General features: G+C 43.5%; 3 protein-coding genes and 1 pseudogene across 10 annotated transcripts; all 4 read right to left on the bottom strand.

The window, feature by feature from the left end:
- Positions 1 to 61442: 61442 nt before the first annotated feature.
- Positions 61443 to 204926, bottom strand: LOC140199784 (sorting nexin-31-like). 3 transcript variants are annotated; one of them, XM_072262275.1, is made up of 14 exons: positions 201156 to 204905; positions 200980 to 201084; positions 177278 to 177395; positions 166707 to 166771; positions 162010 to 162120; positions 154845 to 154935; positions 152208 to 152295; positions 117465 to 117534; positions 110543 to 110635; positions 102858 to 103061; positions 93075 to 93173; positions 77273 to 77347; positions 67550 to 67609; positions 61443 to 61886 (listed from the first exon to the last, which is right to left on the bottom strand). In XM_072262275.1, the coding sequence occupies exons 1-14, from the start codon at positions 201318 to 201320 to the stop codon at positions 61788 to 61790; spliced, it is 1443 nt and encodes a 480-aa protein (XP_072118376.1). In that variant the 5' UTR covers positions 201321 to 204905; the 3' UTR covers positions 61443 to 61787. The 3 variants fall into 3 exon arrangements, 2 of the variants coding, with proteins under 2 accessions (XP_072118376.1, XP_072118382.1); XM_072262281.1 differs by having other exon boundaries at positions 200980 to 201054; positions 201156 to 204899; XR_011886495.1 differs by lacking the exons at positions 61443 to 61886; positions 67550 to 67609 and adding an exon at positions 78681 to 79015 and having other exon boundaries at positions 201156 to 204926.
- On the bottom strand, positions 186794 to 187097 carry LOC140196358 (small ribosomal subunit protein eS21-like; annotated as a pseudogene).
- A 9453-nt stretch (positions 204927 to 214379) lies between the features above and the next one.
- LOC140199766 (polyadenylate-binding protein 1-like) lies at positions 214380 to 237193 on the bottom strand. Of its 3 annotated transcripts, XM_072262250.1 has the most exons (14): positions 237179 to 237193; positions 236631 to 236755; positions 234282 to 234377; positions 233790 to 233975; positions 232359 to 232448; positions 227509 to 227604; positions 227017 to 227202; positions 221915 to 222010; positions 221324 to 221608; positions 221100 to 221190; positions 220855 to 220968; positions 219196 to 219338; positions 216128 to 216212; positions 214383 to 214818 (listed from the first exon to the last, which is right to left on the bottom strand). In XM_072262250.1, the coding sequence occupies exons 2-14, from the start codon at positions 236658 to 236660 to the stop codon at positions 214763 to 214765; spliced, it is 1554 nt and encodes a 517-aa protein (XP_072118351.1). In that variant the 5' UTR covers positions 236661 to 236755; positions 237179 to 237193; the 3' UTR covers positions 214383 to 214762. The 3 variants fall into 3 exon arrangements, with proteins under 3 accessions (XP_072118367.1, XP_072118351.1, XP_072118360.1); XM_072262266.1 differs by lacking the exons at positions 220855 to 220968; positions 237179 to 237193 and having other exon boundaries at positions 214380 to 214818; positions 236631 to 237114; XM_072262259.1 differs by lacking the exons at positions 232359 to 232448; positions 237179 to 237193 and having other exon boundaries at positions 236631 to 237111.
- A 15113-nt stretch (positions 237194 to 252306) lies between these two features.
- LOC140205208 (sorting nexin-17-like) lies at positions 252307 to 283624 on the bottom strand. 4 transcript variants are annotated; one of them, XR_011887812.1, is made up of 4 exons: positions 262679 to 262883; positions 257263 to 257353; positions 253861 to 253948; positions 252307 to 252853 (listed from the first exon to the last, which is right to left on the bottom strand). XR_011887812.1 is itself a non-coding variant. In XM_072272638.1 (4 exons), the coding sequence occupies exons 1-4, from the start codon at positions 283559 to 283561 to the stop codon at positions 252796 to 252798; spliced, it is 246 nt and encodes an 81-aa protein (XP_072128739.1). In that variant the 5' UTR covers positions 283562 to 283624; the 3' UTR covers positions 252307 to 252795. The 4 variants fall into 4 exon arrangements, 1 of the variants encoding a protein (XP_072128739.1); XR_011887800.1 differs by lacking the exon at positions 262679 to 262883 and adding an exon at positions 260208 to 260395; XR_011887806.1 differs by lacking the exon at positions 262679 to 262883 and adding an exon at positions 259122 to 259286.
- Positions 283625 to 288358: the final 4734 nt, after the last annotated feature.

Raw genomic sequence — 288358 nt, 5'->3', positions numbered from 1 at the left:
AAACCTGCTTGCATTAGCCCTATCTATACCCTTCATAATTTTGTATACCTCTATCAAATGTCCTCCAGTCTCCTGTGCTCCAGGAAGTAAACTCCTAACCTATTTAACTTTTCCCTATAACTCAGGTCCTCAAGTCCTGGCAACATCCTTGTAAAATTTCTCTGTACTCTTTCAATCTTATTGATATCCGTCTTGTAGGTAGGTGACCAGAACCATACACAATAATCCAAATTTGGCCTCATCAATGTCTTCTATAGCTTCAACGTAACATCTCAAATCCTATACTTAAGTACTTAAAGATACCTCTCCATTTCTCTGCCACTATTGAAAAAGGCCTTTTTATTTCACATTTTTATCTTATCCCTGTTCCACTAGGAGATTCTCTGTTGAGCATCTTGCTTCATTTATAGCCCTTACAAATTTGTTTTTGCCCTCAGTCCATGTTCTCATTGACACATTGTCCCTCCTTTGTACTCACTGAAGATGAGAAGAATGAGGGGGAATCTCACTTAAAACCTATTGAATATTGAAAGGCTGGAAAGAGTGGTTGCGGAGAAGATATTTCCTAAAGTGGGGGAATCTAGGTCAAGAGGGCACAATCTGGATGTCCCTTTTGAATCTGAGGAGGAATTTCTTTAGCCAGAAAGTAATGAACCTGTGAAATTCATTGCTGTGGAGTCAAGTCATTGGGTATATTTAAAGCTGAGGTCGATAGGTTCTTGATTAGTAAGGGTGTCAACAGTTAAGTGGAGAAGGCAGGAAAATGGGTTGCGAGGGTTGGGGTTAGGGTTTCGGATAATAAATCAGCCATGATGGAATGGCGGAAAGGACTCGATGGGCCAAATAGCCTAAGTCTGTTCCTGCATCTTATAGCCTTTCTACTCTTTGATTCTGTACTAATTGACTCCTTATTGTAGCATATTCCAATTTTATTCCTTGCTTTTGTCCTCCCTCTTAACTATGCTCTGTTTTCTTATGCTCTCACTAATTTCAAATCCATTAAAAAAATGCCTGTCTCTATATTCCTACCCAACTCTTGTCCCCTGTCAGCCCTACTTCTTTCTACTTCACCTTCCAAAGTAAGCTCTCCTCCGGGCTATTTATTATGGTGCACTATGACTCATGCTATCTAACCTTGGCTATCCAGTCACCAGAATATATCTGCAGAGATCAATGTGCTTAACTACACCTCAGCTCGGCATTTGCTGCACTCATCCCCTACAAATCCCTGTTTCTTTCCAAGTCATTTTTATTCATTGGACCCCTATTCACCTCTGCCCTTTTGCCCTTCTTTTCTCCCAGATTATCCCCACCACTGAGCACACCTATAAGCAACATCCATCATTAGGGACCACGGCCATCCAGGCCACGCTCTCTTCTCATTCCTGCCATCAGGAAGGAGGTACAGGAGCATAAGGTCCCACACCACCAGGTTCAGGAACAGTTGTTACCCTTCGACCATCAGGGTCCTGAACCAGCATGGATATCTTCACTCATCTCAACACTGATTCCACAACCTATGGTCTCATTTTCAAGGACTCTACAACTCCTGTTCTCAATATTATTTATGTATTTATTTTTTATATATAATTATTTTTTGTTTTTCTCTTTGCATTTACACAGTTCATCATCTTTTGTATATTAGTTGTATGTCCACCTCTGTGTGTTGTTCTTCATTGATTCTATGGTGTTTCTTTGTATCTACTGTGAATGCCTGCAAGAAAATTTATCTTGGGGTAGTATATAGCAACATGCAAGAACTTTAATAATAAATTTACTTTGACTTTGACTTTGGTGTTGACTAATTCCACCCCCCTCATGAATCTTTGGTTAAATACCAACAACCTAGTTTCCTCCTTTGCCTGAGTTATTAGGTAAATCCATAGTTCAACGTTTTATCTAAACCTGCACTTCAGATAAAATGTCACTTCCTTAAAATCACATCAAAACATCAGTCAAAATTTTGGGTTCAAATTCCACACAGAGCTTTGCCCTTCATTGCTCTGTGATGAGATTGCATTGTGTAGGATTTATACACTCAGTGGCCACTTTATCAGGTACACCTGCTGGTTAGTACAAATATCTAATCAGCCAATCATGTGGCAGCAACTCTGTGCATAAAAGTATGCAGACATGGTCAAGAGGTTCAGTTGTTGTACCCAAAAGTGATTAGGAAGGTTGTAGCTGCCACTATCTTTATACCTGTCCATTCTATAAAACTGCGGCCCAGCCTCCGCTTCACTCCATCATTACTATCAATCCATGGTGTCAACCTTGAGTAACACACACAAAATACTGGAGCAACTCAGCAGGTCGGGCAGCATCTATAGAGAACAATATACAGTCGACGTTTCAGGCCGAGACTCATCAGCTCTGTTTATTCCTCTTCATACGAAATGCCCGACCTGCTGAGTCTCTCTGACATTTTGTGTGTGTTACTCTGCAGAACCTTGTGTTCATACAACATAGAATCAGTCCCGTCAGCCCACTATGTCCAAGCTGACCATCGTGCACTCACATCAATTACTTACTGAAACGACACTATTTACCAGCACTTGGTCCATGGCCTTCGTGCAGTATCCTCAAACCTACTCTAAACCTTTGACCCCCCCCATCCCCCCGCCCAGACCACTCACCCTAAACATATACCCTCTAGCTTTATATATTTCTGCTACAGGAGAGACTCTCCTTGGTGTGAAGGCAGTACATGGTCACGTACACATACTTGATAATAATATTTACTTTCACTTTGACTCAGAGGGCTTGGTATCGGACACTGATTAAGAGTGTGATGAGAAGGAACTTTTTCTCTCAGAGGATATGACTCTTGGGCATTCCTTTCTACAGAAAGCTTGTGCATAGTTAAGGAAATGGAGAATTACAGGGAAAGTGCAAAGATAGCATCACGGTTGTTCCTGTCAATGCTATCGACAACAGACACGTTGATGTGAACAATATGTTATTGATGTTGCTTCGCTCTCTGACAGTAACCTTCTTCCTTGGTCACATTTGGGTACATTCCAAGCAGAGTTTGATAGCTTCCTGATTAGTAAAGGCATCAAACGTTACGGGGAGAAGGCAGAAGAGTGCGATTGAGAGCAATGATAAATCAACCACAATTGAATGGTGGAGCAGACGCAATTGGCTGAATGGCCTAATTCTGCTCCTCTATGGTCTTAGAGCAGAGGAGCTTTTTTTAAAATTAGGTCTCTTGTAATTTTGTAGACATTTAAGTCTGTTCTCAGCCTCCTCTGCTCAAAGGGAAACAACCCCAGTCCATCTAATCTCTCTAAGCACACGAGATTCTACAGATGCTGAAGGTCCAGAATAACACACACAAAATGCTGGACAAACTCAGCAGATCAGGGAGCATCTGTGGAAAGGAATAACGAGTCAACATTTTGGGCTGAAAACCCTCATCAGGGCTCAGTGCAGATGACGGATGTGGCTGATGTAGACTATGGGGCTATTTAAAAAAAAGCACACCTTCTTAAAAACTTCACACACTTTACATCTTCACAATATGAGCAAATTCGCCCTGAAATTTGAGAAGGAGAAGCTAAAGTCAGATGTATCAGTATTGCAGTAGAGTAAAAGGAATTATGGAAGTGTGAGAGAGGAGATGGCCAGAGTTGAGTGGAAAAGAACACTGGCAGGGATGGCAGCGGAGCAGCAATGACTGGAATTTCTGGAAGCAAATTGGAAGGCCCAAAGAGGAAGAAGTATTCTAAATGCAAGATGACTCAATGGTGACTAACAAGAGAAGTCAAAGTCAGCATAAAAGCCAAAGAGAGGGAATATAATAGAGCAAAGAATAGTGGGAAGCTTGAAGATTGGGAGACTTTTATAAACCAACAGAAGGCAACTAAAAGGTCATTAAGAAGGTAAAGATGGTGTGACAGAACAGGTTGGCAATGCTAATTCTCCCGCTAACCTTCCCCCTTTGCCTGGTTAGTCACTCCTCCTTGTTCTGTCCCTGCTCTAGTTATCCCAGTAGTTCACACACTTTGCCCTCCCGTTCTGCAGTTCTTGGGAGTTCACCATTTACACACCCCAGCAGTAAAACAGTTGCCAGCTTGGCTAATCGAAACAATCCCTTCAGTTAGCGTGCTCTACTGGTTTATAACCCATAAAATTAAGGATACCAGACACAAGGTTTCCAAACAGTTTCATTTATTTTCACTCACACTGTTACAACAGTTTGTAGACAGCAGAACAGTCCCAAACGGTTTGACGGTTGGTGAATAGTCATGTTGGAAAGTTAACGACAAAGTATGTGGTGGAGAAAGCCTCTGTATATTTGTACATTTTTATGCATGTTTGTTTTCATTTGACTATTCTCTTCACAACTTTTGGACCGCTTTAGCTCTTTTTTCATGTGGCACTAAATAAAACCCTTTGCACTAGCGTGCTGTTGCAGCTTACTATCTGTTTTTATCAGCTGTTGACCTTCGTCAGGCATGTTTACCCACACCTGATAGTGAGGTGTGACAGATGGAATACGAAAGTAAGCTAGCCAATAGTATTAAATTGCATACCAAAAGTTTCTTCAGATACTTAAAGTGTAAAAGAGAGGCAGGAGTGGATATCGGACGGCTGGAAAACAATGCTGGAGAGGCAGTAATGGGGGACAACGAAATAGTGGATGAATTGAATACGTAGTTTGCATCAGTCTTCATTGTGGAAGACACTAGCAGTGTGGTGGAAGTTCTGGGTGTCAGGGTGCGTGAAGTGTGTGAAGTTACCATTACCAGAGAGAGGATGCATGGGAAAATGAAAGGTCTGAAGGCGGATTAGTCACCTGTACCAGATGGTATACTCCCCAGAACTCTGAAAGAGGTGGCTGAAAAGATTATGGAGGCATTAGTAATGATCTTTCAAGAATCACTAGATTTTGGAATGGTTCCGGAAGACCGGAAAATTGCAAATGTCACTCCACTCTTCAAGAGAGAGAGAAGCAGAAGATAGGAATCCATAGGCCAGTTAGTCTGATCACATTGGTTGGGAAGACATTGGAGTGGATTATTAAGGACGAGTTCTCAGGGTGCTTGGAGGCACCTGATAAACTAGGCCATAGTCAGCATGGTTTCCTCAAGGGGAAATCTTGCCTGACAAATCTGTTGGAATTCTTTGAAGAAGTAACAAGCGGGAGAATTGGCTGATGTTGTGTACTTGGATTTTCAGAAGGTCCTTGACAAGGTACCATACATGAGGCTGCTTGACAAGCTACAAACCCATGGTATTACAGGAAAGATTCTCACATGGATAAAGCAGTGGTTGATTGGCAGGAGACAAAGAGTGGGAATAAAGGGAGCCTTTTCTGACTGGCTGCCGGTGACTAGTGGTGTTCCACAGGGGTCTGTGTTGGGGCCAATTCTTTTTACATTATATATTAATGATCTGGCTGATGGAATTGATGGCTTTTTTGCTAAGTTTGCGGATGATATGAAGATAGGTGGAGGGGCAGGTAGTTTTGAGGAAGTAGAGAGGCCACAGAAGAACGGGCGAAGAAATGGCAGATGGAATACAGTGTCAGGAAGTGTATAGATAGACATGCATTTTGGTAGAAGAAATGAAAGAGTTGACTATTTTCTAAATGAAGAGAAAACACAAAAAAAATTAGATGCAAAGTGACTTGGGAGTCCTTGTGCAGGATTCCCTAAAGGTTAATTTGTAGGTTGAGTTTGTGCTGAGGAAGGCAAATGCAATGTTAGCATTCATTTGAAAAGGACTAGAATATAAAAGCAAGGATATAATGTTGAAACTTTATAAAGCACTGGTCAGGTCTCACTTGGAGTATTGTAAGCAGGTTTGGGCACTTTATCTTAGAAAGGATGTGCTGAAACTGGAGAGGCTTCAAAAGAGGTTCACAAAAATGATTCCATGATTGAATGGCTTGTCATTTGAAGAGTGTCCAATGGCTCTGGGATTGTATTCACTAGAATTCAAAAGAATGACGGGTGACCTCATTGAGAATGGTGAAAGGCCTTGAATGTGGAGAGGATGTTTCCTACGGTGGGAGAGTCTAAGACCAGAGGGCACAACCTGAGAATAGAGGGGCTTCCGTTTAGAACAGAGATGAGGAGGAATTTCTTTAGCCAGCAGGAGGTGAACCTGTGGAATCCTTTGCCACAGGCAGCTGTGGAGTCCAAGTTTTTATGTATATTTAAGGCAGAGGTTGACAGATTCTTGACTGGTTAGAGCATGAGGGGATATAATCCTGGTCATATTACGATCAAGGAACGTGTTTGTAGCCCAGATATTGAACTTTTTGTTGTTGGACTCCGGCCATATTATTTGCCAAGGGAAATCTCACATGCAATTGTGGTTGTTGTGTACATCCCCCGCTCTGCCAACACGATGTTGGCGTGTGACATCATTTACACCGTTGGGCACAGGAGAACATTCAGCCAGAGACTCATTCCACCTGGATGCAGCACTGAGCGTCATAGGGAGTCATTCCTGCCTGTGGCCATCGAACTTTGCAGCTCCTCCCTTGGAGGGTCAGACACCCTGGGCAAGTGGGCTGGTCCTGGACTTATTTCTGTCTGGAATGGTTTACATATTATTATTTGATTGTTTGTGGTTTTGTATTGCTATGTTTGTACAGTTGGTGCAACTGTAACGAAACCTAATTTCCCTCGGGATCAATAAAGTATGTCTATCTATCTATCTATCTATATGGGAGAAGGTAGGAGACTGGGGCTGAGAGGAAAATTGGATCGGCCATGATGAAATGGCAGAACAGACTCGATGGGCCAAATGGCCTAATTCTAGTCTTATACCTTATAGTCTTAAATGTTTCTTCCCCCCAGCAGTTAATCTGATCAATCATTCTAGTTCCCCCCCCTTACCCCTCTATCTATTACCCAGTCACTGCAATGCACTACAAGCACTTTAAACCATTCTTCGTCTACATTGTAGATAAATACTGGTATTTATGTGTTTATGGACATTTTATTCCATATCCATCTGTTATCATCTTGCTTTATTAATATACATTTATATAGTTCTTTATTCTTTATAATTGTTGAATGTTGTTGTTCTTTGTTGCACGTTGCACCCTGACCAACCCACCACAGCAAACCCCTAATATGTATAAATCTACAGAATATGATGAAGAGAGCTGATCACTTTATCCTTGATATGAAGTATTTTGTCCAAATGCCCAGTCCTCACCTAGGAAAAGTATGCCAAATGCCAGGCAGTCACAAGGTAATTGAGGTATACTGTCATGCCTAATTCACACTAATCACCAGATGAAGGAGACTACTGTGTAATAACCAAAGTCGTTTTTAACCCAAATTATGTATACATGGGAGTAACACAGAACAGGCTAAAGAATGGTGTGGAGTTTTTGATTTGTTGTGTCTTTTGATTTTGTGTTTTATATTCTGTGTTTTAACTCGTTTTTTTGTTGCCACTTGCGTGATTTTTTTGTGTGCGGGGGAGGTGGGGTTTGGCATTTGATGTTTTTCTTTGAACAGGTTGATTCCATGGTTCTTTGTTTTGTGACTGTCTGTGGGGAAGACAAACTTTGGGCTGTGTACTGCACACATACTTCGATAATAAATGTACCTCGAATCTTTGAATCTTAAGTTTTATCATTGAAACTTTTGTCATGAGCACCCTCTCTTGTACCTCTGCAGCTCATTAAGACTGTCAGACATAACCGCACAAATGGACTTGGTAGACAACACTGTTCTTTTTTTCTTATAACTTCTTTGTATGCTCTCAAAATACTGTGTGAAGCATTGATGCCCTGATACCAGGCTTCTTCACAGATAAGATTGGTACTTTTCCAATCTAATCCGACCCTTGGTCATTAAACTTTCAATACTTAGCCACTCACAATTAAACTTCTGAGTCATAACCGTCCATCTTCCCCCATAACTAATAACATTTTCTGAAGTTAAAATAATGGATACACCTATAAATAATTGATGCAGATTATGGGTTAAGGGTGAAAGGTGAAATGTCTGAGGGGAATATTAGAGGGAACTTTTTCACTCAGAGGGTGGTGAGACTGTGGAATGAGCTGCCGGCGGAAGTGATGGATGCGGGGTCAATTTTAACATTTAAAATGGATGGGAGGGGTATGGAGGACTGTGTTCTGGGTGCAGGTCGATGGGACTATGCAGAGTAATAGTTGGGTACAGTCTAGATGAGCTGAAGGGTCAGTATCTGCGGTCTAGTGCTTTATAACTATGGCACTAGGTGCTAAGAACATGGAATATTACAACACATTAAGGCCCTTTGGCCCATGATGTTGTGCTAACCCTTTAACCCACTCCAAGATCAATCTTACCCTTCCCTTCCAGCCTTCAATTTTTCTACTATCCACATGCCTAAGAGTTTGTTAAATATCCTTAATGCACCTTCCTTACCCACCACGCCTGGCAGGATGTTCCACACACCCACCACTCTCTGTGTAAAAAAATTTACCTCTGACATCCCTGCTATTCTTTTCTCCAATCACCTTAAAATAATGCTCTTCTGTATTCGCGACTTCCACCCTGGGAGAAGGTCACCGGCTGTCCACTCAATGAGTTGTGACGTAATGTATGCCAGTGTTAGTGACTGACCTAGACAGACAGACGTAGAGGGCCAAGTGAATTTGTATACAGGGTGTCATGGAAGCATAGCACTTCGCACAATGCCTACTATCACTGATCAGGGTTCAATTCCCACCGCAGTCTGTAAGGTGCTTGTATGGCTGCTACTCTCCTGAGATTTTCACGCACAGCAATCTCTAGAGTTTACAGAGAATGATGTGAAAAACAAAAGACAAACATCCAGTGAGCGGCAGTTCTGTGGGCGAAAACACTTTGTTAATGAGAGAGGTCAGAGGACAATGGCCAGACTGGTTCAAGCTGACAGGAAGGTGACAGTAACTCAAATAACCACGCGTTACAACAGTGATGTGCAGAAGAGCATCTCTGAATGTGCAACACATTGAACCTCGAAGTGGATGGGCTACACACAGTATATATGTTACATATAGTACTCTGCAAAAGTCATAGGCACATATATATAGCTCGGGTGCCGAAGGCTTTTGCACAGAACGGTATTTGTCAAAGTGCAGCGGACAGCAATCTGGCAGGAGCAAAGGGATTGGGGATTGGCGAGTGTAGTGTTCTGGGGGAGGGGTGTTGGACAGATGGTAGTTAAGGAGTGCCAGGGGAGGGGGTGGCACAGGTAGTAGTGAAGGAGTGCCAGTGGAGGGGGTGTGGCAAAGGTGGCAGTGAAGGAGTGCCGGGGAGGGGGTGTGGCACGGGTGGCAGTGAAGGAGTGCCGGGGAGAGGGTGTGGCACAGGTGGCAGTGAAGGAGTGCCAGGGGAGGGGGTGTGGCACAGGTGGCAGTGAAGGAGTGCCGGGGAGGGGGTGTGGCACGGGTGGCAGTGAAGGAGTGCCGGGGAGAGGGTGTGGCACAGGTGGCAGTGAAGGAGTGCCGGGGAAGGGGGGGTGGCACAGGTGGCAGTGAAGGAGTGCCAGGGGAGGGGGTGTGGCACAGGTGGCAGTGAAGGAGTGCCGGGGAGGGGGTGTGGCACGGGTGGCAGTGAAGGAGTGCCGGGGGAGAGGGTGTGGCACAGGTGGCAGTGAAGGAGTGCCAGGGGAGGGGGTGTGGCACAGGTGGCAGTGAAGGAGTGCCGGGGAGGGGGTGTGGCACGGGTGGCAGTGAAGGAGTGCCGGGGAGAGGGTGTGGCACAGGTGGCAGTGAAGGAGTGCCGGGGAAGGGGGGGTGGCACAGGTGGCAGTGAAGGAGTGCCGGGGAGAGGGTGTGGCACAGGTGGCAGTGAAGGAGTGCCGGGGAGGGGGTGGCAGAGGTGCAGACATCCTGGCCTTGAGACACAGGCAAGGCCTTCTGATTCCAAACAATTGATTTATTGATCATTACAGAATGCCTCTCTGGTGCTTCCCGCACCCTCACCTTTTTCCCAACCATGATTTCCCTCTCCCTGCTCCCTTCCCAAACTCAGTCCGCAACAGAGACCCACATCAGAATCAGGTTTATCATCACTCACATATTTTCCTAACCAGAAGACCACAATTCGGAAACAACATCTCTACCTCACTGACAATCAGCACTTGTGCACCTCAGGGGTGTGTGCTTAGCCCACTGCTCTACTCTCTCTTCACCTATGACTGTGTGGCTAGGCATATCTTAAATGCCATCTGTAAATTTGCCGACAATACAACCATTGTTGGCAAGTATTTCAGATGGTGATGAGAGGGCCTGCAGGAGTGAGGTACACCAGCTAGCTGAGTGCTGTCACAGCAACAACCTTGCACTCAATGTCAGTAAGACCAAAGAACTGGTTGTGGATTTCAGAAAGGGTAAGATGAGGAAACACACACCAAGCCTCATAGAGGGATCAGGAGTGGAAAGGATGAGCAATTTCAAGTTCCTGGGTGTCAATATCTCTGAGGAATTACCCTGGACCCAACTTATCAATGCAGCTACAAAGAAGGCACAATAGTGGCTCTATTTCCTTTGGAGTTTGAGAAGCTTTGGTATGTCACCAAATACACTTGAAAATTTCTACGGATATACCATGGAGAGCATTCTAACTGGCTGTATCACCGTCTGGTATGGCGGAGCTACTGGGCAAGATGGAAGTAAGCTGCAGAGAGTTCTAAACTTAGCTCTGTCATGAGCACTAGCCTCCGAAGTATCCAAGACATGTTCAACGAGCAACGCCTCAAAAAGGCAGCACCCATTATTAAGGACCCCCAAAACCTAAGTCATGCCTTGTTCTTGTTGCTACCATCAGGAAGGAGGTACAGAAGTGTGAAGGCTCACACTCAGCGATACAGGAACAGCTTCTTCCCCTCTGCCATCCGATCTCCGAATGGACATTGAACCCATGAACGCTACCTCACTACCTTTTTATTTCTAAAATGATGTAATTCACAGTTTTTTACCTCTATTATTACATATTGCATTGTACTGCTGCTGCGAAGTCAGCAAATTTCATGATAAATGCCGGTGATATTAAACCTGATTCTGAACTGTCATGAAATTTGGTTTTATTTTATGGCAGCAGTACTGTGCAATACATAAAATCACTGCAGTACTGTGCAATAGTCTTAGGCTCCCTAGCGATATATATGTGCCTCAGACCTATGCACAGTACTGTATATCAAAACAATGACAGATCTAGAATGGTTCTCTGAGTAGCAAGCCACATTGAGTGAATCAATGAACATGCTGTGTAGTTTTTGTGGCAGTGAACTTGATAGCCCTAGCTTGTAAGATTTAAGTGTACCATTTGAAACAAATTTTGCATCAGTAATAACGTGTATGAGAACAGTTCTGAAACAAAACAGGCAGGAAGTGTTCCAAGTGGTTGAAAAGTTGACGTAGTACTTTGCACAACGTTTCAGAGTAGCAGCCTTGAGGTGAAAGCGAGTTTGGCTGACAGTCATCAGAAGGTGCATGGAACAAGATAACACAGCAATTTATGTCTTATTCCCAAAAAGTGTGAATTTTACAGAACCCCGATTCAGCCACAAAACAGTGAACAGGAAAGGGGCCAAGGACCTTGAGTGGATGCAGAGTTGATATACCACAAATTCAAAGTCAAATTCTAAGTAAATTTGTTGTCAAAGTACGTACGTACTACATTGAGATTCATTTTCCTTTAGTTATTCACAGGAAAATAAAGAAATACAATAGAATTTATGAAAAACTTGACATAAACAAAGACTGACAAACAACCAATGTGGAGAAAATTGGGCAAACAAAAAATACTAAGAATATGAGTTGTCGAGCCCTTGAAAGTGAGTCTGTAGGTTGTGGGATTAGTTCAGAGTTGAGGTGAGTGATGAGTCAGGAGCCTGATGTTGTAGGGTGATAACTGCTAGTGTGAGACCAAGGGACTTTTGGCCACAAGTTGTGGAGAGAGAATCTGGGATTGTTTTCCTTAGAACAGAGGAATTTCAAGGGAAGATTTGACAGGCATGATGTTTAGAAAAGGTAGACAAAGGAATGCTGTTCCCATTATTTTTGTTTAAAATGACATTAATAAGATCAGATAAGGGGGGACTTTGAACACCTTGCAGATGAACCACTTGAAATAGATATGCATGTATTGAATGCAATTGTGTACATCTTTATTTTAGGGGTATGAGATGCCTTGCTCCATTTATATGGTAGTACAAAGTACCCCTTATCTAAAATGCTTGGGGCCAGAAGTGTTTTGGATTTTGGATTTTGGAATATATAATGAGGTAGCTTGGGATCACCATCATTTCTGGCTCTGAGTTTATGTGCTACCAGTAAGCAAGCTTTGTCTCACACTTCTCCATCACACATATGTATCTAATAGTAAAAATTCTTACATGCCATTAATGTAATGAAAATATAATGGGTGCAGGGTAACAAAAACAGAGCAGCAGCATCGGGAGAATATCTGAATCAGCTGCTGAACAACAGACAATGACAGGCTTTCAGTTTCCGCCCACGATGCCGTGGTTTGATTAAAATGTTTCAGTACACTGTATTTGTATTTTACTTCTTTTTAGGTTTTACATAAGGTATAAAAGCCATCAGCTTAGTGTTGAGGCCAAATAGCCTCATCTGACCACAAGACCTTCATCCACATCTTTACAATATCTTCTAAGTGGCACTATGGTAAGTCTTTATGGGAATGGATATTTTTTAGTAGTCCTTGTGACATAAATCTAATACTGTGCATCACCCAAGTAACACCATCCCTACTGTAAAGTTTGGTGGAGGTAGCATCATGCTATGGGGGTGCCTTTCAGCAGCAAGCACTGATCAGGAATGATGGGAAGATGAATGCTATTAAATACAGAGGGACTTCGGATAGAACCTGCTAGCCTCTGCCAGAAGGCTTAAACTGGAGAGTAAATTGGTCTTTCAGCCAGACAATGACCTAAAGCACACTGCCAGAGCAAACATGGAGTGGCTTCAAATAAAGAAAACTGATGTCCTTGAGTGGCCCAGTCAGAGTGCTGACCTTAACCTGATTGAATATTTCTGGCAAGACCTCAAGATTCCTGTCCAACGCTGGTCCCCAACTAACCTGCCACAGCTTGAGCAATTTCGCAAGGAGGAATAGGTAAATCTTGCTTCATCACAGTTTGCAAAGTTAATAGAGACTTATCCAAAAAGAAGACTGGCTGAAATAGCTGCGAGAGGTGGTTCAACTAAGTACTGAGCAAAAGGGGGATGAATACTTTTGAACTGCTGGCATTCCAGGTTTTGAAGCTTTAGTTTCTCATGCTCTACAATTTTCCCTGTTTTCTGGGCTCCTCTCTTCTCATAATGTGGTGACTAGAACTGCACACAATACTGCAAATGTGGTCTAACCAAAATTTTTGTGCAGTTACAACATGACTTCTCCACTTCTATACTCACCAGCCCAACTGATAAAGGCAGGTATGCTGTCCTCCTTCTTTATCACCCTATCTACTTGTGTTGCCACTTTCACAGAGCTAAGGATTTGCACTCTAAAATCCCTCAATTCTCCCAGGAGTCCTGCCACTTACTATATACTTCCTTCTTGAATTTGACCTCCTAAAATGTAACAATTCACACTTCCCTTGATAAAAAGCCATCAGCAACTTGTCTGTCCATATTTCTAGCTGGTCCATATCCCACTGAATCCTTGTTCAACCTTCCTCACTAACCACAAATCTGCAAAATGTTGTGTCATCTGCAAACTTAATAATTGGCCCAGCAAAATTTATATCCAAATCGTGATCCCTACATGATACCACTGATTCTAGATCTTCAATCAGAATAACACACCTTCACCCTGTGTCTTCTATAGACAAGCCAATTTTGAATCCATCTACCAAGTCACTACAGCACAGAAACAGGCAGTTTGGCCCATCTATTCAGTGCTGAACTATTATTGTCAATGAGTCTCCATGGATCTCCTGTACCTTAATCTTTTGGGTCAGTCATCCATGAGGGGGTCATGTTGAAGATATATACTGGATCCATTGGCCTGCTATAATCAATTCATTTTTTTCCTCAAAAGACTCAAGTTTGTAAGACATAAACTTCCCCCAAACATAGCTATGCTAATTATCCTCTACATTTTCCAGCTAAAAGTAGATGCTACCCCTAGGAACCTTCCCCGGTAGTTTACCAAATATTGCTCTAAGGCACACGGGCCTATAACTTCCTGTAATTTTTCCCTTTTACCCTTCTTAAACAGAGGAACAACACTGGCTCTTAGACAACAATCTCATAGTTTTCTGGTAACGATAATTGTTGCATGGTTTCTTAAGAAAGATAAGAAATGGGAGCAGAAGTAGGCCAACTGATCCATCAAGCTGTTGATTCAATGAGATCATGGCTGATCCGGCCAGGGACTCAGCTTCAGCTACCTCTTTTCTTCCATAACCCTAAATTCCTCTGCTCTGCCTAAATCTATCTAACTGTGTCTTAAATGTATTTAATGAGGTGGCTTCCATGGCTTCCCTGAGCAGATGCATTACTCTCTGGGAAAAGCAGTTCCTCCTCATCTCCGTCCTAAATCTATTCCCCCAAATCTTAAGGCTACGCCCCCTAGTTCTAGTCTCACTCACCAGTGGAAGCAACTTTGCTACCTCTATCTTACATATCCCATACACATATTTATATGTTTCTATTACAGCATTCTCATTCTTCTGAATTCCAGCAAATATAGTCCCGGGTGACTCAATCTCTCCTCTTAGGTTAACCCTTTCATCTCTGGAATCAACCTTGTGAGCCTTTCTAATTTTACTTACATGAATTTAAATGTCAAAAAGATTCATGTTATAATGACAGTCTGGTGATTTCATCTAGGTGAAGCCTGGATTAGAGAGCGTCTCTTATAAGGATGGGTTGAGTGAGCTAAGGCTTTTCTCTGTGGAGCGAAGGAGGATGAGAGGCGACTTGATAGAGATGTACAAGTTGGTAAAAGGCATGGATTGAGTGGAGAACCAGAGACTTTAACCCAGGGTGAAAATGGCTCTTTTAAGGGGGGAATAATTTCAATGTGACTGGAAGAAAGTACAGTTGAGATGTCCAAGGTAAGTTTTTATACAGAGGGTAGTGGGTGCATGGAATGCCCTACCAAGGGATGCGGTAGAGGGAGATACATTAGGGACTTCGCTTAGGTAGGCATATGGATGACAGAAAAATGCAGAGCTATGTAGGAAGGAAGGGTTAGATTGATCTTAGAATATGTTAAAAGATTGGCACAACATTGTGAACTGAATGTTCTGTATTGTGCTGTGTTCTATGTTCTAAAATCATAATTAAAAAAATTATAAGAATAAACTATGTAATGCCTTTCATTCTTACATTCATAGAAAATACATTATGCAGTGTTCAATAACATTTCTTAACACTAATAGTTCTGTTGCTACTCATGGGGCTTCCTGGTGGGGGGTGGGGTACACTACTGCAATATTTCAGAGGGTTCCTCGCCCAGACCGGCACCTCCCTGTCCAGTCGAGGAAGAACTTCCCCCACTGAGCCCTTGAGGTGCTTACACTGACCTGCAAGTAATATTGCACCTTCAAGAAAAGAATGGCGTCTTGCCATCATTGAGAGGCAACAGCTAAACTTGAGACCCATAAGATACGAGGCCTCTTTAATTAGAGATGGCAGCCCTTTAAGAGCTGCTGACTCACTAGAAAGCCCTGTGCTCTCGGCATGCCTGAACATCTGCCAACAGAAGTAAAGAGCACAGGGTCAGCCGGGCCTACGCACATCAAGTCCACAAGGCTGCCAGTATGTGAGGAATATCAACTCCATCGACCGCCCTCTGAGGCGTTTGCAAAACAGAAACAATGAAACATTTAAATGCAAATTGTTTTAGGGGGTGTTGCATGAGTGAAGAGGTTTTTGTAATATCCCTTTGTACACACAGTGGTCACTTTATTAGGTACACCTGTACAACTGCTCACTAATCTAATCACCCAATCATGTGACAGCATATATGAGGAGAATGGCCAGGCTAGCTCAAACTGACGGGAAGGCAACAGCAACTCAAATAACCGAGAAGCAAGGATAAGAAGGTGGGAGGAGGGGAGGGAGTACAAGCTAGAAGGTGATAGGTGAAGCTGTTTGGTGGGGGGAGGGGTGATGAAGTAAGAAGCTGGGCAGGAAAGGTAAAGGACTAGAGAAGAAGGAATCTGATGGGGGATGAGAGTGGACGATGGGGGAAAGGACAGTAGGGCAGGAGTGATAGGTGGATGAGGAGAAAGGGTAAGAGGGGACCAGAATGGGGAATAGAAAGAGAGGGAAGGGAATGGAGAAGAATTACCGAAAGGTAACAAAATCAATATTCATGCCATCAGTATGGAGACTACCCAGATGGGCTATGAGGCGTTGCTCTTCCAACCTGAGAGTGGCCTCATCATGGTAGTAAAGGAGGCCGTGAACCAACATGCCGGAATGGGATGAGGATTGGAATTAAAATGGTTGGCCACCTGGAAATTCAGCTTTCAGCAAATGGAGTGAAGGTGCTGAACAAAGCGGTCTTCCATCCGATGTCGGGTCTCACCAGTGTAGAGGAGGCCATGTCAGGGGCACCAGATACAGTAGGTGGCCCCAACAGAGTCACAGGTGAGGACTGTCTGGGGCACTGAACGGAGGAGAGGGAGGAGGTGAAAGGCAGGTGTAGCACTTCTTCCACTTGCAGGGAAAAGTGCCAGGAGGGAGATTAGTGTGGAGGGACGATGGAATCATGGAGGTAGCGACCCCTGCGGAACTTGGAGAGTTGAAGTGGGATCCCATCGAAGACGGTGGAAGTTGCGAGAATGATGTGCTGGGTGTGGAGGTTCATGAGGTGATAGCTGAGGACAAGAGGGGCTCTATCTCTGTTAAGGGAGGGAAAATGGGATGAGGGTGTATGTCTGGGAAATAGAGGAGATGCTAGGGTTGTCTATTGTATCCGGTACTCCCAATATAGCCCCCTCTCTATTGGTGAGACCCTCCAGCATGCTGCGTGTATTGCACTGTACCAGTGTTGTCTGTGCTGTTGTATAGCCTTAAGGAGACTTCTTTTTTGTTGAAATAGAAAGAGGACGTACCCACTGGTTACAATGAGTTTCACTTCTACTGAGCAATACTCAATTGAATCAACTCTACTCAATCGGCTTTTGTCTAGAATGAGCAACATAAAACTGTCTGATTAATTTGTATAAATATCACTTAATTTGTAATTCAAAGTGCATTCCAAGTTTACTGTATGAACCAGCTTTGTTTGGAGTTTCGAGCATATTCTATTACACAATAAATACATTCAGTGGCCACTTTATTAGGTACCCTCAGTACCTAATAAAATGACCATTGAGAGTATGTTCACGGTCTCTGCTGCTTTAGCCCATCCCACCTCAAGATCCGACTTGCTGTGCGTTCAGAAATGCTCTTTCTGCACACCACTGTTGTAACGGGTGGTTATTTGAGTTACTGTCATCTTCCTGTCAGCTTGAACTATTCCCCTCTGACCTCTCTCATTAATAAGGCATTTTTGCCTACAAAACTGCCACTCACTGAATTTTTTCTTTGTTGCTTTTTGCGCCATTTTCTGTTGTCGCTGGACACTTTTGTGCATGAAACTCCCAGGGGATCAACAGTTTCTAAGATACTCAAACCACCCTCTCTGGCACCAACAATCATTCCATGCTCAAAGTCACTTAGATCTTACTTCTTTCCCTTTCTGATGTTTGGTCTGAACAACAACTGAACCTCTTGACTGTCTGCATGATTTAACACACTGGGTTGTTGTCACATTAGACAGAGCAGCTAATTAGATATTTACATTAACGAGCAGGTGTACAGGTGTACCTAAGTGGCCACTGAGTGTAAATCTGGCAACTGTATAGAAACAGTACCACTATGGTTTGGAAGTCATTAAAGTCTGTCACAAGCCTTGTGGCCCATCAGGCTGGTGCTTATGCCGGTTTCCGTGGTGTCAAGTGACTGAGAGTACAAGACTCCCCCCTCCCCCCCCGCCGGATAGGACACCAGTCTATCGTGAGGTTAACCCCCAGCATTTTTGCCGGTACCCATTCTCAGCTGAGTAGACTGGAGCATTGTGTAGTTAAGTGCCTTGCTCAAGGACATACACGCTACCTCGGCCGAGGCTCGAACCCACAACTTTCAGATTGCTAGTCCAACGCCCTAACCACTTGGCCACGTACCACACTTTGGAAGTCATGGTTCTTATCAAAATTTTATGCTGTTATTTTGATAATCATGTCATAACAGGATGATTTATTGATGTCAAATTCCAGAAGGAAAATGTTGCCATGTGTATGTTATTGGTAATTTTTACCAGACAAATGCAGTGCCTTATCAGGCACGAGATAGCCAGAGGTCCTTAAGACCATTAGGCCGTAAGACACAGAAGCAGAATTAGGCCATTTGGCCCATCGAAAATGCTCTGCAATTCCATTATAACGGAGTGGGATAATTCAGTTTATTTTGTTACCCATCCCCTTTTTCTCACAATGCCTGAGCAAGCTTAGTTAGGATCTTGGATTACAGGTTGTCATCACCCAACCTGCTTTTCTTCACAGGTGGAATTCTGGAAGAGCAATTGCCTGTGGAGGAATCATGGTGAAGCCTAACTCTGTTCTTACACAAGGTCTAACCGACACAAGGACCAACCATTCAGAATCATTAGAAGAGGGACTAAACACTCAGACTGAAATTGTTGCCTCCCTCCCCTCTCTTGTCAAGAGCAGTGAGGCTCATTGTCGAGTGGCTGTTGACCTGGCAGGGACCAATTAGCAGTATAGATAAGAAATCGAAGCTGGGACTTCATCAAAGTTCAAAGTAAGGTAATTATCAAAGCACATAGACTGTACGTCACCATACCCTACCCTAAGATTAATTTTCTTGCGGGCATTCACAAGAAATACAATAGAATAAATGATAAACTACACACAAATAAAGACTGACAAAAACCATGTGTAAAGAAAGACAAGTACAAGAAGAATTCAACAATAATGATATTAAATAAATAAGTAGATATATAGTGTTAAGAATATGAATTGAGTTCCTGGTGGTGTGGGCCCCAAGGCTCCTGCACCTTCTTTCAGTGAGAAGAGAGCATGGCCTAGGTGCTGGGGATCCCTGATGATGGATGCTGCTTTCCGACGACAGGGCTCCTTGTAGATCATTAGCATAATGCATTACAGCACCGGTGATCCAGGTTCAATTCCCATCGCTGTCCTGTAAGGACTTCGTACGTTCTCCCCATGTCCGCATGGGTTTCCTCCAGGTGCACTGGTTTCCTCCCACGTTCCAAAAATGTATGGGTCGTAGTTAATAAGTCACATGGGTGCAATTGGGCTCATCTGGCAGAAGGGCCTGTTACTGTGCTACATCTCCAATGGATGAATGAATTATTTATTCAACACTGAGAACACGGTCTACTTGAACAACCCACATCAAAGTTGCTGGTGAACACAGCAGGCCAGGCAGCATCTCTAGGAAGAGGTACAGTTGACATTTTGGGCCGAGACCCTTCGTCAGGACTAACTGAAGGAAGAGCTCGTAAGAGATTTGAAAGTGGGACGGGGAGGGGGAGGGGGAGATCCAAAATGATAGGAGAAGACAGGAGGGAGAGGGATGGAGCCAAGAGCTGGACAGGTGATTGGCAAAAGGGATATGAGAGGATCATGGGACAGGAGGCCCAGGGAGAATGAAAAGGGGGAGGAGGAAGAAAACCTAGAGGTTGGGCAAGGGGTATAGTCAGAGGGACAGAGGGAGAAAAAGGAGAGAGAGAGAGAAAGAATGTGTGTATATAAATAAATAACGGATGGGGTACAAGGGGGAGGTGGGGCATTAGCAGAAGTTAGAGAAGTCAATGTTCATGCCATCAGGTTGGAGGCTACCCAGACGGAATATAAGGTGTTGTTCCTCCAACCTGAGTGTGGCTTCATCTTTACAGTAGAGGAGGCCATGGATAGACATGTCAGAATGGGAATGGGACATGGAATCTACTTGAAAGTGGGTCTGCAAGTTGTGGAATCAATTCAGATTTGAGGTGAGTGAAGTTATCCTTATTGGTTCAGAAGCCTGATGCTTGTAGGGTAATAGCTGTCCCTGCACCTGGTGGTGTGGGACCTCAGGCACCTGCAGCAGTGAGGAGAGAGCATGGCCTGGATGGTGGGGGTATCTGGACAAGTGCAGCTTTCTTGCAGCAACACTCCTTTGTAAGTGTGCTGAATGGTGATGGGGAGGGTTTCTTTCTGTGATGGACCTGGCTGTATCAACTGCTTCCTTCTACAACTTCAAATCTCCAAACATGAAGAATAGCTACTCGATCAATTACTGGCCAAGGGAGACTTGATCATGAAGAAGAATCTGGTTAGTTTATCAAGACCCATAAATCTGTTTAGGAAGTAAATGGAACAAAAACATGATGTGAAAACGATTGTGAAATGGGAAGAGGACAGAGGAGGAACTGCAAAGTAAACACACACTATAAATTATGAGAATTGGGGTCATTTTATGAAGTATCTAACTGAGTACAGTAGTTTCTGCAGAATGAGGAACAAGTTATTTACACCTTAAACAAAAAAAATGCAAAATGTTAAGTAAACATACTTTCAATGGCCACTGAGTGTATGTTCATGGTTTTCTGCTGCTGTAGCCTGTCCACTTCAAGGTTCGACATGTGTGTTCAGAGATGCTCTTCTGCACACCACTGATGTTACGTGTGGTTATTTGAGTTACTAATGCCTTCCTGTTAGCTTGAACTCTCCTGGCCATTTTCCTCTGACCTCTCTCATTAACAAGTTGTTTTTGCCCACCGAACTGCTGCTCACTAGATTATTTTTGTTTTTGCACCATTCTCTGTAAACTCTAGAGAGTGTTATGCATGAAAATCCCAAGAGTTTCTGAGATACTCAAACCACCATGTCTGGCACCAACAGTCATTCCATGGTTAAAGTAATCTAGATCACATTTCTCCCCTGTTCCGACATTTGGTCTAAACAACAACTGAATATCTTAACCATGTCTGCATGCTTTTATGCATTGATTTGCTTGCCACATGATTGGCTGATAAGATATTTACATTAATGGGCAGATGTACCCAATAAAATGGCTACTGAGTGTATGTACCAGTAAAGGAATACTTTCAGTAGGCATTTGAACAAAAATAAACAATGAACAAGAGCAGATAAAAGATATATAATCCTTTGGATCCGTTTCAGCATTCAATAATACCTTTACTGACCTTATCTCGACCATTCCTGTCCAATCCCGCAATCTTTGACATCCCTGTAATCCAACAATATATATATATATATTTGAATGTATATTCAAAGACTCAGGAATATAACTCTCAGGGATAAAGGAATCACAGGTTTCTTAACTCTTCTTCATCTCAGTCTCAAATGGGCAGCCACTAACTATGGCACTTAGCTATAGATTGCCCAAGAGCACCAACACATCCTCATACCATCAAACCTGCCAGTCCCCTACCGAACAAGGTCAATGATCATTCTTCTAAACTCCGAAGAGTCTAGGCCAGCCTCTTCACCTTTCTTCGTGAGACAACCACCTGATGTGAGAAATTAAACTAGTGAGCCTTCTTTGAGTTGACTCCAAAGAAGGGAAATGCCTCCTTCAGTTCAGAAGAATGGTTTGGGTCTCCTGCTTTTGTGCTCAATGCCCTTTGTAATATAGGCCAACATTTTGTTTACCTTCTTAACTAGTCACTGCATCTGTGTGATAATTCACTGTGTCTCACTCATGAGGATGTACAGATCTCCTTGTACAGCAGCATCCCGTATTCACTGTCCATTTAAACAAACTCTACACACTGTGCCCCTCGGGTATATCATATTATTGCACAATTCCACGCATTGTACTCTATCTGGGATTTTTTTCCCCCCCATTTATTTAACCTATATGTATCCTACTGCAAACTCAGTTGCCAATCTATTGGATGGCTGCATTTTGCGTCACTGCCCAGCAATGGTCAAATTCTGGTTTGTGATAATGTTCTGATTTACACCTGGAGACAAAGATTAGCTTTATCGATTTACATAGAACATAGTACATAGAAATTTACAGCACATTACAGGCCCTTTGGCCCACGATGTTGTGTCGACTGTGTAACCCACTCTAGAGACTGCCTAGAATTTTCCTTAGGTATAGCCCTCTATTTTTCTAAACTCCATGTACCCATCTAAGAGGCTCTTAGAGGACCCTATTGTATCTGCTTCCACCACTGCCACCGGCAGTGCATTCCACGCACCTACCACTCTCTGTGTGAAAAACTTACCCCTGACATCCTCTTGGTACCTCTTTCCAAGTACTGTAGAACTATGCCCCCTCATGTTAGCCATTTCAGCCCTGGGAAAAAAAGCCTCTGACTATCCACACGATCAATGCTTCTCATCAACTTATACACCTCTATCAGGTCACCTCTCATCCTCCGTCGCTCCAAGGAGAAAAGGCCAAGTTCACTCAACCTATTCTCATGAGGTATGCCCTCCTATCCAGGCAACATCCTTGTAAATCTCCTCTGCCTCTCTCTATTGTATCCACATCCTTCCTCTAGTGAAGTGACCAGAACTGAACACAGTACTCCAAGTGGGATCTGACCAAGGTCTTATATAGCTGTAACATTACCTCACAGTTCTTGAACTCATTTGACTTATTTGTCAGATGTACATTGAAATGTACAGTAGAAAGAGTCATTCTTGTGTCAAATCAAATCAATGAGGAATGTGCTGTGCTGTCCACGAGTTTTGCTATGCATCCAGTGCCAACATAGCATGCTTACAATTCACTTACCCAAAGGCATACACCTTTTGGAATGTGGGAGGAAACCAAAGCACCCGGAGGAAACCCTTGCACACTGTTCCTACTAAGCTGTGCAGTTGTGCGGCGCTGCAGTAACTGAAATGCTCCCGCACACATTGCCTTCGTTGCCGTGCAGCTGGGATTTTCTTTTATAAAATGTCAATATAGTTTTGTAATTAAACTAAGATAATTTTGAAATCTATGTTAATATAATTGTGAAATACCCTGTAATTAATTGTGTTAATGAATATAATCCATAAATTTTCTCAATAATAAATGTACCACAACATTTTAGGGCTTCAACATAATTACATTGTCCATGTTTCAAGTTACAACACTGTTACAAATTATAACAATAAATACAGAATGGAAGTCAGTAGCTCATTGTTAATAAACTGCTGGCCTGCTGAATGCCAACGCCGTCTAAGTTTACAAAACTTGAAAGGTTTTCTTTGTTGTGCTGTACTTCATTATACCCTTCAGCTAATAATTTAAATCAAAAGTATGTGATTTTTCAATTTTCATTCCAAATATTCGTAGTATGCATATTACCAAAAATGAACAATTAAAGTGCCATATCATAAAAAAGAGAAAATCTGAAGATGCTGGAAATTAAAGTAATACACACAAAATGCTGGAGGAACTCAGCAGGCTAGACAGCATCTATGGAAAAGAGTAAACAGTTGATGTTTTGGGCTGAGCAGGGAGGAGTAGTAGGGGCAGGTGTGGCACTTGTCCTGCTGGCAAGGAAAAGTACCAGAAGGGAGATCAGTAGGGAGGGACGAATGGACAAGGGAGTCACATAGGGAGCGATCCCTGCGGAAAGCAGAAAGTTTGGGGGGGGGGGGTCAAAGATGTGTTTGGTGGCTGGATGCTGTTGGAGATGGCAAAAGTTACGGAGAATTATATGGTGGACACAGAGGCTGATGGGGTGGTAGGTGAGGACAAGAGGAACCCTTTCCCTGGTGGGGTGGTGGGTGGATGGGATGAGAGCTGATGTGCACGAAATGGAAGAGATGTGGTTGAGGGCAGCGCTGATGGCAGAGGAAGAAAAACCCCTTTCTTTGAAGAAGGGGGACAGCTCATTAATTCTGGAATTAAATGCTTCATCCTGAGAGCAGATGTGGTGAAGACCGAGGAATTGAGAGACGGAGATGCTATTTTTAGAAGAGATAGGGTAGAAAGAGATTTAGTCCAAGTAGCTGTGAGAATCAGTGGGTTTAAGAAAGATATTAGTGGATAAACTGTCTCCAGGGATAGAGACAGTGAGATCGAGAAAGAGGACGGAAGTATCGGAATTGGACCAGGAAAATTTGAGGGCAGAGTGGAAGTTGGAGGCAAAACTTATGAAGTTGACGAGCTCGGCATGGGTGCAGGAAGCAGCACCAATGTAGTCCTCGAAGTAGCATAGGAAAAGTTGGGGAGCGATACCAGTGTAGGCTTGGAACATAGACTGTTCCATGTAGCTGATAAAAAGGCAAGCATAGCTAAGATCCATGCAAGTGCCCACAGCTACACATTTTGTTTGAAGGAAGGGTGAGGAGCCAAAGGAGAAATTATTGAGAGTGAGGACTGGTTCTGCCAGATGGAGGAGGTGGTGGTGGAGGGGAACTGGTTGGGTCTGGTGGCTAGAAAGAAGCGGAGAGCTTTGAGTGTTTCCTGATGGGGGATGGAGGTGTATAGGGACTGGACATCCAGTGCCATGCAGTTTTCAGACCGTGTAAAAATTTCCTACTCAGAGAAATGGTTGGCCAATGCAGCTATAAAAAAATTAGAGGGAACGTTGCCCTATGGGCTCATGGGGAGAATGTACAAACTCCTTACAGACAGCAGCAGGAATTGAACCCTGATCTTACAGCTGGCTGCTGTAGAGCATTGCACTAACTGCTATGCTACCATGCTGAAATACGACCTCCGTGATTTCCAACAGGACCTCACCCTAATTCACGCAATTTCTAGCAACCTGTTGCACACCATTTAGCGGGAGCATTTTGGCCCTTAGAAGGATGCCCTCAAGACAACCAGGCAACAGCAGTGCAGTGTGTGGCGATCATGGAGAGAGGGAGAGAACTCCCACACTCTCTCAAAAGGACATGAGAGAGCTGGTCACTGAGATCCCACAAAGGGCTCAGGCCAAAAACGTCGGCTGTTCCTCCTTCCACAGATGCTGCCTGGCATGTTGAGTGCTTCCAGGATATTCTATTTCAGATTTCCCCTGCGTGCAGTTTGTTTTTAATTTTTGTAATTTAATTCACAGAATGCTGCCGTTGTAGGAGGAAAAGGAGAGCCAATATAAAGTAAATGTTGCATCTTTAAGGGAGGTGGAAAGTGAAGGAGACTCAGCAATTTGCAAACATAATTTTTGTGATGACAGGATAAGTTGAAGCAACTGCTTAAAAATTATATGGTGCCTTGGGCTTTATGAAAAGATGTGCAGAAAACAAAAGCAAAGATGTCATGCTGAGTTTTAAAAATCACTGACATGCCTTGTACAGAGGCTACTTTATTAAGTACGTCTGTACACCTTGTTAATGCAAGTATCTAACCAGCCAGTCATGTGGCAACAGCTCAATGTATAAAGGCATACAGATATGGTCAAAAGGTTCAGTTGTTGTTTAGATTAAACATCAGAAAAGGGAAGAATGAGACCTAGGTGACTTTGACCATCAGATAATCGTTGGTGCCAGACAGGGTGGTTTGAGTCTCTCAGAAACTGCTGATCTCCTGGGATCTTCATGCACGACAATCTCTAGAGTTGACAGAGAATGGCGTGATAAACAAAGAACTACCGGCAAAAATGTTTTGTTAATGAGGGAGGTCAGAGGAAAATAGGCAGACTGGTTCAAACTGACAGGAAGGCAACAGTAACTCAAATAACCACACATTACAACAGCGGTGTGCAGACGAGCATCTCTGAAAGCACAACATGTTGAACTTTGAAGTGGATGGGCTACAGCAGCAGAAGACCACAAACATACATTCAGTGGCCACTTTATTAGTCACAGGAGGCGCCTAATATATAGTACTTGTATGTGATGTATAGTACAGCTGCTGCAAAACAAATTTCCCAATGTATGCCAGTGATAATGGATCTGATTTTGGTTTTGACTATACATTGAGTTCAGCTTCTCAGTTAATCCACAGAAGCCCCTGAGTTCTATTTGCCCAGTCATCTGATTCTTTGTGCGCTGTGGTATTATTTGACCTGCTTTGGTAAGACTGCCATGGAAACAAATAAATTGTGCAGTTTCATATCATAAATCATTTAATTTACAAGACAATTGTCTTAAACATACCATTTCAACTTTAATGACCTGTTCTCAATGGAATAACAAAAAATGTACCAGTGAAACATAGTTTGCCTTTACCTTTATTAATCTTCACAGTCTTATGTTTTCTTTCGAAGTATGTCTGAGTGGAACAGACACCCAGGATGCCAGAGCAAAATGAATTGCAAGCAACTGCCTGCTTATTGCTGAAAACCACAGCAGCCTGTTGATGTAACCAGTCCCTGCCTTCTGCTTTGTTCTTGGCTTGTTTGGTGTAAAGCAAGTCTCACAGAATCTGATCGTCTCCTTTTGGTTCAATACATGACACTTTGTACCTAAAGGTCAGACGTGGACTCACACAAGTGAAGCCAATAAGTATATTACATAATGTTTAAATTATTAGCATTGCCCTTTCAAGAACAGAATAGCCTGGATTTGATTATCAACACCTAACGTGCATGCACACACACTTTTCATGATTTAGATTCAGATTTATTTATCACGTGTACATTGGAGGATATAGCAGAATGTGTTGTTTGTGTTAACAATCAACACACCTAAAGATGTGCTAAGGGCAGCCTGCAAAGGTCGCTACGTATTCCGGCACCAACATCGCATGCCCTCAAAGTTCACAAAACAAGAACAACAAATCAACAAAAGCAAAACTAACACCTTACCTCCTTCCCACCCTTGCATACACACACAGACAATTGTCTAACCCCAGGAAAGGCCATCTCCGGTGGACTCACGAACCCACAGACACTGGGCCGTCAACTTCCCCAGCCGACTCACAGCCCTCAGGCTTTGGCCATTGGGCCTGGACCTCCGAGTGTCCGACTTACTTTGGGCTTTGATCTTCGATATCAACCCCAGGATCTTCCTCCAGCATTCTAAAGCCCCACAGTTAGAGTTAAAGTGCTGTAGCACACTATGTAGGTGCTGGAAGTGTGGTCATACTTGCGGGCTGCTCTGCACAATCCCTGCTGATTTGATCTGATGCAAAAGGTGCAGTTCACTGTATGTTTTGTGTTACAATGTACATGTCACAAATAAAGATAATCTCTTAATCTCAACTAAGTTTGTCCTCTCAATTTGCCAGGGTGGGACGAGCACATGTCCTCTGGACCTGTAGTGTGCTATGTACGAATCCTGTACGGGATCTGGCTGGTGGGATAATTCCATCTTGACCACCACCCCCCACCCCCCGGCATTCTTATCTGCAATTGTGAATTGATTCCCGCAGGCCATTATGCACTGCAGATTCATTCTTCCCACTACAATTATTATGAGAGTGTATTACAGTAAATCTGAGTCACATTGAAAAGTCATAATGCTAGATAAAACCAGGTGATAATGGAAACTGAGGAGATAGCTGATAACTGGAGAAAGGTTATAGTTTCCTCATTGACTGAATTAATGGTATCAGGAGGGGACTTTGACAGAGTTAGAGATACACAGCATGGAGCCAAGCTCTTCAGCTCACAGAGTCGGTGCTGATCATCAAACTGCCCACCATTTACATTTTATTTTATTCCCCCCACTTTCTCATCAACCCTCTTGCGATACTCCCACTTGCCCACACCAGGGAAAACTTACAGTAACCAACTAACTTGCATGTATTTGCTGGGAGTACTCATGGGAGATCCACGTGTTCACAAGGAGAACATGCAAACTTCACCCAGACGCAGCAAGAGGTTAGGACTGAACCAGGATGGCTGGAATTGTCACGGGGCCGGCACAGATAGTAACCGTGGGAATAGACTTTTATTGATAGCTTAACTAAACCTGTTAAACACAGAGAAGAAGCTGAAACATCACCTCCACCCATTAACCGCCCCACTCCCACCACAACTACATTATCATTTCCTGCAGATACTCCTGTACCTAATGTCACCTTACGGATATACAATCAGTCTATGTGCAGTATATAAACTAATCTTATGTATCTGGATTGTGCTTTTTAAAATGACATTCTTTACGCTGCATTGGATTCAGAATAACAATTAGTTCGATCTCCTTTACACTTGCATACGGAAGAGTGACAATGAATAATCTTGCATCTTGAATCCTGAAGTGGGCGCTCAGAGTGTGTTGTCCGAGTGGCAAGAACTTGGAGCCTCTCAGAAAATCCCGCTCTTGTTCAATTGCTTGAGTGGCGCCCTAAAGCATAAATTTGTAAATCCGCCTCTTCCTGTAAAAACACTTCTACAACAATGCTATAGATTCAGATTCATTTACTTATCACACGCACATTGAAACTTACAGTGAAATCCTTGCTTTCACAACCAACACAACCTAAGCCTGCAAGTATCACCACAGTATCACTATAGCAGGTCCACAATGTTCAGCAGAATAACACAAGCAAGAACACAACAGAACAACAGCAAAACAAGTCCCTAGCCTTCCTGTCAGCCACCCACCCAAACACACACAGACAGTCCTCTGACCCCAGGACAGACTGTCTCTGGGTCTCCAGCCTCCATTACACTCAGACTCAGAAACACTGGGCCTCTGACTTCCCCAGTACACTTGCAGAGATTTGCAGACCCAGTCTTCAGCCTTTGGCCCTTGAGTTCCAGACATCTGATTCATCCTCAAGCTCTGTTCTTTGGTATCGACCCCAGGGCTCATCAATGACAATGAATGTGGACCCTGAGTGAGGACTCTAAATTCCAGGACTTGCTGACTCGTGTACCTTAGGGTCATCGTGCCACCTGCCCACACAAAACTCTGATCCCGGAACATGCTGACATTCGCTGAACTGTGGGGGCAGGGGCCACCAGCCCGCATCCTCACCTGTCTGCCAGCCCAACATCTGACCATAGATGTCCTACGTCATATGTGCACATTGCTGGTCTTCGAGCATACAGCAGTGCCTAGACTCCAGCTTGACCTCTAACTCCTCCACAGACCTGTCCCAAACCCTATCCTGACCCCTAAAGTTGTTTAATATTTCAATAATCTTGCATTAATTGCATACACCATCACGTTGCCATATGATACATGTGTGTCTCTCTTAAAGTAAAGATGAAGTTACATCCACATTCTCGGACTCCCATATTTTCCATTGAACTCGTTTAATGTTTTGAAGTTACAAAACATAACGTTGACAACGAGTTATTTTTAAAACAAACTTGAGACAGCTACTAGCTTGTTAGAGCACAGCGAGACGTTTGAACTAAAAAGAAAACTTAATGAGGAACAGCAAAGCAGAGTAGTACGTGTTCTTTGGAAGGAAAGACACGATTGAGTAAATGGAAAAATTCACAGGTTCTGGGTGATAACAATCATTTAAAAAAATTGGAAATGGCTGGCTACACTGTAAAGATTGATGAGTTTGATTACACAATGGATAATTGGCTCATGCACATTGAGCTATTGGAACAGTACTTTGAAACAGATGAAATAGTCAATGAGAAACGAGTGCCAATGTTGCTAAGTGTGTTGGGTTTAAAGGTATGCAGTTTGCTTCGAAGTTTAACTGCTCCAACCAAACCGGCTAAAATGAGCTTTCCTGATATTATCAAAGTGATGTAGGAATGTTTAGAACCGAAACCATTGTTGATTTCAGAATGCTTTAGGTTTCATAAGCAGAATCAAAAAGAGTGGGAGTCCATTTCAGCTTATGTGGCTGAATTGTAGAGATGGTCTGAGAGTTGTCAGTTCAGTAATGAGCTGAATGACACAATGAGATATTGTTTAGTTTGTGGAATCTTATGAGAAAGCATGCAAAAATGCCTACTAATTGAAGTACAACTTACATTCAAAAGAGCAGTGGAAAATGATCTGTAACTGGAAACCACAGAGAGATGAAAGTAACAGGAATAAAATTGCAGTGTCTAGACAGAAACTGCCCTGGCCAGATAAATTGTATTGCTGTTGTGGAAGGGGCTCACATACATCAAACAAATGCAGGTTTAAAGGAGAAACTTGCAGCAAATGCAACAAATTAGGACATGTAGAAAGAGCATGTTGGGCAGACAATAATAAATGGTCTGCACAGGGAAGAGAAAATGCTAATAAGTCAAGTTGCAGTTTCATAAAGTGCATTAATCTGCATGCTTTTGATTTAAAAAAATCTGATAATGATGAGAGTGATGCAGGACTGAGTACACTTGAGATTTACAACGTGAAAGCTAACAATAGGCAAGCAAAATGACTTTTACCAGAAGTGAACAGCAAATTAATTAAAATAGAATTAGACACATTCAGCTGTTTCAGTCATTCCATAAAATGAGTCTGAACAACATTTCAAAGATATTGAACTGAAGCCTGCAGAAATCCAATTAAGAATTTATACTGGAAAAAGGATAGCTCCTGTGTGAATGACATTCGTTGGGCTTGTATGTAGCAAAAACAAGAGGGCTAGCATTGTGGGGGTGTGATTGGCTGAGACAACTACAACTTGATTGGAGACCCATTGATCATGTGCATGCCACATCCCCTGCAATGAAGCCAACAGGAAGTGAATTCAGAAAGGTACCGGATGATGCCACAACTGTCTCCATGCCAAACACCATGAACCATTGCCCAACAGAAGACAACAGGTGTTGGTGCAATCCTCTGTGCCTCTGGTTGGAAAGCTTATTGGGCCAAGGAAGAACCATGCTGCTCAGAGGATTGGTGAAAGTGGTGAAAGCTGTGGTCCGACTACAACACTTTTTGTAGGTAACATATCTGAGAAAGCTTCTGATATGTTAATCATACAGTTATTTACAAAATATGTCTTGGTTTTAAGCTGGAAGAGAGCTCAACAAGCTTTGGGAAAGTTGCAAGTATTTGGCTTTTGTGAGTATAAAGAACCAGAATCTACTCTGCATGCCTATGGTTATTGTATGAACTTCAAGTGGGAGACAAAAAGCTGCTTGTAGAAGTAGATGCAAAGACCAAAGCCCAGCTGGATGAATGGAAGGCCAAAAAGAAAGCAGTCAATGGAGATACGGAAACAGAGGATTCATCAGGTGTTGTTGTGGATAAGGAAACGAAGAGTAGAGATCAGATTGTAAAGGGGGCAATAGAGGGATTAATAAGAGAATACTCCAGTGAATTAAATGCACATTCCCAAGATCGAGATGCACAAACTAGAAGAAAAAGGAAGACGGAGAAAGGTCAGAACCACTTCTTGCATTCTTAGAGTCAACTCCTACATCCACCACGGAGGACTCCCGTGCTGAAACCGCTTTCACCACCACAAGACTCACCCGCCAAGTAGAGTGATCCTCCTTGTCAGGAAAGATGTAATCCCTGAAGGGTAAGAAATCTTTAAGCCTGAATGGGACAATTTAACAATTTAATATTGTGACGTTGGTGGATACGGGGTCAACATCACTATCATCCGTCCTGGTGTTCTCCCCAACATGGACCAGCCATCCCTGCCTGGGCGGACAACGACGGTGTCCAACTAGCTACGGTCACCGGTGACTGTGTGGCTATGTGAGGGAAGAGGAGGCTACGCATCGCAGTGGAGCACGAGGTGTGGCTTGCTGACATCCAAGAGTCCTGCATCCTTGGCCTGGGCCTGCTGTCCCGCTGGGCGGCCCGTGTGGATGTGTTGGGGGAACACTCTGCCTCGGTGCTGAAGCCCTGGATCTCCGGCAGGGCAGCTGCAGGAAGCGGTCCTGGCGGGAGCCGCAACCACTGCCGGTTTTACAGTGGCCCGCGGCGGTGCAGCACACCCGGCAGCGGCCCAACGCAACACCGCTGAATCATGGGCAAGTGATACTGATGGCACTTCAGGTGACAGCCAGCGACGACCTCCCCACTATCGACCACGAGCAACTGAGCAGTGAATAGGTGAACGATCCCGTGTTGGCTCAGGTGAGGCAATGGCTGAGTGTGGGACGATAGCCGGAGTGGACAGAGGTCTCCGCCCTGGAGCTGGAGACCAAGGCACTATACTCGCAGTGGGGAACGCTGGGGGTACACGACAGGTTGCTGTTCAGGTGGTGGCAGTTGTCTGATGGTGACAGACTCTTACAGCTGGTCCCCTGGGGCTCCGTGCCACGGTGCTGCAGTTGGTGCACGGGCTGGTGGGGGCCGGATATCTCGGAGTGGCAAAGACATTGGGCAGGCTGCGTGAATGCTTCTACCGGCCTGGGTACAGGCAGGATAGGGAGCTGTTCGTGCACGGCTGCGATGCCTGCAAGTCCCAGAAGGAGCTGGGCTGCCAGTCTAGGATGCCAAGGCAACAGAATATGGTGGGGGCCCCAGAATGGGTCTACAGTCCTTCCCAGAAGAAGGGACTATCCCCCAGGCTTGTAGCCACTGGAAGGGGCTGGGAGAGGAGCTCGACCGCATCTCCGATGTGGTATATCGGGTGCGGTTGCCTGAGCAGTGGAAGGCAGTCGTGCTGCACTGGGGCCAGTTGGCACCGTGTCAGCCCTTGGCCACCACTAACCCGGCGAGGCTGAAAGAAGGAAGTGGCACTCCAGGTGCCCTGCCTCTTGCATCTCACAAACAGGCGGCAGTGTCAACACCCACCGGAACTTTTGGACCTTGCTATGGACTCTGGGGTTGCTGGGGACGGCTGACCCCTCCAGTGGAGGCAGTGTGACGCTCTGGGTGGGGCGTGGTCAACAGCCCGCCCCTGCATTTCTAATGACCAGTACTGTTTATTGTTCTTGTGTTAAAATGCTTTAGTGGGATTATGGTGGGAAGTTCCAGTTCGTTTATTGTTACACTTTAGCTTGGGTTATACAGTCATTTGCTTGTGTATTTGTGGGTCACCCTAACTGTAACTGGGGTGTGTGATTGTCACCACCCCCGTCGGTGTGAGACGGGTTGGGTTCACTCTCCGGGTCACGGTGCCCGGTCTGTTTCGTGTCTATCACAATAAAACGGTTGTTGAGTTAAAGAGCTTCCTCGTTTGTCATTATGGGCCAAATGCTGAGGATGTCTGTATAGAGTAGTTGTATTATAACTTATACTGTGTGTATAGTTGAGATGCATTCTATACTGAGTTGGAGTTTATAGCTGATTAGGGAGGAGTGTTGTGTATTTAATATTTCAATAATATTTGACTAATCTCGTGCATACACATATTGGTTGATATTAAGCATTCTCGTTCATTTAAATAATTCATTACAGGTTATATGCAAGAATATGTTAATTGCTCACATCATCACATGACCATGTGATTCATATGAGCCTCACTTAAAGAAAAGACAAAACTACATTTGCATTCCCAGACTCCCTATCTTCCTTTGAATTAGTTTAATGTTTTGAAGTTACCAAACATAGCACCTAACTTCCCCGCCTTTCTCCAAATCCATTCCTATGGACCTAAAGAAACAACTATGTCTGAACTAAGAGGGTATCCATTTAAAACAGAGATGAGGAGAAATTTTTTTAGCCAGAGGGTTGTGGATTTATGGAATTCGTTGCCACGTACAGCTGTGGAGGCCCGATCATTGAGGGTGTTTAAGGAGGAGATTAACAGGTATCTAATTAGTCGAGGTATCAAGGGATATGGGGAAAAAGCCAGAAATTGGAACTAGTCGGGAGAATAGTTTAGCTTATGGTGGAGTGGCGGAGCAGACTCAATGGGCCAAATGGCCTACTTCTGCTCCTTTGTCTTGTGAACTACAAGCTCACCAGAGACTGCGGCGCAGTGCCACCTTCACAGGAAGATTGCTTTTCATACGCTACTTATTCATGCTACCTTTCCAGAATCACTCAGGATGGCAGGTCGTATTGTCCACTTGTCTGACACCAGACTTTGGACCGCAGTTTTCATGAGGACAGAGAAAATATTTTGAGGAGATTCTCAAAGTCTCCATGAAAATCTCTCAATGACTTGTGGGAATCGCTGACTCATGGAAATGACTCAAAGAGGCGAGGAGCATCTGGAAGAACCCAGTATGCTTTCAATGGGAGCAGATGGAAGCCAAGAACAAAATGAGTCATGTATATCGCCTGGGAGACATTAGCTACATCAGTACACAAAGAACTGTAGTGGAACCAGTTATGCCCATACCCAAGGGAACTTTGTCATAGAAGTAGAACAAGAAGTCCATTCCATGCAAGGCTGTCAAGATAAAATATAAAAACATGAGATTCTGCAGGTGCTGGAGATCTAGGTCAACACAAGATGCTGGAAGAACTCACCAGGTCAAGTAGCAACTATGGAGGGGAGTAAATATCGTCATTTCGAGACCCTTCATCAGAACCGGAATGGAAGGGGGAAGGAACCGAAAGAAGGTTGGAGGAGGGGTACCAGAGGGAGGTGATGGGCAAGTAAGTAGAGAAGAGGTCAGAGAGGGGCCAGACTGGGCAATGGAAAAAGAGAGAAGGGGGAGATTATCCTTCTCTCTTTCTGATGTGTTAATTCACAACCAAAATATTAAATGTACTTTTACAGTTTCGTTGTTGCATGTTTGTTTGGGCTTCCTGCCTCTTTTTCAAAGTGTCTAGACCTTTGAATTCATGGCAGTAAATGTTACTGATTATGTTAAAACTCTCACAATGCATGAGAGTTACTGCTGTCTCTGAACCAAGTTTGACAAAACCTGTCAAATTTGAATGGAATAAAGGCATGCAGATTTTGAAGTGAGGCTCACAGGAGCAAGAAAATGTAATAAATTCTACATGGTTTGAAAATGTGCAATTGTACTTATGTAACTTCCTTCCAGAAAGAGATTGAGAAGAGATATTAAAACCACAGAATTCCATTATTGGAATTCATGAATTTCTATTGAAGGGAGAAAAAAAATGTTGAGGCCTTAAATAATAAAAGGAAAGAGCGTAAAGCCAAAAATCTCTGGCCATTCTCAGGCTCGAGGAGCAACACCTCATATTCTGTCTGGGTAGCCTCCAATCTGACAGCATGAAGATCGATTTCCTTAACTTCTAATAATTTCTCCCCTCCTCCTTCTCTTTTTTCCATTCCCCACTTTGGCTCTCTTACCTTTTCTTTTCTCATCACCTTCCTCTGTTGCCTCTCCTCCTTCCCTTTCTCCCACGGTCTGTTTCCCTCTCCTATCAGATCCCTTCTTCGTCAACCCTTTACCTTTTCCAGCTGCAGTATCACCTCCCAGCTTCTCACTTCATACACTTCCCCACCCACCCACCCAACACAGCCCTCACCTGGCTTTACCTATCACCTGCCGGCTTCTCACTTCATACACTTCCCCCGCCCCAACACAGCCCTCACCTGGCTTTACCTACCACCTGCCAGCTTGTCCTCCTTCCCCTTCCCCCACCTTCTTATTCCGGCTTCTTCCCCCTTCCTTTCCAGTCCCGATGAAGGGTCTCAGGCTGAAATGTCAGCTGCTTTTGGAAATGACTGCTACTGGTCTCTGCCACGTCTCATGTTTTGTAGCTCATTGTCCTCAAGGAGATGAGACTTCAATCCCTTTAACGCAGCCCAGAAGATGCAAGGAGAATGAAAGAGGGAATTTGATGGTGTTCCCTTAATCGCAGGGATTCATTATCTACAATCATGTCTTTACGGAGACTACTCTGGCAACCTCTTGCTGGGAGTACCAATCTCTAAATTCTCTCCACCACACAAAATTCTGGAGGAACTCAGCAGGTCAGGCAGCATTGAGGGAGAGAAATAAACAGTCGACATTTCAGTCTGAGCCCTTCGTCAGGACTGAGGAGGAGTTGGGGGTGTGGGGAAGAAGGTAGAATAAGAAGGTAGAGGAAGGGGGAAGAGTACAAACTGGCAGGTGATGGGTGCGACCAAGTGGGGGGGATGGTAGGTGGGAGGGGGAGGGTGGGGCTTGAAGTGAGACGCTGAGAGGTGATAGGTGGAAAAGATAATGGGTTAGGTAGAAGGAATCTGATAGGACAAGAGAGTGGACCATGGGAGAAAGGGAAGGAGAAGGGGCACCAGAGGGAGATAATGAGCAGTATATAGAAAATGAGGGGTAAGAAAGGGAAAAAAGGGGGAAGGGAGAGAAATTATGGAAGGCTAGAGAAATTGGTGTTCAAGCCACCAGGTTGGAAGCTACGCAGACAGAATATGACCTGCTGCTCCTACAACCTGAGAGTGGCCTCATCATGGCAGTGGAGGAGGCCATGGATCAACATATTGGAATGGGAATGAGAAGTAAAATTAAAATGGGTGGAAGTCAAAACTCTAAATTCTTTGTGGGCCCTTTGCACCACCTATATCCCTCTCATCCCTGGGAGTGCTGTCCTGCACCATTGCAGCAATTAGTGGCAACATTAACGAGTTGGAACAATGGTGCTTGAATTGTGATATGCGTCCCCTAGACCTGGCTTGCCTGTGTTGAGCCATGCACAGACAACTCACTGTAAAAGATACCAAACCCTGGTTAGGCTGCACTTGGAATATTGTGTTCAGTTCTGATCAATGCATTTTAGGGAGCAGGTAGAAGCTTTGGAGAGGGCGCAGAGGCGATTTACCAAGATACTGCCCGGAATAGGGAGTACGTCTGACGAGAATAGGTTGAGTGAGCTATGGCTTTTCTCTTCGAAGTGAAGGACGAAGAGAGGTGACTTGGCACCAGAAGGAGGCGGTGGGCAGGTAAGATGGTTAGAGCAGACTGGGGAATGAAAAAAGTGAGGGGTTGGGGGGATTGAAAAATTATCAGAGATTAAATAAATCAATGTTCATGCCGTCAGGTTGGAGGCTACCTAGATGGAATATGAGGTGTCATTTTGTACTTGAGATAATAAGAGGCATAGACTGAGTGGATAACCAGACTTTTGCCAGGGTGGAAATGGGTAATACCAAAGTCACAACATTAAAGTGATTGGAGGAAAGTATAAGGGAGGGGGTTACTCGTGGTAAGTTATTTACACAGAGAGAGGTGGATATGTGGAGCATGCTGCCAGAGATGGTGGTAAAGGCAGATACATTAGGAACATTTAAGAAACTCTTAGATAGGCACATGGATAACAAAAACATAGAGGTCTATGAAAGAGGGAAGGGTTAGATTGATCTTAGAGTAGGATAAAAGGTCAGCACAACATCATGAGCTGGAAGGACTGTACTGTGTTGACTGGTCTTTGTAACTACTAAAGCTTGCAGCACATCAAAAGGAAATGTCAGTGTTGATTCTAGTGTGGTATGTATAGCATGGAGAAACTCAACATTATCCTGGAAGCTCACAATTCAATCTCCTGCTCTTTACCCATCGATCACAAATAGCAATCGAGTGACCCACTATCCTCTTTTAACACAAACAACGTGCACAGTTATTTCTGGCCCACCTCCTACTGTGACGCATTGTTTATGAATTTTCAGCCAAGATTTTTGTGCTTAGGTCTCTTGAGCCCTCTGACTCAACGATGAGAGTCACAACTGACCCATGGCTGACACGGGTGGCCCTTTTGAATGCAGAGTCCTGGAGTCATACGTTAATACAGTACAGACACAGGCTCTTCAACCCACTGGTCCATGCTAACCATTCTCCCTGCTGGTCCCAGTTGCCTGCATTCAGCACGTAACCTTCCAAATCCCTCCCCTTCATGTACCTATGCAACTGCCTCTTATTTTGTACCCATCTTAGCCACTTCCTTTAACAGCTCATCCCAGGTCCTCTAACCTTTGCGTAACGAAGTTACCCATCAGGTCTCTTTTAAATACCCATTCCCTTGTACCCATCTTGTACCCATTCCCTCCCCAACCCTGGGGGAAAGAGTATGACCATCCACCTTATCCATTCCCCTCCTGACTTTATAAACTTCTATGAGGTCATCTCTCATTCTCCTGCAGTCCAGGGAATAAAGATCCAGTGTGGCAAATCTTTCCCGATAACGCAGGCGCTCCAGTCCAGGCACCATCCTCATAAATCTCTTCTGTACCCTCTCCAGCCTGACAACGGCCTTCCTATAACAGGATGACCAAAAGTGTACAGGGCACTCCAAGTGTCTCCTCACCAATGACTTCTATAGCTGCAACGTAGCGTCCTTACTTCGAAAATTGATGCACTGACTGACGAAGGCCAGCATGCTAAATGCTTTCTCCACCATCCTGTATACTTACACAGCCACTTTCTGCATACTATATACTTGTACTCCCAGGTCACTCTGTTCCACCACTCTCACAGGTATCCTGCCAATCACTTTATAAGTCCTACCCTGGTTTAACTATCTAAAATGCATCAGCTCCCACCTACCTAAGTTGAAATCCATTTGCTATTCCTCAGTCATCTCCCTAACTAAATAAGGTCTCTTGGCAATTCATTATAACTTGCTTCACTATCATCAAGACCCCTTAATTCTCATCAGCAAACTTGTTAATTGTGCTATGTTCACTTATGTTCAAATCATTTACATAAATATTGGATAACAGAGGTCCCAGCATAATTCTCTGGGCATCCCACTAGTCATCGGTCTCCAGTCAGAGAGTTGATCTTCAGCCATCACCTTCTGCTTCCCATCATTGAGCCATTTCTGAATCCACCTCTCTAGGTCTCCTTGAATTCCAGATGAGCTAATCTTCCAGATCGGATTGCCACATGGCACCTTGTCTAAGGCCTTACTGAAGTCTATATACTGTAGACAGCATCCACTGTCCTATCTTCATTTATCCCCTTAGTTACATCTTCAAAAAACTACAAAAGATTGATCAGACATGACATCTCATGCCACTGGGCTTGACTATTCAAGTAATGGTAGATCTTGTCCCTCAGAATTCCCTCCAGTAACTACCCTACAACTGAAGTCAGGCTCACCGGCCTGTAACTCCCCAGCCTGTCCTTGCTACCCTTCTTGAACAATGGAACAACATCAGTCACCCCAATCTTCTGGAACTTTGCCAATGGCTCATGAAGAAAATATCTCTGCAATAGCCTACAATTTATTTTCTGGCCTCCATAAGAGTCGGTAGTGCACTTGGTCAGACTCGTGTTATGACCTTTTTAAAAGCCTCCATCTTATCAACTGTCCCTTTGCCTAGAAATAGAGTTAATTACAGGGAACGACTACAACCAAGAGATAGGATAAGAGGCTCTGAGTGCCCAATGTGTTGGTGTGGGAGACCGTTTTCCAGCATTAAAGGTTTACAAGTCCACCAAGCAAAGTTGAAGTGCTATTCCATCCCAGTGGATGAAGATGAGATTACTTCACCAAGCACAGATGATGTGCTCTTTTCAACCACTGATTCACAAGCCACAGCAATTCACTCTGGAGAGAGTCATCATACTCCAGGTCAGACGAGAGATAACCCAGGTCAGGTTTCAGACCACAGTACCCAGGTAGGTCCTTCATATGATGGTGGTGGTGAGGAGGTAGAGAAGAAGAGGAAGGTCAAGTGGCCAGCAATGGCAGATGAGAAGGCTTAGTGTGTGTTTGATGAGGATATCAGTATGATGTTGAAGAACACTCTTAGGGGAACATCAGAGAGGAAGTTGGAAGTGATGGGCAATATGATTTACGATGTTGGAAAGTACTGGTTTGGTTTGGTTGAGTTGAAGAAAGCAAAGCCTACACAGTGACCAAGCAGGCGCCAGAAAGAGATTAGTAGGTTGAGGAGAGCTTAGATCGTTGAGACAGAGGTGGAAGGTAGCAACTGAGGGTGACAAGTCAGGGCTTGCTGATCTCCAAGAGCATTTTCAAATAAAGTTAGCATCACTCTGTCGTGCAGAGTCACAACGTAAAAAGAGAAAGAAGAGAGAGAAGGCAAGAAAGTCGTTCTTTGAGAACCCTCATGAGTTCACAAAGAAACAGTTTGAACAAAGTAAGAGTGGGCAGCTTAACATCTCTCAACAAGAACTTGAGGATCACCTGGCAAACACTTACTCTAACGAACAGCGGGAGGCTCCTTTGCTTGACATTTCAGGGCTTGTGAAGCCTACCAAGCCAGGAGTGAAGTTCGATCTGTCAGAACCCAAACTGGCAGAAGTCGAACGGTTCATCAGAAAGGCAAGGTCAGGCTCAGTGCCAGGACCTAATGGAGTGCTGTATAAGGTGTTCAAGAAGTGTGAAGAGCTGAGGAAATACTTGTGGAGATTGTCAAAGGTGGTGTGGAGACAAGGTGTTGTTCCTTTGTCATGGAGTGAGGCTGAAGGAGAAAACATCCCAAAGGAAGAGAATTCTTCTACATTGAATCAGTTCCGACCAATTTCACTCCTGAATGTAGAGGGGAAGATTATGTTTGGCATTCTAGCAGAAAGAATATCTTCATTTGTGATAGAGAATGGATTGGTAAATACATCTGTGCAGAAGGCAGGAATACCAGGCTTCCCGGGATGCCTTGGACATTCTAGTATGATATGGCATACCATCCAGGAGTCAGAAAGGTTGAGAAGAAATCTGGCTGTAGTTTGGCTTGATCTGGCAAATGCATATGGTTCTGTTCCCCATGTCCTGATTGAGTTTGCAATGGCAATCCTAAGATTGCTAAGATAAGGAATTGCTAAGGTAAGGAACTTTGTTATGCAGTACTACAATGATTTCCGGATGAGGTTTTCCACTCAGCAGTTTACAACTAGGTGGCAGAGCTTGGATGTTGGAATTCCAATGGGATGTGTGATTTCACCCATCCTTTTTGTGTTAGCCATGGAGGTTATTATGAGGGCTGCAGAATCAGTGGGACCAGGTGTTGCACTTCATGGTGGAGGGGAATTACCACCAATACGAGCATTCGTGGACGATCTCGCCCTTTCGGGTCCCAGCACGGAGGCAGTGGAAAGTGTACTAGCTAGACTCGAGGAGCTAATGGATTGGGGAAGAATGAAGTTCAAGACCAAGAAGTCAAGGAGCCTTGTTCTTAGGAGAGGAAAGCTGGTTGACTTTCATTTCACCCTTTGTGGAGAGGAGATTCCATCCATTCAGGACCAACCAGTTAAGAGCCTTGGGCAATGGTACACAGAGGAGCTGAGAGACACCAAGAGGGTTCAAGAGACAGGAGAACAGATCAGCAGAGGTCTGATGTCTATTGACAAGTGTGGCTTGCCTGGCAAGTTGAAGTTGTGCTGCTTGCAGTACGGACTGATGCCACAGATAAATAAATAAATAAAGGCATCCGTTAGTCTTGCAAGACCATGGATCAGCGCCTGGAAAGTCTTCACTCTCCAGGGCGCAGGCCTGGGCAAGGTTGTATGGAAGACCGGCAGTTGCCTATGCTGCAAGTCTCCCCTCTCCACGACACTGATGTTGTCCAAGGGCATTAGGACCCATACAGCTTGGCACCAGTGTCGTCGCAGAGCAATGTGTGATTAAGTGCCTTGCTCAAGGACACAACACGCTGCCTTGGCTGGGGCTCGAACTCATGACCTTCAGGTCACTAGTCCAATGCCTTAACCATTTGGCCATGTGCCCACGTGCCACGGATAATGTGGCCACTAACTGTCTATGAAGTGGCAATGTCCCATGTTGAGGCAATGGAACGGAAGATCAACAAGTATGTGAAGAAGTGGCTTGGAGTACCAAGCAGCCCCACCAATGTTGCAATCCACAGTAGCCAGACAAAGCTTACCATCCCAGTGCAATCCCTTGTTGAAGAGGTCAAGGTAGCCAAGGTAAGATCATTCTTGATGCTTCAAGACTCAAAAGACCCTGTCGTCAAGGACACCCAGCCGGATGTGAGATCAGGCAGGAAGTGGTCAGCCCGTGAAGCAGTTGATGAGGCAGAGTCTAGATTGAAGCACAAGGAGACGGTTGGGACTATCCAGCTAGACCACCAGGGACTTGGGTGGACAACCCACAAGTGGTGGTCACCTTCTACAGGTAAGGAGCGCCGTGAGCTTGTAACACAAGAAATACGAGAGGTAGAAGAGGAGAAGAGGTTAGCTAAAACAGCTGGCCTGGCCAAACAAGGGGCTTGGACCTGGTGGGAAAGTGCTGAACAATGACATCTATCTTGGAATGTTCTGTGGCAGATGGAACCTCTCTGCATTTCTCTTCTATACAGAGCAGCATACGACTTGCTCCCAACACCTGCCAACCTCAGCACCTGGTATGAAGATAAGACAGACAGGTGTGCTGTGTGTGGCGAGAAGGGAACACTTCAACATATTTTGAGTGCATGCAGAGCCAATCTTTCCAGCGGCATATACATATGGAGACACAACAACGTTCTCAAAGTTGTAACAGAAGCGGTTGAGCAGAGAGTACTGCAGCACAACTTATCTCATTCCCCATGCTGCACAGAACATCGCATATCATTTGTGAAAGAAGGCTCCAAGTCAAGGGTGTACAGCACAGGCTCACGATCAAGCATACTTTCTTCAGCCAATGATTGGTGTGTCAAGGCTGACCTGGACGGGGAAGGCAGTTTCCCGGAGCAAATATTTTCACCACATTGTGTCCAGATATAATCATATGGTCTGACACCAGTAGGGAAGTGGTTATTGGTGAACTCACAGTCCCCTGGGCAGATAACATCGATGAAGCCCATGAGCACAAGTTAACCAAGTATGCAGAATTAAGATCAGAGTGCAGAGACAGAGGATGGAAGGTCTCATGCTATCCATTCGAAGTAGGCTGCCGTGGGTTTATTGCGTTCACTCTCCAGAAGTGGCTGCGTGTCCTTGGCTTCACTAGAAGAGAGATCAAGTCAACCAGCAGGGCTGTAGCTGAGGCAGCAGAGACAGGATCATCATGGGTGTGGACCAAGTATGTCCAGAGGGGCAGATAGTCAGACAGTGTACACATATCTTGCAAACCCTTCAGTAGTTGCATAGACACCTGAAGGGTAGACTATCTGTTGGATGGAAGCAACCAACAACTCTGATAGAGGCAGATGCCAAGTTTTTAAGCTCACCAGTGGGAGGTGGTGCTTTAGCACTGCTAGCCCACTACCTTGAGGGAGACTTTTTTTTAATATAATTTTTATTGAGTTTTCAAAATGATTACATAGAATGATAATATCTACCCTTCCCCCCGATATATACCCCTACCTGAAAAAAAAGAAAAAAAGAGAAAAAGAAAGAAGAAAGAACTGCCTGGATATTGGAAAGTTTCCCCATGCTCCATGGGATTCAAAATAAATTTAGTATATTTATTTATTACTTTCCCCAAGGGATCAACGTCTTTATCATCGGAGCAACTAAATATGCCATCCTATCTTTTGTAAATATGGGCACCAAATATTCAAAAATGTATCATATTTATCTCTTAAATTATAAGTAATTTTTTCGAGTGGAATACAACTAGAAATTTCATTATTCCAACGATCCATATTTAAATACGAATCCAATTTCCAAGTAACCGCTATAGCCTTCTTAGCTACTGCCAATGCAATTTTTATAAGTTCTTTCTGATATTTATTCAGTTTAAGTTTTGGTTTTATCCCTTCAATATCACCTAATAGAAATAATGTAGGGTTAAGTGGAAGTTGAGTTCCAGTAATTTGTTCCAATAAAACTCTTAAATTTATCCAAAAAGGTTGAATTTTGGAACAAGACCAAATAGAATGTAAGAAAGTACCAATTTCTTGATTACACCGAAAGTATTGATCAGATAAGTTTGAATTTAATCTATTTATTTTTTGCGGTGTAATATATAATTGGTGTAAAAAATTCTATTGTACTAATCTAAGTCGAACGGTTATATCATTTGTCATACTGTCAAGACACAGTTTTGACCAATTTGTTTCATCAATATTAATATTCAGATCTGTTTCCCATTTTTGTTTTGACTTGTGGATTCCTTGTTTAATTGTCTGTTGTTGAATCAAGTTATACATAAAAGAAATAAATTTTTTAATTTTTCCTTTTAGAATTAAAATTTCAATTTCATTGGGTTTTGGCAAAAACATTGTTTGACCCAGTTTGTCTTTTAAATAAGCCCTTAATTGAAGGTAACAAAAGAAAGTGTTATTTGATATTTTATATTTATTCATTAATTGTTCAAATGACATCAATATACCTCGTTCATAACAGTCTCCTATAGATCTCATTCCTTTTTGGTACCAATTATATAAAAGTCTGTTTTGAATCAAAGGTCTCCTTGCTAATAAAGATTTCTTTGAGGGAGTCTTGATCATAAGCGGGCCAAAACTCCTGAAGACGGGAGGCAGATCAACTGATGATCCCATTGGTGATAGCACAGGACAGTTAACATCTTAGTCCAAGTGTATTTTCAATTCAATTCATATCAACTCCAGCTAAATCTTGCCTACTGCCTACCAGGTTGGCCTTGCTCCAGTTCAGGACTTTAACCTATGGACCTGTTCTATCTTTTTTCATAATGTTGCAGTCATCAAACTCAAGGTGGTCCTTAACTGTCACTTCAGTTACTTAGCCTGCATTGTTCCCCAAGAGGAGGTCCAGTATTGCTCATTCCCAAGGATTGCCTTGGATCCCATGCAAACTCCATCCCATCCAGGCCTCAACACCCTGGGTGAGAGAGAGTCACAAGAGTCAGTGCTGGTCCTGTAACTATTCACAGTCTAGAATCACAGTGTAGAATCTAGAGGACAGAGTGTAATGTATCTAAGTTTGCTGATGGCACAAAATAGAGTAGAAAAGCAAAATGTGCAGAGGATGTGGAGAGTCTTTGGAGAGATTTAGTTAGGTTACATGAGTGGGCAAGGGTCTAGCAGATAGAGTGCAACACTGGTAAATACAAGGTTATCCACTTCGGAAGCAAAAGTAGACCATAAGATATAGGAGCAGAAGTAGACCATTCAGCCCTTTGAGTCTGCTCCACTATTCCATCACAGTTGATTTATTATCCCTTTCGACCCCATTCTCCTGCCTTCACCCTGTAACCTTTGACACCCTTACTAATCAAGAACCTATCAACCTCTGCTTTAAATATACCCCATGACTTGGCTTCCACAGCTGTCTGTGGCATGAATTTCACAGATTCACCATCGTTAGACTAAAGGAATTGCTCCTCATCTCTGTTCTAAAGAGACGTCCTTCTATTCTGAGGCTCTGCCCTCTGGTGCTAGACAGGAAACATCCTTTCCACATCCACTCTGTTTAGGCCTTTCAATACTTAATAAATTTCAATAGGATCCCCTCTCACTTTTCAAATCTCCAGCAAGTACAGACACAGAACCATCAAATGCATGAAACTTAACTGGTAAAAGATTGCAGAATTCTGTGCAGAGGGACTTGGAAATGCTGGGACATGAATCCCAAAAGGTTGGTTTGCCAATGCAACAGGTTATCAAGAAGGCAAATGGAACATTAGCCTTTATTGCTAGAGGGACTGAATTTAAGAGCAGGCTGGTTATGTAACAACTGTATAGGATACTGGAGTACTGTGTTCAGCTTTGGTCTCCCTACTTGAGAAAGCATATATTGGCTTTGGAGGTGATGTAGAGGAGATTCACCAGGTCGATTCAGGGGATAAGGGGGTTAGCCCATGAGGAGATATTGTCACCTGGGTCTATACGCACTAGAATTCAGAAGAATAAGAGGGGCTCATATAGAAATATATTACATTTTGAAAGAGATAAGATAGAGGCAGGGAAGTTGTTAGTAAGTGAGACTAGAACTAGGGGACATAACCTCAAGATAGGGGGAATAGATTTGGTACAGACATGAGGAGGAACTGCTTTTCCCACAGAGAAGTAAATCTGTGGAATTCTCTGCCCAAGGAAGCAGCAGAGGCTACCTCATTAAATACACTTCAATCACAGTAAGATAGATTTTTGCATAGCAGAGAAATTATAGAATATGGGGAAAAGACAGGTAGGTGGAGTTGAGTCCATTGCTAGATAATTCATCATCGTACTGAATGGTGGAGCAGGATTGATAGCCAAATGGCCTGTTCCTGCTCTTATTTCTTATATTTCTGTCATGGCCACAATATACCAGTCCCTAGAGGCAATCCACACCCTCTGTTTGTCCACCTTACCTGTCAAGCTATGTGTATTGAAATAGATGCAATATAAAACAGTGGCCACATCTGTACTTGTACTATAAGCTTAGCTATCCAGGTTGCTAGGCTTACACAATTTGGTTGCTGTTTGCACTCCTGTATTCACACTCTCTCAAGTCTCACCCCAATGCAAATTTCCACATTAGGATATTGGTCCCCACCAGTTCAAGGATCATCTTTTCTGGATAATCTGATTTAAATTCACACGACAGCTTTAGCCCTGTAATTTTTTTTCTCTTCAATGCATTCAATTCTTTTCTTCTCTCCAATGCTGACCAACCATCTTTAAGTTACCAGAATTACAACATTTGAATAATATTGTAGATAAATCATTTAATTAAGCCTTCTTTTTTGTTTACATAATTCATTATGGGTTATATGTAAAAGTACGTGAAGGGCATGCGTCCTTATGCCACCACATCATATGTGTGTGTTCTTATGCCACCATGTCATATGTGCATGCCTTGCTAAAAGTAAAATGAAACTAAGACACATTATTCCTGGTTCTATGTTGTTCTTTCAATTAGCTTTATGTTTTGGATTATAAAACATAACAGCGCCGATAAGGAAGTTTTAAGCAAATCTGAGATGGCTACCTACCTGTTGAAAAGCAGCAGCTGAGTTAAAACAAAAGACAGAAAACAGACAAATTCACGAGTTCATAAAAAGTGAGTACCAGGTGATAATAATCATAAGTTTAATAAAATAACAGAAATGACTGGCAACAGCAGAAAAATAGACATGTTTGATGCACAGAAGTTGAATGGATATTGGATACTGAGAGAATTGAGCAGTATTTTGAAGCCAATAAAAAGTGAGTGGCAGTTTTGCTGAGTGGATTGGCTGGAAAAGCATACAGTTTGCTTAGTAGTTTAACTATTCCAACCAAACCAGCTGGAAAGAACTTTGCTGATATTGCAAAAATAATGTGGGAACATTTACAACAGAAACCACTGTTGACTGCAGAACACTTTAGGATTCATAAGTGAAATCAAAAGGAAAAGAAGTCCATTTCGGTGTACATGGCTGAATTGAAGAGATTGTCTGACATTGTCAGTTTGTCAATTGTCTTAATGATGCACTGCAAGATCATTTAGTTTGTTGAATTTTACAAGAAAGCATTCAAGAACAGCTTCTTACTGAAGCACAATTCACATTTAAAAGAACAGGTGAAATCGCTGTATCAATGGAAACAGCAGTCAGAGATGCAATTACATTCAGGAATGAAAGTGAACAAGAACAAAATTGCAATGTCTAAATGGATTAGTGCTTGGGAAAACAAATTGTGTTACCATTGTGGCAGGGGCTCACAACACCAGACCAATGTAGCTTTAAAGGCAAAACCTGCAAAAAATGCAACAAAATAGGACACATACAAAGAGCATGTTGGGCAGACAGAAATAAATGGTCTGCACAGGGAAGAGGAAAAGATAAAAAGTCAAGTTGCAATTTCAAAAGGAGCACTAATCTGCATGCTGTTGGTGAAAAAGCTGATCACAATGAAAGTCTTAAAAGACTGGGTAGCCTTGGGATGTGAATTTTACAAGGTAAAAACTAACAAGAGACAAGCAATATAGCTTAGATCAGACATGAACAGCAAATTAATTAAAATGGAATTGGACTGTTTCAGTCATTCCACAATATGAGTTTGTACGGCATTTCAAAGATTCTGAACTGAAGCCTGCAGATATCCAACTAAGAATTTATACTGGGGAGAAGGTAACTCCCATGGGAAAGACATATGTAATAGTGAAATACAGCAATCAACGAGCCACATTTGGCTTGTATGTGGTAAAAAACAGAAGGGACAGCATTGTGGGATTATGAATGGCTGAGACAGCTACAACTTTATTGGAGGTCCATCCGTCATTTGCATGCCACATCTCCTGTGTCAAATGAAAGCGAATTAAGAAAGGTACCGGATGGTGCCACAGCAGTGTTCAACGATGGCACTGGAAAACTCAAACATATCAAGGGTAAAATAGTGTTAAATGAACATGCCACACCTAAGTTTTGCAAAGCCCATCTGGTTTCTTATACTATCCGTGCTAAAGTAGCCAGTGAGCTAGATCACATGGAGGCTAAAGGAATTCTTTTGAAGGTTAAATGGAGCCCATAGGCAACACCAGTGGTCCCAGTAGCCAAGAAGAATGTGGCTGTCAGGATCTGTGGTGATTTTAAGGTCATCATCAATGCAGTAATGAAAGTAGATCAATACCCTTTGTCCAGGATAGAGGATATCTTTGCAAACCTTTCGAGGGGAAAAGACCTTGGCAAAGTGGACTTACCTGAGGCCTACCTACAGATGGAAGTAGAAGAAGAGTCCAATGTGTTTCTGACCATAAACACTCACAAAGGGCTTTATTGTTAAAGTGGGCTTCTATTGCTGGAATAACATCTGCACCTGCTGTCTGCTAGAAAGCTATAGACTAGATTCTACAGGGCTGCACTGGTACTCAGTGTTACCTGGATGACATTGTTACTGATAAAGATTACAAGGCAGACAGTGTTTAAAAGTTTAGAAGGTTATGGGCTCAGAGTTCCATACAACAAGTGTAAAATCTTTAAATCCAGCCTCACTTACTGGGTTCGCACCACTGATGCACAAGAATTACACAATGTGCTGAGAAAATTCAAGCAGTGGTGGATGCCCCAGTGGCAAAGGATGTTTGGTTTCAGTTTTAGTCCTATTTAGGATTTGTCAATTACTATAACAGGTTCCTCCCAAACCTGGCTACTATGCTTCACCCCTTCAAAGGTTCAATGGTTCCATTTACTATCAGAGAATGTATGCAGTATCAAGCTGAAATTCTTACTCTTCACAGACATCCACAAAAACAGAAGAAAACCCTAAAGAAGGAATGACAAAAAACATCAGAACTCCAAAAGCCCCCTCCACCCCTCCCATACACAAGCAGCTGCATAGCATCAGCCCCCCATTCCCCCACTTGTTCCAGCAGAATGCATCAGTCCCCACCATTCCCCCACTTTTTCCAGCAGAATCCATCAACCCCCCCATTCCCCACTTGTTCCAGCAGAATCCATCAACCCCCCATTCCCCCACTTGTTCCAGCAGAATGTATCAGTCCCCCCATTCCCCCAATTGTTCCAGCAGAATATATCAACCCCCCCATTCCCCCACTTGTTCCAGCAGAATGTATCAGTCCCCCCATTCCCCCAGTTGTTCCAGCAGAATGCATCAACCCCCACCACCCATGGAGTAAGCAATAGCAAAGCCCCCAAAGAGACCAAGATCTAGGTCCGTCAAAAACTACTGTCCATATTCCGGCACTTTGACATGCCTCAGCCCCCGTCTCTCTCTCTCTCTCTCTCTCTCTCTCTCTCTCTCTCTCTCTCTCTCTCTCTCTCTCACTCACTACAAGGGACAGAGAAGCGTCACCCCTTCCACAGCAAAAGGGGAGACTAACAGATCACCATTTTAATGTTACAGTTCGAAGCTACGCTTATTTGAGCACACCTGACTCGAGAACCAACAGACTAATCCCCGAGTGAGAGGGAGGGAGGGAGGGAGAGAGAGAGGGAGAGAGGGAGAGAGGGAGAGAGGGAGGGAGAGAGGGAGAGAGGGAGAGAGGGAGAGAGGGAGGGAGGGAGGGAGAGAGGGAGAGAGGGAGAGAGAGAGAGAGAGATAGATCGCCCAAGTGCAGAGACCTCCAACATCCACACCCGCTATTTCAATGTTCCGATTTCCCGTGGCGTACCAGTTGGTGACACTGGCGAGGAATCAAGTCCACAGGGGTCTGCACAAGATCACACCCCAAAGGCATGTGTCTTCCAGGCCGCTCCTGGAAATAATGAAAACAGTGTGTCGGCAACCTCCAGAAGCAGGAACCCACTGCCAAGAACCACTATAGTTTGAGTACAGCTGTAGATCATGGACTCCAACAGTACCCCAGCCACCTTCAGCTCATTACTACAGATCAGGAAGAAATCACAGTGGACAAAGCAGTGTGAGGTGGCTTTCCAAAAGGTAAAAGAAATGGTGACATCAGACACTGTACTCACACATTATGATCCACATTGTCCAGTGAGGCTTGCCTGTGATGTTTCGCCTTATGAGTGATGGAAGTGACTGTCCCATACCCTTTGCATCATGTTCCCTTAATGCTACAGAGAAAAAAATACACACATATTGACAGAGAGACCTCTGACGGACCTCGACCATGGTCTTTTTGGGGGCATTGCACTTGCTTGCTTGGTGGGTGGTGGGCACTGATGCATTATGCTGGAATTTTGCCATATCCACAGCCTCTCCTCACTACAGTTTGCCTCTGTTTGTAAACCACCTACCTCATCTTCAGCCCTATCACTCTGGCTCCCATTCCTCTGGGGTGGGTTGATGCTTTGCTGCTGCATGTGCATGGGAGGGGAGGTGGGGAGGAGTTTGGGCTGTGAAACATTTCAACCAGTACTTGTATGGGAGAGAGCTTACCCTCATTTCTGATCATCAACCACCGGTGTCCATTTCAATGTTGCCTCCCTGGTGCCAGGAACAGGGATGTCTCGGATCTGGTCCATGGCATTCTCCAGGGCAAGGGTGAGCAGCCAGAAGTCTTGGTACATATTGGCACCAATGACGTGGGTAGACAAGGTGAGCAGGTGCTGAACGGAGATTTTAGGGAGCTGGGTAGACAGCTGAGAATCTCTGGATTGCCACCTGTGTCACATACCAGTGAGGGTAGGAATAGGATGATTTGGCAGGTGAATGAGTGGCTGAGGAACTAATGCAGGGAGTAGATGTGCAGATTTATGGATCATTGGATCTCTTCTGGGGAAGGTATGAACTGTACAAAAGGGATGGGTTATGCTTGAACCAGAGTGGGTTCAATATCCTGTGGGCAGGTTGGCTAGAATTGTTCAGGAGGGTTTAAACTAATTTGGCAGGGAAATGGGAACCGAAGAGATCAAGCTGAAGATGAGGTAGCTGGTTTACAAACAGAGGCAAAGAGGAGAGGCTGCTGATAGAGCAAAATTACAGGCAACAAGATGAGTTGGAATGTAAAAGGCAGACAAGATCAAAAAGGTGAATACTGAAAGTGTTATATTTGAATGCACGAAGTATATGGAATAAGGTAAATAAATTTGTAGCACAGTTACAGATTGGCATGTATAATGTGGGCATCACCAAATCATGGCTGAAAGAAGATTATAGCAGGGAGCCTAATGTAGAAGGATACACTTTGTATCAAAATGACAGGCAATAAGTCAGAGAAAGTGGTGTTGCTCTGTTGGTAAAATATGAAATCAAATCATTAGAAGGAGGTGCCATAGGGTCAGAAGATGTTGAATCATTGTAGACAGAGCTAAAGAACTGCAAGGGGGAAAAGACCCTGATGGGAGTTGTATACAGACCCCTAAATAGTAGTAAGGATGCTGTCTACAAATTACAATGGGAGATAGAAAATGCTTGCCAAAAGAACAATGTTACAATAGTCTTGGGGAATTTCAATATGCAGGTAGATTTGGAAAATCAGGTTGGAACTCGATTCCAAGAGGGAGGATTTCTGGAATGCCTATGAGATGGCTTTTAAGAACAGCTTGTGATCGAGCCCAATAGAGGATCAGCTATTCTGGACTGGGTGTTGTGTATTGAACTAGAATGGATTAGAGACCTTAAGGTAAAAGAACCTTTAGGGGCAAGTAATCGTAATATGATTGAATTCACCCTGAAATTCGAGGAGGAGAGGCTAAAGTCAGTTGTATCAGTATTACCGTGGAGTAAAGGGAATTACAGAGGCATGAGAGAGGAGTTGGACAGAATTGATTGGAAAAGAACACGGCAGGGATGACAGCAGAGCAGCAATGGCTGGAATTTCTGGAAGCAATTTGGAAGGCACAAGATATATACATCCCAAAAAGGAAGAAAGATTCTAACTATGGCTAACAAGAGAAGTCTAAGCCAACTTAAAAGCCAAAGAGAGGGCATATAATAGAGCAAAAAATAGTACAAAATTAGAGGATTAGGAAGCTTTTAAAAACCAACAGAAGACAACTGAAAAGTCATCAAGAAGGTAAAGATGGAATACGAAAGTAAGCTAGCCAATAATATTAAAGATTTAATATTAAAATATTAAATGTTTTTTCAGAGACATAAAGTGTAAAAGCAAAAATGGATATTGGACTGCTGAAAAAAGATGCTGGAGAGATGGTAATGGGGGACAAGGAAATGGCAGACAAACTGAATAAGTATTTTGTATCAGTCCTGACTGTGGAAGTTCCAGATACCAGTGTTCATGAAATGTGTGGTTATCAGTACTTGAGAGAAGGTCCTGGAAAACTGTAAGGTCTGAAGGTAGATAAATCACCTGAACCAGATGGTGTACACCCCAGAGTTCTGAAAGAGGTGGCTGAAGAGGTTGTAGAGACATTAGTAATGATCTTTCAAGAACCATTAGATTCTGGAATGGTTCAGGAATACTGGAAAACTGCAAGTGTCACTCCACTCTTCCAGAAGGGAGAGAGGCAGACTATAAGCCAGTTAGTCTGACCTCAGTGGTTGGGAAGATGTTGGAGTTGATTACTAAGGATGATGTTTCAGGGTATTTGGAGGCACATGATAAAATATGTCGTAATCAGCATGGTTTCCTCAAGGGAAAACCTTGCCTGACAAATATGTTGGAATTCTTTGAAGACGTGAAAAGTGGGAGAGACAAAGGAGAATTGGTTGATGTTTTGGACTTGGATTTTCAGAAGGCCTTTGACAAGGTGCCACACATGACACATGCTGATTCTAGCATGGATAAAGTAGTGACTGATTGGCAGGAGGCAAAGAATGGGAATAAAGGCAGCCTTTTCTGGCTTCCAGTGTCTACTGCTGTTCCACAGGCATTTGTGTTGGAACCAATTCTTTTTACATTATATGTCAATGATTTGGATGATGGAATTGATGGCCTTTTTACAAAGTTTGCAGATGATATGAAGATAGGTTGAGGAGCAGGTGGTTTTGAGGAAATGGAGAGACTACAGAAGGACTTAGACAGATTAGGAGAATGGGCAAAGAAGTGGCAGATGGAATACTGTGTCAGAAAATGTATAGTCATGCATTTTGGTAAAAGAAATTGAAGGGCTGACAGTTTTCTAAATGGAGTGAAAATACAAAAAATTGAGGTGCAAAGGGACTTAGGAGTCCTTGTGCAGAATTCCCTAAAGGTTAATTTGCAGGTTGAGTCTGTGGTGAGGAAGGCAAATGTAATGTTAGCATTCATTTCAAGAGGTCTAGAATGTAAAAATAAGGATGTAATGTTGAGGCTTTATAAAGCACTGGTGAGGCCTCACTTGGAGTATTGTGAGCAGGTTTGTGTCCAAAGAATGTGCTGAAACTGGAGAAGGTTCAAAGGAGATTCACAAAAATTATTCCAGGATTGAAAGGCTTGTCATATGAAGAGTGTTTGATAGCTCTGGGCCTGTATTGACTAGGATTCAGAAGAATGTGGGGTGACCTCATTGAAAGCTATCAAACAGTGAAAGGCCTTGATCGAGTGGATGTGGTGAGGGTGTCTCCTATGGTGGGAGAGTCTAATACCAGAGGACACAGCCTTGGAATGGAGGGCTGTCGTTTTAGAACGCAGATGAAGAGGAATTTCTTTAGCCAGCGAGTGGTGAATCTGTGGAATTCTTTGCCACAGGCAGCTGTGGAGGCCAAGTCTTTATGTATATTTAAGGCAGTGGTTGATAGATTCTTGATTGGTCACGGCATGAAGGGATAGGGGAGAAAGCAGGAGAGTGGGGCTGAGAGAAAACCACTAACAGCAGCAGCACAAATGCAGAGATGGGCCCTGTATCTTGGAGGACACACTTACAAGATTGAATTCAAGAGGACAACTAATTATGGAAATGCTGATGGATTGTTCTATATACCTTTGGAAAAGGAAATACCTGGAACACTTACAAAAGAGGACAGGCCTTTTGGTAAATTCTCAATAATGCTAATCGACAGGCTCCGTATTTTGGCAGAGATAGAAACCAGAACATTTCCGACACTGCATGGCCACCCAAAATAACTTCAATTTTGCAGCAGATATTCCAATTGCTCCACCTTTAGCATCACTGGGACAAACTTGCTCTTAATGGAGGTTACCTTATGTGGGCATTGAGAATTGTTGTACCATCAAAGCTGAGAGTTGAAATGTTGGGGGACCTAAAGTACATGACAGTCATTTGGACGTGGTCAAAATGAGAACATTGGCTCAAAGCTGTGTCTGGTGGCCTGGGATAGATCAGCAGATCGAGTGGCTTGCCATGCTCTGTTTGGGATGCTGACACATACAGAAGGTGCCAAGAGATGCTTCTTCATTCCTGCGAATGCCCTGCATTGCCCTGGCAGAGCGTTAATGTGGATATTACCAGACCATTCATGAGCACAAATTTCTTGGTAGCAATGGATGCAGCTACAAAGTGGCCGGAAGTGTTCCCAGCAGTCTCCATTACGACCCTGCACACTGTTGATGTGTTGAGAAGCAACTTCTCAAGGACCAGTGTTCCAGAACACATAGTCATTCCTGAAAATGAACGGAATACGACATATTACATCTGCACCATACCATCCAGCTACAAATGGCTCGGCTGAAAGTTTTGTTGAGAGTCTAAAGAATGCACTGTGAGCAATTTCAGCAGAACACACTGCACCAACACTGAATCAGAAACTCACCAATTTTTTCCATGTGCATCGCAATGCAGCACACTCTTCAGCCAAAAACTCATTAGCTGTCCTGTTCCTGAGTCATCCCTTGCACTCATCTTGGATCTGCTCAGACCCAGTCTCAGAAGGAGTATGCAGGACAGACAGCTGAGACAAATTGAGGGCTCCTCAAACAAGGAGGCCGATGTTTCACTTCTCCTGGTGAAGGACTACAGAAATGGTTCTACAACATGAGTGCTTGGGTATCCAGATCTGTCAAAACCACTTCCTTCAGTCCCAGAGTCAACTCCTACAACCACTATGGAGGAGGCCCCCGAATCTGAGATCGTTTCACGTCTCACCAGAGAGTGACCCTTGCCCCCCCCCACCCGCCCTTTGTCAGGAAAGGCATTATCTCACAAGAGTAATTAATTCTTTAGGTGTGAATGGGGCAATTTAAAATTTACTATGCTGTGAATATCTATATATTAGTTGCATTATATAGAATATAGTATACTGTTTTATTATTCATATATATATCTTCGGTTGTCCATTGAAATCCGATGACAATGTCCACTCCTTTAACGGTGAGATCTTTGATGACTATACAGTCCTATCCTGGACCCACATGCTCTATTGCAGGTGGGACATGTATATGTGGTAGTGGTGGCAACCGTGTCTGCATTTCTCCTGGCTCTCTTCTGCTGCCTTCTGGTTGTTCTTTCCATCTCCAGAATACGAACCCCGTCCCTACACAGTTGTCGCTAAGTGGTATGGTCAGCAGCAACATCCTCCAGGTCCTTGGGTCTGATCCTGCACTTCCTTAAAGCATTCTTCATCTGATCCTTATAGCGCTTCTTCGGCCTTCCAGCTGAGCGTCGACCATGATGTAGCTGGCCATATAACACTCTGCGGGGTAGCTGATATGGGGGCATCCTTATCACGTGTCCCAGCCACTGCAGCTGACACTGGGTGATCATGGCCTCAATACTCCTGCAGTTGGTCTTTTTACAAGTATTTCAGTGTGAGGCACCCGCTCATGCCAGGTAATTCCCAGGATGCACTGGAGGCAGCTTATGTGGAAGCGCTCCAAGGACTTGATGTGACAGCTGTAGATTACCCAAGCTTCACAGCTATAAAGGAGGGTGGTGACACAGACTGCTTAGTATACGGTGACCTTTGTGGAGGGATGAAGGCTCCTGTTCTGAAAGACTCTACGCGGAAGTCTCTCAAAGGCAGCTGGTGCCTGTTTGATGCGGCTCTGGATGTCGTTGTCAATGCCGCTAGCCTCAGAAAGAATGCTCCCCAGATATTTGAAAGATGGCACTACTGACAGCTTTTCATCACCAACAGTGAAGGCAGGTAGAGTGGGTGGGACACTAGTACTCCATTGACAAATCAATTCTGTCTTGGTTTACACACACACACATACACACACTGTATATGTTGGGAGGTATTCTATATCAGCGGTCCCCAACCACTGGGCCGCAGACCGGTACCGGGCCGCAAGGCAAGCACTACCGGGCCGCGAGGAAACGATATGATTTGGTGATATGAGTCAGCTGCACCTTTCCTCATTCTTTGTCACACCCACTGCTGAGCTTGAACGCACGCGAGATCATTACGCGCGCGTCATCCATGTCAGCGCAGGAAGGAGATCAACTCCTCGAGTTTGCAAGTGACGGCGGCTGAAAAGTATGTTTGACATAACATCTCTGCAGGCATTCTGGATCAAAGTCAAGGCTGAATACTCTGAGATAGCCACGGAAGCACTGAAAAAGTTGCTTCCATCTCCAACATATCTCTGGGATGAATGCAACGAAAACTAAATTGTGGAATAGACTGGACATAAGGAACCCCCTTCGAGTATCGCTGTCTCCCATCACCCCTCAATAGGACCGGGTTGTTGCAGGGAAACAATCCCAGGGCTCCCACTGATTCAGCGATATTGGTGTGTTGCAATGTTTTTATATGTTCATACGGGGAAAAAATGTGCTGTGTGTTTAATATCCAAACGTTACGTAAAATGTTATGATGCTATTGACTTACTTATATAACCATATAACAACTACAGCATGGAAACAGGCCATCTCTGCCCTTCTAGTCCGTGCCGAACACTACTCTCACCTAGTCCCACCGCCCTGCACTCAGCCCATAACCCTCCATTCCTTTCCTGTCCATATAGCTATCCAATTTAACTTTAAATGATGATATCGAACCTGCTTCTGCCACTTCTACTGGAAGTTCATTCAACACTTACTTCAAGCTCCCCTGTCCTCCCCTGAAAACTGACTTATCACTATATTCATGCGAGGAAAATATGCGCTGTGTTTAATATTAAATTCGTTAGATAACCCCTTTTAGAAACAAAATTGTGTGTATTAGCCACTTAGCACCGATATTCCGGTCGTGATTATCTAACCCCCCCCACGCAAACAGAATCGCCAAAAACGAATTGTAAAAAAAATCGGCACGTGCAAGTCACACATGCGCACTGGTGCCCACACAAGGCTTCATGGTCATTGTAGTCTATTCGGGGTAAACGCAACATATTTGACTGCTACTCTTGTCCTTTGGCAACCACCCCTCCCCCACCCCACCCCACCATTCTTGCCGGTCCGCAAGAATATTGTCAATATGAAACCGGTTCACAGTGTGAAAAAGGTTGGGGACCCCTGTTCTATATTAAGTTGGAGTTTTTAGCTAAGCAGGGAGGAGCTGTATTTAATGTTTCAGTAAGATATATTGTTTGATTAAGAATTTTGTTGGTTACATAATTTATTACAGTTTATATGTTAAAGTACATGAATTGCAGACATCATTACATGACCATATTATATGCACTTACCTTGCTAAAAGCAAAATGAAACTAAGACATGTTATTCCTGGCTCTGTGTTTTTCTTTCAATTAGTTTTATCTTTGGAATTACAAAACATAACATGTACTATTCCCATGCATAGCTTAATTATAAAGTTGACAATTCTAGTAACTGCAGGATGGTCACATGGTTATTTATATGTTGTTTCTTTATTTCTTATTGTATAGCATTTTGCATGTCTTACACTGTACTGCTGCCACAAGACAACAAATTTCATGACATATAGTAGTGATATAAACCTGATTCTGATTTTGATCCATCTAACACCATCATTTAGGAAAAGGGAAGCATTTTTTTCATTTTCAGATTAAACTAATTTGAAACTAAATATTGAATTCAACATTTTCAGGCAACAAGCTTATTTTTCTTTGCTGAATATTTTCATGATGCTGCCTGGATTAGAGAGCATGTCCTATGAGGACACGTTGAGTGAGCCAGGGCTTTTTTCTTTGGAGCGAAGGAGGATGAGAGGTGACTTGATAGAGATGTGCAAATTCATAAGGGGTATAGATTGAGTGGGCAGCCAGAAACTTCCTCTCAGGATGGAAATGGCGAATACAAAGGGGGGCATAATATGTCAGAGGAAATTGTTTTTAAATACAGTGTGTGGTGGGTGCATAATAAATCTTGCCAGTGGTGGTGGTAGAGGCTGATACATTAGGGGCATTTCAGCAAGTCTTAGATAGACACATGGATGACAGAAAAGTGGAAGGCTATGTAGGAGAGAAGGGTTAGGGATTGATCTTGGAGTAGGCAAGAGATGCTTCTCTATTCCTGGCAATGTCCTGCATTGCCCTGGCAGACCGTTAATGCGGATATTACTGGACCGTTAATATCCACATATTAAACGTTGGCAGAACATCATGGGCCACAGGGTCTGTACTGTGCTGTAACGTTCTATTTCAGTTTCAATTCCTTTATTTGTTCCTTTTTCTTCTCTCTCTCTCTCTCTCTCACTCACTGCAAGTATTTAATGTGATAGTTACCATGCCTACTTTGACCTACACCTGCACCATACCATATCACAAACATTTCCTCTGTTCTCTCCACTCCTCAGCAACTCAACCCATGCTTAAACACCAGAGGTTCTGCAGATGCTGGAAATCCAGAGTAACTCAGAAAAACTCAGCAGGTCAAGCAGTATCTATGGAGAGGAATAAACAATCGATGTTTCAGGCCAAGATCCTTGTGCTTAATAACCCATGCTTGTTTTCTCACTCTTCCATAATCTACTCTGTTTTTCTCTCCACAGATGCCGCCTGATTTACTTCCACCATTTTCTGTGCACGTTTCAGATCTACAGCGTCTGTAGTATAACAGACAAAAAACACCGGAGGAATTCAGCAGGTCAGGCAGCATCTATGTTGACGTTTTGGGCCAAGACCCTTCATCAGGGTCCAGATTAAAGAGTTGATGTGGATGGAAGTTTGAGTCATTCTGTAGTACTACCACCAGGCGCTTGCTGCTGCCAAAGGAAGAGAATCAATCTGGTTACTGTCTGGTGCTGACTCGAGCAGATATCAGAAGGAAAATGACAGAGCAGTGGTCATAGTAATAGACCAGGATCAATGGTCAATCAGAGTTTCAAACAGAAAGGTGTGAAACTAAATTCAATAAACTTGGTATCTTAGAGGCTGGCATCAAAAGAAGAAAGATTACCATGGAAGCTGCCAGGGTGCATAAAAATCCACAAGTTCATCTAAGTTCTTCAGGGGAAACTTATGACTCCAAAATGAGGAGACAAACTACCCTGATAAACACAATTGCAGTCACTCCTCAGAATGATTGAAGGCTGGTAATGAGTGTGCAAACCTAGAACATCTTTTTATAAAACGCATGAGGTCTCCTGCAGCAAAACTCCATGAAAGAGTTAGATACTTGCAGATTGGTAGTTTCAGATCCATCATCACTAATTAGTAAAATTACGCTCAATTACAAACTAGAAATAAGATTAAGTAAAACCATCTGTAATACAATATATCAAAGTTAAACATAGATCAAATTCACTCAGTGTCCACTTCATTCAAAGATTGCTTAACGTCATTTCCAGTAAGCAAGTGTGAAGGAGAACGAAATAATTGTTACCCTGGATCTGATACAACGTACAAACAATAAGATAAAGAATACAATAATTAAAAAAACACAATAAATATAAATACTTACTCAGATAGCTTATATACATAGATTGATTGTATGTACATAAAGTGATGCTTTGGCACAGGAGTGTCTGTACACAAGCTGACTGACAGGAAATGATTAAGTAGTAGTGATGGGGGTGTGAAGGGGTGGGTTAGTGGGTGGAGGTGTCGATCAGCCTTACTGCTTGGGGCAAGTAACTAATTTTAGGTCTGGTGACCCTCGTGTGAACGCTATGTTGGGATGGGAATGAGACAAAAAGTCCATGAGCAGGGTGGGTGAAATCCTTCATGATGTAACTACCCCTTTTCTGGCACCTTTCTGTATATACGCGAGGGGGTTTGGGAAGTTTAAAGGAGATTTACAAAATAAGTACTTGTTTTTACACAGATAGTGGTTGGCTGCCAGAGGACCTAATGAAAACAGATGGAACAGGAATGTTTAAGAGGCAGTTAGACCTGAAGATGAAACGCAGGGAATGGCAGGGCATAAAGATGAGCTAAATTTGTTCAATGTACATTGAAACGAACTGTAAAATGGGCCATTTGCATCAAATCAAATCAGTGAGGCTTGTAAGCATTGCCACACTTCTGGCTCCAACTTAGCATGGCCACAACTCACTAACCCTAATTGTGCAACTTTGGAATGTGGGAGGAAACCGAAGCACCCGGAGGAAACCCACGCGGCTGGAGGATACGGGGAGAACATACAAACTCCACGTGGACGGTGGTGGAAATTGAACCCTGATCTTACAGCTGATGCTGTAAATCATTTCGCTGACCGCAATGCTACCATGCCACCCCATAATATTCAGGCAGATGTGCAGTTTGATATGGCAGCAAGGTTGGCACGGAGACTATGGGCGAGAGGGCCTGTACTGTGGTGTTGTACACCCAGTGGCTACTTTACTAGATACCTGCTTGTTAATGCAAATATCTAATCAGCCAATCATGTGGCAGCAACTCAATGCATAGAAACATGCAGACATGGCCAAGAGGTTCAGTTATTGTTCAGACTGAACATCAGAATGAGGGAGAAATGTGATCTATGTGACTTTGATAGTGAAATGATTGTTGGTGTCAGACAGTGGATTGAGTGTCTCAGAAACTGCTGATCTCTTGGGATTTTCATGCATAACGGTCTCTGGAGTTTACAGAGAATGCTGCAAAAAAGACATAAAAACATACAGTCAACAGCAGTTCTGTGGGTGAAATGCCTTGTTAATGAGAGAGGTCAGAGGAGAATAGCCAGACTGATTCCAGCTGACAGGAAGGCAACAGTAACTCAAATAGCCATGTGTTACAACAGGGGGGTGCAAAAGGGCATGTCTGAGTAACCATGAAGTGGGCAGGCTTCAGCTGCAGAAGACCACAAGCATACACAAAGAGAGCAAACATAGTGAAGTAATGATCGTGGCTTCATTGGCCGTCCAGAAATCTGATGGTGGAGGGGAAGAATCAGGAATCCCAAGGCTCTGGAAACATTTGCATTTTAGCTGAATTATGGGAATGTAAGCCCAGAGAGAAGTAAACAAACAAAAATAAAGCAAACTCTTTAAAATCACTGTTATGAAACCTTTGAGCAAATGTTTTAAGGAGATGTGAAACAACTTAAAATATGCTGATGTCAGAACAGGAAGATGGAGAGAATGAGAAAAGAGGGGAGAGTCAGTTTATACTTTCAAATGATCTAATACCAAGTGAAAGAAACAAACGTTCGAAGTTTCTTTTGGTGGCCAGACTGTTTATTATGGCTCAATATACAACACTATGTATTGCTTCATTGCAAAACATCTCAATTCAAAAGATAATAAACATTCAAAGTGAACAATGAGAGCTTCAGAGTTGAAGCAGTCAAGTAGCTCCACTTTATGAATCATCGTTTAAAAAACCGTGTATGATTATGTGGTGTGTGATTAAATATTCCACTTTAACTATGATTCACTTTATTGGAATTCATATGCAGTCCAACACATGTTAAAATGTTTTGTCAGTTCTTTTAATATCTAATGGTGATCATCACAATCAAAAACATTGCTAAAAATGCTCAGACTTTCATATGTGTACTCATTCCTCGTCTATATTGGCTTTACGGTACATCTTAGTAACACCACAGTGATAACTATTCCATTTTTTTTCATCCAGATAACCAGTTCCTTGGGAGAAATTAGAACTCCCAAACATTAACCCTATTAAGTATTGAGAGAAGGCAATGTGTATCTTGATCCCTCGAGACAGCTGAAGTTGGTGGCCCAAAGTACGGTCAGTCAGATAGGGTATTGCACCAAAAAACCATGTTAATGCTGTACTTAATGTTTTTGTCCATGGTCACAATTGATCATCAGCTATGTCATCAAATACACTTGCATCGCATTTTCCTATCACTGCCTTATACTGATTTTGTTCTGCTGTTCCGGAATGTTTACTCTAGAAAATGAAACAGAATTATTTGTGTTCAGATTTACACAAAAACATTTATAATCATGCATAAAACATGTATGTCACTAAAAAATTCCGTGATGACTTTTTACGCAGCAACCTAATCTTCAACACAAAAATGGTAGTTTGGTAATGGGATACATTTTGGAAAGTTTGTGCACCTTCTATTTTAACAACTCTGATCTGGAAACGTTAATTAATTCATTGTTTATAGATTCAAAGAGATATATAGGGTGGAAATAGTCCAACATGCCCTTGCTGAACCAAGATGCCCAGCTGTGTGAATCCCATTTTCCTGCATTGGGCCCATGTCTCCCTCATCCTTTCCTATCCATGTACCTGCTCAAACATCCTTTAATCGTTCTAATTGCACCCACCTCCACCACTTCCACTAGCAGCTTGTCCCATATACCCAGCACCTTTGTCCTTTAGATCCCCTTTAAATGTTTCCCCTCTTACCTTAAACCTAAAAACCCTCTACATTGGGGAAAAATTGACCATCTACCACCATCAACGTCAACCAGAAGACATCGGAGTAGAATTATCCTCCAAGCCACACTTAGCTGTCAATGCCTTCTATTTGAGTGGTGGGCTCCCCCCCCCACACACTAAAGGGGAGATACTTACAGCTAACAAAGTAGTTTAACCCACAGTTCATTTATTTTTAGTGATACACATTTAAATCCAGATAAAATTCTCCAGCGTCATTTGGAGGCGTGGTGCATACTGCTTGCAAACTGTGAATAGTCGAAGGTCCAAAAACTTGATGGGACGTTTGTACTGGGGAAGCTCCCTGTACAGGAACTTACCCCTGTATTCTTCTTTTCCTGGCTATAGTCAATCTTTTAGGTAATTCTTGTGCATATTCCCAAGCATCTGTTCTACAGACTTCATTTATACCTCTAGGGTTTGCTGGTGTGGGTGCTACCTCATGTGAGCCTGGAAGGAATATGCAACATCCCATGCATTGGGACCAAGATATGGGTCACCAGGTGCTATCACGTAAGCATGTGGTCCCCACCTGGGTGTTTGGTTTCTATCTAAAATAGGGGATACAATTCCTATAAGCTAAAAAGACATACCAATGATGTAGATGAACAAATCATCCATTGCCGAAATCAAGGGCAGAGGAATGGATTCCAGTTCTGAGTTTCATCCTCCTCAGAAAGTAGAGGCTTTGGTGAGCTTTCTTGACTATGTTGGATGTGTTCTGGGGCCACGGGAGGTTGTGTGTGATGTACACCCCCAGGAGTTTAAAACTACTTTTTCACTGCTGTGTCACCAACGTAAAAGGGAGTGTGAGTGGTGCAAGTTCTCCTGAAATCAATAACCATCTCCTTTGTCTTGTTGACATTAAGGAACAGGTTATTTGCCTGACACCAAGCCTTGAGTTCTTCCAGCTCCTCTCTCTAGGCCATCTCATTGCTGTTGGTGATGAGCCCCACCACTGTCGTGTCAGCAGCAAGCTTGACAATGTGATTGCTCGGGTGTTTGGCCGTGCAGTCATGCATGAGCAGAGTGCACAGCAATGAGCTCAGCACACAGCTCCAGGAGGGCAGCCATGTTGAGGATAATGGGGAGGGAGGAGTGGCTGTGCACCTTGACTATTTGAGACCTGGTCATTAGGAAGTCCAACACCCAGCTGCATGGTGGTGTATTTAGACCAAGGAGTAGGAGTTCGTCCACCAAGGTCCCCCCAATAACCTTTAATGCCTTTACTAATCAAGAACCTACCAACCTCTCCACTTTAAATATTCCCAATGATTTGGCCTATACAGCTGTCTGTGGCAATGAATTCCACAAACAGATTCACCACCCTCTGACTGAAGAAATTCCTCCTCATCTCTGTTCAAAAGGGACATCCTTCTATTCTGAGGCTGTGCCCTTTGGTCCTAAACTCACCACTACAGGAAACGTCATCTCCACATCCACTCTATCTAGGCCATTCAATATTTGATAGGTTTCATTGAAATCCCCCCTCATTCTTCTAAACTCCAGCAGGTACAGCCCCAAAGCTATCAAACACTCCTCCTATGTTAAGCTTTTCATTCCTGTGATTATTCATGAACCACCTATGGACCCTCTCCAGTATCAGTACATCCTTTCTTAGTTAAGGCGCCCAAAACTACTCCCAATGCCCCAAGTGCAATCTGGCCTTATAAAGCCTCAACAACATATCTGTGCCTTTATATTCTGGTTCTCTTGAAATGAATGCTAACATTGCATTAACATTGCATTGACTCAATCTGCAAGTTAACCTTTAGGAAATCTAGCACAAGGACTCCCAAGTCCCTCCGCACCTCTGATTTCTGAATTTGCTCCCCATTTAGAAAATAGTCTGCGCCTTTATCCTTTCTACCAAAGTGCATGACCATACACCAGCCTACACCGCTTTCCATCTGCCACTTCTATGCCCATTCTCCTAATCTGCACAAGACCTCTGCGTACTCTGTTTCCTCATCACTACCTGGCCCTGGTCACAAGCCTTTTACTCATTCAAGGACCTGTATAGAGATACACTGGATCGTGTGGAGCCCAAGGGCACTGCCAGCTTCCATCAATCTCATTTTCCATGCAGGAAAATGCGCCCATGGATAGTGCCAGGTTATGTTTGACCCGAGCACATCAGCTCCACAGAAAGGAATGGCAGAGATCAGCCATTGCGTGTAATGCAATAAGAACTTTTAAATATTTGATTTAATTAAGCTGGCTTAATTTTTTTTTAGCTGTTTTTAATTTTAAAGAAATGATAGTTCACATGTGAATTTTAATGTCTGCAATAGCTTTGAAGCTGGGGCCTGGACTGCACCGCACTCTGTTAAAGCGGCTATGTCAGCGCAGACAGAGAGCTTTGCTGGGAAAGGTGTCTTATGACACCACACCGTGCAGAGAAACCCTGATGGGGGAGGTTTGCACATGGCAACAAGTGGCCCCGCTTCAAGAGCAGTCAGCCAGTGATATCAGGGCAGAAGAAAGTGCAAAGTATAATGGAGGTTTGTTTAAGAGAATAGACGAAGCAGATTTAGTGAAAATAAACTGAATTTAGTTTATTTTAAACTCTTGGGCCAGAAGTTAACTGACAGCGTGCACCTTGTGTAAGGCCACTAGTGGACCACCACTCATTCCAAGCATGGTCATGAATGCTAAGTCTATTTAATACCATAAAGTGAAGACGATGTAGTGTTGTGGTTAGTGCAATGATATTACAGCTCCAGGCATTCAGAGGAGTTCAATTCCAACATTGTCTGTAAAGATTGTCTTATGTTCTCCTTGTGACAGCGTGGGATTCCCCCAGATGCACTGGTCTCGTCCCACAGTCCAAAGACGTACCGTTAATTGGTCATTGTAATTTGTCCTGTGCTAGGCTGGGGCTAAACAGGCAGATGGCTGGGTGGTGCAGCTTGTTGGGCTGGAGGGGTCTGTTCCATGCTGTATCTCTAGATAAATATATCTGAAGTGGAGGTGTTGTTGAATTAAGAATATACATGGAACGGGAAGTAGCTACAAACATTGATCCATTTGCTGGAACGTGTCCTTATTCTACTTTAAAATGGAAAGTAAATGTGTCTTCGTTAAGCCAGCAGTTGGATGACATTTGCAGACTGCCCAAGTTTTCACAATCAAATAGCAAAACGGAAACTTTGAAAAGTATAGCACTGTTTCGACAAGAAATGGTGCAATTTACATCGCACAGGCAAAGCAATAAAAAGATGCTTTTGCATCTGGCTTCACTGAAAGTGAGAATCTGTCAAGTTACAGTATAGAACATAGAAAACCAACAGCACAATACAGGCCCCTTGGTCTACAAAGCTGTGCCGAACGTGTACTTACTTTAGAAATTACCTCGGGTTACCCAGAGCCCTCTATTTTTCTAAGCTCCATGTACCTCTCCAGGAGTCTCTTAAAAGACCCTATCGTGTCCGCCTCCACCACTGTTGCCGGCAGCCCATTCCACACACTCACCACTCTCTGCGAAAAAAAACTTACCCCTGACATCTCCTCTGTTCCTACCTCCAAGCACCTTAAAACTGTGCCCTCTCATGATAGCCATTTCAGTACGGAGTGCAAGAGGAGCTTGGCAGAGTTAATATCTATTCCGGATAGATTGTATCTTAAACTACTAAGGGAAAGGAAGGAGGCAGTGCGATCTTTCGACTGAGTACGATATTCACTTAGCGATGCATGGGCAGCTACCATCACCGGCCCATGACAGAGCGGTGACAGGGTCCAGTGGCATTGAATGCAGGATGACTGGGGACCCCTTCACTGCCGTTGTGATGTGTCATCATCTTCTGCCAGCTCCACTGTTGAGGTCTTGGTTGAATCACTCTTTGTCTGGAACCTCACCCTTGACCTCTCTGCCATGGGTGACCCTAGCAGGAGCTAAACTCTGGACAGTACTGCTCTGGGGATCTCAGGAACTCACAATGTAGAAAGTGTAGAGGCTCTGACCACACTTCTCCATTTCTCGGCGGTAAGAAAGTGGTAGAGGACAACAAATGTCATATTCCTGCTTAAATAATGACTAGGAATTTAAAGCATATGAGTCACACACTAATAGTGAGAGACTAAAATCTGGGACAAAATTAATTGCATTTAGAAAACCCATTGCTAATAAATGAAATTTACTAAAGATTTGTTAAGGTAAATAGTGTCTGACTGATCATCATTGACAAATTAGTGGAAAAGATTCATATGAGCATTTAGAGTTTTAAAAATAGCATTTTAAAATAATAGGCTTGTTAGTAAGGCTAAAGCCCATGGGATGTAGAGTCAGTAGTTGCTAAGATATGAAAAAGCTAAGGGGAGAAGACTAATGAACGGTTCTGTTCAATTTAGAGCAATGTGTGCTCAGGTTTTCCTTGGTTATTAGGACTATTTCTATTGTTAGATTGAAGTTCATAACCTATATAGGTTGAGGAAGAATAATTTCAATATTTGCCGATGACACACAAGTCAAAAATGAGGACAATGGTAACAGGTTTCAGAAGAACATGGACTGGTTGAGGTGGAATCGGGAGGTGGAAAGAAGATGAATTTTACAGCATGGGTGGCAGCCCTCTTGGGCCAACAAGTCTGTGTCGCCCAATTTCACTCAAGTCACCAATTACCCTGCCTTTGGAATGGGGGAGTAAACCAGAGCACCTGGTGTAAAACCGTGCGGTCACAGAGAGAACATACAAACTCCTTACAGACAGTGGCGGGAATTGAAGCTGGGTCGCGAGCACTGTAATAGCATTACACTAACCGCTACATTATATAAGAGTTCCAAGAACAATGGTGTACATCCAAAAATCTTTCAAGGTAGGAGCAATCCCTATTAACTGAATATATCTAAACTTAAATAAGTCATCCTGTGCATCATTCAATGCAATTCCTTTTCCAATAATTTCCCCTGAAGGTATTACTAGCATGAGAAATAATCACAACTTTCATAAGCACGAGAGATTCTGCACATACTGGAAATCCAAAGCAACACACACAAAATGCTGGAGGAACTCAGCAGGTCAGGCAGCGTCTATGAAAAGGAATGAACAGTCAATGTTTCGACCAAGATTCTGAGTCTGATTCCGTGCTGGAGAACATAGAATTGAAGAAAATCATAATTTCTTCAGCTGCTCCTGAAACTTTGACTCTGATCATGAACTTACCATTGTGGTCTGAGCACTGCGGGGCTTTGGTTTATAATCCAATACAACACTCTCCAACTGCTGTAAAATGGAAATTCATAGATTAATTTATGTTCTACCAAGTTACAAGTTATTAGAGAGATTTGATTCGCTCAAGGTACAACTTCTACTCTGGAATAGCTTATGGCAGGTTTATTAAATATATTTAATTCTAGTCATATTTTAAACACCTCTGAAAGGACATGTCAGGTTAGCAGTATGTAATCGTTTGAGACTCTACAAAGTGGAGAGTGCCAGCTGCTAAGAATGGAAAGCGTTGTTTCAACAGAGGCAGCACTTAATACAGTAAATGGCGACAGTGCCTCTACTTTCTTAGACGTTTGGCATCTAAAACACTGACGAATTTCTATAGATGCACAGCGGAGAGCATCCTGACCGGTTGCATCATTGCCTGATGGAAAAACTAATGCTCTTGAATGGAAAATCTTACAAAAAGTAGAGAATGCAGCCCAGTCCATCACAGGAAAAAAGTCTCCCCACTATTGAGCATATCTGCAAGGAATGCTGCCACAAGAAAGCAGCATCCATCACCAAGGACCCCCACCATCCAGGCCAAGCTCTCTTCTCAGTGCTGCCATCGGGAAAGAGGTACAGGAGCCTTATGTCCACCACCACCAGGTTCAGGAGCAGTTATTACCCTTCAAACATCAGGCTGTTGAACCAACGTGGATAACTGTTATGTTCGGTAACTCCAAGACATAAAGCTAATCAAAAGTAAAACACGGAGCTGGAGATACAGGACTGCACTTTGTTTTTACTTTTCCTGAGGTGAACAGATATATTGTGGAGGCATGATAACGTATGCCATTCACATACTTTTACATATAACCCATAACGAATTATGTAAACAGATTGCTTAAACAATGTATTTACAATATTACTCAAGTATTACTTAAGTATTAAATACACAACAATAACTTCGCTCACCCCTACACCCAACTAGTTCCATTACCTATGGACTCGCTTTCAAGGACTATACAGTTCATGTTCTCAATATCATTTATTATTTATCTTGTTTTTCTTTTTTTATTTGAAGAAGTTGCTGTCTTTTGCACATTGCCCATTTTTGTGTGTAGCTTTTCTATTGATCCCATTCTGTAAATGCCTGCAAGAAAATGAATCTCATGGATGTGTATGGTGAAATATACTGTACGCACTTCGATAATAAATTTACTTTGAACCTTGAACTTGTTCTGCAGAACATGTATATCAAGCAAGTATAATCTATAACTAAAAAATTTAGAGTCATGGATCAGTGTATTACATTAGGAGTTTCAGTGCAGGGTTAGAAATATCAATAACAAATCGTTTAAATGAAAATCTATCAGGTAGTATCAAGCCAATTGCAAACTCAGCTGGTGCTGAAATTTTCTTGGGTCTCTTCAATACTTAAGAACGATAAAGGAGGAGAAATTCCAAGAATCAAGGTTCCTGTTTTTAACACAATGTGTCACAGAGTCCAGCGAGATAGACTTCAGTATTAACTTCAATTAAGTTAGAGGAAACTCTATATCCTTATTTTGATCATGTTGCCTAATTAGTTGAAGTCAAAGTAAATTTATTATCAAAGTATGTACAGTATATATGTCATCATTTACACAGAAGCATCTGGAACTCCAACATTTTGTGTGTTACTTCAGATTTGGCTGAAATTGCCAGCACGAGAGGGCACGGTTTTAAGGTGCTCAGAAGTAGGTACAGAGGAGGTGTCAAGGGTGAGTTTTTTTTTTACGCAGAGAGTGGTGAGCGAGTGGAATGGGCTGTCGGCGACGTTAGTGGAGGCGGATACAACAGAGTCTTTTAAGAGACTCCTGGACAGGTACATGGAGCTCAGAAAAATAGAGGGCTATGGGTAACCCAAGGTAATTTATAAAGTAAGGACATGTACGGCACAGCTTTGTGGGCCGAAGGGCCCGTATTGTGGTGTAGGTTTTCTATGTTCTATGTTTCAGTATCTGCAGAATCTTGTGTGTTTACATCAGCATGGACAACTTGGAGATTAATTTTCTTGCAGGCATTTATCTGAAAATAAAGAAATACAACATAATTTATAAAAAAAATTATACTCAAGTAAAGCCCAACAAACAACCAATTTGCAAAAGAAGAGAAATTGCATGAATAATACTGATAAAATAAGTTGTAGATTCCTTGAAAGTGAGGCTGTAGGCTGTGGTACCAGTTCAGTGTTGAGGTGAGTGAAGTTATCCATGCTGGTTCTCAGGAGCCTGATGGTTGTAGGGTAGTAACTGTCCCTGAACCTGGTGGTGTGAGACCCAAGGCTCTTCAAAGCTAAGGCTATTAATGGACAGAATGGATGTGCTGGCACTGGAGAGGGTCCAGAGGAGGTTCACGAAAATGATTCCAGGAATGAAAGGGTTAATGTATGAGGAACATCGGATGACCCTGGACCTGTACTCAATGGAGTTTAGAAGGGGTGGGATCTCATTGAAACCTATCGGATATTGGAAGGTCTAGATACAGTACGGTGGTGTTTCCTATAGTGGATGAGTCGAGGACCAGAGGACACAGCCTCAGAATAAAGGGACATACTGGAAAGCAGATGAGGAGGAATTTCTGTAGAATTCATTACCACAGAAGGCTATGAGGTAATTTCACTGGATATTTTTAAAGTGGAATTTGATCATTCTTGATTAGTAAGCATGTCAAAAGTTAGATGGAGAAGTCAGATGAAAGGGGTGGAAAGGGATAATAAATCAGCCTTGATGGTTTGGCAGAGCATACTCAATGCACCAAATGGCTTAACTTTGCTCCTACGTCTTATGGTCTAATGAAAGCAGAGAGGATTATTGGCCAGAAAGTAGTTCAGTGACTGACTTGAACACAAAAACAACAATGAGGGATGGGCAGAAAATGCCAGAAACACTCAAGTAGGGCAGCAGCTTTGGAAAAAAAAAATCAGATTGAAGGCATAATGAGAATGCCCTGGACATTAATTCTTTTTATCTTTCCACAGATTTTGCCAGATCTATCGAGCATTTCCAGCATTTTCTGTTTGTAGTTCAGACTCCTGGCATCTGCATTTCTTTAATTTTCAATGAGGTAAAAGAGTAGGAAAATATCCACTGGATAAACCAAACAGTAAGAGACAAAGCAAGGGCACCTCACTTTCAAGGACTCAACAGCTCATGTTCACAGTATGATTTCTTTCTTTACTATTTTTTTGCTGTATCTGCCAAGATTGTCTTCCTTTGCATGTTGGTTATCAGTCTTTGTGTGCAGATTTTCATTGATTCTATTCAATTTCTTCATTTTACTGTGGATGCCTACCAGAAAATGAATCTCCGGGTAGCAAATGATGACATGTACATAATAGATTTACTTTGGACTTTGTAGAGTACTCAGCAACAGTTTGGTGGGATACTTGCCAAAAACAAAATTCAACAATAGACTCGTCATAGGCTTGTATGCCAAACCAACAATGAGATTTCTGTACAACGCTAAACTTATTAGATGACCTAAAACTCACTTTAAAGGACTCTTTACAACTCATGCTCTCAGTATTATTAATTGAATCTCAGGGTGGTATATGGTGACGTACACGTTATTTGATAATAAGTTTACTTTGACTTATCTTCAAAGGCAACTATTTGTTCTCAGCAGATGCAAGGTATCAGAGTTACTTGAGATTCATTTTCTTGCAGGCATTTACAGAAAAATTAAGGAATACAGTTGATGAAAAAGTGTACCCAAAGATTGACAAACAACCAATGTGCAAAAGAGGACAAATTGCGCAAAGTAATAAATAAACCATACTGTGAACACGAGTTGTAGAGTCTTTGAAAGTGAGCCTGTAGGTTGTGGAATCAGTTCAGTGTTGAGATGGGTGAGGTTTATCCGGGCCGGCTCAGCGGGCTGATTGTTGTAGGGTAATAACTGTTCCTGAACCTTGTGGAAGGCTGCTGACACTCGGGCCTCCAATACACGACAGATAAAACTAGATAAAACTTTTAAAAAAGGAGGGAGAGAGAAACCGGGGAATTATAGACTGGTTAGCCTAACGTCGGTGGTGGGGAAACTGCTGGAGTCAGTTATCAAAGATGTGATAACAGCACATTTGGAAAGCGGTGAAATCATCGGACAAAGTCAGCATGGATTTGTGAAAGGAAAATCATGTCTGACGAATCTCATAGAATTTTTTGAGGATGTAACTAGTAGAGTGGATAGGGGAGAACCAGTGGATGTGGTATATTTGGATTTTCAAAAGGCTTTTGACAAGGTCCCACACAGGAGATTAGTGTGCAAACTTAAAGCACACGGTATTGGGGGTAAGGTATTGATGTGGATGGAGAATTGGTTAGCAGACGGGAAGCAAAGAGTGGGAATAAACGGGACCTTTTCAGAATGGCAGGCGGTGACTAGTGGGGTACCGCAAGGCTCAGTGCTGGGATCCCAGTTGTTTACAATATATATTAATGACTTGGATGGGGAATCAAATGCAGCATCTCCAAGTTTGCGGATGACACGAAGCTGGGTGGCAGTGTTAGCTGTGAGGAGGATGCTAAGAGGATGCAGAGTGACTTGGATAGGTTGGGTGAGTGGGCAAATTCATGGCAGATGCAATTTAATGTGGATAAATGTGAAGTTATCCACTTTGGTGGCAAAAATAGGAAAACAGATTATTATCTGAATGGTGGCCGATTAGGAAAAGGGGAGGTGCAACAAGACCTGGGTGTCATTATACACCAGTCATTGAAAGTGGGCATGCAGGTACAGCAGGCGGTGAAAAAGGCAAATAGTATGCTGGCATTTATAGCGGGAGGATTCGAGTACAGGAGCAGGGAGGTACTACTGCAGTTGTACAAGGCCTTGGTGAGACCACACCTGGAGAATAGTGTGCAGTTTTGGTCCCCTAATCTGAGGAAAGACATCCTTGCCATAGAGGGAGTACAAAGAAGGTTCACCAGATTGATTCCTGGGATGGCAGGACTTTCATATGAAGAAAGACTGGATGAACTGGGCTTGTACTCGTTGGAATTTAGAAGATTGAGGGGGGATCTGATTGAAACGTATAAAATCCTAAAGGGATTGGACAGGCTAGATGCAGGAAGATTGTTCCCGATGTTGGGGAAGTCCAGAACGAGGGGTCACAGTTTGAGGATAAAGGGGAAGCCTTTTAGGATCGAGATTAGGAAAAACTTCTTCACACAGAGAGTGGTGAATCTGTGGAATTCTCTGCCACAGGAAACAGTTGAGGCCAGTTCATTGGCTATATTTAAGAGGGAGTTAGATATGGCCCTTGTGGCTACGGGGATCAGGGGGTATGGAGGGAAGGCTGGGGCAGGGTTCTGAGTTGGATGATCAGCCATGATCATAATAAATGGCGGTGCAGGCTCAAAGGGCCGAATGGCCTACTCCTGCACCTATTTTCTATGTTTCTATAAACCTTTGCTTCCATTAACCCATCAGCGGATTATACCACTATCTGTGTATGTTAGGTGTGACAGGTAAAATAATAAACTAAAAGAGAATAGGTACTGAACCATTGCACAAAGAACCAATGCAAGGATGATTACAATCATTCTTGCCGCTCAGCGCCGACATCACCTGATATGTCGGCAGAACGTTTTAAGTGACTAGGACAGAATTTATTAGCCTCAGCAACGCTTTGTTTCACACTATCTGCAAACTTGCATGAAAGCAGAACTGATAGTAGTTGATCAAAGCATTGAGGAAATAGCTTGAATTAGTACTTTTATCTTAGGGGAAAGATGCAAAAAAGCTTGAAGTGGTGTTGCAATCTGTAACTGTTGCGAAATGCGAGTGTACCAGTAACCAACCATACCAATTCCGCTTAATTGTTTACAGTTTTTAAATGAGGCCTCAAGAATTAGCAACAAGCAGTATTTGTCGACATAAATATGACACGAGCAAGTTTCATTTCCACACATTGGTGGAGAAGAATTTGACAGGATTTGAGAAGGTGATATCAGACTGGATGGGCTACAATTTGAAGACAGACACTGGAAAAGAAGCAGGGCTAAGGATCTTCTATACTGAACACTACGGTTTTTCACCTTACTGGATATTCAGTCTTTGAGCATGTTCAGTGCCAAGAGTAAAGTGTGTTGCTTCAAAGTACATATTCTGTATCCCACCATACACTACCTGGAGATTCATTTTCTTGCAGGCATTCAGAGTAGAACTGAGAAGAACAATAGAATCAATGGAAAGCTACAAAGACTGACAAACAACCAATGTGCAAAAGAAGACAAGCTGTACAAATACAAAAAAAAAAGTAATAAATAAATCAGTAAATAAATAATGCTGGGAACATGAGTTGTAGACTCATTGAAAGTCAGTCTGTAGGTTGTGGTATCAATTTAGTGTTGAGGTGAGTGAAGTTATCCACACTGGTACAGCAATGTGATCATTTGTTATCTTATGAGGAATGGTCGAGCAGGCTTTGGCCTTTTTCTTTGGAGCAAATGAGGATGAGAGGTGTACAAGATGACAAGAGGCGTTGATCGAGTGGATAGCCAGAGACAGAAATGATTACGAGGGGTGATTGATAAGTTCGTGGCCTAAGGTAGAAGGAGTCAGTTTTAGAAAACTTAGCACACTTATTTTTCAACATAGTCCTCTCCTACATGTACACACTTGGTCCAGCGATCGTGGAACATACGGATCCCTTCTTTGTAGAAGTGGTCCACAGCAGGGGTGATTGATAAGTTTGTGGCCTAAGGTAGAAGGAGATGAGTTATACAGCTCTCGTTACATGCACATGCAGTCCAACTCTTTGCGTGATTATGCAGAAAGTTTGAAGTTTCTCCTCAACTCCTTCTACTTTAGGCCACAAACTTATCAATCACCCCTGCTGTGGTCCACTTACTGGAGGTCCAAGACGCCAACTTCTACAAAGAAGGGATCCGTATGCTCCACGACCACTGGACTAAGTGTGTAAATGTAGGAAAAGTAAATGTGCTAGGTTTTCTAAAATTGACTCCTTCTACCCTAGGCCACGAACTTATCAATCACCCCTCGTAATACAAGGGGTTTTAAGGTGATTGGAGAAAGGTATAGTGGGGATGTTAGAGATAAGTTTTTTTTAAAAACACAGAGATCAATGGGTGAGTGAAACACCCTGTTTGGTTCATGGCAAAGGCAGATATATTAGGGTCATTTAAAAAGACTCTTCGATAGGCACAGAAAAGTTAGAAAAACTGAGGTTAGTGTGGGAGGGAAGGGTTAGAGTGTGAGAGAGAGCTGGAGAAGAGAGCGCACACGAGGGAGAGTGCAAGAGAGAGAGAGTGTGTGAACGAGGGAGAGCAAGAGGGAGAGAGCGAGAGAGAGTGAGAGGGAGAGAGCGAGAGAGAGAGCACGAGAGAGCGCGCAGCAGAGAAAGCGGGCACGTGCGGCAAAGAGAGTGTAAGAGACAGAGAGATCGCGACAGAGAGCGAGAGAGCGCGACAGAGAGAGCATACGAGAGAGAGAGAGAGCACGCGACAGAGAGAGAGCGCGCGAGGGAGAGAGCCCGAATGAGTGAAGTGGCAGTATGAAGGCATGTGGAACAGAGAAAGGAAGGAATTGAAAATAAATAATTAAAATTATAGAATGTGAGATTTCTTTAAGCCTGCATAAACAGAATCAAACACTCTGGACTTGTTCCACTTGGACCCAGAGGCTAATTGGAATTTAATTATCTTTTTAGTAAACAACTTCAGTGAGAAGTACCAGGAAACTTTCTCGTACTCCAAGTATTTCCTGGTACTCCATGATTAGAATTAGAATCAGAATCAGGTTTAAATCACCAGCATACGTTGTGAAATTTGTTGTTTTGTAGCAGCAGTACAATGCAATACATAATAATAAAAAAAATGACAGCAAATAGAGAGGAAGAAGCTGTTCCTGAATCATTGAGTGTGTGCCTTCAGGTTTCTGTACCTTTTTCCTGATGGTAGCAATGAGAACAAGGCATGACCTGGGTGATGGGGGTCTTTAATGATGACTGCTGCCTATTTGAGACATCACTCCTTGAAGATGTCCTGGGTACTACAGAGGCTAGTGCCCGTGATGGAGCTGACTGAGTTTACAACTCATTACAGCTTACTTCGATCCTGTGCCATAGCACCACCCACCCCTGTATCAGGCGTTAACGCAGCCAGTTAGAATGCCAAGGTGAAACTTTCTGTGGTAAATGGAACATGCAATTAAGTGCAACCCAGAAAATTCCCGTAATAGTTGACTGGGCGAAACAAAGAGAAGGACAGCATGTATCGACTTGCAAGCACCAAACGACTTGTTCTGCATCCTGATCTGTTGAACCTAGAGTAGATTTCTCCTGAATTCACGGCAAGTTAAACTAAAACAGCAGGCATTGTTAACATACTGGAGGAATTCAGCTGGTTGAGCAGTAGTTGAGGAGGGGAAAGGAATTATTAATATTTCATGTCAAAAATCCTGAAACAGTTCTGAGAGAGAGGGGAAGGGAGTGGTGAGTCAGCAACTCAGCAGGACAGGCAGCATCTATGGAAGGGCATAAGATGCCAATGTTCTGAACAGAGACCCTATACCAGACCTGATGAAGAGTCTTGGCCCGGAATGTCAACTCTGTATTCCATCATCTGCAGAATCTCTTGTGTTTGTGGTGAGACAGGGGTCAGAAGGTGATTGGAGGGCTGAGGAACAGTGAGGGATCACAGGCAGGAAATTCCAGAGGGAATTTGTAACAGTCAGCATGGCTTTGTGTGGGGCAGGCCATGCCCTACTAACTAGGCCGAGTTTTTGAGGTGACAGGTGATCAATGAAGGTTGAGCTATGGATGTTATCATATGGATTCTAGTAAGGCTTTTAATGGGTTACGGGGAGAAGGCAGGAGAATGGGGTTGAGGGGGATAATAAATCAGCCACGATGGAAAGGTGGAGCAGTCTCGACAGGAGCAGAATTAGGCCATTCAGCCCAAGTCCTATGGTCAACCAGGTAGAGATGGGGGAGAGGGGAGTTACAGTACAGAGGCAGGTGTATGATAGGCAGAGGCTGACAAACTAAAAGGCAGGTGGAGGGAGGGGAGGGTGAAGGTGAAGTCAGCTACACTTACTGGCCACGTGGCGAGGTACCGCCTGTACCTAACAAAGTGGCTGCTGAGTGCATGTTCGTGGCATTCTGCTGTTGTAGACCACCCACTTCAAGGTTTGACGTGTTCTGCACTTGGAGATGCTCTGCTGCACACCACAGTTGTAGCATGTTTATTTGAGTTACTGTCGCCTTCCTGCCAGCTTGAACCAGTCTGGCCACTCTCCTCCGACCTCTCTCATTAACAAAGCATTTTCACCCACAGGACACCACCCACTAGATGCCTTTTGTTTTTCACACCACTGGGGTGCATGAAAATCCCAGGAGATAAGCTGTTCCTAAGATTAATCAAACCACCCCATCTGGCACCAACAATCATTCCATGGTCAAAGTCAGTCAGATTTCTTCCCCCATTCTGATGTTTGTTCTGAACGAATGAACCCCTTGACCATGTCTGCATGCTTCTATGCATTGAGTTGCTGCCTCATGATTGGCCAATTAGATATCTGCATTAACAAGCAGGTGTACAGGTGTACCTAATAAAGTGGCCACTGAGTATAAAAGGGGTGATAAACAGGAACACAGAGTCTACCAGAAAAGTCTGCTAACAATCATTTTCTCAGCTGAGCTCAGCTATTTATTTCAGCACTTACCATTTCTGCATGGTTCCCAGATAACTTTGGTTGATGTGCTGAGATTTCCTTAATGCAACTTCCCAGAAGAAAGGCCTGCAAAAGGTTTAACAATTACCAAAACATGAAATAAAACAGACACTCCAAAAGCAACACCTCTATGGTTCATACTCGCAGCTGAAATGTTTTGATCTGATGGAAACAACTGAAAAGACACCTGGAGAACTTGTGTGACAACCAGGCTTTTTCAGCAATCACAGGAGATTCTGCAATTGCTATTAATCCGGAACAACAGACACAAGTGCTGGAGGAACTCATAGAGGGTCAGGCAGCATCTGTGCAAAGGAATAAACAGTTGACATTTAGATCTGAGGCCCTTCATCGAGAAGAAGGGGGAAGAGGCCTGAATAAGACAGTGGGGGAGGAGGCAATAATAGGTGAAGGAGCCAGGTGAGAGGGATGATTTGGGTGGGGAAAATGAGACGAAGTGGGAAGCCGGGAGGTGTTGGGTGGGAAAGGTAAAGGGCTGAGGGAGGAGGAATATGATAGGAGAGCAGAGTGGACGGTGGCAGAAAGGTAAGGAGGAGAGACAACATGGGGAGGTGATAGGCAGTTGTTGAGGAGGAGGAGGAGGAGCAAGAAGGGAGTCAGAATGGGGAATAGAAAAAGAGAGAAGGGGGTGGGGGGGGGTTGAAATTACTAGAAGTTAAAGGAATCGGTTAATGTCATCAAATTGGAGGCTTCCCAGGCAGAATATCAGGTGTTGCTCAGCAAGTAATTCAGTGTCAATTATGCACAATCTCCTTATGAATGGTCCACGGCATTCAAAATGCTCATATGGACTATTAACCAGCACTGTCCCTTTGTGGGACATGGTCATCTGTTCCACAATGGTGGTTAAAACAAAAAAGCCAAAAGAACAAAGGTGTAGGTGGTAATAGGGTAAAAAAAACATTCTCGGGTACAAGAAAGTAAATGAATAATTTATGGAAAATATAATTAGGGTAAAGATGGAACCATTACAATTAATGATTTAAATTCAGTTAAGCTTTCCAACAAACTGAAGCTTTCTTTGGGAGTGGCACAGTTGGGTAGTAGTGAGGGCATCGCTTTACAGTGCCAGTGATCACTGATCGGGGTTCGATTCCTGTCTCTGCGTGTAAGGAGTTTCCATGTTCCCCACATGACCATGTCGGTTTCCTCTCAGTGTTCTGATTTCCTCCCACCGTTCAAAGACATACCGTTATCAGATTATTATTAGATTATGAGGACATGCAGTCCTCTCTTATTGTCATTTAGTAATGCATGTATTAAGAAACGATACAATATTCCTCCGGTGTGATATCACAGAAACACAGGACAGACCAAGACTGAAAAACTAACAAAAACCACATAATTATAACATATAGTTACAACAGTGCAACAATACCATAACTTGATGAAGAACATCATGGCACAGTAAAAAAGTTCAAAGTCTCTCCAAAGTCCCACATCTCACGCAGACGGGAGAAGGAAGAAAACTCTCCCTGCCATGCCCGACCACAGTCCAGCTCTGAGTCGTCCGAAAACTTCAAGCCTCCGACCAGCCCTCCGACGCCGAGTACCATCTCTGCTGAACGCTTCGACCTCAACCTCGGTTGCCAGCAGTAGGCAAAGCCGAGGATTTTGAGGCCTTCCCCCGGAGATTCTCGATTGTACAGTAGCAGCAGCAGCGAACCGGGCATTTCAGAAGTTTCTCCAGATGTTCCTCTGCGCTTCTCATGTCTGTGTCAGAATTAGAATCAGTGAATTGCAGGCATGCTACATTGGCATGGATGTAAGGCAACACTTGCAGACCACTCCCAGCACAATCCTCGCTGATTTGATTTGACACATTTCACTATATGTTTCGATGTAAGTGTATCAAATGAAGCTAATCTTTAATCTCCTTAAAAATCTTTAAACAGTAACTATGCATCTATTCAAGTTCTTATCTAATCTTATCTGTAACCCGCGGCCCGACGCTGGAGTTGGATATTGTTCAGCCGGCTCTAAGAGAGTTCATGGACAACATCATTATAACGACGGTGTCACATGTCCAGGCAAGACATGAAGCCACTTGGGCGAGGATGTCCTTCAAGGCCAAGAAGTCCAGGTGTATGGTGATCAGAAAGGGCAAAGTTACTAGCAAGTTTAGTCTCCAAGTTCAGGGTAAGGTCATCCCTTTCATCGAAGATTACCCGATAAAATGCTTGGGGAAGTGGTTAAATGTGTCACTGACAGATGGGGCCAATGTCATCAATACTGTGAAGCAGACAGACGAACGGCTGAAGAAGATCAACAAATCCGGACTTCCCGGTAAATTCAAGACCTAGCTGTACCATTACGGCCTTCTGCCCAGGCTTCTCTGAGTCTTCACACTTTATGAGCTCCCCATGACTGTCGTACAGGGCATCAAGAGGAAAACCAACAAGCACCTGCGGAGATGGTTGGGACTTCCCCAAGCTTCTCTTCAGTGGGCCTCTACATTTGTTCTAGGCAACTGCAGCTTCCCCTGTTGTCTGTTGTGGAGGAATTCAAGGTGGCAAAATGAGGAGCCTTATTAAGCTTGAGAGATTCCAATGACGTCTTGGTAAAGCAAGCGGGCGGTGCAACCAGGTCTGGGCGCAAGTGGGCAGCCAACGCAGCTGTGGAGCAGGCAGTGTGTTCTCTGAAGCTGTGAGATATTATTGGCAACCCCTGCATTGGGCGGCAAGGCCTCGGCTCAGTTCACTTCCAGCAGTGGGGAAACGCAAGCATAAGGAACAGGCGAGACATGTTACAGGCAGAAGTACGGATCCGTGAGGAAGAGAAGCGGATGTCAAAGACAGTGGAACAAGGGTCCCAGGGTGCCTGGACAAAATGGGATCTGCCTAAGCACCAGATCTCATGGGCAGAGTTATGGAGACTGGAGCCCTTCTGTATTTCCTTCCTCTTGCAATCTGTGTATGACACCCTTCCTTCACCATTACATCTGTACACATGGGGGATGAGAGAGGACCCAAATTGTAAGCTCTGTGGTCAAAAGGGGACACTGGCTCACATACTGTCCGGGTGTAAAACAGCTCTAACTCAAGGACGGTATAGGTGGCGCCATGATAAGGTGCTTCTGGCTGTTGCTGACACACTAGAGCGGGAGAGATGCAAGAAGAGGACGGCTGGCACAGATTTGAGGAAGGCCACCACCTTCATCAAAGAGAGAGCCAGGCCTTTCGTAACCAAACAACCAAAGCCCAATCTGCTGCTAACGGATTGGTCCTGGGAGATGTGGGCTGATGTGGGAAGGAGGTTGCAGTTCCCGGATGTGGTGCACACAACCCTACGCCCGGACATTGTACTGTGGTCAACCGAAGACAAGAAAATAATTCTGGTTGAGCTGACTGTGCTGTGGGAGGAGGGCTGGGAAGAGGCCCACGAGAGAAAGGCCTTGAAGTACCAGCCCTTAGTGCAGGAATGCAAAGACAAGGGATGGCAGGCATGGTTGTTCCCTGTGGAAATCCGCTGCAGAGGTTTTCCAGCCAAATCAGCATGGCAGTTGTTGTCAGATCTGGGCCTGGACAAAAGGAACAAAAAACAAGCAGCTCGTAGGATGGGGGAAGAGGCAGAACGAGCCTCTTGTTGGACTTGGAGTAGGCAAGAGGAGGGGAGCTGGAAGACAGGAGCAGATGGGCAGTGATTTGGCCACCACTGCCGGCCCACCAACTGTAGAGTGTCGTGGTTAAGGGTCAAAACACTCAGTGAAGGTTGGGAACCACCTGATGACATCTGCTCCTGGCTGAAGGCTACAGTTACCTTATAAGGTACCTGGAGAATGCACCCTAACAGGTGTATGTAACAAACAAGTAGAGAACTAAAGCTGATGGAGTTATGTTTCTCATAAAAGAAAAATTTTTACCAAACACTAATAAAGTCTAAAAGAGCTTCTGTAACAATAACAAAAAGTCCAAGCCTTACTTCCCTTCAGTACCTACACTGCTGTATTAATGAGAACTTCATCAACGACTCGGCTGCTTCAATACAAGGACAAGCAAAAACAGGCCAGCTGATTTTCATTTGACTGTCCTCTATCTAATGGAGATATTCATTGGTGCATTAAAGTATTACAGACTCATCGACTTCAGCCATTTTATGACAACAAATTTCTAAAACAACTCTGATATGGACGGTCCCGAGCTCGGCTGTGAAAGGAGGAAGGCTGGGCATGAGGCTAGCAACTCCATCCCGTAGAAACCCAGTGCTACAGAAATGCCAGCAGAGGCTCCAAAGACCTCATCCCTGGTAGAGGAAAGATCTACGCCTACATAATGTATGAAGTTGTGTGGTGGAAGCGGAGGCCGCAGACCGATCAACTTTTGGCCCAGGACAGAGGACTCTGGTGAGCTGCAAAGGCCCCAGAAAAAGAGGGGGTGATGAGAGAGAAGAAAATGCTTTGACCCTTATCCTTGCCTCGCATTTGCTCACCTCTTCATTGTTTGCAGTGATCATTTACTATAATTATTATTAACCGAAAAAATTTTATTAATAAGGTATTTAGTTGTATTCCTTGTTTTGTTAACCACCAGAAAACAGTCACTCGCCCTCTTAAACTGGAAGTTTTATGCTTTGGAGTTACTAAACAACAGTGGTGAAGAGTAAGTTTTAAACGAACTCGAGACAACTACTTATCTGTTGAAGCACAGTGAGATGTTAGAGTTAAAAAAAAAGCACAGCAAGAAACGATTGAGTCAAAAAAAAGCAAAGCATGGTCGGGTTAAAAAAAGATAACAGACACATTTATAGACATATAAACAGTGAATACTGAGTACTGTGTGATAATCATAAATAAAAAGCAGCAAAAATGACTGGCTGCATCAGGAAGATAGACACATTTGATTGCACAAGGTATAACTGAATATTGTATACTGTGCAAATTAAGCAGTATTTTAAGGCAAATGGAACAGCTGATGAGAAGCAAGAGCCAGTTTTACTGACTGCGTTAGGGGGACGAGCATACAGTTTGCTTCAAAGTTTGACTGTTCCAACCAAACCAGCTGAAATTAGCTTTGCTGATATCATGAAAGTAATGCAGGAACATTTAGAATCGAAACCATTGTTAATTGCAGGGTGATGTAGGTTTCATAGGTGGAATCAAAAGGAGGGGGTGTCTATTTCAGTGTATGTGGCTGAATTGAAGCTGTCCAAGCATTATCAATTCAGTGATGGGCATAACAATGCACTGAGAAGCTGTTTAGTTTGTGGAGTCTTTCAAGAAAGCATTCAAAAATGGCTTGAAAGGACAGTTGAAATAGGTCTATCGATAGAAACTGCAGACAGGGATGCATGTGAGTTGCAGTCAGGAAGGAATTTACTATGAACAAAATTGCAACGTCTAAACAGAAACGGGCCTGGTCGAACAAACTGTGTTACCGTTGTGGCAAGGGCTCTGATACACCAGACCAATATAGGTCTAAAGGTGAAACTTTGTAGAAAATGCAATGAAGTAGGGCAGATAAAAAGAGCATGTCAATCAGACAAAAATAAATGGGAAGGGAAGAGAAAAAGATAAAAAAAAAGTCAAGTTGCAGTTTCAAAAGGAGCACTACTCTGCATCCTGTTGGTGAAAAATATGATAATGATGAAAGAATACAGGACAGGGTAGCCTTGAGACTTACAATGTGAAAACTAACAATAGACAAGCAAATAAGAGAAAATCTGCAAATGCTGGATATCAAAGCAATCAACAGAAAATACAGGAGGAACTCGGCAGGCCAGGCAGCATCTATGGAAAAGAGTAAACAGTCGATGTTTCAGGCAGGGATCATTCATCAGGACCCTTCATCAATACACAAGCAATATGGCTTATATCAGAAGTGAACAGTAGATTTGTTAAAATGGAACTGGACATTGGCTTCAGTTTCTGTCATTCCGCAAAATGAGTCTGAACAGCATTTCAAAGTTACTGAACTGAAGCCTGCAGACATCAAACTAAGGACTTATATTGAAGAAGAGATTAGTCCTGTGAGAATGACATTTGTAACAGTGAAATACAACAACCAACAAGCCACATTGGCCTTGTAAGTAGTAGACACAGGAGGGCCAGCATTGTGGGGTCGTGAGTGGTGGAGACAACTACAACTTCTGCCATCTGATTTAAATGGACATTGAACCTATGAACACTACCTCACTTTTATTCTGTTGTTGCATTATTTTTAATTTAACTATTTAATATATTTCCTTTCTGTAATTGATTTATTTTTTCCTATGTTCATCATGAATTGCATTGTACTGTTGTTGCAAAGTTAACAAATTTCACGACATATGCCAGTGATATTAAACCTGATTCTGATTCTGAATTTGATTGGAGGTCCATCCACTATTTGCATGCCACATCCCCTGCAATAGCGTCAACTGAAAGCAAATTAAGGAAGGTACTGGATAATGCCACGGCAGGGTTCAAGGATGGCATTGGAAAACCCAATCATATTAATGGTAAAATAGTGTTAAATGAAAATGCCACACGCAAGTTTTACCAAAGTCCATCTGGTTCCTTATACTATCCGTCATAAAATAGCCAGTGAGCTGGATCGCATGGCGGCTGAAGGAATTCTTTCCAAGGTTGAGCGGAGCTCACAGGCGATGCCCGTGGTCCCAGAGGCCGGGAAGAATGGGTCTGTCAGGATCTGAGGTGACTTTAAAGTCACCATCAACCTGGTACTGAAAGTACATTGAAATACCTCTGCTCAGGATAGAGGATATCTTCGCAAACCTTTCTGGGGGACAACACTTCAGCAAAGTGGACATAGCTGAGGTCGACTTACGGTTCGAGATGGAAGAAGAGTCCAAAGTGCTTTATCGCAAAGAGCTTTATCACTATAATGGGCTTATTTTTGGAGTAACATCTGCACCCGCACTCTGGTAGTAAGCCATGAAAGCTGCAAGACTGCCCAAGAAATCAGTTTTACCTGGACGCCATCATTGTTACCAGTAACGATGACAAGGAACATCTCCAAAACCTCAAGACAGTGCTAAAATGATTAAAAGATTATGCGCTCAAAATACAATGCAACATATGTGAATTCTGTAAACCAAGCACCACTTACTGTGGTCACACCATCGAAGCACAAGATTTACACGTGTGATGAGAAAATTCAACCAGTGGTGGATGCCCCAAGGCCAAAGGGCATGTCACATTTGCAGTCCTTTTTAAGATTTGTTAATTACTGTAACAGGTTCCAGCTAAACTTGGCTACCGTGCTCCACCTTTTGAACTCATTAAAGCAGATCAGGAAGAAATGACAATGGGCAAAGCAGAGTGAGGTGACTTTCCAAAAGGTAAAAGAAATGGTGACATCAGACACTCCACTCACACGTTATAATAAGCGTCATCCAGTGAAACTTGCCTATGACACCTTGCCTTATGGTGTAGGTGCAGTCGTGTCGTGTGTTATGAGTGATGGAAGTGTACGCCCCATAGCCTTTGCATTACGATCCCTTACCACTGCAGAGAAAAATTACACACAGCTTGACAGGGAGGCCTTGAGTCTGGTTTGGGGTGTAAAATGATTTAACCAGTACTTGTATGGGAGAGAGTTTACCCTCGTTACTGATCATCAGCCACGACTGTCCAGTTTCAATCCACGGAAGGGTGTTCCACCAACAGTAGCAGCACAAATGCAGAGATGGGCTCAGTTTTTTGAAGGACACAAATACCAGGTTGAATTCAAGAGGACAACTAATCATGGAAATGCTGATGGATTGTCCTGTTTACCCTAGGAAGAAGAAATACCTAAAATATTTACAAAAGGGGATACTCTCCTTGAGTATTCTCTCTAATGCAAATTGAAAGTCTCCACATTACAGCACACTGTCTCCACTCTGCATGACCCCCACACTGTCTCAGGTCTGCATGGTGACTCAAAATGGCTGGAATGTGCAGCAGAAATCCCAGTTCCAAGATGAATTTGCCCTTAGCAGGGGTTGCCTTATTTGGGGATTCAGCGTTGTTGTACCATCCAAGCTGAGAGCTAAAGTGTTGTAGGAGATACATGCCAGTCACCTAGGCGTGGTCAAAATGAAAGCATTGGCTCAAAGCTTTGTCTGGTGGCCTGGGATAGATCAGCAGGTCAAGCAGCTTGTATACACTGTTTGGGATGCCAGCACATCCAGAAGAAAGATACTCAGAGCTGTCAGATCCTCTTTCTATTGTATCAGAGTCAACTCCTACATCCATTACAGAGGAGGCCTCAGAGCCTGAGATTGTTTCACAACCACAAGTCTCACTTGCAAAGCAGAATGAACTCCCTGGTCGGGAAAGACGTTACCCCACAGGAGTAAGAAAAGCTCCACAGTGATAAAATCTTTAGGCCTGAATGGGTCAATTTAAAATTTGTTGTGTGTATGTCTATACAGTAGTTGTATAGTAGCAATATACTGTGCATATAGTTGAGATGCATTCTATATTGAGTTGGATTTTATAGTTAAGAAGGGAGAAGTGTGTATTTCATATTTCTGTAATATTTGAGTAATATTGTAAATATATTGTTTGATGAAGCATTCTTTGTTTCAATAATTCATTGTGAGTTATATGTAAAAGTATGTGAATGGCGTATGTTATTACGTCATCATGTCATACGTGCATATCTCACTAAAGTAAACGTGAAACTAAGACATGCAGTCCCAGCTCGTGTTTCCCTTCAATTAATTTTATGTTTTGGAGTACAAAACATAAGAGGTCCCACATCCATAAAGGAGGTTGCCTTGCCCAATATCAGTGCAGGGAATGAATAAGTCAGACTCATCGAGAGATTTTGCACCAGAACACTCTTCAATCCCAACTATCCACGATCTGCTTACACTAACCCCATATTAATCCTTTCTCCATTCTCGCCACACTCTCATCAGCTTACCCAGTTCTAACACTCAGCTACAGATCGCGATCTTAAGTTACAGCAGCAGAATGGGGGGCAGGGGCATGGTAGTGTAGAGGTTAGTGTAATGCTATTATACAGCAGTGACACGGATTCTATTCACATTGCTTTAAGGAGTTTGTATATTCTCCCCGTGACCGTGTCGGTTTCGTCTGGCTCTCACCCACATTCCAAAAAGACGAATGTTAGTAGATTAATTGGTCACGTGGGTGTAATAGGGAATTGTGAGCTCACTGGGTCAAAAGTGCCTGTTACTGTGCTGTACCTCAAAATATAAAATAAAAATTCTCTTCAGTCCCAACTATTCTCTACTTACATAAACTAATCCTATATTAATACTTTTTTTTTATTCTTCTCTGAGGAAAGGTTGAATAGGTTCAGTCTTTTTCCCTGGAGTGTAGGAGAATGAGGGTAGATTTGATTAAGGAATACAAAATTATGAGGGGAAAAGATAGGGTAAATGCAAGCAGGCTTTTGCCACTGAGGTTGGGTAAGATGAGGACTAGAGGTCATAGGTTAAGGGTGAAAGGTGAAATACTTAAGGGGAACCTGGAGGAGGAACTTCTTCACTCAGAGGGTGGTGAGAGTGTGGAATGAGCTGCTAGCAGACGTGTTAGATGAGGGTTCAATTTCTACATTTTAAGAGAAAGTTGGATAGGTACATGGATGGGTGGTGTATGGAGGGCTGTGATCTAGGTGGGTGTCAATAAGCCTAGGCAGAATAATAGTTTGGCATGCATTCGATGGCCAAGGGGCCTGTTTCTGTGCTGTAATTCTCTGTGACTCAGTGCACTCACATCAACTCCTCCTCCAGATTCTAACATTCATCTACAGATGGACATGAAAGTATAATTGGCCCATTTGTCCCATTGCAACTTCACTATTCAATCATGACTGATTGTTCACAAACCTATTGTCCCACCTCCTCTGCTCAACCAATATCCCCATACCTACCAAGTACCTATCAACCTCTGCCCTCAGTGACTTGGCCTCCACTGCCCTCCATAGCAACGAATTCCACAGATTCACCACCCTCTGCCTGAAGTAATTTGTCCTCATCTCAGTTTCCAAGGGACATCCTTCTGTACCGAGGCTGTGCCTAACAGCATTTTACAACAACCAATATACCGATCAAGATGCCTTTGGTGGAAACCAGAGGACCCATGTGGTCACTCAGAGAATTTGCATCGTACATCAAGCTGCTGTTAACCAACTACAGCTTAGTATTCAGTACCATCATCCCTCCCCGCGCCCCCCCCCCCCCACTATTAATCAATAGGCTTCTAATTTGGGCCTCTGAGCATCCGTCAGCAACTGGATCCTCAATTTCCTTATCAGGAAACCACAGTCAGTGTGGATCAGTGATAACATGTTCCTCACTGACAATGCATAGAAACATAGAAAACCTACAGCACAATACAGGCCCTTCGGCCCACAAAGCTGTGCCGAACATGTCCTTACCTTAGAACTACCTAGGCTTTACCCATAGCCCTCTATTTTTCTAAGCTCCATGTATCCATCCAGAAGTCTGTTAAAAGACCCTATCGTATCTGCCTCCACCACCACTGACAGCCCATTCCATGCACTCACCACTCTCTGCGTAAAAAACTTACCCCTGACATCTCTTCTGTACCTACTTCCAAGCACTTGAAAACTATGCCGTCTCGTACTAGCCATTTCAGCCCTGAGAAAAAGCCTCTGACTATCCACACGATCAATGCCTCTCATTATCTTGTACACCTCTATCAGGTCACCTCTCATCCTTTGTCACTCCAAGGAAAAAAGGCCCAGTTCACTCAACCTATTCTCATAAGGCATCCTCCCCAATCCAGGCAACATCCTTGTAAATCTCCTCTGCACCCTTTATATGATTTCCATATCCTTCCCGTAGAGAGGTGACCAGAACTGAGCACAGTACTCCAAGTGGGGTCTGACCAGGGTCCTATATAGCTGCAACATTACTTCTCGGCTCTTAAACTCAATCCCACGATTGATGAAGGCCAATGCTCTGTATGCCTTCTCAACCACAGAGTCAACCTGCGCAGCAGCTTTGAGTGGCCTATGGACTCAGGCCCAAGATCCCTCTGATCCTCCACGCTGCCAAGAGTTTTGCCATTAATATTATATTCTACCATCATATTTGACCTACCGAAATAAACCACCTCACACTTAGCCAGGTTGAACTCCATCTGCCACTTCTCAGCCCAGTTTTGCACCTTATCAATGTCCCGCTGTAACCCCTGACAGCCCTCCACACTATCCACAACACCCCCGACCTCGAGGATGTGTGCTCAGCCCACTGCTTTACTCTCCTTACGCTCGTGGCTAGGCACAGATCGAATGCCAATTACAAATTCACAGATGACACCTCTGCTGTTAACAAAATCTCAGATGAGAACGAGGTGGCGTACAGGAGTGAGCTGGATTGGCTGGTTGAGTGGTTTTGCGACAACAACCTTACACTCAGTGTCAGCAAGAGCGAGGAAAGGATTGTGGACTTCAGGAAGGGGAAGTCAGGGGAACGCATGCCAGTTCTCATTGAGGTGTCAGCAGTGGAAAGGCTGAGCAACTTCAAGGTCCTGGGGCATGAATATCTCAGGGCCCAACACATCGATGCGATCATGAAGAAGGCACAGCCAGCGGCCCTGCTCTATGGAAAGCTTTAGGAAATTTGGTCTGTCACATGAGACTTTAGAGATGTAATGTGGAAAGATCTGACTGAATGCATCACTTCCTGCTCCAGAGTCTCCAGTGAAGAAGGGGTTCATAGGCTCCACCACCTGCATCATGGGCACAACCCTCCCCACCGTCAAGGACAGTTTCATGAGGCAGCGTGTCAAGGAAGGCAGCATTATCATTAAGGGCCCTCACCATTCATTGGGCATGCCCTCTCCTGGTTGTGACCATCAGGGACTAGGTACAGGAACCTGAGGAACCACACTCAGTGATTCAGAACCATCTTCTTCCATGCTCCATCATCAAATTTCTGGATCGTTCAGGATCACTACCTCGATATTCTTCTATTTTGCAATACTTATTTATTTTGTAATTTATTGAAATACTATACTGTCACAATAACTAAAATTTTATGACATACACAACAGCGGTAATAAGACCATAAAACATAAAAGCAGAATTAGGCCATTCAGCCCATCAAGTCTGCTCTGTTATTAGATCATGGAAGATTTATTATCCCTTCAACACCACTCTCCTGCCTTCTCCCTGTAAGCTTTGACACCCCACTAATTAAGAACCTTGCAACCTCCGCTTTAAATATACCCAACGGTTTGGCCTCCGCAGCCTTCCGTGGCAATGAATGCCACAAATTCGCTACCCCTCTGGCTAAAGAAAAAATCCTCTTCATTTGTGATGCCGTGCCTCTTGTCCTAGACTCTTCCACTGTCAGAAACATCTTCTCTGTGGCCACTTCATCAAGGCCGTGCAATATTCGATAGGTTTTGATGAGATGCCCTCTCATTCTTCTAAACTCCAGCGAGTGCAGGCCCAGAGCCATCAAATGCTCCTTATACGTTTAACTTTGCGCTCATAGTAAGTCTGATTCTGGTGCAAACTCCATGCAGGTAGCATCAATGACCAGGACTGAGCTTGGGTCTCTATATTCCCCCAGTGGCCACCCATTTTAATTCCACTGTCCACTCCCGTTTGAACATGTCGGTTCACGGCCTCCTCTACTGCCATTAAAAGGCCACCCTCAGGTTGGAGGAGAAACCCCCTTATATTATAGCCTCCAACCTGATGGCATAAATATCGATTTCAAAGTTAAAAGCTGAAGGAAAAGAACCCTATAGGAGAGGACAGTGGACCGTGGGAGGAAGGGAAGGAGGAGGGGTGCCAGAAAGAGGCGATGAGCAGTTGAGGAGAAGAGGAGTGGTAAGGAGTGAACTAAAATTGCTTTGCTGCTGCTTATGCGTGGGAGGGGGAGCCAGGGGTGTAGGGTTCTTACATTTAACTGTCATTTATTTTTTGGGGCACTCCTCTGTTTTCGTGGATGTTTGCGAAGAAAAAGAACTTCAGGATGTATGTATAATGCATACATTTCTCTGACATTAAATGTACCTATTGAAACCTACTGAGAATGGGGAACAGACAGAGAAGAAAGCGAAGGGGGTAGGGCTTACCGAGAGTTAGTTAACCTGTATCAGGTCTCCACTTGGCCTCTGCTGCTCCGGAGTAATCAACGCAAGTCTGTCCAGCTTCGTGTTGTAACTTAGCCTCTCTAATGAAGACAGCCTCCTGGATCAGCAAATCTTTTCTACACCTGCTCAAAAGCCTCCACATCCTTCCTAAAATGTGGCAATCAGAATTGACTGGAACACTCAAGGTGCAATCTAATGAGAGTTTGATAAAGCTGCCACATAGTTTTAGGGAAAAGTACACCCATTGTGCTACTTTATTACGTACACCTGTACACCAGCTCATAAGTACAAATATCTAATCAACTAATTACGTGGCAGCAACTCAATGTATAAAAGCATGCAGGAGTGGTCAAGAGGTTCAGTTGTTGCTCTGACAAAACATCAGAACAGGGGAGAAATGTGATCTAAGTGACTTTGACTGTGGAATGATTGTTGGTGCCAGACAGGGTGGTTTGAGTATCTCAGAAACTGTTGATATTCAGGGATTTTCACACACATCAGTCTCTAGATTTTAGGAGAATGGTGTGAAAAGCAAAAGACATTCAGTGAGTGGCAGTTCGGTGGATGGAAATGCCTTGTTTAAGAGAGAGGTCAGTGGGGAATGGGCAGACCGAATCAAGCTGACAGGAAGGCAACAGTAACTTAAGTGAACACATGTTACAGCTGTGGTGTGCTGAAGAGCATCTCTGAACACACAATGCACCAAACCCTGAAGGGGATAAGGTACAGCAAAAGACCGCACCAGGTTCCACTCCAACCACTTAAGGAAGTACCTAATAAAGTCGGCACTGGGTGTAACTCCTGAAAATAAAGAGCAAACTAGAAAAAAACCCACCTGGTTCCAGCGCAAAATCCATCATTCTTACAACATAATATCATGAGTACAACAGCAGAAACCTTAGCTCAAGTATTTCCACATGCTCAAACTAGCATGGGAAAGACAACCTAACTGACAAATTTACTACAACTGGAGCACAATTGATTGACTGGTTGTCTGTCGTATCCAACAATGACAGTCTTGTTAACCTGTGCAGAAGAGTTTTGAAAGTAGAAAAGCTATTGCACTGAGCAGTTTCACTCTCTTGATATCAGAAATCTGGGTTCAGTGGTACAAGTCATCCTCAAAACTGGAGTGGATGACCATGAACCTTCTGTGTGTTGTCATGCCCTTCGCTCCCCATGATGCATCATAGAACTGCCTTCCTGGCCTTTGGGTCTCACCATTGATTTCATCCACCCAGTATGACAGAGCTGACTCTTCGTGCTAGGACAGGCCAGGGTATTAAGCCCACGGGCTGCCCACACTTCACATAGCCCGCCTGTCGAACCGGTGTACCGGGATGTGGCTGCTGTCACATGTATACAGCTACTTGGAGCCACAGGTGACTGGTGGGTGTCCCAGAATGGCCACGACAAGCCCCTTCACTAGAAGGAGCTACACCAGTTATAGAGAAAATACAATTTCCTCATCAACTTAGTTTTAAAAGGAACCAACAAAGGAATTACAGGAAGTCACAGAGCAAATGCTTCTTAAATTATCAAAATAGCACTAAGTTGTTGATACAATAAACAGCAACCAGTATGCGATCAAAAAATTACTGAAATTCTCAATTTTAATATGTTCACTACTTAAGAGTTTTAAGAAAAATCTTAACGCCAGAGATTCTGCAGATGCTGGAAATCCAGAGCAACACACACAAAACACTGGAGGAACTCAGCTGGTCAGGCAGCACCTATGGAGGGGAATAAACAATTGATTTTTCAGGCTGATCTTTCATTATTGAGATGACTATTTAGTAGCTTTTCCTTCATCAATATTTAGGGGTGATAGAATTGGATCCATACAGGAAATGGTTTCTTTAGAACGAGTGGTTTCTTTCCTCCCTTTAGAACATTGATGAGGAGGAATTTATTTTAGCCAGGGTTTTATGGCTTCCTTCTTGAATACTTGTCCTTGTTCCCTCCTCCTCTGCCATGGGTCACCCCCACCCCCATTAAACCTAATGGATTAGCTGCTGAAAGGAAGAACCAAAGTTAGAATAAACCAGTTGGGCTCAATCGACTTCTTCACCTGTAACTTTTCCCTCAGACAACTGAACCTCCTGTTGACCGCTGCCAAAGCATTTGGTGTCATTTTTAACATATTCGGGGTAAATGTCACTATGGATCGCTCTGCACCTTGCAAGTCAACTCATAAGGAGCCTGAAGACATACACTCACCGCTTTAGAAACAGCTTCTTCAGTTCTGAACAGACAATTAACCAACCCATGAACACTACCTCATTATTTCTTTGCTCTCGTTTTGCACTATACGTATATAACTATAATTTATAGTTTTTAAATCTATTGCACTGCACTGCTGCTACAAAGCATCAAATTTCATGACGTACGCCAGTGAGATTAAACCTGATCCTAATAAGCTGAGAAATTAAATTTCCTGCTTTCCCTGCAGTAGTTACGCTGGTGACCGTTAGCTGCAAATGATATTGTAATACGCGGAAAAAAAAATCTCCAACAGAGAGTACTCTGATTAACTGCTCAACAGCAAAGCAAAAAGCTTTCACTTCCTCTATCCACGATCTTCAAAAAATCTCTACCACTAACTGTTCTAACAGGCTCTGATCTGCACTCAATGACTTGAGCAGCTGGGGAACAAACATTCTTTAGAAGGTTTGTGCGATTATTCCGTTTGCCTGGATCCCCAAATCTTAACTCTGTGGCAAGTCCCAAGTCTGCACCAACCTGATGTGTGCAAATTGTGACCCATCGCCATGAATCATGGCTGTCTTGAAATTCAAAACTCAGCTCCGGTTTCAGTTCCGTTTCTTCTTCTTGTGGTATCTGTAAAGGAAAACTCAAGTGAGAAATGATTTGTTTAAGTCAAAATTAGACCTTTAAAATCACACCCTGAGCTACACTTGACTAGGTACTCCGAAATCCTATATTCACATTCAAATTAGTTTATTGTCGCTTGTACCAGGAAACAATTAAATTCCCTGCTCACGTAAAGCTCACAGTGGGCATAATAAATGCAGCAAACAAGGGCCAAGCACAGCATGCACACTGAGGTGGTGCAGAAAGAAACGTTTGAGAAATGGCAGGAAGAGGATATGAAAAAGGTCACTACACTGAATGAAAACCTTGAATATAACACCTATTATTTTGGCGTGGTGATGGGCAGGTGGAAACAGCTGGGGGAGGGGATAGGAAATTTTGTCGGAAAAGAGTGAAGATGCGGTCTCTGTTGAAGGCCATGAATGAAAGCTGGAACCACACATTGTGTAGAAGAGCACCCCATCATCAAGGAACCCCACCATCCACGCCATGCTCCCTTCTCACGGCTGTCATCAGGAAGGAGGTACCAGAGCCTTAAATCCTACACTACCAGGTTCAGGAGCAGTTATTACCCTTCAACCAACAGGCTCTTGAACCGATGTGGATAATGTCACTCACTTCGACACTGAACTGATTCTACAGCCTATGGAATCACTTTCAAGGATTCTGCAACTCATATTCTTAGTATTACAGCATATCTTATTTAGTTATTTATTATTCTATTTTTTTTGTAATTACACAGTTTGCTGCCTTATACACATTGATTGTTTCTGTTTGTGTGCAGTTTTCATTGATTCCACTGTGTTTCTTTCTATCTACTTCGAATGCCTGCAAGTAAATTAATATCAGGGTCGTATATGGTGACATATGCGTACTTCAATAATAAATTTACCTTGAACTGCCCTGGTGTTGCCCCCGGCTTAAATTCTCTGCAAAGTTTGATTGCCTAAGCTCAGGATGACCTCAGAAGTAATTGAACTAGAAAGTGCAATGTATCAGATCCCAAGGCAAAGCAAATGCAAGAATATCATAAACATATTTACCTTCCATGTGCTTCCTTCATGTTTCAAGAGACAACCTACAGATAAGGGTAGTACCAGTCTTGATCTCTGATCAATGCGGACTTTTCAGACTCTGATGGTCACAACTTGCAGGCTTCCCCTGCACAATCCTTGGACTATGCTGGCCATCAACTCAAAACAACACTGATTCTATGCGCACGTGACAAGTAACGTTAATCTCATAATCTCTTCTTTCTCCCCCTGCTGTACCTGGCCTCCTTTGCCCATCACCTCCCCCCCACCCTCAACTGGTTGCACCCACCGTGGAACAACTTGTGCTTTACTCGCACTCTTATGCTCTCTCAATCTTGATGAGGGATCTCAACCCAAAGCCTTTACCCCACAGATACTCAATTCACTGGGTTCTTGCAGCAGTTTACATTTCTGCTCTACAGTACAGCATCTGCAGGCTTGAGTCCACACTCCCAAGCCACCAAGCACCCGCGTCAACACCTTTCAGCAGCTTAGCATGCACTGACAGGCTTGGAACGATAAAGTTTGTGGAGCCTCCTCTTTACACCAGAGGCTTACCTGCCCAACATCAATGCATGGTTGAAAGTGGCAGCCTCGATCGGATTCGTTAGTCTTGGGGCTGCTGGATTTGCTGGGAGCAAATTCAGAAAAAAAAGAGGTGAAAAGGACTTGGGAGCCCTCATGTATGATTCCCTAAAGGTTAACTTGCAGGTTGAGTTGGTGGTAGGAAAGGCAAATGCAATGTCAGCATTCATTTCGAGAGGACTAGAACATAAAAGCAGGGATGTAATGCTGAGGCTTTATAAGTTGTTGGTCAGTCTGCACTTTGAGTATTGTGAGCAGTTTTGGGCCTCTTATCTAAAAAAGGGGAGGGCCCAGATGAGATTCACAAGAATGAGCCCGGGAATGAAAAGGTTAATGTACGAGGAGTACTTGATGGCTCTGAGACTGTACTTGTTGCAGCTTAGAAGAATGAGGGGGGAATCTCATTGAATCCTATCGAATATTGAAAGGTCTAGATAGAGTGGACGAGAAGATGTTTCCAAGAATGAGAGAGTTTAGGACCAAAAGCCACAACCTCAGATTAGAAGGAAGTCCCTTTAGAACAGAAATGAGGAGGAAATTCTTTAGCCAGAGGGTGATGAATCTGTGGAGCCCATTGCCATAGATGGCTATGGAAACCAAGTCACTGGGTATATTTAACACAGTGGTTGATAGGTTCTTGATTAGTAAGGGTGTCAAAGGTTACAAGGAAAAGGCAAGAGGATGGGGTTAAATGGGATAATAAATCAGCCATACTGGAATGGCAGAGTAGACTCGATGGGCTGTATGGCCTAATTCTGCTCTTTGTCTTCTGGTCTTCTATCTACAGCATGCTGGGCTTTGTCATTCAGCACACTTGCACGCATTTGCTGTGGTTGGCAGCTCGTTTTCAGATCCCACGTGTTCATCTGTGCCAAGCCAGGGTTGGTCTGCTTTGATCATCAGAACCAGAGTTGGGTTTAATATGATTGGCATATGTCATGAAATTTGTTAACTTAGCAGCAACAGCGCAACACAATACATGATAATAGAGAGAAAAAGAGAAAACTGTGACGTAGTTACAGGAAAGTAGGACAAAAAAAAGGAAATTAAAAAAATGTAGTGAGGTAGTGTTCACGGGTTCAATGTCCATTTAGAAATCGGATGGCAGAGGGAAGAAGCTGTTCCTGAATCGCTGAGTGTGTGCCTTCAGGCTTCTGTACCTCCTTCCTGATGGTAACAATGACAAGAGGGCATGTCCTGGATACTATGGAGGCTAGCGCCTATGATGGAGCTGGCTAGTTCTACAACTCTCTGCAGCTTACTTCAATCCTGTGCAGTCGCCTCGTCCCATACCAGATGGTGATGCTTGTTAAAATGCTCTCCATGGTACATCCGCAGAAATTTCTGAGTGTTTTTGGTGACATAGAAACATAGAAACATAGAAAATAGGTGCAGGAGTAGGCCATTCAGCCCTTCGAGCCTGCACTGCCATTCAGTATGATCATGGCTGATCATCCAACTCAGAACCCTGTACCTGCCTTCTCTCCATACCTCCTGATCCCTTTAGCCACAAGGGCCATATCTAACTCCCTCTTAAATATAGCCAATGAACTGGTCTCAACTGTTTCCTGTGGCAGAGAATTCCACAGATTCACAACTCTCTGTGTGAAGAAGTTCTTCCTCATCTCGATCCTAAAAGGCTTCCCCTTTATCCTCAAACTCTGACCCCTCGTTCTGGACTACCCCAACATCGGAAACAATCTTCCTGCATCTAGCCTGTCCAATCCCTTTAGGATTTTATACGTTTCAATCAGATCCCCCTCAATCTTCTAAATTCCAGCGAGTATAAGCATAGTCGATCCAGTCTTTCATCATATGAAAGTCCTGCCATCCCAGGAATCAATCTGGTGAACTTTCTTTGTACTCCCTCTATGGCAAGAATGTCTTTCCTCAGATTAGGGGACCAAAACTGCACACAATACTCTAGGTGTGGTCTCACCAAGGCCTTGTACGACTGCAGTAGAACCTCCCTGCTCCTGTACCCGAATCTTCTTGCTATGAATGCCAGCATATCATTCGCCTTTTTCACCGCCTGCTGTACCTGCATGCCCACTTTCAATGACTGGTGTACAATGACACACAATGACATACCAAATCTTCTCAAACTCCTAATGAAATAGAGCTGTTGTCTTGCCTTCTTTTAAGCTGTATCGATATGTTGGGTCCAGGTCAGGTCCTCAGAGATATTGATACTTAGGAACTTGAAACTGCTCACTCTCTCCACTTCTGATCCCCTCTATGAGGACCGGTGTGTGTTTCCTCATCTCACTCTTCCTGAAGTCCACAATCAGTTCTCTGGTCTTACTGACACTGAGTACAAGGTTGTTGCTGCGACACCACTCCACTAGCTGGTATATCTCACTCCCTCTCGCCACCATCTGAGATTCTGCCAACAATGAGTGTATTGTCATCAAATTTATAGATAGCATTTGAGCTGTGCCCTGCCACACAGTCATGAGTGTAGAGAGTAGAATAGTGGGCTAAGCACACACCCCTGAGGTGCGCTAGTGTTAAGTGTCAGCGAGGATTATGAAAATAAAGTGTGGATCAGAGCAAGTCACTAGGTTCCAGACTTGAATCAGCCTTTTATTCCCTCTTTCCCAGGGATTTATGAGTCTATTTATGAAACGTGTGTACAAAACGATAACACAGAAATTCCAGCACACCAAATAAGATTGGAAAATGTTGGTGAGACAGGAGTACGAGTTCCTGCTGTTGGCAATTCCGGATTTGAGAACATCGGTCAGACCCGATGCTGTAAGTGTGCGAGAGTCCGCAGGGGAGGTGGAAGCCCAGTGTCTGCAGGAGGATAGGGGACTGTGCTAGGGCTAAACATGTACGGCTGGGAGGGATGAAGGGAGCTTGTTTTTGCTGCTGTTATTTGGTGCTTGTGTAATGTCCTGGTTCATATTTTTTACTGTTGTGCTGTTCTGTATTTCAATTGTGCTGTTCTCTGCAAGCCTCTTGTTTGGGTTACTGTTGAAGATAAGAGACAGAATTGTGTGCCATCCAATTAGGGTGGCTGGATTAAGGGGAGGTTTCTCTGGTGAGGGACACTAAGGCTGAGCTTGGGGCTTTTGTTAAGGAGATGAAGGGGGAAGACACCAGAGAGAAGAGGTTGTAGGATTCGACCCGGAGTGGGGCTGTGATTCGATAAAGCCCGGGTTGAGATCGAAGGAGGATCGGCGAAGGGGAAACCGTGAGCTCCAACTTGTGCACATTAGACTGTTTCATTAAAATGGGCCCTTTCCTTTTTTTGGTCTTTCTTTACTAACCCTTTAGTCAAATTAAGAATTATAAGCTAAATCTTTTAATTGTATGCAGTGTACTGTCTGTTACTTTGCGGCACTCATTTGTAACGGTAATGAATCAGGCAGCATCCACACAAACGGGTTTGGGGTTTGGGCTGGACTCGCGCCTCAAACTCACACGTTTGGCGGGGCCGGAGATCGTCTTCCCTGGACTTACCGAACCAGAGTGCTTCCCTTGTTGTTCTGCAAAACATTGTGGATGTGTGATGTTGGTGCCGGAATGTGTGGCAACATTTACGGGCCGCTCTCAGCACACCCTCAAATATATTGGTTGTTAATGTAAACAATGTATTTCGAAAGTCAAGTGACAAATAAACTTGAATTTTGAAAACAAAACTTTCCTTTGTCTATTGAATATTTAGTCCGCAGGAACACCTCTTGCCAAATCCCACATGTACCGCTAAAAAAAGCATACCCTTGCCCATAAAGCCATTGTAAAGTGTCAATTAGAAGATACTGTAAAGATGTGGAAGAAGGTCTTGTGGTCAGATGAGACTAAAGTGGAACATTTTGGCCTCAACACTAAGTGGTACATGTGGTTAAATCTAACATTGCACATCGATTTACTAACACCAACCCTACTGTAAAGTATGGTGGAGGTAGCATCATGTAATGGGATGCTTTTCAGCAGCAGGGATGGGAAATCTGGTCAGGATTGATGGGAAGATGAATGCTGCTAAACACAGAGAGATCCTGGATAAAAACCTGCTAGCCTCTGCCAGAAAGCCTAAACTGGGGAGGAAGTTCGTCTTTCAGCAGAATAACAACCCAAAGCGCACCGCCAGAGCAACCACAGAGAGGTTTTAAAAAGAAAACTACCATGTCCTTGAGTGACTCAGAGACCTGACCCTAATCTGATTGAACATCCCTGGCAAGACCTCAAGATTGCTGTCCACCCCTACTCCCCAACTAACCTGGGCACAGCTTGATTAAAGAGGAAGAATATTTTTGAACTACTGTCATACCAGTTTTTGATTTTTTACTTTTTCATACTTTACAATTATCCCTGCTTTTTGGGCTCGACAGTGAAAAAAGGAGCATGTGATTCACAAATAAAAATTCTCAGTTGAATTGATCAACATCTCTGATTGTAAGACTATATGATATAATTACTATATAGATAGCAACAGCATATTCAAGTTTAAATTGTCCCATTCAGGCCTAAAGATTTGCTGCGGAGGATTCCTTACTCCTGTGGGACAGCTTTCCTGACAAAGAGGGGTCATCCTGCTGAGCAAGTCAGACTTGTGGCTGTGGAAAAATCTCAGATTCGGGGGCCTCCTCCAGGGTGGTTGCAGGAGTTGACTCTGGGACTCCAGGAAGTGGCTCTGACAGCTCTGGACACCTTACATCTCTGTTTAAAATGATTCTGCTCTCCTCAACTGACCGATTTGTCACCTCCAGATGATAACAGGCACAATCACCATTGTGCAGGAGAGTGATCGAGTTCCGTCCTAAATCTTTCCAGGTACTTACTTTTGTCCACATTGTAGTCCCGCGCAAGAACTGTTTGTCCAGGAATGAAACATCGAACCCCCTTGTTTGAGGAGATTTCAATCCATCTTAGTTGTTTGTCCTGCATACTCCTTCTGAGATTGGGCTTGAGGAGATCTAAGCCTGAACACATGGAACGACCCAAGAACAGCACAGCTGGTGAGTTGTTGGTTGTGGAGTGGGCTGCATTGCCATATGCAAGGAGGAGATTGGCGAGCTTCTGATTCAGTGTTAGTGCAGTGTGTTCTGCTTGTTGTGTGTTCTTTAGACTCTGGACAAACATTTCCACCAAGCTGGGTGGTACGGTGCCTGTGTAATACATTATATTCCATTCATTTTCAGGAATGACCGAAACTGCTCCCCCACAAACTGAGGTCCATTGCAACTGACGAAGTGTTCTGGAACACCAGTCCTTGAGAAGAGGCCTCTCAACACATAAAAGGTGTGCGAGGCTGTAGGGGAGGCTGTTGGGAACACTTCAGGCCTCTTTGTAGCTGCATCCACTACTACCAAGAAATTTGTGCCCATGAATGGTCTAGAAAATTAACATGAATCCCCCGCCATGACATTGCAGGTCATCCCAGGGATGGAGAGGCACTGTTCTTGGCATCTTCTGGACGTGTTGGCATCCCAGACAGTGCATGGTGAGCTGATCTATCCCAGGCCACCAGACAAAGCTTCAAGCCAATTCTTTCATTTTGACCATGCCTAGATGACCAGCACGTAGCTCCTCCAACACCTTAGCTCTCAGCATTAATGGTACAACAACTCTCAACCCCACATACGGCAACCTCTGTCAAGGGCAAGTTCATCCCAGCGATGGTAAAAATGGTGGAACTGGGATTTCTGCTGCACCTTCTAACCATTTTTGGTGGCCATGTAGACCTGAGACAGTGCGGGGTCTTTTCTGGTTTCCCTTTGGATCATCTCTGCCATAATTGGGTAACTTTCAATTTGTATTAGGGAGAATACATTCAGAGAGGTGTCCTCTTTTGTAAATTCTTCAGTATTTTCCTTTTCAAAGGGTAAATGGAGCAATCCATCAGTGTTTCCATGATTATTTGTTCTCTTTAATTCAATCTCCTAATTGTGCCCTCACCTCAGCGTAGGTGCTGCTTCTGTTAGTTGGACAGCCTTATGTGGGTTGAAAATGGACACTAGTGGTTGATGATCAGTAGTGAAAGTAAACTCCCTCCCATACAAGTACTGGTTGAAACGTTCTACACTCCAAACCAGACTCAAGGCCTGTCTGTTAATCTGTGTGCAATCTTTTCATTTAGACTGCTTTACACCTCTCTGCCCATTGCCATTTCTTCCTGTTCTGTAGTAGTAAGTTCAAGGTGTGGAGCGCAGCAGCCAGGTTTGGCAAGAACCTGTTATGGTAAAGAGGACCGCTACCGTAACACGTCCTTTGGCTTTGGGGCATCCAGCACTGCTTGAATATTCTCATCACACTTGTGTAAATCTTGTGCATCGATGGTGTGACCACAATAAGTGATGATTGGTTTAAAGAATTCACATTTGTTTCATCATGTTCTGAGCCCATAATCTTCTAATCTTTTTAACACTGTTTTGAGATTTTTGGAGATGTTCTTTGTCATCCTTACTGGTAACAATGATGTTAAAACTGGGTGCCTGGGCAGCCTTACAGCACCTAGCCCATAGCTTTCTGCCAGAGTGCAGGTGCCGATGCTACTCCAAAAACAAGCCTATTATAGTGATAAAGCCCTTTGTGAGTGTTTGTGGTGAGAAACACTTTGGACCTTTCTTCCATCGCCATCTGTTGTTAGGCCTCAGCTGAGTCCACTTTGCTGAAATATTTTCCTCCCGAAAGGTTTGCAAATATATCCTCTAGCCTGGATACAGGGTATTGACCTACTTTCAGTACTGAGATGATGGTGACCTTACAATCACTACAGATCCTGACAGACCCATTTTTCTACGCTACTGAGTCCAGAAGCATTGCCGATGGGCTCTACTCAACCTTGGAAAGAATTCCTTCATTCTAGCTCACTGGCTACTTTATCACAGATGATATAAGGAACCAGACAGGCTTTTTAAAACTTGGGTGTGGCATTTTCATAACACTATTTTACCATTGATATGTTTGAGTTTTCCAATGCCAGCCTTGAACACTACTGTGGCATCATCCAGTACCTTTCTTAATTTGATTTCAGTTGATCCTATTGCAGGGGATGTGGTATGAAAATGGCGGATGGATCTTCAATCAAGTTGTAGTTGTCTCTGACAATCATGGCCCCATAATTCTGGCCGTCCTGCTTTTACCATATACAAGCCCGATGTGGCTTGTTGCATGTTGCATTTCACTGTTACGAATGTCATACCCACGGGATTTATCATTTCTCTAATATAAGTTCTTAGAAGCATATCCACAGGCTTCTGTTCAGTATCTTTGAAATGCTGCTTAAACTCATTTTGTGGAATGACTGAAACAGCCGAGCCAGTGTCCAATTCCATTTTAATTAATTTGCTGTTCACTTCGTGTGTGAACCATATTGCTTCTCTCCTGTTAGTTTTCACAATGTAAATCTCAAGGCTACCTAGTCCTATGTCACTCTCCAATGTCTCGTGCTTCAACAGGCAAGTAGGCGATTCAGGTTTGTTTAAAACTTCCTCATCGCCATTGTTATGTTTTATAACTTAAAACTAATTGAAAGGAAACGTGGTGCCGTGAATGCACGTCTTTGTTTTCTTTTAAACTTCAAGTAAGGCGTGCAGATGACGTGGAGCCACACAGGGCTGAAGTCTGATTAAGCAGGGTGCTGTCTATCTGAAGTTGTGACATACGCCATTCACGTACTTTTACATGTAACAGTAATTAATTATGTAATCAACAAAAAATGCTTTATCAAACAATATATTTACAATATTACTCAAATATTACTGAAATATTAAATAGCAGCAACATTCTCTGTTCAAACACACTCCTTCTCATGAGTATTTTTGTCAATAGATTTAAATAAATCCCAGCTGGTCTGATAGTAAAAGCATTAGTAAGTTGGCACTTATTTTAACATTTTCTAGTAAAGCCAAAAGAAGGCCTCTGTTCCTCACAGGATGCAGCTGTTTTCAATGTGGTAAATAAAAGATGTTCTCCAGAAGTTTTACAGATGGGACACAGGATTTGTTTTTCAGAAAGGAAACAATATTTTCAAAAGCACAGCTTAAACAGACTTTATCAGTTATTGCCATTTGTAAAGCATACGAGAATACTAGGGGTCAACATTTCAAAAGATATTACTTGCCTGGATACCGATCTGCCAACATCGTATTCTGTTAATCTTGAAACTGAGCTCTTCGATGTGGTTCTTTGGTAACCGAACACAGCAGTTAATTTCATGATTGCCCACACGAACAGTAGCAGGGCAGTTGGGCTCTGGATAATCACAGGTGCAAGCCTCAAACTGTAGATGCCCATAGAACTTCACTTCCCTCATAAGTTCGAGGAACTAAGGAAGAATAATTTTAAAATAGATGAAAAGTGATTAAAAGTGAAATTCTTTCTGGGGTTCTCAACAGTGCATCAGTTCTTACTTCTAAATAATGGTAGTTAACCCAGGACCAAAGTCCTGCTATTCAAAACTTATCTTAATTAAACAGGTTGAAGTTTCATTCTTTTAACTTCAAATCTCTCAGGGATATTTCATTACAGGAAAATGACTATGTTTTGTGCATAACCATATACAAATGATTCTAAAGATTGTTGACAGGAAAACATCAACCCGCCCCCAATCAAAGTGCAAAAATCAATTGCACAAACAGCAGAAAGAGAGAAAAGCATAGAATATAAAACAATAGCCCACAAGGTCATTGAAAGAGTCCAGACCTATTCAGTTCAGCTCAGTTCAGTTCAGCCTAGTGCAAATGGTGATAAAGTCACAGGAATAGACTAAGTCAAAGATTTCTCTATGCATCAGAATGGTTACATCGCCAATATTATCACAGTGTGGATTCCAGTGTGTCTCTTGGCGACATTATCAAGCAAGTTCTATCACTGAGCCACACAGGGCAGACGTCTGATCAATCAGGGTGCTGTCTACGTGAAGTTTGGTAGTTCTCCTTGTCACCACATGGGCTCGATTGTATGCTTCCGTTTTCTCCCATGTCCCAGGTTAGTGTTGCCATGGGCATGTCGTGGTAGAAGCTGGGAATGGGGTGGGGGGAGGGAGTAGAGGGAATGTGAGGAGAATTTTTTTTTAAAGGAGCTAATATTGGTTTTGGGCATGGATGCACTGGATTGATAGGCCAGTTTCCCACTCCTCTCTCACTCCGAGGTAGGGCACATTTTAGAGAGAGACTTTACTTTTACACAGCACCTTTCAAGACTTTAGATCATTCATTCCAAACAGCCAATGCCCACAAGCTGCACTGCAGGAGTGTTCAGATGTTTTTGAGACCTCAAGAGTTAAGAATTGAATCAGAATCGGGTTTACTATCAGTGACATATGTCATGAAATGTGTTGTTTTGTGGCAGCTGGTCACTGAGATACAAAGGAATTAGTGCCATTTCAGAGAAACGTCAGACAAATGCCTGAGAGCGTAGGAGAAAACAGCAGAAATTCAATTCCTGAAAATGACATCAAGAAGTCATTCTTGACACCAAGTGGGAATCAGAATCCAATTCAACATGAGCCAAATGGTTCTGTTCAGGCAGTGATCTCATTGCTTCCAAGTGAGGAAGAAGAGGAGTATTGCAAGTAGGATAATCCATTACCAGAATCAGGTTTACTATCATGGACATATAGAACATAGAAAACCACAGCACATTACAGGCCCTTCAGCCCACAATGTTGTGCCGACCATGCAACCTACTCTAGAAACTGCCTAGAATTTCCCTACCGCATAGCCCTCTGTTTTTCTAATCTCCATGTACCTATCCAAGAGTCTCTATTGCATGCATCTCCACTATCATTGATGGCAGTGCATTCCACACACCCAACACTCTGTGTGAAAAACTCTGACATCGTCCCCTGTACCTACTTCCTAGCACCATAGAACTATGTCCCCTCGTGTTAGCCAATTCAGCCCTGGGAAAAAGCCTCTGACCATCCACACAATCAGTGCCTCTCATCATCTTATACACCTCTATCAGGTCACCTCTCATCCTCCGTCGCTCCAAGGAGAAACGGCCAAGTTCACTCAACCGATTCTCAGACATCCCACCGCTCCCAGAAGTTCCGCGAGTCTCCTGCATATTAATAGTGGCTCCCTGATGCCCGCAAATTATATACAATGTCCCGGAAATCAATTTTTTTGTGAGCGAGAGAGTGACCACGAGAGAGAGAATGAGCCTGCGAGTGCGCGAGAGCGACCACGAGAGAGAAGGAGCGAGCGTGGGAAAGAGCGAGAGTGCGAGAGCGCGCGAGAGCGACCACGAGAGAGAGAACGAGCCTGCGAGTGCGCGAGAGCGACCACGAGAGAGGAGCGAGCATGAGAGAGAGCGAGAGAGCGCGCAAGAGCAACCACGAGAGAGAACAAGCCTGCGAGTGTGCGAGAGCGACCACGAGAGAGAAGGAGCGAGTGTGAGAAAGAGCGAGAGAGCGCACGAGAGCGACCCACGAGAGAGGAGCGAGCGTGAGAGAGCGCGAGAGTGAGAGAGAGCGAGACAGCGCGCGAGAGCGACCCACAAGAGAGAACGAGCGAGCGTGAGAGAGAGCAAGCGCAAGAGAGAGAGAGTGAGCGAGCGAGCGAGAGTGCGCCATGGCAGAGTGTTCCATAAAAAGAATATATAAAACGTACGTCACCCCAGACTACGCTAAAGTGTACCCCTGCCTAATAGGGGTCAAAATAATGACATTGTTGCTCGCTGCACTGTTTGCAACAGTGACTTTTCTATTGCCCATGGTGGGTTAAGACTGTAAAAGACATGTTGAGGTGAGTTTAACAGGGTGTCATTTGTTCATTAGCATAGCTAACGTTATTTAAACTAGCTGGCTAGCTGCTAAGGAGCTATTCTATTGCAGACATCCCGCCTCTCCCAGAAGTTCAGGGAGTCTCCTGCAAATTGATGGTGCTACCTCCCTGAAATGAGTTTTTGCAGGGTGGGATGTCTGTATTCTCATAAGGCACAATGTCCAATTCAGGCAACATCCTTGTAAAACTCCTCTGCACTCTCTGTATAGTATCCACATCCTTCCTGTAGTGAGGTGACCAGAACTGAACACGGTACTGCAAGTGGGGTCTGATGAAGGTCTTATTTAGCTGTAACACTATCTCACGGCTCTTGAGGTCAGTCCCATGACTGATGAATGCCAACAGATCATACACCTTCTTAACAACTCTGTCAACCTGCACAGCAGCTTTGAGTGTCCTATGGACACGGACCACAGGATCTTTCTGATCCTCCACACAGACAAGAGCCTTACCATTAATACTATACTCTGTCTTCAAATTTGACCTACCAAAATGAACCACTTCCTACTCATCTAGTTTGAACTTGACCTGCCACGTCTCAGCCCAGTTCTGCATCCTATCGATGACCCGCTATTACTTCTGACAACCCTCCAGACTATCCACAACACTCCCAACCCTTGTGTCACAAGTCATTAAGTTTGTTGATCTGCGGCAGCAGTACAATGCAATACATAAAATAAACAATAATCTGCAATAGGAGCAATGCAAAAAGAGAAAAAATAGTGAGGCGATTTTCATAGGTTCGATGTCCGTTCAGAAATCTGATGGAAAAGGGAAGGAAGCTGTTTCTAAAATGGTGAGTGTCCGTAAATTAAAGGGGATTCCTCCATTCCTCTTCAAAACAGTGTGATTGGGAACCTAACTATCCTCCTGACTTGAATGTCTCATCTAAATGGTAAAGTGTCCATTTGTGAAGCGCTTCCTCCACAACGTATGATGTCTCTGGACAGATTTTTGTGTTTAGGTTTCTGGGGAACTTAAGAGGTAGAACAACAAAAATCAGACTGGCAGGTTAGCAGAACCCGATTACAACAGCAGCATTCGCAAGACTGGGCTTTGATTCCTGCCACTGTCTGAAAGGAGCTTGTATGTTTTCCCTGTGACCATATGGGTTTCTTCTGTGCACTTTCCCTCCCAAAACCCAAAAGCAGGTTATGCTAGGTTTGAGTAAGTTGTGGCCATGGTATGTTGGGCGGAAGCATGGGGACAGTTGCAGGCTGAGCTCAGCATTTCACAAATGATAACGCAAGCGATACACTTCACTGCATGTTTCGATGTACACGTGACAATAAAGCTAATCTTTAAAATCAGTGCGCATGGGTGGAGAAGGAATGTATGTGATGTCCAGGTCTACTAAGGAACTTAAAAATGAAGATAAAAATTTTATAGACTGAGAGAGCTCCAAGGAACAAGTTACTCAGAAATAAGCTAACTCTGCAAATGAAATGAAACACCAATTTAGTTTTTAAAATCTTCTTGAATTTGGGTTCTTATTTTAAAATATTTCTTTATAAAAGCAAAATTGCTTACATTGAGCAACAATTGTGGACGACACATTTGAATACATCATTATTTAAAGTTAAGAGATACTGAACCCCTTGTTAGATTTCAGCAGGGCCCCATTAATTACAGACATACTGGTTAAAAATTCATTAACATCTACGCAATAACTCATCTGGGTAAGGACACTAGCAAAAAATAAAGGTAAGTTCTGTTTATTCAACCCTGTAAATTCCGGTAGCATTTTTCAAGTATAATCAAGTCCATAGAAGTATTGTAAACCTTTTCTATCTAACAACTTGATCAGTATCAACTTTGCACAACAAAATGCATTCAGTCTGATTTTTGATAGCAAGAAAATAATGTGAGATGCTACAAGAGTGATATACGTGAATCTGAATACGAACTTGAGATTCAGTTTCTTGCAGGCATTACAGGAAAATAAAGGAATGCAGCAGAATTTAGGAAAACAAAGACTGGCAGACAACCAATGTGCAAGACAATTTGTGCAGAATGTAAAAATATATATCCAAAAATAAATAAATAATACTGAGAACATGAAAGAGGCAGAGCGAAGTCAAGATGACGCTAAATGGCCACTCCTTTGCTTGCATCTTTGGAAACAGCTCTATTTCTAATCTTTGAAATCTCTTTTTTTACTTTTCAAGGTTATTTTGAAGACCTTGACCTGGAGTTACACTCTGACTTTGGTCCTCTCCGGGAATGGGACCCGCTCTCAGGGCCTCTTTCTGATATCCCAAGAATGCCGCTGGGAAGACGCGCTCCTTCCGGATTCTGGAATTTCATGGCTCTGGGGACGTGCTGATTCTAGGCCCGTGCCCCTGACTGAGACGTCGCGGGAGAACACGGAACATCGGGAGCAGCGGGTTAGCTGCCGGGGATTGTGTGCCCAGAGAGCTGTGCCTTTCTGGTGCCGAATCTCCGGGTGCAGAGCTCGGAAAAAAACGACACAACGGACTTTTAACATCGTAAGTCAGGCAGTTGTTTGTTATGTCTCTCTTCTCGCTGTGAAACAGCGACACCTCTTTTTCCTATATTAGGGAGAGAGAGAGAGAAACTGTGGTATGTCAAATTACCGGGTGAACAAGTAGCTTTTGGGGTACAGCAAGTCTGTGACTTTATTGATGCTTTGCTGCAAGCTTGAGTGCTCCGTGGAGGGGGCGGATGCTTCTTTGCTGGTGGGGGAGGGGAGGGGTCATCGCCTTGCTGCTGCTTGTGTGGGGGAGGGAGAGCTGAGGGGGGGACTTCAGGGTTCTAACACTTTAACTATTAGTCATTCTTTGTGGGACCCCTCTGTTTTCGTGGATCTTTACGAAGAAAAAGAATTTCAGGATGTATATTGTATACATTTTTCCGACATTAAATGTACCTATTGAACCTACTCTCTCCTTGGCATCACAGGGGCTGCAAAGAAAAGAGCCATCAGGATTGTCACAGAGGCTGCTGGGTGAGCCTCCAGACAGCTACGGATCAAGTGGTGTGACCCGTGGACCAACGTCGCTGGGACACAAACCAGGGCCAGATCAACCCTGGCTGGGTCGCCTGGGTGAGAGTGTTTGACGTTGAAAGACCAGAAGCACCCGATCACCCCAGATTACATCACCGATAACGTGTTCCAGAGCACCTAGGATGCATCTCTGCATTGAAGAGCCCTTGAATAGAAACAACATGAGCCCTTGAAAATGCAATTGGCCTTTGTTAATTGTGCTGAAAGTGTTGGTGAATGAGAGAATCGGGGGTGGGGTGGAGTGCGGTGTTACAGGGAATTGAGTAGACAAGTATTGCAAGGTCTTTTCATTTCATCGAATAACGTGGCCTCCTGGTCATTAATAGCTGAATAGTCTTTGCATAACACAATGCATTCAATCTGATTTTTGATATGAGATGCTATACCTGGTGATATACCTGAATCCAGGTCACTCTTCCTACACTTTCCAGTGGCAATATATTTTACTCTCATTTCTCTGAACTTGCAGACTGATAATGGAACAGGGCAAAAACAGAGAACGTGGGACCTTGGTGAGCCTTGGAACAGACAGTGCCTCCTTAATCAATAAATACACTCAGTGCAACTTTATTAGGTACAGTTACACACCTGAAATGCTGGAGGAACTCAGCAGACCAGGCAGCATCTTTGGAAAACAGTAAACAGTCGACGTTTCAGGCCGAGACGCTTCATCAGGCCGGTTGGGTCCTGCTGAAGCGTTTCAGCCCAAAACTTCGACTGTATTCTTTTCCGTAGATGCTACCTGGCCTGCTAAGTTCCTCCAGCATCTTGTGTGGGTTGTTTGGATCTCCAGCACCTGCAGATTTTTCTCATTTGTGACAGTTGTATACCTGCTTGTTAACGCATATGTCTAATCAGCCAATCATGTGGCAGCAACTCAATGCATAAAAGCATGCAGACATGGTCAAGAGGTTCAGTTGCTGTTTAGACCAAACATCAGAATGGGGAAGAAATGTCATCAAACTGACTTTGACCGTAGAATGATTGTTGGTGATTTGAACATCTCAGAAACTGCTGATCTGGGATTTTCACACACAAGCCTCTAGAGTTTAGAGAGAATGGTGCAAAAAACAAAAAAAAACATTCAGTGAGCAGCTGTAGGTGGGTGAAAATGGCTTGTTAATAAGAGAGATTAGAGAAGAATGGCCAGACTGGCTCATGCTGACAACAGTAACTCAGATAATCACACGTTACAACTGGTGTGCAGAAGAGCATCCCTGAGTGCAGAACACGTCAAACCTTGAAGTAGATAGGGTGCATCAGCAGAAGTCTACCTAATAAAGTGGCCACTAAGTGTAGAATGGACCAGTGATAGAACCAGAGGAGAATAAATTAAGGAAGTCAAACCTGGCGTCACTTGAAAGGCAAAATGAAAAGAAAGAGAGAGCCAAAAGACCGATGCCAAGGGCTGAGGCCCGAGGGCCAATCGGAAGTCCAGGAGTCCAGGCCCGATGGCCAGGGCCCCGAGTCTGCAAGTCTCTGGGGAATTCAAAGCCCAACATCTGTGAGCCTGAGTCTGAGTCTGCTGGAGGCTCTAGGCCGAGGAACATGGCCTGTCCTGGGTTGGACGACAATGTGGGTGGGTGTGTGTGTGTGTGTGTGTGTGTGCGTGCGTGTGTGTGTGTGGGTGGGAGGAACGGGGCTTGTTTTGCAGTGGTTGCTTTGTTGCTTGGCATGTTGTGTTCTGCCGAGCACCGTGGGCATGCTATGTTGACATCAGAATTAGTGGTGACACTTGCGGGCTGCCCCCAGCACACCCCAGTTGCGTTGGTTGTTGATGCAAATAACGCATTTCACTGTATGTTCCAATGAACATGGGATAAATAAACTTAAATCTTAAATCTTGACAAGTGAGGAGCTGTACAAACCAAACAGAATCCCCCAGGATCACAGATTTCTGACCAACACACACATTAATAATAACTTGCATTCTGAACGGCCATTTGTTTTTCCAGCAAACTCTGACCAACACAACATGGTAAGAATTACCTCTCTTTTCTGAGCAGCCTCCTGGAAAGCCTTTAGTTTTCGGGTTTGATCCGGAGTAGGCTTAACCCAGCCTCTCGCCAGCTCATAGGTAGCCTAAAATTGGAGGTGAAAGGAAGAAATGGTGAAGAAGAAACAATAACGTTCCTGTTTTTTTTATTTTTGTGGTCATTCAGAAGGAGATTTTAAAATAACTTTAAATTCCTCGGAGTTTTCATTTCAGTGGACCTGTCCTGCACCCAGCACATTACGCAATTACGAAGGATGTATGGCAGCTTCTCTACTTCCTTAGAAGTTTAAGAAGTTTCTGCATGACACCTAAAACTTTGACAAACTTCCATAGATGTGTAGTGGAGAGTGCATTGACTGGTTGTATCACTGCCTGGTATGAAAACACCAATGCCACTGAACAGCAAATCCTACAAAAAATAATGGATATGGCCCAGTCCATCATGGTTAAATCCTCTCCCCCACCACCAACATTGAGCGCATCTACACGGAGCGTTGTCACAGGAAAGCAGCATCCATCATCAAGGACCCCCACCACCCAGGACGTGCACTCTTCTTACTGCTGCCATCATCAGCAAGAAAGTACAGGAGTCTCAAGACTCACACCAACACTTTCAGGAACAGTTACTACCCCTCAACCATCAGGCTCTTGAACCAGTAGGGACAACTCATTGAATCCCATCATTAAACTGTTTCCACAACCTGTGGACTCACTTTCAAGGACTCTTCATCTCATGTTCTTGATACTCATTGCTTATTTATTTGTTATTATTATTATTATTATTTCTTGTTTTCCTCTTTGTATTTCCAGTTTGTCGTCTTTTGTACTTTGGTTGTTTGTCCGGCTTGTTGGGTACAGTCTTTCATTGATTCTATTACAGTCCTTGGATTTGCTAAGTAAGCCCATAAAACAATGAATCTCAGGGTTGTATGTGGTGACATATGTGTACTTGGATAATAAATTTACTTTGAACTCATTATATTGGGAACGTGACGATCTCTCCCAGTTCATTTTGGTGGTCCTAATGATTAGAAAATCCATAAAACAAGACAGCGGCCCAGTTGCTGCCTCCTGCTCCAGCAGCTGGTGTTTGATCCTGACCACCAATGCCGTTTACATGGACTTTGCAAGTTCGCCCAATGACAATATAGATTTCCTCTAGTTACCCCAGTTTCTTCCCACATTCAAAGTTTAGTAGGTTAACTCAAAGTCAAATCAAATTAAAATTTTATTGTCAAAGTATGTATTTGTCACCATACTAACTTGAGATTCATTTTCTTGCAGGCATTTACAGGAAACTAAAGATAATCAATAGAAATTACAAAACTATACATAAACAAAGACTGGCAAACAACCAATGTAAAAGACAAATTGTACAAATAAAAACATAAATAAACATTTTTAAAGTAAGTAAATAAATATTGGTTGTTGTTGCATAAGACAGCAGCCACTCCGGGTCTAATCAAAAGTGTATTTGCTTGTCCTTGACATCCTTTTCACTATTTCAAATCACTGCTGGACACTAAGATCATCAAATACGGCAGGATTATCCCATCGGCAAGTTGCTCAATAGCGAGGGAGCTAGACTGACTGTGCATCACTGCTGTGTTGTCACCTGGTCTAGTTACGTACCTTCATTGCTTTGAGACAGTGAGTGGTGCGAGTGATTGCCTTGGGCAGTTTTATTGTGATCGCAAGACCCTGTTGGATGTTGTTAACCTAGAATACCGCAAGTCCAGCTCCCTGGTTCATGGTGAGACAACAGCACGAGAGCTGCGTTGCCTCGGTTGTGGTGAGGTGTAGGGGTCTCCTGTTACAGTTGCCCAGGGTAAGAGGCACTGGAGGCATGTGGCAGAGGCTTCTGTAGGAGCGCTAGAATCTGTACTACGTCTTTCCCACTGGTGCTGCCCTCTAGTGTTTGCTTGGTGGAAGAACAAGCTGGAGCAGGGCAACTTGCCACCAATCATGCCAGTCAGGAACTTGGGCTGTATATATTTTTCTTTGTGCTTGTGTTTTTTCTGCAGTCCTAACTAGATGTGCTATTTGTGCAGCATGTTGTGTGCTACTACCAATGTGCTTTGCACCTTGGCCCCAGAGAACTGCTGTTTTGTTTGGCTATATTCATGTATTGTTGAATGATAATTCAAAGATCAAAGTTCAAAATAAATTTAATATCAAAGTATACACGTGTCTTTATGTGTCTATGAAGTACATATATATAATTAAACTTGAACTTGAGTTGTAGAATCCTTGAAACCGGCCATTGTAAATCGTGTGTTGGCGAATGACAGAATCGGGGAGATGCGCAGAGGGGTGCGGGGTGGAGTTGGAATTAGTGGGAATGGAGTGGAGAGGAAAGGGTAAGAAAACAAGATAGAATTGAGATAGGATTAGTCTAAAGTGACGCATCACAGTGGACTCTATGATGCTTAACCTCTTCAACAGGAAACACATTATGAATTTGCCATTACCTGTGCATCCATGTGAAGAAATTACCTCTCAGGGGTGACTCATACCTAGATGTGCCCAATTGTTACAGGAAAAAATAATAACATTCGAAACAAAATTTCAGGGAAAAGCTGATCCCTTTACTCAATGTTTTTGTTTTAAACACTTGTGACAAATTTGAATCACATGGAATTTGCTTAAGATTCTACAACTCTTTGCAACAGTTGGCCTTTTCAAAGTGAACTGCACACATTAAAGCAGCAGAACAAAGTAGAAATGTGCATTCTGCATGTTAGCTATTTGCTGGAAAAAGATCACGTGAACTCTTTCATCACCATGCGGTTTCCATCATCATTTTCCATTAAGAAATCCCAGAGCTACAATCATTAAAGGCAAGTGCCGGAGTAAATATGTTCTCCAGCCAGTAGAGGTGCTGTTGTGGGAGGAGCTCTAATTTCAGAATGTCAATATACCAAAGCAAAGTTTATATAATGTGGACAATGGAACTTATAGGTTGACATAACACAGGGCTGTTTGCTCAGCCCAGTGCTGTTCACGCTGCTACCTCATGATTGGACTGCCAGATCCAGCTCAAACTGCGTCAAGTTCAGTGATGATACCACAGTGGCTGGCCTCATCGGCAACAATGATGAGTCAACACGCAGAGAGGAGGTAGAGAGGATCATTAAAGGATGTGAGAACAACAACCCGAGTCTCAACATGGACAAGGCAAAAATGATGATTACTGACTTCACACAAAAGGCTGGAGGAACTCAGCAGGCCAGGCAGCATCTATGGGAAAAGAAGGACCTTGGCCCGAAATTTTGACTGGACTTTTTTTCCCATTGATGCTACCTGGCCTGCTGAGTTCCTTCAGCACTTTGTACAAGTTGCTCGGACTTCCAGCATCTGCTGATTTTCTCTTCTTTGTGATTTGATTATGGACTTCAGGAAGGCACAGGTCAACCACTCTCCATTGCACATCGATGTCCCTGCCTTAGAAAGAGTGAAGAGCACGAAGTTCCTCGGTGTGCACATAATGGACGTGGACCACCAACACCTCCTCATTACTTCCCGGCACCACGAACAAATACTTCAGTGTGCTACAGCTGAGAACCACAACTACATCTAAGGTCTGTACAGTTAGTAGCGTCATTTTAAAGTGACTAAAGATATTTATGAATGGACTTTGGTTGATAGTGTACTTCCCCTTTAAGTGGGTGGAAAAGGGGATGCCGAGCTAGACTAATAGAAGCATAGCTTTTGACTCCCATTACCGGCTATCTTGCTGGCAAATGTACAGTCTCTGGTAAATAAAATTGAAGATCTCAGAGCTAGCGTGCTGAATCAGAGAAACATTAGGACCATTTGCATGGTCTGTATCACGGAAACTTGGTTAACCCCTTCCGTTCCGTTCTCAGCAATCCAGATTGATGGGCTGACAATACACCACCAAGACAGGACAGCCGAGTCTTTCGAAGGCAGGGGAGGAGGAGTAGGCTTCATGATCAACTCTTCAAAGTGTACAAATGTGGCGATGCCGTCCCAGTCCTGTTCACCCGACCTGCAACACCTCGCAAGCAAGTGCCGCCCATTTTACCCGCTGTGGGAGATCTCAGCGATCACTTCGGTAGCAGTGTACATTCCACCTCAGGCCAATGCCAAGCAGGCTCTAGACCAACTGAGCGATGTGACAGCACGCACTGACGCCTTCACCACCATCTTGGGGGATTTTAACCAGGGCGGCTTGAAAAGGTCTCTAAATAATTATTACCAACAAATCACTTGAAGTACCAGAGGAAACAATGCACTGGACCACTGTTACACCACCATCAAGAGTGCCTACCATGTTATTCCACACCCTCACTTTGGAAAGTCTGATCACCCAGCTATATTTCTACTCCCTATATATAGACAGAGACTGAAGCCTGCAGCATCAGCAGAGAGGGCCACGAAGATATGGACAAGGGAGGTGCAGGAGCGCCTACAGGACTGCTTTGAATCGATGACTGGACTGCAGTTAGGGATTCATCTTCGAGTCTGAATGAGTACGCCACAGCTGTCACTGACTTCATTAAAACCTGTGTGGAGGAGTGTGTGCCAATGAGAACTTACTGTACATACCCAAACCAAAAGCCGTGGATGAACCAGGAGGTTCAGAGACTGCTGGTGGCTAGATCTGTGGTATTCAAGTCTGGCAGCCCAGGTGGGTACAAGAAAACCGGGTATGACTTGCGGACGGCTATTTAAAGATCTAAGGAACAATTCTGAATGAGGTTGGAGGTGGAATTGGATGCATGTCAACTCTGGCAGAGTTTGCCGCCCGTGACTTCCTACAAAGTGAAACCGAACACCATGAATGGCAGAGGTGCTTCTCTCCCAGGGAAGCTCAACGCCTTTTACGCTGGCTTTAAAAGGGAGAGTAAAACCACAGCTCTGAGGATCCCCACGACACTTGGTACCCTGCGAAAGCACACACTCTTCAAATCAGGAACAGCTTCTTCCCCTCTGCCATCCAATTTCTAAATGGACATGGAACCCATGAACACTACATTAAACCTGATTCTGATTCGGATCAGTCAAGAAGGCACAGCAGTGTCTACACTTGCCGAGGAGAATGAGACGTACAAAGCTCCCTGCCCTCACTCTAACAACTTTCTACAGGAGCACAGTCAGGAGCGTCCTCTCTGGCTGCATCGATGTGCGGTACAGAAATGGCGGAGCCGCTACAGAGGACAGTTAAGACCTGCCCAGGGGCTCCCTCCCCACTATTTGTGGCAATTACTGGCAGCATTGCAGACGAAGGGCCCAAAGCATTGCTGAGGATTCCAGCCACCCATCCCACGACCTCTTTGACCCACTACCATCAGGAAGGAGGTACAGGAGCATCAGGACCAGGACTGCCAGAATGGGGAACAGTTTCCTCCACCCCCCCCCCCCCAGGCCGAGAGAGCTATGAATACCCTGTCAGCACTGAGGTCTCGTCACTAGCACAGCAAGCAGATTACTGTTTACCTTTTACCTGTGCTGCAGAATTCACATGCATTTTAAACTATAGTTTATTAACTTGTTTGTGGTAATATTTTGTTTGATGTGCTGTGTGTGATACATGTACTGTGGGTGCACGGTGGTCCAACTGATTGTATACATGTACAGGCAATCAACTTGAACTTAAGCTCTTGAAAAACCCTAAAAGAATGGCTATCTACACACATACTGTACGAAAAGTCAGGCACGTATACAGCCAGGGTGCCTAAGGATTTTGCATTGTACTGTATTTGTCAGCGCGGTGTGGAGAGCGAGCCTGTAAATTGGGCAGGAGCAAAGGATGTTGGGAATGGCGAGGGGGGAGTGCCGCAGGAGGCGGGTGAGGCTGGTGGCAGACGAGGAGAGCAAGGGGCCGGTGGATGGAACAGGTGCAGACACACACAGCCCTGAGACACCAGGCAAGGACATTTGATAACAAACTATTAGTTTCTTGATCATGACAGAATGTCTGTGTAGTGCTTCCTGCTCCCTCCCCCTCCTCCTTCCTCTTTTCCCAACCATGATTCCCCACCCCCTACTGTTCTACCATGCCCCCCCACCAAATCTGCTCCTGTATCTTAAAGTCTCAATCTGTAGGTGAGGGTTAGAATCTGGGGAAGCTGATGAGAGTGTGGGGAGAATGGAGAAAAGATTAATATGCGGTTAGTGTAAGTAGATCGTGGATAGTTGGGACTGAAGAGAGTGTTCTGGTGCAAAATCTCTTGATGACCCTGACTTATTCATTCCTTGCGCTGGTGTTGGGCAAGGCAACCTCCTTTATGGATGTGCGACCTCCCGTAAAAAGAGCACAAGAAAAGTTACTGTGCCCCCCCACCCCGCCGAAGGACTGTTTAGCAGAAGTGAAAGCTAGATGAATGTAATATAAGAACATAAGAAATAGGAGCAGGAGTCAGCCATCTGGCCCATCGAGCCTGCTCCACCATTCAATACCATGGCTGATCTGGCTGTGGACTCATCTCCACCTGTACAATCAGATATTCTGTCCATAACATTGAAATGTATTTCATTGCTTGATGTTCTTCTCAACTTAGCAGAATGCAGAAAATCTATCTGAAGTTCACCATTTCTTTGAGGAAAACAGGAAACTCAACATTGTAACACACATTATTTAAATTCTACTCATTGTAGAGATAAATCTATCTTCTTTTTTTGCTGTGAAATGTCAAAGTTGTATTTGGAGGCAGAAAAAGCAGTGTTATCTTTACATAGTATTATTAGAACTAGTCATCCATTACAGAATATTAAACTCAGTCTCCACAAGGCTACTTATTGTGCCAGGTTTATGTAGGAAACTGTCTTTTTGTTCAATATTTTCCATATCCTTTTTATATTCCATTGGCCTTTACACAACCCGTTCTAATTGTAGTCAGAGTATTTACGACATAGCTGCTGATGTGTGCAGAATTTTAATTCCCTTACCTGACTGTACAATAGGAGGACTCCAGCAATACTTCCCATCAGTAGTCTATCCTTCAAAGGATCCAAGTAACTGCAAAAAATGGACATGTTTCTCAGTGATTTAGCCAGACAGGCAGTTCAACTACAAGGCAAAACTTCAAAACACAAAATAAACTTGGCTCATTCACCAACAAGAGAAAATCTGCAGATGCTGGAACACACACAAAAACTCAGCAGGCCAGGCAGCTGTGATGGAAAAGAGTACAGTTGATGTTTCAGATCGAATCCCTTCGGCAGGATTGAACAGAATACATTGAATCTAACACTCCAAGGCTTCCGCTGGAAAATTTTACTCTTAAATATGACTTTGCAACCAGCATAAAAGTAGATAATTTGGCAGCAGCTTATTGAGAAAGTGCACAAATAGAAGTCTTACTTGTCTCTACGTTTCCTTTCCGCAGGTTTTCATCTTGTGGTTTTATTTTCTACTTTGATTCTGCTGAGCTCTACTTTAACATATTTACAATACTTTGAGAACTCATTTTATTTAAATGTTAGATTAACAAGCAGGAACTGAAGGTGGACTGCAAGGTTCCTCTCTCACGGTTCTTCAGTTCACTTTGTACTTTGGTTTGGAAGGTGCAATTGTTTTGTCTAAATCTTATTTCAGACTTTCTTAGCAATCTGGCTGACCAGATGTTCCCATGTCAGCGAGTTGTCAGTGTGTTCTGGGATTGGAGTTCGGTGTGAGCAGGAGGCACGAGGGGTGGTGACCACCTCAGTACGCGAGTCGGCGGGACTGACTTTCAAGGCCTAGTATTTGGGATCCTGTCATCGGTGAGTCCAGAGCTCGGGGCTGGAGTTTGGGTTCTGACCCAGGGTGCCCATTTGTTGTCGCCAGCGAGTCCCGGTTGACACCGAAGATCGAAGACTGAAGGTTGATTGGAAGTTGCAGACCAAAGCCCAAAGGTTGATCGGAAGTTCAGAAGTTGAAGCCCGATGCCTGGAGCCCTCAGTCTGTGAATTTCTGCAAGTCCGCTGAAGAAGTTGAAAGCCCAATGTTTGAGAATCCATGCGTCCACTGAAGGCCAGAGGCTGAAGATAGCCTGTCCTGGCTTTAGAGGATTTTGTAAGTATGTGGGGGGGGGGAAACAAGGTGAGAGAGAGGAATGTGGCTTGTTTTGCTGTTGTTATTTCATTGCTCGGTATGTTCTGTTTTGCTGTGTTCTGTGTTGTTCTGCTGGGCATGGCGGGCATGCTACGTTGGCGAAAGAATTGGAGGCGACTCTTGTGGGCTGCCCCCATCACATCCTCGGTTGTGTTGGTTGTTAACACAAATGACACATCCCATGTTAAATAAATCTGAATCTCAATCCATGCCCCATGTTTCTATGCCAAAGAGAAATTTTATCATGAAGGAAAAATTTAAGAACTATACCTTCCTGTTTACAGCGACACACAAGATTATCTTCAATCTCCTGAAGAGCCATTAGGTTACACACTACACCCACAGACAAGTATGAGGACACCTTCAATGGAACAGAGTAGATCATTTGGCCCAGGGACATATTCTGCCAATCACTGAGCTGGCAGCTGGCCAATCACCTGTTATGGATCTACACTCAGTGAGCACTGTACTAGCTACCTCCTGTACCCAACAGAGTCACCACTGAGTGCACTGATCCCCAAGGTAGGCCACTTGGTACAGACAACAACACCCGTCCACTACCACCCTCTTCTTCCTATCACTCAGGCAACTGTGCGCAACGCGAGAGATGAAAATTAAGATAAACAATAAGAAAATACTCTTTGCCTGAATTTGCTCGTGGGCAGCTTTGGGAGGGTAAAAAATAGTGAAATTGAATTACTTCAAATTTAATTTGGCTTTTTTTTGACACTGATCAGAAAAAGACTCTGCCATGTCGAAGTGCAAAACCGATCTCTATAAAGTCATAGTCATAGTCATACTCTATTGATTCCGGGGGAAACTGATTTTCATTACAGTTGCACCATAAATAATAAACAGTAATAAAACCATAAATAGTTAAATAGTAATATGTAAATTATGCCAGGAAATAAGTCCAGGACCAGCCTGTTGGCTCAGGGTGTCTGACCCTCCAAGGGAGGAGTTGTAAAGTTTGATGGCCACAGGCAGAAATGACTTCCTATGACGCTCTGTGTTGCATCTCGGTGGAATGAGTCTCTGGCTGAATGTACTCCTGTGCCCAACCAGTCCATTATGTAGTGGATGGGAGATATTGTCCAAAATGGCATGCAACTTGGACAGCATCCTCATTTCAGGCACCACCGTCAGAGTGTCCAGTTCCATCCCCACAACATCACTGTTTGATGTAAATTAATTACAAATATAAAACACAAAATAATTGATTGTATAAGTATCCACCACCAAATCATCACTGGTGCAGCCAATTGGCTTTAGGAGCCACATAATTAATTAAATAGAGATCCCCATGTTTAGTCAAGGTGATACAATTGATTGTAGCAAAAAGACACCTGTCTCTAGAAGGTCCAACTGCTGGTGAGTCAGTATCCCGGCAAAAACTACACCACGAAGACGAAAGAACACTCCAAGCAACGCCGCAAAAATTTATTGAAAAGCACAAGTCAGGAGATAGATACAAGAAAATTTACCAGTCACTGATTATCCCTTGGAGTGCAGTTAAGTCAAATCATCAAGAAATGGAAAGAATATGGCATAGCCGTAAATCTGCCCAGAGCAGGCCGTCCTTAAAGACTGAGTGACTATGCAAGAAGGGGACTAGTGAGGGAGGCCACCAAGAGACCTATGACAACTCTGCAGGAGTTACAATTTCAGTCGCTGAGACGGAGAGACTGTGCACACAACTGCTGCCCAGATGATTCACCAGTCACAGCTTTATGGGAGAGTGGCAAAGAGAAACCCACTGTAGAAAAAAAACTCGCATGAAATCTCGGCTAGAGTTTGCCAGAAGACATGTGGGAGATTCTGAAGTAAGCTGGAAGAAGCTTCTATAGTCTGGTGAAACGAAAATTGAGCTTTTTGCCCATCAGACTAAACACTACGCTTGGCATAAACCAAACACTGCACATCATCAAAAACACACCATCCCTACCATGAAGCATAGAGGTAGCTACATCATGCTGTGAGGATGTTTCACTGCAGCAGGCCCTGGAAGGCTTGTGAAGGTAGAGGGTAAAATGAATGCAGCAAAATACAGGGAAATCCTGGAGGAAATCCTGATGCAGTCTGCAAGAGAACTGCGACTTGGGAGAAGATTTGTTATCCAGCAAGAAAATGACCCCAAGCAAAAAGCCAAAGCTACACAGGAATGGCTTAAAAACAACAAAGTTAATGTCCTGGAGTGGCCTGGTCAGAGTGCAGACCTCAATCCAATTGAGAATTTGCGGCTAGATATGAAAAAGGCTGTTCACTCACAATCTTCGAGATACAAACAAAATGGTTGCCTCAATCTGCTCCCAGAGGGACTCTGGAGCTGACTGCTTGTAAACTTAATGCCTTATCGTGTGGCACAAACAGCAAAAAGAAGCCAAGCAATATCGATAAATGGCAGGCTTTCTAACCAAGGTGGAAGAGGGTGTCATAAATACAAGAGATTCTGCAGAAGCTGGAAATTCAGAACACATATTGGAGGAACTCAGCAGGTCAGAGAGCATCAATGGAGAGTAATAAACAGTTGACATTTTGGGTGGAGACCATTCATCAGGACTGGAAAGGAAAGAGGAAGAAGCCAGAATAAGAAAGTGGGGGAGAAGGGAGGAGTACAAATCCGCCTTCTTGTTCTGGCTTCCACTCTCTTCCTCTCCAGTCCCAATGAAGTGTCTTGGCTCGAAACATCAACTGTTTATTCCCCTCCAGAGATGCAGCCTGACCTGCAGAATCCAGCTTTTTGTGCATTTAATGACTACTTTGTTCACTTTGCACTAAAATTGACCTTCCTGTTCTAAAAGAGCTCTTTTTTTTGTAGAACTCCTGTGTTATTTATCTTTACAGATTTCCTGTGGATGATGCCTATCTAATGCTCTATGCCTACGATGTTGCTGCAAATGACATTTTTCATTGCACCTGTTCATACAGGTACATGCACAGATAACAATAAACTTGACCTTGACTATGTTCCCTTATCTATGTTTTTGCGCCCACTCACTCACTGACCTTGTTCACTACCGATCTCCAGTTCTACCCCATCATAGATACTGCCCCCTCACTCACATTCCCTGAAGCACAGAACGAGGGGTCACAGTTTGAGGATAAAGGGGAAGCCTTTTAGGAAAAACTTCTTCACACAGAGAGTGGTAAATCTGTGGAATTCTCTGCCACAGGAAACAGTTGAGGCCAGTTCATTGGCTATATTTAAGGGGGAGTTAGATATGGCCCTTGTGGCTAAAGGGATCGGGGGTATGGAGGGAAGGCTGGTACAGTGTTCTGAGTTGGATGATCAGCCATGATCATACTGAATGGCGGTGCAGGCTCGAAGGGCCAAATGGCCTACTCCTGCACCTATTTTCTATGTTTACAAGAAGATTCAGGTCTCTCCTTCCCAAAAGGGTCTTTGACCTGAAACGTTTACTCTGTTTCTCAGCCTGACCTGCCCGAGTATTTCCAGCATTTTCTGTTTTTTATTTGAGCCACACCAAAGATCGATTTATTTGCTGGGAATGCAGATAAACTAGGCTTTCATCGATACCTTCAGACTGCACTTAAAAGTGCAGCACCTCTTGGTTCTGAGGGTAAGGTGGGGTTTGGTGAGCTCAAACTGACAAGGTAAAACCTCGCCAGTCTACAAAGAAAACGAATAACCAACATTCAAACTAACTCAAAAACTAACTGCAAAAACCTATGTAGATAACTTCATTCTGACCACATTTTTCCGCAAACCAGGATAAGCAACCCGGCTCAGTAGAACAGTGCACCTGAATTGAAACTTACTTGGTTTTCTTTTCTTGAAAATGTAAAAACTACTGTTCTGCTATAGAAATCAAGATCAATATTTCTAAATCCTCTTTCTCAGTTCTCCATTTTACTTCCTTAATAACCAATGGCATTGCTTCTCTTTTTTAGTTTAGGCTTATAGTTCCAGTTTGCGCTGTTACTGAATTACTGAGCAGTAATTTACAATAACCAATTGATAAGAAAATACTCGTTGCTAGACTTTAATTGTAACTCACATGCTATATGTCATACCTTAATATGTTATGGCAATGCAGTACTGTGTTAACTTAACAAAAGCTCTCTTTAAATTTCAAAATAGATTTCCCACAGATTATTTTTTAAATCAAGGATTAACTTTATTCCTGGGTGGAAGGACAAAGATACATTTCTACCAAAGGAGGCTCCTTCCCTGCACTAGCCTGCAGGTCACCCTTGGGCAAGGTGTAGCACCTGCCTAGCGCTCCGATCAGGGTCACATGAAGTCTTGGGAATTGATAGTGGATGGTCGTATCAGCAGCTGGTGCATATCACAAGTCCTGGTTATGTGACCACTGATGCCAGGCAGATAATCCCTGAACGGTATTGATAATGGCTGGGGTCACCTGTCTTGTGAAGTCACTGCCCAGAAGAAGGCAATGGCAAAGAGATTCTGTAGAAAAACTCCCGAGAACAGACATGGTCATGGAAACAAGTTCCCCTTCTTGTTCTAGCTTCTACCCCCTTCCTTTCCAGTCCTGATGAAGGGTCTTGGCTCAAAACGTTGACTGTTTATTCTCCTCCATAGATGCTGCCTGACCTGCTGAGTTCTTCCAGTATTTTGCATGTGTTTCTCTGGATGTCCAGCATCTGCAGAATCTCTTGAACTTTTGAGAGATTAGATGGACTAGGTGTGTTTCCTTTGGAGCAGATGAGGTTGAGGGGAACCTGATAGATGTCTTCAAATAGTAAAAAAAACCTTCTCTCCTATAAGGCTATATGATATAGGAATAGAATTTGACCATTCAGCCCATCAAGTCTGCTCTGCCGTTCCACCGTGGCCGATTTATTATACAGTATCTCTCAACCTCTTCCTCCCTGTAAACTGTGACACCCACACTAATCAAGAATGACTTTAAATATAGCCAGAAGTGACTAGGAGGGATGTAGCTGCCATTATATTTATATCTGTCCTCTCGATAAAACTGCAGCCCAGCCTCCCCTTCACTCCATCATTACTATCAATTCATGGTGTCGACCTTGGTTCAATGAGGAGCGCAGAAGGGAATGCTGGGAACAGAATTAAACATTCATAAAAATAAGATGCCACACTAATGAAGCTGCAACACATGATGTCCTGTGTGCTAAACGGAAAGAACAACCTGCCCTCCCACAATTACACACCTAGTACAGTGTCACTGACACAGAGGCAGAGTCATACAACCTTGAGTAACACACACAAAATGCTGGGGCAACTCAGCAGGTCGGGCAGCATCTATGGAGAACAATAAACAGTCGACGTTTCAGGCCGAGACTCCAGCTCTGTTTATTCCTCTTCATACAAAATGCCCGACCTGCTGAGTCTCTTTGACATTTTGTGTGTGTTACTCTGCAGAACCTTGTGTTCATACAACATAGAATCAGTCCCGTCAGCCCACTATGTCCAAGCTGACCATCGTGCACTCACATCAATTACTTACTGAAACGACACTATTTACCAGCACTTGGTCCATGGCCTTCATGCAGTATCCTCAAACCTACTCTAAACCTTTGACCCCCCCATCCCCCCCCCCCCCAGACCACTCACCCTAAACATATACCCTCTAGCTTTATATATTTCTGCTACAGGAGAGACTCTCCTTGGTGTGAAGGCAGTACATGGTCACGTACACATACTTGATAAAAATATTTACTTTCACTTTGACTCAGAGGGCTTGGTGTTGGACACTGATTAAGAGTGCGATGAGAAGGAACTTTTTCTCTCAGAGGATATGAATCTTGGGCATTCCTTTCTACAGAAAGCTTGTGCATAGTTAAGGAAATGGAGAATTACAGGGAAAGTGCAAAGATAGCATCACGGTTGTTCCTGTCAATGCTATCGACAACAGACATGTTGATGTGAACAATATTTTATTGATGTTGCTTCGCTCTCTGACAGTAACCTTCTTCCTTGGTCACACTTGGGTACATTTCGAGCAGAGTTTGATAGGTTACGGGGAGAAAGCAAGAGAATGGAGTTGAGAGTGGTGGAGCAGACTCAATGGGCCGATTGGCCGAATTCTGCTCTTGTGTCTTAGGAACTTCAAGAAGTTTTGTTTTCACTAGGTCACTTGTTTTATTTTATTTATTGACTGAGATACAGTGTGGAACAGGTCCTTCGAGACGTGCTGCCCAACAATCCCTGATTTAACCTTAGCCTAATCATGGGGCAATTTACAATGACCAATTAACCTGGTAACCGGTGCACCTTTGAACTGTGGGAAGAAATCGGAGCACCCGGAGAAATCCCACAGGGAGAACATACAAACTCTTTACCCAGGTCACTGGTACTGTAAACACACCAATACAGACAGATACACACACACATACAGTTTATATATCGACCTCAATCAGACTGCCTCTCAGCCTCCTCCGCTTCAAGGAAAACAAACTCAGCTCATCTAATCTCTTTTCATGATGGAAACCTCCCCCTCTCCACCCCAGCAGATCTTCTCTCCACCTTCTCCATTGCATTCACGCCCTTTCTATGGAATAGCAACCAATAACCGCATACAGGGCTTGCCATTGTTTTAAAACAGTACCAGAACATCCCTGCTCTTATATTTTATGCCTTGACTAATGAAGGCAAACACCCAAGATTGTTTAATGTCATTTCCAGTACACAAGTGTAATGCACACAAAGTGCTGGAGGAACTCAGCAGGTCAGGCAGCATCTACGGAGAGGAGTAGATTGTCTGGGATGCTGCCTGACCTGCTGAGTTCCTCCAATATTCTGTGTGTGCGTTACTCTGGATTTCCAGCATCTGAAGAAGCTCTTCTGTTTACGATTCTTCACCTCCTTACCTACCTGTGCTGCCATCCTCAGGGTCCTTGGACTTGAACACCAATTTCCATCGGTCCCTCGTGGCAGACTGTTCATTGCATTTGCCCTACCATTATTAGTTCTCTCAAAGTGCATCACATTGCTGATCAGTATCGTGGTGAGGCTCATGGTCATAGGTTTACGCATGAGGATATTAACGAGCTCAGCAAGTGATGGTTTCTCTTCTTCACGCCACCTACCTTCCCCCCCCCCACTGCACTGTTTAGCCAGTGATCGGAGCTCTTGACACAGCTGGTGTATTTTGGCCAACCTACAGTACATCATGTAGGGCACATTGCTGGCTTTCTTCTCCACTAGGCCGGATCTCTCAGAAGCAAAGCTGAAAATGATAGTTGCCATGGTTTGGAGTCGTCCGTTGACATCTCCTTTGGCTACTGCCTCAGTGATAGGGACAACGTCCTCCTCAAACTACAGCCACTCCCTCCAAAGGTCTGCTGGAGGCCATTTAACCTGCTGGTGATCTGCTACACTGCCTAGAGCAGGACTTTCTGGTGCTTGGAGGTTCTGTGGGGTGACTCAGGGTTGGGCTCCTCCTGTGTCTCACCATGAATAAACCCTGTGCCCTGTGTTGCTCTCTCCTGCTCCAGGCTTTCTACATTCCTCCAGCTACTTTGGCAATTCCTTAGGGTTATCAGGCAGAGGGGAAATATCGTGGGCCAGTGGAGGAGTGCAGAGGGAGTTGAGATCTCAAAGAGGAGAACTCCAGCGACATTGAGCAGTTTAGATCCGTGTGTGGATCGGAACAGATTAGCTGCTCAGTGTGGAAAAGAAGATATTTTTCAGTATCATTTCTCATTGCCTGACTGAGTTTCTCCTCAAAAATGGCTACATTGATACATCTGTACAGAAAGGAGGGATTCCCAGAGCACCCAGGTGCCTGGAACACACGGATGAGATTTCCCAGTAAAAATCCCAGGAGATCAGCAGTTTCTGAGATACTCAAACAACAATCTTTCCACAGTCAAAGTCACTGAGATCACATTTCTTCCCCATTCTGATGTTCGATCTGAACAACAGCTGAACCTCTTGACCATGTCTGCATTAATTTATTCATTGATTGGCTGATTAGATATTTGAATTAATGAGCAGCTGTATAGATGTATCTAGTAGCATGGCCACTGACTGTAAATTAGCACTAATAGCGTGGAAGATGAATTTATCAGGTGTATGATCAGCGTGTTGAGGAAGCAACAAGAGAATAGACAAATATAGATCTAGTCTTGTGCAATGAGAAGGAACTAATTATTAATCTGAGAGTTAAATAGCCTTTAGGGAATAATGACTGTAATATGATAGTATTCTATGCAAATACTGAGAACGATCTTTAAAGAGATTAAGTTTAGCTTTACTTGTCACATGTACATCAAAACATACAGCGAAATGTGTCATTTGCATCAAAACAAATCAGTGAGGATTGTGTTGGGCAGCCTGCAAGTGTCACCAAGCCTCCGGTCCTAACACAGCATGCCCACAACTTACTAACCCTAACCCTAACCTCCTTGGAATGTAGTAGGAAACCAGAGCACCCGGAGGAAGCACGTGCCGTCATGGGGAGAGCATCCAAGCCCCTTACAGAGAGCGGCAAGAATGGGACCCCAATCGTGAATGTTGTAAAGCGATGCACTAACTGCTTCACTGACTCACTGGTTAAAAAAAATACGCAAGTATAAGGCGTAGGTTTACTATGGAAGATTGGGAAACTAGATTAAAACCTACGATAGTAACTGAGTAACTGGCTAACATTATAGAATCATTCTAGCTTCTTCAAATATATACTCACTGATGGCAGAAATACCCAGAAAGTTAAGGTGGCCCAGCCATGGCTAAGAGAAGTTGAAGATAATATAATTTCAAAGGAAAATATTTATAATGTTATAAAGATTAATAAGCATATGTACTGGGAACATTTCGGAATGCCATGGGTTTTATTTCCCCTCTCAACGTAGTGGTCACAGCGTTATAATAGAAGGTCATCCCTTTAGAAGAGAGATGAGGAGGAATTTCTTTAGCCATAGGGGGGTGAATCTCTGGATTTCATTGCCACAGATGGCTTTAGAGGCCAGGTGATCGGGTATATTTAAAGCAGAAGTTGATAGGTTCTTGATTAGTTCGGGTGACAAGGTTTACTGGGAGAAGGCAGGAGAATGGGGTTGAGAGGGTTAATAAATCAGCCATGATGGAATAACAGAGCAGAATCGATGGGTCGAATAGCCTAATTCTGCTCCTACGCTTTATAGTAACATAAAAAGAATAAAATCCCAGACATTAAATAAAGAAACACTGGCTTGCTACCAAATCCAGCGTGAAGTGAATAGAAACCGATAATAAGTATGATTGCCAAGCATCTGTTGTGAAACACAATGTACAGACAATAAGGAAATTCTAGGGTAAAATGCCAAATAATAATGTTTACATCCAAAAAGACACATGTCTGAAAGGTGTAATCCTTTCTGAGATAAAAGCTAAACGTGATTCAGGAGCAAGACAAAGCCAGTTTGGAGGAAAATATTTGCTAAATCCATCCAGCGTTGGTATTTCACTGGAAGAACGCAAAGACAGCAACAACATAAGAAATTCCTGGAAAATAAGGTAGCAATGGGTGCACAATTCAATTTGACTTCCCTCCCCCACAACTCATGAAGTGGACTGCTCGACTGTCAGACTGCTTTAGAACATATGCCAGCAATAAAATACCAAGCCCAAATAGAACATTCCTTGTTTTGCAAGCAACTCACAAGCAAATGTGTCAGTGTATGAAGTTCGCCTGTGCATTGGGCTTAAAAAATTCTATTTCAAACATTTCGAATTTAGGTTGAAACTTGTCAGACCACCACGAAAAGTCTTCTCTCACCAGCCACACCCCTAACACACAGACACAGAGCTGAACTTTTGAACAGTAAAAAACAAAGAAAGCTCCCTGTAATCGTCTGCAAAGATCTTGCTATTCTGGAGTTGCTTAGAATGAGTCATATTGGTACAGACAGGCATAACCTCTCCAATTTTTAATTTAAGACAGGAAGATAGCAAGACCCGAAAGAAAACACATGTTGTTCAGAAAGAGATCTGATTGGAAAAGGGCCCATATTAGTGATGCTCTAGTTCTGCTGTTTCACAGACAAAGCCATAGAGGTCTAAATGTCACATAGAATTATAAAGCACTGCAGTCAGAAACAGGCCTTTCGTCCCATCTAGCCCATGCTGAAATATTATTCTACCTAGTCCCATCAACCTGCACCTGTACCAAAGCTATCCATATACTTATCCAAACTTCTCTTTAAGTATTGCAATCAAACCCACATCCACCACGTCTGCTGGCAGCTCATTCCACACTTTTACCACCCTCTGAGTGAAGGTCTCTACCCCCGCATGACCCCCTTAAACATCTCACCTTTCATGCTTAACCCATGACCTCTAGTTCTGATCTCACCCAATCCCAGTGGAAAAAGATGAAGGGCTTAAACCTATTGCAATATATTTTTATTGTGAATGAGCCACTGTATACAAAGCTAGTTATCAGAATTAACTTTGGACAAAAGCACTAAAATAATTTTACCCAAACTTTTAAGTCTCCATTCTCCAAACAAAAAAAGATACAAAACAATCACTTCCTGTGCTTCAGATGCCACATTATAAGATGATTCACCGGACTGTACTCGGTGTTAAGCTAACTTGGATGTTCACATACATTTTTATCAAAAATTGAAATCATTTTAGTGTCCTACTCAACTCAGAACTGATTCCACAACCTAGAGATGCACTTTCAATGACACTACAATTTATGTTCTCAGTATTACCATTAGACCCCAAGACATGGGAGCAGAATTCGGCCATTTAGCCCAATGTGTCTGCTCTGCCATTCCATCATGGCTGACTCATTATCCCTCTCAACCCCATTCTCCTCTTAACCTTTGACACCCTTTCTAATCAAGAACCTGTCAACCTCTGCTTTAAATATACCCAGTGACTTGGCCTCCACAGCCATCTGTGGCAATGAATTCCACAGACTCGCCACCCTCCGGCTAAAGAAACTCCTCATCTCTGTTCTAAATAGATGCTCCTCTATTCTGAGGCTGTACCCTCTGGTCTTAAACTCCACCTGTATAGGAAACATCCTCTCCCCATCCACTCTATCTAGCCTTTCAATATCCGATAGGTTTCATAGAGATTCCCCCCGATTCTATTAATTCTTCTAAAATTTTCACAATTGGCTTCTTTTGCACATTGGCTATTTGTCACTCTTTGTTTAAGCATTTTAAGGCATCAATTAGTCTTGTGAGACCATGGATCTGTGCCTGGAAAGTCTTCACTCTCCAGGGTGCAGGCTGGGCAAGGTTGTATGGAAGACCAGCAGTTGCCCATGCTGCAAGTCTCCCCTCTCCACAACACCAACGTTGTCTAAGGGAAGGGCAAGGGCCAATATGGCTTGGCACCGGTGTCATTGCAGAGCACTGTGTGGTTAAGTGCCTTGCTCAAGGACACAACACGCTGCCTCGGCTGGGGCTCGAACTCACGACCTTCAGGTCGCTAGTCGAATGCCTTAACCACTTGGCCATGAATAGTTATTCATAAATTCTATTGTATTTCTTTACTTTCCTATCAATGTCCGCAAGAAAATTAATCTCAGGGTTGTATATGGTGACAAATATGTACTTTGATATATTTATTTTGACTTTGATTTTGAATTTTTGACTTTATTCTATGCAGATTACCCATAGTCCCTTGATCCTCTCCAAACAGTAATGGGCAGAAGGACAACATGGAGCTAAGTCTGTCAAGTGTGGCGATCTGCAGGTGAAACAGCTGGTCACTGGAAACAGTCGGCAGGAAATTCTTGCAGTGTGTCCAAGCAACCACAAAAATGTCTGCATTCTGCAATCTGCCATTTCCCATGTATCCCACTGGAAAATGACTGCAGGTAACATGGGTGAATTTCTTTGTAATTCTTTGAGGCTTTTGCCTGTGTAAGTAGTTTTGAAGTGATTCACATTGAAAGTATGAACTCCAATCAAATCACTGATAAACTCCAATCCAATCCAATCAAGTTCAGCTCTCTACTCTCAAGGAGGTTACCAAGGTCATCAAATATTTTATTTCCCTTATATTGGACAAATTACGCCATTCAGCCTATCAAGTCTGCTCTGCCACTACATCCTGGCTGATTTGTTTTCCTTCTCAACCCCACTACAGGCATTCTCCCCGTAACCTTTGACACCTTGACTGATCAAGAAACTATTAATCTCCGCTTTAAAAATACCCAATGACTTGTCCTCCACAGCCACCTGTGGCAAAGAATTCCACAGACTCACCATGACTGACTAGTCCATTGCCAAATTTTCTGTTTCCAAGTGTTTATGAAAAGATATAGTTTATTAAGTTATTCAACCAGCCACAGCAAGCATTGAGTACCATGGAGGCAGTCTGCTTAAGCAGCGATAAGCATATTTCATCTACTCCCAAAAACCCACAGCTACCATGCAAAATAGCCCATTCTCCAGCACACCATTGTGCTGTTTAGTGCTTGTCTTTGTATTTATTGCTGTATTTCCATTTTCTGTTGCCATGTGTAATCTTTACTCTGTAAGCTTCGTGTGAACAAGGATTTTCATTGCACGCTGGTGTATTAATCGCAGTGGAATCACTCGAGTCGAGTACGAGGTCAGGTATCTTAATGGGTTGTCTGTTGGTGGGTCCTCAGTTGGCTGTAGAGGCTGATCTGGGATCCACAGATTCTGAGGAGCTTGCAGACCTCACAATTCCGCCCTCTTCACCACTTGCTGATTGCCACAGGACTTAATTTGGGATGTTAGGGAAGATTCCCTTACGGGAGAACCGCTGTGCATGATTTTGATTAACGTGGGGAGGCTGATTCACAGGGCAGCCACCGCATGGGGTCAGGGTCCAGGGTCCAGGGCCATGACTGGGGATCCTTTCAGTCAACCCCATTTCAATTCAAAGTTTTCATTTTTGATATGCCCTTGTCCTAATCATCACCAATAATGAATTCAATCATATTTGCAAAATCCCACAGTTGAGAAAGCCACTCTGCTCATTTTGCTTGTTTAAGCTTTTTGAAGAACTATCACATTCCTGGCTCTCCCCATAGCTCTGAAAAGAAAACCTTTCTCAAACACATTCAGTTCCCCTTTTGAAAACCATTGCTGGATTTAGTTTCACTGCCCCTGCAGGCAATGCAAGCCAGATCATAAACCTGCAAGGTGAAGCACTCTCCCCTGCAACGCTGTCAAAACCTCACAAGATATGTGGCCACATCTGTTCCGCCATTCCATCACAGCTGATTATTATCCCTCTCAACACCGTTCTCCTGCCTTCTCCCTGTAACCTTTAACACCCTTACTAATCAAGAACACATTATCCTTTGCTTTAAATACAGAAACATAGAAAACCTACAGCACAATACAGTCCATTCCACCCACAATGCTGTGCCGAACACATACTCACTTTAGAAATTACCTAGGGTTGCCCATAGCCCTCTATTTTTCTAAGCTCCAAATATATGTGACTTGGCCACCACAGCTGTCTGTGGCAATGAATTGCACAGATTCATCACCCTCTGGGTAAAGAAATTCCTCCTCCTCTCTTTCTATGTCCTTCGATTCTGAGACTGTGCCCTCTGGTCCTAAACTCCCTCCACTACAGGAAACATTCCCTCCTTGCCCACACTACCTATGGCTTTCAAATTTTGATCCATTTCAAAGAGATTCCCCCTTCAAACTTCTATACTTCAGCCGAGTACAGACTCTGAGCCATCAAACAATCCTCTTACTTTATTTTAACCCTTTCGTTCCCAGGGATCATTAGCAGGAACCTCGTCTGGACCCTCTCCAAGGCCAGCAGGAACATTCTTAGATCGGGGCGCAAAACTGCTCACAATACTCCTAGTGCAGTCCGACCAAAGCCTCAGCGCCACTTTCCCTTTTTTATATGCAAGTCCACTCAAATAGAACGCTGGCACGTCTGCCTTCTCCATGTACATGAGGTTCCTTGTCCTTGGTAGGATTGGTAGGATTGTGACCAATCCCTCTTTGCTTCCCGCCCTCCATCCCTCCCCAAGGCCCCAGATATAGGACAATATACTGAGGCTGAGATTAACCAAAGTATTGCCATAGTTTGCTTGCTTTTATGCACTCTGCCTATAACCAAATCTACTGAGCCTGTTGCTATTTCGACTTGCCCAGCATATTTGAACTCTGAACCTCAGGTCTTTGTCCCATATTTACTTTTAAATATCACCAGTTGGTCTATGCTTTAATCCCCATTGCTCAAAGGTTTCCTGCAAACTTGGCCTTAATGCAGAAAAGATTCCATGCATCCAATTTTATCACGTTATCAGTCTTTCTTCCCCACCGCCCTATAATGCAAACATTGTCTCCAGTCTGGATTCTGTTCCCATGCACTGTGGCCAGTTATTTGTTCAGCTAGTCTCCATAGTAAAGGTGAAGGAAGGTCAAATACTCTTAATTTAAAAATATTAGAACATTTTCCGGGAGATAATCCTCTGAATTCTCTTGAAATGACCCAGGACATATCGGGTGCAACCTCCTTCCCCGTTCCTCTTTAAGCTCTTTGTCCTCCCCAACACTTCGGTCACATCATCCATCTTCACACCTGCCTTAGAGCACTTGTTGCCAAAGTCATGGCTTGGTCATCTTCAGAGATAGTCGCCCCACCACTCTGCCCAACATCCCAACTCATCTTACTCAAAACTCCACTGTCTATTTTCAAATTCACATCCAATCATCTCTCTTCAGCTGTTTTTAGGAACTGCTTCTTCTCCTCGCCATCAGACTTCTGAATGATGCATGAACCCTTGAAAACTACCTCACTAATTTGAAGTGTTTTACACTTCTATATATAATATTGAAATATATATACATATACTGTATATATAGTAACTTATAGTCTATTTTATGTATTGAACTGTACTGTTGCTACAAAACAACAAATTTCATGACGTCAGTGATAACAAAATTGATTCTCAGTAAACTGCATTATCTTCCATTCTCTCAGAGTTCAATTGCATTCCCCTTCAACCCCCCAAAAAGTATACAGTTCTCCTGTTTCTGTTTCATATACACACCACTTCCCTCCTTCAGCACTGAATAACACACACACACAAAATGTTGGATGAACTCCGCAGGTTAGGCAGCACCTATGAAAGGGAATAAGCAGTCAATATTTCGGGCTGAGAGCCTTCGTCAGGACATGTCTTGCTTTCAATTGCCTGATCCCAGCCTGCTGATAATCCCTCCCTACACCTTTCAGCCTCGTTCATCTCCTTAAATGTGTTACTTAGTTCCCCTTCCCCTTTTTCTTTCTTTTATGTGAAGTTAGCTGTGAGCTTACCTGCCCTTACCAAGTGATAACAGTTAAGGTGAAAGGAGAAGTGCATTTGACTTTGCATGGTACTGCTGCAACGGAACAAGTTTCAAAAGATACATTCAGTGCTTCTTTATTATATATGTGGTCTTTTGCTTCAAGGTTCGAGGTTTTGTGCATTCAAAGATGCTGTTGTAATACATGGTTACTTAAGTTACTGTTGTCTTCCTGTCAACTTGAACCAGTCTGGCCGTTCTCCTCTGGCCTCTCTTGTTAACAAGGCATTTTTTAGATTTCTTTTTCTTTTTCACACCACTCACTGTAAACTCGAGAGACTGTTGAGAGTGAAAACCCCAGGAGGTTAACAGCTTCTAAGATACCCAAACTACCCACCTGGCACCAACAATCATTCCACAGTCAAAGTCACTTAGACCTCCTTTCATCCCCATTCTGATGTTTGACCTGAACAACAACTGAACTTCTTGACTGTGTCTGCATTCATTTATGCATTGAGTTGCTGACGCATGATCGGCTGATGAGGTATTTGCATTAACGAGAAGGTGTACCAGATAAAGTGGCCACACAGTGTTCGGTACATTATCTGAAGGAATTTAAAATAGTCAGAACTGACACTGAACTAAATTGTTCCTCTCAATAAACTTGCCAGGTCACCAAATGTTTTGGGAAATGACTTTAAACAGGATGAAATGCTGGGGAAGATGACCCAGAGCAGAATTTTGAAGGGAGGGAATGGAAAAATAATTGAATCAAAAATATTTTAAGAATGTGGAGAGAGGTCAGTTAGCTCTTTCAGAAGCTGTTACATGCACAATGCCCATCTCTTCAGCATTATAGTTTTTTTATTTATGTTTTTCCATTTTTAGCTATTACAAAGAATTTAGAGGAAGTCTACTAGAAGGGAAATCAAACACAGTTTCATTATAAACAAATCTCAAATTAATTATTGTTTTAAATTGTTCAGCTAAACAATAATAGAATATTTATTATTTTTGAATGGCCCGGTGGAAAATGTTTTTCCTTTTAGAGCCATGGAGCACTACAGCACAGAAACAGGCTCTTTGGCCCATCCAGTCTATGCTAACTTTTATTCTGCCTAGTCCCATTGACCCACACTCTCCATACCCCTCCCATCCATCTACTTACCCAAACTCTTCTTAAAAGTCGCAGTCAAACCTGCATCTACCACTACCTCCGGTAGTTTGTTCCACATTCACGCTGGTCTCTGAGTGAAGGTGGTCCCGCTTAAATATTTCACTTTCAACCTTAACCTATGACCTCTAGTTCTAGTCTCACCCAGCCTCAGTGGAAAAAGCCTGCTGCATATACCCCAGTAATACCCCTCATAATTTTATTAAATCTCCCCTCATTCTCCTATGCTCCAGGGAGCAAAGTTTGAACCTGTTCAACCTTTCCCTATAACTCAGGCCGTCAAGTCCTGGCAACATCCTTGTAAATTTTCTCTGTACTCCTTCAATCTCTTGTATATTTCCTATACATTTAATGCTTGCAGAGATGAGATGTGGGAATAGGAGAGGTCCAACGACAGACATCAATGCTTTTGTCTGAGAGAAAGTCCTAGTGGTATCATGTGTCACCTGTGAGAAGCCTGTGTTCCTATCACTTGTAGATAATGAGAACAGCACCTACTTGAAGCAAAGAGGGTCAGAACATTGAGAGAGAATAAGTTAAAATAAACATAACAATATATCCAAATATGCGCTTTAAAATCATATTCAGGTCTGTCCATAACTTTGCCCCTCACTTTTTCCACAAGCTACACAGCCCTCCAAGTTCTGCCACTTGTGCATCCCCAACATCACTAAATTTGCACAACACATCGAACCTTGAAGAGGATAGACTACAGCAGCAGAAGACCATGAACATGCACAGTAGCCTCTTTATTAGCTACAGGAGGTACCAAATGAGTACATTTGTGGAGGCCCCAGCCACACTGGCAGCTCTACATGATTGTCCACACTTTGCTCTACACTTGCTCCTGCTGCTGGTGACCAAGCGAGATCAAGTCATGTTCAGGAGACTGGGAAGGACATCAATCAATACCAAACAGAGACTGGACTGGGCAGAAGCTTCTTACTTCATCCCTTCCTCCCTCACCCTCTTACCTTCCCCAGCTTCCTGGAATTTCTCTCCCCAACTTCTCCCCCCTTTTCATTCCCCATTCTGGCTCCCTTCTTACCCCTTCTCTTCTGTTCACCTGCCCGTCATTTCCTTCTGGTGCCCCTCCTCTTCGTCTTTCTCTCATGGTCCACTCAGATTCCTTTTACTTCAGCCCTTTACCTCTTCTACCTATCACCTCCCAGCTTCTTACTTCATCCTCCCTCTTCCACCCACTGACCATCCCCCTCACCTCGTCTCACCTACTGCATCACCTTCTAACCTGTACTGATTTGCCGCCCCCCAACCTTCTTATTCTGGCTTCTTCCCCCTCTCTCTCCAGTCCCAATGAAGGGTCTTGGCCCAAAATGTTGACTGCTTATTCCCCTCCAGAAATGTTGCCTGACCTGCTGAGTTCCTCCAGCATTTTGTGCTTTCTTAAATGTAAAAAGGTGATAGATACATCCCCCACCACCTAATATTCCAGAAATTAAAACTGAGAATGAAAGAACAACCCGTGAGCTGTGCAGTTGTCTGCAGCTTTCGCCCTGACCATTTTACTTGGCAGAGTGACTAACCACAGTTTTCACACTCTCAGTTACCAGCCAGCCTTCAGTATCATCCAACAGGCATTTCCCGGGCCACCCAATGCACATGCTGACCTGTAGCTCTGCTAACAACCTCACTTAATGGCTATTTCTTCACCCGATATGCCGAGCTAACATAGAACAGTACAGCACAGTACAGGCCCTTCGGCCCACAATGTTGTGCCAACTATTTAACCTACTTCAAGACCAATCTAACCCTTCCCTCCTACATAGGCATATGGATGACAGAAAAATGGAGGGCTATCTATGAGTTTCTTAAATGTCCCCAGTGTATCTGCCTCTACCATCACCCTTGGCAGTGCATTCCTTGCACTCACCACTCTGTGCAAAAAAAAACCTCAGTTCTTGACATTCCCCCTTCACTCCAGAGAGAAAAGCCCTCAACTCACTCATCCTATCCTCATAGACTTTGAATCAGCACAAGACCAAAGAGCAATATTTGATCCAGTCAAACCACTCAAAACCACTTAAAGCATTCATTTCTGCACCAATGTTGTTGGTGAGGCCAACATTTGTCATCCATCCTTAGTTGCTCCTGAACTCAGTGGTTTGCTGGGCAATTAACTGTGACCAGCATTGGTATCACACATAATGGACTGAACTGACCCAGCCACTCCAGCTGAGTGCAGTATTCAACACTGCAGGCAGAACCTCCACCATGATCTTCCAGCATCTACACATAGACCTGCTTGGGGGTGGAGTTTGAGGCCTAGTGCTCGGGGCCTGTCATCAGCAAGTCTGGTGCTTGAGGTCTAGTATTCAGTGATCAGGATAGAGGCCAGGAGTTCAAGTCAGAATCTGGGGCCCGTTGGCTAGAGGCCTGTGCCTGTGAATCCCTGCAAGTCCTTTGGAGTAGTTGAAGGCTCAATGCCTGTGTGCCCTTGCTCGAATCCAAGGCTGGAGACTGAAGACAACTTGGGATTAGCGGACTGTGTATGTGCATTTGTGGGAGGGAAGAATGCAGCTCATTTTGTTGCTGTTGCTTTGCGGCTTGTTGTGCTTGTTGTTCTGCCGAGCATTGTGGGTATGCCATGTTGGCGCCAAAATGTGTGGTGACACTTGGGGCTGTTCCCAGCACAGTGTGTTAGTTGTTAATGCAAATGACACATTTCACTGTATGTTTTGATGGACATGTGATAAATCATCTTGAATCTTGTGCACCTGAAAGCACCCACAGGTAAACTACTGAGTTGGCCTGTTGTTGAGGCCTTTCTGAATCCAAAGGAGGTAGGAGGCTACTCAGTGTAGGGGCCTTGTTCCCCTCAGATGTTCCGCACCTTCTTGCAAATTGTGCTAATTGTGTATAACTTAGACCATCTGGGCCTCTCTTCAGAGTGAGGTCAGACGTACCACAGTGGTCAGTTGTTCTGGTAATCTCATTGCCTTGCAACCCCAGATCAGGGAAGTATCTACTTCCACTTCTCCAACTTTCCACAGAAACAATTCCGCTCCCTGCTTAGTGGCTTCACTTTGTTCACTGGTGCAGCTTCTAACCAACAGTTCACTCCAAAGGTTGAGGAACAGACAAATTTCAAGACTCACAGCAGGGTAAAGGTGACAATTTGCTGACCAGCAGGGAATTAATACAAGACTAAAAAGGTGTATCACGATGTGACACGGTTCCTCCCCTCTTCTCATTACTACCAACACAAAGGTACAGGAGTCTGAAGCCACATGCTCAACACTTTAGGAACAGCTTCTTCCCTTCTGCCATCAGATTTCTGGATGGACAATAAACCTATGAACACTATGTCACTATCATTGCTCTTTTTGTATTACTCATTTAGTTTACAAAATACATTTCTTGTTGTAATTTAAAGTATATTTTATGTTTTGCATTGTATTGCTGCCACAAAATCCCAAATTTTCATGACAGTGATAATAAACCTGATTCTGACTCAGTTATTTGTTGTGATGTATGGATACTGTTGGAAAGAGCTGCATTGTCTACCCCTGATTACCCAGTACTCACCAGGTTACTGTGTTATTTGAAAGGACAATTTAACATCATTCATTTTGCCCTATCGGCAGTCGCATATAATGAAGACCATAAGACTTGGGAGCAGAATTAGGCTATTCGGCCCATCGAGTCTGCTCTGCCATTCCATCATGGCTAATATTGAATCCCTCTCAACATCATTCTCCTGCCTTCTCCCCATGACCTTTGACACCCTGACTAATCAAGAACCTATCAACCTCCACTTTAAATATACTCAATGACTTGGCTTCCACCTCCACCAGTGGCAATGAATTCCACAGATTCACAGCCGTCTGGCTAAATGAATTCCTCCTCATCTGGGGCAACTCCTCCTCCCTTACAGCACGTGGGGGGAGGGGTTGTTTAAAGGAAATGTGCAGGACAATTTTTTTTATGCGGATAAGTCTTTTTATAAACACGGAGAGTGATGCCTGGAACAGGTTGCTGGGGTAGTGGTGGTGTAGGGCAACATAATTGAAAGAAATGTACACAATTCACAACCACCAACATCAAGTTGGGGTTTGGCTTTAAGAGGCTGGTCAGACGTGATGACGTTATTACGTAAAAGGTTTTCAGCATGCTCTTGTTGTGTAGGTTTTGGGAGTTCAATAAAATGCGTTACGGATTTCATTAAACATATAATGCCTCACTTTGTTTTATTTGTGCAAACCTACATTGGTGACCCCGATGCTCTAGGAGGATTCCAGAGTTATTGAATATGTCGGCCAATGTGGTCACTTCAGAAGTGCCAGAGTTTTGGGAGCAAAATACCATCGCTTGGTTTGGACAAGCTGGGGCCCAATTTGCACTGTGAGAGATCACTGTCGTAAATACCAAATATTTCTTTGTGATAGTGTCGCTCAGTAATTACACAGCTGCAAGAGTGGTGAATCTACCAGAACATATGACTGAACATGATAAATACCAATCGCTGAAAACTCATCCTTTACAGACTTTTGGACCACTGGAGTCTGAGCACACCAAACAGTTGCCCTCCTTACCCATCCTCGCCGATGTTAGGCCTTCAGAGCTAATGGGCCACTAGTTGTCTCTCCCGGGAAATCACCATCCTTGTTTTATTTTTAAAGCAGCAAATGCCTGATCAAGTTCACATAGCCCTCACTAATGCACCCTTGAGGGATTTTAGGAAGCTTGCTAAAATAGCTGATAGTCTACACTCAGCCAGGCAGCAGTGCATAATTCCTCCTCCTTTCTGTACCTCAGCAAGGCCCCCAGCACAAGGACGTCCGTGGCTATGAGACAGATGACACTGGGCCTATGCTTTTACCACGCTGGCTTTGATAGGAATGCTAGGAAGTGCCACCGCCTTGCAGCTTCAGCAGTGCCTACACATCGGGACATCAGAGGTCTGTGAACACGGTGAGTTCCAGCTGCCAGGATTGTCTACTGTTCATCACAGACTCCTTTTCAGGGCCGTACTTCCTGTGTGACACGGGTGCTCAAGTGAGTGTGCTACCGGCATCACTAATAATAATAATTACTTCATTGATCCCGAGTGGGAAATTATTTTGTTACAGCAGCATTTAAAAACACACTTAGCAATAATAATAAATAATAGTAATAAATATAATAATAGTAACTAATAATAAAATACATAATAATAATTTAACAATGTGTAAAATAATAAAACAGAGACTATTGTACTATGATGTGTGCTCTCTTCGCACAGAGATGAACTGTTGTATATGCTTATTGATGAGACAGCAAAGAGTGATGAAACCTCGCTGGAGGCCGCCAACAGCTGCAAGATCCTGACTTACGGGACATGATGTGTGACGCACTGCTTCAAGTGGGAGACGTTATACTTAGGGCTTCAAGTAGCTAGACCTCTGCTCAGTGCAGATTTCCTGTGTGCCCAAGGGCTGTTAGTCGATCATAAGAACTGCCGGCTTGTGGATGTCAAGGACGTTGGGTTGTTACCTTGCTTCCTCAGCAAGTTCCCCACAAAGACTCCATCAAGTGCACGCACCATCACATGTGAGTTTACTCGACTGCTGGGTGAATTCCAGAACCTCACTGAGCCCACATTCCCCACCGCAGTCACAAAACATGGGGTCGAGCATCACATTTCCACAACTGGCCCGCCAGTTCATGCCCACGCGTGTAGACTGGAGCCAGAAAAGCTGGCAGCTACCAGGGCAGAGTTTGCCAACATGGAAAGACTCTGAATTGTACACCAGTCGAATACCCCTGGGCTCCACCCCTCCATATGGTCCCTAAGTGTGACGGTGGTTGTCGCCCATTTGATGAATACCGACACCTTAATGAGGCCAATTGTTACCTAGTCGCTACACATTCAAGACTTTTTGGCATGTCTAGCCGTTAAGTTAATTTTCTCCAAAGTTGATCTAGTTAGGGGCTACCATCAGGTGTCTGTGTGCTTGGAGGACATTCCCAAAACAGCTGTGATAACCCTGTTTGGCCTCATTGAGTTTCTGCACATGCTGTTTAGACTGAAAAATGCAGCACAGACTTTCCAATGGCTGATGGACTCTGCATTAAAAGACTTAAATTTTCTTTTTGTTTGCCTGGATGACATACTTGCCACCAGTGCGTCCAAACCCAAACACATATCTCATCTCCGCTTTTCAAGTGCTTAAGCCAACTTGGGTTGATTATTAACCCTGCTAAATGCCAGTTTGGATTGTCAATCACTCAGTCACTGACCTTCTTGGCCATCCATCTCTGAAGAAGGTCTGAAACCCCTCCCATCAAAGGTAGGCGCTATTATGCGTTTCCCACTGTCCCGCACTACTAAAAAGCTACAGGAGTGTTTAGGCATGGTGAATTTCTGTCACCACTTCATTCTGCGAAGTGCTGAAGTTATGCATCCCCTGTACAGTGTGCTTAAAGACAATACCCCTAATCAGGTGCTTGACTGGTCAGTAGACATGACCAGGGAATTTGATGGTCACAACTGATATACAACGTATCAAGGAGAAAAATAATGCCACGCCCAATCGCCTCTCATGGCCAGCCGTTGAGACCGTAACGTAGGGGTTAATTATGCTGGCATCGCAGCCGACCAAGTTACTGAGCCAGGGGTCCAGGTTTACTGAACAGCATTCGGTGGCCTGCAGTTGGCTGACGTTAAGTTCAGGGAGGCTGGTGTTTCTCTCTTGTGCAATGTCTCAATGGGTCGCCCTCACTCCATTGTGCCCGCAAACTGGAGACAGACTGTTTTCAACTCCATACAAGGTCTCTTGTATCTGGGCTGGAAGGCCTCACAGAAACCAGTTGCACCAGAAAGGACGTGCATGATTGGACTGCTGCTTATGTGGGGTGCTGGTGGGCAAAAATTAACCATCATGTTCAGGCGTCACTGGCAAATTTTGAGGTCCCTAAGCAATGGTTTGGCCATGTCAATGTGGATCTTGTTGGTCCTCTTCTCCCCTCCCTCAGTTTCACACACCTCCTTACCATGGTGGACCATACCATCAGGTGGCTAGAGGTCGTCCCTCTAGCATTGACGACGGCTGCAGATGTGGCTTGGGCTTTCATCAGCACCTGGGTTGCTCTGTTTGGCACCCCATCTGACATTTCTTCCGACTGCGGTCCCCAATGCATTTCAGACCTCTGGGCTGCGGCGGCCCAAAACCTCAGCGATCATGGCCTGCCTCCCATCATGGCGCACAGCACTCTCAGGTTCCTGTTGACCTACATTCCACCACATTTGTTTCCGTCCGCCATGACGCACACTAACATAGTAAAGATTTTCTATCATAGATAAGTGCGGGGTAAACTTGAACTTATTTTGGCTGATCGCCATAAACCAGCCCACCAGGATTTGGAGTATTCCACTGCCATGCCCCCTGGCGTCACAACATGACCGTGAGCGTGTCAACACACCTCTGGGTGAGCCAGAGGCACCTGCGGTTCCTCCACCCATGGAATGCTGGACTCGAGCCGGGTTGCTCGTCTGAGCTCCAGACAGGCTCACAGTGCCAGCTTTAGTGAACCCTGGGGGTGGGGTGGGGTGTAGGGTAATGTAATTGGGAGGAATGTACATAATTCACAACCATTGGCACTGGGTTGGAGCTTTGATTTAAGAAGCTGGTCTGACATGATGACATCACTAGGCAAAAGGTTTTTAGCACGTTCTTGTTGTGTAGGTTTCGGAGTTTAATAAAATGTGTCATGGGTTTCGTTAAACATAAAACGCCTCCCTTCACCCTATTTGCGGAAACCTACCATGGTAACAGATACCCTGGTGGTGCTTAAGAGACTTTGAGACAGTCACACGGGTATGTAAGGAATGGAGAGTTACGGATCATTTGTAGGCAGAATTGGCAGTGTCCCCTCCCTGAAAGGCACCGGAGAACAAGGTGAGCCTTTAATGGAAATTTGGTAGTTTGACAGGTGTTGACTGCCACTGGGGAAGCTGGGGCCTCCAGAAGGTTTTCTCTGCACAGTTTCTGTCACAATGTCTTGATCGCTGAAGCAATAGTTGAGACACCTTTCCTTCAGGCTGACAATATTACTGACACAGGGAAATGATTACTGAGTGGGGGAGGGGAACCAGTAAATCACTCTGAGAACACGCAGAATCTCATGACAATAAAGATAAGGATTAACTTTTTTTGTCAAATGGACATCCAAACATTCAGAGAAATGTATTGTTTGCGTCAAATCAGTAAGGATTGTGCTGGGCAGCCCGTCACGCTTCTGACACTAACGTCGCACATTCACAGCTCACTAACCCGAACCGCGAGCCTGTGGAATTTGGAGAGGACATCGAAGCACGCAGGGGAAATCCACGCAGTCACGGGGAGAATGTACAAACTACCCACTTCCGAGCAGTGGCAGGAATGGTACCCCGATCTGACAACGCAAGCTGCAATAGTGTTACGCTAACCGCTCGGCCGCCGGGCTGCTCGGGGCGGCGCAGTGACACGGCAGTTTTGCATAACACTCATTACAGGACCAGCTGTAAGAATAGGGTTCAGCTCCTGCTGCTGCCCTTACCAGAAAGCTCACAATTCCTGACAACTCACTGAAGATCCCCAGATCAAGATTCCAAGGGCAAGTCTGTGTGTGCCATGAAGCAAACTTTGTTTTGGAAAATGAGCTGTGCTCTGAATACAGTCACATTTTTTTTTACTTCTACTCTCTGTGCACAACAGGTGAACTCGCAGAGGTGCCTGAACATGTACAACCTTGTCTGGATCATGGAACATATTACTGGGAAATCTAATTGCACGTCCCTAGACCGTGCATCTTTCATTAAGAGCACACCTGCATGGGAAATGAGAGGCATGCTGTGACAAGCTCCCCAGCACCTGCCATTTCGAACTAGCTACACGTGGATGCTTACTACTCTGAGGGCAGAAACTTAGGTCCCACACCACCAGGTTCAGTAACAGTTATTCCACTACAACTGTCAGGCTCCTGAACCAATATGGATAACCGCTCACCTCAGCTCTGAACTGACTCCATAACTTATAGACTCATTTTCATGGACTCCACAGCTCTAGTACGCTGGCCTTAAAACCAGTCGCTTCGGGCAGATGGGGCTCGTCAGCCGTGGTTGGCAGCTCATCTGGGAGAAGGAAAACTCTGACCTCAAACCTCCGCTGCCTTGCGGCTGTACCCACTCACGGGGAAGGCTTCGGGGGTAAACCTCGAGGGAAAAATCCGGAGCTGGAGTCCCTAAGGCAGTCCTACATCGAGTTCAATGCTGACTGGCAACTCCAGTGATGCTGCTGGTACTAAACTGTATCGGTCTCTGTCATTCCTGTGGGTTCATCAGTTGTATGGAGAGAGGGTCTTGTCACATGGTAACAAATTGCTCTCCATATCGTACTGTCCAGGCTTGCTTACCTAGTCAGCTAGGACGCGACATCCTTGATCGCCGGAGGCCTCAGACAGACAGAGACAACTCTAGTTCTCACTATCATTTATTTATTTATTATTTGCACAATTTGTCTTATTTTGCACATTGACTGCTTGTCAGTCTATGTTTAGAGATAGTTTCCATAAATTCCTTTATTTTCCTGTAAGCGCCTGCAAGAAAATAAATCTCAATCTGACGTATACTGTACATACTTTAATAATAAATTTTGACCTTGACTTTGACAATGTTCCGTTAAGTTAAAATTTACTCTTTCCTACCGATCTCTCTCAAGCAACACCCATGCCCCATCATGAATCGGAAGTCAATTCTACCTGGCAGCTGATCACAGATCCTTCCTGAAGTTCCCATCCCAATTTCCACCCATCATCCAATTCAACACTCCAAACTTCCCCTTGACACCAGAAAAAAGAAGAAAGGCCTTTGTGTTTGCTGAACATGTAGGGCTGTACAGTGACTCGTGAATTCATGCCCAATAAAATTTTACACTCATGATGTTCCAACCCATGAAATCTCAATTTCCATCCATCACCAAGTTCAACACTCCAAACCTCCCCTTGACACGAGAATAAGAAAAAGAAACTCCTCTGTGTTCGATGAGCATGCAAGGCCTGTTCTGCTACTTGTGAATTCACGCACAATAAAATTTTACACCAGTTCCAAAACATGCCACAACTTTCCTTACATTACCCATCCAATAGGCTTGTCCTTTTGGGAGGATTTCTAGGCCTCCTCTTTCTATCGAGGTGATGATGTAGTCGGATGTTGGTCCCACAGACCAGCCAGGCAGAGAGTTGGAAATGTCAGCAAGATCTGGGATTGGTGCTTCGTCCTGGGAGGTGGAACAAGAGCTGGAGACCCCCTAGGTCTGTGAATCACGAGATCAGAGATTGAGGCCAAGGGTTTGGGGTCCCACCGTTGGCGGGTCCAGAGCTCAAAGCCTGGAGTTCAGGTCCTCTTCCATCATCATTGGGAAGTCCTGGGGATGATATTGGAGATCGGAGCCCGAAGGTTGATTGGAAGTCCAGAGGTTGAGGCCTGACAGCAGGGCTTGATGGTGGAACAACTAGGAACCAAAAACCCAAAACCGCAATGCAATGATGTGCACAGGGCAGCGGCTGTAGCTGACTGGGAGATTGACATCCGCCATAGCTCTGTGAGGCGTGGTTCCTCAGGCAGCCATCTGACCAAGCAGCTTTCTCTGCTCTGGAATCACAGTGTCAGAGTGGCAGCTGAGACTCCTATACCAGCTGGTGTCCAGTGGTCTGCAGGAAGCCACTCAGCACCCAAGCCATTTGTTTCATCTGAAACCAACAGATGTACAGGCAACTGAAGAAATAGGGAGACATAACACCATACAGGCCCTTCAGCCCACGATGTTGTGCTAACCTTTTAACCCACTCTTTGATCAATATAATCCTCCCCTCCTACATAACCCTCCATTTTTCGATCATCCTTGTGCCTATCTAAGAGTTTCTTAAATGCTCTAAATGTAACTGCCTCTACCACCACCCCTGCCAGGGTGTTCCACACACTCCACCGCTCTCTGTGTTTAAAAAAAATCTGACCTTTGACATGTTCCCATGTGCTTTCCACCAATCACCTTAAAATTATGCCTCCAGGTAGCAGCCATCTCCGTCCTGGGGACAAAGTCTCTGGCTATCCACTTGTACCCCCTTATCAATTCACTTTCATTCCAGAGAGGAAAAAGCCCCAGCTCGCTCAACCTATCCTCATAAGACATGCTGTCTAGTCCAGGCAGAATCCTGGTGAATGACCTCTGCACCTTCTCGAAAGCGTCCTCATCCTTCTAATAATGAGGCGACCAGAACTGAGCACAATATTCCATGCGTAGTCTAACCAGGGATTTATAGAGCTGCAACGTTACCTTGTGGCTCTTGATCTCAAGTGCCTGACTAATGAAGGCAAACACACCATACGATTTCTTACGTTGTAATTGTGACGTAGCTGAAAGTAATCAAATATTGAAAGGCTTGGATAGATGTGGAGAGGGTGTTTCCAAAGTAGGGGAGTCTATGATCAGGGGGTCTTGTGTCTTATGATCTAAATTGTGATTTGGAGATCTGAAACAGTGTTTTATCTAAGAAACCCTGCCTTGGGACATTTGATAGTTTTCACAAGCAAACCCCAGTGCTCTGAAATCACACATGGGTGCAGACAGTTGACCGCCTGGGAAACACTGAACTCTTTTGTGCAGTGCTGGTCTCCGAGATACAAAGGAATTAGTGCCAGTTCCGAAAAACGTCAGACAGATGCCTGAGAGCGTAGGAGAAAACAGCAAAAATTCAATTCCTGAAATGACATGAAGAAATCTGTCTTCACACCAAGTGGGAATCAGAAACCGAGCCAAATTGTTTTGCTCAGGCAGTGATCTCTTTGCTTCTGAATGAGGAAGAAGAGGAGTATTGCAAGTAGGATAACCCGAAATCAGAATCAGGTTTATTAGCATTCACATACAGTGTGTTGTGAAATTCGTTGATATGCAGCAGCAGTACAGTGCCATAAGTAAAAATACGATAAATTTCAATAGCATGTATAAATAAACACAATAATATTTAATACTTTGAATATTAAATAAAATAGTGATACAATGTTTATGTTGACCGACAAAGATCCACCGTACAAAAGAGGACAAATCATGCATAGAACATAGAATAGTACAGCACAGTACAGGCCCTTCAGCCCACAATGTTGTGCCGATCCTCAAACCCTGCCTCCCATATAAGCCCCCACCTTAAATTCCTCCATATACCTGTCCAGTAGTCTCTTAAACTTCACTAGTGTATCTGCCTCCACCACTGACTCAGGCAGTGCATTCCACGCACCAACCACTCTCTGAGTAAAAAACCTTCCTCTAATATCCCCCTTGAACTTCCCACCCCTTACCTTAAAGCCATGTCCTCTTGTATTGAGCAGTGGTGCCCTGGGGAAGAGACGCTGGCTGTCCATTCTTTCTATTCCTCTTAATATCTTGTACATCTCTATCATGTCTCCTCTCATCTTCCTTCTCTCCAAAGAGTAAAGCCCTAGCTCCCTTAATCTCTGATCATAATCCATAATCTCTAAACCAGGCAGCATCCTGGTAAATCTCCACTGTACCCTTTCCAACGCTTCCACATCCTTCCTATAGTGAGGCAACCAGAACTGGACACAGTACTCCAAGTGTGGCCTAACCAGAGTTTTATAGAGCTGCATCATTACATCACGACTCTTAAACTCTATCCCTTGACTTATGAAAGCTAACACCCCATAAGCTTTCTTAACTACCCTATCCACCTGTGAGGCAACTTTCAGGGATCTGTGGACATGTACCCCCAGATCCCTCTGCTCCTCCACACTACCAAGTATCCTGCCATTTACTTTGTACTCTGCCTTGGAGTTTGTCCTTCCAAAGTGTACCACCTCACACTTCTCCGGGTTGAACTCTATCTGCCACTTCTCAGCTCACTTCTGCATCCTATCAATGTCTCTCTGCAATCTTTGACAATCCTCTACACTATCTACAACACCACCAACCTTTGTGTCGTCTGCAAACTTGCCAACCCACCCTTCTACCCCTACATCCAGGTTGTTAATAAAAATCACGAAAAGTAGAGGTCTCAGAACAGATCTTTGTGGACACCACTAGCCACAATCTTCCAATCTGAATGTACTCCCTCCACCACCACCCTCTGCCTTCTGCAGGCAAGCCAATTCTGAATCCACCTGGCCAAACTTCCTTGGATCTCATGCCTTCTGACTTTCTGAATAAGCCTACCATGTGGAACCTTGTTAAATGTCTTACTAAAATCCAGATAGATCACATCCACTGCACTACCCTCATCTATATGCCTGGTCACCTCCTCAAAGAACTCTATCATGCTTGTTAGACATGATCTTCCCTTCACAAAGCCATGCAGACTGTCCCTGATCAGACCATGATTCTCTAAGTGCCCAGAGATCCTATCTCTAAGAATCTTTTCCAACAGCTTTCCCACCACAAACGTAAGGCTCACTGGTCTATAATTACCCAGACTATCCCTACTACCTTTTTTGAACAAGGGGACAACATTCGCCTCCCTCCAATCCTCCGGTACCATTCCCGTGGACAACGAGGACATAAAGATCCTAGCCAGAGGCTCAGCAATCTCTTCCCTCGCCTCGTGGAGCAGCCTGGGGAATATTCCATCAGGTCCCGGGGACTTATCCGTCCTAATGTATTTTAACAACTCCAACACCTCCTCTCCCTTAATATCAACATGCTCCAGAACATCAACCTCACTCATATTGTCCTCACCATCATCAAGTTCCCTCTCATTTGGTGAATACCGAAGAGAAGTATTCATTGAGGACCTCGCTCACTTCCACAGCCTCCAGGCACAACTTCCCATTTTTACCTCTAATCGGTCCTACCTTCACTCCTGTCATCCTTTTTTTCTTCACATAATTGAAGAATGCCTTTTGGGGTTTTCCTTTACCCTACTCGCCAAAGCCTTCTCATGCCCCCTTCTTGCTCTTCTCAGCCCTTTCTTAAGCTCCTTTCTTGCTTTCCTATATTCCTCAATAGACCCATCTGATCCTTGCTTTCTAAACCTCATGTATGCTGCCTTCTTCCACCTGACTAGATTTCCCACCTCACTTGTCACCCATGGTTCCTTCACCCTACCATTCTTTATCTTCCTCACCGGGACAAATTTATCCCTAACATCCTGCAAGAGATCTCTAAACATCGACCACATGTCCATAGTACATTTCCCTGCAAAAACATCATCCCAATTCACACCCGCAAGTTCTAGCCTTATAGCCTCATAATTTGCTCTTACTCAATTAAAAATTTTCCTGTCTTCTCTGATTCTATCCCTTTCCATGATAATGCTAAAGGCCAGGGAGCGGTGGTCACTGTTCCCCAGAAAGCAAACAATAAAAAACGTACAGAACATGAACAGCAGTGTCCCGGAAAGTGAGTCCACAGCCGCGCAGTTAGTATCGGCACTGAGGGGAGTGAAGCCGGTCCAGGAGCCCGAAGGCTGCAGGGCTACAACTGCTCCCGAACCTGGCGGTGGGGGACACAGGACCCCTGTGCCTTCCGCCCGGCGGTAGTAGCGGGAAGAGGGAGACAGGTCAAACACAGGCAGGCAAGACTGGCTGGCAAGGAGTGATAGGGTTGAACGCCTGGTGGTATGGGGTTGAGAACAGGGGTTCCCAACCTGGGCTCCATGGAGAACGCCTAGCTTAGAGGGATGGGGGCTGAATGCAGGAATTTGAGACCAGGCGGGTTGGTAGCGTGGACTTGCCTGACTGATGGGCCTGTATCCTTGCTGTAATATTCGATGACTCCCCATGTTAAGATGCACAGTTCAGTCTTGGAGTGGCCCTGTACTTCCTGCCTGTTATATTGGAGACTAGGGAGGTCACATACCACCGAGGAAAACAGATGCTCAATTTTAACTTATCTCTTCCATTACAAAGGTCGTCTGCTCTCCATTTGCTCTGAATTACATAGAACGCTACAGCATAGTCGAAGCCCCTCGGCCCACGATGTTGTGCTGACTATTTAACCTACTCCAAGATCAATCTAACCCTGCCTTCAACATAGCTCTCCATCTTTCTATCATCCACATTCCTATCAAGAATTTCTTAAATGGTCCTAATGTAAATGCCTCTATCACCAACCCCGGAGGGGCATTCCACTCACCCACCACTCTCTGTGTAAAAAAAAACGTGCCTCTGACATCCCCACTATACTTCCCTCCAAAATCATGCCCCCTTCTATTAGCCATTTCCACTCTGGGAAGAAGTCTCAGGCTGTCCTCTCGATCTATGCTTCTTATCATGTACATCTCTATCAGCTGCCCTTGCTCCAAAGGGAAAAGCCCCAGCTCACTAAACCTACCCTCTAGGCAGCTTCCTGATAAATTTACAGACATAGTAACTGATAGAAATCCTGCTTGAAGTTATCTTCCCCTCAGGAGGTCTCACTCTCTATTTCAATGAACATCAAGTGTAATTCACCTCAGAGGAGGGAACATTCCAACCTATTACATCAATAAAAGCTAACTTGATTCAATGGAAAACCTTTGTTGTAATTCACAGCCATCCCCTGTAACCACTCGCCTTTCGAACTCAGCAAGGTGGTTTTGGGCCAAGATCCTTTATCAGGCCAGCAAGATGGTGACAAGTGGGAAATTGAGGGAACATACACCAGCCCTCATCGAGGCATCAGCAATGGAAAAAGTGAGCAGTTTCAAGCTCCTGGGTGTCAACATCTCTGAAGATCTATCCTAGTCCCAACATATTGATGCAATTACAAAGAAGGCATGTCAGAGGCTGTATTTCATTAGGAGTTTGAAGAGATTTGGAATGTCACCAACGACTCCATCAAACTTCTATAGATGTACCAAGGAGAGCATTCTAATAGGTTGGAACACCATCTGGTATGGGACACAAATATACAAAATCAGAACCCATGAACCCACTAATTTTTTATATTCCTTATTGTAATTTATAGAAAGTTTTACGTATCGCACTCCACTGATGCTGCAAAACAACAAAGCTCACTTCAATGATAAAAAACCCGATTCTAATTCGGTAAAATGTTTCCACCAATGACATACACTGCCATCTAGAGGTGACAGAATTAACCACAGGAAGTTTCAGATTTCAATTTGTTTAAAAGAAAGGCCAGCTTTAATTTTTAAAAGAGTTTTAAAGAGATACAAAAAAATTGTGAGCATTTTAAAAAAATAAAAATTACATCCTAATGATGTTAATGCTCCTCCAAGTTGGCAGGTTCAACAAGTATTTAATAAGCAATGTATTTAATGAAAAGCTGATGGAATTCAGTGAGTGAGGCAGCATCTGTAGAGGGAAATGGACGGTTGATGTTAGGATTTGGACCCTTCATCTGGATACTCAACGATTTAGAAACAGCTTCAACCACCCCCCCCCCACCCCCGACATCAGATTTCTGAATGGTCCATAACCCATGAACACTGCCACACCATCTTGATTTCTTTTTGTACTACTTATTTATTGGCCTCAGTGGCCACTTTATTAATTATACCTGCTCATTAATGCAAATAAATAATCAGCCATTCACGTGGCAGCAGCTCAATACATTAAAAGCACGCAGGCATGGTCAGGAGGTTCAGTTGCTGTTCAGGCCAAACATCAGAATTGGGAAGAAATGTGATCTAAGTGACGTTGATCATGGAACTATTGTTGGTGTCAGACTGGGTGGTTTGAGCATCTGAGAAGCTGCTGATTGCCTGGGATTTTCATTCACAATCAGTCTCTGGAGCTTGCATAGAATGGTGTTAAAAACAGTGAAAGACATCCAGTGAGTGGCAGTTCACTGGCAAAAATGCCTTGTGAATGAGAGAGGAAGGCAGAGAATGGCCAGACTGGTTCAAGCTGACAGGAAGGTGACAGCAACTCACATAACTACTCATTACAACAGTGGTGTGCAGAGGAGCATTTCTGAACACACAACACATTGAACCTTGAAGTGGACAGGCCACAATAGCAGAAGACCATGAATATACACTCAGTGGTCACTTTGCTGCGTACAGGAGATACTTAATAAAATGTCCATTGCGTACATTCCTTAGTTTCTAGTAGGTGGAATGAACAAACAGGGCAGAGCAGAAAACTTCAGAACACTGAAAAAATTTCACTAAGACAATCATTTTACTGAATATACACTGAAGATATTCAGTGACCTGGAAGCATAGAAACAGAAAGGTACAGTAAAGAAACTACCCGTTTTAGAAATTGCTAACAAGAAAAATACACTTTACCTACCTTTTCCTGATCATTACTCTGCTGTTTCCATTCTGCCGCCTCCATAGTTTCACATATGGCAACTCAAAGGCATGTAGTTTTCTCAGCACTGCTCCAAGATAATGAAAAAATAGTCACAATTGTGTCTTTTTCTATATATATTATAATACTTTGAAATGGAATCAATGGGAGTCTATAGAGGAAGAATGGAGAAGTGAGGTATACAGAGAACGTAAACAATGAGAGAAGGCACATTAGGCTCAGTGGAAAAACTGGAGGCCACATACCACCTAACGAAACACATCCTCAACAGCTCGAATTAACCGTTAAAAATTTTCTCTGCCATTCTCTTTTTTCTGATTCACAACATAATAACCTCTAGAAATCGCGCATGGAACACATCTTAGGTTTAATCACCCTTCCAGACTCCAGGGGGTACAGGCCCAGTGCCATACATTAATGTGTAGGTCCTCATATGTTACCCGTTGCATTCCAAGAATAATTCTCGTGAACCTCCTCTGGACCCTCTCCACTGCCAGCACATCTTTTAGATAAGGGGCCTTAAACTGCTCACAATACTCCAAGTGCAGCCTAATGCCTTATAAAGCCTCACCATCACATCCTTGCTCTTATATTCTAGTCCTCTCAAAATGAATGCGAACATTATATTTGCCTTCCTTTACCACTGACCCAACTTGCAAGTTAACCTTCAGGGAATCCTGCATAAGCACTCCCAACTTCCTTTGCACCTCTGAATTTTGAATTTTCTGCCTGCTTAGAAAATAGATTAGATTAAAGTCTGTCATGAGCCCTGTGGCTCATCAGGCCAGGCTTATGCCGGTTTCTGTGGCGTGAAGTGACTGAGAGTACAAGACTCCCCCCTGGATAGGACACCAGACTATCGCGAGGTTAACCCCCAGCATTTTTGCCGGTACCCATTCTCAGCTGGGTAGACTGGAGCATTGTGTGGTTAAGTGCCTTGATCAAGGACACACACGTTGCCCCGGCCAAGGCTCGAACCCACAACCTTCAGATCGCTAGTCCAAAGCCCTAACCACCCGGCCACGCGCCACATTTTAGAAAGTAGTCTATGCTTTTACTCCTTCTATCAAATTACATTCACTTCCTTACAAGATATTCCATCTGCCATTACTTTGCCTATTCTTCCAATCTGTCCAAGTCCTTCTGCAGACTCTCTGCTTCCTCAACACTACCGGCTCCTCCACCTATCTTTGTATCATCTGCAAACTTGGCCACAAAGGCATCAATTCTGTCATCCAAATCATTGACATATGACATGAAAAGCTGCCCCAACACCAACCCCTGCAGAACATCATTTGTCACCGGCAGCCAACCAGAATAGGCCCCCTTTATTCCCACTCTTTGCCTCCTGCCAGTAAGCCAATCTTTTATGCATGCTATTATCTTTCCTGTAAAACCCACGGGGTTTTATCTTGATAAACAGCTTCAGGTGCAGCATCTTGTCAAAGGACTCTGAAAGTCTAAGTAAACAACACCCATTGACTCTCCTTTATCTATCCCACCAATTATTTCCACAAAGAATTCCAACAGATTTGTCAGGCAAGATTTCATAAGGAAACCATGCTCATTTTAGCTTACTTTATCATTCATCTCCAATTACCCTGAATCCTCATTATTAGTAATGGATCCAACATCTTTCCAACCACTGAAGTCAGGCTAACAGACCTATAATTTCCTTTCTTCTGCCTCGCTCCTTTCTTGAAGAGTGAGTGACCTTTGCAAATTTCCAGTCTTCAGAAACATACCAGAATCTAGTGATTCTTGAAAGATCATTACTAATGCCTCTACAATCTCTTCAGCTGCCTTTCAACTCCATGTTATCTTTCAGTTTGCTCCTACAACATGCAATAATTTCCCCAGTAACAGTGTAATAAGCGCGGTCACCCATTGTATTACACCCTTCATTTAGAAGTGCATCGAACATTGGAAAATGCTTCAATAAATACAAGAAACTTGCAACTGGAAGCTATATCCCTGGAAAATCATATTCCATTTCAGGGAGAATGAAAAAGACTTTAATAAGTGTGGTGCTGAGAGAAAACTGACCACACTTCAGAATTTCCAGGCCAGTGGCTGCTGAATGAAAGAACTTCCATTTGCATGGTAGCGATAATATATTTTGGGATTGTATAAAATGTCTGACAGATATTTTATCCAAACAATTATTGTTTGGATAAATCTTGGCTGAGGCATTGAAGAGCTGATTAGATGGGGTCATACAGAGTTGATTCATGGAAACAGGAAATTAGGACAATCTAGTCTGCTCTGTCTATCAAGCCTCCGCTTTTAGATTAGGGTTGGTGTAAAAACCAAAGCTGACCTAAAGCATTTATTCTCTCCACATCCTCATCAATTCAGACTGAATTCTGCCAGTCAACAGCACGTTAGAGGTAAGCCTGGGTTAACTGGCCACTATAGTCATGCAGTCATGGGGTGAGGGGGAACTGGAGGGAGAGGAGCAGGGGAAAGAGAAGTTGAGGGGGCGAGGGCAAGTGAGGGAAATAGACAAAGAAACATTGCACCATTTGTGAATGTCTTCCACCTCTCAAGTAGATGCTTCTCACATTAGTTCACCACCGGACTGCCTTATGGAGTGAAATTGAATTTGGAACTCACCAGAATATCCTCCTTCAGCATGTTCACAAACGAGATACAAGGTGAAATATTCCAAAAGGTGCCTCGGTAGTTCAATTTTCTGGGCTGCAATCTTTTAAAAGCAAATCACCTCATTACTGAAGAACATTTGTCGCAGAGAGAAAAAAAATTTTAAGAATTAAGAGAAATTTGACTCAATTAGCTACTGCAAGGGAAAGTTGTTAAGAAACAGGAGAAGGCCATTGGGAACAATCCCATCAATGAGAATCAATATCTAATTATTTATAAGAGTTGATTAGGAGTTAATTTATGTAATATTCTGAATTTAGGAGAGGTAACACTTACCCACACGGACACAATGAGATAAATCTTTTGTGATCCTAACATACAGTATATTGAAGCATTTGCTGTTTATGAAGCAAGAAGTTCAAACCAGGACCACAGACTGCTAAGTTGGCCTTTGCTCTTTTTTTTGGTCCCTTCTCACAACTTTCCAATGTTAGAAGATTTCTTTCGGAACTATCCTCCAGCAGATTACCAGGTGAACACATTGAAACTTGGGAATCTTTGGCTCATAATCGCTCAAACTGGAGAAGAGGTGCTTGAGGTGGCACTGAGAACTCTGGGTCCAGGCATCAGGGTGTACAGAAGTGTACGATAAGCCCTGAAAAAAGCTCACCATTTCTCAAACCAACAAGCTCCTCCACCTGGAGCAAAAATCTGCAGATCCTACATTGGCCTCAAGATTGTTTATTTCCATGCTTCAGTACACAAGTGACAAGGAGAATAAAATGATTGTTACTCCAGATCTGATACAGCATTAAAAAAAAACACTAAGCATAAAAAATACAATAAATACAATACAAGAACAATCCTATAAAACAAAATACATAAGTAACTGTTCATAGTGGCCATATATACATAAATGATACTAGGTGCAGGAGTATTCAAACACAAGGTGACTGACTGGAAATTACATTGTCACCTCAAGACTTGTAGTGGAAGTAGATCACTGTCGATTCCAATGTTCTGATTAATAAGTACCAAGTCTAGGTTAACACTGATTCCACCTCCACAGATGCTGACTGGCTTGCTGAATATTTCAGGTGTTCTGGTTTTAGACAATAGACAACAGGTGCAGGAGTAGGTCATTCAGCCCTTCGAGCCAGCACCACCATTCACTGTGATCATGGCTGATCATCTATAATCAGTACTCTGTTCCTGCCTTTTCCCCATATCCCTTGACTCCGTTATATTTCAAAGCTCTATCTAACTCTTTCTTGAAAGAATCCAGAGAATTGGCCACCACTGCCTTCTGAGGCAGAGCATTCCACAGATCTACAACCCTCTGTGTGAAAAAGTTTTTCCTCAACTCCGTTCTAAATGGTCTACCCCTTATTCTTAAACTGTGGCCTCTGGTTCTCGACTCCCCCAACATCAGGAACATGTTTCCTGCCTCTAGCGTATCCAATCGCTTAATAATCTTATATGTTTCAATCAGATCCCTTCTCATTCTTCTAAATTCCAGTGTATACAAGCCCAGTCGCTCCAATCTTTCAACATATGACATTCCCGCCATCCTTGGAATTAACCCAGTAAACCTACACTACACTTCCTCCATAGCAAGAATGTCCTTCCTTAAATTTGGAGACCAAAACTGCACACAATACTCCAGGTGGGGTCTCACCAGGGCCTTGTACAACTGCAGAAGGACCTCTTTGCTCTTATACTCAATACCCCTTGTTATGAAGGCCAACATGCCTTTAGCTTTCTTCACTGCCTGCTGAACCTGTATGCTTACTTTCAGATTTATTGCAGATGCTTGCCCATATTTCTTTGGGAACTGTGCTATTGAGACCAGTCTACGAGCCCACACTGCCTGCAGGGCCTTATTGAAAAAGAACACAAAATATGGCATGTGTCCATTGTCGTAGTCTTAAATGATCACAAAGATAAATAGTTCAGAGCTATCACAAACTCCACAGGGAGAGCAGACTAAACACAAGTGTGCATGGTTCCATTTGCCAAGCTCCTGTTGCAGACAGTGGCAAGCATCAGTGACCATCTATTCTCAAAACTTTGACCTCTGCATATCTTCCTTTGTAAACAGACAGGAGCATTTCTCCCAGAAGACTGTTGGCAGACAGACAGATCAAAGGTGGTGACATATTGGCATATTGGAGAGAGATTGAAAATCTGGCTGAACGGTGCCACAACAACAATCTCTCACTCATAGACAGCAAATTCAAAGAGCCAATTGTCAACTACAGGAGGAGAAAGCCAAAGGTCTATGAGCTGGGCCTCATTAGGGAATTGGAGATGGAGAGAGAGCTTTAGATTCTCTGCTATTATCATGTCAGAGGATCTGTCCCAGGACCAGCATGTAAGAGCCATCACAAAGATGGCTCAACAGCATCTCCACTTTCTTAGAAGTTATCACCTAAAACTTTGTCAAACTTCAATAGATGTACAGTGGGGCGTATCCTGCCTGATTGCATCACAGCCTGGCATGGAAACAGCAATGCTCAGAAACGGAGTGTACAGAAAGTGGTAAATACTGCCCAATCAATCACAGGCAAAGCCCTCTCCATCACTGAGCACATTTACAAGGAGCACTGCTACAATAAAGCAGCATCCATCATCAAGGGCCCCCAGCATCCAGGCCATGCTCTCTTCTCACTAGTACCATCAAATAGGAGGTGCAGGAGCCTTAGGTCCCGCACCACCAGTTTGAGGAACAGTTATTACCCTACAATCATCAGGCTCCTGAACCGGTATGGATAACTTCACTCACCTCAACACTGAATTGATTCCTCAACCCATGGTCTCACTTTCAATGACTCTACAACACATGTTCTCAATATACATATACACAGTATGTATATTTATATTGAGAACAAGTTGTACCATTATATACATACACACACACCCCTCTACACGTATCTATTGTGTGTATATATATATATATATATATATATATATATATACACACACACACACACACACACACAGACTCACTTACGCAATTTGTGGATGAGACCAAAATAGGGGCTGTAGTGGACAACGAGGAAGACTACCAAAGCTCCCAGATGGTGAAACTGGCTGAAAAATGGCAGATGGAATTCAATACAGATAAGTGTGAGGTGCTGCACTTCGGGAGAACCGTCCAGGGTAGGTCTAACACACGGTGAATGGCACATGTCACTGGATGTTTTGATGTACATGTCATATATCATCCTCCTCCTCTGTTCTTCAAATGTTAGTAAAACAGTGATTGGCTTTTTAAGGACTTAATTGAATGTATTAGGGGAATGCTTTGTAACCGAGTTGATATTGACTTCAGTTTTGAGTCGAAGGAGTCCACACCAATGATACAGCTCAATCATCCAAATATCCAACAACTATTTCTGTTTAAAAGTGGAGATAAACTGCAGTAACAATACAACTCCTGACTACACAAATATTTGTGCACCCAATTAACCAGTGACTCAGCTCAAACAGGAACATCAAGTTAAATAATAAACATAACAGGCCCAATTCTGACAAACCTACTTAATCATAATTGACTGGTTTCTTTCAAAACAGATCTGTGCAACAGTTAAACACAGATCCACAAATTGTATTTATATTGTTGGTGTATTTCAATCAAATATTTTACCTACAAAATACATACGGACAATCTCATCAACCTGAGCCTCTAAGGGTAAATGAGAAGCAGAGGGGTCAGGATCACAGGATGCAGAATTCAAGTGGCTGGAAAAAGAACCAGTGGGAATATTTTTTTATATAAATATATGTACGGTGCAGTGTGATGTGTTCCAGAATCCTTCTGAAAAGGCTGATTCAACAGTTTTGAGCCTGGGTATGACATAGACACAAAATGCTGGAGGAACTCACCAGATCAGGGAGCATCAATGGAGAGGAATAAACAGCTGGCGTTTCAGGCCAAGACCCCTCATCTGTCTTGGTGAAGGTTCTGGGCCTGAGATGCCGACTGCTGGGTCTTGGTGGAGGGCCTGATCCCATCATTGCAACTCAGGATGTACATCAACTTCCCAGAAGCACCTCATCCAGTAAGTCAGGGTGCCAACAAGTCACTGAGGATGTTAAACATTTTGGAGGAGACCTTAAGACTATCCTGGGATGTCATAAGTCGTATGGTGTATTGGCCTTCATTAGTTGGGGGGTTGAGTTCAAGAGTCGCTAGGTAATGTTGTAGCTCTATAAAACCCTGGTTAAACCACATTTAGAATATTTTGTTTAGTTCTGGTTGCCTCATTATAGGAAGGACATAGAAGGTTTCGAGAAGGTACAGCAGAGGTTTGCCAGGTTGCTGCCTGAACTAGAAGGCTTATTTTATGAAGATAGATTGAATGAGCTAAGGCTTTTCTCTCCGGAGGGGAGGAGGATGAAAGGTGGCTTGATAGAGATGCACAAGATGATAAGAGGCGTAAATTGAGTAGATAAGCAGGGTCATTTTCCCAGGACAAAACTTCCTAACATCAGTAAGCATAATTTTAAGATTGGAGGAAAGTATAGGGGAGGGGAATGTCAAGAGTTATATTTTTCTCTGACAGAGTGCTGAGGGTGTGGAACATGTTGCCAGGGTGGTGGTGGGGGCATATTCATTAGGGGCATTTAAGAATCTTAGATAAGCACATGGCTGATAGAGAAATGGAGGGCTATGTACGAGGGAAGGGTTAGATTGATTTTAGAGTACAGTAAAAGGTCAGCACAACATTATGGGCCAAAGGGCCTGTACTGTGCTGTAACATTCTATGTTCTACCATGGGAAATTTTTTTATATCCACCTGGAGTGTTTGTTTTGGGAGTTTGGTGCCAGACACATGGACAATGTGAGCCACTCAGCAGAGCAGCCAGTGTACACTCAGAACTACACGAAGGGTAGTCACAGTGACTACTGGCAGTAGCAGTAGTAGTAATAGTCGATCGGGTCGAGTATCATGTTCTCCTAACATGTTGTCTATTGGTGGGTCTTCAGGTGGCTGTAGAGGCTGATCCAGGATCCACATAACTCTACAATGTTCGGGTGGGTTCTCTGAATGGAGTACGCCCGTGTGAGATTTTGTTTAACGTGGGGTGGTTGATGCACGGGCAGCCACTACACACTCCTTGACAGATCTGGGTCAGGGTCCAGTGGTATCCAGCGGCAAGATGACTGGGGACCCTTCACAGCTTCAGGATCCCTCCACCTTCACTGCTGCTGTGAGGCGCCATCACCTTAAGCCTGCTCAACTGTTAAGGTCTTGGTTGGATCACTCATTGTCTGGAACTTCACCCCTGACCTTTCCACCACGGGTGACCCTATCAGTCCCTATAAGTGCCAGGAGCTCCAGAAGGCATTGGTCTCCTGATCTCTGGAACTCACAAGCCTGACCACCATGACAAGGTGACGATCCTCGGAAGTGAAGGGTGATTGACACGGAAGAGGTCACTGACAATGGTTCACCTGTCTTGCCACTGAACTGGGAGGATTTCACATCAGCACAGGTAAACACTGCAAACCTTTTCCTCACTGAACCTCCCATTGGTTTTAGGATTGTCCTTTACAAAGTGTCACATCACCAAACATTGCATTTTAGACTAAGTGGCTACAGGTCAAACCATCTTGGAAAATCCATAAGACAAAAGAGCAGATTTAGGCCATTTGGCCCATTGAGTCTGCTCCACCATTTGATCATGACTGATTTATTTCCCTTCTCAATCCCATCCTCCTGCCTTCTCCCCGTAACCTTTGATGCCTTAGTAACCTGTTCTTTAAATATATCCAATGGCTTGGTGCTACAAAAAAGGTGGAAATCACAGTTGTCATGGACTCATTGGGCCAAAGGGCCTGCATCCATGTTGTCCCACACTGTGACTCTAAGTGAAAACACTTGCGACAAATTTCCAACACAACTGTTCAGTCTGGAGAACACATTGATGACAGCCAGCATAAAAGTTCCTACTTGGTTGAAAACAAGTCAGCATTTGCTTCACATGCCAATTATGAACACAAATCTAATCCAGCCATTATGCACAGCCTTCAAAATAATTGAATTTTGTCAGCAGAAAATTTGACTTGGCATTGGTATCTGTTTTTATGTTAACAGCTCTTCAGTTGCATAGTTGAATCATTTCATGTATCACGAAAGAACAAACACAATTTGGTCACACACTGAGTTGCTGTAGGGCAGGTCTGCATGCTTTTGTGCACTAAGTTGTTGCCACGTGATTGGCTGATTAGATATTTGCATTAATGAGGTGTACAGGTGTACCTAATAAAGTGGCCACGGAGTGTATATTCAAACATTGTAACAGTGGAAACATGACAAACAATGTCTGCCCAGCAAGGCCCCACCAACAACAGTTCAGTAATAACCAGATAAGCCCAATTAGTAATGTTGATTAAGCAATAAATGTTCGCCAGGACACCAGAGAGAACATTATTCCTCTTCAAATTGATGTCATGGGATTATTTTTAATTGATGAGAGGAAGCAGCCAAAGATCTCTGTTCCATGCTTTTTAGCTGACAGTGACTGTCACAATAGACAAGGGAAACCTGCCGCTGGGAATATATGGCATATATGGCATTTTAGTCATGTTCCTGCCCTATTAAGCTACGCAATACACATTCCTCCTCCCAAAGAGAAACTCAGTGGCCACTTTATTAGGTATGCCTGATCATTAACGCAAATATCTCATCAACCAATCATGAGGTAGCAATTCAATGCATAAAAGCATGCAGACATGATCAAGAGGTTCATTTGTTGTTCAGACCAAACATCAAAATGAGGAAGAAATGTGATCTAAGTGACTTTGACCGTAGAATGATTGTTGGTGCCAGATGGGATGGTTCTGCCGATCTCCTGGGACTTTCATGCACAACGGTCTCTAGAGTTTACAGAGAGTAGTGCAAGAAACATAAAACATCCAGTGAGCGTCAGCTCTGTGCGTGAAACACCTTGTTAATGAGACAGATCAGAGGGGGAATGGCCAGACTGATTCAGACAGTCACTCAAACAACCACATGTAACAGTGGTGTGCAGAAGAGCAACTCTGAATGCACAACACATCAAACCTTGAAGTGGATAGACCACAGCAGCAGAAGATCACGAGCAAGCACTCAGGGACCACTGTTTGAGGAACTCCTGTGGCAGCTGAGCGTACGAAGAGAAAACTTACCGCCAGCATCCTTTCTGCTGAGTCACATGTATTGGTGTCAATGAGAAGTTTTGTTGCATCTGCAAGAAGAATCTCCAAGTGGATATCTTGAGGATGAATTTTAAATGTTTCCTGCAATGAAAATTAAAAAACCTTAGTGGTTTTCTGGTATTGAGTGTGCAGAAGAAGGCTTTCATATTTCTTTCAATCAATTATATTTCACCTATGTAACAGCTAGAGCTACGCTTCAATATTGAACTGGATTGTGCTGGACCTGATCCCTGATTTCAGTGTCCTTCCACACTCTCTAATTAAGTGGCAAGGTCTCAATGATGGCTCTGCCTTAGGCAGGCCCCATCCCTCACCCCCCCCCCCCCCGGAAAAGGATGATGGTCCCTCACCACCCCCTCCTGAAAAGGATGACGGTCTTTAACAGGAGGCAAAGCTGGAGGTGGAGATAGGTCTTCTGTCAATGCTGTCAGGGACTTGAACAGTATGTATACATCTCTGAAGCCCAGACACACTTAAGTTAAACTATCCATCTAATTGATAAATCTAATTAATGCAATTTGTCCTCACAACTTAGCCAAAACACATAGCCATCTGTGCCTCAGAAATTCATGCACCATCTAGAAACTCCCTTAATACAGTACAGTATTATGAGTGTCCACGTCCAATACCCATCCAGAGTGTTCTAGATTCTATCTGCCCTCTAAATCATCTTCCTCAGATCCCTCCGCATCTCTTAACCTAAACTGTGCCCTCTAATTTAGGTAGGTGATATTCTGTCTACCCTATTTATGCCCCCCACCATAATTTTCGATACCTCAGCATCACTGCTGCAAGGACAACTGATGCACCTTTGCTGTCTTTCTTTTCTATACTCATCTTCTCACCCTTTCAAAGAGTTTCTCCTCTCATTTCTCTCTCTTCTGAACATATTCGTAGTTTATTGCGCCTGTAGTCTATAGTGCCACCATCAGAATCCCACAGCTTGTTGGCTGTAACAGATGCAATTGCCCAAGTACTTCTCACTAATACTAAACTCTAATTAGATTCAGATTCAATTCTATTCATCACATGTACATTGAAATGTACAGTGAATTGTGTCATTTGCGTTAACAACCAACACAACCTCAGGATGTGCTGACAACCGTCACATTCAGCAGCAACATAGCATGCCTACAGTGCTGGGCAGAACAACACAGAACACAAGCAAGAAAACAACAGCAAAGTGAGCGGTCACATACATGGACAGTCCTCCAAGTCCAGGTCAGGACTCCAGCTCTCCATTCTCCGGGCTTCCAGTCGACCTTCAGGCTCCGACTTTCTGTATCAAACCCCAGAGTAGCCAGTGATCGGAGCCCCGAACACAAGTCCACCTGCCTCTTGCTTGCATGGCCTTCAAGTGTGGAGCAGAGGCCCGGACTGCAGGCCTCCTTTGTCACCCATCCATGTCACTGGACTTCAAACATGGAGTGGAGGCCTGACTTCTAACTCCTCCACATCACTGTCCCTACACCCTTCCCTGACCTCTAACTCCTCCACATCATTGTCCCTACACCCTACCCTGACCTCTAACTCCCCATTCTGTCCCAAAACCATCTCCACAAAATTAAAACTAAACAACTACATCTGTGCCACGATCTGGATGGAGACCATAACTTGGTGCCATCTTGAAAAAAAAACCCTCTATCCACATTACATGGATACTGCACCTAAAAACCAGGTAATACAATTTTAACTATTAGATTTGAACTATTTAGTTTTACTACTGCTGTCACACTAAATACTTTTCTTAAAAGTGCTTGCCAGCTGGCTTGGTAAATGGATGTGTGTACTGTGACAAACTGAGCCAAGATGACCCAGACTTAGAACAGTGACTAAAATATTAATGCTCATTAAATATTAATTATGAACCTAATAGTACACAAGGTGGCTTTGAAAGGATTTGACAAGGTGCTTTGGACACCTGAAGTCCTTCCAATTCGAGTGAGGCTTTCAAAGACGGCTGTGGAAACCAAGTCATTGAGTATATTTCACGCAGAGGTTGATAGGTTCTTGATTAGTCAGGGTGTCAAAGGTTATGGGGAGAAGGCAGGAGAATGGGATAGAAAAGGATAATAACTCATTCTAGAGCAGAATCAATGGCCTGAATGGCCTAATTTTGCTCCTATGTCTTATGGTCTTAACATGGGTAGATTGTGAGGTCAAGAGTCCATCTTATTGTACGAAGAAACTGTTTTATAATAGTGGGATAGAAGCTGCTCTTGAGCCTGGTGGTTTGTGCTTTCAGGTTTGTTGTACCGTATGCCCAGCAGGGGGTGGGGGGGAAGAAAAGATAATATCCAGGGTGAGTGGAGTCTTTGATTATGCTGGCTGCTTTACTGACTCGGACAGTTTCTAACTGCCTCATGACGGTAGTGACATACGCATCTACTCTGACTGTTGAGTCTTTGAATATGGATCAGGCTACTGACTCAAACAGATAGGAGGAGCGGCTGGCATACATGGACCTCGAACTTGTTTATGGTGGGCCAGTCCTTCATAACGTATGGTGCTTTCCCCCTTTTTGAAAATAGTCTATGCCTTTATTCCTTCTATCAAAATGTATGACCATGCACTTCCCTGCAAGGTGTTCCATCTGCCACTTCTTTGCCCATTCTCCCAATCTGTCCAAGTCCTTCTGCATACTCTGTTTCCTCAATACTACCTGCCTCTCCACCTATCTTTGTATCGTCTGCAAACTTGGCCACAAAGCCATCAATTCTGTTATCCAAGTCATTGACATATAACAGGAAGAGAAGCAGTCCCAATATCGACCCCTCTGGAGCACCACTTTTCACTGGCAGCCAACCAGAATAGGCCCCCTTTATTCCCCCTCTTTGCTTCCTGTCAGCCAGCCAATCTTTTATCCATGCTAGTATCTTTCTTATAATACCATGGGCTCTTATCTTGTTAAGCAGCCTCATGTGCAACACCTTGTCAAAGGCCTTCTGAAAGTAAACAACATCCACCGACTCTCCTTTGTCTATCCTGCCAGTTACTTCCTCAAAGAATTCCAACAGATTTGCCAGGCAAGATTTTCCCTTAAAGAAACCACACTGACTTTGGCCTACATTATCAAGCGCCTCCAAGTATCCAGAATCTCATCCTTAAGTAATGGATTCCAACATCTTCCCAACCATTGAAGTCAGGATAATTGGACTATAATTTCATTTCTTCTCCCATCCTCCCTTCTTAAAGAGTGATGTGACATTTTCCGTTTTTCCAGTACTCTAGAACCATTCCAGAATCTAATGTTCTTGAAAGATCATTACTAATTCCTCGACAATCTCTTCAGCTACCCCTTTCAGAAACCAAGGTGTAGTCCATCTGGTCCAGGTGACTTACCTACCTTCAGATGTTACAACTTTCAAAGCACCTTCTCCTTAGTAATAGCAACTCCAGTCACTTCAACCCGCATCCGCCCCCCCCCCCACCCCCCCGGCGACACTCTTGAATTTCTGGCATACTGCTCTTGTCTTCTACAGTGAAGATTAACACTAAATACTTATTAATATTTAAAAGCACAGAATACTATTGTCAGCAAAGTACTGTTTTTAGGCAATAAAGGGAAACTTTGAATGCCTTAAAATTAAGAAGAGTTAGTGTTTTTGTAGAAAAAACATGGGATGTCAGGGGTAATGGATTTGTTAGCTAACAAGGTGGAATTTTTACCATGAAGCAGTAATTTTATTTTGGCATTGGATTACTCCAGACCATTTAATAAATTTAAATTAATACCAACTACTTGGGCAGTATTTAAATTCCAGCGTCCTAATGATTTGGTCTAATTAATGGCCCAGAGCAAAACCTCCATCCTGTTATTTACAATGAAAAAGACTGAGCAGGCCAGTTGACTATTTCTCTTCCGATAGATGCAGCCTGACCTGCTGAAAACACCAAGTAGTACAGTACAGTACAGGCCATTCAGCCCAAATGATGTGCTAACATCACATTTTATTCTACTCCAAGATAAATCTAACCCTTCCCTCCCATATAACCCTCCATTTTTCTTTTAACCAAGTGCCTAAGAGCATCTTAAATGCCTCTAATGTACCTGTGTCTACCACTACCCCAACAATACATTGAACACACAAACCACCCTGTGTAAAACCTGCCTCTGACATTCCACCTGTAAAGTATTCCTCCCAATACTTTACAGTTATGGCTCCTTATATTAGCCATTGCCACCCTGGGTAAAAGTCTCTGGCTATCCACTCAATCTATGCCTTGTATCATCATGTGCACCTCTAACAAGTTACCTCTCACCTTCCTTCTCTCCAAAGAGAAACACCCTAGCTATCATCCTTATAAGACATGTGCCCTCATCCAGGCAGTAAATCTCTTCCAAACCCTCTCTAAGGCTTCCACGCCCTTCCTACAATGAGGTGACCAGAACCGAACACAATATTCCAAGTTTTATAGAACAGCAACATTACCACACGGCTCTTGAACTCAAGAGATCGAAAGTTTCCAGTATTCCCACTTCATTTTTCCAGCATTTAATGTACATTGTTTTAATTTTCTTTGGTTACATTTTTCAGTCAAAAGAACTTGGAAGAGATTCCTCCTGATACATATATACATTGAGTGCTTCAGTGCTTGTATCTGCTGTAAACTTGCATTGTACAAAACACTAATTCAAGAACAGAAGATCTGAAATTGTTCCCTACCTGCTGCGCCTTCTTTAATAAAGTGGTGAATATTTCACTGGCAGATAGAACTGGATCCTCTCCAACTGTAAAAGCAAGATAGGAATGTTAAGCATTTGTTTGTAATGACAAATTTAAAACCAAATCTACTCACCAGGTTTACATCTCTGATAACGAGAAAGAGGTTGCAATGAAAAGTTCATTGAAAATTGAAAAACTACTTTGCTTTTTGGAAAAATAAGGTCTACTCAGCTGCTTGAAGGAAATACGGATATAGACACTCTGATGATAGGTTTGCAAGGAAAGAGTTAAATTTGATTCCTCCTTGGTACATGCTAATATAAAATGAATGATTGAAAGTCAATATTGTGTTAGCCTGGAATGTTGGAATGTTTTGAGAAAATAAATGGAGTATCAAAGGAGTTCAAGTGGTACAGACTTGAGTATATAACTATGCATATAAACAACACACATAAAAGTTGCTGGTGAACACAGCAGGCCAGGCAGCATCTCTAGGAAGAGGTACAGTCGACATTTCGGGCCGACGAGGAATCAGACTGACGAAGGGTCTCAGCCCAAAACGTCGACTGTACCTCTTCCTAGAGGTGCTGCCTGGCCTGCTGCGTTCACCAGCAACTTTGATGTGTGTTGCTTGAAATTCCAGCATCTGCAGATTTCCTTGTGTGAACTATGCATATGCATTTGCCTCTGTTTGTGCAGGTACCATGTGGTACCTTATCATGGGAAACTACTAGTATAAGGGGTTTTGAAGGATAAAATAAAGGGGACAATATTTTTGTGCAGTTGGGAATCTTCTCCAAGGCTGGGTCATAACTAATGCCAGTGCGAAGATTGGAGATAGAGGTAAGGAAGAGGGAGGGGTGGAGAGAGATAGAGATAGAAGAGGGGGGAGAGAGATATAGAAGGGTGGGAGAAGGGAGGGAGAAGGGCTGGCAGGTGGGGTGGTGGGAGGATGGGAGAAAGTGGGAGGGAGGAAGGTGGGGAGAGACAGAAAGGGGAGAACAAGAGAAAGCAGGGGAGAGAGAGAAAGGGGAGAAGGGGGACAAGGGGGGCAGGTGGGGGTGGTGAGAGGGCAGGAGGGGTTGGTGGGGGTTGGTGAGAGGGTGAGAAGGGGGAGGGAGAAGGGGGGAGAGAGGGGGAGGGAGAGGGGGAGGGAGAGGGGGAGGGAGAGGGGGAGGGAGAGGGGGAGGGAGAGGGGGAGGGAGAGGGGGAGGAGAGGGGGGGAGGGGGGAGGGGGGAGGGGGGGAGGGGGGGAGGGGGGAGGGGGGGAGGGGGGGGAGGGGGGAGAGGGGGGAGAGGGGGGAGAGGGGGGAGAGGGGGGAGAGGGGGGAGAGGGGGGGAGAGGGGGGGAGAGGGGGGGAGAGGGGGGGAGAGGGGGGGAGAGGGGGGGGAGAGGGGGGGAGAGGGGGGGAGAGGGGGGGAGAAGGGGGGGAGAGGGGGGGAGAGGGGGGGAGAGGGGGGGAGAGGGGGGGGAGAGGGGGGGAGAAGGGGGGGAGAAGGGGGGGAGAAGGGGGGGAGAAGGGGGGGAGAAGGGGGGAGAGAGAGAAAGGGGGGGAGAGAGAAAGGGGGGGAGAGAGAAAGGGGGGGAGAGAGAAAGGGGGGGAGAGAGAAAGGGGGGGAGAGAGAAAGGGGGGGAGAGAGAAAGGGGGGGAGAGAGAAAGGGGGGGGAGAGAGAAAGGGGGGAGAGAGAAAGGGGGGAGAGAGAAAGGGGGGAGAGAGAAAGGGGGGAGAGAGAAAGGGGGAGAGAGAAAGGGGGAGAGAGAAAGGGGGAGAGAGAAAGGGGGAGAGAGAGGGAGAAAGGGGAAAGAGACAGATAAAGAGGGAAAGGAGAAAGAGAGAGAAGTATGAAATTCAAATCTATAGTTCCTTTCAACATTGTGCCGATCAGCTCATTAAGTAGATGAGAAGTATCATTTTATTTCACTTTCTGTACTACAGCCTCAGTAATGATTTGTTTTTCCTGAATTCTATGCTTTATATAACTCTAATGACACGACTTCCTTTGTCTATTAATACATGCACAATGTCTCCTTTGTTTGCAAAAGAACAATGAACAAATTTTGAAATGTTTTCATTACAAGGTATTTGTCTTGAATGCTTTTATCTGTTTCTCTCTCCACAAATACTGCCTGATCCATCAAACTGATCTAGCTTCCTTCATGTTAATGTTTCTACATTAACATTCCTGGTTTATACATTGCAAATTGTGATCTGCGGAATCTCCCTCATCCAGATAAATGATACATTTTTTAAGTTATCAGTAAGAGAGAAATATGGACACCACAAATTGAGAATTTCCTCATAAGGCCCATTTCTATTAGTGTACAGTTGGACAGATCTCACAGATTATATTACAATTGCCTTTATTGTGTATGTAAAGCACCAGTAAAGAGGGGTTGTTCATATTTATGGAGCCGCACACAATACGTTCAGAGCTTCATGCTCATATAACTAACACCCTCTACAAACACAATCAATCATGGTGTTTTAACATTCGAGTGACAGATACAGCCTCCATGTATGCAACTTATTACCTGGCACTGTCATTTAAATCATAGGTAGGTGAAGCCGAAAATCAAGGCTTACATTTATCAATTCCAATGCAGCGAACTGTCAGGTCAGCTGAAAAAGTCATTGTCTGCAGTCTAACCATCACTGCAGGATTTGTATGTGTCCAGGACAAAGAAAGTGGGTAGGAAAATCATTGTGGACACAACCTACACTGCAAACTGTCTTTGCCAAAAGCTCTCTTCTGGAAAGTGTTGTAGGACAATTAAAACAAGAACTTCATTCCATCTTAAAAGTTTCTTCCCACAGGAAGTTAATCTGATCAACCATTCTAGTTGGCCTCCTCCCATCCCCCTCTATTAACCCCATCTCTGCACTGCAAAAACACTTTTTAATAATGTAATTTGGATAGTAAAATGCATGATGGTATTTATGCACATTTTATTCTTTATCCATATTTAACCTCTAAATGTATTTTCTCTATAATACTTTATTCTTTATATTCATTGAATGTTGTTGTTTTATGTTGCATGTCACACTGACACACCACGGCATGTTCCTTATATGGTGTTTTCTGGTTAATTGGGCAATCGGTTAATCAGGGCAGTGTTTATTTGGGACAACTCTTAAAAAACAGAAACTATTTGAGAAAAGGAAACAAGATTTTCTTTGTTTATTTGGGACATCATGCCACTTAACCGGGACAGTAGACTGCCACCAAACTGTTTCTAACTAGCATCAGTCACATGCACTTGTGGGGCAGTTAAACACTACACCTTGGTTCAAGCGATTAGTTTTTAAGCAGCATCAATTGCATATGTTTGTGTTCAAAGAGCTGTGATTTTTGTTAGCTGGCAAGAAATAAGCAGAAATGCCATTCAGAACTGCATTACTCACTGCTGTTTCAAGCTTGGAGATGCAAGAAAAGATGCAAGCTGTATAAGATGATGAGAGGCACTGATTTTCCCCCAGGGCTGAAATGGCTAACACGACGGGGCATAATTTTAAGCTGCTTGGAAGGGGGATACAACAGGATCTTTTAAGAGCTCATAGGTACATGGAGCTTAGAAAAATAGAGATCTATGTGGTAGGGAAATTCTCAGCAGTTTCTAGAGTAGGTTACATGGTCGGCACAACATTGTGGGCCGAAGGGCCTGTGATGTGCTGTAGAATAAAAAACTGTTGGGAATGAAAATGTAGCGATTTCACTAATTCCACAAGTTAGGAAATATGAAGTTTGAAATATGAGGGTAACAAAAATCATCTTAAATGTTACAGCGAAAATGAAGATTTGGAGGATGCAGTTGTTGACAGCATTTTATGAAGTCTGCCATTATCTGCACTAGGTGACTGCGCTGATTTTGTTCATCTATTGTCAATCAAAAGAACATGGCATTACACACTGGATAAATTCCTCTGTGGATAACTATTAGGGACTAATACGATTTTATAGTACTGTAGTAATATTGGTAGTGTTCTAATTTGTTCTGTATTTCATTTAAATATGTAATTTGCTGCTCAGTTGTACATCAGTCTGTATTTGTTATACCTTTTTAACTATTTCCATAAAAAATAAACTCTTCTCGGGCTTCCAGCCGGGCACAAGTATCGATTTTAACTGATGTTTCAATGACAAACCCTGCCATCTTCATCAGGGATTTTTTTTATTATTTCCATGAGACTTCAACTAATTGGGGCAGCTGCTTAATTGTGTCAAAATGCACTGGTCCCTATGTCCCAATTAACTGGAATCGACTGTACATGGCAGTGTATACGACAAATAAAGTCAATCCTTGATCCTTGGTCAGGGAATGCAAGCTTCTAGCTTTTGTCATGACCCTAGTAAACTGAGGCAATGGCCTGCAACTAGTAATGCAGTGATGTCTGGTTTTGTGAACTTCTGTTCTGTATGCTGCTTATCATTTGCACCATTTGCTTTCTCCCCCTCACACCACACACTAGGTATTTGACAGTCTTATTTTGTTTTTAATGGGTTCTATTGTGTTCAGTTTTGTTCACCAAATTACAGGAAGGATATTAATGAGGTTGAAAGAGTGCAGAGAAGGTTTACAAGGATGTTGCCGGGACTTGAGAAACTCAGTTACAGAGAAAGGTTAAATAGGTAGGGACTTTATTCCCTGGAGCGTAGAAGAATGAGGGGAGATTTGATAGAGGTATATAAAATTATGATGGGTATAGATAGAGTGAATGCAAGCAGGCTTTTTCCACTGAGGCAAGGGGAGAAAAAAACCAGAGGACATGGGTTTAGGGTGAGGGGGGAAAAGTTTAAAGGGAACGTTAGCGAGGGCTTCTTCACACAGAGAGTGTGGGAGTATGGAATGAGCTGCCAGACGAGGTGGTAAATGCAGGTTCTTTTTTAACATTTAAGAATAAATTGGACAGATACATGGATGGGAGGTGTATGGAGGGATATGGTCCGTGTGCAGGTCAGTGGGACTAGGCAGAAAATGGTTCGGCACAGCCAAGAAGGGCCAAAAGGCCTGTTTCTGTGCTGTAGTTTCTATGGTTTCTATGGTTTCTATTGGGTTTCCTTGTTGCCTATAAGAAGACAAATCTCCAAGTGGTATAAAGTATACCTGCTTTGAACAAATGTACTTTGAACATTTTGAAACCAACCATCAACCACAATTAATTTTTCAAAGCTGGCTGTGCCGACTTTGGCAACATTGATCGTTTTTAATTAACACGGGTACTGCTCCTGATGGTTCATTCACAGGAATTTCAAATATACCATCTCAGTAACTTGCACCAAAGGTTCATTTATTATCAATGTACACAACCTGAAATTCAAATTCACCAAGTAGCCATGAAACCCAGAAAGAAAATAAAGGCAGCACAATCATCAATCCTCAAATTCCCCCCCCCCCCCCATACAACAAAACAAACTAAAAAACAGACACATTGACTCCCAAATTCCCCCGGCACAAAAAAAACAAAAAAGATCTGGCAAAAAACAGAGTATAAAAAAACTATAAGACTGAAAGAAGTCTATAGTCCAAGTCCACATCCAAAATGCAGAAAACCTGGGGAACACTTTCCGGGCCCAGTGGGGGACCTTTCCCTCTCCAGAGCAGATCGATCAAAAACAAGGGCAGCCAGTGCTCATGCCCTGCACTCGCCTTGATGCTTTAATCTCCCTTGTCATTTTAATTGGTGAAGAACGGAAGCTTTAATCAGTGAAATGGAGTCAAACAATGGTTTGTGCCCCATCCCACAGCTTTTTTGCTACAAAGTTCACGCACGCTACCCTCTGTCTCCCAGAATCCTGAGAGTGCAGAGCACTGAAGCACCCAGACGATCTCCGAGATTCTGCATTCGGCTTGATATTTCCATCTCCCTCATCACTTTAATCGGTGAACAATGGCAGCTTTGATCAGCAAAATGGAGTCAAACATCGGCTCATAGGCCACCCACCACAAGGTTCCTGCATGCTGCCTGTGCCTCCCGGAATCCTCTCTGAGACTGCAGAGGGCTGGAACACCCAAACAATCTTCAAACAGCAAATCACAGGCTCCAGCAGATCCAGGATCACATCCAAGATGAAAAAAAAATTACATAAAAGATGTGAAATACATAATTTAATTATCTAACCAGGAGAGGCTGACCACAGGAGCATTGTATGCAGGGGCCACTTTGACCGGATTCAGTCGTACAAAAAAATAAAATCACTGGCAGCTGCACATCCAGAGAACTCTCAGGCTGCAAAGATAGAGCAAGCTCCCAAATCTCCTTCAGTGGTTTGCACTGTGCCACGTGGAGAGCGAAACCCATCCTGGGTGCATGGGATATGGCCGAGGAATGAATGGGTCAGTGGGCTGATTCTCTCTTCTCACTCAGCGCTCATCTGACTCCACAACGGCGGATTCATTTTCAGGGACCCTGCAGCTCACACTCCAGGCGCTATGGGTATACATTTCTTTTACCATTTGCACAGCTAGTCCTCTCTTGCAGTTTGGATGTTTGTCAGTCATTGTTATGCGTGGCTTTTTGGGGATTGCGTTCTGTCACTTTGCTTTGTGGGTGGCTGCAAGAAGATGGATCTCAAAACATAGCTACTTTGATAATAAATGAGAAATTTGATTTGCCGCTGCATGTTGCCCGTTGCCCAGGTGGGTAGGTCCAGAGCATGTTCCTGGGAATGATCCCAGGAAAGAAAGAGCTGACATAAGAACGTTTGATGGCTCTGGGCTCCAGAGTAACGAGATGGAATCTCATTGAAACCCATCATCTCATTGAAACTGGAAGGCCTACATCAAGTGGACACGGATGGGATGTTTCCTAGGGCCAGAGGGCACAGCCTCAGAATACAAGGATGTCCCTTTAGAACAGAGAAGAGGAGCAATGGCTTTAGTCAGAGGGCAGTGAATCTGTGCAATTCATTGTCACAGAAGGCTGTGGAGGTCAGATCATTGGGTACATTTACATGATAGAATGGTGGAGCAGACCCAATGGGCCTAGTTGCCTAATTCTGCTCCAGTTTCTTATAGAATATTGGGTATACTTGAGTGCCACTGTAGTATACCAGTTACAGCAGCATATTTATATAGCTCGGGGCATGGGAGTTCAGCATTCAATTCAGACGTCGTCTTTAAGGAGTCTGTACTACTGCCTTCCTGTGGAATGCATGAGTTTTCTCTGGGTCCTCCGGTTTCCTCCCACAGTCCAAAGGCAGACCGGCTAGTAGGCTAATTGGTCATTGTAAATTGTCCTGTAATTAGACGAGGGTCAAATTGGGGATTACTGGGTTGTGTGGCTCAAATGGCCGGGAGGGCCTATTGTAAATAAATAAATATTTAAACTGGAGGAGTTGATAGGTTCTTGATTGGTAAGGGTATCAAAGGTTACAGGGAGAATGGGGCTGAGAGGGAAAATAAATCAGCCATGATGGAACGGCAGAGCAGACTCGATGGGCTGAGTGGCCTAATTCTGCTCCTACACTCTATCTTATGGAATGGGAGAAGAACAAAAAGGGATTAGCATAGGATTGGTGTAAATGGGTGCTTGATGGTAAACATGGCTTTGATGAACCAAAGGATTTGCTCCTGTACTGTCGACTCCGACAAAGCATTAAAAAAAATCTGAAGATATTTGAAAATGCTTCATGTTAGAACCACACTGGTAAAAGTTGATTACCAGGCTCATCAAGAACAGAGTTGGTCTTTGGGTCTTTGCTCTACACAATATTTAAGATCAATAAACTTGTAGTACATAATCAGTCACTGTCTTGCTTTCACACATATACTCAGTGGCCACTTTATTAGGTACACCTTGTTTATGAAAATATCTAATCCAGCCAATTATATGGCAGCAACTCAATGCATAAAAGCACACAGACATGGTCAAGAGATTTAGATCAAACATCAGAATGGGGAAGAAATGTGATACAAGTGACTTCGACCATGGAATGATTGTTGGTGCCAGATAGGGTGGTTTGAGTAACTCAGAAACTGCTGATCTCCTGGGATTTTCATGCACAACTGTCTCCAGAGTTTAAAGAGACAATTGCAAAAAACAATAAAAAGAAACATCCAGTGAACAGTATTTCTGTGGATGAATTGTCTTGTAAATGAGGGAGGTCAGAGGAGAATGGACAGACCAATTCTAGCTGACAGGAAGGTAACAGTAACTCAAATAACCAAGCTTTACAACCGTGGTGTGCAGAAGAACATCTCTGAATGCATAACACATCAAACCTTGAAGTGGATGGGCTACAGCAGAAGACCACAAACGTACACCACCTGTACCTAATAAAGTGGCCAATGAGTGCATGAGAGAAGTAAGAATTATAGTGGCATAGTTCATCTCTTTGTAACATGTAAATGAAAATATGTACATTTACTAAACATTTACAAACTACCAGTGGAACTTAGCGGGACTTAGATAAACAGTCTCAGCCCGAGAGGTCGACTGTCTATTCCTCTCCGTGGATGCTGTCTGACCTGCTGAGTTCCTCTAGCATTTTGTGTGTGTTAGTCTGGATTTCCAGCACCTGCAGAACCTCTTGTATTATTGTGTGTACCATCTGGTTCTGCGACATACTTAACCATGTACACCACGGAAAGAAACTATGCAAGTTGCGGTGCAAAGCAGATGCAGCCTTGTGAATGGGAACTGTCCTGGTGCTGAAAGATTGGTTAGCACACTGACATCACATGAAACAAATCTGCGAACATGCAAAGTCACGATGGCTCCACTGTATTGCTATTTCAGCAACAGCAAGAATTCGTACAACCGAGGTAAAGGAAGGGATCTTTGGGAAGGTTACCATCCTTGAATCCTTTTTCCAAGTTGATGATATTCACAGCAGGTAGTAATAAAAGCCCCTTATCATCTTACACAATTGTGGCAGTTCACTCGATCTGTGCTGCTTATCATCTTACACAAGATGATAAGCAACACAGATCGAGTGAACTGCCACAGTCTTTTCCCCAGGCTGGAAGTGGCTAATACAAGAGAGCATAACTTTAAGGTGTTGGGAAGTAAGCCCAGGGGGATGTAGAAAGATTTCTATTTTTTTGGTTTTACATGGAGTGGTTGGAACGTGAAACACACTGGGTGGTGGGAGAACCAGATACATAAGACATTTACGAGTTGTAAATAGCACTGAAGTTTGTCACAGGTTAGAACAGGACATTGATAGGATGCAGAGCTAGGCTAAAAAGTGGCAGATGGAGTTCAACCCGGAGAAGTGTGAAGTGATTCACTTTGGAAGGTCAAATTTGATGGCAGAGTATAGGGTTAACGGCAGGATTCTTAGCAGAGTAGAAGAACAGAGGGGTCTTGGGGTCTGCATCCACAAATCCCTCCAAGTTGCCAAACAGTTGATCAAGATGTTAAGAAGGTGTATGGTATATAGCCCTTCATTAGTCTGGGGGGTGGGGTTAAGTTCAAGAGCCACGAGGTACTGTTGCAGCTTTATAAAACCCTAGTTAGACCACACTTAGAATATTGTGTTCATTACAGGAAGGATGAGGAAGCAGGTGAGATCTACCATGATGCTCCTTGGAACAGAGAGCATATCTTATGAGGAAAGGTTGAGCGAGTTTGGGCTTTCCTCTTCGGAGTGAAGGAGGATGAGAGACCCTTGAGAGATGTATAAGAGGCATAGATCTAACTGACAGCCAGAGAGGTTTCCCAGGATGAGAATGGCTAATACCAGGGTGCATAACTTTAAGACGATTGGAGGGAAGTATGTGTGGGGGGGCAGTGGTTGTCAGAGTAGGCATTTTACACAGTGAATGGTAAGTATGTGGAACACCCTGCTAGGGGTGATGGTGGAGGCAAATACAGTACATGAGGGAAATCTAAGACTCTCAGATAGATACATTAATGAAAGAAAAAAAAATGAGCTCTGTCAGAAGGAAGGGTTAGATTGATCTTGGAGTTGGTTAAAGGGTCAGCACAATCCTCATTGGTTAATAAGGGCCAACCTGTTAACCTACTCCAAGATCAATGAATCCAATACAGACTGTTTTCATGTCTATTAACTTTTTTTTTGTTTTTATTAGAGAATGACAAAAATAATTGTTGAAGTTTCTGGGATATACTTGTGTGAATTACCGCAGCTCTCATTTTCCAGGTGATTATTTTCATACGTAGCATAGTGAATAAGTAACAGAAGAGCGCATGTGCTCAGGGTGGGAGAGGCAGGGGAGGGGGGCTTGATGGGAGAAGAAATTTCTCCTCTTCATCTAATTCACCAATCCTGTATTTGGATCTGAAGGAGCAACACTGGCCAAAACCATCCGTCCTATTGTTTCAGCCATGCCAATCTATCAAGTTTAATGTTTTCTCCCTGAAGTACCAAGGGTCTACTTTATTCACTATTTTCGTTTCATGTATGAGGAAGTTGCTGTGATGTGTTAGCCAGGGCGTGACATGCAACAAAAAAAAACTTTCAACAACTAAAAAGAGAAAAGAAATTATATCAAAATAAAGTTGGTTAAGGGATAGGGAATAAAGCATCCATAAAATACTTAAATCTAGCATGTAAATGGCTAGTTTTATGTATAATATGAATGAACTTAACCAAAAAGACCCACCTTTCTGAAGGTACTCCTGTAACTTAAGTCTTCTCTCTTCAGCCATAGACTCGGTTTGCGCAAGATAATTCTTAGGCGGAAAATCCGGAACACGATTCTTCCCAAAATACCTCTTCAGCTAAAATTAGAAAAAAAACTAAATGCTGTAGCATTTGCCAAGATGCTCATGTCTTAAGATATTATGTTCAAATGAGACAAATAATAGACCTCAAAACATCACTTAAAATATAATGCAGAAGATCGGGCAATTTCAACGTTTAAAATAAATTTATTATCAAAGTACATATGTGCCACCACATACTACACTGAGTTTCATTTTTTTGCAAGCATTCACAGTAGAACAGAAAAATACAATAGAATCAATGAAAAAAACTACGCACAAAGGCTATCAACTAATGTGCAAAAGACAGACTGTTCAAATATAAAAACACAAATCATAATAGTAAAACAGCTAAGATTGGGAACACAAGTTGTAGAGTTATTGAAGCTGGGTCCACTGATTGTGAAATCAGTTCAGAGTTGAGTGAAGTTATCCAAGCTGTTTCAGAAGCCTGATAGATAATGGGTATTAACTGTTCCTGATAGATAATGGGTATTAACTGTTCCTGATAGATAATGGGTATTAACTGTTCCTGATAGATAATGGGTATTAACTGTTCCTGATAGATAACGGGTATTAACTGATCCTGATTGATAACAGGTATTAACTGTCCCTGATAGATAACGGGTATTAACTGTTCCTGATAGATAATGGGTATTAACTGTCCCTGATAGATAATGGGTATTAACTGTCCCTGATAGATAACGGGTATTAACTGTTCCTGATAGATAATGGGTATTAACTGTCCCTGATAGATAATGGGTATTAACTGTTCCTGATAGCTAATGGGTATTAACTGTCCCTGATAGATAACGGGTATTAACTGTTCCTGATAGATATCGGGTATTAACTGTCCCTGATAGATAATGGGTATTAACTGTTCCTGAACTGGGTGACATTTTGTCTTTTATGTCCACCCAAGGTAAGTGCAGATTCAGATTTATTTATCACATGTAATTGACTAATATAGATTACGAGGACACGCAGTCCTCTTTTATTGTCATTTAGTAATGCATGCATTAAGAAATGATACTATGTTCCTCCAGAATGATAGCACAGAAACACAAGACAAACCAAGGCTAAAAAAACTGACAAAAACCACATAATTATAACATATAGTTACAACAGTGCAAAGCAATACCGTAATTTGATAAAGAACAGACCACGGACACGATAAAAAAAAAATGACTCAAAGCCTCTCGGAAGTCCCATCATCTCACGCAGATGGTAGAAGGAAGAGAAACTTGCTGTTGCAGCACCCTGGAAGCACCCGACCACAGACGACTCTTCAGTCTGTCCGAAAACTTCGAGCCTCCGACACCGAGCACCATCTCTGTTGAGCACTTCAACCCCAGCCCTGGCAACAGGCAATAGGCAAAGCTGAGGATTTGGAGCCTTCCCCTCCGGAGATTCTCGATCGCACAGTAGCAATGGCAGCAAAGCAGGCATTTCAGAAGTTTCTCCAGATGTTCCTCCGTGCTTCTCACGTCTGTCTCCATCAAATCAGGATTGTGCACGGTACCTACTTACAAATACGATATTATTTTGGAGCAGCCGCACGCGTTGCATCGCGTCGCCATCTTCTCCTCCCCTAATATTGTAAATATGTTGGTTGTGTAAGCATTCTGTGTTTGTTTACATAATTCATGATGGATTATACGTAAGAGATACGTGAATGGCTTATGTGATAACACCGCCATGTCATATTTTAGTGCAGCACTAAAAAAAAGTGGAAAAAATAACTAAACAGTGAAGCTTCCTGGCTCCTATGTTGATCTTTCAATTAGTTTCTGGAGTTACAAAACGTAACAGTGGCATTGAAGAAGTTTCAAAATGAACCTGATATGACTACCTGCCTGTTGAAGCAAAGCACACTTTTGTTTGCAAGGAGTGAAAGATGTACGAGTTTTTTTTTTTAAAAAGGCAGAAAACAAACTAAATTAACAACCGAGTACAGCCAAGAGTTCATAAACAGTGAGTACCAAGTGACAATAATATTAATAATTTTTTTAAGAAGCAGAAGTGGTTGGCTATATTGGAAAGATAGATGTGTTAAATTGCACAACAGATAACTAGATGATGTATACTGAACAAATTCAGCACTATTTTGAAGCAAATGAAATGAATGATTAAAAATGAATGTCAGTGCTGCTGAGTGCAATGGGTGGAAAAGCATGCAGTTTGCTTAGAAGTTTAACTGCTTCAACCAAACCAGCCAATATTAGCCATGCTGACATTGTGAATGTAACACATGAATATTCAGAACTGAAACCATTGCTGACTGATGAATACTTGGGTTTCTAAGCAGAACCAAAAGGAAGGGGAGTCCATTTCCGTGTACTTGGTTGAATTGAAGAAATTGTCCCAACATTGTCAGTTCAATAATGAGTTTAATGATGAAATGCAAGATCATTTGGTTTGTGGAATCTTACAAGAAAGCATACAAAAACAGCTGCTAACCAAAGAAGAACTCACAGTTGAAATTACTGTATCAATGGAATCAGCAGACAGAGATGCAATTGAGTTGCTGTCAGAATTGAAGGTGAGTGTGAACTAAATTGTAACATCTAAACAGAAACTAGCTTGGCTGAACAAATTGTGTTACCGCTGTGGCTGCAGCTCACATACACCAGACCAATGCAGATTAAATGTGAAACTTTCAGAAAATGCAACAAAGTGGGATACATACAAAGAGCATGTTAGGCAGACAAAGATAAATGAATTGCACAGGGAAGAGAAAAAGATAAAAAGTTACAGTTTCAGAAGAGCATTAATATATGTGCTATTGATGAAAAAACTGATACTGATGAGAGTTACACAGGACTGAGTAGCCTTCAGATTTACAATGTGAAAACTAACAAGAGGCAAGCAACATGGCTTACACCAGAACTCAACAACAAATTACTTAAAATGGAATTGCACACTGACTCAACTGTTTCAGTCGTTCCACAAAATAAGTTTGAACGGCATTTCAAAGATACTGAACTGAAGCCTGCAGATATCCAACTAAGAACATCTATTGAAGAAAAGATGACTTCTTTGGGAATCACATTCATAGCAGCAAAATCCAACAAACAACAAATCACATTTGGCTTGTACAAGGTAAAAACAGGAGGACCAGCATTGTGGGGATGTGATTCACTGAGACAACTGCAACTTGATTGAAGATCTATCTACTATTTGCATGCTACCTCCCCATGCAATAGAATCAATTGAAAGTGAATTAAGGAAAGTATTGGATGATGCCACAGCAGAGTTCAAGGCTGGCATTGGAAAACTCAAATATATCAAAGATAAAATAGTGTTAAATGAAAATGCCACACACAGGTTTTAGAAAGCCCAGCCGGTTCCTATACCATCTGTGATAAAGAAGCCAGTGAGCTAGATTGCATGGCAGCTGAAGGAATTCTTTCCAAGTTTGAGTGGAAATGCCAATGGTCTCAGTGGCCAAGAAGAATGGGTCTATCAGGATCTGTGGTGATTTTAAAGGCACCATCAACTAGTACTGAAAGTAGATCAATACCCTCTGAGCAGGACAGAGGATATCTTTGCAAAGTGTTACTGAGCATAAACAAGTACAAAAAGCTTTATCACTATAATAGGCTTATTTCTGAAGTTGCATCTGTACTCGCACTCTGGCAGAAAGCTATGGAGAAGATGCTGCAAAACTGCACAGCATTGGTTACCTGGATGAAATCATTGTTCCCAGTGACGATGACAAGGAACAACTCCAAAATCTCCAAGGTAGTGTTAAGAAGATTAGAAGATTATGGGCTCAGAACACAATGCAAAAAGGAAACACCTGAAATCTTTACAGAAGAAAATACTCCTCTACATGTATTCTCACCAATACAAATCAAAAGTCTCTCTGTTACTGCACAGATGATCCAAAGGGGAAGCCAAAAAGATCCCACACTGGTTCAGGTCTAAATGACACCCCAAAATAGCTGGAATGTGCAGTAGAAATTCCAGTTCCCCCATATTTACCAGCGCCAAGAAGAAATTGTCCTTGCCTTATCTGGGGAATGTGAGTTGTAGCATCCAAGCCTAGGGCTCAGTTGTTGGAGGAGCTATATGCCAGCTATCTGGTCATGGTCGAAACGAAAGTGTTGGTTCAAAGCTTTGTCTGATGGCCTGGGATAGACCAGCAAATTGAGCAGCTTGCCATGCATTGTTCAGGATGCCAACATTTCCAAAAGATGCCAACAGCAGTACCCCTCAATCCCTGGGAGTGGCCTGTATTACCCTGGCAGGGGATTCATAAATAGGGTGAATTATTTGCTAGACCAATAGTGAGCACAAATTTCTTGGTAGTAGTGGATGCAGCTACAAAGTGGCCAGAAGTGTTCCCAACAGCCTCCACTACAGCCTCGCACACCATTGATTTGATGAGAAGCCTCTTCTCAAGGATTGGTGTTCCAGTACACTTCACCAGTGACAATGGTTTGTTGCAGAACAGTTTTAGTCATTCCTGAAAATGAATGAAATATGACATCTTACATCTGAACCGTACCACCCAACTACAAATGGCTTGGCAGAAAGGTTTGTCCAGAGTGTAAAAAAATGCACTGGAAGCATTATCAGCAGAACACACAACACTGAATAAGAAGGTCGTCAATGTCCTCCCTGCATGGTGCAGTGCAGCACCCTCCGCAACCAACAACCCATGAGCTATGTTGTTCCTGGGTCATCTCTTGTGCTCCTCAAACCCAATCTCAGAAGGAGTTTGCAGGACAAACAGCTGAGACAAATTAAGGGCTCCTCAAAGGAGCAGGCTAGATGTTTCACTCCTGGACAAGCAGTGAGGGACTATTGAGATGATGGCAAGATTAAGGACTGGACTGGACCATTGTTCTGCACAGTGGAGATTGCGTCTGATGTCATCTGGAGGCAACATACCAATTAGCCGAGGAGAGCTGAGTCAATGGTTTGAGAGGAAAGGTGTCCCAGAGTCAACTTCTACAGCCACCCTGGAGGAGGCCCCAGAACCTGAGATCATTTCACAGGTCCCTCCTGCCAAGCAGGTGACTCCCTCTCACCCCACCCCCTGGGAATTATCTCACAAGAGTAAGAAATCCTCCACAGCAATTAAATCTATAGGCCTGAATTGGATTGGACAGTTTAAAATTTACTATGCTGTGGTTGTTGATATAGTAGATGTATTATGTTGGCGCATGGCCAAGTGGTTAAGGCGTCGGTCTAGTGATTTGAAGGTCGCTAGTTCGAGCCTCAGCTGATGCAGCGTGTTGTGTCCTTGAGCAAGGCACTTAACCACATATTGCCTGCGACGACACCGGTGCCAAGCTGTATGGGTCCTAATGCCCTTCCCTTGGACAACATCGGTGGTGTGGAGAGGGGAGACTTGCAGCATGGGCAACTGCTGGTCTTCCATACCTTGCCCAGGCCTGCGCCCTGGAAACCTTCCAAAGCGTAAATCCATGGTGTATCACGAGACTAACGGATGCCTATAAAAAGATGTATTATATACTATACTGTGTATATAGTTGAGATGCATTCTCTATTGAGTTGGATTTTATAGCTAAGCAGGCAGGAGAGTTGTATATTTAATATTTCAGTAATACTGTAAATATATTGTTTGATTAAGCATCCTTTGTTTACATAATTCATTATAGGTTATATGTAAGCGGTACGTGAATGGCATACATCATGACACAACCATGTCACAATAATATTTAACGATAAGTTTAATATCTTATCTGACAAATGAGAATTCATACAGCGTAACACTTACTGTGTGAGCTCTTTTCCAGAGAACCCTCAACATCATAAACAGGTGAGTGTAGACATCAACAGTAACTTACACTAAAATTACTTCATAATTCCTTCTTCTCTGTTGTGTATTTCATATTTGAGTAATATTGACAATATACTGTTTGATCAAGCATTCTTTGTTTACATAATTTTTACAGATATATGTAAAAGTACATGAATGTCATTACACTACCGTGTCAAAAGTACGCACCATGTTAAAGATGAAAACGAAGAGTACATGTTTGTCCCAGTGTCCCTGTGTTTTCCTTCCAATTAGTTTTGTGTTTTAGAAACATAGAACGTAGAAACATAGAAAACCTACAGCACAATACAGGCCCTTCGGCCCACAAAGCTGTGCCAAACATGTCCTTACCTTAGAAATTACCTAGGGTTACCCATAGCCCTCTATTTTTCTGAGCTCCATGTACCTGCCCAGGAATCTCTTAAAAGACCCTGTCATATCCACCTCCACCACTGATGCCGGCTGCCCATTCCACGCACTGACCACTCTCTGCATAAAAAACTTACTCCTGACATCTCTGTGCCTACTTCCAAGCTCCTTAAAACTATGCCCTCTTATGCTACCCATTTCAGCCCTGGGGAAAAGCTTCTGACTATCCACATGACCAATGCCTCTCATCATCTTATACACCTCTATCAGGACACCTCTCATCCTCCATCGCTCCAAGGGAAAAAAGGCCGAGTTCACTCAACCTATTCTCATAAGGCATGCGCCCCATCCAGGGAACATCCCTCTGCACCCTTTCTATGGTTTCCACATCCTTCCTGTAGTGAGGTGACCAGAATTGAGCACAGTACTCCAAGTGGAGTCTGACCAGGGTCCTATATAGCTGCAACATTACCTCTCGGCTCCTAAACTCAATCCCGTGATTGATGAAGGCCAATACGCCGTATGCCTTCTTAACCACAGAGTCAACCTGCGCAGCAGCTTTGAGTTTCCTATGGATTCGGACCCCAGGATACCTCTGATCCTCTGCATTTTAGAGTTACAAAGTATAACATTGTCCTTCTTCTGCTTCCATTCACCCCTACTGAGAAATTAACATTGTCCTTCTCCTTCCATTCACCCCTACTGAGAAATTAACATTGTCCTTCTCGTTCCATTCATCCCTACTGAGAAATTAACATTGTCCTTCTCGTTCCATTCATCCCTACTGGGGAATTAACATTGTCTTTCTCATTCCATTCACCCCTACTGAGAAATTAACATTGTCCTTCTCGTTCCATTCACCCCTACCGGGGAATTAACATTGTCTTTCTTGTTCTATTCACCCCTACTGAGAAATTAACATTGTCTTTCTCATTCCATTCACCCCTACTGAGAAATTAACATTGTCCTTCTCGTTCCAATCACCCCTACTGAGAAATTAACATTGTCCTTCTCATTCCATTCACCCCTACTGAGAAATTAACGTTGTCCTTCTCGTTCCATTCACCCCTACTGGGGAATAGGCTGCTGACAGCAGCTCACCAGAGTCTTCTGTCCTGGGCCAAAGGTTGATTGGCCCTGTGGTTTCCACTTTCCCCACACGACTTCATATGTCATCGAGGTGAAGACCCTTCCTCTGCCGGGGATGCAGTCTTTGGAGCTTCTGTTGGCATTTCCGTAGCTCTGGGTTTTTACGGGATGGAGTTTCTAGCTTCATGCCCAACCCTCCTCCTTTCACAGTTGAACTTGGCACTGTTCATGGTGGAGTTCATCCCTTCTTACTTCTAGCTAAATAGCTGGGCAGTCATTGACCCAAAACAATAGCTCTATTTTTAATTCTCTCCACAAACATTACCCAATTTTAGAAGCATTTTCATTCCATATAGATAGAGCTCCTCCCAACTTCCCTTGAGAGATTGCAAAGGATAAGATTTCACTGGCAGGCTTGTTAGCACTTGAAAAAATTGCATCAACATCAGTGGAACCTTTTGTCCAACTTTCTTTGTATTGCCTTTCAGAATGACACATTTCACTGTATGTTTTGATGTACATGTGACAAATAAAGCTAATCTTTCAACTTTAAACACAGAACACAACAGCACAGTACAGGCCCTTCAGACTATGATGTCCTGCTGACCCCGTAACCTACTCCAAGATCAATCTAACCTGCTCTCCTGCACAGACCCCCATTTTTCTTTCATCCGTGTGCCTATGAGTCTCTGCCTCTTACCTCCATTGCTCTGTGTGAAATACCCACCTCTCTAGTCTCTCTCCTATTCTTTCCTGCAGTCACCATCAAATTTTTCCTTGATATATTATCCACTGCCACCCCAGAAGAAAGTGTGCTGGCCATCCACTTGGTCCAGTCACCTCTCATCTTCCCTGGTTTTCCCTGGGGCTCACTCAGCCTGTCCCCATACGACATGGTCTCTCACAGAGTCAGAGAACACTACATCACAGAAACAGTCCCCTCAGCCCAGGTAGTCTGTGCCGAACTGTTATTCTGCTGAGTCTCATCGACCTGCAGTCGGACTATACCCATCCTGTCCATATCCAAAACTTCTCTTAAAGTTTGAAATTGAACCCACGTCCACCACTTCCACTGGCAGCTTCTTCCACACTCACACCACCCTGGGAGTGAAGATCCCCCTCATGTTCCCCTTAGATATTTCACCATCTACCCTTAACCTGTGACATCATTTCTAGTTTCACCCAAGCTCAGTGGAAAACACCTGCTTCCATTAACCCTATCAATACCCCTCATAATTTTGTTTACCTCTATCAAATCTCTCCTCATTCTCCTAAATTTTCCAGGGAACAAATTCCTAATCTATTCAACCTAATCCAGGCGGCATCCTGATAAATCTCCTCTGCTCCCTCTCTAAGGCTTCCACATCCATCCTATAAATGAGGCAACTAGAAGTGAACACAATATTCCAAATGTAGTTCAACCGGAAGCTGCAACATTACCTTATGGCTCTCGAATGTAATCCACCAATTAATGAAGGCTAATGCACCATTCGCTTTCCTAACCACCCTATTAACTTGCGTGGCAGCTTTGAGGGATCCATGGACCTGGACCCCAACATCCCTCTGTTCCTCCACACTGCTAAGATTCCTGCCATTAACCCTAATTCAACCTTCTGAAGTGAATCTCTTCTCCAGATTAAACTCCAACTCCTACTTCTCAGTCCAGCTCTGCATCCTATCATTGTCCTGTTATGACCTATGACAACCGTTTAAATAATCCACACTACCACCAACCTTCGCCACATCTGAAAGCTTATTAATCCACCCTTCCACCTCCTCCTCCACATCATTTATAAAAATCACAAAGAGCAGGAGTCGCAGAAAAGATCCCTGTGGAACACCTCTGTTCATTACCCAAGCAGCTCACAAGTTGGAAATGCAGACACCCAGAAACATATATAAATGAAACCCAGGTCAGCTAAGGGAGGCATGTGGTTAAATAAGTGTGTTTAACTCAAATCATTCAGATTTCTCTACAGCAGGTGTTCCCACCCTTTTTTATGTCATAGACCAATACCGTTAAGCAAGGGATCCATAGACCCTATGTTGGGAACCTCTGCACTAGAAGTTGCTATGATATTGTCATGAAGTAAGTTCCTACAAAGTAGAAGGTGCCTGCAGTTGCAGAGCAGCCAGAAAATCCACCCACTGATTTCCCGAGCTCTCATTTATATGTAACGGCTCTCCAAAAGTCAGCCTCCCCAAACATGTCTTTTGCTTGCGAGACAGCCTTGGCTATGATTCCAACGTTCTTTGCTAGCCTCAGGACACAATCATCTGATTCACCCATCTTGCAAATAGCTCCACGGATGGCATAGGTTTTGTGCTCTCCATTGAATTTCCCAGTTAATTTATCAGCCTCAGCAAGGTTGATTTGAATGAAACCATTTGGCACCAATAATTCAGTTGCTAGCAGAGCATTTTCATGAAACACAAAGATCAACGAATTCTCCTGCGTCGTTCTACATGTTGGATTTAGATAAGTAAGAGGACATTTATTCATTTGTGATAGTGATCTGCACCCAGTTGGGCGACCCGAGTTCAATTCCCACTGCTGTCTGTAAGGAGTTTGCACGTTCTCCCTCTGACCACATAGGCTTCCTCCAGCTGCTCCAGTTTACACCCACGTTTCAAAGACATATGTGTTTGTTGGTCGCATGAGTGTAACTGGGTGGTGTGGGCTCATTGGGCCTGTTACCATGCTGGATCTCTAAATAAAGATATAAATCAGGCACTTGTAACTCAGGGAGGACCTGCACACGCAAATTCTTTGCCCGCTCAGCAACTCTTGCTCACCTTTTCCAATTCAAGGATGCATGCTTAGCCATTGCTGTGTTCCCTCTCCCTATACCGATGTCGGTGTGGCTTGGCACAGCGTAAACACTATCTATTGGTTCACCGGTGACACAACTGCTGTTGGCAGAATCTCAGATGGCAAAGAGGCAGTGTACAGGAGTGACACACATCGGATGGTGAAGTGGTCTTGCAACAACAACCGTGCACTCAACATCAGTAAGAACAATTGCGTACTTCGAGAAGGGAAGACACACCAGTTCTCATTGTGAGTCGAGGGACCACAAACCAGTTCTAGAAGGGTCAGCATTGGAAAAGGTGAGCAGTTTCAACTTCCTGTGTGTCAACATTGTATATATTATGAAGAAAGCATGCCAGAGGCTATATTTAGTTCAGAGTTTGAAGAGAATTGATGTTAACAAAGACTTCAGAAAATTTCTACAGAGGAGAGCATTCAGACTAGTTGCATCACCAACTGGTAAGGAAACACCAGTGGACAGGGTCGGAAAAAGGTGCAGAGGGTGGTAAACCCGGAGTGTACCCCTTCTCTTACAAGGCAATGACTTCAAGAGCAAGAACATATTCTGGTAAATCCTGTCTGGACTGGAAGAACAGAAACTGTTTTTATCAACAAGCAGTTCTGGTTACAACTGGAAGGCACTGCTCTTAACTATTGCAGCCACGGTTCAGTTTTATCTGTTCGCCTGAATCAAAACACCGTTGTTTCATGTTCCGTTCCAGAGTCTTAAACACGAAATCTCCCTTAACCCTCACTGTACTACACTGTCGAAAGTCCTACATTTCAGATTAGATATTAACTGAATTGCAAATAGACATTATAAATTCCAAGGCATTATTTTAACACAAGGTGAGAGAAAGAGATCTTCCCTTCTTTTTTTTGACAATGCTTATTTCTCAATCAAATCTTTATATATACTCAGTGGTCACTTTATTAGAAACATCTGCTCATTGATGCAACTATCTAATCAGCCAATCATGTGGCAGTATCACAATGCATAAAAGCATGCAGACACAGTCAAGAGGTTCAGTTGTTGTTCAGACCAAATATCGGAATAAGAAGAAATGTGATCCAAGTAACTCTGATCGTGGAATGATTGTTGGTGCCAGATGGGGTGGTTTCAGTATCTCAGAAACTGGTGATCTCCTGGGATTTTCACACACCACAGTCTCTGAAGATTATAGAGAAGGGTACCAAAAACAAAAAAAATCATCCAGTGAGCAGCAGTTCTGTGAGTGAAAATGAGAGAAGGCAAAGGAGAATGGGCAAAGTGGTTCAAATTGACAGGAAGGTGAGAGTAACTCAAATGACCACGTGTTAGAACAGTGGTGTGCAGAAGAGTGCCTCTGAATGCACAACATGCCTAACCTTGAAGTGGATGGCTACAACAATAGCAGATCTCACCGTGTTCCACCCTGTACCTAACAAAGTAGCCACTGAGTGTATACATAGATTGCCTAATCTGAAGTGAAGAGCAAAAGGATATGTGGAGAATAGGACCAATCAGGTGCAATAGTGGAAACATGTGCATGGAGTCAGAGGAGGTAGGAGAGGTACTTAATCAATACTTTGCTTCAGCATTCACCAGGGAAAAAGACCTTGGCAATTATGGGGATGACCTAGAGTGGACTGAAACGCTTGAGCATACAGACATTAAGAAAGAGGATGTGCTGAAGTTTTTGAAAAGCATTAAGTTACATAAATCACCAGGACCGGATGAGATATACCCCAGGCTACTGTGGGAAGTGAAGAAGAAGATTGCTGAGCCTCTGGCGATGATCGTTGCATTGTTAATAGAGATGGGAGAAGTACCGGAGGATTAGAAGTTTGCAAATGTTGTTCCCTTATTCACGAAAGGGAGTAGAGATAACCCAGGAAATTATAGACCAGTGAGTCTGACTTCAGTGGTGGGCAAGTTGTGGGAGAAGATCCTGAGAGGCAGGATTTATGAGCATTTGGAGAGACATAATCTGATTAGGGATAATCGGCATGGCTTTGTCAAGGCCAAGTCATGTTTTACAAGCCTGATTGAGGAACTAACAAAACACATTGATGAAGGTAGAGCAGTGCATGTAGTGTATATGGATTTCAGTGAGGCACTTGATAAGGATCCCTCTGCAAGGCTCCTTCAGAAAGTAAGGAGGCATGGGATCCCAGGAGACCTTGCTTTGTGGATTGAGAACTGGCTTGCCCACAGAAGGCAAAGAGTGGCTGTAGATGGTTCGTATTCTGCATGGAGGTCGGCGAGCAGTGGTGTGCCTCAGGGATCTGTTCTGGGATCTCTCGTCTTTGTGATTTTTATAAATGATCTGGATGAAGAAGTAGAAGAGTGGGTTAGTAAGTTTGCTGATGACACAAAGGTTGGTGGTGTTGTGGATAGTGTGGAGGGTTGTCAGAGGCTACAGTGGGACATCGATAGGATGCAGAACTGGGCTGAGAAGTGGCAGATGGACTTTAACCCAGATAAGTGTGAAGTGATTCATTTTGGTAGGTCAAATTTGAAGACAGAATATAATATTAATGGTAAGACTCTTGATAGTGTGGAGCATCTGAGAGATCTTGGGGTCTATGTCCACAGGACATTCATAGCTGCTGCGTAGATTGACAGTGTTGTTAAGAAGGTGTATCGTGTACCCGCCTCAGAGTACTGAAATGTTACGTTTATCCAGTTATGTTATATGGCTCAGAATGTCGGACAATATCTAGTAACATGAGGAAATGAATTGAAGCAGCAGAGATGTGGTTTTTGAGGAGGATGCAAAGAATACCATGGATGAAACAAATATCTAATGAGGATGTCATGAACAGAGCAAGCACGAAAAGAGAAATAATGTATGAGATCATGAAAAGGCAACGTAACTTCATTGGACATGTGATGAGGAAAGAGGAGTCAAAATGCATGGTAATTATGGGAAAGATTGAAGGGAAGAAAGCAAGAGGAAGACAAAGACAAATGATAATGGAGACAGCAGCCAGAGAACTGGAAATGAATACCAATGAATTGATCCACTTCACCCGAAACAGGAGTGTGTGGGCCATGGCACCTGATGATGATGATGATCGTGTATTGGCATTCATCAACCGTGGGGCTGAGTTCAAGAGCCAGGAGAGAATGTTACAGCTTGGACCCCACTTGGAGTACTGTGCTCAGTTCTGGTCACCTCACTACAGGAAGGATGTGGATGCTATTAAGAGAGCGCAGTGGAGGTTTACAAGGATGTTGCCTAGAATGGAGGGTGTACCTTATGATAATAGGTTAAGTGAACTTGGCTTTTTTCTCCTTAGAGTGAAGGAGGATGAGAGGTGACCTGATGGAGGTGTATAAGATGATGAGAGGCATTGATCGTGTGGATATTCAGAGGCTTTTTCCCAGGGCTGAAATGGCTAACACGAGGGGGCATAGTTCTATGGTGCTTGGAAATAGGTACAAGGGGGATATCAGGGGTAAGTTTTCCACACAGAGAGTGGTGGGTGCATGGAATGCACTGCCAGTGGCAGTGGTGGAAGCGGATACAATAGGGTCTCTTAGGAGCCTCTTAGATAGGTACATGGAGCTGAGAAAAATAGAGAGCTATGCAGTAGGGAAATTGTAGGCAGTTTCTAGAGTAGGTTACATGGTCGGAGCAACATTATGAGCCAAAGGGCCTGTAATGTACTGTAGATTTGTATGTTCTTGTTTAATCAGTTTCTCTGTGTTACTGAGAGATACAGCAGAGAAACAGGTCCTTCAGCCCACCAAGAAAAACTACAAACACAGACTGAAACAAACAATGTGCAAAAGAAAACAATTGTGCAAATAAAATAAATAATTCTGAAAACGCGAGAGTCCTTAAAAATGAGTCCATAGTTTAGGTGAGTGAAGTTACCATACTGGTTTAAAAGCCTTCAGAGTGAAAGACAATAACTGTTCTTGAACCTGGTGGTGTGGAACCAAAGGTACCTCCTTCCTGATAGTAGCAGTGAGAAACATAGAAACAGAAAACCTACAGCATAATACAGGCCCTTCGGCCCACAAAGCTGTGCCGAACATGACCTTACCTTAGAAATTACCTAGGGTTACCCATCAGCCTCTATTTTTCTAAGCTCCATGTACCTGTCCAGGAGTCTCTTAAAATACCCTATCGTATCCACCTCCACCACCGTCACCGGCAGCCCATTCCATGCACTCACCACTCTCTGTGTAAAAAACATACCCTGACATCTCCTTTGTACCTATTTCCAAGCACCTTAAAACTGTGCCCTCTCGTGCTAGCTATTTCAGCCCTGGGAAAAAGCCTCTGACTATCCACACGATCAGTATTTCTCAATATCTTATAATGCCAGGATGGTGGGGGTCTTTGATGATGGATGCTGCTTTCCTGTGACAGTGCTCCTTGTAAATGTGTTTGAATGGTGAAGAGGGTTTTTCCTATGATGGACTAGGCTGGATCCACTACTTTTTCAAGGCTTACCTGCTTTTGGATATTGGTCTTTCCATACCAGGCTGTGATGCAACCAGTCAGGATACACTCTGCTGTGCATGTGTAGAAATTTGTCAAAGGTTTAGATGACATGTCTATAATGAGGTGACCAGAATGAAACTTCTGGTATTAAACCTACAAAGACTAGAATCAAGGAAGTTATTTTAACCAACTGTCCAATGCAAACGCTACAAAGGAACATAACTCTGTATTACATGGATGGGACCAAGCAGTGAATCCATCCAAGGTCATTAGCCTGTGGGTTGCTATCTAACTGGCAAATACATGAGCAATACCAAGTTGATCCTTTAACCCCACACCAAACAAATATAACGTTGGCAAGACTAACCAATCAGTAATGCCCAACATGATTCATCACTCTTATTGGTAAGTGCAAGATCATCCACTTTGGAAGGAAAAAAATGAAAGGGTTGATTGTCGTTTAAATAGTAAAATATTGCAGCATGCTGTGCAGAGGGACTTGGGAGTGCTTGTGCATGAATCACAAAAGGTTGGTCTGCAGGTTCAGCAGGCTATCAAAAAGGTAAATGGGGTGTTGGCCTTCATTGCCAGAGGGATTGAATTTAAGAGCAGTGAGGTTATCCTGCAACTGTACAGGGAACTGGTGAGGCTGTACCTGGAGTACTGCGTGCAATTCTGGTCTCCTTACTTGAGGAAGGATATACGGGCTTTGGAGGCGGTGCAGAGGAGATTCACCAGGTTGATTTCAGAGATCAGCAGGTTAGACTATGAGGACAGGTTGGGTCGCCTGGGACTGTACTCACTGGAATTCAGAAGGATGAGAGGAGATCTTATGGAACAAATAAAATTTTGAAAGGTGTAGATAAGGTAGAGGCAGGAAAGTTGTTTCCACTGGTAGGTGAGACAAGAACTAGGGGACATAGCCTCAAGATTCAGGGGATTAGATTTAGGATGGCAATGAGGAGAAACTGCTTTTCCCAGAGAGTGGTGAATCTGTGGAATTCTCTGCTCAGTAAAGCAGTGGAGGCTACTTCAATCAATATATTTGAGACAAGGTTGGATAGATTTTTGTATAGTAGGGGTATTAGGGGTTACGGGAAAAAGGCAGGTAGGTGGAGATGAGTCCATGGCCAGATCAGCCATGATCTTATTGAATGGTGGAGCAGGCTCAATGGGCCAGATGGCCAACTCCTGCTCCTATTCCTTGTGTTCTCTTATGCCAGAAAACAAGATTTTTTAAGAAATGAAACAAAGTTGTACTTGCAAGGACTCAGCTTTATGCCTACAGGTAATTATACTCAAATATGCCCAAAAACTCTAACATAGAAAGATTATAAACCTTTCTTTGATATACAGTTATTGTGCGTACGTTATTCCGACTTCCATCTCGAGTTCATGTTCATTGTCATTCAACAATACACGTGCTAAACGAAACATTGTTCCGCTGGGGCCAAGGTGCAAAACACAGTGAAAGTAGTCACACACGGTCACAAACAGCATAGCTACGATCCAACGTATACACTCACACAAGAATATTAGCACAAGTCCCTGTGGCATGGCCTGAAGATTGACAAAGTGAGAGAGCAGGTTTATATAAGACAATATCATGTTACAGGCACTATTAGAATAAAACAAGTGCTCGTATGAATATGAGAAACAGCAGCAACAGAGGATGAAAAGTGACCAGTGCAGGAGGAGAGTGTGTCTGTCAGTTGAGGGAAGGTGTGGGGGCAGCAGGACATTCATACAGGGTGTACATGTGTGCTGGGTGGCAGCAGGGTGTTAAGAAGTCTAACAGCCTGACACGGCAGCTGTACAGTGAAATACATAAAATATACTATCACTTAAATTAAGAAATATATATGTATAAATAATTAAACGTTGTGCAAAAAGAGAGTAAGAGTAGTGAGTAAAAATAACAGAGCAGCATCTGTGAAGAAGAGAAATATTTTGTGGAAATAATGCACAATGTTAATCAGCACTGCAGCCTGAGTAGTAGTCTGCTTTCAGGATGAGGTTTTTCATTCCAGGACTAAGATGATGTCCTCCTTCTTCAAAGGAAGGGGCTTCCCTTCCTCCACCATCAATGGTGCCCTCAACCTCATCTCTTCCTGCCAGCCCACCAGAGATAGGGTTCCTGTTGTCCTCACCTACCACCCAACTAGCGTCCACGTCCAGCACATAATTCTCCAGCATTTACACCACCTCCAACAAAATCCTACCTCCAAGCACATCTTTCCCTCTTCCCCCAACTTCCTGCTTTCCGCAGGGATCACTCCCTATGCAACTCCCTTGTCCATTCGTCCCTCCCCACTGATCTCCCGCCTTGCAAGCGAAACAAGTGCTATACCTGCCCCTACACCTCCTACCTCACTACCATCCAGGGCCCTAAACAGTCCTTCCAGGTGAGGCAACACTTCACCTGTGAGTCTGTTGGAGTCATATACCATGTCTGGTGCTCCCAGTGTGACCTGTTCGATATCGGTGAGACCCAACGTAAATTGGGACACCGCTTTGCCAAGCAACTATGCTTCATCTGCCAGAAAAAGTGGGATCTCCCAGTGGCCACCCAATATAATTCCTCTTCCCATTCCAACATGTCAGTCCATGGCTTCCTCTACTGTCGTGATAAGGCCACATTCAGGTTGAAGGAGCAACACATTATATTCCATCTGGGTAGCCTCCAAACTGATAGCATGAACATAGATTTCTCAAATCTCTGGTAATGACCCCCCACTTTCCTTCCACATTTCCATTTCCCTCTCTCACCTCATCTCCTTACCTGCCCATCACCTCCCTCTGGTGCTCCTCCCCCTTTCTTCTATGGCTTTCTGTTCCCTCCTATCAGATTCCCCCTTCTCCAACCCTGTATCTCTTTCACCAACTTCCCAGCTCTTTACTTCATCCCTCTCCTCCCAGTTTCAGCTATTAGCTTGTGTTTCTTCCTCCGCTCCCTCTTAATTCTGACTCCTCATCTTTTTTTTTCTCCAGTCCTGATGAAGGGTCTTGGCTCAAAACATCGACTGTTTACTCTTTTCCATAGATGTTGCCTGACCTGCTGACTTCCTCCAGCATTGTGTGTGTGTTGCTGAAATCTGAGCATACTGGAATGTGCATTACACTCTGGCATTTTTACACCAGAAGGATCAAGTTAAAAACACAAACATACCAACTGGCTGCAGTCATCAGACAAGTGACAAATGAAAAAAAAAATCAGAATTGCCTGAAGCAGATAAAAATCACTTAGATTTAACTCTATGTTAAATCCCAGTTATTTCTAGGGTAAGACAAAAATATAAGAGTGGTCTGTAATATTCCTTTACACACCATTAAACAAATTAGTGCACAAAACTAAGTACTTAGCTTTGAGCACATCGACACTCAAGCCAATATCTCCTTTGCCAAATTGTTATCTCCCTCAGAAAACTGAAACTGCAGATCTGAGATAAAAACCAAAGCTGGAACCTGCTGGATGCTGCCTGACCTTCTGAACAATTCTAGCACTTCCTGTTGTTATCTCCTTCAGCTGCCTCAGCAAATGCTATTCTGTTAAAATTTCAGTGTGGCCATCTTCCTTTGAATAATGCATTGCTAAACAGGTGTAGCATGTAAATTACAGCTGGGACACTGAAACTCAAAGTCAAAGTAAATTTATTAGAGTACGCACACTCAGTGGCCACTTTATTAGGTACACCTGCTCAGCAACAGAAATATCTGATCAGCCAATCATGTGGCAGCAACTCCATGCATAAAAACAGGCAGACATGGTCAAGAGGTTCAGATCAAACATCAGAATGTGGCAGAAATGAGATGTGTGTGACTTTGACCGTGGAATGATTGTTGGTGCCAGGCGGGGTAATTTGAGTATCTCAGAAATTGCTGATCTCCTGGGATTTTCATGCACAACAGCCTCTAGAGTTTACAGAGAATTGTGTGGAAAACAAGAAACATCCAGTGAGTAGCATTTCTGTGGGTGAAAATGCCTCGTTAATGAGAGATGTCAGAGGAGAATGTCCAGACTGGTTCAAGCTGACAGGAAGGTGACAGTAACTCAAATAACCACACATTATAACAGTGGTGTGCAGAAGAGCATCTCTGAGTGCACAGCACATCGAAACTTGAAGTTGATGGGCTCCAGCAGCAAAAGACCGCACTGGGTTCCACTCCTGTACCTCATCAAGTGGCCACAGTGTGTCTATGACAACGTATACTGCACCACAATGAGATTCATTTTCTGACAGGAACTTACAGGAAAGTAAAAGAAATACAACTCAGTACCACTCAGCCAGGTTTTCAACCTCCCTCCGACATGCTGATTCATCCCCACATTTGATTCAGCCTACAGCACTGGTGACATCAGCAAACTTGAACGTGGCATTGGAGCTGTGCTTAGCCACACAGTCTTAAGTGTAAAGTGAGCAGAGCAGAGTGTGATATCTAACAACTAATTTGGCAATACAGTTCTCCATCATTCATTGACATGTAGAGAGATGCTCATTCCGTGCCCAGTTCCTTCAACACAATCTGGAAGCGTGCAGTGATGCATCACAATGTTGTTATGAACTTTGATCCGGAACACAGAAAATGAGCCAACTGTTCAAACAGATTAGTATCTCACTATTCAAAATCATTTTAGTAATTTGAAATGAAGTTGGTGGTCCCACACCACCAGAATCAGGAAGAGTTCCTACCCTTCAACCATCAGGCTCCTGAACCAGCGTGGATAATTTCACTCACCTCAACCCTGAACTGATTCCACAACCAACAGACTCACTTTCAAGGACAACTCAACTCAGTATTATTTATTATTATTAGTTTTTCCTTTGTGTTAGCAAAGTTTGATCGTTTCTCATAGTAATTAATTCCCTTGTCACTGCTCCATAAGTAACCTGCATTTATTTATCTATCTGATTTAGAGAGACAGCACAGTAACAGGTCCTTTCAGCCCAATGAGTCTGCACTGTGCAATCAACTTACTCACCCATACATCTTTCTGTTGTGGGGGGAACCAGAACATCCAGAGGGAGCCCACATGTTCACGGGGAGAACGCAGAAAATTCTTAGAGACAGTGGTGGGAATTGAACCCATGTTGCTGGTAACAGTGTTACACTAACCACTAATCTACCACGTCACCAAAATGTCCAATCCAGACAACTTCACCAATAACTACCGGAGAAGGAGCAGGGGAGTCTTAAGCAGGTGGTCAAGAATTACCTTGAGAAGAAATAAAGTGAAGTGGCTTCCAGTGGTCAGTAAGCAGATGGCATAATTTTAGGTACTGATTGAGCAGATCCAGATGAGGATAACTCTTTGAAAAAAAAAGTTTTCATCTGGAATACAGGGCTGTAAACATTGTGAAAGTATAGAATTTTTTAAAATGGATTTGGACAGATGCTGAAAAACTAAAGGCCTTTGGGAAAAGGGCAACAGAACAAGATTACTGAACATCCTTTTAATAAGTCAACATAAACACAATAGGCAAAATAGCTTTCATCTTTACTGTACTCACCAATATTTGGGCAGTAAATGAGACGAGGGTCCAGAGGAGGTACACAAGAATGAAATGGTTAACGTATGAGGAACGTTTGATGGCTCTGGGCTTCTACTTATTGGAGTTTAGAAGAATCGGGGATGGGGAAAATCTCATTGAAACCTATCAAATATTGAAAGGACTAGGTGGAGTGGATGTGGAGAGAATCTTTCCTATAGTGAAGGAGTCTAGGAGCAGAAAGCACAGCCTCAGAATGGCATGACATCCTTTCAGAACAGAGATGAGAGGAATTTCTTTTGCCAGCGGGGAAATGGAAATCAGATGGCTGTGGAGGCAAAGGCATACGGTATACTTAAAGCATAGGTTCTTGATTTCTAAGGGCATCAGTGGTTACAGGCAAGAGAATAGGGTTGACAGGGATAATAAATCAGCTGTAATGGAATGGCAGAGCTGACGCAAGGGGACAAATGGCCTAATTCTGCTACCATGTCTTATGGTTTAAATCATTCTATGATTCGGAACATTAATACAAATCATTGCTGTAATGGAGGAAACAGGCAGCCATTTTGCATGATGCCAAGACTGACTACACTGGGCGACAAATTTTTTCGGAGTGTTGCTTCCACAGGAGTGTTTTGTTTATGATAGACAGCTTGAAGCTGAACCCAAATATAATTTCAGAATTCTTGTAAGACATAGGAGTTTGGAGAAACAAGAAATTAACATTTACTGAATATAATGTATTTAATTGCATAACAGTACTGACACTTTGCAATAGTTCATCTAAGCTAAAAAAGCTAAGAATGATTTGCGGATGATTTTCATTTGTACTCAGTGTCTGAGGATTCTCACTTATAATCAGCCAGCATTGATGGATTCCAGTTGCTCTGATACCATTTTTCCATGAACACAATGTCCTGGTGAAACCACTCACCATGTTTGTCACTTGCAGCACCAAAATTTGCAGGGAAGAAGTCTAAATGGGAATGCAGAAAATGAATCTGTAGTAACATATTGCACTTTATGGTTTTGTATGCTTGAAGCATGTTGTCAATCAGCTGCATGTAGTTTGGTGCTCTGTAGTTGCCAAGAAATTTTTCAACAACATCCTTGAATGCCTTCCATGCGATATTCTCTGGTCCCACTAGAAGTTCTTCAAATTGCCTGTCATTGATGACCTCTTTGCTTTGTGGGTCAACAAAAATGTCTTCCATAATCATGACATCAGTTATTCTGACTTGAATTATGAATTGAAATAACAAATATAGGTGATTTCAAAAAATAGTGATGATGGGGAAACTTCATGGTGATTTTCTTGATCAGAAGCCCAAAATCCATAAGTACACTCAGAAGTATTCAGAAAGCAAAATCTTGTTGTCCAGTGCTATCAGTTATGTTCAAAACTCAGTGATCTTTTTCACTAATGGCTGGTGAGAAATAGGCAGCAAGACAATTCAGAACTGTTTTGCTCATTGTGGTTTCAAGCATTCAGGCTTGGAGTTGCCAGAGACAGCTGAGAGTGAAAATGAAACAATTTCGCTACTTCACCAGCTTAGGAACTATGAAGAATTTGAAGATATTGTCTATCATCTTGAATGTTACAATGAAAGTGATGATTTGAAGGTTACAATTTTTGATAGCATTGTACGAAGGCAGTCCATTATCTGCACGTAGTGTTTCTCCAATGATTTTTTCCACTGCGTACACTGGATGAATTCCTCTGTCAATAACTAAGTATAGTATAGGCATCCATTAGTCTCGTGAGACCATAGGTTTGCGCCTTGGAAGGTTTCCAGGGCTCAGGCCTGGACAAGGTTGTATGGAAGACCGGCAGTTGCCCATGCTGCAAGTCTCCCCTCTCCACGCCACTGATGTTGTCCAAGGGAAGGGCATTAGGACCCATACAGCTTGGCACCGGTGTCGTTGTAGAGCAATGTGTGGTTAAGTGCCTTGCTCAAGGACACAATACGTTGCCTCAGCCAAGGCTCGAACTAGCGACCTTCAGATCACTAGATGAATGCCTTAACCACTTGACCACGTGCCAACACCTAATAACTATTAGGAACTAATACACAGCTTTATACTACCACAGTACTATTGGCAGTGTTCTAATTTGTTCCATATTTCATTTAAATACACAATTTGTCACTCAGTTTATCTTTTTTATACCTTTTTAAATATTTCCATGAAACTTTGGCTAACTGGAGAAGCTGCTTAATTGGAACAAAATGAACTGGTCCTGCTGTGTCCCAATTAGCAGGAATCCACTGTATTGAGAACATGAGTTGGGTCCATAGGTTGTGGAATCAGTTCAGTGTGGAGGTGAGTGAAGTTATCCATGCTGGTTCAGGAGCCTGATGGCTGATGGGTAGTAACTAATGACAGCATAATGCCATTTCCACTGCAGGGCCAAATCCATAATTCCTCAATTCAGTACAAGTGTGAACAACTGAGACAAGACTTACATTTAATCCAACCCAGCGATGGATCTTCTTTTCCATGAAATTAAGATTTATTCAATCCCAACAACAACTAATCTGAACCCAATTCAGACCAGAAGAGTTTTTTTTGGGGGGGCTGACTTGAACCTGACGTATAATTGGGATCCATCAGATTCAGGCTGGGTATCTAACGCTATGAGGCCTTCTCCCCCAACTACTGGGTGTCATAAGGTCAAATGGATAACAGAATGGATTCCCATCTTTTCACTTAGTTCCTTTGGTCTAACACAGTTCACATTGAACATAGAACACAGTGTCATAAAACAGGCTATTCAGCCCATCAATTCCCTGCTGATTGTCGAGACCGCTGATCTCTAATGGGCAACTCAACAAAAACAGTAAGCTTAAGATTCTTTTAATACACTAATGTTCAGTGTCACAGATAGAACAAAATTGTACTGGGAAAAAATCTCTACAAACAAACCCATGATTGTTAATTGGAACTATAGTATGATTTAAACAAGCAATTGTAACAAAGCAAACCCTTCCTCCATGCAAGTTTAGATTCCAAAAGCAAGTCAATATTAATCTGGTATTTTGCAGTTTCATAACAATGAAGATAAACAGATATATAAAACAACAGAAACAACTGGAAATACTCAACAGGTCATACTCAACAGGTCAAGTCGCATTTGTGGAGAAAGATAAAGGTAATGACTCAGGTAGCAATAATTCACCAGGTCAAGCAGCATTTGTGGGGGCAATAACAAGTAATAGTTCAGGTGGACAACGTTTCGTTAAGAACTTCTGCCCTTTCTGCTTTTTGATACATTCACATGGAGTGGATGAGCAAGAAAGTAACATCGAAGATATCACAGTTTCTGCACTGACCTCAGTTACACGGTTTTTTCCTTCAGATTTAAAGCTACAAAACAGGCAACGTTAGCCTTTCAGGGCAGATATAGTTAGGTTAATAAGACATTTAAAACATTAGTTTAGAAATATTAGCTCCCTTCTGAGAATAAAATTAAAGTACGATTAGTACTCGCTCTCCAGAGTGCAACAACACCTAGCCCATACCTCCAATCTGTTTTAGTCCCAAATCGTATACGATATACTCCGACCCACCACACCCCGATCTCTCCAACACTCCCCTTGCCTACCTTTTCATTCCATTTGTGCAATTGGCTGTACCTCATTTTGCAGAGAAGAGATCCCTCCAGGTGAATACCGTATACCTGGCACACATGAGGGGAGAAAAGTCGGAACTATTAAAGTGATTCAAGAAATGAGTACCGCGTGTGTTTATTGGTTTCGGTGGAAAGAAAGCATTCTTTACCACATAGCGCGCTCCCAGAAAGTCGTATCTTTCCTCTGTGTCTCCGATAGTGAACTGCATCTCTGCCCGAACCGCAAGAGAGACGAGCGCCAAATGTTCGGTGAGCGAAGCAAGGCTCAAGGGGGCGGTGTCCGGTGAGGGGATTTCTGGGACGGTGTAATTCATCTTAGCAAATACCACAGTTTCTTCAGATACCGTGCTGAGGTTTCCTTTCCTTATGCAAGATGGTCTTTCACAACGCACGGTAAAGACTTCCCTCCCTTGCCCTGAGGGCTAATTCTTGTCGCCGTTCCCCAGGACAATGCAGACTGAGGCACTAGGTGAGTCGAGAGGTTACTGACGTGAGCAGTGTTTCCCAGCCTTAGTTTAGCCCAACGCCCCTCTAAAGCACCTTCATACTTTCCGCGCACCCATAGTGTAAAAATATGCTAACACGAGAAAGATGATTCTGCTTTAAATTTTTATTTGTCTTTAAACCTGGCTTACACAGTACCCGTACGCTGTACAACAGCTTCAATATCAATGTGCTCCTTGAGCTTGGTGGTTTTAGCAAGAGTTGAAATATCTGGTTCAAGTAGTGACAGCAAAAGCCTTTAAGTCCCCACAGGTAACAATGTCCAAGTGGTTTCTGGCTTTTGTGAGTATGTGGTTTATTGGACTGAAATCTCTTTCAACAAGGTAGGAGGATGGAAATGCAATGAAGAGCAGGTTGGCTCTTCCCCAAAGACCAGGAAACTTCATATGACAGTGTAGCCACAAACCACAAAAGCAGGCATTTTTGGAAAACATTTTTGCTTCTTCGTCATTCTGAATTTTGATCATTTCTTCTTGCAAGCTCTGTTTCTGTTCTTCTACCTTGCAAAGAAATGGGTTAATTACCCAGTCTGCGATTTCCATATCGTTCAAATCCTTGAATTGATTCTGAAGATCCTTCTTCAGTGATTGCAGGTGTAAGCAGTACTCTTGCAAATCGTCATCTGTGAAAGAGAGTGCCATACTTTCCATGCAGTGAAACAGTAAGAATATTCTTCCCCCAAATGTTTTGCTTATGTATTTCCAATTTTCTGATAAAAGTGGACACTGCATTGTTTTGCTTGGATAAAACTGAAATTCTCACCCTGCAGTTTCATATTTAAAATGTTCATTTTGTCATACCAATCAGCTAGGTATGCCACATCTCCACATAGAAGTTCAATCTTGTTTCCCAAGCTCTTGTCGACTTTGAGCAAAAATTAAACCACAAAGTCAAAAGATCAGAGAAACGTTTTAAGCAGCAGCCTTTTGACAGCCAACTAACTTCAGTATGAAGAAACAAGCATTTAAACTCTTCATTATCTTAGCCTAACTGGTGAAATATTCTCCTATTTAATGGATGAGCTTTAATTTTGTTGATAGATATTACAAGAGTCATGCTTGAAAAAAAGTCACTGCTGGGGGTTTGGCTGTGAGATGTTGTCGAATTACACAATGGATTGCAAACAGACTTGAAATTTCTTTTTTCATAAGTGCCACTAAATTAGCATGATGGCCCATCTGTTGCACAGTAAATCATGTTCCTAATTGGAATACTTTTATCCTATATATACATTTGAGCACATCATAGATTGATTCGCTGTTGATATTTATTTTTAACTTTTTACAAAAGAAAATCTCTCCATAAACCTTTCCGTTTTGATAAACCATGCATATGCCATTAACAATGCCTCATTGTCTTGCACAGTTGACTCATCCAGTTGTATTCCAAATTCTACTTTTTGAAGCTCTGTTCATAGGTGATACTCATTGTCTTCACTCATTTTGTCAATCTGATGAGCTACAGAGTAATTACTCAGAGGAATTGATTTTAAAATACTGCTATCCAATTTGAGAACAGTAGTGAGCACTTCTCATGCAGCAGGCATTATTAATTTTTCACCAGTTGTATGAGATTTTCCACACTTTGCTATCATTTTAGAAATGTTATGAGAAGCAATGAGACCACTATCAAGGTCATTTTTAGCTTTCTTGGCAAATGACTCGAGTGAGCAACACTTTTCGAATGCTTCTTTCATCTTCTGAATCTGAGTAATACCATAAGTAGCCTTTTCAGGGTGTCTTTTATGGAAGTTTTCCTGCAATCTTGATGGTTTCATGGCTTCATTACAAATAAGACACCTGGGGTGTAGCTGATCTGACGGGAACGGAATAAAACCGTACTCCAGGTTTGTAACATTGTATTTGATGCACTTTCTGCAGTTTCTGTTTCCTAGCAAGATTAGAATTCAAGGCTACACCATCTTCAGATTTATAGAGAATGTGCCGTAAGTTTTTAATCCCTTATTAACGGGGCTAAATAAAAATTAAAAATTGACACAAACTGGGAATGCCTATTGGAATTTGAGGACGGCAGCGAATTGACACAGATGGAACGATGGTAGCGGCAGCAAAAGAACGGCGAGGCGAAGATGAAGACGATAACAACAGTGAAAGATATGTTGACAAGGACTCCGATTGGAACAGTTGGTGTTCGGCAAGTTATCTTTATACTACGCCAGTTCGGGCGATTGACCAATCACGTAGGGTCTCATAATCCCCAAGGATGGTTCTTGGCCGCACATATGCAGCCGAGGTCGCTTTGAACAACTCAAGAGGAATCTTCGGGTTTGGCAGGTTCACTGACCGGCTCTTGGTTCCGGCCAGCGCTGTATCGTTGTACCTGTTTTCCGTAGATCTGTAGAGAAAGTTGAGAGGGTGTACAGTACTTGACTTCCCAACTGTTAAATTGCATGAACTCGTTCCATGCCGCGAGTCAAGGGGAACTGTTGGGCACCCTGGTTGCTAATGTGTGCATCCCCAATAATGTCCGTTTGGTTGGTAGCATCTGCAGAATTCCTGTTGCTCGGATGAGGTTGCCTGGTTTCGGACGTGTTGCGACGACGAGTGTTCACCGCCAGCAAATGCACTAGATGTGAAATGTCTAACAGAGGTCTCCTCAGTCCTGCAGCGCTGCAACAGTGTTCCTGGGTCATCAAAATTGTTAGATGCAAAAATAAATATGTTACTGTATGGTTGGGTAAGAGGAGGAAGTCCCACACCACCAGGAAATACAAAAGCTCCAAGTCCCACACCACCAGGAGGCAGAGAAGCTCCAAGTCCCACACCACCAGGTTCACTTACTTTCCTATTCGAAACATGTTTTTCAGGAAACTTTCAAGTACCTTAGTAAGACACACAAAATCCTTGAGAAAGTGAACAGGTCATGCGGCATCGATGGAGAGGAGTAAAGAGCCGATGTTTCGACCTAGAAGGGTCTCAGCCTGAAGCTTCGGTTCTGAATTCCTCTCCGTAGATGCCGCCTGGACATGGAGATTTCCTCCAGCATTTTGAGTGTTCTACTGTGGACCTCTTGTGTTTCAGGTATTTAAACCAACCTTTAGATTCAATGTAACATGAAAACTTCCACAGGCGGTGAATACGTTTTATAAGCACTGTATATATGCTAGTTAAATTAAATGAGCAGTGCAAAAAAAAAGTTAATGGGTTCAATGTCTATTCAGAAATCTGATGGCAGAGGGGAGGAGCTGTTCCTGGATCGTTGAGTGTATGCCTTCAGTCTCCTGTACCTGCTTCCTGGTGGTAGCAATGAGAACAGGGCATGACCTGGGTGACGATGAGCGCTGCCTTTTTGAGGCATCGCTCGTTGAAGACGTCCTGGGTGCTTTGGGGCTCGCTGTCATATTTGGCGCCGGCGGATTTTTAAATTTATATATTCTGTAGTCGTGCATATTGGGTATTGGAATGCAATACGTGTAAATTTAAGATGTCTATGTGCAACGATTTAAATAAAAATCGTGTTTCTATTTCTCTGCCTGTGAGTTCTAAGTCTCATTTTCACCTTACTAGATAGACCAGCATTGCTCCACGCGTTTTCCGCTGAGTAATGCGACCACGTCACTCTGGTCGACAAAAGCATTTTAATTATTCTAACTGCTGACGCATAGGGTGCAGTTGTCGTAAAGAACTGACCCCGTCTCTAGGCAGCTGCTAGGAACTGGGCTGCGACCTGTGTATCTCACATCCATGTAAACCCTTTCTCCTGTTACAACAGTCAGTACAATTGCAGAAACGTGCGGAGTGTCAGCCTGGGACTCGGATTGCAAGTGTCAGTGACCAATGAGTAACGCCGGCTTCTCTCGATTTCTCAACGTCCTGCGAGTCACTAGACACGTTTGCAAAGCAGAACGAGGTGGAAAGGATCGTGCATGAAGTCACTCTACTGTCACCAGAACGTCTAGTTCGAGACAAGTACAAAAAACACTGGGGACACACTGAAGCAATCTTGGCAACTTGTTCCTCGGGCTGTATTTAGTGCGTCAGCCTGAGGATTAATACGACTCTGATCACATTTTAAAGTACAAAACTATACCTTATTGTATCAACCACTGATAATCTACCATATGAGAATCAGAAACACTAGATATTCTGCAGACGGTAGGAATCCAGAGCAACTCACGTAAGATGCTGAAGGAACTCGGCTGGTAAGGCAGCATCTATCGAGAGGAGTAAAGCACCGACGTTTTGGGCCAAGACCCTTCCTCGGGACTGCAAAGGAAGGGAGAAGAAGCCTCCTCCCCCTTACCTGGCTTCACCTAGCACCTCCTAGTTTGTACTCTGTCCATTCCCCACCATGTCAATCTGGCATCTCCCCTTCCTTTTCAGTCCGGATGCTGCCTGACCTGCTGTGTTCCTTCATCTGAGAGTTATCTTGGTCCTGTTATTGAGCACTTCACTCCAATGCATCTCCTTCCATATCTTCTTGGCATACACCATCCACAAAGAGATAGGTGACTGTACCTGCACCACTGCCACCTTGAGGGACTGAGGCTCTGGCTGTGCGTTAAGTGATGTCTAGTCTAAATATATGTTAAAAGAAATTATCGGTACCAGGTACTGCCAGGTAGCTTCTCTGGCACTGAAAATGCAGTAAATATTATGAACATGTGTCCTGAGCAATACACAGCATGCTGGAGGAACACAGCAGGTCAAGGCGCATCAGTCAACAGTTCGGTCTGAGACCCTTCATTAGGACTGGAAAGGAAGGGGGAAGAAGCCAGAATAGGAAGATGGGAGGAGGGACGGAATACAGGCTGGGAGGTGACAGGTGAAGCCAGGTGAGAGGGAAGGTTTTTGGATAGGGGAAGGAAGATTGAAGTAAGAAGCTGGGAGGTAATAGGTGGAAGAAGAAGGAATCTGACAGGAGCGGAGAGTGGACCCTGAGAGACAGGGCAGGAGAAGGAGCACCAGATAGGCAGCTAAGGAGAAAAGATGAGGTAAGAGGGGAGCCAGAATGGGGAATGGAAAAAGAGAGAAAGGGGAAGGGGCACAAAATTAGCAGAAGTTAAAGAAATCTATGTTCACGTCGGGTGAGCGGAAGAAATGCAAACTGGCAGGTGAGCGGCAAGGTGGGAATTTTTCAGATTTAATTGTTGGAGAATTTTTAAATGTAAAATATAAAAAGTTCAGTATTTTTTCCTGCTCTCCCTCATAATTCAACTTTTCTCTCTGGTTTTCCCTTTCTGCACTTGTTTTCAGGTTGAATTCGACCGGTCTAATTGGCATTTTCATTGCAGTGTGTCACTGCAAACTCAGCCATTGGTTGGCTTGTTAACCAGAGATTGTGGTGGCAGCCCGTGCATCGGCCTCCCCATGTTAAACAGGTGTCCTCTATTAAGGGAATACCCCTTTAGGAAACCATCGTACTTGACTTGAGTGATGGCCATTAGATGGCACCAAATACATCTGAATTGCAAAGACTTCTCTAACTTCCAGTAAATGAGCAAAAAATGTACAGATTCTGGAACAGACAAGGTGAATGCGAAGATGCTATCTCACCTGTTGGGATATCTAGAGTTATGTGGCATGGTTTCAGAATAACATGTTGCCAATTTCCTTATAGCTATGTACATGTAAATGTATCTGGTGAAAAATGTATATGAGTCGGTACACTACCGTAGTGGTTAGCATGATGCTTCACTGTGCCAGCGACCTGGGTTCAATTCCTGCTGCTATGACTGTGTGGATTTCTTCCAGTTGCTTCAGTTTCCTCCCACATTCCAAAGACATACGGATCAGTAGGTTAATTAGTCACGTAGGTTAATTAGTCACGTGGGTGTAATTGGGCGGCTCAGTCTCGTTGAACCAGAAGGGCCTGTTATCTGTAAATTTAAAAATAAGTTGATCTTTGATCCCTGATTTCTGATGTCGAGCGGAGAGAATTTCTTCCCTGATGAGGTCAGACACCTTTCTGATTCTCCTCACTGGATGGCTGTGGGTGCAGAATCTTTGAATATATTGAAGGCAGTGACTGTGACAGACATTTACATGATTGGAACTCCAGGGAAATGGGAAAAGGGTACTTTTGGGGTCACGGTAAGCTAAACCATGATTTTATTAAATAGCAAAGCAAGGCTTGAGAGGCTAATTGGCCTTCTCTTCTTCTCTTGCTCCTGTTTGTATTGTTCCCTTTCTGACTCCATCACAAAATAGTATATGGTGACATAAACGTGCTGTTCAGCAACTCGAACAAACCAGTGTCGCTGCTGGTGTTCCGGGGTTGAGTGAAGAGCCAATGTGATGGCATCTGTAGGAGTGGATCCAAGTCACCTCTCAGGATCTCGTTTAGTCAGGGTGTCAAAGGGGAGAAAGCAGGAGAATGTGTTTGAGAGGGATAATGAATCAGCAATGATCGAATGCCAGAGCAGACACAATGGGCAGAATGGCCTAATTCTGCTCTCATTTCTTATGGTCCAATGTGTTGAAGGACCTGTTTCTGTAATATCTGATTCTACTAATTAGACTTTTGAGCGGAGGGTAAACCAGCAGAATGCAAATATCGAATACAGTCTCCAGTCCTGGTTGGTTTTAATTCAACTAAAATCCATGCAAACAATTCATTTCATGTCAACATTCGTGGACAATTTCTTTCCCTTTGTCAGTCTGATGGCTACACCCAATTGCAACTCCTTGGATGCATGCCAACATTTCTAATCCTGATTACTCAGTGACCTGTTAAAAAGTTTACGCATGGGTGTGGATGCAGAATGAGACCAGAACAAATTTAAGATGATTAGACAATAAGACATAGAAGCAGAATTAGGCCATTGAGCCCATCAAATGTGCTCCACCATTCCATCATGGCTGATTTATAAGACAATAGGACCATAAGACATGAGAGCCAATTAGGCCATTTGGCCTGTTGAATCTGCTCCGCCATTCCATCACGGCTGATTTATTATCCCTCCTAACCACATTCTCCTGTCTTCTTCCCATAACCTTTGACACCCCTTCTAATCAAGAACCTATCAACCTGTGCTTTAAATATACCCACTGACTTGGCCGCCTGTAGCAATGAATTCCATAAATTCACCACCCTTTCGCTAAAGTACATTTATTATCAAGGAATGTTTAAATTATACAGCCTTGAGGTTTGTCTGCTTACAGGCAACCACAAAGCAAATCCGAGAGCCCAATTTTTAAAGAAGGCCAACACCTAGTGCACAAAAAAAGAGAAAAGAAACACACATCAGCCTCCAGTCCCAACACCCTGCTTTTCCAGTCTATCTGGCCAGTGTTAAAATTGTCCAAACAGCGTATCATACCTTGCATTAGGACCTGGGCCCCGCCTCAGCGAAATCTCCAGGCCTAGACCATGTCATCCAGCCTGAAGCCGTTCTTGACCTCTCCAGATCAGCTCGGCGCTTAGAATAGTCCAACCTTATACCCGGTGTAGTTGGACGGACATTGAAACTCCTCTGCCTTGACTCCTCCTCTCCGAATCACTCACTCCAACTCCATCTGCTTCATTTTTGCAACACAGCAGCACAGCCCATCCCTTGAATCCACATGACCTTTGCTCGGCTATTCATTGATTGCGGTGATAGTTTACCACAATTTACTTCAGAAAAGGTGTTATTAATAATGTTTAATTGAATTTCTTGCCATTCAAACTACCAGTAAGCTCTTGGTTGCCTTCAGTAGCGCCATCTTAAACCAGAAGATCATGGTGATCATGGTCACTATGGCACCAACCCCATATCTCTCTATTTCCTTGATATCCAAAAATTTATAGATCTGTTGTCCTACAAATAACCTGTGGTCAGAGACCAGAACAGAAAGTCACTGGCTTTAAAAAGTGTGGTATTTAAATTTAAAATTGTATATATAATTCCATAAAAAGGATGATGGCAGAACAACAATGGCTGGAATTTCTGGAAGCTATTCAGAAGGCACAGGATATATACATCCCAAAGAGGACAATGACACAACCATGGCCAACAAGAGAAGTCAAAGCCAACATAAAGGCCAAAGAGAGGGCATATATGGAGCAAAATTAGTTGGAAGTTAGAGGATTGGGAGGCTTTTAAAAACCAACAGAAGTCAACTAAGAAAGTCATTAAGAAGGTAATGATGGAATACGAAAGTAAGCTAGCCAATAATATCAAAGACGATTCCAAAAGGTTCTTCAGATACATGAAGTGTTAAAGAGAGGCGAGAGTGGATATCGGACCACTGGAAAATCATACTGGAGAGGTAGTAATGGGGGACAAGGAAATGGTGGATGAACTGAATAAGTATTTTGCATCAGTCTTCTTGGTGGAAGACACTAGCAGTATGGTGGGAGATCCAGGTGTCTGTGTGTGTAGTTATCATTACTAGAGAGAAAGTTCTTGGGAAACTGAAAGATCTGAAGGTAGATAAATCACCTGGACCAGATGGTGTACACTCCAGGGTTCTGAAAGAGATGGATGAAGAGATTGTGGGGGCATTAGTAATTATCTTTCAAGAATTATTAGATTCTAGAACAGTTCCAGAAAACTGAAGAATTGAAAATGTCACTCCACTCTTCAAGAAGGGAGAGAGGCAGAAGAAGGGAAACTATAGGTCAGATAATCTGACCTCAGTGGTTGGGAAGATGTTGGAATCGATTATCAAGGATGAGGTCTCAGAGTACTTGGAGGCACATGATAAAATAGGTTGTAGTCAGCATGGTTTCCTCAAGGGAAAATCTTGCCTGACAAATCTGTTGGAATTCTTTGAAGAAATAACAAGCAGGACAGACAAAGGAGAATTGGCTGATGTTGTGCATTTGGATTTTCAGAAGGCCTTTGACAAGGTGCCACATTTGAGGCTGCTTAACAAACTATGAGCCTATGCTATTACAGGAAAGATTCTAGCATGGATAAAACTTGCTAGAATGGAGGGAAAGAGTAGGAATAAAGGGACCCTTTTCTAATTGGTAGCTGGTGATTAGTGGTGTTCCACAGGGGTCTGTATTGGGACCAATTCTTTTTACATTGTATATCAATGATTTGGATGATGGTATTGATGGCTTTTTTGCAAAGTTTGCAGATGACATGAAGATAAGTGGAGGGGCAAGTAGTTTTGAGGAAGTAGAGAGGCTACAGAATGACAGACAGATTAGGAGAATAGGCAAAGAAATGGCAGATGGAATACAGTGTCGGGAAGTGTATGGTCAGGTACTTTGGTAGAAGAAACGATGGGGTTAACTATTTCCTAAATGGAGAGAAAATACAATAAACAGAGGTGCAAGGGGACTTAGGAGTCCTTGTGCAGGATTCCCTAAAGGTTAATTTGCAGGTTGATTTGGTGGTGAGAAAGGCAAATGCAATGTTTGCATTTATTTCAAGAGGATTAGAATATTAAAGTAAGGATGTAATGTTGAGATTTTATAAAGCATTGGTGAGGGCTCACTTGGAGTATTGTGAGCAGTTTTGGACACCTTATCTTAGAAAGGATGTGCTGAAACTGGAGAGGGTTCAAAGAAGGTTCAAAAAATGATTCCAGAATTGAATGGCTTGTGATATGAAGAGTGATGGCTCTGGGGCTGTATTCACTGGAACTCAGAAAAATGAGGCATGACCTCGTTGAAGCCTATTAAATAGTGAAAGGCCTTGATAGGGTAGATGTGGAGAAGGTGTTTCCTATGGTGGGAGAGTGTGAGACCAGAGGACACAGCCTCAGAATAGAAAAGTGTCCTTTTAGAAGAGAGATGAGGAGGAATTTCTTTAGCCAGAGAGTGGTGAATCAGTGGAATTTGTTGTCACAGGCAGCTGTGGGGGCCGTCTTTGTGTATATTTAAGGCAGAGGTTGATAGATTATTGATTGGTTGGGGCATTAAGAGATACAGGGAGAAGGCAGGAGATTGGGGCTGAGAGGAAAATTGGATCAGCCATGATGAACTGGCAGAGCAGACTCGATGGGCCAAAAGGTCTAATTCTGCTCCTATATCTTATAGTCTTATGGAATGGTGGTGGAGAGAAAGGTGTGTTCTGATGTGGCTTCCATCAATGACACAATGACACCCATCATAAACTGGGAGACCACTTTGTTGAGTACATGGACCAACCCGATAGGAATTGACTGACTCAGCTGTAACATTTTGTGAAAGCACTGGGTATGAGAAACAAAGCTCTAGTCATTTGAGTGTAAATTTAATATAAGCAGTTTATTTGATAATAGGATATGCAAGCTGAAATAAACTTTTCTAGTGCATAACTATGGTTAATATTCCATCAGGCCAGACAGTGGTACTAGTTGAGATGTGCACCAGGTCCAGTCCTGAACTCTGATGTCTATACACGCTTGCCTGTTCTTCCTATGACTGAGTGGGTCTCCTCCCAGGTCCCATTCTAAAGGTTAAATATTGGCTGTAAATTGCCTTTTGGTAGGTGATAGATTTGGGAGGTGTAGGAAAGATGAGAAAGTGGGGATAAAAATGAAGCTCACGTGCGACCTGGGTAAACTGATGGTCCCATTTCCATACTGTACATCACTACAACTGCATTACTGTTCCACCAATATTCACAAATAAATAAATCCACGTTCATTAATTCCACTCTCCTCTTACATCTTTTCCAGGTACTCAACAGCAGCCTCTATTATTGACCCAATCTTTTATCTTCTGGAACCTAGTATACAGGATATACAGTACCTCTTGAAGACTGCATGAATGTTAAGTCCTTTTATTTTCATCTTAACTTAATGGGAGTGATTTTACTTATTTTCCTAATAAAAGAAGCAATTCTTGAATGAGCTTGGAGAACTTTGATTGCATCACAGCCTGGAATGGTAACATAAATGCCCAAAAACGAAAAAGCCTACGAAAGTGGTGGACACAGCCCATCCATCACAGGAAAAGTCCTCCCTACCATTGAGGGCATCATCTGCAAGGAATGCTGCACAAGAAAGTAGCACCCATCACTGAGGATCCCCACCAACCACGCTGCACTTTATTCTCTTTGTTGCTATCAGGAAAAAGGTACAGGAGCCTTGGGTCTCACACCATCAAGTTAAGGAACAGTTATACCCTTCAGGCTTCTGAACCAGCATGAATAACTTCACGCTTCTCAACTCTGAAATGATTCCACAACCCAGGGACTCATTTTCAAGGATTCTACATCTCATGTTCTCAGTCTATTTACTTAGGGGTTTTTTTGTATTTGCAGTTTGTCGTCTTTTGCACATTGGTTGTTTGTTAGTCTTTGTGTGTACCATTCCATTGATTCTATCGTATCCTGTTATTCTACTATGAATGCCTGCAAGAAAATGAATTTCAGGACAGATCTACTTCAACATCCCAAGGTGGAAACTGATAGATCCTGGAAATTTGCCCATAACCTCAGTTCAAGGAAAAAACTAAAAGATTCCAATCTAGTTCATCCCAATCCAAATTTACATCTCTGGAATCTACCAACAGTAATTCAGCCTACCAGACTGAAAAAGCTGTAATTCAGAATGGCCAGTTATATTAGTGATCTATGCCGTTCACAGAGAGCCAGATCAATTTGTTGTTTTTAAACCTTTTGCTTCCTAATTTGGTATGCATTTGCAAGGTTTTAGGCAAAGTAACCATTATTCCTTGGAATGTGGGAGAAGGACAGGAGACCTTATTTTATACACGTCTAGAAGGCATAGAAAAGGCAGAAGTTACCAATCTTTTCCCCAAGGTAGAGGAGACCAAAACAAGGATAGATTTAGTGAAGATTTAAAAAGGATCTGAAGGACAATTTTTTTCCACGCAGACCAAGGTGAGTAAATGGAATGTGCTGCCAGGAAAAGTGTTTGAGACAGAAGCGCTTGTTTTGGTGCAGTATATAGAGGGGCAAGGCTTGGAGGGATAAGGCTGAACCCCGGCCACTAGCACCAGCTGAGTGAGTATGGACATGCAGACCAAAGAGCTGCATCCATGCTCTGTTGTTCTATGACTCTGGATTTGCAGTAACTGGAGATAATTTAATTTTCCAACCTTACTTCTTGTTAAAATAGAACTGGAATGCCAGGGCCTAAGTAGCAGGTAAAATCACTAGAGTTGACATACAGACCATAATTTTAAGGTATTTGCAGCAAAGTACGGGGTGGGGGGGGGCGGGGTCATCAGAGGATTTTTTTTTTTTTTAAAAGAGTCGCATTTGGAATGCCCTTTAGGGTAGCAGTAGAGGCAGATACATTAGGGGGTATTTAGGATCTCTTAGAAAGCACACAGACGATAGAAAAATGGAGGGTTATGTTAGGAAAGGATTAGGTTGATCTTAGAGTTAAAATGTTTGCACAACATTATGGGCTGAGGGGCTTATACTGTGCTGAAATGTACCATGTTTCATGTTTAATCATGCTCTTCTATGCCTTGATGAGTAAGTGCTCATCTGGACACATAATCCTATAAAAGGAACTCTACATCGACCACCAAGGCAATGTACTCCAGGTTCTCACTAGAGTGAAAAGCCCCAATCCCCTAATATTGCCCCTAGTTTTTTCTATGTTTATTAAGAGAAAATTTTTCCTGCAGTCTAGCCCATCTATTTAGAAACTTAAGAATAACAACTAAAAGCATCCTCAGATTGAATCCAAAGTAGTTCTAAAAGTACAGATTTACCTTATTAGAGATGGAGCATCTTACTTTGAAGAATGTTTGCAAATAAATCCCTTCCGCCCCTCTCCGCTATCTATTTGGATATTTCATGATGACAACTAAAAGCATACACAGATTAAATCCAAAGTGGTTCTAAAAGTGCAGATTTATCCAACTTGAGATGGAACATTTTACTCTGAAGAACGTTTGCAAATAAATTGCTTCCATCCCTCTCCAGTATAGAACAAAGTCTTTTATTCTGAAGACTTGAAATAGTTTGTGACCCATGAGCAGAGAATACAGAGCACCAAGTCATTATTCAGTATCTTTATTAAGGCAAGCATGCTATAATCCAAATACTCAGTTTCAGTTTTTAATGCTTAACCATCAAAAACATGGTCAACTAAACATAGTGTGGATCTGCTGAACATATCCACACTAATGGGTTACAAAACTTTAAAGAAATGAATGCATCAAACGTTTTAATGTATCAAACGTTTTTGTGCATAAAACATCTACCCCAGACTAGAAAACTTCACAATTTACATTTTTTTTTGTAATTTTCCCCATAAAAGTCTAGGACTAGCATCGCTTATGCCAGACCTGGTAGTGACTTCATTTCATATGCTTAGAGGTTTCCTTTATGATTTTTTTGTAAACATTTTCTGTTTTGATATGTTTTAGAGTTTTCTTTTAAACTTTATCCAATGTTTAGATTTTTTTTTCCAGTAATGCAAGCTTCACTGTTGTCCTCTCCTGCAGAACAAAAAAAATTTTACATTTGTTGTTCCAAATATATTTCCTGCAAAAAGAATTTAGAACATTCATGTGTAATAGACTTGAACTCCGCCAATAATTAGTTGAACAGACAAAAGGAAATTGATGCACAAAAAGTACATATGTGTATTTTTGCATATAAAAAACTAACAATTTCTTGATAGCAAAAAGTGAATTGCCCACTATGGCTGCACAACTTAACATCTTTAATTGTTTGCGATCTGATTTGGAGAGAACAACATCTGTAGTCAGGGAATCAAAGAACACTGTACATTTTGTCATCCTAACTAAATTAACCTCAGTAATAGAACAATGATTGCTAAATAAAATTCTATTCTATACTAACTCCTTCACTCCACCCCACCATCACCACATACACCTTACCTAGTGTCACTAGATGGACACAAAATCAGTCTCGGTATTGTACAGTCTGTTTTAGAGGATTGCTTTTGTGTTTATATTTTGCATTTTTTATGCTGCATCAAATCCAGAAGTAAAAATCATTTTCATCTCCTTTACACTTATGTATGACGATAAACAATCTTGTACCTTGAGTAGAAATGTCATTTAGCCCATTATGTCACTTTTGTTAATGATTGTTAAATTCGGGCCAAAAATATTCAACTTAATAGTTAAGCAACACACATCAAAGTTGCTGATGAACGCAGCAGGCCAGGCAGCATCTCTAGGAAGAGGTACAGTCGACGTTTCAGGCTGAGACCCTTTGTCAAGACTCAATAGTTATCAGTTTTTTTGAATTATGCTCCTAAACTGTAGGACTCAATACCTAAATCTACAAGGGATGCAGCCTCAGTTGACAGTTTTAAACACCAGCTCAAAAGCTATTTAACCTTGCTTTTAACTAACATCATTTTGTCTCTTATTTTCACGTTTACACTTTATTCCATTGTAGAGCACTTTGACCTATATCATTTGTATGTAAAGTGCTCTTTAAATAAGTTGTATTATTTAGCCCATTATATCCTTACTTAACCTAGCTGTTCAACCCAATTCCATTTCCCACCCCTCAGCATTTTAAAGCTAATGGCAACAGTTCCTAACATGTGGTGCACAAGCCCCTCCAGAGAGCAATGCCAAAGATCACAGAAGATCCAAGTAGTTTTAATAAGGGGTAATTTAAAAATATATCTCCAATATATGTGCCTTGGATTATGTTTAAAATATCTCGTTTCTACAATCTAGCACTGCAAGTTGCCATACCTAAATTGTTCAATAACATTAATCTGTATTTTTGTTCCAGACTCCACTGTAAACTTTAGATCCTTACCCAGCATCTGCTTCTGTTCCTGGGGAGGGGCAGCAGCTAGCATGGAATCAGTCAGGGGTTCCTGGTCTTGTACGTGAACTGCAGGCTGAAATGGAAGAGCATGCATTAAATCCTGCTTAACATAAGAACATAAGAAATAGGAGCAGGAGTTGACCACCTGGCCCGTCAAGCCTGCTCCGCCATTCAATAAGATCACGGGCTGATCTGGCCATGAACTCAGCTCCAACTAACTGCCTTTTCCCCGTAACCCTCAATTCCCCTACTATGCAAAAATCTTTCCAACCATGTCTTAAATATATTTACCGAGGTAGTCCCCACTGCTTCATTGGGCAGAGAACTCCACAGATTCACCACTCTCTGGGAAAAGCACTTCCTCCTCATCTCCATCCAAAATCTACTCCCCTAAATCTTGGGGCTATGTCCCCTAGTTCTAGTCTCACCTACCAATGCATAGAACCTTCCTGCCTTTATCTTATCTATCCCTTTCATAATTTTATATGTTTCTACAAGATCTCCTCTCATTCTTCTGAATTCCAGTGAGTACAGTCTCCGGCGACTCAATCTCTCCTCAGTCTAAAAATTAGGTCACAATGCCAATTTTCATCTTGAGATACCCACATCCCAACTGTATTTGAGATTTATCTGATGCAAGGAGTAAAACAGGATCTGGAATTAATACATGTGCTCATGTAATCCGGGAGCATTATTCTGCTGGCAATGGTTGCTGCTTTCTAGTAATGCAATAATGTACAGAGTACCACACAAGAACAGATTGAGAAGCGGTCTTACCTAACCAATGCCTACAATGCCAATGTGTAACCTTCTTTACAACACTACTGTGCCCTTGTTTAAAAGCCTTGCATACAGCAATTAAAATGTTAACCCAATGAAAAGAAACTTCAAAATTACATTGAGAACTGGCACAGTATTCAGACTTCCTGAATTGATAAGTAAATCTAAAGACTGCATAAGAGTTCCTGTATTATTGTTTAATCTACATGTCAGCAGTTCCATTTTGAAACAATATATAACACAAAACATTAGCAAAGCACCTAATTAGATGCAGCTAAAATCAAGACCATTAACTTGCATGGCAATTTTCATCCTGGGACATTAAAGCCTCTCCCTAACACATCTACAGTCCATGGGTAACGATGACAAGGCTATCACTTACTGCTCATCAGCCCTCCGGGTAGTAGTGAGACGAGTTCTAATCCATTTAGTTTGTGATATATAGTAACAATAGATAGGAAGTTTCAGTGTTTAGACCCAGCAGCAATCAAAGTACGGCAATGGAATTCCATGCCAATTAAAACGAAGTTTTAGTTGGCCTTTTTATGTACATCTTTCCTTTTTCTTCGTTGCTGATAGAAATCTGAGGTGCTTTCATCATAGCCACAAGTAACTGCAGAGCATTTTCTTGACTGTACACAATACAGCCATCATTTGATAACAGTGGAGGGGCTGAAAGCTCAAAACAAGGATGCCACTGAAAGAGACTGCTGTGTTCTGAACAGTGTCTTGCTTGTTGGAGCTGCACTCACCAATGGGAATAACAGCCTTACTCATGTGCATTCAGTTGCTGGAAAGGCTTTAAACTGCAAGGAATTAAATCAGTCATAGAATAAGAAACCCCTCTGCTGTTATTAGAGCCAGAGAATCTGTGTGGCTGAATTATCTGGTAACCCCCAGACGTTGGAGGTTGCTCTCAAAGGCAATGGCAATATGCTTGGGTATTCTCCTTAGAGATGATCACTGTTGCCACTAATGTAGCACAAACTGTACCTGCCAAATGCCTCAACATCTGGAATTGTTCAATGCTTAGACCGGAGTACCTCATTTCCGGAATTTGAAAATGGAATGCAATGTTACAATCTGCAGCCAGCATTTCCATTTCTCCTCTTAAGGTACAACATTGGAAAAACAGCTAAAGATTATTGGGCCTTGGACAATGCTCCCAATGAATTCCTGAATGTTTTGTTTTTCTTACTTTTTGGGTAATAACCACACCACCTCCCTCTATGTGTTGTAAAATGCAAGGGAACTTACCACAATTAACATTAGGCTTCTAGGTCTGTTACTTTCCCTATTAATCCACTTCAACCCCTTAGTACGGGCATTTCCTTTGTTCTACATACTCCTCCCCCAAGTTCCCTCATACTGAAAACTTACACTTGTGATTAAGCTACGAACTCAAATGTTGAACAACCCTCTTCCCAGAGCTGCTGTCTGACCTGCTGAGTTTGTCCAGCACTGTTTTTAATTCCCTCTGATTTCAAAGGGCGGCAGTTGTTCTGATTTTCAATGTAAATCATATTCTTATCTTTAAACCATTATCACTAATGCCTGATCCTGATGCCAATTTCTTATTCGCATCCGGGTATCTATCTAAACTACAATACTCGTATAGAAGCGTATAACCATCAAACTCAGATAGACACTTGACTGAGTAAGTTCCGGGTACACGAGATTCACGGAGTTGAAGCCAGGACAATGGAACTCCATGAAACCAACTCTTCTGTTGAAATTATTCTATAAATTTCAATGTTGAAAATTACTCTATCGTGTTCTAGAGCACAGAAACGGGCTTTTTGCTTTATCACATTCATGCCAACCCTTTGCCCATCTACAATCTCATTTGCTCACTTTAAGACCATCTTTCTATGCCTTGTCTAAATGTCTACTTCAATGCTTTTCAAACATACTAATCTTACCCAATTTCACCATTTTCATAGACATCAACTCTCTGCAAAATATACACCTTAAATCCACTTTAAAATTCCCTCTTTTCATCTAAAACCTATGCCCTTATTTCTGATCCCCTGAGAAAAGATTTTGACTGGCTACACCTCAGTAATATCTGTTGGCTCAACATTTAGCTTTCTTTGCTCAAAGGAAAACAAGCCCAGCCTATCCAAATCTTCCTCCAATCCAAACAACATCCTTTCCAATTCTTCTGCATTCTCTCCAGCACAATTATATCCTTCTTATCATGATGTGACCAGGTCTCCAAGTGCGGCCTAACCAGTACTCTAAAGCTGTTTGCAACATCTGAATAGGTAATGTACCTGTTGCATAGCAACCGGAGGCTGGGTATTTAGATGTTGTTGAGGATTGCGGACTCCTGCAGCATATTTGTATTGTGTAAACGAGCGAACACCAGGAGCTGTAGCACCAGCACGAGGTCCCATTGTCTGTGTTGCTGTGTTAGCTTTAAAAAGAAATTGACAAAGTTCAAAATTCTGAAAACAGTTAATATTTTGTTACTTGCTAATTGTTAAACTACAGTCAGGTAAAATATTTCCACACCTTAAATACTACATCATTTGTGCTCCAAGTTCCACAGCTAATTTATGTAAACATTAGACTAAATTTTACTGAACAGCTCACTGAAGAAAAAGCTGACTCCATAACTGTTTTCCCACACTAGTATACAATGTGCAACCTATCATCCTTCTGCAGTACAGGCAATGGCAATGACACGTTAGCTCTTTAGAAAAAAGTTTGCACAACTCAGGATATCCCGAAGTATTTCAGAGCCAACGAAAAGCATCCAGTTAAGTCATGCACATCTTCCCCCTCTGGTTAGTGAATTGTCCAACTTGACAAGCTTATCAAATGCTTCCCAAATGTCCCTAACTACAGTATCACCCTTATGGCATGGTTGTCAAAGGGGAAATGCAGAGGAACCTGTCATGATTAACACTGCACAATTGCATAAACAGCAAAGTTAGTGACAAAATAATATTTATTTATTGAAATACAACACAGAGTGGGCCCTCAGGGCTCTTCAAGCTGCACCACCCAACAACCCCTGATTTAACCCTAGCCTAATCCACAAGACAATTTACAATGACCAGTTAATCTATCAACCAGTACATCTTTGGACTGTGGGAGGAAACCAGAGCACACAGAGGAAACCCACACCATCATAGGGGGAACGTACAAACTCCCTACAGACAGCAGCGGGAATTGAACCCGGGTCACTGGTACTGTAAAGTGTGCTAACCAATATGCTACCATGCCACCCCATTTAGTTTGAATGGTAATGATTTCACAATAAATTGGTTTAATGTCTCACCCAGACTTTAAAATAATTAAACTGGGAAAAAATGAAAATCAAATGTTAATTTTATACTTTATACCTTGTCATCTTCAGTTTAATCTGACACAAGTTTCATTAAGTATAAATACACTAGGCAATTGCAGTAGTTCACAAGTCTGTCTCTTGGTTACCAGGCTCAGGATTTCCATACATGTGTAGGAATCTCAAATTTTATGAAACTTATACCAAGAAATATTCCGGCAGAATTGAATAGAACTGTCAGACTTGCTGTGCAAGTACCAGCCTAATGAAACAGTTCACATTAAACACGAGTTTAAAATGAATGTAGCTTTATTACCATAGTAAGATACCGGTATTATGAATGACCAGCTGGCTCTCAATTGTTTGCAATACATTTGTGAAAAAATGCTAACAACTATGGTAAAGCTTTAATATCAAAATAATTTCTACATCATTAGAACAACCAATGTGCTCCCACTTTCTTTAACTCTCGTCATCTTGCCACGAGGTTAAACTACCTGTGGTTTTACCAAGAAATGAAAGGAGCAATTTCTAGAATAGATCAACGAAGCAAGAAAACGGAATTGCATTTAAATAGGGGAACATGCCGCAACTGATTTTCACAAGGTTTAAAATACATTCTTACGAACAGACAGCTCACCAACACGCTGAGTGCTCATGACACATGGCACCTGAGCAGAAGTTGGTCTCATGGAGCTGATGGTTGGTGGTCGGGGACCTGTTGGACGCATGCTGCCAGGCATACTCTGGAATGCTAACAAGGAAATCCAATTTTATAGAAATCAGGGGGAAAAAAAATCAAAGTTAGGATGCAATAAAATTACCCAAATAATAACTGACAGTCACACAGAAATGTTTATCTTTACTTAAAAGCATTCTACTTACGTTGTGGCCTGACACTCTGGGCAGCCCATCGAGCGCTGGGTCGAAGCTGTGCAAGCTGACCTGTTGGGTAATATGCAGCACAGTTCTGAGCCTGTGAATAATTCAGTCAAAAACGACCATTAAAATGTTGTCATTACATCACAAGCTCATTTATGTTTATTTCATAAATAACAACAGACTCTTAATACAAAATCCAGCTCCACTTTTAATGTAGAATAATTTACCTGAGGGAATGGTGCTAACAGGTACCCAGACGGTGGAGCTGGTTGGTAAGGATTGATAACAAGATTGATAACAGGATTTGAAACAGCTCTGACATTCGCAATTCTCTGTATGTATTGGTTTGTCAGACGAGCTTGTCGTTCTTCTTTGCGCTGAGCCAGAGCAACATACAAAGGCTTGGGGCCAACAATCCGGCCGTTCATCTCTGTTATAGCCATGGTAGCTTCCTCTGGTGAAGAGAAACAGACAAATCCAAAGCCTTTACTGCGCCCATGCTCCATCATCACCTATATAGATAAAAGGGAGACATTTCATTCTGATAAACAACCAGTTTCAATTATTACCTGAACAATACAAAGTTCAACAAACTTGAAAATCTCGTATTTGAAACTTATTGTTTACTTTAAAATGCCATTTATGTGATGTCCATTCAACAATATGCCAAAAATTGTTAAGTTCTCATGCTTAAGCAACACATTCAGACAAGATTTTTGTGTTAAGATGCCAATTTATCATTAATCTACTTCTACAATTCTGACAAAAAGTTATTCTTCCTCTGACATGGTAATGTATTAGGCACAAAGTAACAATACCTTAGCACTTGTAATTGTACCGAATGGTGAAAATTCTTTGCGCAGTCGCTCATTATCAAAACACTTATCCAGATTTTTGACATAAAGGTTGACCCCCTATAATTGAAAAATATCCAAATTTAAACTTATATTAAGCCATATTTAAACACAAATGTACTTTAAAAATCATTAAACTGACATACTTCATACAGAAGCAATAGACAGAATTATGCAATCCCTTAATCAATTCAAAACTCAGTCATCTTTACATATCAACCATGAATGGAGATGGCAACTTAATGGGGAATAGATGATTTGTGAACATCTCCATTACTAGCAGCAGAGCTGAAACCTGATGATAAAAGCCAAGAAGATAAAATTGCATTTAATAGCATTGTTGATAAGGATACTCCAAGACGACCTTTGAAATGCAGAAACTGCATTAAACAGCCATTTCAAAACAGCAATTCCAATAATCATTGTAATAACCACGACACTGTCAATGATTTTGTCTGAGAAGACAATTGTAATGCTAAGGTAACTGCTCTCTTCATGAAAATAGCACACAGAATCTTATTACATCAACCATAAAGTGAAGATGGGGCTTCCAAAACATGGCCTCTCTTCACTAGTCTTCCAATGTTCATCAGAAACTCCGTTCATTTTTTGGTGATCAGCTCTGAAGTGTTCAGAACCACCCGCCAGAGACATTGAGTAGATAATCCATCTAGTCTTCTCCGGAGTAGTCTGCATCAAATGCCACTCTTCTACCACTATTCACTCCAGGACTTGTTAAGGAGCCAAACACATCCCAGATAAACCACTGAAGACCAACGCTCTGCAGAATGAGTAATCCTCAATCCCATAGTTCCAAAACAACTAACTCCTGCGTGACTGTAAGGAAAAAGTTAAATGTCTCCTTGGTAAATGCTAAGATAAGATGGAAGTCTGTAAGTGTTGGCTTGGAGTGGGATTGGGATTGCCCACAGCAATGTTTGAGAAAGTTAAGAGTGTACAAGTCTATGGCCATAATAGTGGAAGATGGTGAAAAATGTATTTTTCCCATAGAAAGGCAGGGTCATTGTACAGAGGCAGGTACCAAATGCATGGAGAAGTACCAGTGTAAGTGGTTTTGAAGGGTATAAAAAGGGGTACCTTCTTGGTGCAAGGAGAGAGTTTTGTCCTAGATCACGGCTGACGATGAGTGCTGAGATAGGGAATGGTACATCAAGTGAGTCGGAGTACGTAGAATTGGAGTTAGACTGAGATTTTTGAGATAGAGAGAAAGGGAGGGAGAGAGGGGAGGCTGCGTGGAAACATTCCACAGATCAGCTCATTCCGAGGATGATAACTATTATTTTGATTTCTGTACACCTACTACTTACTGCCTTAGAGATTTATTTTTACTTTTGTATTGCATTTGTGCTAGTTCTAATGAAGTGTGAACATGTGCGTCACCTTTGTTTGCGTATATGTGCGCATATACCCTGAGCTGAACCAGAAGAGAACACGTAACAAATCTCAAAATAATTTTCATTTACAAATCCACGCTGTGAGCAGGATTCAGCATAATGGGTGCAATGTTTTGCAACCAACAGGACAAGTCTGGGGATGAGACTGAGATTAAGATACTGGTGTCGAGGGACAACACCCATGGATTTGTTGCAGTGGCCAGTGTGTTGTTGGAGGGTTACCCTCCCATATGTTGGGGAGCTGAGATGAAGAGCAGTAGAGGTGACATCCTGGCTTGGCAGCCACTCTGCTAGGTAAGGCAGGGTTTCCCAAACGAGAAGCGAGCAAGGGACTGGCCTGTTAGATTTTGCTGTACACTTTGAAAACTAAACTAGATGTGTATAGGGCAGCAGAGCAAAGGTTACTTATGACTAATGATAGGATTGGAATCATGGAGCAGCTGAGTCTGAGTCAGCTTGGTCGGCCCATGGACGAGCTGACAGGGCCGAAACCCAGCGAGCCACCCAAGCTTTAAATCCCTTCTAGCGTTGCAGGAGCATTGGGTGAGGCGGAGTGGTCAGCAGTGGGATCCTACCAAAATGAGACCATTAGTGGCTAAGGGGTGGGAGCACACGACAGTTGGGATGGCGATATCTGCCATGGCGCTGATTCTCAGTGTGGAGCTCCCGCCAAACCTGAGCGGAACGTTTCATACGAGGATCCCGCAGTACAGGCTCGTCCGGTGTGTAGTCAGTCACAAGACTACAAGCACATGGGGGGGGGGGGTTGAAAGGGGGTGGATAAACGACACAGGAGGAAAGAGTGACTGGGCCATGAAAGACTGATGAGAAAGGAGCCATTCGAGATAAACACGTGCAGAAGGGCAGAGACGATCTGGCTGTACGGTTGGTTCAGTTGTGGGATACGGGTGCTGGCATGGTGCATTTGACTGTGGCGGAGGCTAATGACTCTCTCCTGCTTTCTACACAAAGTGGTTTCAGATACAGAAAGACAATGGTGACTCTGCAGATTTGTTCTCGCGGTATTAAGGATTTATCCCTCTGCCGTAGATCAGGGACAGCAGGGTGCAGCTTGGCTCAGTGAAGGGATTGCGATGCTTCGAGCTATAGTCACACATACAGGTGTTACCGCAGATTGCCGTGGGATGGCTCAGATGAGGCGATATTGAATCAGGGGTATGTGAACAGGATGGCTCACCATGTGCCCTCACATTTAAAGGGCAATCTGGGCACCCCATGGGTGAGGCACCAGAGAGGACAGGGGTATTAAGACACATTGATGAGGGAAAAACAAAAGTTAAGAGTTTTGAAGTCAAGGAGGGGACAGGAACCATTAAAAATTATGCCAACCCCATCCAGCTTGGAAGGAAATGTTTCAAGCTCTGTTAAAGGCAGGGGCGGACAAGGTGCAGATTGATGGTGTGCCCACAGGAGCCATGTAAAGCTTATGGAAATATCATTGTGGGAGGCAGGTGCAGCCCAGGTATGGCAGATTGATTTACAGCAGACCCCTGCCCCAGCAATGATTTAAATATTTGTTTCCCATGGTTGACAACTATTCAGGTTTTTAACAGCAATCCCTTGCATACGAGCTGACCAGGATCACACACTGAAGGGATTACACAAGTTAATCGACTGTTCTGGGGACCCTCAAGGAATAGAGTTAGATAATGGGTCAAACTTCTCAGGACAAGCCAAGAAAGACTGGGCTGCCAGTAGGGACACTCATGGGGTACACCACATACCCTATTATCCTCAAGTATCAGAGCTAATTGAAAGAATGAATAGACTCTTAAATCAATAGACTCATTTATTGACACCAACTTACATCTTGTGGGGGTGGCTGTCTGTACTATCCCATGCCTTGTACAATCTAAACAACAGACCTTTACCCCAGATATCACCGATGAGCAGGACGATCGGGTGTACCCCAGAACGGGAGAGGGAACCAGGCATTGAAGAAAGGGCTCCCACAGTGGGAGGAAATGTATGGGTGCACACTCCAAACTCTCTGGTTCGCAAGGGGGAGGTTGTAGCAAATGGAGACGGTAACACTCACTGAGTATCAATACAAGGAAAGACCATCTGGTGTATTCGAACAAGGAGAAATCGACCAAATGAGAATGATTAACATTTTTGGAAAACTGATACAGTAATAACAGCAACACATCAAAGTTGCTGGTGAACGCGGCAGGCCAGGCAGCATCTCTAGGAAGAGGTACGGTCGATGTTTTGGGCCAAGACCCTTCGTCAGGACTAACTGAAGGAAGAGTGAGTAAGGGATTTGAAAGTTGGAGGGGGAGGGGGAGATCCAAAATGATAGGAGAAGACAGGAGGGGGAGGGATGGAGCCAAGAGCTGGACAGGTGATAGGCAAAAGGGATACGAGAGGATCATGGGACAGGAGGCCCAGGGAGAAAGAGAAGGGGAAGGGGGGGAAAAAGTGCAGAGGATGGGCAAGGGGTATAGTGAGAGGGACAAAAAGGAGAGAGAGAGAGAAAGAATGTGTGTATATAAATAAATAACGGATGGGGTACGAGGGGGAGGTGGGGCATTAGCGGAAGTTAGAGCAGTCGATGTTCATGCCATCAGGTTGGAGGCTACCCAGACGGAATATAAGGTGTTGTTCCTCCAACCTGAGTGTGACTTCATCTTTACAGTAGAGGAGGCCGTGGATAGACATTTCAGAATGAGAATGGGATGTGGAATTAAAACGTATGGCCACTGGGAGATCCTGCTTTCTCTGGCGGACAGAGCGTAGGTGTTCAGCAAAAAGATCTCCCAGTCTGCGTCGGGTCTCACCAATATATAGAAGGCCACATCGGGAGCACCCGATGCAGTATATCACGCCAGCCGACGCACAGGTGAAGTGTCGCCTCACCTGGAAGGACTGTCTGGGGCCCTGAATGGTGGTAAGGGAGGAAGTGTAAGGGCATGTGTAGCACTTGTTCCGCTTACAAGGATAAGTGCCAGGAGGGAGATAGGTGGGGAGGGACGGGGGGGACGAATGCACAAGGGAGTTGCGTAGGGAGCGATCCCTACGGAAAGCGGGGGAGAGGGGAGGGAAAGATGTGCTTGGTGGTGGGATCCCGTTGGAGGTGGCAGAAGTTACGGAGAATAATATGTTGGACCCGGAGGCTGGTGGGGTGGTAGGTGAGAACAAGGGGAACCCTATTCCTAGTGGGGTGGCGGGAGGATGGAGTGAGAGCAGATGTGCGTGAAATGGGGGAGATGCGTTGGCGTACAGTAATAACAAATGCTTTGTTTTCTCCCAGTTAAAATAACAGCCCTGTAATTAATTTCATGGGTGGCATGGCCTTTACTTAAAAGCATTTTACTTATGTTGTGGCCTGACACTTTGGGCAGCCCATTGAGCGCTGGATCGAAGCACTGCAAGCTGCCTGTTGGGTAATTTGCAGCACGGTCCTGAGCCTGTGAATAATTCAGTCGATAACAACCGTTAAAATTTTGTCATTACATCAAAAGCTCATTTATGTTTATTTCATAAAGAACTACAGCCACTTAATACAAAATCCACCTCCACTTTTGGTGTATAATAATTTACCTGCCGGATTGCTGCCATGAAGTACCCAGACAGTGGAGCTGTTTGATAAGGATTGATAACAGGATTTGGAACAGCTCAGACACTCACCATTCTCTGCATGTATTGCTTTGCCAGATGAGCTCGTCGTTCTTCTTTGCGTTGAGCCAGAGCAACATACAAAGCTTTAGTGCTAACAATCTGGCCATTCATCTCTGTTACAGCCTTGGTAGCTTCCTCTGGTGAAGAGAAACAGACAAATCCAAAGCCTTTACTATGCCCATGCTCCATCATCACCTAAATAGATAAAAGGGAGACATTTCATTCTGATAAACAACCAGTTTCAATTATTACCTGAACAATACAAAATTCAACAAACTTCACAATCTCGTGTTTGAAACTTTTTGTTTACTTTAAAATGCCATTTATGTGATGTCCATTCAACAATAGGCCAAAAATTGTTAAGTTCTAATGCTTAAGCAAAACATTCAGACAAGATTTTTGTGTTAAGATGCCAATTTACCATTAATCTACTTCTACAATTCTGACAAAAAGTTATTTTTCCTCTGACATGGTAATGTATTAGGCACAAAGTAACAATACCTTAGCACTTGTAATTGTACCGAACGGTGAAAATTCTTTGCGCAGTCGCACATCATCAATACTCTTATCCAGATTTTTGACATAAAGGTTGACCCCCTATAATCGAAAAATATCCAAATTCAAACATATTAGACCATATTTAAACACAAATGTACTTTAAAAATCATTAAACTGACATACTTCATACAGAAGCAACAGACAGAATTATGCAATCCCTTAATCAATTCAAAACTCAGTCATCTTTACATATCAACCATGAATGGAGCTGGCAACTTAATGGGGAATAGATGATTTGTGAACATCTCCATTACTAGCAGCAGAGCTGAAACCTGATGATAAAAGCCAAGAAGATAAAATTGCATTTAATAGCATTGTTGATAAGGATACTCCAAGACCCTTGAAATGCAGAAACTGCATTAAACAGCCATCTCAAAACAGCAATTCCAATAATCATTGTAATAACCACGACACTGTCAATGATTTTGTCTGAGAAGGCAATTGTAATGCTAAGGTAACTGCTCTCTTCATGAAAATAGCACACAGAATCTTATTACATCAACCATAAAGTGAAGATGGGGCTTCCAAAACATGGCCTCTCTTCACTAGTCTTCCAATGTTCATCAGAAACTCCGTTCATTTTTTGGTGATCAGCTCTGAAGTGTTCAGAACCACCCGCCAGAGACATTGAGTAGATAATCCATCTAGTCTTCTCCGGAGTACTCTGCATCAAATGCCACTCTTCTACCACTATTCACTCCAGGACTTGTTAAGGAGCCAAACACATCCCAGATAAACCACTGAAGACCAACGCTCTGCAGAATGAGTAATCCTCAATCCCACAGTTCCAAAACAACTAACTCCTGCGTGACTGTAAGGAAAAAGTTAAATGTCTCCTTGGTAAATGCTAAGATAAGATGGAAGTCTGTAAGTGTTGGCTTGGAGTGGGATTGGGATTGCCCACAGCAATGTTTGAGAAAGTTAAGAGTGTACAAGTCTATGGCCATAATAGTGGAAGATGGTGAAAAATGTATTTTTCCCATAGAAAGGCAGGGTCATTGTACAGAGGCAGGTACCAAATGCATGGAGAAGTACCAGTGTAAGTGGTTTTGAAGGGTATAAAAAGGGGTACCTTCTTGGTGCGAGGAGAGAGTTTTGTCCTAGATCACGGCTGACGATGAGTGCTGAGATAGGGAATGGTACATCAAGCGAGTCGGAGTACGTAGAATTGGAGTTAGACTAAGATTTTTGAGATAGAGAGAAAGGGAGGGAGAGAGGGGAGGCTGCGTGGAAACATTCCACAGATCAGCTCATTCCAAGGATGATAAGTATTATTTTGATTTCTATATTGCTACTATTTACTGCCGTAGAGATTTATTTTTACTTTTGTATTGGATTTGTGCTAGTTCTAATAAATTGTGAATATGTGCGTCACCTCCTTTGTTTGCGAATACGTGCACGTATACCCTGAGCTGAACCAGAAGAGAACACGTAACAAATCTCAAAATAATTTTCATTTACAAATCCACGCTGTGAGCAGGATTCAGCATAATGGGTGCAATGTTTTGCAACCAACAGGACAAGTCTGGGGATGAGACTGAGATTAAGATACTGGTGTCGAGGGACAACACCCATGGATTTGTTGCAGTGGCCAGTGTGTTGTTGGAGGGTTACCCTCCCATATGTTGGGGAGCTGAGATGAAGAGCAGTAGAGGTGACATCCTGGCTTGGCAGCCACTCTGTTAGGTAAGGTAGGGTTTCCCAAACGAGAAGCGAGCAAGGGAATGGCCTGTTAGATCTTGCTGTACACTTTGAAAACTAAACTAGATGTATATAGGGCAGCAGAGCAAAGGTTGTTTGCGACTAATGACAGGATTGGAATCGTGGAGCAGCTGAGTCTGATTCAGCTTGGTCAGCCTGTGGACGAGCTGACAGGGCCGAAACCCAGCAAGCCACCCAAGCGTGTAAGTCCCTTCGAGCGTGGCAGGAGCATTGGGCGAGGCGGAGTGGTCAGCAGGGGATCCTACCAAAATGAGACCATTAGTGGCTAGATTAGATTAGTTTAGATTAGATTATGAGGACACCCAGTCCTCTTTTATTGTCATTTATTAATGTATGCATGAAGAAATGATACAATGTTCTTCCAGAATATCACAGAAACACAAAACAAATCAAGACTAAAAGAACCGACAAAAACCACATAATTTGATAAAGCACAGACCATGGGCACAGTAAAAAAAACTCTCAGTCTCTCAAAAGTCCCATCTTCTCACGCAGACGGTAGAAGGGAGAAACTCGCCCTGCCATGAGCTTCCAGCGCCACAAACTTGCTGATGCAGTACCCTGGAAGCACCCGACCACAGCCGACTCGAGTCCGTCCAAAAACTTTGAGCCTCTGACCAGCCCTCCGACACTGAGCACCATCTCTGCCAAGCGTTTCGACCCCATCCCCGTCAACAAACAATAGGCGAAGCCAAGGATTGCAGGCCTTCCCCTCCGGAGATTCTCGATCGCACAGTAGCAGCAGCAGTGAAGCAGGCATTTCAGAAGTTTCTCCAGATGCTCCTCTGTGCTTCTCACATCTGTCTCCATCAAATCAGGATTGTGCACGGTCCCTACTTAAACATGTGTTATCATGGTCTGATAGCATAAGACCTCGATTCATTACTCTTTTGTGTGAGATACGGGTAGTCCACTATATCGATGACATTGTGCTTAGGGGATCCACCGGCGGTACAGCTGAAGTCCTGGATGTGCTGGTAAGCCACATGAGGAACTGAGGATGGGTAGTGAATCAGCACAAAATACAGGGGCCGAACCAGATAGTCCAGCTTCTGGGCGTCCAGTGGGTCTCAAGACATCAAGCAATCCTATAAAGTACAGAACAAGATAACTAAACTGGCTGCTCCCACAAATAAGCAAGACACCCAAGGATACGTGGGGCTATTGGGCTACCTACAGGAGATGGCACATACCACGCCCAGCTGGCCTGTTACGACCCTTATATATTAAAAAAAATACTGGAAGAAAACAATGAATGGGGTCCAGAGCAACAACAGGCATTTGAGGCTGCTAAGGAAACAGTGGCTCAGCCCCCTCATTTATCCGATTTGCCCTTTGAGCTGCCAGTAACCGTACATCAGAATACCACTGTATGGAGCTTATGGCAAAGACAGAATGGGGTGAACATTCCCCGAGGGTTTTGGTCCTGCACCCTTTGAAAGAGAGCTGCTAGCCTGCTACTGGGCCTTGCTGGAGACTGAGGCCTTGACTAAGGGAAAGGAGGAAATCATGAGACGGACCTCCCCGCTGTGATGTGGGTGGGGGGAGGGTGCAGCAAGCTTCTATTGTGAAATGGAGGTGGTACGTCGTAGAATGGGCAAAGAAGGGCTCAGAGGGGATCAGCAAATTACCCGAAAGTGTAGCCCACGTGCTGGTGAAATGGTACCAAACATACTGACCTGCTCCCCTCTCCTGTTAGGTGGGGGCGAGCCCTATGGACGGTTGTCTGAAGCCTGGGTTGCTGGAAAGCTGGCACCCACAGATGGGAATCTGCCACGCTGAACAGTCACGGGTGCCACAGGGAAAGGGTGGTTCCAGCCAGCTAGCAGACCTGGTAGCAGTCACCTTAGCATTGCAGCTGTGCATGTAACCAGATGGATGGGCAGCTGTGAATGGATTGGCGGTGTCAGTGGCAGAAACAGGGAAAGCCCCTGTCAGGACAGGGGGGACAGGCGCTTTGGGAAAAGATCTAGGAAGCGGCCCAATGAATGAAAATCACTGTTTTCCATGCAGATGCTCACCAGAAAGACGCCTCTCTATCCACCACCTTTAATAATAAAGTGGACCAGTTGATCCGGGGGACATCAGGTCAACACCCCTGAGTTCCGAGCAATGGGACAATCGGCATGTGACATGGCTGGTCATTTGGGAGTGCAAGGCACAAAGGAACGGGCTACACAACGAGGGATATGAATACAGCAGACATGACAAAAATAGTTCTTACCACACGTGATATTTGTCAGCAAGTTCTAAGAAAAGAACTCCCTGAGAAGCCGACTGCCCACATTAAAAGGGAGGCAGGTCCAGCCCAGGTACGGCAGACTGATTTACAGCGGACCCCTGCCCCAGCAACGATTTAAATATTTGTTTCCCATGGTTGACAATTATTCAGGTTTTTAACGGTAATCCCTTGCACAAGAGCTGACCAGGATCACACACTGAAGGATTGTACAAGTTAATCGACTGTTCTGGGGACCCTCAAGGAATAGAGTTAGATAATGGGTCAAACTTCTCAGGACAAGCCAAGAAAGACTGGGCTGCCAGTAGGGACACTCATGGGGTACACCACATACCCTATTATCCTCAAGTATCAGAGCTAATTGAAAGAATGAATGGACTTTTAAATCAACGGACTCATTTATTGACACCAACTTACATCTTGTGGGGGTGGCTGTCTGTACTATCCCATGCCTTGTACAATCTAAACAACAGACCTTTACCCTAGATATCACCGATGAGCAGGACGATCGGGTGTACCCCAGAACGGGAGAGGGAACCAGGCATTGAAGAAAGGGCTCCCACAGTGGGAGGAAATGTATGGGTGCACATTCCAAACTCTCTGGTTCGCAAGGGGGAGATTGTAGCAAATGGAGACGGTAACACTTACTGGGTATCAATACAGGGAAAGACCATCTGGTGTATTCGAACAAGGAGAAATCGACCAAATGAGAATGATTAACATTTTTGAAGGACTGATAACAACAGATGCTTTGTTTTCTCCCAGGTGAAATAACAGCCCTGTAATTAATCTTATGGATGATATGGACTTTACTTAAAAGCATTCTACTTACGTTGTGGTCTGACACTTTGGGCAGCCCATCGAGTGCTGGGTCGAAGCTGTGCAAGCTGTCTGTTGGGTAATTTGCAGCACGGTTCTGAGCCTGTGAATAATTATATATAACCATGTAACAATTACAGCACGGAAACAGGCCATCTTGGCCCTTCTAGTCCATGCCGAACTCTTACTCTCACCTAGTCCCACCAGGTAACATTCTAGTAAATCTTCCCTGTACTCTCTCTATTTTGTTGACATCTTTCCTATAATTCGGTGACCAAAACTGTACACAATACTCCAAATTTGGCCTCACCAATCCCTTGTACAATTTCAACATTACATCCCAACTCCTATACTCAATGCTCTGATTTATAAAGGCCAGCATACCAAAAGCTTTCTTCACCACCCTATCCACATGAGATTCCACCTTCAGGGAACTATGCACCATTATTCCTAGATCCCTCTGTTCTACTGCATTCTTCAATGCCCTACCATTTGCCATGTATGTCCTATTTTGATAAGTCCTACCAAAATGAAACACCTCACATTTACCAGCATTAAACTCCATCTGCCATCTTTCAGCCCACTCTTCTAACCGGCCTAAATATTTCTGCAAGCTTTGAAAACCTACTTCATTATCCACAACTCCACCTATCTTAGTATTATCTGCATACTTACTCACCCAATTTACCAGCCCATCATCCAGATCATTAATATATATGACAAACAATATTGGACCCAGTACAGATCCCTGAGGCACATCACTAGACACCAGCCTCCAATCTGACAAACAGTTATCCACCACCACTCTCTGGCGTCTCCCATCCAGCCACTGCTGAATCCATTTTACTACTTCAATATTAATACCTAACCAACCTTCCCTGTGGGACCTTGTCAAAGGCCTTACTGAAGTCCATATAGACAGCATCCACCGCTTTACCCTCATCAACTTTCTTAGTAACCTCTTCAAAAAATTCAATACGATTTGTCAAACGTGACCTTCCACGCACAAATCCATGTTGACTGTTCCTAATCAGACCCTGTCTATCCAGATAATTATATATACCATCCCTAAGAATACTTTCCATCAATTTACCCACCACTGACGTCAAACTCACAGGCCGTTAATTGCCAGGTTTACTCTCAGAACCCTTTTTAAACAATGGAACAACATGAACAATCCTCTGGCACCATGCTCGTTTCTAATGACTTTTGAAATATTTCTGTCAGAGCCCCTGACAGTCGATAACGACCGTTAAAATATTGTGATTATGTCAAAAGCTCATTTATGTTTATTTCATAAAGAACTACAGCCACTTATTACAAAATCCACCTCCACTTTTGGTGTATAATAATTTACCTGCCGGATTGCTGCCATGAAGTACCCAGACGGTGGAGCTGGTTGATAAGAATTGATAACAGGATTTGGAACAGCTCAGACACTCACCATTCTCTGCATGTATTGCTTTGCCAGATGAGCTCGTCGTTCTTCCTTGCGTTGAGCCAGAGCAACATACAAAGCTTTAGTGCTAACAATCTGGCCATTCATCTCTGTTATAGCCTTGGTAGCTTCCTCTGGTGAAGAGAAACAGACAAATCCAAAGCCTTTACTATGCCCATGCTCCATCATCACCTAAATAGATAAAAGGGAGACATTTCATTCTGATAAACAACCAGTTTCAATTATTACCTGAACAATACAAAATTCAACAAACTTAACATTCTCGTGTTTGAAACTTATTGTTTTCTTTAAAATGCCATTTATGTGATGTCCATTCAACAATAGGCCAAAAATTGTTAAGTTCTGATGCTTAAGCAAATCATTCAGACAAGATTTTTGTGTTAAGATGCCTATTTACCATTAATCTACTTCTACAATTCTGACAAAAAGTTATTCTTCCTCTGACATGGTAATGTATTAGGCACAAAGTAACAATACCTTAGCACTTGTAATTGTACCGAACGGTGAAAATTCTTTGCGCAGTCGCACATCATCAATACTCTTATCCAGATTTTTGACATAAAGGTTGACCCCCTATAATCGAAAAATATCCAAATTTAATCTTATATTAAACCATATTTAAACACAAATGTACTTTAAAAATCATTAAACTGACATACTTCATACAGCAGCAACAGACAGAATTATGCAATCCCTTAATCAATTCAAAACTCAGTCAACTTTACATATTAACCATGAATAGAGATGGCAACTTAATGATGATTTGTGAACATCTCCACTACTAGTAACAGAATAAAATCAGCGCCAGCCATTTCAATCAGCTAACTTCAAGTATTAACTAACTGGCAACAACTTGCTCACTGATGCTTAGCCCACTTTACTTTCAACCTTTTCCAAACAATCAAGCAGCACCAGAAAAATGTTAGTATTGGGAAGCAGTGAGCATTGAGGTGGGGGCTAGGGCGAGTGTCAAGAGGAGCAACCATTCAAAACATTCAAGTAGACAAAATGAAATCGCTCAAGGGATTGTGCTAGACCCCAAACACCATTCACAGCTTCAAAATCAGAAATGGAAATGGTCATTGCTGAATGCAGTGTTCACTATCAGTCATCAACATAGAGCTCTTCAGCTCAGAAACATGCCCTTCAGCCCATCTAGTCCATGCTGAACTGATATTCTGCCTAGTCCCAATACCCACACCTGGATCACAGCCCTCCCTACCACTCCTATCCATGTACTTATCCAAACTTCTCAAATGTTACAACCAAACCCACATTCACCATTTTCACTGGCAGCTCATTCAACATTCGCACCACCGAGTGAAGAAATTTCCTCTCCGATTCCCCTCAAGTATTTCACATTCCACCCTTAATCTATGACCTCCAGTTCTAGTCTCATCCAACCTCTGTTCCTCATAACTAAGCTGTGGCTGAATACAGTAGGGTCGGTTAATAAGTGCCAAGAACTTTTCCCTCAGACGAATTTCGGACAATGGTGACCACTGTTGTATAACCAACTTTTGACGTGCAATGGCATCACAAACAAATACGTCACCAACAGAGGAGGCCAGTAACCACTAAGTTCTCTGGATCAGCCACTTGTCAAATTGTTTATACTGCAGCAGGTGGCTCACCACCAAACACCCCAAATCCCCTCCAAGGTGCTGAACAGGGCTCCAAAACAACCAGCAAAGTGTCATGTACAAAAAACCTATTTGATTGCCACCTCAATTAATGGACAAGTGCTGTGGTAGTTTGCCATGACTCACCACAGAACATCATCCATCATGTGGAAGACCATGAGCAATATTTGCACAGGAACATCACAAAATTGCGCTTGCTGACTTTCATGTCCATCATTTCTTCACTGCCAAATCAAAATCCTTGTCAATCTCAAGTAGGTTTCTAAAACATCACTTTCATTAACAGATTTGGCAAAGCAGGACAGCCCACTGAGTTCCACATGTACACTTACATCTTTCAAGATGTATTTCTAGGATATTCCCAAGACCCATAATTGTCCAACCTTAATGGCCTTAAGATAGTGAGCTTACCTCGAAGCATTGTGCAGGTACTCCCAATGTATCAAGGCAGGTAAGTACCTTCTGAAGGGGCACTTTTTTTTGGCCACAATGTGAACAAAATCTATTGGGTGTTACTGTACACACGGAACCCCAGTGGGCTCTTCTGCAATGCCAAATGTAATAACAAACGCTAAAAATCAACAATTACAAAAAGTTACATTTACCAACACATTGATAGTCAAAAAAAGTGTGATCATCTATAACCAAACTAATTACATTCTCAAACATGAGGAAATCTGCAGATGCTGGAAATTCAAGCAACACACACAAAATGCTGGTGGAATGCAGCAGGCCAGGCAGCATCTATAGGAAGAAGTACAGTCGATGTTTCGGGCCGAGACCCTTCGTCAGGACCAACTGAAGTCTATGTGAAACGTTACATGCTTCTCTCCACAAATACTTCTAAGCTTGCTGAGTATTTTCACTTTTAATATTACATTCCAACTCAAATTGATAAGATTCCTGAGCATACAAAAATACTGGAAGGACTCAGCAGGTCAGGCAGCATCTATGGAGGGGAATAGACAGTCGATAGTTTGGGCTGAGAACCTTCATCGCCATGTGAGTCTTGATGAAGGATCTCAGGCCAAAACATCCTTGGACGCTGCCCGACCTGCTGAGTTCCTCTAGCATTCTGTGTGTGTTGGTCCGGAATTCCGGCATCTGCAGAATCTCTTATGTTTAGATAAGCTTCTTCTTGCTTTAGGTCAATGACTGAAACACCAACAGTTTTGCTATTTACCTGGTGGTTTGTGATTTGGTCCTGTTTCATCTGTTCAAATTAGTGCTTTAGCTCTGTCTGTTGCTCGACCATTTCCTGGGCCCGGTGCCAAATGAATGACGTTGCAATGCATAATCACCTGTTTGCTGAACAGAAAACCAACCACACCTAATATGCACTCACTGACACAGAGGCAGAGTCATACAACCTTGAGTAACACACACAAAATGCTGGGGCAACTCAGCAGGTCGGGCAGCATCTATGGAGAACAATATACAGTCGACGTTTCAGGCCGAGACTCCAGCTCTGTTTATTCCTCTTCATACAAAATGCCCGACCTGCTGAGTCTCTTTGACATTTTGTGTGTGTTACTCTGCAGAATCTCGTGTTCATACAACATAGAACCAGTCCCGTCAGCCCACTATGTCCAAGCTGACCATCGTGCACTCACATCAATTACTTACTGAAACGACACTATTTACCAGCACTTGGTCCATGGCTTTCATGCAGTATCCTCAAACCTACTCTAAACCTTTGACCCCCCCATCCCCCCCCCCCAGACCACTCACCCTAAACATATACCCTCTAGCTTTATATATTTCTGCTACAGGAGAGACTCTCCTTGGTGTGAAGGCAGTACATGGTCACGTACACATACTTGATAATAATATTTACTTTCACTTTGACTCAGAGGGCTTGGTATTGGACACTGATTCAGAATACGATGAGAAGGAACTTTTTTCAGTCAGAGGATATGAATCTTGGGCACTTCTTTCCACAGAAAGCTTGTGCATAGTTAAGGAAATGGAGGATCACGCAGAATATATATATAAATAAATTATCTATAGATGCTGCCTGACCTGCTGAGTTCCTCCAGTATTTTGTGGGTGTTACTCTGGATTTCCAACATCTCGTGTGTTTATGATTTAATATTCCATATGCCTTCTGCACCCCCTTATCTACTGTACCTGTGCTGCCACCTTCAGGAATCCTTGGACTTGAGCACCAATTTCCATCAGTCCCTACTGTTGTGTATTTAATATTTTAGTTATATTTGAATAATCTTGTATATATACCTGTATATTGTTTAATTAAAGCATTCTTGTTCATTTAAGTAATTAATTACAGGTTATATATATAAATACGTGAATTGCATACATCACCATGCTCCATGTGACATGTGCACGCCTCACTTCAAGTAAACTCAAAGTTAAACCTGTATTCTTGGACTCCCTGTCTTCCTTTGAATCAATTTAATATTGTGAAGTTACAGTACATAACATTGGCGACGTATTTTTTAAAAAGAACCCAATATGGCTACCGACCTGCTAAAATGCAGCAAAGCATTCAAGCTAAAAAAAAAAACGAGCGAGGAATGGCAAGTATGCCACACTGCACGAGGAGACCATCGAGTCTAAGCAAAAGGTAGCACACCAGAAGTTCTTTGAAAGGGAAGACACAATGAGTTTAAAAAGATGTTATAAAATGGAAGAATTCACTGGTTCATAATGAATGTGTACTGGGTGATAATCATTTTTTTAAAAAATCTGAAATGGCTGGAAAAATTGGATTGGCTCTTGTAGACTGAGCTACTGGAATAGTATTTTGAAACAAATGAAATAACTAACAAGAAGTGAGTACCAATTTTGCTAGGTGCATTAGATTTAAAGTCATACAGTTTGCCTCAAAGTTTGACCACTCCAACTAAATCATCACAAATAAGCTTTGCTACTATTGTAAAAGTAATGCAGTAACACTTAGAACCAAAACCATTTTTGACTGAAGAATGCTTTTTCTTTCATAAGCAGAATCAAAAGGAAGGTGGGGGGGGGGGGTCAATTTCAGCATATGTGGCTCAATTGAGAAATTGTCTGATTATTATCAGTTTGGTAATGGTCTTAATGCTACACCAAGAGGTTGTTTAGTTTGTGGAATTTTAAAAGAAAACATTCAAAAACAGCTCCTAACTGGAGTGCGACTTCAGTTCAAAACAGCAGCAGAAATCGCTGTTTCAATGGAAACCTCAGACAGAAATGCAATTGAGTTGCAGTCAGGAATGACAACCAGTGAGAATAAAATTGCAGTGTCTAAACAGAAACCAGACAGGCCAAACAGATTGTGTTACTGATGTGGCAGGGGCTCACATACACCAAATAAATGCAGATTTTAGGGTAAAACTTGCAGAAAATGCAACAAAGTAGGACACATACAAAGAGTATGCTGGGCAGACAAAAAGAAATGGACTGCACAGGGAGGAGAAAATGCTAAAAAGTCAAATTGCAGTTTCAAAAAGAGCACTAATCTGATCTGCATGCTGTTGGTGAAAAATCTAATAATGTTGAGAGTGACACAGGATTGTGTAGCCTTGAGATTTACAGTGTGAAAATTAACAATAGCCAAGCAATATGGCAAATTAGAAGTTAATTAGAATAATTCACAATAGAAGCGAACGGCAAATTAATTAAAACAGAATCGGAAACTGGCTTAGCTGTTTCAGTCATTCCACAAAATGAGTTTAAATGCTATTTCAAATATACAGGTTGGCCACTGATTTTCCAGTACCCTCAGTTCCTGAGCCTTGCCGGATTAACATTTTTGCCGGATTAAAAGTGGTCACGCAATAATAAAGGCAAAGATGGAAAGTAAAAGGTTAAAAAGGATTATTATTCAAACAAAAATTAAATGTAAGTTTATTAATTACTTATGTTACATACCCCGTAACTGGGTTGTCAAACCAGCAGAAATGGAACACTTGTTGGGTTCTGTGATTACTAGAAACTAATAAAGTTTTATTAACAAAAATAAGTAATACAGTACACTAATCGCAAAGGTATAAATGTAACAGGTTAGTGATGATAGTATACACATATACACAGAAATAGGGTAATAGGAATCAACCAAGCTCTATGGCAGTCTAAGGGTAAAATGATCAGTCTTAACGTGAAGCAGAGTTCAATTCAGTCTAGTGTAGTTCGAAGTAATTGCTGTTGTTGTACCATTGGGGGGGGGGAGAGAGAGAGAGAGAGAGAGAGAGAGATACAGTTGAGGTTTCAGGCAAACCTTTCGATGCCTTCTGATCCCGCTGTGGTCACCAACTGTCACCCCTCCGTTCCGGATGTGACCGTTCTTCCGTGGTGAACCCGGCACCCAGTGAAGGGTGGACACACAACAGGTCCCCACCGGTCGTACCTTTACACCCTGTGAGCCTCTGGCCAATTCCCACGAATCGGTCCTCCAAACTCCCACCAACTTGTGGGGCACAATGCTCTTTCCAGGGTCTCGTGGCATGTGTGTTGTGCCTTAGCAAACCCGCTATTTTTATCCCCCTGATGGGATATCACCTGTCCATCAAACTTCACACTTCCTATTGTCTCAGCAGGATTGTTAATGAACAGTTCAGGTTCAAAGCAAACTGTCTGTGGCAGATGCCAATATACTGAATTATGTGTCTCTCTCTTGTTATCTCTCTCTTCCCTCTTATTAGCATTTTGAATGGCTCTCCATTGTCTCTCATTATCTCTCTCATTAAAATCATTCGTTCTGCAGCTCTGCTTGGCTTCACACGACACCCCCACCCTTAAAAGAATTTTTACCAGGGGTAAAAATTACAGGCATGAGTGCACATTATAAAATACACACTAATATACAGGTAGTCATCAGCTATTCGGCTAATACAGAGAACTTTAAATTTTAACACCTGGACAGACAATCAGCAATCACATTGTCGGTTCCTTTTACATATTTTATCTTTATATCAAATTCCTGTAATACCAAACTCCAACTTAACAAGCATTTGTTTTTATCCTTCATTGTGCTCAAAAACACTAATGGATTGTGATCAGTGTAAACTATCAGTGGTTTCCGTGCCAGACAAATATAAACCTCAAAACGTTGTAATGCCAAAATGATTGTCAGTAATTCCTTTTCCACAGTGGAATAATTTCTCTGATGGACATTAAACCTCTCAGAAAAATAAGCCATTGGGTGTTCAATTCCCTCCTTGTCAGTCTGCAACAGCACCGCCCCTGCTGCTTCGTCGCTAGCATCTGTTGCTAGGGAGAAGGGTTTTGAAAAGTCAGGTGCACTCAGTACAGGGTGGTGACACAGTATCGCCTTCAGACTCTCGAAGGCTTGTTGACAAAGGTCGTTCCACATAAACTTCTCATTCTTCGGCAAGAGCTTAGTAAGAGGGAGGGTAATATCCGCAAAGTTTTTACAAAACTTCCGATAGTACCTCACCATCCCCAAAAACCTTCTCAGGGCCCTCTTGTCCATTGGGATGGGAACTTCAGAGATAGCCTGCACCTTAGCCTGCATCGGTGCCAGCTGCCCCTGTCCTACTACATACCCCAGATTTGTGACCTTAGCGTGGCCAAACTCACTTTTCACGAGGTTCACTGTCAGGTTGGCTTCAGACAGCCACTTAAACAGTTCCTCTACTGCCACAATGTGCTCCTCCCACATGTCACTCCAGACCACCAAATCGTCAATATACGCTTCTGCGTTCTTTAACGCTTTTATCACTGAATTAATCATCCTCTGGAAGGTCCCTGGGGCGTTCTTCATGCCAAAAGGTAAAACATTATACTCGCATAACCCGGATGGAGTGGCAAATGCTGAGATTTCTCTAACCCGGTCAGTTGAAAGAACACACCAGTACCCTTTCAGCAAATCGATCTTTGTGATGTACTTAGCCCTCCCCACTTTATCGATGCAATCGTCTACCCTTGGGATGGGGTAAGCATCAGTTTTTGTGATGGTGTTCACTTTTCTGTAATCTGTACAGAATCATATGTTCCCATAGGGTTTCAGGATAACCACCCAGGGAGAGGCCCATTCCGATTTGGACGGCCTAATAATACCTGTGGCTAGCATGTGTTCAATTTCTTTCTCCACTAGCTTGCCCTTCTCCAAGTTCATCCTATAGGGGTGTTGCTTAATAGGCTGATCTGACGTAACAATAACATCATGTACTGTCCCTTTGCATCGCCTTGGGACATCCAGACATACATCGGCATGCCAGTTAATTAGCTTTATCAGCGGCTCGCTCTGCTTAGGGGTTAAGTGAGAGACCTTATCAGTAAAGTTGGCCAAAACCATAGAGTTCTCCAATCTGGTTAGCACCATGTTTATCTTTTCAAGACGTGTTTTCCCCTTATCATTTGGCGCCATCCTCATTCATTTTTGAGATAGCACCAATTGGATCTGCTTCCTCATCATGGTAAGCTTTTAGCATATTGGTATGCACTAATTGTGTCGGCTTACGTCTGTCCGGCGTTTCGATAACATAATTCAAAGAGTCTATCTTTTTAATCGCTTCGTACGGACCGTGGAATCTCACCTGTAGGGGGCTGGTTACCACTGGAAACAGAGCTAAGACCCTATCACCCACTTGAAACACTTGCTCTTGGGCTCATCTATCATACCACTGTTTCATTTTTGTTTGGGAGTCTCGTAGATTTTCTTTGGCAAGGTCACAGATCCTTTTAAGCCTCTCATGAAATTTTAAAACATAATCAATCACATTGACTTGTACTGTTGGGCTGGACCATTGATCTTTCAGTAAGGTCAGAGCTCCTCTGGGCCTATGACCGAAGACGAGCTTGAATGGGCTGAACCCCAATGACTCCTGAACCGTGTCCCTTACGGCAAATAACAAGAGAGGCAAGGCATCATCCCAGTCTCTAGCGTTCTCTTGACAATAAGTTTTAATCATAATCTTTAACGTTGCGTGGAATCTCTCCAACGCCCCTTGAGACTCTGGGTGGTACGCGGAGGCCAAAATCTGCTTTGCTCCCATCTCATCCAACATCCGTCGGAATGTGTGAGATCTGAAGACACTCCCCTGATCTGACTGAATTTCCCTTGGCAACCCCACCGTAGTGAAAAATTTCACAAGTGCCTTTACCACTGCGGAAGCCTTGATGCTTGCCAGGGGCACAGCCTCCGGAAACCTGGTGGCGACGCACATCATAGTCATCACATACTCTCGCCCACTCGCAGTTCTGGGCAGGGGACCGACAAAATCCACAATTATTTGGGAAAAACGTTCCCCGACAGTGGGTATCGGTCAAAGGGGCGCTTTAGGCAGGACCTGGTTCGGCTTTCCTACCACCTGACAGGCATGACACCGTCTACAATATTCAATAATATCCTTCCTCATGTTCGACCAGTAAAACTCTTTCATAATTCTATCGACTGTTTTCCTCACCCCAAAATGTCCACCGAGGGGTATCTTGTGGGCCAGGTTAAAAACCTCGTCCCTATAAATTTTCGGCACTACCACCTGGTGTACCACCCCCGACTCCTCATCTGTGGGCACGGTACTTGGTCTCCACTTCCTCATCAGTACTCCCTCCTTCATATAATAGCCCACTGAATCCCTTTTTATTTCTGCTTCAGAGAGAGCTGTCTCCGTCAAAACCACCAGCTCCTCGTCTCGTTCCTGTGCCTTTATAAATTCCTTCCTCGCTAATGTTAAATCTACCTCAACTCCCTCACTTCCTTCCACTCCACTATGCTCCTTCTTCTCACTTTCTAACCCCTCCTGGTACAAGGCTGGTAAAAACGTCTCAGCTAAATCCATATTCGCTTCGGCAGCCTTTCTTGACATGCGTTGAGTTACTGCGCAAGCGGGATAAACCTGTGAATCCATGGGCAGGTCCTCAGTCCTGGCAGGCTTGCTCATCAGCTTTACTGCTGGGTACACATCTCCACCTGCAAGGTCGTTACCGAGTAAGACCTCCACGCCTTCCATCGGTAATTCGGACCTCACCCCTATCATGACCGGTCCGGAGACCAAGTCACTTTTCAGGTATATCTGGTGCAAAGGTACTGCTTCAGTCCCCTTCCCAATGCCTTTTATCACACTGACCTCCCCAATCTCGGTCTCTGCACTGAATTCTAACACCCTCCTTAAGATCAATGATTGACAAGCCCCGGTGTCTCTCTAGATCCATACTGGAGCTGGGGTTGACCCCTCCTTCACCGACACCAATCTGGCTGAAGTAAACTTCTCGCGCCCTTCCCGAACTCTATCAGACCTCCTCTTCCCTAGCGGTTTGTTTGCCAGCTCAATACAGCCAGTCAGAGTTGTTGTTTTTCCTTTCCCCGTCTCCTTCTTTGGGGCAAAACACCTGGATGCAATGTGACCGGCTTTCCCACAATTATAGCATACGAAATCAGGAGACTTCCTACCAAACTGCTTCTCATCTTCCTTATCCTTCTCACTAGTCCCCGGCTTACTTCCTGGCTTAGCCGGCAGACTTTCTCCACCCTCTCGACTACCCTTCTGGTAGGTCTTACTCGGGGTAAACTTTGCTTTGTGTGTTAACGCGTACTCATCCACTAACTTAGCAATCGCAGCTAAGGTTTCTGCCTCCTTCTCATCTAGATAGGGCCTCATACCTTCATGGACACAACCTTTAAATTGCTCGATCAGTATTAGCTGTAGCAGTTTGTCATAATCCCCTGTGACCCCTTTCGAGGCACACCAACACTCGCCATACATTTGCATCTCACTGGCAAACTCTAAATACGTGCGGCCCCACTGCTTCTTCGCATTCCGGAACCTCTGCCGGTATGCCTCCAGGACCAACTCATAAATCCTGAGTATAGCCTCTTTTACCACAACATACCTCTTTGCATCTTCTGCTGACAACGCTGAGTAAGCTTGCTGAGCCTTCCCCTTAAGCACGCTCTGGAGTAGAACAGCCCACTTATCCCTCGGCCAGTCCTGACTTGCAGTGACTTTTTCGAAATGTAGAAAGTACCAATCAACATCAGCCTCCTCAAATGGGGGAACCAACCTAACCTCCTGGGTCGCCCTGAACCTTCCACCTTGGTCCGGCATTTGGCCCCCCTCGCGTTATCTTTAACTTCTCCAGCTCAAACTCCCTTTCCTTCTCTCTTTCCTCCCTTTCTAGCTGCTTCTCTCCCTCTTCCCGTTCTAGCTACTTTTCTCTCTCTTCCCTTTCTAGCTGCTTTACTCGGAACTCATGCTCGAGCCTTAATCTTTCCACCTGCAGCTGTACCGCCTCCCCACCAGGTTTGCTCATAGACACCACCTCCAGCTCCCCGTGGGGAAACACATCTTTAGATACATAATACTCAATGATGGCTCTGTGCATCTCTGCTCTCCTCATTGTCTGCTTCCCCTTCAAAAGGTTCAACCGTTTTGCAACAGTTGCCAATTCTGCTTTCTTGGCATCCTCTAATGCCTCCAAGGTTGGCGCCTTTAGAAATTCCTCAATCTCCATTTCTGCTGTTTGCCCTTTTTTTTTACATTCGGGAATTTAACCCAATCTTTTTGGCGTTCAAAATCCCGGACGAGATCCCCACTTATGTTACGTACCCCATAACTGGGTTGTCAAACCAGCAGAAATGGAACACTCGTTGGAGTCTGTGATTACTAGAAACTAATAAGGTTTTATTAACAAAAATAAGTAATATAGTACACTAACCGCAAGGATATAAATGTAAACAACAGGAATTCTGCAGATGCTAGAAATTCAAGCAACACACTTCAAAGTTGCTGGTGAATGCAGCAGGCCAGGCAGCATCTCTAGGAAGAGGTACAGTTGACGTTTCAGGACGAAGGGTCTCGGCCTGAAACGTCGACTGTACCTCTTCCTAGAGATGCTGCCTGGCCTGCTGCGTTCACCAGCAACTTTGAAGGATATAAATGTAACAGGTTAGCAATGATAGTATACACATATACACAGAAATAGGGTAATAGGAATCAACCAAGCTCTATCGCAGTCTAGGGGTAAAATGATCAGTCTTAAGATGAAGCAGAGTTCAGTTCAGTCTAGTGTAGTTTGAAGTAATTGCTGTTGTTGTACTGTTGAGGGGGGGAGAGGGAGAAGAGGAGAGAGATACAGTTGAGATTTCAGGCAAACCTTTCGATGCCTTATGATACCGCTGTGGTCACCAACTGTGATCCCTCCGTTCCGGATGCGACCGTTCTTCCGTGGTGAACCCGGCACCCAGTGAAGGGTGGACACACAACAGGTCCCCACCGGTCGTACCTTTACACCCTGTGAGCCTCTGGCCAATTCCCACGAATCGGTCCTCCAAACTCCCACCAACTTGTGGGGCACAATGCTCTTTCCACGGTCTCATGGCATGTGTGTTGTGCCTTAGCAAACCCGCTATTTTTATCCCCCTGATGGGGTATCACCTGTCCATGAAACTTCACACTTCCTATTGTCTCAGCAGGATTGTTAATGAACAGTTCAGGTTCAAAGCAAACTGTCTGTGGCAGATGCCAACATACTGAATTATGTGTCTCTCTCTCATTATCTCTCTTCTCTCTTATTAGCATTTTGAATGGCTCTCCGTTGTCTCTCGTTATCTCTCATTAACATCATCTGTTCTGCAGCTCTGCTTGGCTTCACACATGACACTATGCTTACAAAGGATGTTGCTTCTCGGTTATATTTTAAACATTTTATCCAGGCGGAGTTGTTTCATGTGTTTTGATCTCTCCCTGTGTAATTTTTCTTGCATCAAATAAAAATTCATTAGCTCTTGTTCTGTGACAAAGGTACATTTCTGTGACCCTTTGATTAAATTACTGAACAACTCAATAAACTTGTCAATAGTAAATCTTTCACTGCCATCTTCATCACCTGCAGGTTTCTATCAGCATTCAGAACACTGATTTCATTTCTGATTTCCTAGTCCGTAGGGTGATGCACAACAGGTGTTTCATCATTGGCAATCATCCACTCACGCAGATCTTCTTCATTAAGACTACTTGCTATATACCTTTGAAAGCAAGTCCTATAACACTTTTTGCATACGCAAGCAAATCATGAACAACTGCTTTCTCCTTCGGTACACAAATTCCCGTAAAATCATCATCATCATCAAACATCAAGGCAGGCCGCAACTTATACCAGCCATTCATTAGTGTTGAAGGTTCTACCTTTATCCCTCCCTCCCTCAGTGGTAATCCAGCCACTATTATTTGTGCAATATGTTACGGGGTGTGTTGGCGCGTGACCAAGTGGTTAAGGCGTTTGTCTGGCTGGCTGAGGCAGCGTGTTGTGTCATTGAGCAAGGCCACACATTGCTCTGCGACGACACTGATGCCAAGCTGTAAGGGTCCTAATGCCCTTCCTTTGGACAACATCGGTGGCCTGGAGAGGGGAGACTTGCAGCATGGGAAACTGCTGGTCTTCCATACAACCTTGCCCAGGCCTGCGCCCTGGAAACCTTCCAAGGCGCAAATCCACGGTCTCTCAAGACTAATGGATGCCTATAAATAAAACGTTACCAGGCAAATTTAAACACCTTTCAAGGCCCTAGGGCATTGATTTTTTCCAATCACTAGTGGCTTACATCGGTGAGTACCTGCTGCATCGGTAACTCTGTCCTTAAATTGTTTGAATCCTGTGGGATCTTCCTAGTCTTCTGTTGTTAATGTTTTCCTTGCCAGTATAATGCAAGTTTCATCTGTATTATACCGTTGCTCAGGACCGAGGTTTTCATCAGCTATGAGCTTCACAAATGTATCCATGTACTCGGTAGCTCCTTCATGGTTTGCAGACAGTTTTTCTCCGCACACTTTATGCATGGAAATTCCATGGCGCTTTTTAAACCTTTGAAGTCATCTTCCACTATAGTCGCACTCACGTTCTAATTTAAGTTCTTTATGGAACAACTTAGCTTGGTTCATTATCATATTGCCCGACAAGGCGGCTCCATCACTCCGATGCTGGTGAAACCATTCAATCATTACTTGATCATGCTCAATGCTCTTACCAACTTTCATAGTTTTTCTAATGCTCATTTGCCTCAGCGAATCACTGTTTGCATCAAGTTACAAATACTTTTCTCTTTGGTGCTGTATATCACACTCAATTGATAAACCAATGCCATACAAGTCACATCGCTTATGCACAGAAATATCTTGTTCTTTTTTTCAAACTGTTCAACCTTCTCTTGAATTGATATGGACTGATGTTTACATTTGACACCACCACTGGTACTTGCACTTATCTTAGAAGCCATAGCTAGGGTTAAATTTACCTAAAATAGACAAAAATAAGCACAAAATATTGTGTTTCCCACCCAATAAATGCAATGAAAATAATAAAAATAGCGTGCATTTGTCAAAATGACACTTTTCGTCCCTCTTCCCTCTGGGAGAAGGCTCAGGAGCTTGAAGACTCGTACGGCCAGATTTGGGAACAGCTTCTTTCCAACTGTGATAAGACTGCTGAACAGATCCTGACCCAGATCTGGGCCGTACCCTCCAAATATACGGACCTCCCTCTCAGTTTTTTTGCACTACCTTACTTTCCATTTTTCTATTTTCTATTTATGATCTATAATTTAAATTTTTAATATTTACTAATGATTTGTACTCCAGGGAGCAGGAAGCACAGAATCAAATATCACTGTAATGATTGTACATTCTAGTATCAATTGTTTGGCGACAATAAAGTTATAAAGTATAAAGTATCAAATGAGTCTTGCCATAGATGGCACTGCATGAGCTACACAGAGTGCCATCTGGTGGCCGCTAGTAAACTACGTCTCTGAATTTCATCCGAATTGAAAGACTTCTGGGAAATCGGTAGTTAACCTGTACAAACTGAAGCCCCTGAAGATATCCAACTAAGAACTTGAACTGGAGAGAAGATAACTCCTGTGAGAATGCCATTTGTGACAGTGACGTACAACAACCAACAAGCCACATTTAGTTTGCACGTGATAAAAACAAGAGGACCAGCATTGCGGGGGTGTGACTGGCTGAGGCAACTACACTATATTGGAGATCCATCCACCAATTGCGTGTCACATCCCCCGGAATGAAGCCATGTGAAAGGGAATAATGAAAGGTTCTGGATGATGCCACAGTTGTCTCCGTGTCAAACACCATGAACCGTTGCCCAACAGAGGACTAACAGGTGTTGGTGCTAACCTCTGTGCCTCTGGCTAGAAGTCAGGTTGAACCACAGAAGGACCATGCTGCTCAGAGGAATCATGAATGTAATGAAACAGTGGTTCAACTACAACAGCTTTTGTAGGCAACATATCTGAGGAAACTTCTGGTATGTTAATCAGGCAGTTACTTGTGAAATCTGGCTTATAGCTGGAAGAGAGTTCAAGAAGCTTTAGTAAAGTTGCAAGCATTCAGCTCTTGTGAGTATAAAAAACCAGAATCTACTTTGTGTGCATTAAGGTTACTGCATGAACTTCAAGTGGGAGACAAAATTCTGAATGAATGGAAGGGCAAAAAGAAAGGAGTCAATAGAAATGTGCAAACAGATGATTCATCAGATGATGCTGTGGGTGAGGAACCCAAAATGAAAGATCAGATCATAAAGGGAGCAATTGAAGGATTAGTAAGAGAATATTCCAGTGAACTAAATGCACCTTCCCAAGATTAAGATGCACAAACTAGAAGATGGAGAGAAGGAATGTGAGAAAGAAAAAGACATGGATCAAAGTAGATCCAGAGAGAGAAAAGGAGACAAAAAGCTGACTGGCCTGAGCTGCCTCTTGAGTCGGAAGTCTCTCAATTTAATTCCCAGTCCGGAGATGCAAGAGCAAAACTCTAGGCTGTCACTGTGCTGCTGGGGTTACCTTCAACACTCAGTCACCACCTTATTAGGTACACTGATACACCTGATCTAAATAGCCAACCATGCAGCAGCAACTCAATGTATTAAAGCAAGGAGACGTGGTCAAGAGGTTCAGGTGTTGTCCAGACCAAACAGAATGGGGAACATATGTCATCTAAGTGATTTTGACAATGGAATAATTGCTGGTGCAAGATGGGGTAGTTTGAGTAGCTCAGAATCTGTTGATCTCCTGGGATTTTCAAACACAATCATCTTTAGAGTTTACAGAGAATGGTACAAAAAACATCTAGTTATCGAGAGAGTTAAACCTTCAAGTGGATGGGCTACAGCAAGAGAAGACCACAAACATACACACAGTGGCCATTTTATTAGGTAGAGAACATATAGCTCAGTGGCATTATTTTGAAAAAGGCCTCATCTAAAACGTCTGATCAATATTTAACCCCAGCTCAATCTTTCCTAGTTAAGGTTGATAGATTCCTGATTGGTAAGGGCAACAACATGCACTCAAAGACATTTTAGTGGGTACCTCCTGTATCACACTACTGAGTGTATGTTTGTGGGCTTCTGCTGCTGTAGCCCATTCCCAACCACTTAATATTCCAGAAATTAGCTGTGAGCTGTGCAGTTGTCTGCAGCTTTTGCCCCAACCATTTTACTTGGAAGAGTGACTAACCACAGTTTTCACACTCTCAAGTTACCAGCCAGCCTTCAGTATCATCCTACGGGTATTTCCCAGGCCACCCAATGCACATGCTGACCTGTAGCTTTGCTAATAATGTCACTTAATGGCTATTTCTTCACCCGATATGCCGAGCTAACATAGAACAGTACAGCACAGTACAGGCCCTTCGGCCCACGATGTTGTGCCGACCATTTAACCTACTTTAAGATCAATCTAACCCCTGCGTCCAACATAGCCCTCCATTTTTTATCATCCATGTGCCTAACTAAGAAGTTTTTAAATGTCCCTAACGTAACTGCCTCAACCACCACCCCTGTCAGGGTTTTCCACGCACTCACCTCTCTATGTAAAAGAAAAGTACCTCTGACATCCCCCCTATACTTCCCTCCAAACACCTTAAAATCATGCCCCCTTCTATTAGCCATTTCCACCCTGGGAAAAAGTCTCAGGCTGTCCTCTCGATCTATGCTTCCTATCATGTACATCTCTATCAGCTGCCCTTGCTCCAAAGGGAAAAGCCCCAGCTCACTAAACCTACCCTCTAGGCAGCTTCCTGATAAATTTACAGACATAGTAACTGATAGAAATCCTGCTTGAAGTTATCTTCCCCTCAGGAGGTCTCACTCTCTATTTCAATGAACATCAAGTGTAATTCACCTCAGAGGAGGGAACATTCCAACCTATTACATCAATAAAAGCTAACTTGATTCAATGGAAAACCTTTGTTGTAATTCACAGCCATCCTCTGTAACCACTCGCCTTTCGAACTCAGCAAAGCATCAAAATGAAACATTGCCCCAACTTAACACTGACATTGAGGAACTCTTGGGATTTGTAGTTGGGATTCTGGAAAACAGTAATATAAGAAGCTGGAAATCTAAATCAACACAAACAAGATGCTGGAGGAACTGTGGGCCAGGCAGCATCTATGGTGGGAATAGAACAGTCCTGGTTTTGGGCTAAGACCCTTTATCAGGCCATGGGATGGTGGTGAGTGGGATGTGTGGGGAAGTGGTGGGTGGGTGGGGTGGTGGAGAGAGTTCTAGAAACAACACCAGAGAATAATGGGTACTTTTAGGATAGAATGGAGCTTGCTCATTCTTGCTCAGAACCTCACATCAGCCAAAGAACACACACACCTTTCAACCGTTCTGCCTCAGGAACTTGCAGCTGCAGCTCTGGGTTTGTACTGAGAGAAGGTTACATCATGGACATGAACCCTAAATATTGTGCAGGTGCTGGAAGTGCAGAGCAATGCCGTCCTGTGGGGGGCGTGGCTTATTCTGATTGTCGAAAGTTGCTCCCATTGTGATTGGTTAGTTTAGAAACTGCAGCTGCTTTTCCCATTGATTAGCTGCCTGGTATCCAGTTTCAAATATCCTGGGTATATAGAGAGCACGTGTGGGAGGTTCTCTCCCTTTTCTCTTGTTTAAGGCAAGTGGTGCACATAGCCATTACGAAGGTATGCTCTGTGCCTGTCTTTAACTAAGTTTGTTGTTAACTGTCTATGCCTTACAAGGCACGAAACGAAGACTGTGTGGCGCGCCACTCCTCACACAGACAGTAGGTGGCCTTTGACTCACAATGAGTTCATCCACCCTTTGACAGGTTTTGTTTTTAGTCCTGCTGGGTGCCTACACACCCTCCTCCCTGGTTAACAGAAGTGCACCAGGGGGTGTACCGGTTGAGTCGCTGACAACCCGACCCAAGACAAGTAGTACTGGGCTACGTGGTACCAGTAGCAAGGCAAGGCCCTGACCTGACCTGTATTGTCCGATGCTGGCTGCCTAGGCCTGAGTCGACGTAGTAGTAGTAGTTGTTGTTGTTAACTGTACATATATTTGTTGAACATTCAATTTTTTAGTGTCTGTAACTCGGAGAACATGAATATTTGGTCGAACTTATATTGCTTGTAAATAAATGATTAATATTCCTATTCACAGTCAATGTTTTCTGTCTCACTTGCCAGACCCGCGAATCTGATTCAACTTTACAAACACACACAAGGTGCTGGAGAAACTCAGCAGGGCAGGCAGCATCTATGTAGAGGAATAAACTGTTGACGTTCAGGCTGAGATGTGTCCTGATGATGTCTACCCTCTTTTATGTTCCATGGCATCCACTCAGTGTAGAGCTCAGGGGTCTCTCAAAATCCCTTCCAGAATAATATTTACTTTTCAACTATTAGATAGGCCGCAATCACATTCTTGTTGTGGGATCCTGCTGTATATGTACTTACTAACCAGATGCCTACATTGACCACACTTCATTGCAGTAAAGTTGTTTACTACATAAACACGTTCATCTTTAATAATTTAAGTACTCATCACTAAACCTCATTTCATTTATAAATGTCCTGCATGCCTGGAGAAAATTGATGAAAGCTTATTATTTATTATGATCAGTGTACAGGAGTGAGATAGGATTGGCTGGCTGACTGATGACACAACAACAGCCTTGTACTCAACATCACTAAAACCAAGGAATTAACTGTGGACTTTGGGAAGGGCAAGTCAAGGGAACACATACCAGACCTCATCGAGGTATCAGCAATGGAAAAAGTGAGCAGTTTTAAGCTCCTGGGTGTCAACATCTCTGAAGATCTATCCTAGTCCCAACATATTTATTCAATTACAAAGAAGGCATGTCAGTCGCTGTATTTCATTAGGAGTTTGAGGAGATTTGGTATGTCACCAAAAACTATCAAATTTCTACAGACGTACTAGGGAGAGCGCTGTTTGGTTAGGTCACCATCTGGTATGGGGCACAAAAGTACAGAATCAGAAAAGGCCATAGAATGTTGTAAACTCAGCCAGCTCCATCGTGGGTACTAAACTCCCAACCATCAAGGACATCTTGAAGAGCAGTGCCTCGAGAAGGTGGCATCCATCATTAAGGTCCCTCATCGTCCAGGACGAGCCCTCTTCTCATTGCTACCATCAGAGAGGAGATACAGGAGCCTAAAGAAACACACTCATGAGTTTTAAATAGGTTCAAATAAATAGTGATAGTTTTTAAAAATAAAAATTACATCCTAATGACATTAATTCTTCTCCAAGTTGGCATGCTTAACAAGTATTTTAAAATAAGCTATTTAATAAGCCAAGTATTGAATAAAAGGCTGGTGGAACTCTGTGGGTGAGGCAACAGCTGAGGAGAGAAATGGACGGTCGATGTTTAGGGTTTAGACCCTTCATCTGGATGCTCAACCATTTAGGAACAGCTCCCCTCCCACCCCCACCACCACCCAACATCAGATTTCTGAATGGTCCACAACCCATGAACACTATCACACAATTTTGATTTGTTTTTGCACTACTTATTTATTTTTTAAACACCCAGCAACCACTTTATAAGGTACACCTGCTCATTAATGCAATGACTAATCAGCCAATCATCAGGCTCAATACAGTTGTTGTTCACGCCAAACATCAGAATGGGGAGGAAATGTAATCCAAGTTACTTTGGCTGTGGAATGGTTGTTGGTGCCAGATGGGGTAGTTTGAGTATCTCAGAAATTGCTGGTCTCCAAAAAGAACATCTATTGAGTGGCAAATCTCCGGTTCAAGCTGACAGGAAGGTGACACCAACTTACATAACTATGAATTACAACAGTGGCATGCAGGAAAGCATCTCTGAATGCACAACATGTTATACCTTGAAGTGGATGGGCTACAGCAGTAGAAGACCATGAACGTACACTCAGTGGCCACTTTTCTGGAATTACAGAAGTTACTTAATAAAGTGTTCACTGAATGTATTCCTTAGTTTCTAATAGGTGGAATGAACAAGCTATCAGTGTAGAGCAGAAAACTTCAGAATTCTGAAAATACTTCACTAAGGCAATCATTTTACTGAATATACACTGAAGATATCCAATGTGACTAGGAAGCATAGAAACAGAAAAATACAATGAAAGAATTATCCATTTTAGAAATTGCTGCCGAAAAAAGTACGCTTTACCTACCTTTTCCTGATCATTATTCTGCTGTTTCCATTCTGCCGCCTCCATAGTCTCACATATGGCAACTCAAAGGCATGCACATTTCTCAGCACTGCTCCAAGATAATGAAAAAATAGTCACAATCGTGTCTTTTTCTATATATAATACTTTGAACTGGTACCAATGGGAGTCTATAGAGGAAGAATGGAGAAGTGGGGCATATAGATAACATAAACAATGAAAGAAGGCACATTAGGCTCAGTGGAAAAACTGGAAGCCACGTACCACCTAAAGAAACACATCCTCAACAGCTCGAATTAACTGTTCTTTCACCCATTAAACTTCAGAAAATTTTTAAAGTTCAACGTAAATTTTATTATCAAAGTAGATATATGTTACCATATAAAACCCTGAGATTCATTTTCTTGTGAGCATCTCAACAAATCTATAGAATAATAACTATAACAGGGTCAATGAAAGACTGCCCAACTAGGGCATCCAATCAGAGTGCAGAAGACAACAAACTGCAAATGAAAAAGAAAAAATAATAATATGAATAAATAAGCAATAAATATTGAGAACATGAAACAAAGTGTCCTTGAAAATGAGTCCACCGGTTGTGGGAACATTTCAACGATGGGGCAAGTGAAGTTGAGTGAAGCTACCCCCTTTTGTTCAAGAGCCTGATGGCTGAGGGGTAGTAGTTGTTCCTGAACCAGGTGGTGCAAGTCCTGAGGCTCTTGAACTTTCCTGATGGCAGCGAGAAGATAGCAAATCATGGGTGGTGGGGGTCCCTAATGATGGATGTTGCTTTCCTAGGGCAGCTTTTCATTTTTTCTGATTTACAACATAATGACCTCTAGAAATCATGCACAGAACATATCTTTTGAACATTGGTCAATTGTCAGTCTTGTTTATGTAGTCTTCCATAAATTCTAATGTACTTCTTTATTTCCTGTAAATGCCTACAGGAAAATAAATGTCAAGGTAGAATATGGTAACATATGCTTACTTTTACTTCCCCTTGGGAGGTCTTAGTCACTCTTTCAATGAACAATAAATGCTAATGTGCCTCAGGAAAGGGAAAATGACAATCTATTACATCAATAAAAACTAACCCAGTTCAATGGATAAACTTCATTGTGGTTTGCTGATTACAAATCTACACAAGACAAAGGAACAGAATTAGTCTATTTGGCCCATTGAATCTGCTTTCCCATAACCGTATCTGATCACAGCAAACCATCTTGATGGACCTCTCTCCCAATTCCGAGATGTTAAATGCCTTAAACACTGGGAAGGGATTGATTTTATTAACGTTATCAAAATTATCATTGAAGATTTAAAGTGACCTTATGTACAGACATACATTTGGGACACTCAGTATTTCAGTTTGAAATCCGAACTCAACACTGGGTTCAGATCAAAATAATTCAGATGATGGAAAACTGAAAACAAGAAAAATTATAAACACAAGAAATTCTGTGGATGTTGGAAATCTAGAGCAACACAAACACTCAATGCTGGAGGAATTCAACAGGTTGGGAAGCATCCATGAAGAGAATAAACAGTCAGCATTTCGGGCTGAGACCCTTCATCAATACTGGGAAAAGGAACAGGGAAGAAGCCAGAATAAGAAGGGAACGGGTATAAGCTGGCAGGTGATAGGTCAACCAGGCGAGGGTTGGGTAGGTGGGATGAAGTGAGAAGCTGGGAGGTGATCGGTGAAAAAGATAAAAGGCTGAAGAAGAAGGAATCTGATAGTAGAGTAGAGTGGACCATGGACTGTGGGAGAAAGGGAAGGATGGGCACCAGAGGGAGATGATGGGCAGGTGAGGAGAAGAAGTAAGAGGGAAGTTAGAATAGGAAATGGAAAAGGGGGCTGGGACAGAATAAAAAAATACTGTTGGAAACACTCAGTCACACAGCTTCTGGGAAGTGAGAAGGAAATTTAACTTCTCAGATCAAAGAGTTTTCATCATAATCCAACATCATTTCTAAGTAGTCTGTATGTCCTCTCCATGGAATGTGTGGTTTTCCCTGGTGCTCAAGAATCCTCCTGCAGTCCAAAGATGTACTGTTTATCAGGTTAATTGGTCATTGTAAATTGTCCCGTAATTAGGCTAAAGCTAAAATTGGACGTTGCTGGTGGTCGGACGGTGCGGCTCAAAAGGAGCCTGTTCCACTGTGTTACAGATTGTGTGCTGGGGAAAGAATAGTGAAGGCTAATAACTAATAGGGGTGTGAGTTCTGCTAACATGGGAACAAGGAATTGCAGATGAAAGCAGAAACATGTAATACAACAGTGATGACACCCAAGTTTCAGGAACCTCACTAATTATGTTCTAGTGTGCAGCCATTGTTATAACAGAAAACTGGGATTACTGTTAGACGTGCGGATAATCATTTTATTCTGTAATCAGGACCTGGTCTGTTACTTAATTAAGTCTTCCCATTATTCTGTTGCCATTCTGTTATCAAAATGTAGTTCCACTGGTAATCTCGTCAACTGAGAATGTAAAAGCTCTAGCATATTCATGCTCAGGTAGATCAGCTGTGACTGGTTTCTAGATGCTCACCTGATTTTTTTTTTAAATAAACCCTCCTGTTATTTCGAATACCAACTCCATGTTATCTTTCAGTTTGATCCTACGACATGCAATAATTTCCCCAGTAACAGGGTAATAAGCGCGGTCACCCATTGTATTACACCCTTCATTTGGAAGTGCATCGAACATTGGAAAATGCTTCAATAAACACAAGAAACTTGCAAGTGGAAGCTATATCCCTGGAAAATCATATTCCATTTCAGGGAGAATGAAAAAGAATTTAATAAGTGTGGTGCTGAGAGAAAACTGACCACACTTCAGAATTTCCAGGCCAGTGGCTACTGAATGAAAGAACTTCCATTTGCATGGGGTAGTGATAATATCTTTTGGGATTGTATAAAATGTCTGACAGATTTAAAAAGAAGAATTATTGTTTGGATAAATCTTGGCTGAGGCATTGAAGAGCTGATTAGATGGGGTCATACAGAGTTGATTCATGGAAACAGGAAATTAGGACAACCTCGTCCACTCTATCAAGCCTGCGCTTTTACATTAGGGTTCGTGTAAAAACCAAAGCTGACCTAAGGCATTTATTCTCTCCACATCCTCATCAATTCAGACTGAATTCTGCCAGTCAACAGCACATTATAGGTAAACCTAGGTTAACTGGCCACTATAGTCATGCAGTCATGGGGTGAGGGGGAACTGGAGGGAGAGGAGCAGGGGAAGGAGAAGTTGAGGGGGCAAGGGCAAGTGAGGGAAATAGACAAAGAAACATTGCACCATTTGTGAATGTCTTCCACCTCTCAAGTAGATACTTCTCACATTAGTCCAGCACCGGACTGCCTTATGGAGTGAAATTGAATTTGGAACTCACCAGAGTATCCTTCTTCAGCATGTTCACAAACGAGATACAAGGTGAAATATTCCAAAAGGTGCCTCGGTAGTTCAATTTTCTGGGCTGCAATCTTTTAAAAGCAAATCACCTCATTACTGAAGAACATTTGTTGCAGAGAGGAAAAAAAACATCTTAAGAATTAAGAGAAATTTGACTCAATTAGCTACTACAAGGGAAAGTTATTAAGAAACAGGAGAAGGCCATTGGGAGCAATCCCATCAATGAGAATCAATATCTAATTATTTATAAGAGTTGATTAAGAGTTAATTTATGTAATATTCTGAACATAGGAGAGGTAACACATACCAACACGGACACAATGAGATAAATCTTTTGTGATCCTAACATACAGTATATTGAAGCATTTGCTGTTTATGAAGCAAGAAGTTCAAACCAGGACCACAGACTGTTCCAAGTTGGCCTTTGCTTTTTTTTTGTTCCCTTCTCACAACTTTCCAATGTTAGAAGATTTCTTTCGGAACTATCCTCCAGCAGATTAACAGGTGAACATCCTCATTGAAACTTGGAAATCTTTGGCTCATAATCGCTCAAACTGGAGAAGAGGTGTTTGAGATGGCACTGAGAACTCTGGGTCCAGGCATCAGGGTGTACAGAAGTGTACGATAAGTACTGAGAAAAGCTCACCATTTCCCAAACCAACAAGCTCCTCCACCTGGAGCAAAAATCTGCAGATCCTACATTGGCCTCAAGACTCAAGACTGTTTATTGCCATACATCAGTACATTCGTGTAAAGGAGAATAAAATGATTGCTACTCTGGATCTGATGCAGCATAAACAAAACATCAAGAGTAAAAAATACAATAAATACAAATATAAAAGCAATCCTAGAAAACAAGTATACAAGTAACTGTTGACAGTGGCCACATATACAGTGCCTATAAAAAGCATTCACCCCCTGGGAAGTTATCATGTTTTATTGTTTTCCAACATTAAACCAGTGAACTTAATTTGGTCTTTTTGACACTGACCAACAGAAAAAGACTCTTCCGTGTCAAAGTGAAAAGAGATCTCTACAAAGCAATCTAAATACTCTTAGTTCATCCGCCATATCACTGTTCCCTGTTATTATTTCTCTGGCCTCATTTTCTAGTAGTACTATATCTACTCTCATCTCTCTTATTTTTTACATACTTGAAAAATCTTTTACTATCCACTTTGATATTGTTTGCTAGCTTGCTTTCATATTTCATCTTTTCCCTTCTAATGATTCTTTTGGTTGCTCTCCATAGGTTTTTAAAAGCTTCCTAATCCTCTATCTTGCCACTAATTTTTGCATTGTTGTATGCCCTTTTTTTGTTTTTACATTAGCTTTGACTTTCCTTCTCAGCCACGGTTGTACTACTTTACCATTTGAGCATTTCTTCATTTTTGGAATACATCTGTCTGTCTATCCTGCACCTTCCTTATTTTTCCCAGAAACACACACCATCGCTGCTCTACTGTCACACCTGCCAGAAACTCCTTCCAATTTACTTTAGGGAACTCCTTTCTCATACCACTGTAACTTCCTTTACTCCACTGAAATACTGCTATGTCAGACTTATCTTCCTCCCTATCAAATTTCAAGTAGAAGTCAATCATATTGTGATCACTAAGGGTTCTTTATCCTTACGCTCCCTAATCGTCTCCAGTTCATTACTTCACACCCAATCCAGTACAGCTGATCCCCTAGTAGGCTTAATGACTGCTCTAAAAAGCTATCTCATGGGCATTCAACAGACTTACTCCCTCAAGATCCATTACAAACCTGATTTTCCAAATCAACCTGCATGTTAAAATCTCCCATGACTACCATAACATTGCCCCTTTGACTCGCCTTTTTTATTTCCTGTTGTAATCTGTGGTCCACATCCCAGCTACTGTTGGGGAGCCTGTAGTGTTCTCGTGCAGTGTGTTGAAACTCAGACTAAACACCAAGATAAACCGGAGCCAATGAAGGCAGAGTCGTAGTAAGGTTAACCATTTACTGTTCACTCTTCCACATTAACATCGTAAGGTGAAAACTGTTGATAAAAAAAATACAAACATATACAGCAACACACATAAAAGTTGCTGGTGAACGCAGCAGGCCAGGCAGCACCTCTAGGAAGAGGTGCAGTCGACGTTTCAGGCCGAGACCCTTCGTCAGGACTAACTAAAGGAAGAGCTAGTAAGGGATTTGAAAGTTGGAGGGGGAGGGGGAGATCCAAAATGATAGGAGAAGACAGGAGGGGGAGGGATAGAGCCAAGAGCTGTACAGGTGATTGGCAAAAGGGATACGAGAGGATCATGGGACAGGAGATCCAGGGAGAAAGACAAGGGGGGGGGGGCCCAGAGGATGGGCAAGGGGTATATTCAGAGGGACAGAGGGAGAAAAAGGAGAGTGAGAGAAAGAATGTGTGTATAAAAATAAATAACGGATGGGGTACAAGGGGGAGGTGGGGCACTAGCGGAAGTTAGAGAAGTCAATGTTCATGCCATCAGGTTGGAGGCTACCCAGACGGAATATAAGGTGTTGTTCCTCCAACCTGAGTGTGGCTTCATCTTTACAGTAGAGGAGGCTGTGGAAAGACATGTCAGAATGGGAATGGGATGTGGAATTAAAATGTGTGGCCACTGGGAGATCCTGCTTTCTCTGGCGGACAGAGCATAGATGTTCAGCAAAGCGGTCTCCCAGCCTGCGTCGGGTCTCGCCAATATATAGAAGGCCACAGCGTCTGTTTCATTCTGGAGACCAGGCGCGCTCTCTTCCTTTAGCGAGTGTCTCCAGCTGCCCCGAGTAGCGGGCGAGGGGGTCCCGTCAAACCGCCCCCGGGCCCAAGCCCACCCCGCGTGGAAATTGAAAAGCCGCCCCAACTGCCGCTTCCTTAACAGAAAAAACCGCGTTAATATTTTTACTTCAAATACATTCTTATGAACTTACGGCGTTGCTTCTATAATGGTTCTTTGTGGGTAGAAGCGGAGCACTTCGCCATCATGCTGCAAGCATGGCACCCGCCTTCACACCTTCCCCAACCGGAGGTTACGCATAAGACACGACGAAACCGGAGGTGACGTCATCGCATGCCGCGATATACCTCAGACAATAAATTTACCTTTGTTATACTGTAACTTAATTATCAACCTTTAACTTTAACTAGAAGATAATTACAAACAAATGACTTAAAGCGTAGACCCAACAAAGTCAAATAAATACCTTAAGGGCAACACAGGGCCTCTATATAACTGCCATCAGGGTCCTTTTACCCTTGCAGTTTCTTAACTCAACCCACAAGGATTTAATATCTTCTGATCCTATGTCACATCTTTCTACTGACTTGATGCCATTCTTTACCATTAGAGCCACACTACCCCCCTCTGCTTATTCCCTCCGATATAATGTGTAACCTTGGACATTCAGCTCCTAACTACAACCACCCTTCAGCCACAATTCGGTGATGGCCACAACATTATACCTGACAATCTGTAATAGTGCAACAAGATCATCCATCTTATGTCGTATACTCTCTGCATAGAGATATAACACTTTGAATACTGTATTTGCTACTCTTTTTTATTCTGTGTCCCTAAATGATTTGGGTACAGCTTCTTTCCAACTGTGATAAGACTGCTGAACGGATCCTGACCCGGATCTGGGCCGTACCCTCCAGACATACTGGCCTGCCTCTCGGTTTTTTTGCATTACCCTACTTTCCATTTTTCTATTTTCTATTTATGATTTATAATTTAAATTTTTAATATTTACTAATTTTACTATTTTAATATTTAATATTTGTAATCCAGGGCATGGGAAGTGCAGAATCAAATATCACTGTGATGATTGTACGTTCTAGTATCAATTGTTTGGTGACAATAAAGTATAAGTAATGCATTGATACTCACCCTTCTGGCTGCAATGTTGTCCTATCATCTGCCTGCCCTTCCTGACAATCTGACTGCACTCTATCTGTGCTCTTTTATCATTCACCCTATCCTGAGTTCCTTCATTCCAGTTTCCATCCTCCTGCCAAGTTAGTTTAAACCCTCCCTGGCAGCTCTAACAAACCTACCTGCAAGAATATTGGTCCCTCTCAGGTTCAGGTGCAACCCATCCCTTTTGTACAGCTCATACCTCCCCCGGAAGAGATCCCAATAATCCAAGAACCTGAAGCCCTACCGCTACACCAGCTCCTTAGCCACACATTTATCCGCCAAATCGTCCTACTTCTGCATTTGTATCTTCGCTGATGCGTGGCACAGGTAGCAATCTAGAAATTTCTAACCTGGAGGTCCCGCTTTTCAGTTTTCTGCCTAGCTCTCTAAATTCTCTCTTCCGGACTTCTTTACTTTTCCTTCCTATGACATTCATCTGACTGCTTGCTCTCCCTCTCTAAAATACTGTGGACGCCATTCAAAAAGAGCTGTCACCATCATATCATGTATGCAGCAAGATGTGGCATATGTCAATCAACACAGTCTTAAATGATCCCAAGGCTAAATAGTTCATAACCATCACAGACTCCACGGGGAGAGCAGACTAAACATAAGTCGGTATGTCTCCATTTGTCAAACTCTTGTTGCAGGCAATGACAAACATCAGCGACCATCCCAAAATTTTGCCTTCGGAATATCTTCCTTTGCAAACAAATAGGAGCTTATCGCGCAGAAGACTGTTGGTGGTGACGAATCGGCAGATAGGAGGGAAATTGAAATTGAAAATTCGGTTGAATGGTGCGACAATAACAACCTCGCACTCAAAGTCGGCAAAATCAAAGGGCTGATTATCGACCACAGGAGGAAAGGGGTGGCCAAAAGGCACCAGCCACCAAAACCTAAACCTAAGAGGAGGCAAAAACAAAAAAATGGAAGTGGATCCACATCACCCTCCCAGTCTTCCTCCCCCTGTGGGACTCTTTCCTAGGATCCTAAATGACGGGCTGCCGGAAGCTCCTATTACGGATGTAGCAATGGCCGCCGCACAACATAGGCCGCCCGGCAGCTGCAAGGACAAATACGATTGTCTCAGTCCCATTGCGGGAACCAGCTTCCCTCATATGGACAGGTTTCCCCATCCAGTGTTTCGAGCACAGGGGTCCGTCTGCACCCATGGAACGGGAACAGTCACCAACTGCGGACATGACACAGGGTGGAGGGATGCAAACGCGGTCACAGACCGGGAGAGTACAGGCTACGGAGCAGGTGGCAGGACCTAGCGACAGCTATCGGGAAAGTGAGCTACCTGACAAGTACAACCCATACGCGGGTACAGTACCCCGAATAATGATGAGAGATATACCGATCCTCAAGCCCCGGACCTCTGCGGAAACTGGGAGTATTATCAGCGACTCCCTTAACCCCATCAGGAAACCTGTCGTGTTCCACAATGGTTTAGTAATGGAATGTTTAACCCTTTACCCTGAGATGTGCAGCGACTCCTGCGGGTCTCCTGTGGCATCGCCTGGTCCGCCCTCAAACAACGCTGTACCCCCGGGGAGCAAATGGCGATTGGGTCCCGAGTGAAGGTGGAGGTGACGTCAACTTCAGTATGCAGACATGGTCAGAACGGGCCAAAGAGACAATCCTAGCAGGGCTCAGACAGCATAGTGATTCTGGGAAGGTCGCCAGATGTCAGCAGAAAAAGGATGAGCCCTTAACAGATTTCATTTCCTGGTTTAAAGAGGCGTGGGAAAATAGTGCAGGAATACAATTGGAACGGGATGGACCTTTGGCATTGGCGGTGCAAACCTTTTTAAACTGTTTGCCCGAATTGAAATTTTCTAACCTGGAGTGACAGAATAAGACATGGGAAGAAGTCTAATTAACGCGGGACGCAATGGATTGTTTAAAAGTACTGGGGAAGCGAAGGGGCAGTGTGTTTAGCAGGAAAGAGGGCGTAATGAAGGAAGAGGTCGCAGGAGTGGAAATGGGGGAGGAAGAGAAAGAAAGAAGGATAAAGATCAGGATGCATGCTATCATTACGGGAGAAAGGGACACTGCGCACGGGAGTGTCGCACCCGTTCTGAGGGAAATAGCGGAGATGAGAGAGAGAGAGCGAGAGCGACAGAGAGAGACTCTTTGAATATACACTCAGAGTAATCCCTTTTCCCAGGATCAGCAATGGGGCTGGGCGATTCAGGCTGCAATGACCAGACTTTCTACAAGACCCGTGAAAGACCCCATAGCCGAAATACAAGTAGGCCCAGAGAAGGGTGCAAGTCCTGACCGATTCCGGCGCTACCTTATCGTCCGTATCCCCCTCTGTGGACTTGCCAAAGGGAGGGGAAAATGTTAAGGCTGTGGGGATAGGCGGAATCCCCATCATAGAGCCTTTATACGGATCTGTTAATATTAAATTGGGAGACCACACGGTACAAGAATTATTTGCAGTGGCCCGAAAGTCACCCGTCAATATATTGAGTCGAAGAGTTTTGGGCGAACTACAGACGGCTTGTACCTCAAGTTGCCTGACCCCAATGCGCCACGATTTCAGGCGATGAATTAACGCAATCTGTGAATCAAAAGGAGTCGCCTGTCCTATGTAGTTGGCAGATAAAGGGGATTCCCTGGGAAAATATATACTGCAATCCGTAATTGAAAATGAAACCACATCGGGGGGCTTTTTGGTGGGGCTAATTACCAATTACTAAGGAAATTACATTGCACAGCTGCTTTCCGGTTTCCTGATGTTGATGATGGATACAAGAGAAAAAAAACCGTGGCTCAAGACAGAGAGATTTATAATCTGTGCTTTAAGGCCAAATATTTTTAGCTCCGAAGGGATGGCCGCCGGAATGCAGCCCCCTTCTCAGATAAATTACTTCCCGGGTGGAGACCATGTATCGCCGGGTCCGATGGTGAAGCGCTTAAAAAAGCAAACTCGGGGCACCTTCTGTTGGCGTAGCCTCTTTTGGTCCCGGTAGTGGAGTGATAGTGACAAATCCTCTTAAGACTCTCCTTTCCAGGATCCCTTGTATCTTTAGACGGGAAAGCCCAACCCCTCTCCTCAGTATGACTCTCCACTTCGACTGAAAGAAGCCGACCCGTTCTTGCGGGTATTGCACAGTCCTGTGGGTCTGGTTTCCTCTGCGGCACCTCACCGTGTCACACTAAAGAGAAATGTGGGACCCCCACATTGCCAATCCCAAAACTGGGCAGGCCGGACGCATGGCAGTTTATGCAAGATTTGTGGGCTGTCAACCAGGTAGTACAGCCCCTTTTCCCGCCCGGTTGTACCGGACACAAACGCCATTTTGCCCTCTATACCACCCGAATCTGGATGGTACGCGGTTATTAACCTCTGCTCCGCCTTCTTCTCGGTCCCCTTGCACGAGGACAGTCAATACCTATTCGCCTTTACGTATAATGGACAGCAATACACCTGGACGAGTTTGCGTTCGGGATGCACTGGGAGACTAGCGGTACTGTATATGGAGCTGCTGTGCGGGGCGAACTGAATACATTACTGTTACCAGGCACTACTGTCGGTTTACAATATGCTAGCCACCAAGCCAATAGCGATTTCCAGAAAGACCCTGTAAGTGTAACGCTGTTACACCACCAGCCAGCCCGTGGACACCGAACTTCAATATCTAAGTGACAGTTCTGCCAAATGTCTGCTACCTATTTGGGCTGTGTCCTGCGGCAAGGCACTAGAAGACTTGGTCCTGAAATCCGCAATCGTACTAATTTTTTTTTAGAAAACCAGTTGCTTGCATTGCTCGGGATGACAGATTACTGTCGATATTGGGATCCTGAATACCGAGCCTATGATGCTATGATACGCTCAGCTACATACAGGACGCACCGTCTCAAAGCCAGTGGAGCCCGGAAATGAAACAGGCACTTGAGGCTCTGAAGAATGAACTGCTCCACGCATCAATCTTGGGCACTATTGGCTACTCCAAATCCTTCCAGTTACATACTAGTGAAAAGGAACGATTTACCCGCGCCATGCTGACTCAGGAACACGGCGGCTTGAAAAGACCGGTGGCATATTACTCCACCGGAGTGATGGTTCAATGATAGTGCCTATAATATTGGACCATTCCTACACAGTGTTGACTCCTCGCGCGGTAATGCTGCTCCTCAGTTCCACAGGAACACATACTTTACAGCAGTGGTCCCCAACCACCAGGCCGCGGACCGGTACCGGACGGCAAAGCACGTGCTACCTGGCCGTGAGAAAACAATATGATTTGGCAATAGGAGTCAGCTGCACCTTTCCTCATTCCCTGTCACACACTGTTGAGCTTGAACGCACGCGAGGTTAGTACGCACGCGTCATCCATGTCAGCGCGGGGAGGATATCAACTCCTCGAGCTTGCAAATGACGGCGGGCTGAAAATACATTTGACATAACATCACTGCTGGCATTCTGGGTCAAAGTCAAGGCTAAATATCCTGAGATAACCATGAAAGCATTGAAAACGTTGCTTCCATTTCCAACATATTTCTGCGAAACGGGGTTTTCTGCAATGAATGCAAAGAAAACTAAATTGCGGAATACACAGGACATAAGGAACCCCCTTCGAATATCACTGTCTCCCATCACCCCTCGATAGGACCATCTTGTTGCAGGGAAACAAGCCCAGCCACGATTCAGCGATATTAGCGTGTTGCAATCGTTTTATACGTTCATACGAAGAAAATATGTGCTGTGTGCTTAATATCCAAATGTTACTTAAAATGTTATGATGCTATTGAATTATAAGTGACTTATAATTGACCTATCACTATATTCATGCCAGGAAAACATGCGCTGTGTGCTTAATAATAAATTCGTAAGATAAATCCTTTTAGAAACAAAATTGAGTGTATTAGCCACTTATAAGTGACTTATCACCTATATTCTGGTTGTGATTAACACCCCCCACCCCAGAGTTGCCAACTGTCCCATATTAGCAGGGACATTCCATATATTGGGCTAAATTGGTTTGCCCCATACAGGATCGTCCTTGTCCCGTATTCCGCTACTAAACTAGAGCGTTCCTATGAAAACATTCATACTGAAATGGCGTAAAGCGAAGTAATTACCAGTAATTTATATGAGAAAATTTTTTTAGTGTTCCGAGACCCAAAAAATAACCTACCGAATCATACCAAATAACACGTAAAACCTAAAATAACATTAACATATAGTAAAAGCAGGAATGAGATGATAAATACACAGCCTATATAAAGTAGAAATAATGTATGTACAATGTAGTTTCACTGAACAGAATCGCCAAAAATGATTTGTAGAAAATAAATCGGCATGTACACATATGCGCACACAGGTGCCCGCGCAAGGCTTCATGGTCGTGGTAGTCTTTCTCGGGGTAAACCCAAGTGTCCTGAATTTGACTGTTACTCTTGTCCGTTGGCAACCCTACACCCACCCCGGTCGGCCGGTCAGCAAGAATATTGTCAATATTAAACCGGTCCACGGTACAAAAAAGGTTGGGGACCCCTGCTTTACAGCAGCAAGGCCAACAGGGTATGAGGTCACATTACTATCAAAGCTAAATTTGATTTTTAAAAGAGTTACCCACCCTTAATTCAGACACCCTGGTTCCTATTCACAGTGACCCTGAACGACATGACTGTGGAAGGCACTAGCTCCCCTCTTCCTGATTTGAGATCTACCCCTTTAGATAACCTAGATCTGATTCTTTTTACTTGTGGTTCATCGTGTAAACCTAATGTTGGTGAGACATTAACAAGAGAAAAACTGCAGATGCTGGAAATCCAAGCAACACACTCAAAATGCTGGAGGAATTCTGCAGGCCAGGCAGCAGAGTATCTATGGAAAAGGGAACGGTCAACGTTTCGGGCCAAAACACTTCATCAGGACGGGAGGGGGAGAGAGAGGGGGGGGGGAGAGAGAGGGGGGGGGGAGAGAGAGGGGGGGGGAGAGAGAGGGGGGGGGAGAGAGAGGGGGGGGGAGAGAGAGGGGGGGGGAGAGAGAGGGGGGGGGAGAGAGAGGGGGGGGGAGAGAGAGGGGGGGGGGAGAGAGGGGGGGGGGAGAGAGGGGGGGGGAGAGAGAGGGGGGGGGAGAGAGAGGGGGGGGGAGAGAGAGGGGGGGGGAGAGAGAGGGGGGGGGAGAGAGAGGGGGGGGGAGAGAGAGGGGGGGGGAGAGAGAGGGGGGGGGAGAGAGAGGGGGGGAGAGAGAGGGGGGGGAGAGAGAGGGGGGGGGAGAGAGAGGGGGGGGGAGAGAGAGGGGGGGGGAGAGAGAGGGGGGGGGAGAGAGAGGGGGGGGGAGAGAGAGGGGGGGGGAGAGAGAGGGGGGGGGAGAGAGAGGGGGGGGGGAGAGAGAGGGGGGGGGGAGAGAGAGGGGGGGGGAGAGAGGGAGGGGGGGGAGAGAGGGAGGGGGGGAGAGAGGGGGGGGGGAGAGGGGGGGGAGAGGGGGGGGAGAGGGGGGGGAGAGGGGGGGGAGAGGGGGGGGGAGAGGGGGGGGGAGAGGGGGGGGGGAGAGGGGGGGGGGAGAGAGGGGGGGGAGAGAGGGGGGGGGAGAGAGGGGGGGGGGGAGAGAGGGGGGGGGAGAGAGGGGGGGGAGAGAGAGGGGGGGAGAGGGGGGGGGGAGAGGGGGGGGGGAGAGGGGGGGGAGGGGAGAGAGGGGGGGGAGAGGGGGGGGGGAGAGGGGGGGGAGAGGGGGGGGGGGGGGGGAGGGGGGGGGAGGGGGGGAGAGGGGGGGGAGAGGGGGGGGAGAGGGGGGGAGAGGGGGGGAGAGGGGGGGGGAGAGGGGGGGGAGAGGGGGGGGAGGGGGGGGGAGGGGGGGGGAGGGGGGGGGAGGGGGGGGGGGGAGAGGGGGGGGGAGGGGGGGGGGAGGGGGGGGGGGGGAGAGGGGGGGAGAGGGGGGGAGAGGGGGGGGGGAGAGGGGGGGGGAGAGGGGGGGAGAGGGGGGGAGAGGGGGGGAGAGGGGGGGAGAGGGGGGGAGAGGGGGGGGAGGGGGGGGAGGGGGGGAGGGGGGGAGGGGGGGAGGGGGGGAGGGGGGGGAGGGGGGGGAGGGGGAGAGGGGGGGGAGGGGGGGGAGGGGGGGGAGGGGGGGAGAGGAGGGGGGAGGAGGGGGGAGGAGGGGGGGAGGGGGGGAGGGGGGGAGGGGGGGGGAGGGGGGGGGAGGGGGGGGAGAGGGGGAGGGAGAGGGGGAGGGAGGGGGGAGGGAGAGGGGGGGAGAGGGGGGGAGAGGGGGGGAGAGGGGGGGAGAGGGGGAGGGGGGGAGGGGGGGAGGGGGGGAGGAGAGGGGGGGAGAGGGGGGGAGAGGGGGGGAGAGGGGGGGAGAGGGGGGGAGAGGGGGGGAGAAAAAAAATGAGAAGTCAGAGTGAGAAGGTGGGGGAGAGGAGGAAGAAACAGGATGATGGGTGAAACCGGGAGAGGGGAAGAGTGAAGTAAAGAGTTAGGAATTTGATTGGTAAAGCGGATAAAAGGCTGGACAAAGGGACACCTGACAGGAGAGGACATAAGGTCATGGAAGAAAGGAAGAAAGGGCGGGGAGCAGCAGAGGGCAGGTGAGGAAACAAGGTGAGAGAGGGAAATGGGAATGGGGAATGGTGAAGGGCGGCATTACCGGGCACTGTCTGGGTATGCTGCAGTGACTCCTCATGAGGTATTGGAAGTGGGTCCCCCCCCCCCTTCAGGAACATTAGCGCAAGCCGCTGAGCTACAGGTATTTGCACTAACGAGAGCTTGCATCTTAGCTGAGGGTAAAACTATGAATATCTATACCGGTTCGGGATATGCTTTTGGGGTACTGCATGATTTCAGTGCCCCGTGGCAGCACAGAGGACTTATTACCTCCTTTGGTGAACCTATACAACATGCTCAACTTATAAAGACTTTGCTCTAGGCTGTTCTGTTGCCCCAGCAGATCGCTGTAATAAAATGTGAATGCAGCCCATACGCGTAGCTCCGACCCTGAGGCGCAAGTAATCCTACAACCGATGCGACCGCTACGTCGGCCGCCCCTTCCATAATCGTTTCAACGAATTTATAACAGTCTACTCATAAACAAGAGAAAATCTGCAGAATCTGGAAATCCAACACGCACACAATGCTAGGGGAACTCAGCAGGCCAGGCAGCATCTATGGAAACGAGTAAACAGCCGACGTTTCGGGCCGAGACCCTTCATCGGAACTGGAGACTCTTCATCCAGTCCTGATGAAGGGTCTTGGCCCGAAATGTCAACTGTACTCTTTTCCATAGGTGTTCCTCTCGCATTTTGTGTGTGTTATAACAGTCTACACCTTCACCCTCTACCACAGATTCCTTTCTGGCTGCACAGCCGGCGGCCAGCGCAGAAGAACAGCAGCTTTGGAAAAATAAACGCTGCCGCCGTGATGCCGATGGATTATGGTCGCACGCTCTGATGGCCGCCCCATTGGTCCCCATAGTTTCCTCCTATGCCCTTGTTAGACTGGCACATGGCCAGGGACATGCCGGAAAAGGAGGAGTGACACACAAATACGTCAGCAGCAGTTTGTGGCAGGGCTAATAGTAGCAGAAGAACAGCTGGTTAGAACTTGAGATTTGCCTGGAAGGCCCCTGTTAAATTTGATCATCTGCCCACGCCAGTGGCACCATTTGTAAATCTACAAATAGATTTTGTGCATATGCCAGCAAGTGGGGACTATAAATATCTGTTAGTAATAGTGGGCATGCTTTCTAAATGGATAGAGGCCTTTCCCACACGAAATGATGATACTAGGATGACAATGGTGATAAAGAAACACACTTTACGGGAAAATTAACTAAAGCATTGGGACAAACCCTGGGATTCTCCTGAGAGTGGTACAAGCATTGGGATTAGAAGAAAGGATGAATCGAGTAATGAAAGACACTCTGGCCAAAGTATGCCAAGAGGTGGGGTTGAAATGGCCTGAGGGGCTGTCACCTTGAGAAATTATGTTAACAGGACCACCACATTGACCCCTTTTGAAGCACTGCCGGGAAGACCTATGGCCACAGATTCGAGACGCCTTTTGTAAAGTGCCCAAACAGCGCTGATAGGGTCTGATGAGAAAACCTTAGAATAGTAAAGGCTTAGTTAGAATAGTAAAGGCTTAGTTAGTATTTCCCAACCTTTTTTAGCCCAACACACCTCTATAGCACTTTCATATTTCCCAATGCCCCCTAAAGCACCATCATGTTTTCCACACCCCCAAGTGTAAAAACATGTCTACCATTAGCTAACATGAGAAAAACGATTGTTTTAATTTTTTTTTTTATTTATCTTTAAGCCTAGTTTACACAGTACCTGTGCACTGTACAACAGCTTCAATATCAGTGTGATCCTTGAGCTTGGTGGTTTTAGCAAGAGTTGAAATACCTGGTTCAAATTGTGACAGCAAACACCTTAAGTCCCCATAGGTAACAATGTCCCAGTGGTTTCCGATTTTTGTGAGTATGCAGTTCACTGCACTGAAGCCTCTTTCAACAAGGTAGGACAGAAGTGCAATGAAGAGCAGTTTGGCTTTTCTCCAAAGACGAGGAAACTTCGTATGACTATGTAGCCAGATACCACAAAAGGCAGCATTTTTAAAAAGCATTTTTTGCTGCTCCATCATTCTGAATTTTGATAATTTATTCTTGCAAGCTCTCTTCCCATTCTTCCACCTTGCAAAGAAATAGGTTAATTACCCAATTTTGAAGATCTTTCTTCAGTGACTACAAGTGTAAGCAGTACGCTTGCAAATCACCATCTGTGAAAGAGTGCCATATTTCCCATGCAGGGAAACTCAATGTTCTTTTCCCCCAATGCTTTGCTTATATTTTCCAAATTTCCAATATAACTGCACACAGCACTTTGTCTGGATTAAATTGAAATTCTCACCCTGAAGTTTCATATTTAGAATATTTTGTCATTCAGATTGGTTAAGTATGCCACATCTCCACATAGAAGTTCAATCTTGTTTCCCAAACTCTTGTAGACTGAGCAAAAATTCAACCAGTGTCAAAAAAAAAAGTTTTAAGCAGCAGCCTTTTGGCAGCCTACACACTTCAGTGCAAAAAAAAAAGCAACTGTTCAAACTCTTCATCTTCACATAACTGTTGAAATATTCTGCCATTTAATGGATGGGTTTTGTTGATAGCAGATATTGAAAATAAAAGTCGGTGGCTGAGGTTTCTGGCTGCGAGATGTTGACGATCAATTGCAAACAGACTTGGAATTTCTTTCTTCATAAATGCCACTAAACTAGCATGGTGATCTGTCATATATGGTGCCCCATCTGTTACACAAGCAATCACATTCCTAATTGGAATACTTTTATCTTCAATATACATTGAGCTCATTGTAGATTGATTTTCCATTGTAAAAAAAAAAATCAAAAGAGAATCTCTTCATAAACATACCCATTTTTGACAAACCATACATATATTAGCAATACCACATGGTCTTGCAGTTGACTCATCCAGTCATATCCCACATTCTGTTTTTGAAGCTCTGTTCATATTTGATACCCAGTGTCTTCACTCATTTTGTCAATATGCCAAGCTACAGAGTTGTTACTGAGGGGAATTAATTTTAAAATACTGGTATCCATTTTGATAACAGTAGTGAGCACATGGATACAGCAGGCATTATTAATCTTTCACCAATTGTATGAAATTTTCCACACTTCACTATCATTTTGGAAATGTTATAAGAAGCAATGGGACCACTATCAAGATCAATTTTAGCTTTCTTGGCAAATGACTCGAGTGTGCAACACTTTTCAAATGCTTCTTTCAACCTCTGGAACTGAGTAATACCTTAAAGTATCCATTTCTGTCACAATGGCAGGGGATTGGGAACAAGGGTGGACGCAAATGCAAGACACATCTTGTGAAGTTGCTTAGATTTAGTTTATTGCTCAATACCAGGAGAGCTAGGCAGGAGCAGGAGTAGCAAACTGGACAAGGACTGAGGACTATGACTAGGCTAGGGCCAAGGGTCTGGGCTTGGACTCAGAATCAGCTCCCAGAACTAGAGGAGACATGAAGAGGCTAAGGTATGGACTCCGAGCCCAAGGCTGGGCAAGGACCCAATACCTGGGTCTTGCCTTGGGCTCAGACCCCAGAACCAGGCATGGACATGACATGGGCTGGGAGAGGAAGAACATGGAAGACAGAGCCTCAGTCTCAGGAGAGCAGCAGGTACATGGAACCATGGACACATACACAGAACAGAGTCAGGACCCCTCCTTGGGTACAGGACATAGGGCCAGGACATGACATGCCACAAGGCAATGGCAAGATGGCCTGACTTACCCCATGGAGGTGAGGACAAGACACAAGACCAACACAAATGAACACCAGGCAGTACCCATCTAGCTCCAGTGATGGAACTAGACTGAAGTGCAGGCAGGGGTTGCAGACAAGGGCTAGAGAAGGGATTCAGACAAGGGGGTAGTACAGGAATCACAGACCACCAGGGCCAGGACAAGACTCAATTTGGGCACCACCAGAACCAGGACATGGTAACTTGGGTGCCACCAGAGCCAGGACATGGATGTGGTACTGGGATAGTCAGTCATATTTTATTGATCCCAGGGGAAATTGGTTTTCATTACAGTTGCACAATAATAAATAGTAATAGAACCATAAATAGTAATATGTAAATTATGAAATAAGTCCAGGCCCAGCCTATCAGCTCAGGGTGTCTGACCCTCCAAGGGAGGAGTTATAAAGTTTGATGACCACAGGCAGGAATAACTTCCTATGACACTGTGCTGCATCTTGGAGGAATGAGACTCTGGCTGAATGTACTCCTGTGCCCAACCAGTACATTATGTAGTGGATAGGAGACATTGTCCAAGATGGCATGCAACTTAGACAGCATCCTCATTTCAGACACCACTGTGAGTGTCCAGTTCCATCCCCACAACATCACTGGCCTTACAAATAAGTTTGTTGATTCTGTTAGTGTCTGCTACCCTCAGCCTGCTGCCCCAGCACACAACAGCAAACGTGATAGCACTGGCCACCATAGACTCGTAGAACATCCTCAGCATCGTCCAGCAGATGTTAAAGGACCTCAGTCTCCTCAGGAAACAGAGACGGCTCTGACCCTTCTTATAGACTGCCTCAGCGTTCTTAGACCAGTCCAGTTTATTGTCAATTCATATCCCCAGGTATTTGTAATCCTCCACCATGTCCAGACTGACCCCCTGGATGGAAACAGGGGTCACCGGTACCTTAGCTCTCCTCAGGTCTACCACCAGCTCCTTAGTCTTTTTCGCATTAAGCTGCAGATAATTCTGCTCACACCATGTGTGAAAGTTCGCTGCCAGAGCCAGGACGTGGTGCTTGGAACCTCCAGGTAGTACCGGGCTCTCGACTCGGTCCAAGAACAGTAGACAGCGACTCTTGATTCTCTCCGGCGGGTTAACTGATGGACCCACCTTGATGAGGAAACTTTGCAGGCTCGCTTCGGCGAGGTAACTGGACAGGGTTGCTCCGGTGAGAAGCGAATAACCAGCACTCGCTCCGGGCGGAGACTAGGCTTGCTCCGGCCAGATAACACTAACACGCCGTAACCTTATAGACGCTTCCACACCGAATGACTGAAAGCCGGAGACTATAAACTACCGGTTCAGCCGAGTGTTAATTGCCTCTAATCACCAAAGTCGAGGGACACGGGAAAACAGGGAATCAACGGTCCGGATCGTAACATAAACAAGCTAAATTTAAAGGGACCCCGATCCCGACCATGATAGTTTCGGGGTGTCTTTTACAGAAACGTCCCTGCAATCTTGATGGTTTCATGGCTTCATTACTAATAAGACGCCTGGGGTGTAGCTGATCTGACGGGAACGGAATAAAACCATACTCCAGGTTTGTAACGTTGTATTAAACATAGAAACATAGAAAATAGGTGCAGGAGTAGGCCATTCGGCCCTTCGAGCCTGCACCGCCATTTATTATGATCATGGCTGATCATCCAACTCAGAACCCCGCCCCAGCCTTCCCCCCCGTAGCCACAAGGGCCATATCTAACTCCCTCTTAAATATAGCCAATGAACTGGCCTCAATTGTTTCCTGTGGCAGAGAATTCCACAGATTCACCACTCTCTGTGTGAAGAAATTTTTCCTAATCTCAGTCCTAAAAGGCTTCCCCTCTATCCTCAAACTGTGGCCCCTCATTCTGGACTTCCCCAACATCAGAAACAATCTTCCTGCATCTAGCCTGTCCAATCCCTTTAGAATCTTATACGTTTCAATCAGATCCCCCCTCAATCTTCTAAATTCCAACGAGTACAAGCCCAGTTCATCCAGTCTTTCTTCATATGAAAGTCCTGCCATCCCAGGAATCAATCTGGTGAACCTTCTTTGTACTCCCTCTATGGCAAGGATGTCTTTCCTCAGATTAGGGGACCAAAACTGCACACAATACTCCAGGTGTGGTCTCACCAAGGCCTTGTACAACTGCAGTAGTACCTCCCTGCTCCTGTACTCGAATCCTCTCGCTATAAATGCCAGCATACCATTCGCCTTTTTCATCGCCTGCTGTACCTGCATGCCCACTTTCAATGACTGGTGTATAATGACACCCAGGTCTCATTGCACCTGGCTAATTTGTATGCTTCTTCTTTGGAATTGATACTATCCCTAATTTCTCTTGTCAGCCACGGGTGCACTACCTTCCTTGATTTATTCTTTTGCCAAACTGGGATGAACAATTGTTGTAGTTCATCCATGCAACCTTTAAATGCTTGCCATTGCATATCCACCGTCAACCCTTTAAGTGTCATTTGCCAGTCTATCTTAGCTAATTCACGTCTCATACCTTCAAAGTTACCCCTCTTTAAGTTCAGAACCTTTGTTTCTGAATTAACTATGTCACTCTCCATCTTAATGAAGAATTCCAGCATATTATGGTCACTCTTACCCAAGGGGCCTCTCACGACAAGATTGCTAATTAACCCTTCCTCATTGCTCAAAACCCAGTCCAGAATAGCCTGCTCTCTAGTTGGCTATTTGATGCACGTTCTGAATTACGTCGGGTCTCATAATCCCCAAAGCAGGTTCACTGACCGGCTCTTGGTTCCGGCCAGCACTGTATCGTTGCGCGACCTGCTTTCCGTAGATCTGTAGAGAAAGTTGAGAGGGTGTACAGTACTTGACTTCCCAACTGTTAAATTGCATGAACTCGTTCCATGCTGCATGTCAAGGGGAACTGTTGGGCACCCTGGTTGCTAATGTATGCATCCCCAATAATGTCCGTTTGGTTGGTAAGGTCGGACGAGATTGCCAAATTTCAGACACATTGTGACGACGAGTGCTCGCCGCCAGCAGAGCGATGGTCCTTCCTGTGTTCCAGTGCCTCATCCTTTTTTTTAAGAAGTGCCTGCTCTACTCAAGGTCACTCAGGTTTCATACCTCAAGTTAGGGTGCCGCTTACTGTCCCCCCAAGAACCTTGAATGCCCCCCAAACCAATGACTTTTATTTCCCCTAATGTTCCCTTAGGACATGTAGGCTATGGTACTGACCACACTGGGAATCAGTGCTCAGGGGAAGCTATTAGAATGAACCAAGGGAAAGTGACCGCAGTGCTGCCCAAACATGGGGATTAAACCAGGTGATTATGTATATATTAAACCACTCTCTCTCCTAGGTGGAAGGGACCCTATCAAGTGCTGCTAACCACCTGTACAGCGGTCAAGGTACAAGGCAAAGCCAAATGGGTGGACGGAACCAAGTACAAGCTGTTTCTACCCAGATAGCTGAAAAGTGATGGCGTCAGACCGATAAGACAGGTCGCTTCATGGGAAATATGGTGGGGTGACATTTGTTATGGATCTCTTTAAAATATTGGCCAATTGCCTCATTAATACAAAGCTGCAGACAAAAAAAAGATCAAGTATTGAGCTTTCCCACCAAACTTCAGTCTCAATTCCCTAAAATATTACTTGGGGCTATTTCTAACACATTAAATGTTACAGGAGTACATGGATGGAAAACATTTCACTTAACAAATACTTACTGCCTTTCTTATGTATAATTACCTTCCATTTCCTCTCTTCTCCCAACACTTCTGTCCAACAGGTTTGATAAAATTCTCAAAGTTAAAGATGAAGATAAAGATTGGCTTTATTAGTCGCGTGTACATCGGAACATAAAGTGAAATGCATGGTTTGTGTCAACGACTGACACAGTCTGAGGACTGTGCTGGGCAGCCTGCAAATGTCACCATGCTTCTGGCACCAATGTAGCTTGCCCACTGAGTAAGCTTCCAATGAGTGCAGCTCAAATATTGTTGTCAGCACTACCTGAGGCTGCATGTGTGCACGTCATCCAACACTGCACGCAAAATACGGACTCACAAAACTTTCCCAGGTCCCCCACTGATCTACCTCATTACCCATTGTCTGCACACTCCTGTCACTCCTGCCACCTATCCCCAGTAGGGCCAGTTCATAGTGGCTGAGTCACTTCTGAAGCCATTTGCCTTTTGGGTGAGGGGAAACTTGACAGCCTGGTTGAAAGCCCACATGGTCACGTAGAGAATATGCAAAGCTCACACAGACATCGCTGGAGGTCAGGATTGCTCTTGGGTTCCTGGAGCTATGAGGCAGCAACACTACTAGCCGTGCCTCTATGATATTCAGAAGACGAGGCAGCATCTACGGAGAGGGAAACAAAGTTAACGACTCATACCAACCAATAACCTTTCACTGCATGTGGAGTATTGTGAGCAATTTAGGGCCCTTTATCTAAGAAAGGATGTGCTAGCATTGGAGAGAATCCAGAGAAGATTCATGAGAATGAACCCAGAAATGAAAGGGTTAACATATGAGATGCATTTGATGCATCTGGGCCTGTACTTGCTAGAGTTTAGAAGAATGAGGGAGGATCTAATTGAAACCTGTCAAATACTGAAAGGCCTAGACAGAGTGGATGTGGGAAGAGTTTCCTGCAGGAGGGGAGTCTAGAACCAGAGGGCACAGTCTCAGAATAGGAGGACTTCCCTTCAGAACAGATAGGAGGAGGAATTTATTTAGCCAGAAGGTGACAAATGTATGGAACTCATTGTCATAGATGGCTGTGGAGGCCAAGTCATTGAGTATATTTAAAGTGGACGTAGATAGGTTCTTGAGTAAGGGCATCAAAGGATAAGGCAGAAGAATGGGATTGAGAGGGATTGCAGAGTAAATTCAATGGGCTGAATGGCCTAATTCTGCATCTATGTCTTATAGTCACTCATCAGAACCCTGCCTTCAGATAGGGCCGTGCCTGCATGGTGAATGGCACATGTCACTGGAAGTTTTGACGTACATGTCATATATCCTCCCCCTCTTCTGTTCTTAACTGGCTTTTTAAGGACTTAATTGAATGTATTAGGGGAATGCTTTGTAACCGAGTTGATATTGACTTCAGTTTTGAGTCGAAGGAGTCCACGCCAATGATACAGCTCAATCATCCAAATATCCAACAACTATTTCTGTTTAAAAGTGGAGATAAACTGCAGTAACAATACAACTCCTGACTACACAAATATTTGTGCACCCAATTAACCAGCGACTCAGCTCAAACAGGAACATCGAGTTAAATAATAAACATAACAGGCCCAGTTCTGACAAACCTATTTAATCATAATCGACTGGTTTTATTCAAAACAGATCCACAAATTGTATTTATATTGTTGGTGCATTTCAATCAAACATTTTACCTACAAAATACGTATGGACGATCTCATCAACCTGAGCCTCTAAGGGTAAATGAGAAGCAGAGGGGTCAGGATCACAAGAGGCAGAATTCAAGTGGCTGGAAAAAGAACCAGTGGGAATATTTTTTTATATAAATATATGTACGGTGCAGTGTGATGTGCTCCAGAATCCTTCTGAAAAGGCTGATTCAACAGTTTTGAACCTGGGTATGACATAGACACAAAATGCCGGAGGAACTCAGGTCAGGGAGCATCAATGGAGAGGAATAAACAGCTGGCGTTTCAGGCCAAGACCCCTCATCTGTCTTGGTGAAGGCTCTGGGCCCGAGATGCCGACTGCTGGGTCTTGGTAGAGGGTCTGGGCACAAGATGCCGACTGCTGGGTCCTGGTAAAGAGTCTGGGCCCAAGACATTGACGGTTGGGTCCTGGTGAAGGATCTTGGCCCAAAATGTCAACTGTTGGGTCCTGGTGCAGGGTCTGAGCCCGAGTCATCAACTGTTAGTTCCACTCCATAGATGCTGCCTGAGGTGCTGAGCTCCTCCAGGACTGTGTGTTGCTCTTGATTTCCAACACCTACAAAATCTCCTGTGTTTATGGATATTGATGAATATGTTCAGTGTTACAGTGAAAGAGGAAGAGGCTGAACTGACTGGGGGGTTCAGCCAAAGAGATGGTTTCAGTGTTGGTAACAGCAACATGGGAGCTGCAATTCCTCCTCAGAGGAGTAAGATAGGGTAGGTGGGTGGGTATCTCTATCTCAGTGTGGTATCCTCATATTCCAATATCTCTGTGCAGCTCTCTTTTCATCATAGCAACTCAGGATGTACATCAACTTCCCTGATACTCTCCAACAAGACACTGAAGATGTTAAACATTTTGAAGGAGGTCTTAAGACTATCCTGGGTTGTTAAAAAGGCATACGGTGTATTGACCTTCATTCATCAGGAGGCCGAGATCAAGAGCCTTGAGGTAATATTGCAGCTCTATAAAACCCTGGTTAAACCACATCTAGAGTATTGTGTTTAGTTCTGGTCGCCTCATTATAGGAAAGACGTAGAAGCTTGAGAGAGAGTGCGGAGGAAATTTACCAGGTTGCTGCCTGGACGAGAAAGCTTATCTTATGAAGACAGAAACACAGAAACATAGAAAACTCACAGCACAATACAGGCCCTTCAGCCCACAATGCTGTGCCAAACATGTACTGACTTTAGAAATTACCTCAGGTTACCCATAGCCCTCTATTTTTCTAAGCTCCATGTACCTACCCAGGAGTCTCTTAAGAGACCCTATCGTATCTGCCTCCACCACCATCTCCAGCAGCCCATTCCACGCACTCACCACTCCCTGTGTAAAAAAACTTACCCCTGACATCTCCTCTGTACCTACTTCCAAGCACCTTAAAACTGGGATCTCTCATATTAGACATTTCAGCCCTGGGAAAAAGCCTCTGACTATCCACACAATCAATGCCTCTTATCATCTTATACACCTCTATCGGGTCAACTCTCATCCTCCGCCTCTCCAAGGAGAAAAGGCCGAGTTCACTCAACCTATTCTCATAAGGCATGATCTCCAATCCAGTTTGAATGAGCCAAGGCTTTTCTCTCTGGAGCAAAGGAGGATGAGAGGTGGTTTGATTGAGATGTACAGGATGACAGAGGCATACAGTAAATCAAGTGGATAGGCAGAGACATTTTCCCAGAGCAGAAATTCCGAATGTCAAAGGGCATAGTTTTAAGAAGATTGGAGGAAAGTATGGGGAGGGGAATGTCAGAGTTATATTTTTCTCTAACAGAGTGCTGAGGGTGTGAAACATGTTGCCAGGGTGGTGGTGGGGGCATATTCATTAGGGGCATTTAAGAATCTTAGATAAGCACATGGCTGATAGAGAAATGGAGGGCTATGTACGAGGGAAGGGTTAGATTGATTTTAGAGTACAGTAAAAGGTCAGCACAACATTGTGGGCCAAAGGGCCTGTACTGTGCTGTAACATTCTATGTTCTACCATGGGAAATTTTTTTATATCCACCTGGAGTGTTTGTTTTGGAAGTTTGGTGCCAGACACATGGACAATGTGAGCCACTCAGCAGAGCAGCCAGTGTACACTCAGAACTACACGAAGGGTAGTCACGGTGACTACTGGCAGTAGCAGTAGTAGTAATAGTCGATCGGGTCGAGTATCATGTTCTCCTAACGTGTTGTCTATTGGTGGGTCTTCAGGTGGCTGTAGAGGCTGATCCAGGATCCACATAACTCTACAATGTTCGGGTGGGTTCTCTGAATGGAGTACGCCCGTGTGAGATTTTGTTTAACGTGGAGTGGTTGATGCACGGGCAGCCACTACACACTCCTTGACAGATCTGGGTCAGGGTCCAGTGGTATCCAGCGGCAAGATGACTGGGGACCCTTCACAGCTACAGGATCCCTCCACCTTCACTGCTGCTGTGAGGCGCCATCACCTTAAGCCTGCTCAACTGTTAAGGTCTTGGTTGGATCACTCATTGTCTGGAACTTCACCCCTGACCTTTCCACCACGGGTGACCCTATCAGTCCCTATAAGTGCCAGGAGCTCCAGAAGGCATTGGTCTCCTGATCTCTGGAACTCACAAGCCTGACCACCATGACAAGGTGACGATCCTCGGAGGTGAAGGGTGAATGACACGGAAGGGGTCACTGACAATGGTTCACCTGTCTTGCCACTGAACTGGGAGGATTTCACATCAGCACAGGTAAACACTGCAAACCTTTTCCTCACTGAACCTCCCATTGGTTTTAGGATTGTCCTTTACAAAGTGTCACATCACCAAACACTGCATTTTAGACTAAGTGGCTATAAGTCAAACCATTTTGGAAAATCCATAAGACAAAGGAGCAGAATTAGGCCATTCAGCCCATTGAGTCTGCTCCACCATTGGATCATGGCTGATTTATTATCCCTCTCAACCCCATTCTCCTGCCTTCTCCCTGTAACCTTTCATGCCCTTATTAATATAGAATCTATCAAGCTCCTCTTTAAATATATCCAACAGCTTGGCCTTCACGGCCATCTGTTGCAATGAATTCCACAGTCAAAGCAGCACAGGATTTACTCTATAAATGGTTAGGCACCGGTGAATGAAATGGAACAGAGGGACTTGGGAGTACAAGTGCACGGTTCACTGAATGAACAATGCCAGGTAGACAGGGTGGTGAAACTATGTTTAGCATGCTGGTCACCTCATTCAGGGCATTGGATACAGGAGTTGCAATGTTATTTTGCAGTTGGTGCTGCCATATTTGGAGTACTTTGTACAGTTTTGGTCATCCACTTACACGAAAGATGTGATTAAACAGGGATGAGTCCAGAAATAACATATGAGGGGATGCTGCCAGGGCTAGAGGGCCTGGGTTACAGGGGGAGGTTGGCCAGGCTAGGTTTTTGCTCATTGGAACATAGCAGAATGAGGAAAGGCATGGTAGTGTAGTAGTTATCGCAACAATTTACAGCATGCCGGGAATAAGATTGAGGTTCAATTTCCACTGCTCTCTGTATGTTCTCCTCGTGATGCTGTCGGTTCCCTCCCACATTGGGGGTAGGGTTAGTGAGTTGTGACTATACTATGGCATCAGAAGCATGGTGACACTGGTGGGCTGCCCCCAGCACATCCCCGATGCACGCAACGCGTTTCACTGTATGTCTGAATGTCTTGATGTACCTATGACAAGAAAAGCTCACCTGTAAAGCTTATAGAAGTGGATAAGATTGAGCGGTATAGATAAGATGGATAATAGCAGTCTCTTTTCCAAGGTAGGAGAGTCCAAAACTAGGGTGCACTGGTTCAGGATGGAGGGGGCGGTGGATGATTTTAGAGGAAGCTGAGGAGCAACTATTTCACAGAGGCTGGTGAATGTGCAGAATGAGTTGCCAGAGCAAGTGATTTGAGGCAGGCACAAAGGAATCATACAAGAAGTACTTGGATAGGTAATGGAGGAGAGAGGCCTGGAGGGAGAAGTACAGAATGCAGGAAATTGGTTGTTCTGCATTTAATATTTTAGTAATATTTGAGAAATATTATAAATATATTGTTTGATTAAGTATTCTTTGTTGTTTGCATAATGTATTACAGATTGTCTGTAAAAGTACATAAATGGCATACGTTATCATACCAACACGTCACACGTGCACACCTCACTTAAAGTAAAAAACTGAAGTTTGACTTGTACTTTGGACTCTCAGTCTTTTCCTTTAAATTAGTGTTATGGTTTGGAGCTACAAAAGAGGTGGAAAGCACAGTTGTCATGGACTCATTGGGCCAAAGGGCCTGTATCCATGTTGTCCCACTCTGTGACTCTAAGTGAAAACACTTGCGACAAATTTCCAACACAACTGTTCAGTCTGGAGAACACATTGATGACAGCCAGCATAAAAGTTCCTACTTGGTTGAAAACAAGTCAGCATTTGCTTCACATGCCAATTATGAACACAAATCTAATCCAGCCATTATGCACAGCCTTCAAAATAATTGAATTTTGTCAGCAGAAAATTTGACTTGGCATTGGTATCTGTTTTTATGTTAACAGCTCTTCAGTTGCATAGTTGAATCATTTCATGTATCACGAAAGAACAAACACAATTTGGTCACACACTGAGTTGCTGTAGGGCAGGTCTGCATGCTTTTGTGCACTAAGTTGTTGCCACGTGATTGGCTGATTAGATATTTGCATTAATGAGGTGTACAGGTGTACCTAATAAAGTGGCCACAGAGTGTATATTCAAACATTGTAACAGTGGAAACATGACAAACAATGTCTGCCCAGCAAGGCCCCACCAACAACAGTTCAGTAATAACCAGATAAGCCCAATTAGTAATGTTGATTAAGCAACAAATGTTTGCCAGGACACCAGAGAGAACTTTATTCCTCTTCAAATTAATGTGATGGGATTTTATTTTTTTAATCTGTAGGAGGGAGCAGCCGAAGATCTCTGCCCCATGCCTTTTATCTGACAGCAATTCTGTCAAGACAGACAAGGGAGCTTGATGCCGAGAATGCATGACAGCAGTCTGGTCATTTTCCCAGTCTATTAAGCTATGCAATACACATTCTTCCTTCCACAGATGCACTCAGTGGCCTCTTTATTAGGTACAGCTGTTCGTTAATGCAAATAACCTAATCAGCCAATCATGTGGCAGCAACTCAATGCATAAAAGCATGCTGATGTGGTCACGAGGTTCATTTGTTGTTCAGACCAAACACCAGAATGGGGAAGAAATGTGATCTAAGTGACTTTGACTGTGAAATGATTATTGATGCCTTACGGGGTGATTTGAGTATCTCAGAAACTGCTGATCTCTTGTGATTTTCACGCACATCGGTCTCTAGAATTCTACAGAGAGTGGTGGAAGAAACAAAAAAAGAGAACAGCGATTGACAGTTCTGTGGGCAGAAATGCCTTGTTAATGAGAGACGTCAGAGGAGAATAGCCAGACTGGTTCAAGCTGACAGGAAGGTTTCAGTAACTTGAATAACCACATGTAACAGTGGTGTGCAGGAGAGCATCTCTGAATGCACAAAGCATTAAACCTTGAAGTGGATAGACCACAGCAGCAGAAGATCACGAGCAAGCACTCAGGGACCACTGTTTGAGGAACTCCTGTGGCAGCTGAGCGTACGAAGAGAAAACTTACCGCCAGCATCCTTTCTGCTGAGTCACATGTATTGGTGTCAATGAGAAGTTTTGTTCCATCTGCAAGAAGAATCTCCAAGTGGATAGCTTGAGGATGAATCTTAAATGTTTCCTGCAATGAAAATTAAAAAGTTCTAGTGGTCTTCTGGTATTGAGGGTGCAGAGGAAAACTTTTGTATTTATTTCAATCAATTACATTTCAGTGGCTAGAGCTGCATTCAGTATTGAACAGGATCGTGCTGGACTTGACCCACTGATTCCAATATCCTTCCACACTCAGAATGGAGCAGTGACTTGAATAGGAGTGCCCCTTAAATATTAATTATGGGCCTAATAGCACACAAGGTGGGTTGAAAGGATTAGACAAGATCTTATGGGCCTGATTTCTTTCTAAGCTGAGTACGGTTTCAGTGACAGCTGTGGAAACCAAGTCATTGATAGGTTCTTGATAGGTTGATAGGTTCTTGATTAGTCAGGATATCAAAGGTTACGGGAAGAAGGCAGAGAATAGGGTTGAAAGGAATAATAAATCAGCCATGATAGAATGGTGGAGCAGAATAAATGGCCCGAATGGCCTAATTCTGCTCCTATGTCTAATGGTCTTAACATAAGGTAGATTGGGAGGTCAACAGTCCATCTTATTGTATTAGGAAACCGTCGTATAACAGTGGCATAGGAGCTGTTCTTGAGCTTAGTGGTATGTGCTTTCAGTTTTTCATATCATCTACCCAACAGGAGGGAGTAAAAGGGAGAACATCTAGGACGGGTGGAGTCTTTGATTATGCTGGCTGCTTTACTGACTCCAAGGACAGCCTCTGTCCAGCTGCCTCATGATGGTAGTGACATATGCATCTAATCTGGCTGCTGAGTCTTTGAATATGGATCAGGCTACTGACTCAAACATATTAGGAGGAGTGGCTGGCATATCTGCAGCTCAGTCTTGTTTATAGTGGGTCAGTCCTTCATATGTATGGTGCTTCATCATATTCACTGGATACACAAGCATTTCTAGATCGACTTTATAATGTTGCAGCTCTGTAAAACTCTTGATTTGATCACGCTTGGATTATTGTGTTCATTCCTGGCCACCTCATTGTAGGAAAGATGTAGAAGCTTTAGAGAGAGTGCAGAAGAGGATTAGAGAGCAAGTCTTATGAGAACAGGTTGAGTGAGCTGGAGCTTTTCTCTTTGGAGCAAACTTGATAGAGGTGTACAAGATTGTAAAAGGCACAGATGAAATTGACAGCCAGCATCTATTTCCCAGGGAGACAACGGCCAAGACCAGAGGACATTGTTTTAAGGTGAGTAGAGGAAAGTTTAGGGGAGATGTCAAAGGTAGGGCTTTTACACAGAGAGCGATGGGTTTCTGGAACACACTGTCTAGGAAAGTGGCAGAGGATGATATATTGGGAACATCTAAGAGGCTCTTAGATGGAGGAGAGTAATTGAAGGGTTGTGGCCTATGTAGGAGGAAAGAGTAAATTGATTGTGGAGCAAGTTAACAGGTTGGCAAACACCATGGGCCAAAGGGCTTGTACTGTGCAGTGTTCTAAATACCACCCATCATTTTTGTTCTGATCGAGGTTTTGGGACCTTTCTGAATACAAAGCAGCTACCATAGTTTGTATCCAAGGTTGAGATGGTGGAACTGCCCCAATGCAATGGCTTTTCCACTTTTTAAAACTCTCTTGCACGGGTTTCTTTGTGCAATTCACAAAGAAAGACTACACAAATCTAACGGTAATCGTCAGTCATGATGGACAACCAATCACAGTTTAGCACTTTTTGAATGGTGTTTCATTGGCTGCAGGGTATCTTGGGATATCCGGAGTTTATGAGAGGTTAGGTATAGAGGCAAAGCTCTGCTCATTTTTACCCAGGGTAGTGGCAGAAGCCACCATTTGTCTCTGAGCCATACGGAATAGGGAGAGAGTCTGGAAACTCACAGGCATGAAATCAGCTAACATCCCACTGTACATACCAAAGTAATGATGTAAAATCCAGTATTGTCATGACCACACACTTCCTCTACCTACCCTGAAAACCATCAGATCTCTGGAATAACAATTCATCTCTACACAACTTATAGCCATTTTATTAGACCCAAGTCTCATATACCGAAAGACCATGTACTCAATGACTTGGCCTCCACAGTCATCCATGGCAATGAATTCCACAGATTCGCCACCCTCTGACTAAAGAAATTCCTTCTCATCTCTGTTCTAAATGATTGTTCCTCTTGTCTAAGTTTGTGCCCCCCGGTCCTAGGATCTCCCACTATAGCCAACATCCTCTCCACACCTAAGCCTTTCAATAATCGAAAGGTTTCAATGAGATCTCCCCTCATTCTTCTAAACTCCAGTGAGTACAGGCCCAGAGCCATCAAACACTCCTCATACGTTACGCACGTCATTCCTGGAATCATTTTCATAAACCTCCTCTGGATCCTCTCCAATGCCAGCACATCTTTTCTTAGATAAGGGGCCCAAAACTGCTCACAATACTCCAAGTGCAGCCTGACCAATGCCTTATAAAGCCTCAGAATTGTACTCTTGCTCTTGTATTCGAGTCCTCTCAGAATAAGTGCCAACATTGCATTTGCTTTCCTTACCACTGACTCATCCTGCAAGTTAACCTTTGTGGAATCCTGCATGAGGGCTCCCAAATCCCTTTGCACCTCTGATTTTTGAATTTTCTCCCCATTCAGAAATTAGGCTACAGCTTTATTCCTACTACAAAAATGCATGACCATACACTTCCCTGCACTATATTCCTTCTGCTACTTCTTTGCCCATTGTCCCAATCGGTCCAAGTCCTTCTGGATACCCTCTGCTTTCTTAACACTATCTGACCTTCCACCTATCTTCATATTGTCTGCAAACCTGGCCACAATGTCATCAATTCAGCCATCCAAATCATTGACATGTAACGTGAAAAGAAGTGGTCCCAACACTGACCCCTGCAGAACACCACTCATCACCAGCAGCCAACCAGAATAGGCCCCCGTTATTCCCACTCTCTGCCATCTGCCAGTCAGCCAAATCTTCTATTCATGTTAGTATCTTTCCTGTAATACCATGGACTCTTATCTTGTTAAACAGGCTCATGCACAGCAACTTGTCAAAGGACTTCTGAAAATCCAAGTAAGCAACATCCACTGAGTCTCCTTTGTCTGTCCCGCAGTTATTTCCTCAGAGTTCCCAGCAGATTTCTCAGGCAAGATTCCCCCTGAAGCAAGTCATGCTGACTGTGGCCTACTCAATCATGTGCCTCCAAGTACCCTGAAGCCTCGTCCTCAATAATGGACTCCAACATCTTCCCAACCAGTGAAATCAGGCGAACTGGCCTATAATTCCTTTCTTCTGCCTCTCCCTTCTTAAAGAGAGGAGCGGCATTTGCAGTTTTCCATTCCTCTAGAACCATTCCAGAATCTTGTGGTTCTTGAAAGATCATTGCTAATGCTTCCATAATCTCTTCAGCTACCTCTTTCAGAGACAGAAAAAGGGAGAGAGATGTCATACCTGTGGTTCTGTCTGGCATTATGCAGATCAGCTCATTAAGTGGATGATAAGTGTTATTTTATTTCACTTTCTTTCCTACTTTCTCAGTAGTCATTTGTCTTTCTTTCTGTATTGTATGCTTTATATAACTCTAATGGTGTGGCTTGTTTTGGCTTTTAATACATGTACAATTCCTGCTTTGTTTGCGAACATGTTTGCGAATCAGAGAAAGACAAGGAAAGGGAGTTGTGAAATATTGTCATTACAAGGCCATGGTCTTGAATGGTTTACTCTGTTTCTCTCTCCACAAGTACTGCCTGATCCATCGAATTGATACAACATCTTTTGTTTTTATTTCTACATTAATATCTCTGAGTTTATACACAGCAAATTGTGGTGTGGGGAAGCTCCCTCATCCAGATAAATGATATTCTTTAAAATATCAATGTGAGAGAAGCATGGACACTTCAAATTCAATATTTCCTCATAAGGCCCGAGGTACAGTCTCAGAATGGAGGGACATCCCTTTAGAACAGAGAAGAGGAACAATATCTTTAGTCAGAGGGCAGTGAGTCTGTGGAATTCATTGCCACAGAAGGCTGTGGAGGTCAGATCATTGGGTACATTGACGTGATGGAATGGTGAAGCAGACCTGATGGGCTGAATCGCCTAATTCTGCTCCGATATCTTTTGGAATACTGGGTATATTTGGGTGCCACTGTTTGTATCAGTTCGCATTTACAGCTCGGACCGTTGGAGTTCAGAGTTCAATTCCAATATCATCTGTAAGGAGTCTGTACTTCCTTCCCACGAAACGCATGAGTTTTCTCCGGGTCCTCTGCTTTCCTCCCACAGTCCAAAGACAGGCCGGTTAGTAGGCTAATTGGTCATTGTAACTTGTCCCGTGGTTAGGCTAGGGTTAAATCGAGGGCCGCCTGGAGGAGTGGTTCGAAGGGCCGGGGGTGCCTGCTCCATGCTGTATTTCTAAATAAATATTTAAATTGGAGATTGATAGACTCTTGATTAGTAAGGGTATCAAAGGTTACAGGTAGAATGGGGTTGAGAGGGAAAATAAATCAGCCATGATGGAATGGCAGAGCAGATTCAATGGGCTGAATGGCCTAATTCTGCTCCTACACGCTATCTTATGGAATGGGAGAAGAACAAAAAGGGATTAGCGTAGGATTGGTGTAAATGGGTGCTTGATGGTAAACATGGCTTTGATGAACCAAAGGATTTGCTCCTGTACTGTCGACTCCGACAAAGCATTAAAAACTGACGCTTTCTGAAAATGCTTCATATCAGAA

The sequence above is a fragment of the Mobula birostris genome, chromosome 1, assembly GCF_030028105.1.
Source record: "Mobula birostris isolate sMobBir1 chromosome 1, sMobBir1.hap1, whole genome shotgun sequence".
In the NCBI taxonomy this organism is placed as follows: Eukaryota; Metazoa; Chordata; class Chondrichthyes; order Myliobatiformes; family Myliobatidae; genus Mobula; species Mobula birostris.
Note: the sequence above shows the minus strand (reverse complement) of the source record. Positions and strands in the feature narration are given on the sequence as shown.

What these genes read in the sequence shown, in the direction of transcription:
- LOC140205208 (XM_072272638.1), bottom strand. An exon ending in TGCTGAAGAAGGATACTCTG is followed by an intron (nt 253,949 to 257,262) that starts GTGAGTTCCAAA and finishes ATCTTGGAGCAG; the next exon opens with TGCTGAGAAATGTGCATGCC. An exon ending in AGAATAATGATCAGGAAAAG is followed by an intron (nt 252,854 to 253,860) that starts GTAGGTAAAGCG and finishes GTGTTTCTTTAG; the next exon opens with GCTCCTGTATCTCCTCTCTG.
- LOC140199784 (XM_072262275.1), bottom strand. Translation starts at nt 201,320, where the DNA reads ATGAATTACACCGTCCCAGAAATCCCCTCACCGGACACCGCCCCCTTG. An exon ending in ACAGGAGTACCTTCAGAAAG is followed by an intron (nt 166,772 to 177,277) that starts GTGGGTCTTTTT and finishes TTGCTTTTACAG; the next exon opens with TTGGAGAGGATCCAGTTCTA. An exon ending in GCAGTGCTCAGACCACAATG is followed by an intron (nt 61,887 to 67,549) that starts GTAAGTTCATGA and finishes TTCATTTTCTAG; the next exon opens with AGTAAACATTCCGGAACAGC.
- LOC140199766 (XM_072262250.1), bottom strand. Translation starts at nt 236,660, where the DNA reads ATGAAACAGGACCAAATCACAAACCACCAG. An exon ending in CCAAAGTGTCAGACCACAAC is followed by an intron (nt 227,605 to 232,358) that starts GTAAGTAGAATG and finishes TTTCGATTATAG; the next exon opens with GGGGTCAACCTTTATGTCAA. An exon ending in CCAGAGTGTCAGGCCACAAC is followed by an intron (nt 220,969 to 221,099) that starts GTAAGTAGAATG and finishes TTTCCTTGTTAG; the next exon opens with CATTCCAGAGTATGCCTGGC.